This window comes from Aythya ferina (assembly GCF_964211825.1).
Source record: "Aythya ferina genome assembly, chromosome: 2".
Lineage (NCBI taxonomy): Eukaryota > Metazoa > Chordata > Aves > Anseriformes > Anatidae > Aythya > Aythya ferina.
In genome coordinates this window covers 15,858,293-16,116,841 of record NC_140297.1, presented here as the reverse complement: position 1 = coordinate 16,116,841, position 258,549 = coordinate 15,858,293, and the positions used below count along the sequence as shown (strand labels likewise).

General features: G+C 42.3%; 1 protein-coding gene and 5 long non-coding RNA genes across 12 annotated transcripts; 4 read left to right on the top strand and 2 right to left on the bottom strand.

Annotated features, from left to right (window-relative positions):
- Positions 1-8,910: 8,910 nt before the first annotated feature.
- Positions 8,911-28,988, top strand: LOC311430725. The gene is made up of 3 exons (XR_014688987.1): positions 8,911-9,506; positions 25,082-25,245; positions 27,815-28,988. It is a non-coding gene; the product is annotated as an uncharacterized lncRNA (long non-coding RNA).
- Positions 28,989-42,708: 13,720 nt separating this feature from the next.
- LOC311432211 lies at positions 42,709-46,973 on the bottom strand. 2 transcript variants are annotated; one of them, XR_014689896.1, is made up of 3 exons: positions 46,732-46,973; positions 45,092-45,191; positions 42,709-44,184 (listed from the first exon to the last, which is right to left on the bottom strand). It is a non-coding gene; the product is annotated as an uncharacterized lncRNA (long non-coding RNA). The 2 variants fall into 2 exon arrangements; XR_014689897.1 differs by lacking the exon at positions 45,092-45,191.
- Positions 46,974-47,131: 158 nt separating this feature from the next.
- LOC311432913 lies at positions 47,132-48,973 on the top strand. The gene is made up of 2 exons (XR_014690420.1): positions 47,132-47,886; positions 48,786-48,973. It is a non-coding gene; the product is annotated as an uncharacterized lncRNA (long non-coding RNA).
- A 22,282-nt stretch (positions 48,974-71,255) lies between these two features.
- On the bottom strand, positions 71,256-108,547 carry LOC311432827. Its single transcript, XR_014690365.1, has 2 exons — positions 101,525-108,547; positions 71,256-72,220 (listed from the first exon to the last, which is right to left on the bottom strand). It is a non-coding gene; the product is annotated as an uncharacterized lncRNA (long non-coding RNA).
- Positions 96,582-221,305, top strand: ZEB1 (zinc finger E-box binding homeobox 1). 5 transcript variants are annotated; one of them, XM_084511311.1, is made up of 10 exons: positions 96,606-96,681; positions 98,141-98,235; positions 192,001-192,201; positions 197,566-197,628; positions 199,239-199,400; positions 203,396-203,598; positions 208,505-208,610; positions 210,116-211,929; positions 213,479-213,659; positions 218,844-221,305. In XM_084511311.1, exons 2-10 carry the CDS (start codon positions 98,220-98,222, stop codon positions 219,380-219,382), a joined length of 3,285 nt encoding a protein of 1,094 aa, XP_084367437.1. In that variant the 5' UTR covers positions 96,606-96,681; positions 98,141-98,219; the 3' UTR covers positions 219,383-221,305. The 5 variants fall into 5 exon arrangements, with proteins under 5 accessions (XP_084367436.1, XP_084367439.1, XP_084367437.1 ...); XM_084511312.1 differs by lacking the exon at positions 96,606-96,681 and adding an exon at positions 97,485-97,919; XM_084511310.1 differs by lacking the exon at positions 98,141-98,235 and having other exon boundaries at positions 96,582-96,681.
- A 4,890-nt stretch (positions 221,306-226,195) lies between these two features.
- LOC311432826 lies at positions 226,196-226,981 on the top strand. Of its 2 annotated transcripts, none has more exons than XR_014690363.1 (3): positions 226,196-226,267; positions 226,432-226,536; positions 226,801-226,981. It is a non-coding gene; the product is annotated as an uncharacterized lncRNA (long non-coding RNA). The 2 variants fall into 2 exon arrangements; XR_014690364.1 differs by having other exon boundaries at positions 226,752-226,981.
- The last annotated feature ends 31,568 nt before the right edge of the window (positions 226,982-258,549 follow it).

The following is a 258,549-nucleotide window of genomic DNA, read 5'->3' as shown; positions in this document are numbered from 1 at the left end:
TGCCTCACCTTCCTCATACCTGACATGGCGTCTTGCCTTCCCCACATACCTGACATGACGCCTCGCCTTCCCCACATGCCTGACATGGTGTCCTGCCTTCTCACTTAACGTGACATGGCACCTCGCCTTCCCACATACCTGAAATGGCACCTTGTCCTCCTGCATACCTTACATGGCGCCTCACTTTCCTCACACCTGACATGACACCTTGTCCTTCCACACACCTGACATGGCGCCTCACCTTCCTCATGCCTGACATGGCACCTCGTTGTCCCACATACCTGACATACCGCCTCGCTTCCCCCACACGCCTGACACGGTGCCTCGCCCCACGCACACACACCTGACATGGCGATCCTCGTCCCCACACCTGACATGGCGCCTTGCCTTCCAACACACCTGACATGGTGCCTCACCTTCTCCATGCCTGAGGTGGTGCCTTGCCATCCCACATACCTGACATGGTGCCTCACCTTCCCACACACCTGACATGGCACCTTGTCTTCCCACATACCTGACCCCTCACCCCTGACACACACCTGACATGGCGATCCTCATCCCCACACCTGACATGGCTCCTCACCTTTCCACATACCTGCCATGGCACCTCACCTTTTTCACTCCTGACACGGCCACACACCTGAAACAGTGCCTCGCCTTCCCACACACCTGACATGGCACCTCACCTTCCCACATACCTGACATGCTGCCTCATCTTCCCACATACCTGACATGGCACCTCACCTTCCTCACACCTCACGTGGCGCCTCGCCTTCCCACACACTGAAGGGAGGAACGAGTTAGGCAGGAGGGAGATCACAAAGTGCAAACGGAGGAAGTGTTCGATATGTAGATGAGCAAAAAACCCTCAGGAAAAATAAAAGGGATTTTCTTATTATTATTGTTATTCCTCTAACCTTCTGTTCTTCAACAAAGCTGGTGCTCGTGAGGGGAAATAAATGACTTCTACCTGCAGGATTTCAAAGATTAATGGAGCCACCTGCTTTCCCAGAACCATCCTGTGATACAGGGCTGTCCCCATCGCCACAGCCTGCTCTCTTGGATGTGCTCTGCCAGGACGCCCTGACCTCCTGTGAGCCCACACCTAGCACAGCTGCTCCGTCGTGCCGTAGTGGTTGCTGAAAAGGGGGGTGACAAGGGCACCCCAGACACTGCTGGGACAACGAGGATGGGAATTTGCACTGGCACAGCTCCTGGGAAGTGGGAGCGGGGCATATGGGGTTGGGCTAAACATTTAATTCTGCTGTCTTTTGCTATCATGTGCTTAGAATTACACCGCTGCTGTGGTGTTTAAGTCCAAGAGCATCAGAAATGGCAAAAATAGGGGCCAGGGTAGGAGAGGATACAAGGAAGGGTAGGAGAGGATACAAGGAACGATGGAATTCTTCCCAAATCTCCACATCTCTCCACATGTACCTGAGGCTGAAATTTGAACTTTGCCTTTCCAAGCCACAAATGAGGCATAATTAGCATATGATGGTTGCTGATATATTGCATGCCACCTGGAGAGACACAAAATATTCATTCTGGTGTGGAAATGTGTTTGTGCCTTTACCAGCTATTAATTTTCATTAAAAAATATAATAAAATGCTATGATGCATTTATCTGATGTTGGTGAAAGAAAAAAAGATACTTGATGATGATGGTGAGACAGTATAAAATTCCAGTGTGGACTGTTTTATTCACAGAAAAGATCAGTTACTTCTAGGAGAGCACATTCATTTTCCTAAAACCATATTTCACAACAAACAATAAGAACTTTGTAGCAGTGGTAATTTATCTTAATCTGGAATATCACTTCTTAAAACAATACTGGGAAAAAAATCATTCTAACTCCTGTTGAAGGTAACATTTTGTGTGGAGTAGCACGTCAGCGTCATAGTTTATGATACTCTGAACTTCTGCTTTTTGAATATTTTATGGAAAAGTGTGCTAGGGATCTCAATTCCACTTGATAAGTTTGTTTTGAGAATGCCATTTTCTTAGAAGCAATATAAGTTCATACTTACCATGGAAGTTAAATGGTACATAATAACCAATGTCCAATCACTAGAACAGAAACAATTTAAAGCAGTAGTACCTGATGAAGTTATTACTTTCTCTTTTTACAAACTATGATGGACAGAGATAATAATTGTTTTAGAGATTGCATTGGTAATCATTTAGAATAAATAAAATAAATGTAGATAAATTTCTCCTCCATCCTTTGTATAAATTATAAGAATGGTAATGGACTATCACGTACAATAACCTGAAAAATGAGCCTACATAATTAAGAATTTTATGATCATATGAAAAACTTACGTATAGTATAAACTTGCACTGCCTAGAAGAGTATTAGTAACTTAGGGTTATAAACAGGCTAAAAAATTAATGGTCCTAAATCTCACATTCTTTTTTCATACTTAGCAATGCAGTATATTTTCAGAATTAAATCAATAGATATGTTTGCACAGAAATGCTTTTGCCATATATCAACACAAATAGGAATGCCAATATATTGTAATAAAAAGTGAACCACCGTGTTCTGTAGTGCTGTGAACTGAAGCCTTTATGGGGAGGGTAACTTGCACAGACAACTGTAATACCTCCCTCCCTCCATAAAGCTTTGGAACATTAGCTTGCTAAATTTAGTGTACATGGAGGAATTTTGGACCATATTTAGGGAAAATCCCAAACACGCAAGGTAAGGGTTTACTGCATAGAACTAGTTTGGTTTAGACCAGGTAGAGAATAGTTTGGATTAGTCTGGGGCTAGTTAATTAAGTGTGGAGTACTGCAGCAGCCTTTGACAACACCATTTTTGTGAAGATTAAGGTATTTCAATTCACTGCAGCAGGGCGCAGGCTCGAAGAGTTTGGGAAACTTGGGCAACACCAAACACAAGCGTTGAAAAACCTCTAAGTGCCAGGTTTATCTTGCCTTCTTCAGATTAGGCTTTCTGGTGACTATTTGTACCTCTTAAATACCTAAGATCATTAGGCTTTAATGTCTCCACTGCAGTTCCCCTTATTTTGAAAAAGCTGTGATAATTCTGACTTAAATATGGTGAGGATGCATTAATAAATATGAGGAAAAGTCTTTGAAGTTGAAAAACATAATGAGGTTTAAGTCTATTCCTTTTTGTCATCATTAGCCTGTCAAACTTTTAAATGCTGAAACACTGCTCTTGGGAGCGAGGGGAGAAGTGATACTTAAGATAATAAAGAAGCCAGGATCCAGATCAGCTAAAGAGAACAAACAAGAGATAAATGGGGGGGAGGATTCCCAGAAAGAGTGTATCTAAAAAGATGCAACTTTTGAAAATGAGAAGAAAGAAATGCCTGGAATTGGAATTCCCAGTAACTGGAAGGGCAGTTACCAAGAAAGACCTTCTCATAAAGTTCAAAGTCAATGGGTGTTAAGAGAAGACGTCAGAGATGTCTGGTCTGCAGTTTATCTCCTGGTGTCTCAAATGGATCAGTGGTGCACTGCGAGTTTCTGTTTCTTCTCCTCGACTGTAAGAGAGACCTCTGGCAACTGGCTCAGATAGGTGAATCCCACCTCTGCAGCCTTCCGATACCACCGGTGTAAGGGGATGGCTGAATGAGGGTTTTCAGATCTTGATGTAATCTTAAAACCGACTGCACAAGAAGACTGAGACTGGGCAAAGATCCAGATGTGAATTAGATGATAGACTTCAGGCTGCTGAAGTGGAAGAAGAGGAACTTGCAGGAGTAGGAAGGGTCAAATTTAGGGACAGTAAGCATAATAGCCTTGCACACAAAAGCACATCCCATTCCAAATCCTGGAATTGATCCAAAATATTTAATTTTCATATTTCCCCTTTTGTAACTATATATTTGCAGACTAAAGGTCAACATTTTTAAATTATTATCTTCATTTGCACAGAAGCTGAGAATCCATCGCTGCTAGCGGGTAGCCTGGTAGCCAAAATGACAATGGTCATAAGTGGTGGATCACCCACCCAGCAATAAAAAGAAAGCAAACACATGGCAACTGATCATGTAGTGAAACTTTTGTTCTGTTAAGAAAAAAAAAAAAAATAGATGGGGACACATAAATGAGAACTGCATCATAATGCATAAGTGCATAAAAGCCAACATAATATTGGTTGACATTTCCTAACTTCTCAGGATGTGATTTCTCAACCTCTGATATTCCTTCAACATAGCTTTTATGTTGTGATATGTGGAAGGCCAGAATTTATATCCATTATTATTGCTTCATACAAGAGAGTAGGAACATATTTTAAGTATTTATTATTCTTCTTTTGAGGTGACACTTTCAAAAGCTTCTAAGAAATCATAAAGTAAGAAAAATCTCTCTTTGAACTGATTTTTTACCAGCTTAGAATGACTGATTTTTCAAAGACAGCAATAGGTTTCAGCAACATGAAAGGTTTGACTGGTGATGCCAAATAAAAATTATTTTTTTAAAAAAACAACCAGCTGCTTGTTCTAAAGTTTTCATTTTATGCCCAACAAGTTGATCTCTGTCCTTCAAGGTAATAAAATACGGTGACAAGCCAAGAACACATAGTTCTTGTCTCTTTTTTTTTTTGTTGTTTTTCTAAATGAGAAGCCAAGGAAACCCGCATGACTGAGAGGAAACCTGCAGGCTTGCAAGCAGGAGGAAGTAAGCTCAATTCTCTCAGCATCACAGTCCTCTTCTCTTCTCTTCTCTTCTCTTCTCTTCTCTTCTCTTCTCTTCTCTTCTCTTCTCTTCTCTTCTCTTCTCTTCTCTTCTCTTCTCTTCTCTTCTCTTCTCTTCTCTTCTCTTCTCTTCTCTTCTCTTCTCTTCTCTTCTCTTCTCTTCTCTTCTCTTTATGTTACAGCTGTGGACTGAGAAGGCTTTACAAAGAATTATATCAGTGGGAAGTAAAAAAAAAAAAAGCAGAACATTTTGGAAATGGAAAAATAAGAGATGTAAATATGTAAAGAAAATAAAAATATATATTAAAAAAAAGAGAGGATTGAAAGAGATGAACTAATACTTAAAATATAAGGAAAATAAGTTTTTGTAAGCAGAATAAAGAGAAGAAAAGGGAAACAGGCACAAGAAATTGGGGGAAAATAGAAACTGAAAACAGGTACTGAAAATAGTTAAACGAGAAGGACAGAAATGAATGATTCAGGAGTAGCAATGAGAATGTTTTATATCCATTTGGAAAGCAATTTGCATAAAGGCTGGACAACTTAGAAGTACCAAAAGGTTAATAAAAATGGTTGCTCCTAAAAAGTAGTTAGAGAAACATTTGAAAAACGTGTAGAGTCAGAAGTCAGTTGGACAGTCCAGCTGCTATGCATCCTAAGGGATAAAGGGTATTTGTTAAAAAACTTCCTGTAGCACTTGTCAATGATGCCTGAAAAGACAAATACAAATAGTGGAAGACTGAAAAAATCCCAGCATGGTATTTTTTTTTCCAAAGAAAATATTATAAGGTCCACTCCAACCCAAACCATACTGGGATTCTTTTGGCGTAGAGTTTTGAGTTAGTTCATGAAGTCAACACGTTGATAGTGAAGAGATGCTTCAAAAAATCATGAAAATAGCCCCCTTGGGATGAAGAACACAGCTCAGAAAGAGACACGTCAAGGCAGAGCAGGAATCCTGCATGGATACCTCTCCTTTGAACACCTGGTGATCCATGGTAAGGGTGCACTACTAGCCAGACTCTGTAGTACATGTTCTCATTAAAATCTTCGTTTGTATGGTTTTTGTGTGTGTGTGTGTGTTTTTGCAGCATGTTTGGGCTGTAGTACAAGGATATGCCTCTGTCTTTTTCAGCATAAGATAATGCAGAAGACCTGCTCGTTGGGTCTGCACTTCTTGCAGGTGCTTGTCCCAAGATACAGGCTGCACGGGATTTACTGGAAGTACGAAGGTAGCATACATACAGCACTGCCTAGCAGAGCTTCTGTATTCAGGGTAAGGGAATTGCTCTTGAATCACACCATAGACCAGTAGCTGTAATGTAAATGACATCTCCTGGGTTGCTTCTGGACTTGATTTACATCATCCTACAGGTCTCTTCAAAATGTGTGGGTGTTATATGTGTGGGAGACTAGACTGGGATGATTTTTTTTCTTTTTTTTAACCTCAAGAAATTTAAAATATTTCATTAATACCTCTTCAAGTAGTTCTTACATATTTCTTTTCTCTCATTGTGAAGAAATCATTCAAGTACTTTCTCTGTACGGTACCCAGTGAGCAAGAAAACTACATTTGCCTTTTCCACTGAGGCGAGGAAGCCCTAATGTTATTGCAGGGATTCGCAGAGGACCCCGGCCAATCTGTTCTGCTCAGACTGTTAAATAAGATGGAGACTCCTCTAAGAGGCAAACCAGAGAGGGGAGGGATCCTGGTGTGGAACAGCCGAGTGTCACTGAGCTATGGGTAGTCTTATTTGGAAAGGTTTTTTTTCTTGTCTGCTCTACATAATGTGTGTTTAAAGTTGTGTTTATTGTTGTTTTCTTTTGCCATTACTGGCAGTCTGTAACTTCTACGTCCCTTGATTCCGTGTACTTCGCTACACAAGAGAGTTATAAATACAGCTAAATTTATTTGGTTGACTTCTGTGTTTATACAGCTCCCAGTGAAGTGAGGCCACTGATCTAGAGAACTGACTCTCCAACCGGTTCTCAAACGCTGCAGCATCACCCTCTCGTTCTTGGCACACGAAGCATGACCTCTTGTCCCACAGTGGCCAGGAGTATTACCAAGAGCTTTTATCATAGTCACTTGCTCCACATTTAATTAGTAATATTTTTTCACAGCCGTGCTTCTACAGGGCATTTTTACTTTTTGTTTCCATGAATACATCTATGGCCCACAAAATAAAGAAGAAAGAAACCAAAGATCCTCATAAAAGTTTGCATTTCTGGTGAGATATAACATGGGATAAAGGTCTGAAAAGGATATTCAGGTTTTACGTACTCCCCAAATGAACTAAAAACTCATGGGAACCGGCTTCGGTCACTCTGAAGTATCCTGCGCTGAAACCCCATCACATCAACACATCACCAGCTAAGTTTAGAGTGAGCTTCTGGATGCAATCAAGTGACCCGTGACCTTGGCAGAGATCTAGCTTGGAGATTCATAGGGAAATAATTTCTGGCTCTTAATTTAAGACAAGTCCAAAGGAATTGAGCCCTCGAAGTCCTATGGTTAAAACCCAGAAATCCCATTTTGATTTGAATAGTGAGCCTCTCTTTTGCTAGCAGGTGTGTGTGTGAGAGTTAGCGAGGCACAGATCTCCTGCTATTTTGCCCTTAATGTGGAAAAATCAATCACCGTTTTTATACGGCAGGCTTCAGATAAAACACACAGTACCTTGGTGGTTATGAAAAGGCTTTCTTTTTCCAAAACTTTGATAAGAAGAGGAAGTTAAACAGAATTTTAACCTCTCTTTTTTTTTTTTTTTTTTTTTTTTTTTCTTTGTGAGCACATTTGAAGTGGCTGAGGTCCTGATTTTCATTTACATCAAGGGTTCTGCATTAAGCTTAAAGAACCTTAAATGGGCATAGGCTGTAATTAGAGGCTAGTCCCCTGTCTGTCCGAGCTTAAGGTATGTAAGGACTCTGAATCTTTAATGTCTATAGATGCAGCTTCAGGGGAGAACCTCTGATGTCCACAGATCCAGCTCTAGGGAATAGTGACAGCCTGGCAGCAGCCCAGAAACACAATTAAACAGAAGTCTGTCCTCTGAACCCCCCTAAAATCACTATGTTTAAAAGCATTCACAGTTTATTTTATTCTTTATATGTGCTCTTTTCAAGATTAATAGCACACATACATGTGAAAGCAACTATTCTAGTGTTTAATGAATGGTAAAGAAGCATAATAATTTTCATAGCTTATTATCTGGGCATTTTACATAGTTAACACATTTACTATTATTTTATTTTTCATATGTATTATTTATATATAGGTTTATTTTTAGAAAGGTATTGGTGAATAAGGTCCATCAGGAAAAACCTTGAGCTGTGCTTTAAATAAGCAAAGCCAGTTTACATGTTTTATTAATAAGGCAAATGCCTAATTACAGAAGGGGTGTGTGTAAAAATGATACACTACTCAAATAGTATGTTGTGGTCCTCAAATAGAAAAGTTATACAAAGACAAAACCTGATTTTAGTTTTAAAACCAAACAGCATGTTCTTTAAAGGACAGCACAAGGCAAGAAAACAAATTGCTCCAGCAGGAGCAAAATTCATGAACCTTGATTTCTGATACATTTTCCCACCTCTGTCCCATTCAGGACCATTGTGGCACTCCCCATTTTGCAGGGAACACCATGGCTAGGACAGCAGGGTGTTTGGCTAGCCTCTGTGAGCTTCCTTACTGGCCAGCCAGCTGCCGCCACCTAAAATATGTACAAAATTATGTTTGCAAATCCCCCAAGAGGTTAGATATTAGATCTCTTTTCGCCCCCAACCTGTTTATTTCTGCAAAACCATTAGGAATGTGATTTTCTTTGAGGTTCTGCCCCGTTTAAAATGTAGGTGAAGTTTCTCGGTGGATTCCTGTGTTACTAGCAGGGCACCAACAGGAAGGAAAAAGAGAGAAATGAAAAGCAGTATTGCAAATGTCTCATTTCCTTGGGCAGCCAGGTTAAGAAACGAAGCTTATAGGGCCTGTGACCGGCTGTGAGCAGTCTAGCAATGAGAGGAAGGAAAAGACTACTAACGCTGAACTGGGATTCTTCAGTGCAAATCCCGTGCCAAGACATCTGTGTCCTGCAGGGGAAGAAAAGAAACCACTCTGCTAATTTGTCTCCTGGGTTAAGGGCAAAATATGTCGCCAGGAGGATGCAGGATATCCTAGGGAATTCCTACCAGTCACAGTCCTCATAGTAACGAGAACACAAATGGGGGGAGATTTCATGCACTCACTGAGTGACTGAGCAGATGTAGGAGAGAAGGAAGGAGATGCCTGGTCCCAGGAACTTTGTCGTATCTCAGGTACAAGGAACAGCGAAGGAGGAGGACGGATCCTGGATATGATGCCAGAGGTGCACCCGTGCTGCTGGGAGGATCTGTTTTATTTGAAAGCCATTGGGATCGTTTCCTTGATGCATTATTACTGGGACTTGAAATCTGCTACTTCTCCTTGCCACCATGCTGGATCCAGGGCAGCAGAGCCTGCTGGGTGCTCTTGAACAAGGGAGGGAACTGGGTGAGAAGGGGGCTTTTGCTTGGCACAAGCAATCTAGCTAGAATTTCCAGCTTGTGGAGTGAGACTAAAGATAGGTGTTAGCCTAAACCAAGTGGCAAATAACATTATTTGTTTTAAAGCTTCAACTATAGATAAATTTCTCCATAGAAAAAAATGGATTAAGAAAAATGGACAAGAAAAGAGTAATGAGCAGATCTAAAAGCTGATGTATTTCAGTGTTAGCAGTCTATATTTCAACAGGAATTTGTACAGAAGCAACCTGCTTTCAGTCAGCATGCAAAGAAGCATAGGAAAGCAAAATCAGGTAAGTACCACAGTTAACATGGAAAGCAATCTGACCAACAGCATTACATGGGCTGCCAGTTCATGTGGCTCATTTTATGTCTTACATCGATTTCACTTTCAGATGCATTCAGATATTCACTTGGTTTCAAAGAGCAAGTGGAAAAAATGTGGAGGAAATTAGCTCTCGGTTAGGTAGCACCAGGGCCCCCGATTATGAAAGGTGGTAGATTATTCTACAGTACTGAAATATGTTTTCCTATAATGCTTTTCCCTGTGTATCTGATAGGAAGTAGGTTATGAGAATAGATGAAGCTTTGGTCAGATCAATTTTATATGTCCTTTTGTTCATACTTGAGTTCCTGGGATACTGGTATTTAAAGTTGTGTGTGTTTCATACTATAGTCAAAGGAATAATTTAGTAAAGCTCTCCCTGATATCAATAATAATATAGCCTGCTGTTTGTTTGATTTTAAAAAAGCAAAAACTATCTTTTCATTCATGAGCACTCAAATTACACAATTTAAATCCCATGAAAATGATAGTCAGAGCATCTTATCTAGAGATGAAAAGTAACAGAAAGTGAGGCTGAGAGTAAGGGAGTCACAGCTGGGTTCACACCTGGAAGGAACAAGGAGACAGTGTAAGTTTTGCTATCTCCATTATTTTTCCCAAATGTCACACCAAAAGGTTATTTAAATCATCATTAATTTATCGATATTGACTCCCAGTGAAAGATTTTCAAGCCTTTAAGATGTGACTTTTTTGTTCTAGCTGCAGTTGGTCACAGTGGTGCTTGTTTGTGAAATATGTTGATTTTCATGAACAGCATCAGGAAAGAAATCAGCACCTAGTGCCTAGTGACATCCTTTTTTTTTCAAAATGCATGGTATAGGATACACATGTCTTTTAAAATAAAAGCAGAAGAGGACGGAAGACTGATTTTGCTATTTCAGTTGTACTCCTGGATGACTTTAAGAAGAAAACCAAATTTCTAGTGTATGTGAATATCTGCATAATATTTTTATGAACTATCTCCTTTAGACTTGAAAATGTAGTCAGAATGATGTTGATTTTTTTTAAAAAATAAAAGAGAAAAGAAAAGAAAAGAAAAGAAAAGAAAAGAAAAGAAAAGAAAAGAAAAGAAAAGAAAAGAAAAGAAAAGAAAAGAAAAGAAAAGAAAAGAGAGAAAGAAATAGGAGCTAAAATCTGAAGTTTAGTAACTGTCACTAATGAGTCTAGATCTGTTGTATTCATGCACAGTGTACTAAGCCAACTGATTGTGTACAGTTAAACGTCACTGTAATAAGAATGTTATTTTTTCAGATATTGTTGAGGTGTTAGCTGTCTTTTTTTTTTTTTTTAATATATATTTATGTAGGAAGACATAGCGTGCTGTATGTTATATATAAATAACTACATCATTCCTCCATGCAGAGGAGAGATTATACCTCTGAGTTTACAGTGGTAAAATTCAAGATGGCACAATACACACAGCACAAAACCAGTGTATGTGAGAAGGGTTGCTCTGAATTTTAATGTAAAAGTTTTTATCTCCACAGAAGAGAGAATGAAACAAAGTTATTGTAGGGATACTCCTAATTGGAACAGGCTAAAAAAGAAAGTACACAAAATTAGAAGTCCTTTTTACTAAACAATAGACAGGAAAGATGCAAAGATTGGGTATGCCACAGGGGACACCAATGGGAAATTCCTGGTTTGTCTGTTTGGGGTTGTTACATTGGACTAGCTTCTTCATTTATTAAAAGTGCTATAATTTTAGGATGTTAAATAGAAGTGCATCCACACCACCTTTTTTCCCCCAGACTCAATGTGCTTTTCTTGTTAATCACAGTCTCCACTGCTCTATATAAATGAATCCTTCAGTACTCCATGAAGCTATTTTGTAGGGGATTTTCTACCAGCAAATTCGAGGATGTCTACCAGAAACTACAGGAATTTGGAGACTGGACTTAAAACTATCAACTCCCAGGATTCTTCTGCTGGCATCTGAGCATTTTGCCAGTGTGGCTTTGACCTGCTGACGGGCAGCGCAGGGGATGCTGCTGAGTGCCACAGCCGTGTCTGTCAGAGTGTGTATGCATTGGCAGGCGTGCAGGCAGACAGATTTGGCAGCAGAGCTTCACAGGGCTTCTGAGGACATGGGAATACACATAATGGAGAAGGGACAGGGAGATGAAGTCTGTAGGGCTGTTTTTCTGTAGTCACCACACGGGATAGGAGCGATGCCTGTGGACGCAGGGCCGCTGGATAGGTGGCGAAGCAAAACTCAGATGCCAAACTCACAGCAGGTTGTCAAGCAGAGGACACTTTCTAGAAATCTGACTTCAGAAGTCAGCGAGCTGCAGCACCAGAGCAGCCGTGTGCCCAGTGCAGAGGAAATCTTCTACCCTCGCTCCTCAGGAAGCGCCCGCTCACTGCCCGCTAGCAGTTAACCAGGCTGGGGCTGGCGGAGCAGCTCCTGGGCTTGCTGCCACAGAAGATTGAGATGTTCCTTTGAGCGGTGCTGCTCTGCCAGGTGTATACACAGGAGGAACTGGCATCTCTTCAGAACGCGGAGAGGAGAGATTTGTCTCTGCTGGTTTTTGGGAGCACCTCTTCTGCTTCATTTGCTCTGACAGTGCCTTTTAGACGCCTGTGTTCAGTGACTCCTGGATGGGACTAAATGGACCTTCTCAAGGGCCAGGCTGAGCCCAGGACTTCCACAGCAGTCCGCACACACGCATGGCAGGGCACTAATGGCTGGTGCCTGGCACCTGTGACTCAATCTGCCTCAGGCAGCAGCAGAGGTTAAAAAAAAAAAAAAAGAAAAGTTGTTCCCACGTGGCTCTCTTACACAGATGCCACTTATAAGCATCAAAATGGCCCTTTAAAGAGCCAAAAATGAGTCTAAAACTTGTTTGGGGATATTCTAGGGGAGCGAGGTAACAGTTCTGTTGTAAAGGAACATGAGGATGCCGTAAAACTATGCAGGCTGGTGGCCACAGAGGCAACAGAATCTGCTCCAAAGCAGACTGAACACTTTAGAGAACTCTATTGTTAATCCTTCTTTCCCTGCACATCTTCTCTTGTTTTTACATCCTTATTCAGCCCTAAATAAGAACCTTTAATTTCAGTTCTTACACTTATACAAATGAAAAAAAAATCTTTGGGACAAACTCTGATCCTCATCCCACACATGTAAAACAAGATTAACTTGGTTTACTTTAATGGCATCAGTAGGACTTACGTTACTGGAATTCATCAGCAGTTAGATCACTTGGCTTAAGTCAAATGTATAAATAACAAAGGTATTTCCAATGCTTTCTCTGTAAGCTGATTTCATTTGGCTGTCCTTGGAGTCAAGCTTTGCCACTGAGTTCAAAAAGACCTGGATTTCACCCCGAGGTGTTCCATCAGCATAAATCTAGTTTAAATGACACAAGAATAAGCCCTACCAGCTTCTGGTGAACTATGAAAGCATCCCTTATACTGCAGGTTTGGGGGTTTCAGTACACCTGTCCAGTTCTCCACTGTGGCTGAAAGGGAACACGTTTCATCAGTGAGGGGAAAACAAGAGAAGGAAAAAATATTTGTAATTCCGAAGAACAAAATTGCAAAGCATTACTTAGAAAACACACACACACATCCTTGCATAAATATCCTTGTCTGTGGGTCAGGGCTAACTTATATTGTGCTCTTTGATGTGGGATTTTATTTTCATACCACTACAGACACAGATTTTTTTCAAAGCAACGACTGTAGTATTTACTGCATGCCACAGCCATTTTTAGAAAGAATTATCACAAAATGTAATTTTAAAAGAACTTTTATGTCAGACCCACGTACATCTAGATCTACTTACTGAATAGTGCGTATTTCTATAAAATATTAAGCTATATTTCATTTTTCTCATTTAATAATATCAAATTATTATGTATTTATTTTTCTTAGTAGACATCAAAGCTCCAAACCTTTACTGCATGTTATTGGAGGGAACAAGAGACTGCTGGATTCTGTACTACCTTGTATTTATGTGTTGCTCTTACCCTGCAGAGTAGATGCAGGCCACTCTCAGGCACTTGAGCAGCTTTCTATGCATGACTTGCAACTAGTTTGCCCCAGACAGCTGCATGTGAAGCAATCTGTGGGAGAATCAGGGTCTGACGCTCAGCTGAAGACACCCCTAGAGCGAGGACCATGCTCCAAGTTTAATATCCAACTTCATTCAATTATGCTGAAAATCAATTGTCTTCCTTCATTAAATCTGATTCTAAAAGGTAGAAGACGGAGACTGCAATGTAAAAGAGTAATTGCATCCCTTTGTTCCTAGTCATGGGCATCACTCTGTCCTCAGTCCTGGGCTAGAAATCTGTCCTCATATAAAGTTTTGAATAACACATACTTACCCCCTCTTGTAGAAAATCCACCCTGCTCTCTGAACATGCACTAAGTATGTTTCTTAGTCTTTGTTTTGGCTGCAAATAAAAAAAAAAAAAAAGAAAAAACAAAAAAAAAAAGATGTGTTTAGATATGCAACATCCATTTTGCCCCCCATTTAACTGGAATCCCTGTTTGCTCAATAACCTCATACATGTGTGTAGGGCTTCTAATAGGCAAATTTATAACACTGTCATGTAGCACAGCACTGCTTTACTCAGATGTATAGCTCTGCCAGTTTCCAGCAGTGGAAATGATAGCCTTTGAAGTCGACCATTTGCAGCGTCTCCATGTCTGGGATGCCCAGAACTATTGCTTTTCTAACGTGCTTTCTAAAGCATGGGCAAGCCACTGAGTGTAATAAAGTCCCCTAATTTTGTTCTCCAACTCTGTTGTATCCATCCTAGTGACAAAACACAGAGCACTGGAACTGAGCCGGATACCCATGCTCCTAGCTGCTTGGAGCTCTACTCTAGAGTTGTAGTGGCTTTGCAAAGGGTAGAGAAGGGACTTCAGCATCTTGTCTTCCTTCATCTCATTTTGTGCAGCTATCCTCACCATCCTTTTATTTTATTTGTTTGGGGACAGGAGGAGGCAGATTGATATGGGCAAATGCATGTACATATTATCCACAGTGTTATTTTACATAACTCAAGACTTACCTGCTATTTATGTACTATATATAGGGACAAGACAAACTTTCTAGCAGAAAATTGAAGATGACAACTGAAAAACCACTTCTAGGAGAAATGCATATTTTCAGAAATGTGAAAGCGCTATCTGTTGAGAAGCAAAGCTCTAAGCAATGCATGTTATTTTCTCCCAGACCCTTTTCCTTTTGTATTCCCTCCTCTGCTTTTGTTCATGCTACCGCATTACAAAAAAGCCCCAGTGCTTCAGGGTAGACCTGAGAGCCACAGTTTCTACCAGCCTCTTCCTTCCTTATTCTCAGTAGCAGAAGCTACTGCAAGGCTGCTTTGTACTCGAGAGGAGAAGTTTGTACAATGCCCCAACTCCGCAGCTTTCAACTGTTCCTCATTTTTCTGGATTAGTGCCTTAATTAAGTCCAAATGTTTTTCATTTTCTCCCTTATGGTCCCTACTCTGAAACCTGATGCTGGCAATGGACACTGTCCTCCTGTGACCTTTTCTCTTCCTGTTGCTGCTGCTGCCGCCTGACTTTTAAATGGTGAGCAATTGTGAAATGGCGAGGGCTGCAGACTTTATCAGTCTCCACACACACCTGCAGGGCTGTTAGCTGTGGTGCCGAAGGTGACACGGGTCAGAAATCCAGTTTGCTCTTTTCTCTCTCCGCAAGGTAAAACAGAACGTGTTTTTAGCTGGTGGATGAAGCACTTCATGCCATCCACCTGAGTCACTCTCAGTATAAACTCCTAATACGGTGCAACGGTGATTTATCACATCGCATAAAATGTATAAACCAGGTTTCTTAAAACCGGCCATTGATTTTGAGGCAGTTATTTTTAGGCACCAATCTTGATAATTGGGCCCATAATTTCGCACAAATTATTTTAGCAAATCACGTGGGTGCCTGTGAAGGCAGGGAGAGAACTCAAAACGTTCAACCCAGAGGAAAGACTTAAGTAAAACTGAACAGCAGAAATATAAAACGACTCATTGTAAAGATGAAGGGTGAATTTTGAAATGGCAGTAAATCAACAGAACTGCACTGAAGACAACAGAGAAAAAATAAATCAGCTGAGAATCTGGACCAAGAACTTTGGGAAAGAAAACTAAAGAAAGAAGACAAATAAGAGCTTGATCTTCTTCTTATGGCGTGAGTAGCCTCGGTTACTGGAACTACACTCACATAAAATTGGTTTATGTAGTAGAAAAATCAAATCATATGTCAATTGGAATTGCATGACTGATGGCAAACATAAAAATTAAGCATGAAAACCACGGTCAGTGTAGAAACTGTTACAATGTGAAAAAGATGGCAGTAGTATCTTGAAAAATGTTTGCATGGCATTACAAATAAGTTTCTTTTTATCTGCAGAAAATAAAAGAGAGAACTTGTAACACGTTTATATTTTATCTTAATAGAGATGAGCAGTGCGTTCTGCCTCTCAAATAAAACTTTGTACCACTAATCTCATTTTTGTCTATGAGGTGTAATAGGATTTGTAGGAATCATGCAGATGTGTCCATAACAATTGTAAGCACCAGAAGATGAATGATGTACAGGAAAGGTAATAGTTTATTTTTTTCCATGCACGGTCTGTTCATTGTTTCCCTCTGGGAGACAGATATACAGATTGTATGAACAGAGTGAAATTAGTACCCTATCCTCTTTGACACCTTTAAAATTATTGGAATTAAATCTATACTTTACTAAGTGAAATGTTTCAATTTAATCAAACTGTGCTGTCATGACTATACTTACATTAAGAGTTTAAGAGCCCTACTTTGCCCTCAGCTAATCCCTCACATATGAGGTTTTCATGGTTAAATTGTCTCCTGTGTAAGTAATCAAGTACATATGAACTCTGCTGCTAGGGAAATTGAGCATAAGTCAAAATCTCTAAGAAAGAAGTGATAAAAAGAGTGGAGTTAAGGAAAAGAGAAGGAACTGGCCTCAGCCACCTGGTTCTCCTGATTCCCTTTCTTACATTGCAATTTACTCCAGTGAAAATGTTACAGAGGAACTCAATCTGCCACTGTAGAATGAATTTGCATTCAAGCTGTGTGCTCCTGCCACCACCCTTCATTCTTCTAATTATTTTCTTCTTTATATTTTGAAGGACAAACACCTATCATCAAAATTTTGCATGTACGTATCATTAATCTGGTCTCTAAATACTCTATGTACCAGCTCAATATCATCCCTCTAGCAACTATAGCATTTCTCATAAAGAATAGAAGCAGTGATCCAGTTGATCCTTTCTGAGTTTATTTACTACAGATAGAATAGGTTTGACCATGTAAAAGCAGTTACATAGTCTGGACTGATGCTAAAAATTAGTGACCCTCAGAACACTACATGAAGCTGTGTTACAGCATAAGGAAATTAATGCTGATCTGTGGAATAAGGTGCAGGACCTAAAAGATTGCGTCACTGTGTAAGAGTCTGTAAGTGTCAGGGAAGTGTGCATAGCAGGAATAAAAAGGGCAAAAACTGCATTAGCAGTTCATATTTATTTATTTATTTATTTATTTATTTATGGTAGGACCAGTAGAAAATGTTGTCATCAAAAATGAATAGAAAATAAAATTGAAAATAAGTGGGTCCACTACAAATTTTAAGGAGGATGGAGGCATACTAGCCAAAGCAGTACCATCAAGAATTCCAACATTAAAAAACAGAAAGGAAGTGATAAATAATTAAAATTTAGGCCTCTTAGTAATGAACTCCTACCTAAGGGAGGATGTGAACAAATTGCAAAATTGAATGATAAATTGAGCAGTTTCATAAAGTTGAGTGTCATAGACCCATAGAATCGTTCAGGTTGGAAAAGACCTCTAAGATCATCTAGTCCAACCTATAACCTAGTACTTAGGTCCACCACTAAACCTAAACCTGCTACTAAATTCCAAACAGCCCACCTCTTTACCCACTAATAGGAAGAAATATTTCTAGGTGAATTTTGATTAAAAACCTGCAGTGATGGAAATACTGTAGTTACCCCAGCCCCACCAATCGAATCTAGTTCCTCCTCTATTTTTACCAGTAGGAAGCTTCACCTAATGCTGAAATTAAAATTTTTGATACAGTCTAGGCCTATGGTTTGGGGGAAAAATATTTTTAATTCTTAATGTGGTCTTTCATGTATTTGAGAAGTTATGTTCCTGTTGCCTCTATCTTCTCTCTGTTTAGGCTTTCAAACAGTTTTTCCCCAGTTTTCCTCCCAGGTTGTGCTTCCTACGGCTAATCATTCTTGTTGGTTTCCTTTGGATTGTTCTGAACTTGTTTCCATGCTTTTTGAAGGACATTGCCTAAAACTGGGTATAATGCTCCAGCTGATGCCCTAGCAATGCTGAGCAGAGTGGGACAAAACCTTCCTGTGCAAAGTTATACACCTGTTTACATGACCTACTACAGCTCCAGACTCCTTTTTGAAGAGCTGGAAAGTAGCCAGGAGCCCCCACAACCCGTAGTTGTTCAGGTGACCACACGTGCCCAAGTGCAGGGCTTTTGCACTTGTCCGTGCTCATTTTCATTCTGCCTTTTTGCAGACCATTTCTTCCAGAAATTTCTCAAGATCATTTTGAATTCTAATCCTGTCCTGCAGTCTTCCTGCAGTCCCTCCACTCCCAAGTTATCTGCAAATATGTTAAATATGTTTCCTTATTCACGTCCTCAGGGTAGATATCAAGCAGAAAGTGATCCAGAATAGATTCCTGTCAAACCCTTACAAAAATATACCTGTACTGAAATTACTGATACATTTTTTTCTGAATACAGTTTTCTAAACAAGGTTTGTTCCATGCTGTAGCAGTTGAAGCCACAGATGAAGTTTATCAAGGAGGTGCAACTGGCCTGAAAACACCTAACCTGTCTGACCATGTCAGTCAGTGATGTCTGGTTAGAGCTGATCACCTGAGTGAAAACTGATGAAAAATGATCTAATTCAGCCCTCTTGGTTCTATAGCTTCCCTTCATTTTTAAGAAACTGTCACTTTCCCTACATTCACCCTCATTACTGCTGAACATGTTAGCCTCATGCCTTTTGCTCCTCATGCCTTTTGCTCCTCTTTGCATCTAATTTTGGATCTGAAAAAACAAACAAACAAACAAACAAACAAACAAACAGAATCAGAAAAAAAACAGAGCACAAATTCTGGTCCTACACAGTCAGGTTACTTTTTCCAGTGTCCCAAGCAGTCTGGCTTGGTTTCATTTTACTTTCTTTGGGCTTATATAATGAATGATCATGGCTTAACCAGTTTGATCTCTTCTATATTTTTTATAGTTCCTCTGATGTGGAATAATATATGCTACTGTCCTTAGAAATATTTCTTTGAGGAATTTACAGCTGTCTTTAATGCTCATGTTCACTTAGCTACCAGCTCTCTAGTACCCTATTGAAGTCCCTACACTTCTAGTCCATTACTGTCCTTTGTTCTTCTTCATTTCCTTTCCAGGGATCACGTACCCTTTGACTCTGAGGTTACTCTAACACATGCTGTCTTTCACCTTCGCACTCTCATATAATTCTTTACTGCTTAGCATCAAACCCCAGAAAGTCTGATTTCTGATTCCTCCCCCCATTTTTATAAAAAAAACATTGCCAGTAATTCCAGGACCTCACTGGACAGTCGGCATTCTGCGGCATTCTTTCACCAACGAATACCTGGATTGTTAAAATCCCCCATTAATATAAAAGCCTGTCCTTTGGCTGAGTCTGCTTTTTGCACATAAAAAGACTCAGATCTTCCTTGTTTGATATTTAGCAATCCCTGCAATCAAAGCCCTCTTACTCTTTTCCCCTTTTATCCTCCCGGAGACTTTGTCTTCCTCCCCATTCTGGATCTCACAGCACAGATACGTACCCGTGACTGCAGAGCTGTACATCTCATTCCACCTAATCCTGCCTGAGAGAGCTAATGCTTTGTTTATTAATATTCTATCACAGTTTGTGAGTACACCAGTGAAAACAGTACCCATTATTCAAAACATCCTCGTGCCATTAAGAAGATGCATTTGTTGGAAAGTCCAAGGACTTAAAAAACCTGAAAAAGAAGGAGAGGATGCCTTCTGGGGAAGGAGACTCTCAGAAGCACAGCAGCAAGGTGGGTTCACACCACTTACTTCAAGGCAGGAGCTAAAATGGGACTGGATAAGTGCTCTGAGAGATCTGAGAAACCAAGTGTGGCTGTGCTTATTGGACACTGCGGCAGGGAAAGACAGAAACATTCACTTACATAGAGAGAACCAAAAAAAATAAAATAAATATATTTAAAAAGGAATATTTTCCACTACCTACAAGGAGAGAAATCTTTGGAGACATGGTTTGTGCCAAATATTTTCCTGTGCTTGATGCATCAGCAGGATTCTGGCAGGTGTCCTTAGGAAAACATAGCACATGTTTGTGCACGTTCTGCACCTTCTTTGGGAGATGCTGCTTCTGCAGCCGGCTGGTTGGGTTGTTTTTGGCACCCACACTATTTCACAGGAAAATACAGAAAAAAGGCAATGATGGTGATGAAGGTACAAAAGTAGAAGGTGATATTTTTACCTGGGAAAACATTAGAAGAACATGACCAGAAGCTCTCAGCATCAAGAGCCAGAGCTGCTGGGCTTTATCTAAACGCCAGCAATCTGTCCTGTCCAACAGCAATAGCACATCTGGGAGAAACGTTAGGCAGGGTGCAGATGGGCCACTGCAAGGCCACCCCACCAAATGTGCTGGGTACTGCAAAGAAGTGTCTTTGGTTGGAGTGCAGTTCTCCTCCAGCATATCCAAAGCCAGAGACCAGCAACTCACACACAGTAGGTACAAACAGGAACAGTACCTCTGTGCTCACCTAGAAAACGGGGCTTCAGCCTGAAATCCTGGGAGAAAAATAGCTGTATTCAGTAGAAAGCCAAGGCTGTGTTGTCTGACCATAAGGCATTATCTGGAAGGCCCTAGTAAACTTCCTGTAAAAATTTGGGACTCAGAGATCTGAGTTTAAAACCAAGTGCCAAGCTGGGAAAGATTTATAGATGCAAATACATTTCCGATACCACAGAAATGCAGAGAGCAAGATCCAAAAGTAAATTTCTCACGGGTCAGCCTGATTAAACAACACAACACAGCCTTGGCCACAGCGATTGCCAGAAGTGCCAGCACCCGTTAGGCAGAGCACCACCATCCTTTTTGTACGCTCTTCTCTAAGTCATCACAACTGATCTTTGTCGGTGACAAGGTACTTGGCTAGGTAGACCTCTGGCAGTAATTTTGTTCCTCTGAACCACTCATGAGAACAGGGTGTACAGAAGGTAGTGAAATATATGAGCAATAGTACAGCTGCTGCAGCACTTCTCCTTGCCCTGCTAAGATGGGGTCCTCATTGCCTGGAAATATTTCGTGTAAAGGCACCAAGAAGTGATTCCAAAGGCACCACAAAAAATGTGCTTAAAAGGACACGTGAAAGTCCACCGAGGGACTGCAAAATCTAAGAGAAGGGCCAGGGATGTTTTATATTGGCCTTAAGTAAACAGTGCCATTGTGGGAAGTTAAATACGGTAGCATCTGCCAAAAATACTATTTGAGCAAAAGAGCCTATGTTGGTAGCGAAAGAAATATCATCCACTTCTCTCCTTCCCTGGCATGAAGCAGGCATAGGTTTGTTTATGTTGGCTATATAAACTTTGTTTCTCCAAGAGAATTACTCCCAATTCCTGAAATAGCCTCATTTGAGGATATTAGAACAAAAAATATGATCCCAAGTAGCGACTTTATTTCAGTGCAGCTGACTTTTCCCCATGCCCGGGCATTATGGTGAAGCTGATGGTGATTTGGATGTGTGACTGACAGAACCAGGACGAATCAGTCAGCTCCTTCAAGGAAGCCCCATACAGGCAGGGACCACAGGAGCGTGAGAAATCTGAGTCCCAGAATGTAGTGTAGGCATAACGAAAAGGTTTACAACCAACCTGAGAATATGAAACCTATGGAGCATGATTTGCCCCTCAACTGAGTAAACAGTAGCTGCGCTTTACAGCTCTGAATTCAAGAGGTCATTCCTGCCTGAAAAAGGACCAGCATGTGCTTAAAGTCCATTGCAAACCACCCTGTTCGGAGCTTCAGCCAGTCCAACAAGCAGGCCACTCAGGAAAAATATCTTTAAAACACACAGATTTACATGCAGAGCAACAGCACTCGTGTGCCTAGAGAACGACAAAGGGGCAGAAAAGGCACAAAAAGTTTGCCTAATACAACTGCATCTGAACAATGACTGTGAATGTGCTTCTTACATAAAATAGATACATAAATAAATAAATAAAACTGCACAAACCACAATTTCTTCTGTCTGGGAACTAATGCAGCAGCTGAACTAACCTCCTGCATGCATCCGAGTTAGCCACTTTCTGCAACGAGAACATTGTGTTTAATCCAATGGGGAGATCCCCACTCAGGTCTCTCCTGAAAGCTGTCCTCAGTTTAATGTTTAATGATTCAAGCTGCCCTCGTACCTTTATGAATATAATATGAAAGGGCTGGAAATGAACTATTTGCCTCTAGGATTCATTGCTATCAGATAAAACCATGATATTTATGTGCTGTGTGATACTAAAGAAAATTATTCTAGTGGGACACATCTCAACACTGGCAGAAAACATGAAAGAGACAATTTCTGGAACTGCTGTGAAAGACTGAAGAAATGTATTATTTTAGTATCGTAATAAACAATGTATACATTTGAATTTTATTCTGCAAAAGACCATAAGCTAGCATTCATTATATAAGATCTCTCTCTCTTTTTTTTTTTTTTTTTTTCCTCTTTTCTCCCAAGCATTTTATTCAGGTAACAGCTCAGAAATGAACAATGGGGACATAAAATTTAAACTTTTTCATTAAGTTACACAAGAGCTGAATAGAGTGAGTGCATGTGGAGAAAAATGCAAAAGACCTTATTTTCTCCACTTAATCATTCTGGTTACATTTTCCTATTGTTCTGACTTGGAGATATGCAGGAAGCAAACAGTATTTATAGCATAAACTAAATTTCACTTGCCATCCTTTATGCTTTCAAATGGAAGACGTGAAAACTCCACACGCTGAGGTTTTTATTCATGTAAATATGTATTGTTATGTTTCAAGTGTTTTTCATACCAGGAGAATATAAAGAATTGAATTTGACAGCTAGTTTCTAATCAGGTCCTTTATCATATATTGCAGTGTGGCAATAAATCCTACTCCACCTCTCCCTTGCACTCTTTTCATTCTGGTCACTGCATTCCCGTGGCTGTTGTTTCCATGCCTTAGCCTCCTGGTCTAGGTTTTAATGTGTGCTTTGGTATCCATCCTCAGACCTCTACCGTCTTGCAAAGCCCACAAGCATCTAACATTTAGAAATATTACATTAAAGAATGGAAAGAGGTTTGTAATTGGATTTTTCTCAATGTAGTTAGTACATTTGGTGATGTATATCCTTTTAGCGTGTCTTCTGGAATGATTCACAGGAGAAAATGATTAGCAAGTAACAAAACAGGATGATGAGACTGCATCTGGAACACGATGGCCAGCAAGAGCCCTCTGGGTCAAAGATGACCTGGGAACAAGTGGGGATGATGGAGAATGGAAGTCCTGAGCACAAGGAGGTCAGAAGAGTTTGACTTCTTTAGTGCCGCAAAACAAAAGATGATATGGAATTTCATTGCTCTCTGTAAATACACCAAGAGGTTAAACATAAGGAAGGAAAAGATCTTTTGAAGATAAAGTACAGCGTTGGCACAAGAACAAATGGGCATAAACTGCCCATGGATGTGTTTTGACTGGAAGCTGAAAGGCGGTTTTCTAGCCAGTTGAGCAATCGACGCTGGACTTCCAATGCAAGCATGGAGGCGCAGAAGGGGCTGTAAGATGGAGAGGGAATAAGTGATGAAAGGCATTGTGTGATGTGGCCTAGGGCTAGCGGGGGACTGGGCTCAGAGACACAGGGGGTCCCTTCCAGCCCTCTGTTCCTTTGTTTTAATTTTCCTCAAAGGTATTTGGAGATTCCGCATGGTGATGTCTCACAGCTGGTAAAGGATACGGCTCAGAGAAGAAAAAGAAATAAGCAACGTCTTAGCTTGCCAGATGTATGTTATTACTTTATTCCCAATTCACAGGAAATGAACAATCATTTAGTACTGACAGGTACACACTCAAACTTACTATCTTTCCTTTAAACCTTCAAATAATGTGCTACAGAAGTTTAGCATTAACCTTAAAGACGACTGCACATTTTTGCCAAGGTTACTGTGATACCTTGTGAAACCTTCTGGGGAAAACAGAAGAAGAAGGAGGCAGAAGACAGAAACTATATAAATTGCTTCCAGCAAGGCTGAAATGTTAGTAAGGTTAAAAAAAAAATCATCCAAAGCTCATGGAGATACCTCAGTGAAAGGTCTTTTGGGAGCCACAGCAGGTTAGGTATGTCTGCCTTTAATTGGGGTGTAACCCAAATCACCTTCTTAATAGTCAATTAGACCTAACACAAAAGTAATGGTAAAAGCAGCAAGTGCCTCACTGAATCAAAGCACTCTGGATTGTTAACTGCGTGAAATAGAGAGGGTTACAGCTATACAAGGGGAGGTCACCGCAAGATCTAAGAAGAGGTCAATATGTTTTGCATTTGTTTTGCATTTGTTTACTGGGATGATTCATTCTGGCTTTGCATATAACTTTTTAGTGTTCGCCTCGGAAGAGGTGAAGGTTATGCACGATATCAACTAAATAAAAAGTCAGGCTAATACTTTGCAATGTTGCTAGAGAGTTCAGCATGCCTCTCCTTAAAAACAAGGAAGGCTGGACTCCCCTCAGGAGCAGGCAAGTATCCAGCTCCACCAGCACTCATTTTGTCTAATGAAGGAATCTGAATGCGATCTGAAACCCAGCAGACCGGGGTACCACCATCTCAAACCGGACACTTTATTTCATACAAGGTCCCACTAGGGCCAAGCAGAGTGGAACAGTCAATTCTTTCGACCTGATGGCTTTACTCTGCCTAATGCGACCCCGTATGCAGACGGGCACACTGCTGACACTTGTTCAACGTGTTGTTCACCAGGGATGCCAGCTCCTTTCCTGCCAAGCCACCACCTACCCAGTTGAATCCAGCCTGTCTTGCTGCATGAAGTTATTTCAGCCCCGGTGCAGGACTTGCATCTCCTGTTGAACTTCATGGGTTTCCTCATAGCCCATTTCTCTCTCTCCCCAGTTTGACTACAAGCATGCTGTGGGAGAAAATCTTCAAAATCATGATAAAAATCCAACTAAATGACATCAGTTGCAGTCCCTTCATCCACAAAGCTAGTCATCTCCTCAAAGAAAATGATGTTTTAGCACATTTTATCCTTAAACAATATAACTTCTTTTTCATTCTGAACTTCATGTTTAAGTTCTGAGATTATTTTACCACCTTTTTAACACCATCCCTCCAACACTATCACTATAAATACTTTCCAGTATATTGCTAACGTGGCTGGTTTTCATTTTTGAGGCAGGTTCAGCTATCCAAGACTTTCAGATCTCAGAAGGCGTCCTGAAAAATCATCCTGATCTTACTTGGTTCATGACTGCATGCAAACACCTGTAAAAAGAAGATAAGCAGAGGTCACAGTCCTTCTTTATTAATTCATTTTAGGTGAGCTAGACTAACAAGATACAGGTAAGAAAGCTAATTTTGCTTTTCACCTTCCTTCCTTGTACTTGTCCCCTGTGTGTACTTACATTTGTTTCACTAGAATCTATAGTCTATATTCCTCTTTTTACGCTGTGCTAGGAGGAATATAAATGGACTAGCACCTTTTTTTCAGCTTATGCACATTCTCATTTTCTTTTCAGGACTTTTTAAATGGATATTCACATGGCTTTGACCAAAATGCAGTCTTGCAAATAACTGTAAGGCTGAACTACCTGCAGGTAATTTTTAGTACCCTCAGAGGAATGCAGTTAACTTCAACGCATCTCCAGTCTGAGTTGGTGCTTTTTGAAGTAGGTCTTCATGGGGTGAACAGGAAGACTATGAGGGTTTTATTATAGTTGGCTTCCTTTACTGCATTAGCGTTTATATTTTCCCAGTAGAAATCCCCAAATTGAAAATATAGAGGTGTCAGCTAGCACCACTTTAGTTAAGGTTGTGTCAACATTTCCTATAAACGTTGTTTTTCTAGGGTTTATAACTAGACCGTAAAAATGTGCTCGGCTCTGAAACTTGGCACAGAACAGTTCAGCCTGGGAGAGAATTTTCACAATCAAAAAATTAAAAAAGTCGGTTCAGCTGTTTTTAACTAATATCCATGTAATTAAATAGAAATTATTTGATTTAGAGGTGCATTATTCTTCAGCATAATTCAAAGCAAGTTTTTATTTAAAAAAAAATAAATTCATCATTGGATTATTCTATTAATGTTGTCTTGTTGTGCTTGGTAATTTTGAAAAAGTCAGAATTACTGAGCTATTGCACACTAGGAAATGGTGACAACATCTGCAAATACTGGTTTGTAAAAAATTCTTTGCTACACATAAGGAAATATTTTTAATAGGCGGAGCTAATACAGCATAATATGAAGTTTGCCCAATATTTCCTATTATAAAACCGCATTTTCAGACATTGCCAAACTTTGACATTTGTGGATGAAATTTTATATTCCAGGTGTATGCCTAGGGCTGAATTTTTGGAAAAATTTTAGTCAAAACTCTTTACCAGATTTTGAGAACTGGAATCAAGAAAATGTCTTGTTTTTTCAGAAAAATCTAATTTCCTGGGGCTTTGTAGCAGTGACTCAAAATGCTGGAGCGGAGGCAAAGTGATGTCTTCAGTTGTGAGATGCCTCTTGTTTTCTTGTAGAAGACTGTCTTATTTAAGCCAAGTCAGAAACTTGTGAAACAAAACCACACTTTTCCCATGCTCAGTAGAGATATTTTTATTTGAGCAACAAACATTTCCATACGTCCCATCTTTCAGAAGCATATGCAGGTTTCTCAGGGCTTCTGTAGCCATCAGAGAAGATGCTGATCATCCCCAAAGACTGAGGGCACACGCTCTGGCCCCTCACAGCTCCTTTCTGGGACCAAGCTAATGTGATCATCTTCACCATGGGCTGAACATACTACAGCCAAAAAAAGGTGGATTGCTCCAGTAATGGTTGCTCCAGGTAGAAGTAGGGGATGGGTGCTTGCTCTCAAAGCAGCACTTCCAGTAATGTCCTTGCTGGCATCTGGGCAGGGTAAACAAGGAATTATTCAGAGAAACTGGAAAAGATGCAAAAACTTGACTGAGATCAAGAAAACACACAAATAGATGGTGGGAGAAAGAAGTAGCAGAAACTGGTTGTGAATGGGAATTCACTGGCCAAAAACAAAGGGAGGGAGGTGATCGTGAGAGTGTCAGGACTGTTCTATTAAGAAGACTGGAAGCCAGGATCTGGTACTGTACTGAATGGTGTATTACTTTTGAGAAACCAAAACTTCATTAGAGCATACTATTAGTGTCACTTTTTTACATATACAATTGATGTAACTGAAGTAAAGATATTCAGCCAACACTGGAGAAGAATTGCTCCACAGCTGTGAGGAGGTGAAGATAGTCTTCTGAGTGCAAGCAGATGAGTGCTCACAGGGCAGCCTCCTATAAAGCTTAAGTCTGTGCTATGGATTGTCCTAGCATCTTCGTTCCAGGTGAAACACCAGAATTTGGTGTCCTAAACGTCTTTCTTTTTTTCTGAGCAAATAGCAGAACAATAGCAGAGTGAAAGATCTAACAGAAACCTTCTTTGGTGTTGAGCTGTGTGAGTTGGAAATACTGTATATCCCAATTAAATACAGCCAGGCTGTTTGAACTGCTCTGTTTCAGTAAGCAAGCGATGTATCACAGCAACACCTGAGGGTACTGCTTTGATCACAGCCTGTCAGCATTTCCACTGTGAACTTTGTTTATTAGAGGTTGGCTGCAAAAATCCCTATATCCTGAAATTTCAGTGCAAAGCCTGTGACAGTCACCAGTTAGGGGAATCAGGATGATAGCAGTTCACCCAGCAGTATTCCTCTATGGTATTTTTGTTTTAAAATCTGAGGGTTTTTTCTTTTCTGAAAACTAAAGTTTCTATTTCATCCCAAAAGCGCATTAATCCTTACTGCATACTGACGAAGAAAATCAAACATCTGAATTATTAAGGGAAGTGCTTGAATGGGTGAAAAAACTCCTCATCAAATTTTCATTCATTCATTTTGTACAGTTTTCAGGACACAAACGAAGCATTCCTCATCCTGTCTTCCTACTGGACTCTAAGGTGGTTAAACCACATCGAACCGGCATAAAAGACCGGGTGGGGGAGAGAAGAGAAAGGAAGTGTCACATCCTCCGCTGTGAATAGCTAACACGCTAGCAGCCGTGCTGTGATGAATGCTTAAATCCTTCCTCTGCCTGCTTTGGAGCAGGGCCCTGGGATCAGGTCCTTCTGCTGAGTACCTTAATCAGTGGGTCTCACTGCCTAGGTCTCTCTCAGCCTTCCCGGCTGAAACTGCTCTGCTTTGTATGAACTAATTAAATATTCAGAGGATTGGAGTGAAAAGGGATCTGCGGCTTGGGGTGGGGGTGCTCATCCAAGAGGCCTGCTTCTAGTCCCCGTTCCCATGAATATTTAATCACTTTATACAAAGTGGAAGAGTTTCAAAAGGAATCCCTGAAATTCGTGGCTCAGCAGCTTGGGTATTTAACAGAGGAGAGCCTTGGGTTCGAGCCCCTTCTCGGTATTATGCAGGAGAAGGGATGTACAAGTAAAACCCTGAGAAGTGCTCTGACCACTACACTCTTCTGGACACAGCTTCAGAGTCCGTGTGTGAGACGTGGCGTTCATCTGGCTTAGGAACCCAGCTGAGTGGAAGGAGGGATGTCGTGCCCACCCCAAATCAGCCGTACAGCACGTCTCCTGCAGGCCCGTGCAAGCACTGTGATACAGCATAAGGAAAGAAAGGTACCCACCCAGGCTGTGCATTGCAAAATGGACAGAGGGGAGCTAAAATTTCAGAACTGCAGTACTGCTACAGCTTGGACTGTCTGAGACTTCTGCTTTGGGGCTGTCATTTAGAGATGCAGTTTTGGACCTACCTGACAAGAGTTTCGCTGTTTCCCTCGACAGCATTGATGTTGTTTGCTTGCTTCTAATACAGCCCTGCTTGAGAAGAACCCAGGGTTGGAGTGGATTCCCTTGGATAGCATGGGAACACTGCGCTGGGCAGCTTGGATTGCAGCATGCTCTGTACTGTATTTCTCCTTAAGAGACTTTAGAGAGCCTGGGATCTTTTGTCACTGTATTATTCATGGAAAAATAAAGAAATACAGCCGTAGGTGTTTGGCCTCCTGTTCTGGGATTGCAGCAACCTTCCTGAAGTATTTTTATAACTACACAGGAAAAGGTAACCATGTTAAAGGCTGAGTCAATTCTGCCTATACCTTAATCTGTATGGCATATAGATACATACACGTTATATATGTACCTGTATCAATGAAAATACAGTGTTTACACAGTCTACAAATGATCATGCCTTGACATAATAAAGTTCTCCTCCCTGGCTCCCTGCCAAACATTGCTTATCCTATCACTTCAGCAATTAAAGAAGAAATTCATTATGGATGGAACTGTAGCCGGGATTCAGAGAAATACTTACAGATGTGCTTAACTTTTCATCAGTGAAATCCCGCCCCTATTCAATAACACATTTGATTTCAGCACGTTTCTGAATCAGGACCCACGTCCCGATGCCGGTGTGTTGCTGAAGCAGTCAGGGCACACCAGTGCTACCTGGGGATTACTGGTTTTGCACTGGAGCTTGATAAAAGAGGACTGTGGGTTTCTGTTATGGGAGATAGAGGCAGCCAGGATGGTGTTGGGGGCCCAGACAGGCTCCCCCATCCCACAGCATCCTGCCTTGCCATGGCACGAACACCTTGGGCCATGCTGGGCTGTGCCAACAGCCAGTTTTGGGACACAGCCTCTGTGCCCCAAAACCTGGCCCCTGGGGATCGTCGTGGCCAGCCCTCAGCCCTCCTCTGCCGGCTGCGAGTTTTCATGTGGGAAAGCCGCCGTGGTACCAGGTGAAACCGGACCCGTCGCGCCGAGCGGAGGTGACCAGATGTCGTGACCAGATGTCGCGGTTGCGCCAGGCAGCGCAGGCCTCAGAGGGGGACTCGCCGGGACACCACCATGACGCCCCGAGCCACCAGTCCCCCCTGTGCAGATGGCCCACTTGGAAATCCCGCCCCGCCACCGCCGCATGGGAGATGCCGGTCGCGAAATCTGCTGCAATCAGCAGAAGACAAAACCTCTCGCAAGCCATGCGACCGGCGATAAAAGGGAGAGGGAGCGGGAGCGGCCCCGCGGAGGCCCCTCAGGAACAATGGCAATCCTTCAGGGAGCCTGTGGCCAAGTGCCTGACAAAGGCGCTCACTGCCCCCAGACCCCAGCTGCTGCCTCGCTACAAAACAAGGGAGCGCAAATTTGGTTACTTTCATCTAAATCCTCTTAAGCGGTGTGAATGCGAGGAGTGGGCGAGCACCCTCACGCTTTGCTCGCCCTCCCTCCACCATCGGGAGGGCTGGGTGACCATTTGTTGAAGGTTTGTTCTACCATTTCACGCTGCAGCTTGGCAGAAACGAGGCCCTTTCTGTACGCTGCAGCAGGCACGGAGCAGGGAGACAGGCAGCAGAGGGGCACGGGGAGAAATCTTGCTGGCTATGTGCTGTTTTGCCGGGAAGACGCTGAACTTTTCGTGTGCTGAGGAGCCAGATGAGCAGCACAAGTCATTAGTCACCCAGGTATTTACAGTGTTTTTCCTATTTCCTTTCTCCCATGGCCTCTGTGGTCAGCAGTATAAAATTCCTAGGCACTCCCACCTAAACACAAGTTTCCTGTTTATGCTCTCAGTGGCTTTTATGTTTAGCTGTTAAAACCCGTTGTCTAAAGTACCATAAAACAATATGAACAGAGTCTGCAGGTGAGCAAGTAAAAAGAAAAAAAAGAAAAAAAAAAAAAAAAGAGAAAAAAAGAAAAGCCACCATGACCAAGCTGCACAGACGCTTGCCCTGACAGGGAAGCTGGGGCCACAGAGAACAAAGGAACAAAAGCCACACAGGCCGGGGCCAGCGCGCTGCCCCAGTGCTGCGGGGCTTCGGCGTTCCTGACAAGGTGGAAGTGCCCTATAAGAAAAACTAAGAGTATCAATGGCTAGTAAAAGTTAATCAATATTTGTGTTACCAACTAGTGGAGTTATTGCACAGATCTTTAAGCATTATATATGTAAGTTCCTCTTAATTTTCCCAGATCTAGGCTTAAAGCTGCCAGTGAGAACAACGCCGAGATTCTCTGGACCTGGAGCGAGGGAGAAGCCCCAGCTAACCGTCAAACTTGTCCTAGGAGCCAATGGATATTCCTCTTCCGCTGCAGCTTTTTGTACAGCTTGGTCAGTCTGCAAGAACATTTTTGTGTTGTGCTGATGTCAGAACAACCAGTTTAAGACGGTTTGTTGTGATCATATGTGGTCGATACCACTGAATATGCAAAATTTGGTAGCAGTCACACTACGTGTTTGGGCAGCTCTTCTCAGAGCCTGTAGGTAAATGCTATCAGAATATATATATAGATTATATTATATATATAAAACCAGGTGCTATTACACATTGATAGACTTTTACTTTCCCCCGAATATACCAACTGTTCAATATAACATTCTCATTGGCTTTTATTACCATAGAACTAAAAATAATCATAAAAAAAAAAATAAACCCTAATCTACCAAAAATATCATAATTAAGACTTACATGATTTCTGTGACAAACTTTTATTCATGACAGTGTGATGTAAGGGCAAAGTGTCAATATTGTCTTTGAATTTTTGGTTGATTTGGCTTGCCAGACACTTACAGCTATTTAAACATAGCTCTGTGTATTTAATTATATCATACATGATGTCATTTTTTACTACAGACGCACTTGACATTTAATTTATTTCAGCCAGTAATTACTAAACAATAATTAAGCTTTTACAACTATAACCGCTTTTCACCATCCTTGTATCCTGTAGAGCAAGTTACAGCAGAAGCAACAAAGTTTATGTTTCAGATATCAAGATTTATTTGCTTTCAGGTTACACATCAGTAATTTTATAGAGTTTCTATATACAAAGGAAGGACTGGGACCAAAACAACACGTTAAAGAATCTGCGTAATCCCTCACAGAGATTAGCGGGAGTAAAGAATAGGTTGACTGTGTTAAAAATAACGACATACATAGGGAGGCTGTTTTATGATATATATGTGTGTGTGTGTGTGTGAAATGTGTATGTGTGAAATGTGTGTTATCTGTGTATTACATATAATATTATATATATATCAAATATAAACTTATGTATATCTATGCAGAGACTAATGGGGTTCTGAGATGTCCAAAAGGGCTTCATACGCAATAAATTTAGCATCTTTTAAACATCTCTGTAATGGTAACTCTCTCATATGAGTGGTATCTCATGTCATAATTTTATTTTCTTTTTGCTAAACACAATTGTATACAACAGATGATCTTTTTCCCCAAACATTATTAGGTTTTCTATGTACGGTGCATGGTAGAGCAGTGGCTGTTGTTCTTAGTCCATGCTGAACGTTTGATTTTTCCCTATGCTAAACCTAAAATTGAGCACTTCAGCAGCTGCCCCATGGAAATGGTGTGCTATCTGAGGCGTGGCATGGACTGAATACCTGTCTGTGGCTGGAGTGCACCAGGTGGGCTCCTGGAGCATGTTTTTAAGCATGTGTTTCATCTGAAAGGCATTGGGTTCATCTCTTCCAGAGCTGCTCCACAATTCAGAACAAAGCACGGTCAGTGGGAACTGAGAGATTTGCTCAGAAAGTTGGTTCCTGGTCCAAACTAAGTAACATTGATGCACCGAAGTATTCAAGGTCAGACTTTAGTGTCATGGTGTTTTTGGACCCTCCTTTTAAGAACACTGACTTCACAACAGTTTCCAAACCTCAACTTTTGATAACTTCTTCGTAGCCCTAGGCAAACGAGTTCCTTCCCTGACTTCCCCACAGCAGTTCTCTGGTCCCCAGCTGGCATTGGACTCTCCAAGAGAGAAAAAAGCCTATTTGAAAGCACCTCTCTGGCCTCACCATCAATGGAAAACAAACACAGACTCTGCAGACCAAGCTAATTTGTAGATGTGATGAATCATTACAAAAAGCGAGAGAGGAAAAGAAAAAAAGACGGGAAATCTTTTTTAAAAAGTCAACAAAAAGGAAATGCTTGAACACAGTCTTGATTCAGCAAATCCCTTGGGTTTCATGCTCAACATCACAGCAACGCCGTCGGCACCTCAGCTCTGTGTAGGCAGAAAGTAGCTGGGAAGTGACTCACGGGCACAGGAATACCGAGGGGAAGCCACTGAGCAGCGGGTGTGGGAAATTTTGCAGGGAAAAGAAAGTCTCTCGGCTCGCAAAAGGCTAGAAAGCTCCATGCCTGCTGAAGGGACAGTTCTGGATATTTTCAAGCTAATAAGAAGCAGCTCTGTGTGCGGTGCTGTGCACATCTGAGCAGCAGCACCACTCTAATAGCAGCTGAGAAAGTAGGCAGGGAGAAGGCTGCTTTAAGGAGAGCAATCAGAAAGCTATACTGAATTCTACCGGCAATAAAACTTTTTCCTGTGCTGAGCCAAAAGCAGACCTGACAGACAGGGATCCTTGCCTTGCCTTACTGCTAGTTCTCCAGAGAAAGCAAACAGGAGTTTCCAGCAGAGTGCATTTTGTTTCCTCTACAGTTTACGGGGCTGCTTTCTGGTGAGTGAGGACCCTTCTGGTGGCTCTCTCCCACTGGTACTAGTAACAATATGTGAGCACGTCCTTCACTCCTCAGTCCCTTAGAAAGCATGACCTGTCACAGAACTCTTAGTGCCAGTAAAAATACAAACCAGCAATAACCAATCTGTCGTTTCTTTGTCAGGTCACTAACTTGCAGCATGCCGGGAAGCCAGAAGGCCCCCTGCAACTGCGGGTGGTCTCCAGGTGGGCAATGCCAAGGTGTGAGTTGGGGCAGAGGAAGGCAGACCCTGGATTACACTGTAACCCAGGGTCCCACCTGGTTTACAGCGTCCCTGCTGTGGCCATGCTCCCCACCCAGGCCATTTTCTAGGAGCATTTCCTACCTCTCAGCACGCTGCGAGGGGCTATGCTGCCCCGTGCCTCTCCTCTGTGCTCTGGGATGGCACCTCCATGTCCATCTCAGCCCCAGAGGTGCAGCAGCACCAGTTTAAGGGTCCAGCCGTGCCCTCCCTGGAAAGCAGGAAGTTTAGAGGGAGAGCAGCATCTTTTCCCCAGCCCATATTCCCTGCTGAGGGAATCCCAGGTGAGGGGTTTGTGTGGGCAGGCAGGAAGGAGGAGAGGGGCAGATCTGGAGGAGCAGCCCAGGCAGCGCTGCAGCAGACAGCCCCTGCTCCCACCGAGGGGAAGCCGCGTTCCCCCGTGCACAGGCACCTCTATAAAGAGGGCATTCATTCCTCCACTTCCTCCCCAGGCAGCATGATCATCCCCAGCAGCTCACGAGACTTCCTCCCTCTTCTCTTGCTCACCACAGAGTTGCTTCTCACAGCACCACGGCTGGCAGTGTAAAAGAAGGACATTGTTTTCGGTGCCACTGACACTGGGAAATGGGACGCCGAGAGGGGTCTGGAGACAGATTGGATCTTCCCCAGAGGTGCTTGGCCTGGACCCATTTTTTAACTGTAAAAAGTGAAATGAGTAAATACACGTCCCCTCCTTCATATAGACACACTACCCTTTCATCCCTGAATTTGACAGATTAAGAGGAAAACACAGAATTTCCACTATTCCCTATGATTATGGTTATTATTTTCACATTTTGACTCAACTGATATTGCGGGTGGTCCAGCTCATACATGGTGCTTGTCTTGCTCTACCCCTGAGCTACAGCTGGGAGGATCTTCTGCGATGAGACATGAAGCCAGGTGGACACCGATAGGGAGCCAAGTTTGACTCAAGTTCGTAGAGTCACAAACCTTTCAGCAGACGTGAAACAATTTCTGCTTCCAGGTGGGAGTCAGACAAAGCTCTGTGGCTTTGTCTATTTTTCTGAAAATCCCCAAACAAAGCATAGCTCAGCAGTCTGAGAGAAGCTTGGCTCCATCCTGGCGAATTTAATAGGGAACAAACCCATGCAACCCAAAACTTCAAAAAATAGCTTCAAGAGCCCCTGAAGCTAGGACTGCTGAGATTAATTTAGCCTCCCAGATCACTTCCCTAGTCTAAGCGCACAGTGGTGTCTGCTGGCCAGCTCCCATGAAGTCAATAGGAGTTTTGTAACACGTTCCATTGCTACTTTCCATTATCCATGGGTGGCTTCTCGGCTGGCAGATAAGCTGCATCCCAGGCCTGAGCCAGCTGAGCTGGCTCCATGCAGCTGAGCAGAGCCGGGGCTCGCAGCTCAGCCCTGACCCACACGGCTCCGGGCAACCACAGCGCAGACACCGGAGCTGGCTGCTCCTCTCTGCTGTGGAGCCCAGGGAAGCTTTCAGAGGATTGGGAAGGGAGAAGGTAGGGTGACAGCAAGCAGTTTGGTGTGAGATGGGCATGGAACAATTAACTCTTCACTCAATTCACAGTCGGCTGCATTTATTTTTAAACTGGAAGGAAAGGATGAAATGCAAAAAAAAAATAATCTCTTGGCCAAGCTCAAGCTGGTGCTGAACTGCTCTAATATATACAGTCCTGCCTTGATAAAGGATGCCACATGTTGCATGGCAAATTATCTGTGGGATGGTGTCTTGGAGCTCTGTCAAATCAAGGAGGAATGCAACTGCACAGATCCTGTGTCAATTCAAGAAGAGATTTTATTGGTAACTAATCCAAAGGGAAGAGCATTATCAAATACTTGGAGTAAATGCAGTGAAGGACAAAAAACAGTAAGCGTGGAAAAAAGAGGAGCTCAACATGTCAAAGACACATGAAATAGATCCCTTTAATCATGCATTTTTATTTCCAAGCAATGAAGCTCATGGAGGCACCTCCCAGCCTCCAGTCTCCTTGCTTTCCATGAGTTTGCATGACAAGAGAGCTGTCTCTACCAGTATTACACAGACCTACTTTTCATGAGTGCCATGAGAAGCCTTACTCCAGTCCCCCAGCAGCAGCGGTATAATGCTTTTTTCCCTCTAGACTTTTATATCATACAAGATTTTCCAAAGATGCATAACTGCTCTAAAAATATCACCCCACAGCTAGCCAACTTCCAAATGAGACAGACACCAAAAACTGCCTGGGCTAAGATATCCTGGCTTTTGCTGCATTTTACTGAGCATGCAGGAGCCCTGAATTGTTCCCTGCTGAATTCAGAGCCAAAGTGCCAGATCTGCACAGAGGTCCATCTTAGGGCCAGATCTGGCACTTTCTGACTCTCAGTGAGGTACAGCTGCTGACACTGGTGCCTTCTCAAACCAAATTGTGTGGTAAAAAAGAAAGGCAGCAGTGAAAGCGGCTCTCCCCTTCCAGCACTGTGCAGGTTTCACACCCTGGGGATGTTGCGGGGCGGGAGGAAGGGTTGGGAACTGCCCTGCACCCGTGGGCAGGGGTGAGCCTCACAGGGGTTTCTCTTGTCATTGCTCCAGGTTTCATTCCACAAAGCTGTAAGAAAGCTCAGTAGAAATTCTGAAATTGCCTGTGAGGGACCAGCTCATGATCCCAACCACCAACACCCAGGAGAAGACAGAAAAGGTGGCTTGGGGCTCTGTAGCAATTTCCCCAGCAGGTCCTGGGAGCGTGTTCTGCAAAGTGCTATTGAGCTACCATTGCCTTCTGCTTTCTGTGTGGGATGGGGGGGACACTAAATCCTTAAAACAAGGAGTCAAAAGTGTCCCCAGATTGCAGCAGCAAAAGATCATCCTAACAAAACTACTCCAAACTGAATGAGCCCGCAGGAGAAAGCTGTAACCCTTCAGTAACATCATGTGCGCAACCGATGTCAGATTTTTTGAACAGAAGGACTTAAATCAGCTCAAGATGAAAGCTTAATTCAGGGTCAAGCAACAGCCAGAATCCCTGTTCTGTCCCTGTTCTCTCCTCCCAGACAAGTCTCTCCTTAATATATGGCTCCCAAGGTATCAAGAGCACGAGGGAGCACACGTAACCATCGGCTCTAGGTGTGTGGGACGAGAGGAAAAAGATCCTCACCCACAGACACTGCTGGAGAGCTGGCAGTGAGTCCTGTCAAGCAGAGTGAAAATTTCAGACATCAGCAGTTTGGTCTAAACCCACTGTTTTGCATGTGGGTTTTACAAACCCAAGCTTGTACAACAGATGTCACAAACAGTCCCCAGACATGTCTGAGAGACAATTCGCAGGCAGCTCCTGCCTTCCTACACATTTTATGGATTAAATCCATAATCCGAGAGTTTGATCTGAGTCGTGTAAATGTTTGAACTAAATGCTTGATTTGGACCTGGCTCCCCATCCTGTCTTATTTCTGCTTGGGTTTGTTGGGAATACAAACCTTCAGACTGTGGATGTGTCATCTATTTTGTTTCTGCTGACTTTGGCATGTGAACGTATCCTGCTTGTAAAGATGACAGGGCCGGCCCCCGCTGTGGCCAGCTGGATGTATCTCATAAGGGACTACCTCCTGTTGAAGTAAATTGTTTTTTTTCTCCAACAGAAGCCAGGAGACTTCTACGATAAATGTCCCAAAATATTGGAATGCCTGAAATCTCAAAGAAAATAAGTTGTCAGAGCAGTACACGTTGGGTCTGGGGAGTGAGCTGTGGCCTGCTGAATTAGGCCTCCCTAATTATGGAGGACCCATAATTTTGGACTGTGGGTTCATATGAAATGTTAGGGATAAATTTGACCAAACCCACAAAAAGTAAATAAGGTGAAATAAACCGTCTGTATGCATGGATGTGTTGCAAGGTGCTGGACCTACACAGAATGAAGAGCATGCTGAGAACCAGACTCTTGTGTTGGTCACGGTAAACGGTTCCTGCATCCCAGCAGTCCTGCTCAGACCCTCTGTGCCCGGGAATAGAAATGGCCATAGTGCTTTTATTAGTATAATTTCTAAACGTATAGCTACTGTTTTATCTTAACAAAAACCACAACAGTGCATTCCTCGCTTGCATGTTGGACATCTCTCCGTAAGGGCAGTGTCTCTACATCTCAGGGCAAACAGCCCTGCTTTGAGTGAGGTTTTGGGGAGGGGGTGGTGTGATCATTTTACATGAGGAGGGGGCCAGGCTGCTTCAAGTGGAATTGGAGGCAGCTGAAGCTCTGGCTTAGCTAGGTACCGCTGGTTCTTGAAGGACTCATATTCACAGAGGAAGACTGCATGGTCTTGTCACAGGGGTGCCCACCTGGCTGGCCTATTCTTTCCTAAAGCCCACTGGGGCACATCAACCAGCTGTGCATCCCTGACCATGTCACAGCTCCAGCTAGGTCTGTCCTATACAAGTTCATGTGGCTCTGAAAGCCAAGAAAGATGTTCTGCCTTGGTGGGACTTCCAGGAGTCTGGAAAGACAGCTAATGTAGCTACTGTAACACAGAAGGGCACCATAGCTCACCGTGCCTCAGCTTCCCCAAGTCAAAAACAGTACAGCCACCCACCAAATCAACAGTATGTTCAACATGTTCACATTGTCTCCTTTTTTTTTTTTTTTTTTTTTTTTTGGCTAGATACAAAATGCAAATGGCTCCAAGAGTAATGGCCCGGATAAGAGGCAGATGTTTAGGCCATGTGCACATTCCTCTCATCCTCACTCTGTTTCATGGTGGCTGTGTTACCAGTTAGAAGAGCTCAAGGAAGGTCTGAGAGAGTGCAAAGGATCCAGATGAAATTGTACTTAACGCATATTTGAGTAATTATTTCTGCAGTGACATGATTCACTTCTCATTCTTTGTAAATTCCTCCATGATGTACTCCTAGGAGTCCATTATCTGTTCCAAAAGCTTTTGCATCCTCTCTTTAATGAGGATCAGATGCATCCTTGTAATTTGGACCAGCTCATTCAAGTTTGGTCTGCTGCAACCCAACTCTTAGCAATATGTTCTGCATTCATTTGGGAAGAAAACGACACAGTAATCGAAAGCACAAAGAGGACTTGGCCCATTGGGCCAGTGCTGCGTTGATGTTATTCAACCTAGGAGCAGTTGAACAAAATCCTTAAAAGTTTTTGTTTTATGTAAAGGGTGAAGGTACCTGCCCGAGTCACCTGTGTTTCAGCATGTGTCCATGCCCTGAATTAGTCCCATCATTTTCAAACTAAGCTGGATCCCAGCTTCTCTTTCTCTGCTCTTTTCCTCTTCCTGGCGTGGAGGGGTCAGCCCCACGGACTCCGGCCCTGGAAGCCCTGGTTTGTCTGGAAACAAACAAGCCCTTCTTGTCTGCCATTTTGCCTCTAAATTTCCCTTCTGCATTGACGACCCGCTGTGAGTACAGACATATGTTTTTAAAGAGCCACAGTTTTGTTTTGCTGATCGCAATGTAATTAGAAAGCTATTTGGCACATACAGGAACTTCTGTACTAATTTGGCACTGTCCCATCCTGCTACTGGCAGCATTGGTTCTGCTCCCTGCTGGCGAGTCTCCTAGATGTCTTACAGCTCCTGGAAACATCAGCCATGCCTATTCAGGGAATAAGTCTGGCAGGATGCTGACACCTTGTGCAGTACATCCAGCAGCAATGTGCCTGTGTGATGTTGGCTCATTATCAGACTTCACCACTGTATCTTCTGACGGGCTATAGCAGTATAGAGGCAGGTGCATGGCTTGCATTATGAAAGCCAGCGTGACATTTCCCATTGACTCAGCTTCAATTACAGTGCTTTATCTGAGTTATGCTTCAAAACAGGGTCCTATTTCAATTCCTCGTCATGTTTTTGCTAAGTAAATTCCAGGAGAAAGGCAGGGTTTTCCCCTTGGTCCTCACTTGGTTTAGTGGGACAGGACACATCCAGCTCCTGTGTTATGATGTTTCAGATTTCAAAGCTCTCAAACCTTTATTGATGACCCATGGGGACACGGGTCCCCCTAACCTAACACAGTCTCTGGCAGCCCTCTATCACTTAAACTAGCAATGAAAAACCATGCATTGCTGTTTCGTGTGTGGCAATTCTGGAAGAGAAGAGCACATACCCTTCACAGAATAACATTCATATCACGATAACTTGGACAACTGATATTTTCTTCCTGCTATTTGGATATTACAGCTGTCCCACTAATTCAAAGTGTCATTGTTCTCCATGTGAGCACACATTCAAAATATGAAATAATACAGCATGCGGAAACCTTTGCCTGCTTTTCTGCTGGATTGAATCCTCCTTTTTGGGGTTTTTGAGCTCAACAGTCCCTTGATATCCATCTTCCTTGGTTGTCTGGGTTATTTGAGCTTCTTCCAGAGACTCCTCACTGCCTTCTTCAGAGAATTTTGGAGCAGGGAAATGTAGAGCTATTTTCTCTTTCCTAGTCCTTCCCTACTTTTCTCAGTCTCACCTTGCTGGGATCACCTATTTGTGCCCACTGAAACACTCTCCTTGCAGCTCCCATCAGCTGCAGGAGCTTTTCTCAGTATTACTGACACTAACCACTCACATATAGCTTCTTTCAACAGGTATGAAAACAAACAATTTATTTCCTTCTTTTAATGAAAACTTTGATTTTCACACAGTATTACTGCCACTGGGAAATACCACAGCAACCGATACTGGGATAAGATTCCTAATAAATGAGGAGGGTCAGAGGGTTGAGTTTAACTCCTGGTGCCCCCCAGCTCAACCTAAGCGCAAACCCCTGGGCCAGGCCAGGCCTGTGCTGCTTCCAAGGGAAAACATTTTTGCTTTCTATGTCATTTGCAGCAACCAGTAACTTTCATCACCCAATTCTACAGGTTTGCTCTACCCTACTTATTCATGATTCCCTTTATCTGCTTTAAATGTGCTGCCTTTTAAATGCAGGTGTCCCCTTTTCCTTGTTTGCTGGGACAGGCGGAACAGGAGTGTCTGACTTGCTAAGATGTTGATCCCCTGTGCTCATGGAAATGTGGGAGGAATTAGGTCCTTCCTGCAGATTTGACTGCCTTCTCCAGAAACCTAAGCTTTCATTTAAAAAGCTAATGAAGTGTTTAGCCCTTCTGGTTGCAAAGATAACCATGCTGCAGTTTGCGTTGTGTGGAGGTTATCTTGTTGCGTCGAAGCCAGAGAGACTGCAACAAAACCACCGAGTTATGAGCTTCCCCTGTTCATCTTAAAAGCTGTAAAATGATGCATCAGGGACGCTGGTGCACCACAGACCTGGAGACAGAGGAAAACTTTGCTGAGGAGAGGCTGCCTGAGAGGTCGACACAACCTGGATGGGGGCTCCTGTGCAGTTGTGCTCTCTCCTGCCTCATCCCTTCCTCGCATGGCTCCTTTACGAGGCCTGGCTGACACCACTTCACACGTGGGTTTATGAATCCAGACCATAAATATGGCAGTAATTAATAAATAGGAGAGGCAAGATAGGCCATGACCCTGGTTGGAAAACGACAGAGGGGGAAACTTTGGCAGAAGCAGTTGGAAATATCCTGAAAAGGGGAAACGGGGCCAATGCTAATGAAGAGTCTGAGCGCTCAGACACCCCTTATGCCAACCCAAATCTTTCCAGGCTCAGCTCCTGGTGCACTGCCAGGGAGACTGGCGGGCTCCTAGATGCAAGTGACCAATTTCATCATCCTCACTTGGGAAAGGTGAATAATTCAAATAGCCTTTTGTCATGCTCACATTTCACAAGCAGTACCGAAGCCACGTGCAGCACCACGGCTCAGAGGTGCACGTGTGGCTACACACGCAGCCACCCCTGCGCACCAGGGTAGGCGCACTCTGGTTCTCTTCTTAGCCTGTCTCTCCTCTTCAGCATCTCAGGTACATTTTCTGCTGCTGCTGCTTAGTATCTTCACCAAGCTGCTCACAATAATGCTCAGCTCTTTTCCCCAGAGATTACAGTTAATTCAGAAGCCATCAGTGTGTCAGAGTAGTTTAAATTATTTCTTTCAAATGCATTACCTTTTATTTCAAGTTCATCTGCCATCATGTTAGGACAACCACCGGTGGTATTAGAGTCACCTGGTGTTTCAGACAATCCTTTGCAGCTTTTACTTTTCTGATCAGGCTTTTATCAGCAGCATACTTTGACATTTCATTGTTCATCTAATTCTTAGCACTATCAGTAAATGCAGCACTTAAACAAATGCACTGAAACTATTATCACAGTCCTGAGACATAGGAAATAATTCTAAAAATCTCTTAAAAAAAAAAAAAATCAAATTTGCATATTCCTTATCTGAAAGTCTTTACTTGCCTCCACTTAGTTGTAAACAGATCCTCAGAGCAACCAGGAAATTGCTGCACTGTATGTAAAACATGGTCACCTGCACATGGATTGATACAAAATAGTCCTTATAGACTTCCTTAGGGCACTTCACTCCCAATACTTTTCAACCTCAGGCTTCAGACATTTATTCCCACTGCCAGCTTGTCTCTTCAGCAGTTGTTAATCCAGGACAAGACTTTACCTCACCTTCTTGTTACCAGACTTCTCACGTAGTCTCATGGGCAGAATCCTATTGAAAGCTTTTCAACACTCTAAATAAATTATATCCATCATCTTGCCTTAATGCTTTTTTTTTTTTTTTTTTTTTTTAATTCAGAGAATTTTAGTTTAGGAGAAGCATACTTTACTTCTGTATACGCTGATATTTTTCTATCAAATTATAAGGATTCTTGTGCTTACGATTTTCTCAGTTTTCTATGCGCTGAAATATTTGATTCAAAAATTATCCTTAGCTCCTTTTTTAAATGTGGGCTTCCATCAGTACCTCTGCTTCTACTTTGTGTGAAGCAAAATTTTTCCAGCTTTTTAATCCCTGCCTTCAGATATTGCTGGAGCCTGGTCAGCTTTTGGAACTGACTACTGCGGGGAAAGATACATAAATTGAACTGAGGGCTTTCGATATTTTTTTTTTTTAATACAAGATCATTTACAGATGACTACTATACTTCAAACATTCTCCACAGTTTTAACAAACCTTGTTATAATAATTCGCCGGGTGTTATGCACAAGCTACCGTGGCACAGTCGTTTTTGTAAATGGTTTTATTGGGAACATTACTGCAAACTGAGGAAAACAAAAGCTCTGTGGGAACTTTAACTATACCAGGTAGAGTACTGTACTTAGCTCTGAGGACTATTATTAACCCAGTTACAGAAGCAGTTACTTGAATAATGAATGAGCTATTACTGCATGCTGTAGGCTGTGAGATTTGAAAAGAGAAGTTGAAAGTGTTCACTCAGAGCAGTGGAGGAAAAATAAGGAAAAGGGAAGGCTGGCATTTTCTTTTCTCAAATATTTGAACTGTCTTTTAGGTTAGTTTTGGAAGGGTATTCATCACCGTCTGAGGACAGTGATCTTCTTCCCAAAGACCATGATGAAAACTGCTCCATGCAGGGAACCGCACCACTGAGAGGCTAGGATATAGGTGGTCAGCAATCAAACATAAAACTCCTGAATTTTTCTTCCCTGCAGAAATGGACCCTCTCTCCTCTCCTTCACTTTTATCCCACACAAAACAATTTTTTATCCATCCCCTAGGAATGCCGCAGTCAGGCTGTGCCAAGGCAACCACTGGGCAGTCCAGAATTAAAGCTGGGTCTGAGCCCCACTGCCTAGAAAGGTGCCCAACAGCACCAAAGTGTCAGAAATTCAAGAACTGCAATGCCTCAGCTGGCTCTGGGCAGAACAAATGATGTAGAGGACCCAGGGCAATCCTGACCCCAAGCCTCAGATGCTCTCTTCAGTCCATGTCTGGTCACTTCTGGTTGCACTTTCCTCCCAGTGACTCTCTTTCAGGAGCTGCCCAAAGGCTGTATATTTAATATTTAGTCCCATAAACCCTCCATGTGCCATTTATGAAAAAGGAGCAGTGTCATTTGCACCATTTCCCACCATACATAAACAAGTTCTGGCTGGAAGGCGATGGGCATTGGTGTGTCCTCCCACCAGGAGATGTTTGTTCGTGTGTTTCTGTTTTGTGCAGAGTGACAAGGCTAACCTGGAGACTGAGGGCACCCTGCCCTGGCCACCAGCAGAGGGGCCACCCAAGAAGAGGAGGATCTGCATCAGCTCAGCTGGCGGCCTGATCTACAGGAGGCACGTGAACGGGATCTCCTGTCTTGTGGCCTGTAACCCTCTCCACAGCACCTCTGCTGCTGAGATGGTTCTGCTTCATGCAAAAGTTTTAAACCATCATGGAGGTAGCGTGGGGATGACTCTAGCCCAGTCAGACACCCACCTGAGGCCTCAGTCCCACGGATTCTTCAACACAACAAGCTGAGAGCCCCCTTGAGTACTTTATGGCCATCTCTTTGGGCACTTCTGTGAGGCCTGGTCTTTTCAGAAGGAGAAAGGAACTGGATCTAGAGTTCACAGGTCCCAGACAAAGGCCAAGGTGAGGAAGAAGAAGATGAGGATGAAATAACCACTTATCCTTCTGGCTCCTTCTTTCCTTCATTCCTTCTCCATACCATCTAGCCAAAAAAAAAAAAAAAAAAAGAACCAAGGTGAGATAATTTGAGTGCCTCGAGCTGAACTCACAGGTCATGTTGGGACATTCAAGACCACATTTCCATGTAGATTTACTCTTCCTCCAAAGATTTCACCCATTCCTCGCCCACCCCAGCTTTTTCTTCTTATGAGTTATGGTGCATTTAAAGCCCACCAATGAGTCGGTTGTTAACACTGCTCAGCCTTGGATTTTTTGGAAACCTGTCTCTGTAGGGTTGTCCTTTAACTGTCCTGAGATATTCCAAGCTCCCTGCAATCTCATCTATACCCTGCCTGCCTTTTACTTTTTGCCATCTCTCCATTGACATCACTCATGCACATTGCAACCCTCCCTTTACTAGCACAGCATCACAATTTAACTCAATGGTTAAACTTTTGCCCAGGTGAAAAATAACCATTTACTCCCATTTGTTATTTTTGATTGGGCTGAATTCACACACGGCAGTTTTGCACTCATAAAACTGTCAGTGAGGAGGAAAGTTTTCCTAACTTAAAGTGGCATTATAATTTCTCCCTTCCCTGTCCACATAGTAATAAGGTATCGTGTTCACTTCCCAATGGATTCACCGAACACCTTGAAGGCAGCCTGTTGCCAAGAGGCTGAAAAAAAAAAAAATCCTATTTTTGTGTCTTTTTTTCTCTGTGTTTTTATTTCTAAGACTACTTCTCCTGCAAATACCCCCTACAATAATTTCATATTTACTGTAGTTTTTAATCTGATATTGTTTATGTTTCTTCTTGTGGATTTATAAAAGAAGGACTTCCATTTTCCAAAGAACACCTGGTTGGCCCCAAAAACTTGCTGTCTTTCTGTTTAGCCATGTGGCAAAGGGAGCTGCAGGGACCCAGCCCTGCTCTGTGTGTTTATACCTCGCCAAATACAGTGCCTGCTCCTCTCACAGTAGGAAGCACCCTGCCACGTCCCACGGCCAGCTTTAGCTTCATATTTATGCTCTCATAGCTCATTCCCCTGAGGAGGCCGACAGAAACATTCAGCAAACAGGATGTGTTAGAGAGCAGTCTAGATCAGATCAAATGTGATGTAGAAAGCAGAGGAGCTGCACTGCACGTCACAGGGAAGACCTCATTGCTTTGAAACTTCTGGCTTCAAAACACATTTTATTAGGTTCACTTGCCAGGTTTTTTTCTCCCATCTAAACTCATCTTGCCTCCTAGAAAAGAAGAGTTTATACCGTGACACAAACGTCATTTAAAGTAAGACTAGATTAATTTTTATATTGCAGTCATTCCAAGAAACAGCATAGCTAATATTATGCCTGAGGGTAAAACATATTTGGAATGCTTTCATATTTTAATGAAAAGTATATTCCACTGAGTATTAACACTAAACAACACTACCTAGAGATATGTTAATAATAGTTTTGTAGCTTACTGGAAGATTAAGATTTGACAATTCCCACAGAAGCGCAGCATTCTATGTAAATTCCTCTTAAGCCCTGACAACAGAACTACAGAACTGATAATTTTTTTATTTTAAAAATGTCAGCAGGGTATGACCACTGAGATGAAACATCTCATTTTCAAGAACATCTTCAGGGATGATGGCAAATTGCAGGCACTCACAGCGATGCACTTGGCATTAAAGAATACAGTGTATGATCAAATATGACAAGTAGAGGACCGTGTTTTTTGTTGTTGTTGTGTTTTTTTTTTTTTAATATATATATATAAACAGAAACATAAATTTGCTTAAAAGCTGGGCAAATTGTGATAGGATGTAATATTCTGTACTATGATGTTCTAGTCTAGTGGTTCAGAATAACCAAAGAATCTTATTTGGTTTTTACTTTAGATAATTTATACTCTGTCATCTTCACAGTTCTCAGACTGTGTTGGTTATCAAACACGATCTGGTATTGCACTAGACAAAGAAATAATAACCTAATAAACAGCAAAACAGTTTTATGCAACTGGATTTCTTTCACTCCTCCCTCCTAGGGAAGCTGGTATTTCCTGCTGCTACTTTATATAAGACATTGGTGTGGATTTTATGTCTTTTCTCTTATACAAAGTACTTTATTTCCCTTTTTATCATAATTTTTTATTCAAGATTTTTTTTTTTTCAAATTAAAAAGTCTCAGACTTTCCATTGTGTCACAGAAATAATCCTGTGATCAAAACAGACCAACGACACACATAAGGTTTCATGTGCTGAAGTAAAAACACAGACATTATAAAAAAAAAAAAAAATCCTCTTTCCATCAGAGCAACAGTAAGCTGAGAATTACCCCTTTGGTAGATGTGCACCCAAGGATCACAGAAGATACAGAACCATTTAGGGGCTCAGTGTAAAATTTCCCTTATGAAGAGTGGCATACACTGCTACATTTTCATTCCTTTTGGCAATTACTGGCTTTGTAGAAAATATGTTTTTACAAAAAAAAATAAAATTAAAAAAAAAATGTAGATACAAAGAAAGTGCACAGCGCTGTGCAGCTCCCAGGTAAGGACCTTGTCACATTTTAAAGGTTTTTGGGCCAGCCCCTCACCTGGTGCAGGTCAGCATGGCCCCGATGACTTCAATGTCAGGTCGCACCCGTTGGGGCTTCAGCTTTCCATACTTCAGTGACGTCTCTGTACTGTACAGGGGGTTACAGGTTAGAAATGCTTCTAGCTTTATTGAGTACATGATTGCATGAAAAATGCCTGATGCTGAAACACAAGTGTGCTGCCTGCAGAATGATGTTACCCTGTTTGGCCACCTCAGTGACACAGAAAGACAATTACAGGGTGGCAGTAAAGATATCTTGGGTTAAAAATCCTGTTTCACAAATCTTTAGTGCCTCACGCCCACACAACAGCCAGGTGAACCTCGTGTACTCTGCCCACTTCTCTCACACCCAAGCACAGAGAACAAACAGCTGAGGAAATGCTTCTCCATGGCTTCTGCCTTCATTTCAAGGCAAAGGGCTGGCTGGGATGGGGCATACACACCTGGGAGTGTGGCAGCATCCCCGTGAGGGCTGACTCCTTCAGCAATTGCCTGGGGAATCTGTACAGTGAGTGGAGAGATGGCCTGTAAATGAAGACAGAGGAACAGAGCTGTCTTAGTACTTCCAAAGACAATCTGAGATTGTACAGAGATTGATGCAAAAAAGTTTTTCAGCAGCATGAAACAGGGCAAATAGAAGCGAGGCACTATGGATCCAGACTTGATGGTTTCCCACAAGGGCGATGAGCTCAATCATGACAGATGATGGGAACAAGAGCTGGAAATCATGGTGGAAACAAAACTCAAGGAGTTCAATGCACTTGGTTCAGAGAAACTGGATGATCTCATCCCTGCGTTCTGAAAAATACTGGCACGAAAAAAAAATGGCAAGACGGGTGCCTGAGAAAGAAAACAAAGTGCTCGGATCAAGTCTAGACTCATTAGTCTGTTTCAGCAGTATTCAGGGTTTAAAACAGATTCTGAAGAAAATCGTAATTAAAGGCATGAATGTGAAGGGAAAATGTGATAAAACACAACAGGAGTGATTTTAAGGCAGCATCTGCCACATTGTCTTTGATAAGACAGTAAACCTACCTAAGAAGGAAAAGGTTCCAGTTATGCTCTCTGGAGTTCAGTGGGTTATTTTGCTATGGGTCCTATGGAAATCCTTTCTGCAAACTGGACAAGATGGGGTCAATTGCAAAAACGAAAGGTGAGTAAGAAACTGGCTTAGATATAGGAGCATGTAAGGAAAAGGAGGCAATGAGTAATCCTGCAAGAAGTATGTGGCTGGAGGGAGGTGACTAGGCGAGACTCCAAAGCCTTAATATTTTGATAATGACCTTGTCAAAACCTTTGGAACTATGCTGATAAATTAGCTAGTGACCTAATGTTAGGGAACATCGTGAATGCAGAGGAATAGCAGAGTGCCGTACAAGAAGACATAAATGACTCTCGGGGCTGGACTAAAGGAAAGGGATGAAATCCTGCAGTACCAAAAATGAGATCACGCGCTCGGCAACAAATTCCCCAGTCTTCATACAGACCCGGTGCTGGTTTCAAGCTGAGGGATTTGCACAGTCATGCCAGCCTAACACAAGTATTATCTAATTCTAATTGATACGAGCAGGAAGAAGTCTCCAAACCATGCTTAAATTATGGAACATGAATCAGATAGCCATAAAAACCCACTTTCCCACCCCTAGCACGCATGTCTCACTGGCAAAGCAAGAGGAGGGAACATGTGGTGCTCTGCTCCAGGGTGAAAGGGCAGCCATCAGCAGCACCTTCATCAGCATCCTGCAGATCACAGCCTCAAACCCAGGACCAGCACGGCCACTGCAGCTCCAGTCTGTCACCACTCACGGGCTGGGCACAGAGACTTGAGGGTGTCGGGACTGCAAGGACAGCCTTACCCCGAGTTTCTTGACAGTCCTGCTCAGGATCAGGGGCTTTGGAACAGGTTCAGTAACAACAGGTGGTCAAAACCCGAGCTCTCACAAGCCACCCAGTAAGAAATAGCAGTAGCTATTTTTCTCCCCTAAAGTGGACATGGCAACCTTCATTGGTTGGCTTTTTTTTTTTTTAATTTTTTTTTTTTTTTTTTTTCAGGTTTCGTGTGCCACAGAGGGCATGGCACAGATGACATTTTGCAGAGCAGTTTCTCTCGAGGCCCTGTAAAGCCTCAAGGAGAAGCACCAGCCAAAACTGAAGTGGAAGCAGACTCTGAATTTGTTCCATTGACATATTGCTTTGCCACCACAGAGGCAAGCAATTGAATCCAGATCTAAGCATATGTGTTTGCAAAACAACAAATGCATTTCCCAGAGCTAGAAATACTTTGCATAAGCTGAAAGGGGGAGGTTTGGGTTAGCTTGGCTATAGATCCACCAGAGAGCCAGAATTTGGGTCTTCACACACAGTAGGGTAGAGGAAAAGGAGCTTCCTTTTAGCTTGCTGAGTAGCTACTGAATTGTATTTTAAATAATCTTTATAGATCATCTGTAGTAAGTAAATCTGATTCTATAAAATAGAATATCAAGTTCTAGCAAGGTGTGGAAAGAGTCAGCTATGTACATGAATAAATCACACATTTGTAACAAGTCACAGAATAACCCACCCAAAATTCTTGGGTCAGAAAAATAAATTTAGAGGGTATTTTTCAGCTTTGAAGGAAAGAGTGTCGTAGCTTTATCCAATTTCCACATGTTAAGACCTCAAAATTAGAGTAAAAAATGGCTGTGTGTTACTGCTGCAATGCTAAGCCTTGTCTATAAAAAATGAGCAGAAAGAGTTTGTCTGAAGAACGGGAATTCTGATGACATGGTATCAGCAAGGAGCTTAGTAAGGACCCTGCCACATCTATAATACATGGGCTGAAATCATGGCTTAAATTTATTGTTCAATTACAGCTTCAGGCTCTTGGAGTTCACTGCTGCCAAGAAATATATATGACATTAAATTAGGGAATATTTTGTTAAATATTTTAATACATTTAAGTACTTGTAACATTTTATTTAAGCATATTATTCAGAGAACAGAAAACATTGCTCTTTCCTAATTAAAGGTGTGAGTCAGCAAAACTAATGAAATGCTTACTCCGATGTTGGAGGAAACTGAAGAGGGAGAGAAATCCTATTAGAAAGTACCCTATTATCCTGGCAATGCCTGCCTGAGTGACATCTCAATGTTTTTTTTGCTGAGTTAAGCCCTACAAGGCCCATCCACTTATGGCACAAGATTTCATTTCACTATTAATTTATTTGATTTATCCAGAGATTAATAAGCGTGTGAGATGTTAGTTAAAATTTCAGAGCACATTGGGAGGCTCTGTCAACTAGAGGCAGGCTATATTAGCAGGAGCTCAGATGCTGTTTGAAGGGTGGAGGGCCGCAAAATTCAGGCGGGACTGATACCAGTGGGGTGGGATGGGCCACGCTTTGGTCAATGGAGCCTGTAGTGAAACTCATAAAAAAAAAATAATATAAATAAATAAATAAAATAATATAATGACAGATTTTGAGGGATTTAATTTTTATTTTATTTTATTTTATTTTATTTTATTTTATAACTTATGATTGCAGAAGCAAGACGTGCAGCTCTGGAGAAGTATAAGGATGGCTAAACTCTCAGTTTGATCTCTTACTCATCATGTTGGTCGCACACTGGAAGACCTTGACAAGTGCATGGTTGGCCAACTACATCTAGACTAAGCAGGCGTGCTCCTCAGTGCACTCATCATTTGTCACCCCAAGCATTGAGATGCTCATTACCTTTTTCTTCCTTTGGAAACCAGAGGAAACCAAGAGGGCTGGTGTGCCTCCAGGTCTCACTCCTGTATGGTTTTAGGATACCAAGAGGCTGTTGTAGCTGGATGTGAGGGGTAGGAAGTGCCCTTGGTCCTGCAGTTTAGATGGAGGTCCATGGAGCAGCCAAGCCAATGCAGAAGATTGGAAAAAGTTTCACAGTTACCCTAGCTCTTTTAATTGCTGGATGAATCAATCATTAAGGCAGCTTGGATGGGATTTTTGAATGCTAATGATTTGTAAGCGTCCAACTTCCTTCGTGGCGTTCAAGGAGGAGGCATGGTGTTACAGAGGATTTCTGTGGTCTAAGCTCTGTTAACAGGAATCCAGCATTTACACTGGGAACGCCTCTCAGATGCAAATTTTTAATGGGACTTCCAAATGGCAACATTATTGTCATTCGTAATGAAGTAGATACAATTACTGCTAAATGACCAGCCAATACAGATTAATAGCATCTCATTCAAACATTCAGGAAAGTTGCATTAGTTACAGAACATATCCTGCAGGGAGCAATCCCTCACAGCTGGGAGGCCAGATTCCCGTCTTTCTCAAGCCCATACAACTGCAGGAACAACTCTGCTAACTTCTGATAGGTCTGAGAGAAAAACATTTTCAACAACCTGCCCCAAACTGAGGCTCCTACCCCGTGTAGTTGAGGGGTAAATCCACAATACAGTACTGTCACCGGAGTGCTATGCACAGTTATACCTACTTCATAGCCTCCCTGATATTCTCAGTAACCTGTCACACTAAGTTAGATAATGGGGTACGCTTTAAAGCTGAAGAAGATGGGTAGAACCTCTTCAGACAGAGACAACAAGAAAAAAAAAACTGTTTTCTCCTTCTTGGAGGGTTCTCCAAACACTACAACAGAGAGCGACACAACCACCTGATTCTCAAGACTTGCCTTTATTTTATTATTTTATTTTATTTTATTTTATTTTATTTTATTTTATTTTATTTTATTTTATTTTATTTTATGGCACCACAGCACATCACTGAGCCTCACAGACTTTTGCATCTAACAGTGCTTCATCTGCCTTGGAAGAACTAAACTCAGATCCTCTGTGATCAAGGACAATTTGAACCAGAGGTATGTCCTTATGCCTGCAGTTACAGGCATCTCTTAATGCATTAAGTGTCTGGTTTGTGTTCAAGATAATCAGCTTTTGTGGAACAGCGTGTGTCCTTCCCTTGGGTTTCAGTAACACGCTCTTGGCTGTGAGGGCCACATACAGAGATGATGATGCTGTTCCCTGCAGCCGTCCTTCTAGGAGACTTTCCAGAGTCCAGCAGTGTTGCTACTGTACGGATCTTCTTCTGAAAATAGCTATATTCTGAAGTTTGCTTTATCTTCAAATATTTTATGAAATCCTTAAAGAAGTTGCTCCTGAAAGCAAAGCTGGTAGCAGAGTCTGGTAGGATTTGAAAAGCACAATTCACTGAGAGTCAGGAGAGTCACTTGAAGCAAACCTCTCTGAAGTGGGTACAGTCATTGCTCTGGATGAACATATGTTTGCCTTGTCCCTGTAGGAGTGGAGCACATTCCCCACCAACGCAAAGTCTCATCTTTCTAAAGAGGGATTTTATGAACATCAGCAGCTTGTCCAAATGCTAATCCCGAAATTATTGAAGTGATTCTCTAAAGACTGTTATTTTTCCAATGCATGCTAGAGTGTTGTCCCAAACACTGTTTGTCTTTTCAGTTATTCACAAAATGCACGTGGGATTTTCCTATTTAGGGCATGATTCTGCACTTTTGCACTTAGTAAAAATGTTATTATTCAAATAATGTTTTGTTTTGTTTTGTTTTGTTTTGTTTTTACCGTGTAAAATTGCAGTGTAATAACTGAAAGTTTAGAAAATATCTAAAGCTGTAAAAATGTTGGACTAGAAACAGGCAGGAAGAACTTCTGATTTGCTTAGCACTGACCATGAGCACTGCAGTGAAAGAAGACAGACATGGAGCATGCTCTCTTTAGTGAATTCTTCCTCACTGTAATTGAAAATATTCCACATAGCATGTATCCCCAAAGCCTTTTGGGCTGAGGCATAGATCTCCTCCTAGCACCAGAGCTGGATTTCTTTGCATTGACAGGATCAGTGTTAGTGCTATAAGCCATCATAATTCTGTTAGTGTACGGCCATATATCAGATCTGAAGAAGGTCACCTTTATCTCACAGTTAAAAGACTCAGTAGAGTGTTTTCAGGGGACCAGCAATGCAGGATTTACCTGGAAGTCAGCAGAGCCGATGGTAAATGCCATGGACTGGGCAGACGGATCCAAACATCCAGGTCTTCACTGTATGGGTGTGAGCACTGCATCCCTGGTGCCGTAGCTTCCACTATGTTCCACATCTTCCCTTTGCACCGTATTTTGCTTTCATAACCTCTAATTTCCATCTTCCAACATCACCATTGCATGGACATGGGTTGGTTTTACACAGTCCTTCCCTGTTGTCCATCAAGGAATACCAACACCAACACATTTCTCCATAATGGATCTTCTTAAGAGTTTTGTTAAAGACCAATCTATCTGTATGGCCAAACATCAGACTTGAGCTTCTCATCATCAGCAGCAGCAGAATGTATTAGAACATGGCAGGAAATATCTCGACATCTTACCTGCATTGCCTTTCTCACAATGTAATGGGAATGGTGTGGATTCAAGATTCTCCATGATTTGCAAGCAGAATCCTATCATTTCTGGAGTTCTGGTCTCACATGCTAACTATTGCCTCCCTTAATCCTGAAGACTTTTGCATATATTTTGTATGAGAAAATGTTTTGCAGACAGGTGAATTTACTTACTGCTTGAAGAACACATCTGCTAATGGGGTTGTTCTCCCGTAGGAACCACCAGGAGGATGCTGCTCTACACCCCCACCTTTAACATACTCATAGTCTGATCTAAAGGTGAATGTGCAGGAAGCAAAGTGATCCATAATGATTCATAATTTTCTGGGAATAAGCAACCCAAGACAGAGTAATCAGCATGGGCAAATAGCTCAAGCACAGCAGTTTTGCTAGTAGCCACCTGAAGGTTAAATACTTTCAATCAGTCTTGAACCTCATCCAAGCAACCCTGCCACCACCATGAAACCACCATGACAAATGAGACCTGTGTGAGTCCTGAGCTTTACATGCTTTGTTCCTGGTGAAGAGTCAAGGATATTCCGTATTGATCTCGTCATTATCCCAACATGACAGTGGGAAAATTGGGAAATAATCAATACAATGAATTTCTCAAATGGATGATCTGAGTGAAGAGCTTTCATAGTCCTTCCTAAGTGATAGGGTCAAACAACACTGCAAATTTTCCTTTGTGTTTCCTGTTTATTCATTTACTTCTTTGCTCTTTTGCAGGTACTGGAAAATGGAAACATTTCCTGAGAACAAGAAGGCTCCTAAAGGGAAGTAACTGCATTGCTCCTGCTGCTGGAACCTCAGAGCCCTCCACAAACATTTCTGCAGGCTGAAGGGGTAGCCAGGCAATAGGCATTTTCAAATAACTGCTATCTACCTTAAATCATCCAGCCTCCCGAGCAGCTCCGTGTGCTCCCAGCCTTGAGTTTTTGGCCTGGAGTGTGGGTTTCTTGGGCCTCCTGGAGCGACTCCAAATCCTCGCCGAGATGACGGTGCCAAGGCCTTAAGTGCTGCAGCCCTGCTTCTATCCCTGCACAGAGCAGGGGAAGAAAAGTGATCTGGATGCTGCCAGGCAGACCACAGCGGCTTGCTGAGCCCGTTGTTGTTTCATTTCCCTGAAAATAGGTGTTCACTTTTTTCCCCAACTGTGTTTTGTACTTGCCTGTAACGCTGAGTTGTTCCCAGACACGAAAGGAGACGCGGGGTGCTCCGAAGCTGTGGGGCAGGTGGCTCGTCAGGAAAAAGGAAGACCTCACACTTGCTTTCCCGAGCTGGCAGCAGTCCTGCAGCAGGTGGATCACCTCCCACCCGATGCACACAGCGCCTCAGGTTTGGACATCCCTGGGATCCCGCCTCGTTGGTGACCAAAACGACAGCAGTAAAAGCATTTCTTTCTGCTACACTTTCCTTTCTTCATCGCTTTCCACCTCCCATTGCAACGTGTCTGTGGCACAAGCTTTGCCAGGCTGGATGCAACCGAAGAGAGCGAAAGCATTAAGGGCAGGTTAAAAATCACCGCCATCACTCAAAAACCTCAGAGATGGAACATTATCAATCTTTAAAGGTTATTATGCAGAAGTAAACTGCTGAGTGCATAAATATTGTATAGACTTTAAACTATTGAACAGCTATTGGAGCTGGGATTTAATCTCTTTCAGCCTGACTTGACAAAATAACAAAAAAGGGATCATAGTATGAAAACAGACTGCAAACCAGTACGATGAAAGCCTGGAGTTGATCCAGGGAGCCCATTCTCCTCCCACACTGGTAATTGTTATCAGTGTAATTCACTGACTTTAATGAAGTTACTTTTTATTCACGCCCAAAGTAAGTGGGGAAAGGATGGTGTGCAAAGCTTTTTGCTGATCTCTGAAAGGCAGCACAACTTGCAGCGGCTGGACCTTTTCACCTGGGGTGCTACGGGCATCTTCCGCATGGGAAATGCTCCCAGTGCCCTTCCCCTGCACATACAGGCTCCGAGAGATCTTTCACTTCACCAGAACGAATTTGATATTTGCAGTCCCAACAATTCCTGTGTATTTTCCCCCAGAATACACTGGAAAATTCCCTGTGTTTTCCTGAAGGAGTGATTTCTACTGACAACAGCACCTTTTCCATCGCAGTAATGGCTTTATTCGATGTGTGAATTCCCAGAAATGTTGGGGCAGACCCCAGTGTGGTTTTCCACCTCGTGTGGTAGAGCTTCTCCCAGCTGTTCAGAAATCCCCGCACCATTTCTCAGCAGTACAGACCTAGGACGAAGCCACTCATCTACAAACTGGGCTTTGCAAACTCTTCCCTTTTCTCCTGCTTTCCATGTACCCAGCGATGGGGCTCTGCTGGCAGCCTCCAGACAGCTAAAATTTGCTGCCTGCTGCTAAAGATACTAAAGTGCTTCCACCTTCTCAGTGCAGAAGGAAGCTGCAAAACAGAAAACAGCCTGCTCTTAAGCACAGGCTGACAAATATATCTTTTTTTCCCTCTTCCTCTTCCTCTTTTTATTTATTTTATTTTTATTTTTATTTTTATTTTTATTTTTATTTTTATTTTTATTTTTATTTTTATTTTATTTTTTATTTATTTATTTTTCAGTCCATGTGCAGTGTAAACAGAAAGGTCTACTTTCTTGGAGTCATTCTGTCAATGAGCTGACAAGCTCTGACCCTCTGACAGGAAGGCAAAATCCCCTAATCTAGGAGAAAATGGTCTTACCCAGGTTAAAATGAGGCTTGTTTCTAGTTCCTATCTTCACTGCATAGACAAACTGGGTTTTCTAATAAAAAACACTGGGGCAGACTTTGCAGTAAAGTTTAAAAATCCTCTTCTTTAGGAGAAAAGTCCCATTCCATTACTCTCAGGAGCTGTCAGCCTTGGTAACACTGAGGAGATGTGCCCAAGGAGCACTTGCAGCAGCACTGCTGGGAGAAACATTGGGCTGGATTAGACCACGCCTGTATGACGGTAACATAGCTTAGAGCCCATTTCTTGAAATTAGACTCCAACTTACTTCTTGGGGTATCCTGATAAAAAAAGGACAAAGAACTTCTGTGATTTACATGCTGTTGCAGCTTGAAGCGTCTTTCAGCCTCCTGATATGTAAGATATGCACACATTTAAATCTACATAAACTGAAGTAAACGAAGGTGGGTTGAAGGAAACACAGACAGGATACAACTTCCACCAGCTTGTACATGAGGGCTGAATTTGCCCCATGGGTCTCAGCCCTGGCAGAAAGGAGAAGCCTCAGAGGGTGCAGCATCTCCTCCCCTCCCCTTGCTGGGACAGGACACCTCCCTGCCCTCTCTAGCAGACCTAGCCCTGTTGCCACTTCTGGGTTTCTCTGCTTTCCCTGAGGAATGGGGAAAGGTTTTTATATTCACTACCTCACATCTTTATCTTTCCTTACAAGGACAAAATAATATTTCTTTTATTACCACTGAAGAAAAATTTGAATATTTCATTTGCTTATTACCAACTTTTGGTGTTTCCTTCCTTCCTGTGTATCTCTGACCTTGGGTAAAGAGAGCAACTGCTTCATCTTGACTTTCTGCCTACTTAATATCCCGCTCCCATTCTCATGCAACAGAGCATTGAAAATATTAAGAAATATTTTCTGCACTGGAGTGCCTGTTTCCAGAAGCAGCTGGTGCAGAAACATTCTGTTAAACTTCGGCTATGTTTTATTTTTAAAGATACTTCTACCCAATGTAAATTTTGACTCTGGAAATTTCCTTCCAATGTTTAATCAGCCCTTGAGAAATGCACTCACAGCAGCTGTTCTTTTGAAGCTGGCACAGCAGATCGAGCTCTGCGTTAGATAAAGTTTGTTTCTCATATCTCCCTTCAAAATAGTCAACATTTAAAGGCTGAGTTAGATATCTTCCAGTGTCAGCAGTGCTAACAACAGCCCACTCAGCCTGTGCCTTCAGCTGTATACTTTCAGCCTTTCAGGACTTTATGGTGCTTGAGGGGTTCAGTACTGAATCATGTACTAATTATAAAATTGGCATGGCCTTACTATCTTGTGCAGGTTTTGCTTTTTGTCTGATTTTCCCTCCTTCAGTTTCTTCTTTCATTCATAGACACCTGCTTGCTAATGTCTACATATTTGAGGGGGATGTTTCCTTTATGTCCACCTCGTATGTGTTCAGGAACAGTTCCACATAACACTGAAGTTTTTTGGAAAAAAAAAAAAAAAAGAAAACAAAACAAAACAAAACAAAACTCAGCCCTGAGTTGTGAGAAATCCTACACTGCTAAACTAAAGTTTGTCTGACTATCCTGCCGAGTCAGGTTCCATGTCAATGATGCTGGAGGCAGCTCTGTCTTCTTCAGACCAGGTCCCCAGCTGTGTCGGGCATTGCTGGGAGAGGTACTGCATGCCCACAACCTCAGCCCCAGGGAGCTGAAGGTGCCAGTCACATCACAGGATCTTTTTTTGGTAATAGGTCCTCTGAATCACTCATTTTTTATACGAAAATATGAATATAATCTAAAAGACAGCCATATGCTGCATCCTTGTACTATGGTCTTTCATTGTAAAAGAAGTCTGGTTTTATACAACATGGCATAAGGTTGGTTTACCTTTCCTGCAATCTTAAATGCCCATAGAAGTGGCATTCAGTAATATTGATTTCGTACTGTTATTTATATTGCCCTTTCCATATTAGAACAGCTCAGTGTATCTTTATCAGCAAGGGCCAACACTTTTGGTCCTGAACAAAGCAAAATGTGTAAAAATGGTTTTACTTTTAGAGGTACAGAGATCAAAATGCACCTCCTGGGAGTCACCTGACATGGACATGTCCAGCAGCATAAGGACTTGGAAAGTTTTAAGACTGTCCAGACTCCTAGCAGTGTGTCTCTTTTGAGACAGTTTACTGTAAGTGGACTACAGGTGCCAGCAAATGTTAACTATTGTTTTAGGCTGAATTTCTGTTTGGCTGCTGATCTGTAAGGTGACCTGCTGATAAGTGCTGTCTTCTCACGTATGGTCTTGCAGATAACCAACGGTCCTGCCCCCTGTGTACACAAAGCAGAGCAGAGCCCCTCCAAGACACTACCTCTATAGGGGGAGATAATGGCAATGGCTGGCGAGAGCATGTCAGAGGCAGCAGAGGCCACAGGGATGATAAAAGTGGGAGACATGAGAGCCAAAGACCTTTGGTGCAAGGCAGGATCCAGGAGGACACCCTGATATTATTTTACAGGAAGTACACTTGCAAAGTATCTAAGAAGTCTTCTTTCAGCTTATTTTTTTTCCCTAACAAGTCTTCAAAATAAATATTATTCACTCAGTGGTTTTGCATTAGAATGACATACACAGTTTAAGAAACTCAATAGGAAAATGAAATTTAGTAAAACACACTAATTCGGTTCAGGAACTTGGCAAAAAAAAATATTGCACGTATGCATTTAAAGACTCCTAGCTTGGGCAAATCACAGCCTCTGACGTAGCACATGAGGACACTCTTAATATGCTTTGTTCTCACTCCAGCATGTGTTTTAATAGTCTGTAGTACCCAATAATCTACTTTCTGGTTCCCTTCCAGGTCTTTTCATTGCTATCTCCACTTGCTGCAGAAATCGAGTACTTCTGCACGTGGGAGGCATGGTGCAGCACGGATTTATCACAGAAAAACAGAGCACTCCTTGCTGAAGTCACAAAGCTAATGCCTCTGAAAGCTACAGGGCCTGTTGGAAGGGAGCTAAATCATCTACTGGTATGTATTTCATCTCACAGCCTTAAAAAGTGTGGTTTGATGAATCTTTTCCTGCACTGAAATGCACTATGGGTCTCTTCGGCTGCTCCTCCTAGGAGATGAGCTTTGCAGGAGCTTCAGGCTGGGATAATGGCATGGATTGAACAAAAACGCTTCATGCAGGTGTGCAATGCATGATCTCTCTCCCCTTTCCTCCTCCTTCTCCTCTCTCCTCTCCACTCAGGGAACAAGCCATGAGTGGGCATTTTTGTTTGCAAACCAGTGGCTGCATCCTTCCAGCTTGCCACTCATGCCAGCCCTTTGAGGGGCCCAGTCTTCACAGGACAGAGCTGTGGGGTCAGCTTAGAAAATCCAAGACAAATCCCTTGGAGCAGCCCAGGAGCAGGGCTCAGACCAGCAGGCACCTTTGGCCAGCTCTGCTGCTCCATGGTCTCCTCCAGCTCTGTTCACAGGCACGGGCTTCTGCAGATAAACTGGGGGCAGCAAGTTCATTTCTTACTGCACCTGAAGTGCTGCAGGTTCACAACCGTGAGCACATTTTTGGCTTTTCTGGGGAAGTACGAGTCCGCGGGTTTACCATTCTTGCCTCACTGCGGCGCGGTTGCGAACAGTTGTTATGTATCAGCCCAGATGCTTCGTTTCAGAGGCAAACGGTGTGATTCCTGTATACATTTGCTTTCCCAGTTTGTCAAGTACTTAAGTGCCTTTCATCCTGAAGTATCCTAAATGATAATATGCACTTATATATCTCAAGTTCCTCTAATGAATGAGGTTCTCCATAAACGCTAAGTAATTAGGCCTCACAACAGCCCGACAAGCTGGGAACAATTCTTCGCAGTTGTGCCAGCGATAAGCAGAGGCTGTGTACAGACAGGCAGACAGACAGACAGACAGGCAGCCGCAGAAATCCCAGGCCTGGGCTGCCAGCTGCACCCACACCAGCTCTGTGGTCCTGGCATCCCACCCAGCAGCCACGGACGTGTTCCTCTCCCAAACTGGGTGAGCTGCACCCAGGATGCTCTCGTCTGCAGGAAGCCTGGTGCTAGTTGATGCCAGCACCTCCAGGCCTGCATCTCCTGATGGTTTGTGTGGAGCTGGTGAGGCCAGGGGCTGGAGGACAAGAGGTTTGTTGCCTTTTCCAGGCCAGTCCCCAGAGCAGCACCAGAGGGAGATGCACGCTCAGAGGAGACAGCCCCAAGCTGCAGACAGTGTCTGCATACAGATGCTTTGTAATCATGTTTGTCACAACACGAAATCATCAAATCACAGAGTATCCTGAGTTGGAAGGGACCCATGGGGATCACTGAGTCCAACTCCTGGCTCCACACAGGACCACCCCAAAACCAGACCCTGTGTCAGAGAGCGTTGCCCAAACACTTCTTGAACCCCAGCAGCTCAGTGCCATGACCACTGCCCTGGGCAGCCTGTCCCAGTGCCCGACCACCCTCTCAGTCAAGAACCTTTCCCTAACCCCCGTCCTGACCCTCCCCTGTCCCAGCTCCATGCCGTCCCCTCGGCTCCTGTTGCTGTCCCCAGAGAGCAGAGCTCAGCACCTGCCCCTCCGCTCCCCTCCTGAGGGAGCTGCAGGCCGCCATGAGGCCTCCCCTCAGCCTGCTCTGCTCGGGGCCGAACAAACCCAGGGCCCCCAGGTGCTCCTCATATGCCTTCCCCTCCAGACCCTTCACCATCTTGGCAGCCCTTCTTAGGACACTCTCTAATACTTTTATGTCCTTCTGATATCATGGGGCCCAAAACAGCTTGAGGTGAGCTGTACCAATGCTGAGTATAATGGGACAATCACTTCTTTCAGCTGGTTAGCCATACTGTGCTTGTTGAACCCCAGGGTATGGTTGGCCCTTTTGGCCAGCTCCTCACTGAAAATAGCCTTCAGTTAACAAAGACCACAGAAGACACCACGTTTTGCACAGAAATGGCTCTCCACCTTTACTATAAGAGTGAAAACTGAAAGGTTTCTGCTTCCTCCCTGCCTGCCCACTCCCACTGCCAAGGCGCACTGGGGGCTGTGGGGTCTCAGCCCAGTCCTCTCCCCCAGCACTGGCCCTACAGGTGGATGGGGTCCTGGCACCACTGCCGGGTCCAGTGGGGTTATGGCACTGTGGGGTTAAGGCACTGGACTCGGTTGTCACAGCCCCCCCCCCAGGTAATTCGTGTCCATTTCTGACGGAAAGGTAACTTGGCAAGAGGCTCCTAGGCAAGCAACCAGCCTCAGACATGTACTCTTCAAGGAAATGAAAAAGGGGAAACTTCAATACAGCCAAGAGAGCATTTCCCATCAGAAAACATCGCAGCTAAAGGGGAAAAAATAGTTCTAAGCAGGTCTGCCTGCGAACTTCTCTTTCCCTGGCTCTTTTTCTACCTTTCTCAGCACTGCTGTCATCTGTCACTGGCAGCTCTACTGTGGGAATTTCCTTTCTCTCTGGTTTTCTTGCAGCACTTTCAGCACTGTCACAATCAGGGATTGTATGTACCAAAGCTGTAGCTTTCAGCTAAAGGAAAGGACCTCTTCTGCAGGGTCCTTCTTTGTGTCTTCCATAGTCTCTTTTCCAAAGATATAACAAAACCTGTGTTCTCAAGTTAAACAACTTGGCACAGCTCGGAAGCATGCAGCTGCTACTTTTCCTCTGGTGGCATCTCACATAATTCCCAGGTACTGCACTATTTGCTGGACATTATCGTCCTATCTCCGTGCTTCTGCCACTTGCTTTTTGCTAACTCACAGGACTGAGGTCTCCTGCTGAAACGCACAGACCAGACCGTGGCATTGCCTGCCTCTCTGCTGTGATAAGTGTGAAGAAATAAACTTATCCCTTGCTCGGTTTGCAGAGTCCTGAAGTTAACCCCCACCTCCCAGCCCCGTATAGCAGGAGAAGGTTCTGCCCTGCTGATTCACCAGAAAAGCAATGCAGGAAACCTGTCCCTGTGCACTTCCCAACTCTGTTACACCTCTGCTGGTATTGTCACAGTGCCTTTTCGGTGGCTGGCTCCTGACTGCTCTTCTGCCCCACGGGCTCTTTGGGAGCTCCTTGCAGCAGCTTTTAATTGAGCTTGCTCTTTTGTTCCCCTGCCAGCTCCCCACTCCGTTTCCTTCCCTCTCTGCCGAGGGCTTTCCTGCCCTCCCAGCCCTGTTCTCTGTCTCCGCTCAGCTCAGTGAGCCCCAGGGGCCTGCCTCTGTCCCCGGCAGCAAGGGACACCAGCCCTGTCCCCCGCCCCCAGCACACACTCACCAGCAAAGCTGCTCTAATGCTTTCTGTTGCCTCCTTCTCCTCCCTCCCCCCTCCCTCTCTCAAGGTGGGATCTGTCTTTCCTTATAGCAGATAGTGTGAGCGGAGAGAAACCAGACTCAAGGCAAAATTCCCATTAACTTCAGAGGGGGCAGGATTTCACCCCAAGTGTTTCATGTTCTGGGCGCTGGACAACAACATGAAAGGACTCCGCACTTGTAAAACCTGAACTGCTGTAGCCATTCGAGCCAAGCAAACGCAGATGCAGTTGCTGGTGCCCCCTCCAAGCCCCTTGTCGCGGCCACGCATGCTCCTTCCGAGACCGATGAAGGTCGTTAATCTCCTCCTAGCTGTTTATTGTGCCCACGTTGGCAGCTCTTGCTGAGCGCTGAGTTCCTCCTGCACAGCCTGGGCCGGGCACTGACTTTTACTGCTGCCGCCCAGCAGCACCTCCAGCCTCACTGTCTCTCAAGTGTGCTCCCCTTCAGACCAGTCTTCCACACCTTGTTCGTGTTGTTGCTGCTGCTGGGGCTTTACAAGCCTCTGGCTGGTGTCCTGCTGCTCCTCTGGCTTCCTGGGACACCTCATTTCCCCAGCACCGATTGAATCAGTTAAAATTCCTGAGATCTCGCTGTGTCCTCTTGTGCTCGCCAGCTCCCTTCTGCTGACCTATCTTCAGTTTTGTCTCCACTGCCGCCCCAAGTACCCATCTATGTCCTCTGCCCTGCTGCAGATCTCGAGGACTTTTGCCTGATGGCTGTTCTTCGCCTTCATCACAGCCCTCTAGTACCTTCACATCCTCCATTTATTGTGGCGAGCTGCTGGTCTATTCCAGCATCGTCCTCCCTGTGCCTGCTGACAGCCTGTCTGTCAGCTTCCCCTGGGGTCTTGATTTTTCTACTCATCGGTCTCTTGCTGAACCGGTGTTTAGTCCCCAGGAGGGCTGCGGCAGGAGCACAGCATTTCTGAGTTCATTTCATCCCTTCCTGCCTGTGCACTTCTTGCTCCTGGCTCTTTACTGTCATTGCTGCCTTTCACTTGTTTGTAGGTGCCCAGGGGAAGATGTCTTGGGCTCAGATTCCCCTGATACTGAGCTGTTTGAATTTTACTTCACTGCATTGCAACCTACTGTCTGAGAATAGCGTGTCAGGCTTTGAAAATGTAACTTGTGCTTCATGATCTCAATTCTTGCTTGAATGCCCTCCATTTAGCCCATTTAAAAACAAACAAACAAACAAAAAAATAGGATTAACAATTTACTATTGGCATGTAGTTCCTGTCCTTAAAAAGGAACACGCCACTTTTGGCCCTTTTTTAAGGCTGTATTGCCCCTGTTTGATGTACATCAGCTGAGCTTTCCAGTCTGGCGGCACAGCTGCTCGCTGGCCTGCCTGTGTGTCCGTCTCCTGCTGACAGCCCCTTGGGGCTACTGCTCTGCAGCCATTCCTGGTCACGGATGGCCTCGTACCAAGCAGCAGGGGCAGTTTCTCTGGCAGCATCCTCTTGCGACTGGCCACGGGTTGCCTTACTCTATAGCACCCCGAGTTCTTCAGTGTTTTGTTAGGTGCCTAGGCATTCCCGACACACTGTCATCGTGTGTTAAATACTATTTGTTTTCCTCAGAGAAATGCATTTTGGATGTTGTTGCAATGGCAGTATACCTTATATGCCACAGTAGTGCTAAAAATAATCGTGTAGCTGCTTGGTGTGGTTACGTGTGCCATCAGGACTTCTCCGGAATACTTATCGTGAGGCCACCCATCTACTCCGTGTCTAATGCTGAAATAAAGGACCCAGTGAAAACAGAGGGCAGAAAATCTTCTCTCAGCCTTGTTCTTTCATTGGGAATGCTGGGACTCGGCCAGCAAAATGCTGGATTTTGCTCTGCTTAGCTGCCAGGTGTCCTCCTAAGGCAGCAGGCTGGAGCTCTGGTTGTCCCACCGGGGCTGAGGCTGGCACTTCACCAAGGAGGCCCTCCAGGTACCTGTTCCTGGGCTTTCCAGAGCGAGGAAAGACAGCAGCTTGTCGGCACAAATGGCCAGATTTCTTCCTTTGGCTGCGGCTTGTCACTCGAACTTGTTCAGCAACCAACAGGTGTTAAACGGAGGGGATTAGCGGCGAGCTAAACCCATTTTGCCGTAATATTCTCCTCCTGACCTTCATGCTGAGGTTGCGGAGCTCAGCGACGCATTCCCAATCGCTTCCTCTGGCGTCCAGCGCTGTCTGCAACGTGCCTGCCATGCCTGGGAGCTGCTGGTGCCGGGTCACTTCGTGCTGCAGCTCCTCCGAGCCTGGCCGGCCGCCCGGGGCATTTCTGCCAAGCCTCCCGTGCCAGAAGCTGCGGCCGGCGCTGGTGGGTGGCTGATGGCTCATCTGTCTCGGGAAGCCAGGACGGGCACTGTGCAGTGTGGCAAAGGCTGCTCCGTGCACTACCAGGGAGCATCTTCTCAGCCATGAATAACCCGCAAAATTCCCTTCAGCCGCGTTGGGCCAGTGCAGATGCTTTGTTTAACTGACGGCTTTCTCGCAGCCACGGGCAGCCCCGTTCTGTGCTGGGATTAGAGGATGAATGACGCCTGTTTTTTGCGAGGCCCGCACGTCCTTTTTCACTGTCTCGCCAAAACAAATGGCCTGCAGCTTGGCAGTCACGGGTGCACCCTGTGGAGCAGGGCGGGGGAGGCTGTGCCTGCCTGCAGCGCGTAGTTCGGCCTCTCAGAGGCCGTGGTCCCCCAGGGCCTCCTCCCAGGACGACCACTCGGACCCTGCCTGGCCTCCCACCTCCTGCAGGATTTGGGGGTGCTCCAGGCTCAGGTGGCAGCAGCTCAGGTTTGGGATTTCTGAACGGTCACCTGCATCCCCTTACTGGTGATAGGATGGGTTTGTGGCACGGCCCAGCTCTTGGTTACCCTTCTCCATCTCCGCCTGCTCCTCAGCAGTGCCCCATTCACCTGGCTGCACCACCAACCTCATTCAATCGTTTTCCTGACTTCGCAGGAGAGGACAGCCAGCTTTCTGTGGTGTCTGACCCTGCAGACTGCCTCCTCGCTGATGACTTTTGCTGTTGCTGTTGCTATACCTGCTGTATTAGGATATGAAGCAATATGTTTCCTCCAGCCCTTTCACCCTTACTTAATGACTAGGTATTGGGTTTTGCTCTCTGTGTTGCTTCCCACAGTAAATATCTTGGACCATGATGCTGCAGTCTCAGTCTGTGTCCTTGCTATTTCCTGAGGTCTTTTAGTATTAGGCTACACAAGAGTCCTGACCTGGCGTTATTAATGCTTTCAGTTTTTTTTCCCAGGACAGTTTGGTGGCTCTTACTATTTTGAGGACCATGCATTTATCTATGGTTTTGCACTGTTTCTTTCAGCAATCACTCCTACAAGCTGGAAGCACATGTATCTCGAGTCATCCTGTCATTAACTGGGGAGCCTTTATCGTCTCATAGAGGATGCCAGATTCCTTATCTATGTACTAGAAATCTCAGATTTCTTCTTAGGCAGTCGCATCTGCCCGGAATAGGCTGTTCATCCATTGCTGTTATCCACTGTTTCTGTGTTTTGGGAATTATTCTTTGCTGAAATCTCACTCATTCTTTGTCATTTAGAGTGAGTACTGAGAACCAGAGAAAAAGCAAGATAAATAAATTAAAATAAATAAAAAAAATAAAATTAATTAAAATTAAAAAAAAAAAAAAAATTAAAAGGCTTTACCTTTGATTTCTTCTTTTCATGACTACGGCCATGGCTCTGTACAAGCATTCGGTTTTTACTCCCACTCACCCCCTACTCGAAGTATCTTTTGCCTGGAAATTCAGCACTAATATGTCCTGACTCTCTTCCTGCCTACTTACAGTGCTTTATCTGGCGTCTGTTTGCGAGCCACACTGCACGCTAACTGCATGTATCAAGTGTTGGGGCCAAAGCAGGGAAAATACAGGGGATGATATACGAAGATGTTGCACCTGTGGCAAACAGGGAGCTGTGTTCAGGGACTGACCTTCTAGTGCCTTCTCCAAAATATTCTGCCTTGCAAGCTGTTTTCCTCCCCCAGCTTCCGTGAAGGTTCGTATATCCCGAGCCTAGCTTGAGACCTCCTGCCAGCATGACCTCCTACCTTGAAATCACTCGTTTTATTAAAGCCTTCCTCCAAGGTATTCTGGGTCTATTTCACAACAGGGGAACCAAAACTTCTAGAAGTTCAACCCTTTTCTCATCTTCTTGGGAGAAAAAAAAAAAAAAAAAAGAAAGAAAAAAAAAAAAGATTTTTTGAATAAAAGCAAGTGGTAAGAAAGAGGCAATGGATGTTTTATTCCTATATAGTGATTTAAGACCAGAGTAGAGAAAGCATTAGATGGTCTGGTGCAATGGCACATTAGCAAGAACCAGACATTCCTGATTTCTAGTTCATCCCAAGCTAAGAGCAAATATAATATCACAGTATAATTATTTTAATAATTTGTGAGGGTGTGTCGGGGGAGAGGGGGGTGAGTGCAATTCTGGGACAACATGAAATTTGGATTTTGAAAATATAAAGCACTTTATAAAAGTTGTGTCCACTAGACATTGCCTCTTGCTCCATCTGGGCAATGGAAGTGCTTTCAGGTCCTGCTCCAAGTGGACCTGGACCTGGACTTATTGCATGCCTGCTTTTAGGGCAGAACCTGGCCTGGTGTCTTGAGCTAATAGAGTTCTGTCTGTCTTCTGCAATGAGAAGAAACCACAACTTCTTAGAAGCATGTGTTGGAAAAGTAAATAAATAAAGAAGAAACTGTCAATAAGGAAAGAAGACATTGAGTTTTACTGAAGAAGAAGGCTAGATATGGAATTTCTTTAATTATGTATTTTTCTAACCAGCAAGGAAAAAAAAATCAATATCATAAAGAAAAAAAAGAGTTTCAGACTGAAGGATTTGTGTCAACATCTGGACCTGGGGCTTGAAAACTAGGCAGCTGAGGTCATTCCATTTTATAAATCCAGCTTATGAATGGTACACACAGCATCTGAACAAGTGCAAAGCCTGGAGTCACATAAACAGTGTATTTCATTCCTGGACATTGAAATAACAAAAAGGGCAGAGTCAAAGGGCTCCTCTCAACATATGTGCTTTAAATGTATGTGAAAGGCCCATGTGACACTCAAATAATAACACTGGGAATATGGAAAATGAGAGTAAGCAATATTTATACTACCCTTTCTTTTTTACTGGGGTGAAGTGTTAAATGTGGTTAACGATAGGTTGATTGGGTCAAGAATATGGGCTCCATCAACTTTGCAAACTGCTCTGAACAAATAAACCAAATAAGATGTTTTCATAGGGTCAAATTCTCATTGTAATCTAAAGCCATTTCACCCAGAAAAATATGTTTACTTGTTAAGGCAAGTAAGAACCAGAGCATGCTTGATTTACAGTGCAAAGGTCCACTGAAAAATAGACTTTCCCTTCAAATCTTTGGCATCCTTCTCTCCCATGTGCCCTCCCATCTCGGCCAGGAGGTCAGAGCTACCTGCTATTGCGCAGGGATTGATGGTGACAGCTGTGTATTTCACCTCCAACTCTATTAGCAAGACACCTGCGCTAGTCTAAATATGACAACGCAGAGCTGTATCTGCAGCCATATATTGACTGCTGAACAAACCTCGTGCTTTTTGGTTGAAAATAGCAATCTTGGTAAGTTTGAGGGTAGATGTACAAGGAAGTGCTCCGACATCTTAGACAATGCGTGCAGGCCTGGTTACCTCATTTCAAGCAGTGACTGCTTTGTGTTCAACTCAGCTTTCACCTAAATATCAGAGAATGACACAGAATCGCAGAGTGGTGAGGCTGGCAGGGAGCTCTGGGCCCAGCAGGCCCAACCCAGGGCCATCCAGAGCAGGGAGCCCAGGGCCATGTCCAGGTGACTTCTGAAGGTCTCCAAGGAGGAGACTCCACCACCTCCTGGGCAACAAGTTCCAGCCTGTGCCCTCACTGATGATGATATTATGAAGATAATATTCCTTTGGTAGGTACTCATTACTTTCAGCTGGTTGATGATCATGACTTTTTCAAAGAACATGCCAATGATTTGTATGACTCATGTCACAAAGGGTCTGCTAAGTTTGTTTCACCAAGCACTGACACAAGGCAATCTTTAGCTGAGGCTGCATTTAAAATAAAAGCTACATGCTTGCCCACTTAGACTTCAAAGCTGTTTGTCAGCTTTGGAAATAACAATAGGAAGCTCTTTTTCCTCCTCTGTATGTGTTGCATAAAACCATTTATAACCCAGTGTTGTCTTTTTGTCAGCTTGGACCATGGCTCAGGTAACAGTTCTGTGACAAATAAGCCTCCCAGAAATCATGGACCAGAAAGCAAATGAGATATCATACATAAGTGATAGATGAAAGTGTGTTACTAAATGGTTACAGCCTTCAGTCCTGGTAGAAGCACCCACAATTAGCTAACACAATTTTTAAGGTGTTAACTTAATTCACCTACATCTTCCCCATCACCTAATTACGGCTAAAGACAAGGTGGAATAATTAAATGACTTGGGGGATTGATAAGGAAAAAGGAAAGTTTTCGCTTGCTGAGGGCTGGTGGTAATCAAAAGCCGTTTTCATCTGATGGCTCATTTGATGGTGAACACAAACACAAGTGTGTGAATTGCAACCAACATAGCCCAGGTGGCTTTCCTTGGGTCTCTGGATAAAACCACAGGTAAGGACTTAGGCAGAGAAAGAGAAATTTCCCTGAGAATTTTCTTCAAAACATCAGATTATTTCCTTAACTCGTATGTTCAAAGAAAAAATTCCAAGAAAGCTGATGAGAGTTTTTCATACAATTTGCCACTTGAGACCTACATGCTCATTCTTTGAGTCCTGCCAGTCATTTTGAGGGTTTCAGCACTGAGAAAAACATCTTGTCTCCATAACCACACACAAATAATATCACAGCAAAGGGGATACCTCTTGCAGTATCAGACTCAGTCCAAGAATTTATCAGAGCATTTAATAAGATTTCTGAGTGATTTGTGTTTAGTCTTTGCTGCCCTGAAAGCCTTTTGTTATTTAGATTCACAGGTTCAACATTCTTGCTAACGTTAGATCTCAGTTAGGTGTATACTTCTGCCATCACCTTGACACTTTATAGGCACTTTTTTTCTTAAAAAGGTGCCACTTATAAAAAATTTGTCCTGCTTTTCCAATGTAAAGTAGAACATGCTTGCTTAATACATGCCTTTATTACGCTCACAAAATGTATACGCCCTCCCTGGCCAGAAAAAAAATAATGCAGCCTTATCCTTCACTCAGGAGACTGTACATCACTGTGATGCTACTGAGTTCAGCAAGTGTGCAATGCACAATTTTGGTTCTTTTTTTTTTTTTTTCCATTATTAATTTGAATTACATTTTTTTATTTGCTTTTTTTTTTTTCCCCACAAATCCTTGTTATGACAGCTTGCATATTTTAATATTAAGATTTATTCCCTTCCCATATCTTAATGTTCCCCAGAGACAGCAAAATAGCTTGACTATCAGTTAACAGTAATTTTAAAATGGAGTCCAAATATTTAATTGAATTGGTTGTGTCAGTGACTTAATCACCTAATTGCTGGGATTTCTATTTCTGTGGTACAGATTGTCAGTGAGTTGGTAAGACCAGTTACAGAGCTAGGGACTGGAAATAATCTCCTTCCAAATGGCATAAATAGCTGAATAACAGAGTCAGACTAGGCCCTGAATGTATATCCAAATGCAAACTTTGGCTTAAACCAGTCAGAACACCGTGTCTGTTTTTCTTTAAACTGATCGCTGTAGAACACTAGGTGTCTATTTGAGTTATACATTAGCACAATGGCATTATTAATACTATTATTTTGCATGCATATCCTCAGAACCACATTCATGATTTTCTTTCTCCTAAACATATCTTCTATTACTTGGATTAAAGATATGGGAACAAACAGCTCATTTTTAAACACATGCAATCAATATCACGATCTTCAACCATCTGCAGTGCAGAAACAGAGAGAACCTGGAGGGATGAGGCTTTTTAATTCCAAAAGGAAATGTCACAAGAAGAGACTGAATTCATCTTGGGAAACTCTACATCCTGTATCTTCACTTTAAAGATGGATTCTAGATAAAAACCCATTATCCTTTCTATTTTGATTTAACGAAAGCCTGTTCTCTGATGGTTAATAACTGTTATCACTCAGAATCTATGCATTATTATCGTTATATATTACATGCTGTAAATGTTTTTATAATTGCCTGTTGGTGATTCTACATCAAGCTTGGCAAACTCCTTCAGTGCTAACCCATCCCCTCAGTGCAGCTGGAGACCAAGCGTGAGCCAGAACACACGCCTGGGAGCGGAGCAGGGAGCTGAGGAGTGGCACCGAGCAAGAGCCATGGGTGTCTGTGCTTGGGCAAGAGGTGCTGCACTGGCTCTTCCAGTGCCATCCACCTTTTAACATGTTAATGGCCCTGGAAATGGCAATTCTGGGGTAAATCCCGAGATGTGAATTTGCCCTAGTTACGGTGTTAGGGCATGAGGAAAAGCCACAGGAGGAGCAGTGGGGCAGACTTCTGAAAACCCACCTTTTGGGTTCACCTTCCCACGTGCATGCAAAATATTGTGAGACACTGTAGGCTTTGACACTCTTGGCTTCATGCATTTGGTGACCTTAAGAGAGGCTGCGGTGAGGTGTCGGCCACGTGGCTGCTTCGCTGGCTTCTCTGTGTAGGCCCGCTCCTTCGCTGAACAATTTTAACTTGAACACAGCCAAACAGATATTGCATTGTTCTCACATTTTGTAAAATAAATTCATTGCCAGCCTGAGACCTTGTGCGCCAAGTTTCAGATGAGAGTGCATTTTATGGCTGCGTTATAAACCCCTGAAAGAAGAGGTTTATAATGGAAATGCTGACACAGCCAGAACTATAACCGAGTGAACGATATTGCCATGATATCTTATTTACCTCCAGCAAGGAGCATATCAGGAAAACTAAATAATGTATTCCTGTTGTTCCAGATCATTTCATCAGTAAAACTTATCTCTGATTTTATTTGGTAGGCTGCAACTACAACGTTCGTGCATTGACTAAGGAAGAGCACCAATAGTCTGTATCATCCTGTGCGTCGTAAGAGTTACGAATTCACACATGATAAAGTGCTCCCTTATATACTTAAAATTTATTAAACACTTGTTTAATAGAAAAGGACAATTCAGGAAGAACAGAAAAGCAGAACACATTAAAAGCAAAACTGCAGCAGCAGCTTATTACAGCCATTACAGAAGGGACGTATAGGTGCCTGCTGTATGTGATTGAGTACCCAAATATTAGCTGGGACTGTTTCTTTTTCAGATTTGAATAATTTACAGCAGAAACCCCAGAAGTACTCTGCTGTGGCATGACATCTGCTTAATTGAAGAGGAGAGCATTGCATTGAGCTAGCAAGTTAGAGACAGGACGACATTCACGCATAGGTAATATGCACAAAGCAGTCTGGAAAGGGTGGCTGCTGCCTGCCAGTCTCCGCCAGTATCTACACATACAACACGGGTGTTGTGGATGTAACTGGTGCAGGATTTGCTTGGCCAAGTTAGCTCTAGGTTGCTCCTGTACAAGAACCAGCACCTGTGCTTTGGCATTTCTCTACTGTCTTCTTTCTGATGTCCATCACTGGGTTTGGAAATCGGGCTTTGGCAAGCTGCAGTACAAAATAAACCTGCTAATTCTGAGAAGTGGATTTTCAGGCACAGCTGTCACGTTTGGCCTTGTAGGGCAGACAAATAAGCCTACCCATGCAATGTGTAATGTTTTCTTTTGTCCTTTATAAAACTGAAATGACTGAAATAATATTACAGGAGAAGATTTTGATATCCTCGTTCCAATGTGCCTTGGCAGTCCCCGCACCGTGAATAGTTTCTGCAGCTCCAGTGGAATGCCTCTTGGATGGATGTTGCCTTTACGGTGAATTCAGCCGGTCTTCTGCTGCTGCAGGAATTCAGGGGCACACTGCTACACATTACAGAGGGAAAATTACACAGATACGTCCAATGACAAGTGTATATTGTTGGCATTGTATCCAAGAAAAACTATTGCATCCATTAAAGAATGTGTCTTTTTGGCACTTGCTGGAAAAAAAAAAAAAAAAAAAAAAAAAAAAAAAAAAAGAACAGTCAGGACTTTGTGGTCTGGTCTCTTTGTAAATCTTTACATGATGAGACAGAGCAACAGTTTCTGAGCAGTTCTGCAGCACTTCCCTGTATCAGTCCCCTTCCCTGCTCCCCTTGCCAACAATTCTGTACAGCTTGCTGAGCGTTTGCTCGAGCTCAACATTTACTGATAAATGCTGTACTTTTCCTCTTTGGCCTCTTTTTGCTTAGGGACAGGAATCAAACAATCAAACTGGAAAAGTCAAACTTATTTTCCTTTTAGTAACTTGTTTATTTCTCCACCTACAAAGCAAATGCATTCTTTGCTCTGCAATTTAATGTCTGCCTCTTTTTCCGCCAAGGTTGATTTGGTATTTCCTTTACAAACCTCAATTGTTGGCATTAAGAACTTGGCCACTTCAGCTCGACGGGACTAAAACTTGGCAAACAAATTGTCAGCTAGCAGTTAACTTGTTTTACTAAAATGTCTTTCTTTTTATCAGTAATCCATGACCAGTCTTTATCTCTGTAGTCCCCACCACACTTCTAGGTCCCCTGAAGGTGAATCACTGGAAGTGATTGGCTTGGAAATGCTTCTGACTGCCCTCACAAACATTAAAGGAGAGACTGCAAGACTCCAGCTCCACACCAAAACGCAGTCACCATTCTGTCTTGCAGGCAGCCTTTCTCACACTTCTCCATGTCAAGGAAAAGTGTCTCAGAAGAAGCTACAAGGAAGGGTCCTCAACAAAGCAGGAAGGGCAGAGAGGCAAGAAGGCACAGAGTAAGTCTCAGTGCAAAGTCTGGCCTTGGTAATCCTGCACAGAGCTGGAGCTGCAGGGGAGCATCTTGTAGGAGGAGACAGAGGTCAGAGGAGCAGTGAGGATGGGAGCAGAGGGGTGGCCATGGGAGACCAGAGTGGGAAGCCCATGCTGGATGGATACTCGCAGGGGGCAGCAGCTCAGTCCTTGGTGCTCTGGCATCAGAAGGGTCTTGGTCTTGCCCTGCTCAAGAAGGGAAGTTACTGGCCTGAACACTCCCTTATCCCAAAGCCCTGGGGCAGGTTGGTCCTTGTTAGAAAGGGGGAAATGCCATAAAGAACAGCTTCCATGTGTCCTTACAGGGTGCTGCACCAATGAACTGCTTAAAAATGGTGGAGTGGGGGAAGGGGGAGGGAAGAAGCCTGGTTTAACCCCTGGGGTGGGAGCTGGAGCAGCATTTAATTGGCAGCTCCTTCAAGCCCTCCAGCCAAGCCCTCCTTGCTGCTAATCAAGCCCTCCCAGAAGGATTATGCCTTTTATCTGCCTTTATCTGCTTCACGTTGCAGCAGTGGCAGCAGGTGCTCCACCGGGCTGGCTTAGCACCCCCTGCTCCAACTGGGAGCTAGAGCTGGGATTTCAGCAAACATCACCCAAAAACCTTGTGTGGCCTCACCACTGGTGATGGAGCCGAGCAAGGCAGGAACAGCAGCATCCAGCCCCTTGTTTGTTTGCTCAGGAGCAACAGCAGTATCCCAAAGAAGACCAAGTAACTGTAATGTAGAAATGTCATTTAATGGGATTTGAACCAGGCTCAAGAAGTAGAAACGATTTAAATATGATTCTTTTCCCTCGTATTTCTCTCTCCTGTGAAATAACAGGAAACGTGGCGCAGGAGTGTTAAATGAGAAGCGGCTGGGACAGAGCTCTTCCAGGGAAATGCTGGTTCCCACCAGGATTACATTTTGCATGTATGTGAGCCTGACTTTAGGCAACTGTGGGCAGACCTAAATGCGCAAGTAAAGCAGGATACACCACTCTCGCTGCTGCAGGAGAAGTTATGAGTCAGAAAGCAGAAAAGCAGACCAACTTCAACAAGCACACAGCCTGCCTCAAGCCCTTCAGCTCACAACACAGCCTGAAGCTGAGCGGGGAACACCAGCTCTGCTGAAAGCCTGCCTGAGAGGCTGGAAGGGGTGCAGGGGAGTTAACAGAGACCCCTCCTCAACACAGGCATGATGTACAGGCAAAGCTTAACTTCTAAAATTGGGAAGGTTCAAAATTATTGACCAAGAATATCCGATTTGAGATGACAAAGTTAAATTACGTCAATGTTTAAGCTTGGTGAACGTGTGTTTAGCTTTATTACACGTGACCACTGAATCCCTAATACACCAACTAAAGGACCACAGCAATTAAACTGCCCTGCTAATTTTACTGTAAGGACTATTTGGTTTAAGCTACCATCTAACAAGGACATTGAAAGCTCTAAAATGTCTGTGGAAAGAGAAACATCTCCGCTTATCTTTATCCTTAACCCATTTTGATAGTGACTACTCTGTGAAATAATATCCATAACTTATGGCTATCTGGTGAAATAGTTTTCTGATATCCAGGCCATCGCTGCACTTCTTTCAGGATGCAACTGCTTCCTTTTGAAAGCCAGATAAGCCATCACAAGAGATTTGTGCTCATCTTTCGTCAACCTCTCATGCAAAAATGACTTTGATATTAGGAAGATTTTTGCCTAACAAGCGTCTTATTATATAAGGATTTAGTACCAGGTTTTATCTCTGTATCTGAAGCTTTGGGGACCCTTGCTCCTTGGCTGAAGACACTAGCACGAAGGGGCCATTAATCAGGCTGAAATCATAATTCCTATTTTCCTGTAGAATGAATTCAAGGGAAAACACAACTTTGCCTTCCTGCAGCAAGTAGCACTGATACTACCCCTCAAAGATATAATTCATAGCTTCATGGAGAGTGTGCCCAAGCCCGCTGCAATGCTGGTGAGAGTCAGTCCTGACCTTCCCAGGCCACCAGGTGACATCCTGCTACATGGGTGTCCCAAGGCACTCACCCAGCCCTCCTCCTGAGTGGGCACATCATGGTGGCATCCCAGCAGCACGGGCAGCTCCCTTAAATATGGACAGTCCCTCTGCCAGCCAACCCTGCTGAGCTGAAGGGGAGGACAACCAAAGGGCATGGCCAAGGGCAGCACATTTGCCCAGAACCAGCTGGTAATTAAAATCTGATCCAAACAAAGAGAAAAAAAAATAAAAAAAAAAAATAAAAAGGAAAAATAAGGAAAAATAAATGAAGTGTTTGTCAGAGAACTGTGGTTAGAATAGGGTGGAGCTGTTCAAAGAGGCATAGTAAAAGACAATACTTTTTAGTTATGGAAAAGCAAGCACAAATCCCGTCCTCCCCACCTCTGACCGCCACCCCCACCTCGCTGAGGCTGTGCGGTCTGTGGGAGCTGGATTCACTGTGGAGGAACACAGAAATCAGAAAAAAGACTTCCCAACTCTGATCTCATAACCATGAGACCCCAGGAACTGTAGCAGAGACTACTGACTGCGGGCAAATTACTGACACAGGTAATTGCAGTTTTTAAGGAAGCCTCTTTTATAACTGCAAATTTTGGAGAGGAAGGAGATACCCAGAGGTCTGCGGTTTAAATTCTGGATAGCACCTCCATTTTTGGTGTTAGCAATGAGTCCTGGTCTGTGCGCAGCTAAGGCCACTTGGGTGCACCTTAAGTTCTCTCTGAGTGGCATGGGAAAAACTGTTCAAAGCTTTGTGTGCCAGGATGGATGACATTCTTTTTCTGAATCCAACTGCAGCGAATTCCCTTAGGATAGGTGGCATAGCATCTGACTCATCTGCTGGTAGGGAGTGCTGCTAAGTGACCACAAGTTAAATAAACTTAAATTCCTCAGTCATGACTGAGGGATAATGAGGAAAGTTCCCTCCTGCCCTGCAAGGAGCTCCTGCAGGTGTTGGACATCTGGAACTCCCTCAAGACCTACTCAGAACAGACTGAGTAGATTATTGTGTTTTTGGATAAAACACGAAATCCAGAGACCTTTAAGATGAACAAACACTATTTGTAAGTGCTAGCCCCAATCATTGTTCCTATGACAAATGCCTTTTCTTTAAGAGTTACAACAAAGTCTTTGGTTCTTCATGAAACACATGTAAGCTGAATAAGTTACCTGGTCAGGACAGTCCACATAAAACAGCCAAATAAATTCTCAGGCATGTTAGTCATTTATTTTATCATATGTCAGGAAAACAGAACATATAAAGCCACATAATTCTGTAAAGATAACTTATGCTGAAATCTAGCAAGGCATGTTATTTTTAGTAGTTGCAGATCATAAGTGGACATTTTACAGAGAAACCTACAAAAGTTAGTTGTGCTTTCTGGTAGTAATTACCTCCCACAAATATGACTCACTTCTGCAGCTTGAATGCAACGGTTTAGTGTCCCAAAATCAACAGTTTTATAAATAAATCTCTGAATCACAGACTGAATGCCTGAAGTGTTTAAATATTTCTTACTGCTCTGGGAAGTAGTTTTCATTTAAGGCTGTAACTTCACAACGAATTCCCAGCAAGCAGTACTGATACTAAAAGGGAATAAACACAGATCGAGCAGGTAGGCTGCAGCGAGATCTATTTGAGGCTAGCAGGAGCCACGTTTTCCCAGTTTTGTCACTTCTGTTAACATCAGCCGGGACTGCCTGGTCAGATGTGGAGGGGACGCAGGAGGAATTCATTTTGCAGCTTCTCTCAGCATCCCCCTCGCAGCAAGTGCATTCAGAGCTGCGGGGCGGCTTGCCAAGGGGACCTGGGGGCAGCTCAAAAGAGGAGCCCTTTCTTTAGCCCACCAAGTCGCCACTTTGGCTAGTTAAATTTCACAGTTTGGCTAGTTAACTTTCACGAGGTGCACTGAGGGCTCCTCGCCCGCTGGAGCACAGGAGGCCACGCTGGCCCCTGAGGCGACCCACAGCTCTCCCGCCTATGGCTGCGGCCTGCCCCGGGGAGCCTCGGAGCCCGGCGGGGCACAGCGGGATGGCGGCCGGCCCCCTGCCCGCCCCGAGCCCCTGAGGGCCGCCTCTGGTCGCCCTCGGGGCTCGCTGCCCGCCCGGCTCAAGTCGCCGACACCCGGGGCTTCAGGAGCCGGGGGGCCCCGGCCCGAGGCCTGCCGCTGGGGGGGCCGCAGCGCTGCGGCCATGCTGGCAGACGGGCCCGGGGGTAGCGCTGTGCGGCGCACGGGAGGGGGGGGGCATGAAATAAAATAAAATAAAAAGAGTAATCTTACCTGTAGAGCTCTACCCAAAGGGAAAGGAGCTCTCCCAGGAAAAAAAGCATGATTTGTTTTGTTGATGTTTTTGCGGGGATTCTTGTGGTTTAGCTGCATACTGCACTCGGGTGTTCCCCAGTCAGAAAAAATAAAAATCACTCCTGTTGCTGAGACTGCTACATCACACAGCTTTCTTGCAGTGATGTGACCTAAATAATACTAATCTGATCGGCTATAGAAGCAGAAATAATTATACATGTTAACATTTAAAAAAAGTCGTGATTTACACGGTTATGTTTGCAAAAACACCCAGAAGACAAGAAGTGCGGATACGCTGTTGGAACTTGGAGAACTTCTGTCTTCATCTAATAACAAACTGTCAGCTGAAGTCATCGCTGGTGAAAAGTTATACACTGCAAGTGACAGCGCAGAACGTGCAGGCTTTTTTATTTATAATTAATTAGAGGAAAAAAATGAAAGAGAAAAGGGAAAAGGCAAGAGAACAGAAGGCTAAAGAAATAGGAGCTTAAAAAAAAAAAAAAAAAAAAAAAAAAAAAAAAAAAGGAAAAAGAACAGGGACATTTCTGATGTCATCCTCCAGCAATTAATCACGGATTACTAAAAAGTTCAAGCACAGAACCTGCAGCCTTATCTTGGTTTCTAAGTCTCAGTGCGATCTACAAAACAGCCCACTTAGGAGAAAATGCATTCACCTCCTGGCTGACTCATCCCCAGACATTTGCCTTCCTCCTTTATTTATATTTCAGCTACTATACATTTCAGCTACTGTGAATCCTCTACTGCTTCGCAAAAAACACCTTTGCAGGACTCGTGTATCACTTATTTCTGCTGCATGATGAGAGGGAGACCTGCTGGCCTGGCCCCCTAAAATAACAAATCCTCCACCTGTGATTTATTTATTTATTTATTTATTTTTTCCTTGGGAACAGGAACAGGATGGGGAAATTATATTCTCTAAGCTTACTTCCAGAAATTGGAAAGTCTGGTAACTTAGTCAGGCTCGGAGTCATATCCATTTACATTTATTGCCTAGAGATAGATGCTCCTCTGTTATTATGCAGGCAAAGATTAGAACAAAGCACATCATTACAGGTATTAGGAAGCTCCATTCTGGATGACTATGCAGTGTATCATTTAATCAATTGCATGAAAAAAGTACGGTGATCCCCTATGAGCTGCAGACTGTGCATGCTGCCAGCTTCTGCAGCACTTGCTTGCCACAGCCTGTGAGCCCCTGTGCAGCGTGCAGGCATGTGCTATCTAAGATTATCTGAATTGATGCAGCCCTTGAGAAAAAAAAAAAAAAAAAAAAAAAAGTTTCATGTTTCTCTTAATTCGACTTAGAGTTTGACATTATTATTTTACATAATACAGCAGTGCCTAGAAGATATAAATGAGGATAAAGTGCCATCATCAGTATTGCGCATTTTTTTCAGAAGGAATCAGAAAGAGGGAGTGAAGTAATAAAAATGAGCTGGAACTTAAAAGTAGCAAGTGTGAGATTAGGAGCTTCAACCAACAGCAAAAATGAAGAGGAAACAACAGAGGAAGATGATTAACAGAAGCGTGCTGATTGATGGCAGGATTACCGTAGCCCACCAGAGAGCATGGTCCTGAAAACTGACAAACATGATCCTAAGTGCAGTGAGGTGTTGGCAGAGCAAAGCGGAAATAAAGGCCCTTGTACAGGACGGTGATGACACCTCACTTGAAATCTTCTAAACATCTGCGTTGCTCACAATCAGAAAAGACAAAATTAAATTTTCTTAATTGTTAAACTGGGATGCATGCAGAGGAAGGCTGCAAGGTTAAGCAGTTTATTTTGAGTGAGCTACCTCACAGGACTAAAAACCTGCTAAATAAAGCCAGATAAGATCGATGTCTTTATATTAGAGGGTAAACATTAGAAAAAGAGAAACGTTAGTGATGCTTGAGGTAAAAAACTGGCACAGACATAGAAATACTGTAACAATTAAATATGTTTGCGGAATTAAATGGGTCTGGAAACGCAGGCTGAATTTTCTGCACACCTTAAAGCTGTGCAGGCACTCCAGCCTAGGAAGAGCCAAGTCAGAGATCTCTGAAGCTGCCCGTTCAGTCACTGCAGTGCTGGCTGGGTCTTGAGACCAAGTGCATGGCAAAAAGGGTGGGCAGAAGCCGCGTACCTGCTGTGCCCCAGCCACCCAGCAGCTCACCTCTTCGACCTGTCTTCTAGTCTTACAGTGCATCTGAAGCCATGGGGGTACTTCCTTAGCCTACAAATGCCCCCTATTTACTGCCGAGTCCCTCTTTAAGTGGGTTGAAGCAGGCTTTTCATATGTAACCCTGCGAAAGACTATGTACCCTCTCTTGTATAATGAGTCTAAGAGGTGGAGGCAAAGGGTGCATAATATACAAGCACCCCAAGCCTTAGCCCATTAGGGAGCAGAGGAAGCTCAGCTTCAGCCTTCTCTGCTGCTCTTGCAGATTCCTGTTGCTCTCCCATCGCCTCCAAGAACAAACGAGTTGCTAAAGGTCAAGTTTCTCATTGGGGACTGCGAGTTCCCGCACAGGTTGTGCCCCAGGCAGAACCGCGGCAGAGCACCCTGTGTCCTCACCCGCTCTCACCTCCCTGCAAAGAGGCCAGATGTAATTGGGTTCCTATTTTTGCTCTTGCTACAGAATGCCTGAAAAGGAAGAAAATTTTAATTGTGGAGAAAACGGATTTGGAAGAGAAGAAATACGCCCTGAGTCTACTGAGCTTGGTGACTATAGTGGTATGCTGCATATACATTTTTAGACACATAATGGAGATGCTCCAAATCTTCCTCCTGGTGTATGTGCCTCCCCACTGCTCTGTATAGACGCTGATCTCCTAAACCCTTCGGCTTGGAATCCCAACCATGAAGTGCTGCAAGCAGGGAGCGTGCTGTCCCCAGTGCTGGCTGCCACCGAGGCGGGGGCAGAGACCTACCAGAGGGAGGCACGGGGCAGGCGGGCGCAGGGACAGGGGGATCCCAAGCAGAGAAGAAAATGGAGTCTGATTAATGCATCCACAACAAAAAAATGGACAGGGATCGTCCTTTGTTTCTTTATTTGTGACTTTGCAATGTGGCTTTGATTACAGCTCTTGAACTCAGCAGATTTCCTCCCTGCGCACAGTGGAAAACATTGATGTCCTATTTACAAAGAATTTCTGGGAAGCCTGATGCACATACGTATCAACAACTACTTGCTTGGATGGTTTTTATTTAATAGCGTTTTGAAAAGCATATGGAGAAAATTTCTACTGTGGTGCATTTCACTTCGAAATGTGTTGTGCCTGGAGGAACAAGCTTTTAGGAGTTACAGCGCTTTTGTATCTGTGTGAAGTGTGCTGATGTAGGGACGTGTATTTGGGCTCTCCTTTTATTGTAATCTCCGGGGCCTGTGGCTGGATTGTACCTTGCTGGAGATTTCGGTTTTTATGCAGGCAAGGCTTGGTAGAAGTTTGGTTTGCTAGAAATTTTTGCTCACGGCTTTGAGTTTTATAACATTGTTTATGACATTTGCTCTTTGGAACAATATCTGCTATATGTTCATTTTTCTCTTACTCCAAGCCCCAGCAATCACCCTGGAATTGTATTACATAACAGACCACATCTGGCCTTGAAAAGGACAGTTCAAACTGTCCGTATCTGGGTCACGATCATTATTTTAATGTAGGTGCAGTGAGGGGATTTGAAGATAGGTAATGTCTCTACATTTTGAAAATGTCCTTTTATGGTATTCGTTTTAACTAACCGTTATTTATTTCTACATCACAGTAGAAGCCTTTCAGAGCTGACACATAGGAGCAATAGAGAGTATAAGCAAGACGTGTCTAGAATCTGTAAGGACCCAATATATCCTGCATGAGTAGGGATTATAGCCCTCGGACCCCACAGCCTGTGGCTACACTTGAATTTCTGATGATTCGCTCCTTTGCAAATAGTTTCTGAATTTGCTAGCATGCTCAAAGACACGAAAAGCAGGGCACTGTTATTTGGACATTTTTAATTTCAAAATAACCCAGTATCTGATGCAATTCACTTTAAATAGTACATCCTCAAATTATTCTTTTTAAAGCTTCCTTAAAAAATCATACGGGACTTTTCTGTTTCCCTATTGAAATTTACAGTGGTCTTTTCAGCAAGGAAGAAACTAATCACGGTGCCAAATCTCAATGTCTTTACACGGACAGTTAACCAAAATAAAGTTAAATATACATGTTAAGTCCTTGCAGGAATCAGACTTAACTAACCATAAAAGAGAAGTTATAAAAACTGCCTATGCTGCCCAAGGCTGAAAGCAAACCAGAGAAGTGTGACTAGTTAGTAACTTATCTCAATTTCATTCAGTTACAAGTACATAAAGTACAGATTTCTCAGACAACACTGCGATTTTCAGGTGGGAGGCAATCCCTCCTGATCATTCCTAACATAAGATCTTACAAGTTACTTAACAGTGCAGCATGCATCATTTGTAACTGAAGTGTTTCTCTTCTTTCTCTTTCAGTGAAACTCACACTCAAAATCTTTGAGGGCTTAAAAAGAGTCATTTGGCCTGGTTAGAAAGCTTCGTTGCCCAATGCAGACTGAAAACTAAAGTGCCCTCACGACACAGCAGGTAAATATGCAGGACAAATGCATACTCACTACATGTAAGGCAGCATATCTGGGAAACGAGGGGGAACTGAAAGAGAAAAGACTGGGAAGTAGGCAGAAGAGGAAAGGAGACAAGAATAAGCACTAACAACCTGAGTCAACATTAACAAGAAAAGGCTCCCTGAAGGGAAGAGGTCCCTTTCTCATGACTTCTCTGTTTATTGATTCAAATGGAAGAAGATAGATACCACATTGTGAACCTGTTTTCTAATTAGAAAACAAGCTAAAAGATATCATTAAAACATCTGATTTTAAGAGTGCATGAAAAGCAAGCTGTTTTGACTATGACCTGTTTAGTCTGCTTTGAGCTTTTTAGAAGCTCAGTATCAGAGGTTGTGGAACAGATGGAAGAAATAATGCCAGCACATTTTTTTCCCGTTAACCCAAATAACAGGACATGCAGTAGGTAGATAACACAGGAGTGGTAGACAAAAACCTTCATTTAGCTTCTAGAATTTATAAGCACCATAGCCTCTGTGATTTTTAGTTACCAAAGATGAGTATTATATGTTTAGTCTGCAAACAAACAAAAATTTGCAGAAATGTGTTAAACCTTGCACATCAAAAAAGTCCTACTTCATATTTTTTATTCATCTTTATCTTATACAGGAGGGATGATTTCAGCATATTGCAAATCAGTCGAATACGCACTGTCATCAACTTTAACATAGGCTTCAAAAAGGTTTTGAAGTTCTGCGGCATCCCTGGCCATGCTCACAGCTTGCAGCCATCACGACCAAGAGGTATAACATGCTCCCACCGAGCTCTTTAGGTCCAAGGAGGCCACAAGGACATGGTTTTGCCCCGATCCAGAAAGGTTGTCACTTGTTCTGAAAAAAATAATAAGGCTGTTATTTAAACAGACACAACATAGGATCTACACCTTTTTTATCAGAAGATTTTAGGGGATTTTTAGTGTGGTAGAGCTGTGAGGAAGCCCCAGAGCCAGAGCCTTTGGCTGCAGCACATCAGCAACAGCCCTGTCTGGTAGCGACAGGCTAGGTATTAAAAGCAGAGTTGGTGGAGAATGCAGCTAAGACATAGAGACATGTGCAGGTAATGATTGATCTCCACTGACCGAGATCCAAAAATACCATCATCTTTACACATCCCAGATATTTTTATTGACATGGTTAAAAATGCCCGTACCCAAAGAGCACTGGGTAATGCCTTCCAGAAAAGCACCTAGGAAGAAGTCGGTGAGTCAGAAGGTCAGATTTTTGTTTTTACAGTGATGTTAAAGACCAGGTTCATTTATAAGAGAGAGAAGTCTACACCTCTGAAATCTTGTCTATATTAGGGAATTTTACTCGTAAAACAGGGAAGCAAAATAACTTTACACATTCCACCAGCTAAGCCCCACTAAAGTTAAAATTGCTGGGAGGTTAAATATGCACATATTTCTGCTGCCTTTCAGCATTTTGCTGGTGGATCAATCAAATGTTCCTCAGGCTAATTCTGTCCCTGCTTTGGAGCATGCTCAGAGTAGGTGGCTTTTTTTTTTTTTTTTACATATCCATGTACTTAAATTGAACAAATTTTTACTGCCAACGTATCAGCTGAGTTTTTCTACAGAAAGAAGAAAAACCATGCCAATGGGTGTGTGGCTTCTTTGCCAAATTTTAAGCAAGGAGTTCTGAGCTTCTCTATATGGGCAAAAAGTTGTCTTTTTGCTTAGTTGCTTAATAGATATTGATGAAAAAAATGCCTAACTTCTTACTCTTTTTCTACTGCACCTCTTAAAACAAACAAACAAACAAACAAAACAAAAAAACAAACAAACAAACAAAATAAACACTCGGATTGCAAGAGATATCCAGAAAAGGAAAATTCTGCCTAAACAGTTAAAATTTCAAACAACCACCAGCTGAAATTATAGCCAAGTAAAAGCTGCCTCTTATAATGGAAATGTCAGACATCCTTAATTATAGGTCACCACCAGTTCTGCCTACAACAGAGTACGTTTATTTTCATCCATAGAAATGAATGGAGTTTAGGGGGAAAAAAGAAACCCCACCTCTTAAATCCAAAATCCAGGCTGCTCCTTCACTGCCGCTCTGCTTTGGGCCAGCCGAGCAGTTACAGAATTCCCACCCCACTTGTTTGCTGTGGTTACACAGCCCTGTGTTATTTCCACTATCTCACACGCAGAGCCAGAAGAACTTGGAAGATGAAAAGGCTTTTGCTTTCAAATATTTTCCTTTTAAAAGCAGAAAGCTAAGTGTAATTCTATTAATGCATTATTATTTTGGAGGGACTGCCGAAGTCAGGAAATACCAAGTCAATGCTCTATTATATTCATTGTGCAGATGTACCACTTTCTATTCCTCTTTTCCTTGTTAAATATAACCTGTTGTGTCATATTTTTATTACGGCATGTGCACTGTGACGGTTTCTGCAGCAATGCTGGAATCACCACCCAGGGGAGATCAGTTATAACTGAAGTGGATGGGCAAAAAACGAAGTGTAAAAAATGGCAGAAAACAAGCCAGCTCGTGACAGAAAATTACGATCGTGAGCTATTGGAGCTTCGCTTCAACAGATTCAGGACACTGCTCGTTTTCGGAGAATTTCTGGGGAGTCTCACTGATGTCACGCTACTGGTAGCTCTGTAATTTATTAACTTTTTTTTTTTTTTTTTTTTTTTTTTTTTTTTTTTTTGTAAAGCCGTGTATCAAAAGTTCTTACCCAAAACTCATGGGGGTGATGGAGTTAAAGTAGTTTGCAATTCTCTTGTTCTTTACCTTCACTATTCTCACACTTCACTCTAAGCCACTTAGGTAGATAACAGTGCTTTAGCAAAGCAAACCAAGCGAGAGTACTGAAGCCACTAACCCTGACTTAAAGACTAACCTTTCCCTCCCAGACACAGACCACTGTCTTGCCTCAAGGCTTTTCCTAATTGAGGAGCATCCTTACCTATGCCTGATGCTTTGGGAGGTCTTTCAACCTGATCTCGCTGCTTTGTTCTGCTCAATAGCACGATAATGGGTCATTTCCCCAACCTGCTTGGAAGTGGATAACAGAGAGGTGTCACAGAGGCTCCCACGTTGTCAGTGTTAGCAGGGATTAAACACTAGAAGGCAGCTTTACTGCTTGCCATTTGAAGCCTGGTTTTAGCAAGCACCTTGCCAACAAAGCTCAATTGCTGGACTTTCTCCCCAAAGCACATTTTTCCTCCTCTACTTGTTGGCTTTTGGTTGCTGGTCTCCGCCTTTTTGTGAGCAGCCTTGCAGGCTGTGCCCGTGACACAGACATCCACCCACCCCTCTTTCCATCTGCACGGCTGACTCCTCGCAACATCGCCTAGGGTTCAGTTTGGGGTGATGGATTTATTTCAGCTGTGTCACTCCAAGAGGGGAGAGTCACTGCTTTTCGCTTTTTACTGCCCTGAGACGAATGAAGGACAACTGCAGGCAGATTGCTCTCAACAGGTTGCACTGAAACACTTTCATAATGACACAAAATATCACAAAACGCTAAATGCACTGAAAAAAAAAAAAAAAAAAAAAAGCCAGATGCCAGGTACATCAATCGGGGAGAAATGGAGGCTACTCACTGGTGACTGGGTGTACAGGAAACACAGCAGTGATGCTGGCTACTCACAGATCTGCACGGACTTGGTAGTGACTAAGAGGTCACCCCAAATTCCTCCTCTAATAGGAATCCTTCAGATGAAATCAATGGGGCAGCTGGATAGGGGTGCAAGAGCAGTTTTCAGGTACTGTGGGTCATGAGTCTCTCCTTTTATTTTTCCTGGATATTCAAAGAAAGAGGCTCTGAAAGCACTCCCGCCCTCCTGCTTCCTTCTATAACTTCCTCAGATCCTCAGCCGTAGCTGGGACTCCCAAGGGAGAATTTGTATTCACTTAATGCTGGCTTGACTCAGCACAATGAGGTGAGGCTCCGGCCAAAACCCTCCCTGCATCCATTTCGGAAAGCAGAGCTCTCAGGGCGCAGCCTCCCCTGCCTTTTCCTTGATGCCCTCTGTGGATTCCCACTCGGGGCCCAGATCGCAGAGCCCACTGCCAGGTGAGGAGCACTGACGGTGTGCAGCTCGCCCGCAGAGCACTGCTCAGACGGCCTCTGTCTAGTAAACACACGGCTAGAGCTCGGCAGAGCTGCACTGAAAATTTCATAATGGAAAATGATAACGAGGAGATTACCTTTAGCCTGGTGGAATGTGATCTAATCCCTAACGGGAGAGGCACAGAGGCAAGCCTGACACTCGCCCACATATATATACCTTAACCCTGAAGATATTAAGATATTTTAATACATACCTTAACATTTGTGGGTTATTATTATTATATTTACTTTATTCTTACATCTCAGCTCCTTATTATTTTGTGCATATACCACTAAGGCAGTGATCTCCCAAACTCCTGGACTCGCTTCAGACAGGAGGGTTATACTCACTTAGTGTCTAACACGGGAGTTTAGCTTTCAGCTGATACTGCTTTGCATCTCGCTGCAGTATGTCCTGATTAAAGCTGGCAAGTTGAAATATTCCTTCTAATACTGGAATGATGTTTTTCTTATAAAAGGATCCCAGATGGCCAGATAACAGAAGAGATGTCTCTTGCACTGAAATGCATAGTCAAAAAAGGGAGATTGCTGTTTCCAAAATCATATGGCATTTTCTAACAGGAAAGGCACAAAGATGACTGCAGCGTATCATCATGAAACATATCCTCAGGCTTCAGATCAATGGCCTGATACTAATTAATCCCCATATTTTCTTTTTGAGGTCACATCTATGGTCAGGAGGTAGTGAGTGCTCTCCATAGTCCGGCCATACATTGCAGTCCAAGGAACACTGGACCCTCTCAAAGGAGAATGACCCTTCTCGTGACTTCTGGGAAATGATGGACCTCTGTAATGAAACAGCACGTTTACCTTTTATAAACTACCTAGGAAAATACAGGAAAAGCCATATGGCTCAAGGAGGCATCTCCTAAAATTAGACATCACGTAACACAGTACCTAATTGTAAGGATACAGAGCCTACATCTGCTGGAACTGGGCGTAGCATGAAATGTCAAATGCAGATTTAGATGCAAGTAGGACTGCAAAAGGGAAATTAAGTGTCTTCAGTGTTCTTTTAATTGAGAAGGAAAGAGCTTGCTGATGAATGTGCTGAGAGTCTGATGGAGAAAAGCAAAAGGTTTAAAGAAATCTGAATCTCTTCACAGCAGGAAAGTGGAATGAAAAGGATTTGGAGCTTTTCTGTTACTTATCCCCCCACGGAGGGGCAGATTTATACATCTAGCTGGTGATTACCATTATAGTAGATGCTGATGGAGCAAAGAAGTCCAAATGTATCCTCAAAAACTCTTCTTGGTTAAGGAATTTTCCATGTTGTGATCTTGGCTAGTCTCTCAAAGCATTTGGGAAAACAACTCTGATGGACTAAAAGTGTAGGACATGATGGATGGCATTCTATATACTGTATGTCAAATAAGCTAAAATCAAACTTAAAGGTCTGCCTACAACTGTCTTCCATGGAAATTCCAAGATTGTCTTCAAAGTGGAGGTTTGCACAAGCTGCATGGTCAGGATTTGGGAGCTATTTAGAATAAGGAGGGAAAAAAAATGTATAAATCACTGAGAACACATCTTCTCAAGGCACAGAAAGAGATGGGATAACACAATTAACACAAAATGAGATCAAAACTAAAACTGACTGAAAAGGGAATCATTGATATTCCCGTTCTGTAATGTTGCCATCCATGCTGGACATAGCTGTAGCAGCTGCAAACAGCATTGGCCATACAACTGGAACTGGAAACCTCTTCAGCCATTTCAAAGAAACAGGGTGAAGACTGAGTCTGCAATGGCGGGTCCAGCACAGTACTCTTAACTGGAACTACTGCTGTTTTCAGTTTGCTAAAACACGGGGATTTGAACAGCAGCCTCGGCTGCGGTGGCAGTAATCTCCCCAGGAGGGATGGGGCAGGCAGATGCAGGTATAACCAAGGGATCATGAATCTAGGCCATAGATTTGTGACCTTCCTAATCTTTAAAAATAGCTTTATGCATGTGTGTGTGTATACAAGTGTATGCTATGCAATAACAGATAAACACTGCAAAGGTTATATGAAATTGTGTTGCATATTTTAATACCCCGACATGCGAGAAAAGCTAGTGAAGGAAAGGCACTCTAAGCTCTCGTGTGGTAGGACGTGAGAAACAGCAGTGAGCAGCAAGAAAAAGAAGGCACAACTGAACTTACACAAAACATTTTAATTTCAGTTTAGCTATGGGTTTTGCTCTGGCACATTTGGTGATCCCTGGCTGGCTGGATGCTCTGTCCAATATTTTCTTCTGTGGGTGAAGAACAGCCTGTTTGCTGAATTTGGCATTTAACTCTACAGAGTCACAGCAATGGACAGGTCTGTCTGTTTGCTTTTTATTCTCTAGCCTTGCCCAAGTCAACAGAATGGGTAATCCATCATGACGCTGCAGGAAAGTGACTGGGGAAACAGCACCAAAATTGCTTGTTTAGGATTCATATCAGTACGCATCAGTTGGAGGAGAATGGAGACCCAAGCAATGCATATGTCCTTAAAATGCATTTTCAGAGGCTGTAAAACTAATGTAATGCATCACCATTAAAGAGAAAATGTGACCAATTCAGTCTGACTCAGATTAAGACTACATTGTAGTTAAAATGTCTCGAAACAGAGTCTGAAAAATAGTTATGCCCAAGTTGTTTTTCCACCGGAGAAATTAACTGTAGTTGCAAACATAATTTTCAGACCTTCTGGAATTAACATTTAAGCAAGCAACAATGTTAAGATTAAAAATGTCACAGAACCTATAAATACTATTTAGGAGCAGAGTAGTCTTCACAAAGTAATCATCAAGTAAAGATAAAGCAGTCTAAGGTTAAGCAAGCAAGAAAGCGCAGTAGCCCTGCATTCACACTGAAGAGTGCTATTGTAGTGAAGAGCTTTTTTACTTTGCCAATTAATCTGACTCCTAAAATTAGCAATTAATCTATGAAATTTTTGTCATTATTTAGAATAAACGGCATGGCACTGAAGTACCATTATTAACAATTAAGCAAATTTCTTCTGGCCTCTTCTTCAAGATGCTACAATGATGAATCCAAAATACAAGCTCACCTGGCTGTAGGAACACACATCAACATTTTAATTATACAGCTTTGCAGGGGAAGCTTTGCACAGTTAACCTCTCTGTGCTAGGAATGCCGTAATGTTTTACAAATGTTTCAATGGATTACAAGTACTTTTTTCTTTCTTTTCTTTTTTTTTTTTTTTCCTCCAATGGCAAAACAAATGCTTTTGTTGCCTTTGGCATTGTGTGACGTGGTACTTGATGTAAAAATCCACAGATACATGGCCTTATCAGGGAACTGTGTCTAAAGACACTCACCAGAAATGACAACAGCTGCATGCAAGGCAACAAACTGTAGGACTTTCACCCTATAAAATCAGGAGTAGAAGTTGGAGCTAATTTCATTCAACAGAGAGATGAAGTCATCTCCATAAACCTCAGCAGCCTTGCGGCAGGAAAACCCATCACACTGACTGGTCTGATGTCAAGGGTAAGAGAAGTGCAGCTGCCTGTGAGGTAGGTTCATGGCCTCGGGTGCCTCAGGCTGTACTGCCTGGATGCCCACCAACTGCCAAGGCAGCCTGGAGTGACTACACCGAGTCTGACATCCCAGCTGAAGGTGGGCAAGTCCCACGCAGGATCACCTACTACCATCATTACACATGGATTAGTCATCACCTGCAAGAAATCAACTGCTTCAATGAATGCCTCCCAACAGCTACTGACATGGGTAGTGGATCTTTTAAATGGAAATAAAATTACCTAAAAGGCGTTACAAAATAATTCTTATTACTCCAGACAGCTTTTTGTATTTGCAGAAGAGTGGTCAAAGACAAGATCCTGCAGGTGTCTAAATGCAAACAAAGCTCTCCAGATCCGCAGAACCACACAATGTGGCTGAGGCTGGCAGGGAGCTCTGGGCCCAGCAGGCCCAACCCCTGCTCATGCAGGGCCACCAGGAGCAGGGAGCCCAGGGCCATGGCCAGGCGGCTCCTGAAGATCCCCAAGAAGACTCCACTGCCTCTCTGGGCAACCTGTGCCAGGGCTCCATCACCCCCACAGCACAGAAGTGCTTCTGGTGTTCAGACAGAGCCTCCCGTAGGCCACTTTTTGCCCACTGCCTCTTGTGCTGGCTCTGGGCACTGCTTAAAAGAGCCTGGCTCCATCCTGTTTGCACCCTCCCTTCGGGTATTTACAGATGTTAAGACCACCGCCAGGCCACCTCTTCTGCAGGCTGAGCAGGCCCAGCACCCTCAGCCTTTCCACATCTGTTAGATGCTCCAGTCCCTTCACCATTTTTGCAGCTCTTCATTGGACTCTCTCTAGAACGTCTCCTTTCAGCTTCTGGACAATCCCAGTTACTCAAGATTTTTCAGTTAAACTCCCCATGCATGTGAAGATATGCTTCTGGTCATCTCTTCAGCTGCCTACCTTGTCACCCTGCCTAACCACCTGCAGATCTTCATGCAAAGCTTTTTCCCTCCCTGTCTCCTCTGCAGAAACTAATCTGAGACCTTCATTACTTACTTTGCATGTGTGAAATGTTGGGCATAATTAATCTTTAATATGAAAGCCCAGTAGTCATTAAGTCCCTCCAGGCTACCAAAAACCAAGGTTCAATTCTATCCTCTCATCAAAGAAATGTAAATCACCATCATTCACAAGCTAATTCACCTCCCTAAAGACAACAGTTCAGGGGTACCAGTGAATGTTATGTTTTCTATAAAAAAAAATAGTCGTTGAACCAGAGAAAGGTTATTTTACAGCCTAGTGGCTGAAAAAAATACCTAAGTGGTGAGAGAAGTAAAGGGTATTTCAAAATACTTCTCTTGAGATGAAACAGTTCTTGTCCTTTACTTACACAGTTAAACTGCATCAATAAGAGAAAATGAGAGTTCTTCAGAATATCTAAAGTCCATATAGAGGGATATAGAGGAATATAAAGGGATATCTGCCCACCACAGAAATCTCAGTTCAAATCTTCCCAATAAGAAGAGGGAACTTGATAAATGGAATTTTAAAATCGTTGGGTTCTTGGAAACCCCAGGACCACCTGCTTTGCTTGTAGCAAATGCTCTAATCTAAGCTTTTAATACTTGGGTTAGAAAGACATTTTCAATTTGATCCCATATAAAATTTTTTTAGGCTAGGCGAGGAAAAAAAATATATAATTATTTGGAAGGATCTGAACTAGTTTTTCCTTGCAACCAAAAGTTCCTGATATGCATAACCTTATGTGAGAATTATGACTGCTTTATCGACACGTGATTATTTGTGTGCTGAAATGCTGCTCCCTGCTCCAGTACACCAAACTCAGTTGTAACTATACCAAATTTTACACAGCTCTGTAGTGCCAACGAATTTGCTCTAAGCATTTGACTTCCAGTTATGTTCTTGTCCTCTTTAATACCATATGTTTGTATCTACCAGACAGACCCTTACATTGCCAAATACAAGAATTAGACTTACTATGCTGAGTTCACCAATGCTTCAACTCATATCTATTAGAATATATCTGTGTTTCTTCATATGGTATCGAGCAATGATTTGTTGAGAGTTCTTAAGCAAAGTTAGACTTCTATTTGGATTTATTTGTTTGACTTGGTAGAATTTATTTATTTATTTATTTATTTTTCTTTATGTTGATTCTGTATATGCAGAATACACACTGCAAGCTCCAAAACTGTTACAGTTCCAAAACAACAGCTTTCCTTTATGTATTGACAAGCATTTCCTGCAGAAGTATTATGCACTTTGCAGGGGGAAAACAAATAAATAAGTGACAAACAAGACATAACAAATGAATGGCATCCAACATTAGAATGTTTTCTGACAATAAATATATATGTGTGTATATATAAATGGAAAGACTATGTGATAGAATAACTCAGAAATGCATTTTAAGTTGGGATTTAAAGAGCTGAGCGAGCCAGCTGTACAGATATCATAATGAAGAAAATAATTCCAAACGAGAGCCAAATGAGCCATCGCACAAAACTGCGAGACAGCAAACTGCAAGAGGGGTGGGGAGTAGAGCTAAATCAGAAACAGAGTGTAAGTTACAGAAGGAAACAAACGTGAACCATATGGAAAAATATTCACAACACATTAGTGTTTAATTAGATAATATAATGGATAAGGACACTTGTGCAGAGTCATCATAAACAAAGATGAATGGAAAATGTGCTACTAATAAAACTGGGTAATCTAGCTGCGCTACAACTGTAATTTGATCAGTCACAAATTTAAAACAAAAATAATATTTTGATACAGCATTTTGCTACCGCATTTAGTAGTAGAAAAGAAAGTACAGAAGGAGACACTCTCAACTGAAGTTCCAGGTACTGTGAAAACAAACAGAGAAATCACCACAAGTGTTTGCAATCTAATGCTTGTACCCAAATTCGCGTCCCAGTTTCACTTGGAACACACAAAGGAGTCACCTTTTGAATAAAGAGTGTGGAATGGCCTTTTCCACTTTCTTTTCTAAAATACGTTTGGCTTGTGTGAAGGCCCTACAACAGAGATAACATCTAAAGTAAATATTAGCATGGGAAAACGAACCTGTAGGGCCTGGTTATGTTTTCATACATTTACCTTATATAGGACAGCAACCTGACATAAGAAGCAGCACAGGTTAATTGCTTTCAAGAGAAAAACTCTATGCAACAAGCAGGGCAAACAGAGAGCAAGAGAAACAAAATGATTTTGAAGGCCTTTGTGATCTTCACAAACACTTTCTTAATAGGGAAGATTTTTGAGAAGCTATTTGCATGCATGCACGTCATTATAGCTATAGATAGCTACGCACACACTGCTGATTTATGAGAGATTTAGGTATAAGGATGTAAACTGCCAAGCAGGTACAGTCTTGCAAGGTTGTTCAAGACAAGACAATTAATTAGGAATCACAGCTTCAAGCTTTAAGTGAATAAATAAAACATGGTAAAATACAGAAACAAGAAAAAACTGGAAGCTGAGGAGAGTAAAGAAGGGTAACTTCTCGCTATAAGTACCTACAAACTTGGCTCCAAATGAATGTGCAAATTTCTGGTGCCTTTGCCATTTTTTTGAGACTGCGTAATATCCTAGGGTACACCTTCAAAATATATTAGGTTCATTTGGAAGCAAAAATGGAAATCACAAGGCCATCTGGAAAGGCGCTAAGACGGCATGATGATATCTCTAAAATTCACTTTTTATCAAGATTACTTCCCCAGATAGCTGCACTCCAGCTGCACATTTCTGGGTCATTGCTCTTCTAGTAAATTTTTCAGCTACAATTTTTATAGGGGATCAAAAACATTAAAAAAAAAAATCAATTAAAACGTAAATGTTAGGAAGTGAAATCCCAAGAAAATACATGGAAGTGAAAGCAAAGTTTCACTACTAAAAATTAGAAGAAAAAAAAAAAAGAAGGAAAGGAAAGGAAAGAAAATCTCCATAAACCATAAATGAAAAAAGAAACTATTCACTGAGTCATTTTCCACTGTAATTCTAAATTGATTCAACTAAGTGAACACCATTAGGTCTAGAATACTCAAGATAGGATGTGAAATTTCATTTCATAAACATGAATAAGGAGTAGGCATACAAATAGAAAACTGATTATTTTTATTTAATAATATATACTCAAGAGATCATAAACCATAACAACATACACAGCTATTTTTAAAATGGCAAAACCAGTCTGTAAGAATCATCAGTTGAAAAAATTCCAAGACGCTGTGGTTTTCAAGCAGCCATACTCCAGCATGACTCCTGAACTATTTAAATTCCTGTCTTCAGATGATGCAAGTACATTTCAGAAAAGGTAAAGTACAGCAGATACTCTACCTGTCTAACATTTCAATTACATTATGCCTGTTTAGGTAGCCTAAATTCCCCCATAAATTATGTCACTAGAGGCAAACTAACTTATGAATGACCACTCTCTTAGCACTCCCCCTTTAAAGAATATAGATTTCCAAGGCTGCCCCATCCAGGAGAATGCAGAAAATATACTGCTTTGCCTAAATTTTACAAACTAGTGCATTAATTAATTCCTGTGTTGACTGAAACGTCAGACTGAAAGCTGTACCCTACAACAACAACAACGAAAATTATTTTTCATTCTCACTTGCAAGGAGTACGTGTAATTTAAATTATGCACTCCATGTGCTCATAAATTGCGAGACACTACAAAGACAGCAGGAATTTTAGCTAGTGCATTTGCAACTAGGATTAGAAGAAATTATTAGGCCAAAATGCTGTATTTGACAGTAGCTGCATCCTTAACTGTGATATCTTTTAGCATGGTAAATAAGGGGAACTTTGTATACAAAGACAGGAGGTGCAAAGTTGCTTGGAATTAAACATACGACACGCACACCTCACCTGTTTGCAAGTCATGAGTGAAAAGCTTTCTGGGGTGAATAGTCATTGGGATAACTGATAACACGATGCAAAACTCCATCCTCTGCTTCTTTAGTTTCTAGACCTCCTTGGTATCAACGACAACGTACGCAAAGATTGCTTTGATTTTCTTTTCTCATTTATCTGACTGCAGCAGTAAAGAGGTAGGAATGCTCCTGCCAGCTTCAGTTCTGCTCTTCAGAAACTACTGGGCAGCAGCGGTTGTCACTGGTTTCTCCTAGCTGCTTGGAAACCTGACGAGACCTGTGCTCAAACAGGCGCTACGGCTATCTGTAACGGAGCGATAACAAACACCAGGAGACTGCTCCGCTCCTCGCTCTGTTGGGAAACATAACTCACTCACAGCGAAGAGGCAACAATTCCTATATGGAAATGAAAACTGACAGAACTGGACGGAAGCAAGCTACATGAAAGTCACTTAAGGAGGGGCCTGAAGTTTTTTTATGTGCTTGCAGAGTACAATGACAGATCTACCAATGTATTTACAAGTAAGTTACTATTTTTGTTTTTGCATCTACCTTGTAAAATGAGAAGTTTTAAGGAACTGAAAAAGTTAGCATAAAAAACTTGTACGTGATATTTTGGTGAAACTTATCCACAGAATTATAAAAAAAAAAAAAAAAATCAAGCATTCCAAAACAACTTAAGCTTTTGTTTGCAAGCAGTTTGACAGGCACTGGTATCTTCTTCACAAGAACTCAACAAGCCAAGACGTTGAACTCTTAATGCAGGACAAAGGCATCATCCTGCTTTACACTTTGCAATTCACTCTCCCAAGGAAATTTTCCTGACATCTCATTTTTATCTTATCTTTCATGTTGTGGTCCTTCACCACCTGTGTAGCGGGAGTTCAGAGCTTCCAGCTAATGGCAAATCAAATATTTTTAAGTGACTCCTATTAGCCCACGAGAACACTTTGTTCTGTTTGACTTGTCACTCTGCTTCAAGCACTCGCAGGTAGATAGATCCTCATTAAACTGAGGAAGTCAACAGCCAATTCACGCTGGCTAAAGATAGATATGTAAAATCCCTAAACGTACATTTACCAAATTTGGAAAGACACTAAATGAATCATCGATACCTGTAAAGAAGAGCAACCACTGTCTCCATGCCAAGTACCTGAATCTATGCCTAGCGTAAACTTATGAGAATAATTTTGAAAAAAGTTTTCTAAATGTTTACATCTCTCTCTATCTGCTCCAACCACTTTCTCCTTTATTTTCTGGGCACTTCTGATTTTACTGGATTCCGGGGAAGCTGCAGAAGTGAGGTGTTTCTGTAAACTGCTGGTGCTGAAGAGCTGTATTTTTAGGGACACGCTGCACTGCTTCCCTGAGGTGAGGGGACATCGCAGTGTGTGTGTGCACAGGGCATGTAGAGACAAGGCAGGGGAGCTAAAGGGCCTCAAACTTAGCAGTGTATTAAATAGTTAAAGAGTGTCCTGCTAACAAGGCTGCTTTCACTGAAATCCAATTTATTTGGACTGCAACAGAGCCATCCCAGGACAGGAAGAGGGGAAAAAATAAATAAATAAATAAAATCAGAAAGCCTGGAAACCAATGGAAGCGTACAAAACCATTTTATTGCGTAGTTAAGCGAGGCGGAGGGAAAAAGAGTAGAGAAACACACGAACACTTGACAGCAACGCGTTCAACTTCAACGCGCTCAATAAGTTTGAAGCCCGTTCAAGCGGGTGCGGAGGAAGGCGTTATGGGGCAGGGAAGGGTCCCGGCGCTGTTTTGTGCCGGGGGGGAGCCCCGGAGCCCCCCTCTCGGCTCCTCAGACAGGGCCCACCTGCGGGCTGCCGGGGGGAGCCCCCCGTGAGGCGGCTGCGGAGCCCCCCGTGAGGCGCCCGCCGCTACCTGCGGCCGCCGCTCCGCGTCTCGCGGGCGCTGCCGTAAAGCGCCCGTCGCCCCTAGCAACAAGGTTGGGGCCCGGCGCTAGGTGTGGGAAGGTGATGTAAAAGTACAGCCAGTGTCGTAAACCAGGTCCGGGCGGGGAGGGGAGGGAGGGGAGGGAGGGGAGGCTGGGTGGGGGGGGGGGGGAGGAGGGGAGGGGAGGAGGGGAGGGAGGGAGGGGGAGGGCGGGGGAGGAGGTGACTGGAGCATTTAGACACAGGCGAGAGGATCATGGCGGATGGCCCCAGGTGTAAGCGCAGGAAGCAGGCGAACCCGCGCCGCAACAACGGTCAGCCAGCCCGGCGGGGGGGAAAAGGGGAGAAAAAAAAAAAAAAAAAAGGGGAGAGGAAAAAAAAAAATTTCAAAAAAAAAAAATAAATAAGCGGGTGGGGGGAAACCGCGGAGGAAAAAAGAGAGAGGGGGGAGAGAGCACGGGGAGAGGCAGCGGGTGCGGGAGAAGTGCGGAGCGCTGCCCCGCTACCTGCCGCCCTCCGCCTAGCGGCGCCTCCCCGCCCGCCGCCTGCCCCGGACCGTTAGGCGCTGCTGAGGGGAGGGGAGGGGAAGGGAAAGGGGGGGGGGAGCTTCGGGTTTTAATCTTTTTTTTTTAATAAACGGGGGGAGCCCGGCTGATTGGTGTCGCCACCCGGGCTGGCCCCCGCTGGGGGGCTGCGGGGGTGGGCGGGCGGGCGGCGAAGTTTGTTCCCTTCCCTTCCCTTTTCCCTTCTTCTCCCTTCCCTGCCCCTGCCGGTACCTGTTTGTACAATACTGGCTGGTAACGGTTCGGCCGGGGGCCCCCCTCGCTCTCCTCTCTCTCCTCTCTCTCTCCCTGCCTGTGTGCGACCCAGTGCTGCGGTCTATATAAGGAATTACATTTACGTTTCAGACTTCAGGGCTGCCCGGCTTCTTCTTCTTCTTTCCCTTCTTTATTTATTTATTTTTTAATTATTTTTTTTTAATCTCTTTTGGGTACGTGTGTTACTTTAAGATGCCTCTTCTGGAGGTACACCGTGGTGAGGGGGGGGGGGGGGGGGGGGTAGCGCTCCGTACACCCACTCCGCACTTAATTTCTTGGGGGAGGGAGGGGGAAAAAAATAATAACAAATAAATAAATAAAAATAGAGAAGTAGCCGGGTGCTCGCAGCAACTCCGGGTGATAGGATGTACAGCGGGAGGTTTTGTAACCTTCCTTGGCAATTTTAGGTTTTATGTGGCATTTCCTGCGCGGGGTCACCGAGAGGAAGGCTCTCGCCCGCGATCCGAGACGTTTCCACAGGCAGGGGACGGCCTCGGAAATATCTCAGGGGCTCAGCTCCTGCCTCCCCGGCTGCTCCAGGAGTAAAATGTTCCCAAAGGGTGGCCTTGCCAGGGGCCAGCGAGTTGGTCTGATGGCTTGGAACTTAGGAGGGGCTTTCTTGATTTCGCCCTGTGCGTTTCGCAGCGAGTATTTGCGTTTACGCGAGCGCCGTCCTTAATTCCTTGTTGTAGCGTAAATATTTGTGTTTAGCTCAGGATTTGGCTCCGCGGAAGGTAAGTTTGGAAAGTGCTTTTCTCTTTGCCTTATTTAAAATGTTGATGATCAGAAAAAGGGGCTTTTCTTCTTGCTGACGACATGTGTGTGACATGTGAGTCTGAACCACCCAGTGCCTGTGCAGGAGCTGTAAACATGTTTACCTGAACAGGAAAGAAAATGGATTTTTCTCTTAAAGATCCAGTGATTCGAATATCATGCTCTTAAAACATATCAACAGATGACTGGCGAGAGAAATTCTCTGAAAGCCTAGCTTTTGAAGTCGACGGGGAAAAAGAGATTCTTGATCGCTGCAGCAAATGGCAACTTGTGCAGGTAGAAAAAAAGATGGTGTTTAGTTTTCTCCTGCATGCATGTCAGCCCCCTCCTGTCTGCTGCTTTCGTTCTCAAGGGAGGGATTTATTTACCACGCTTGCTGTCAGTGTTTTTCCTTTGTGCTTAATATTAGAAAAACAGATTTGAGGCTGTTTAAGCACCAAACGTTTTGTCTGCGGCATGTATCACTCGCAGAAAACAAAAGGTGTGTAAGACACGGTAGCGTTCCAGGTATCTTTCATCTTCATCACTTTTGGACCTCGTCGTTGCACCCTTCTTATTATAAAATGCCTTAGAGCCTGTATCGAGTAGTTCTGCCGTGTGAAATAGATGGCTTGTTTTAGGCTGTTTCTGGTTCTTTTTTTTTGAGGAATTAAAACCAACTTCAGTCATTGTGCACTGAAGCATCAGGATCGGTTAGATAATAGATTCTGGATAATAGAGATTTCTCAGCAGTGGGTTTTTGTTTGACTTGCAAATGTTTACTAAAGAAAATGGCTAGACAAATGTTAACCCTTTAACCTTTAAAATAGGTGTGAGACTGATTTTTCTTCTAGATCTCTAAACGCACTTTGCTCTCACGGATTAGTATCTTCCGTTAATCCAAGATCAGTGTCCAGGAGATGCTTCAGCAAGTGCCTTGTTTGTAGCGTACACTAAATCAATTTTGTGCTGTTCCAGTTGCCTCGTTTCTACCTCGTACACACGGAGGGGGAGATCAGAGGGAGATGGCACTCGATACCCAGTGTGCCAGTGAACAATGCTGGGCTGTGGTATTAAGTTATTGTACTGTAAACTTTCCTTCTGTTTATCTGTTGATAAGCTTAGCACAGCTATTCTTGTACTGTAAACTTTTCTTTTTTTTCTTTTTTTTTTGTCCCTGTGCTTGAGAGCCAGAACTTATGGCTGCCATCCTGATGCATTAAGTGGAGCTGGGAAGACAGTCTTACCTCCTTAACCGGAGAGCTGGTCCCTTGTCTGCCTTCTTTATTGGCCACTGCAGGAGATCAGCAAACCAGCCGATTGGTGCTACCATTAGAGCCTTCGCTAACAAGAAAATCTGGCACTTCTCATACCTGAAGAAAACTGTTCTGCGTCGTTGTCCTTACTTCTGGCCAGTACATGAAAGCCTCCCCTGCACTGAAGCAGTTAGCCAAGTGTTAAGACGACAGCACCAGGCTGATAAAGCAGGAGCACAGTGCTGGTTGGGAGTCTCTCTTCCTATCTACCTTCTCCCTTCTGCTATCAAAAAATGACAGAGAAAGGGGGAGGAGAAAAGAGGGACGTGATTTTGCCAGTCATCTGCACTGTCACGCTCTGCTAATACAGAGCAAACTTAATAAATTCAGTCTCAGCAAAAGTTTTTTTTTATTCTATTATGAATTGGCTGGCAGGATCAGATTAGTTGCTTTCTCAGCATTTCTCGCATGTGTTATGATTATCTTAATTCTTATTAAAAGGAAAACTAAAAGTAAGACGTCTTGTTCTTCTGCAATACTGAGACAAGTAAAATGAGCAAAATGCTTTGAGTTTCTTGGCTTAAAGATGTTATCAACTGTTTGTATTTGTGTTTTGAAACCGTTGTAAATATACTTTCAGTTCTTTTTACCGTTGGAGGTACACGTGAAGAAGAATGTATGAAATAGTAATTCCTACATGCTGTCAGATAGGACAGGAGAAGGTATGAGGCAGGCTTCCCCCCCTTGGTAACAGTAAGTCACTAAAAGGTTACATAGATTGATTTGTGGGAGTGCTGTTTCAGTTGCTCTACATGTGAGTTTTTCCTCTTTTCCTCTTTATTTTTATTACATAATCATTTCATACGTAGTCTTGTTACGAAGCCACGGCCTGTAAGAAGAGCCCCAGTGCCTTTGAATCGGCCAGAAGTACGGCGTGTCTCTGTGAGCTCCGAGGTGTTAACTACTGGCAGGATGTCAGGTGTTAGCGGCGCTGGGGATACAGCATTCCTTGTCCTGCCTTTCCTCTTGTGCCCCCCTCCCTTTCTTTTTCGCTAGGTATCGCGCTTTCACTCTGGCATTAATTTAAATTTGCATTTTGGGAATTGAGGAATGTAGCCCGAGTTAAAATTCCAGGCACAGTGAACAGGTCTACACGGACAACTGAATTAACTGTTTGAATCAAAGGAAGTCTTTTCTCGTAGAAACCAGTCATGCTTCTGTTTTAATTTTTAGCTACTGAAATGTGATGGGAATACTTTTTAAAGTGTTGTAATCTTTATTTTTCTCTCAGTAATCTCTGCTTGTTATTTTAATGGTTGTGAAGCAGCGTTTGACGGCAATTAGTTACCTGAAGCAGGGCTTTTTAAGGTGGTTACCTGCCTGAAACAGTTTTCCTTGCTTACAGGACTGTCGTCAATACGCTGCTGGAACAGCAGGTGAAAAGCAGTAGGTAGGTGGGACTTCCACTCGGGACATGGCCCTCCAAATTGCAGATCATCCAGATTAGTTTTTTTTTTTTTTTTTTTTTTTTTTTTAAGTGAAGTCTGAGGCTCTGACTCTGAATTCAGCTGCAACGTTCTGTTGGCAGCTTCCTGTTGTATCAGATATTCCTCCCCGCCGAGTCTTTCTGCTGCCTTCTCAGGGCCTTACAGCGGGTCCCGCTAATACCAGCGCTGCCGAGCTGCGTGCCTGGGCCCTGGCTCTGTAACCCAGCCCCTGCCTTGGTAGTGCGGGGAGAAACGAGCCTACAGCCAGCTACGGCTCCTTCCCAGCTGCGGGCGATGTGGTTTTGGTGTCCTGTGACTTGTTCTTGTGGAAGTTTTGCAGTGTGGGGGAGAGGCTGGAGTAATCTAAAGGGAAAATATCTGCGCAGGGCCTTTCCTCCCGTGAAAATGTCTCTTTTAATGGGGTTTAAAATGCCAGTGAGGGATGGCAGGCATTTCTAACGTGTGTGGAACTGTATCCCTATGTTAAAGAAATAAAGCCTGGTTTTGTGAAGTTTGGCTTGTGTTTTTTGCTTTGTTTTTTAACTGATTTTCTGAGCAAGTGCCCTGCAGGGCAGGGAAGCTGCTAGAACTGCAGGATCTAGCCACACGGCACTTAAGGATCCCTATTTCTAAACTTGGTTACCAAAAATATAAGATCACTGCTTTCAACTCATTAGCTGTTTATGGTCACTTCAGAAACTAGGAAATTGATACCACAAGCCGATGAACATGTGGTGTGCTTTGGTGACTGCAAATCCAGGGCTTTTTTCAGTTTTCAAAATGTGATTCTAAATGATCTCTAGGTGCCTAATATCAAACTCCTGAAGTTGTGCTCCTACTTACCTGTGTTTTCCAGAGGGGCTCACCAGGTCGGATCCTTGCAGTTATGGGCGATCAAGCAGGACCCAGCTTGCAGCGATGGTCTCAGACTCTGGTGCTTTGTTCTGGCAGCTATATGAGGCCTGTTATTTTTGAGGCCTGAATTCTCAAGTGACTTCCCCAGGGTCACACAGGAAGTCTATAGCAAGACTGAATCTCAGCCCATTTTTAATCCTTGGGACTACCCTCGCGTTTGGCTTCATCTGCAGCCTTAAAGAGAGAGAACAGATTTATCACTTAGCAGTTACAATTCCTTTCAGTTCAAGTATCTAAACTTTTTCATGTTTATTGTGTTGAGAAACCTGTACTTTCAGCAAACAGGGCAATATGCAAAACTCAGTTTTCTCTTTAGTCATCTCTAAGTGGCATTAAGATAGTATCTGCAGTGCTGGTGCTTCCTGTCTGGAGCCAATGTTGAGATAATGATGAGTTAGAGGACTAGAATTGGTATTTCTGAACTCTTTGGTAATATTTTCTGATCTTAAAATGTAAGTACTATGATGTGCAGGTAGTCAAATTTAAAACAGAGAATTGATTTAGGACCTATGCTGTTAAAATTGGAATCCCTCCTCTGATGTGTGGGGTTAATGCCTGGGCAGACACAGCTTGTTCAGGTGCTGTCTCATGTAATGTCTCAAGGAGAGTCTCGGCATAGGGCTGGTGTCTCTACTGTTTGAAAGTGACTGCTAGGTAAATAAATAAATAAATAAAGCATAACTCCTCCTTAAAACAAAAATTCCCCCAAAGTGTGTAAATAAATGTCAGGCCTCGAAAGCCTGCTTGAGCAAACACGTGCCAAGGCCGAGCTTCAGCTCTGCTGCTGGGGGCACGGGGGCTGCTGGACATAGCGAGGGGCCCCTGGCCCAGAGGAGCTGGGGGTGAGGGGCAGCTGTGGGATGGGGACCCTCTTGCCAGTGTGTCCTTACAGCTGTGGGATGCTGCCGTAGATGAGATGGGGACCCTTTCTTGTGTAGGGAACGCTGCATGTAAAAGCAACCTGCTAGGCAGTGGTGTACTTGTGGGTTGGGGATGCACAGGAGAGAGAAGGTGGAACAGGAGGGCTGGTGGGCTCCTTCTTGGTGAGGGTCTGATAGGCTGTGGTGGCCTTTGGGGCAGAGATGGGCATGGGTCTGGTCCCCTTTGGCTGAACGAGAAAATAGCTTGGCCCTCAATTCATTAGGTCATGCCTTGAAACTGTGGAATTCTTGGAGTTGCGTGCTGGTGTTTTTGCACATGTGTTTTCTGTGCCTTCTGCTCCAGTGTTGCACAAGTATTTCTCACTGGTCTCAATTTGCTTTTCTGGCTGTCTGGGGTCTTATTTTTAAGTTACTGGAAAGAATAACAGAAGTTTGATATGTAAAAGCTGTTCACAGTTGTAGCTTTTAATCTTTGCTTGCCCTCTTCTTTTAAAGAATGGGATTATTTTAAGCTTTCCTCTTGTGATGAGCCTTAGTTTGTTTATTTAGTAATCTATTTGGCCCTTTCTTGTGTAGATTAGAAGAATTCCTGTGTGACAGTTGAGGAGAATGGAAAGCCCACTCCACACGAATGAGACTTATAAAATACTGACTGCTGTTAAACACAGCATAGCTTTATAAATCTATTTCAGTACTCCTGAGAAAAATACTATCCCTTGCCACCATGTAAGCACCTTTCAGGTAGTAAAAATAAACGTACGAAGTCTTCTCTTGCAGTAACCATGCCTGTACATCGGATTCCTTGTGCAAATGTCTTACATGACAGCTTACCTTCACATCCTGCGAGGGTAGGTGGTAGAGCAGAAAGAAGAAACTTGTTAAGGGTGAGTCTTTGCATATGGAGCAGCTGGGCAGCATTCGTTCGGATGTCTCAGTTGGCTGGTGCTAGCCATGTTAACCAGCCTCCTTCAGGCTTGTGTGCTTGTCCCCCCAGGGAACCTCTAACAGGGAAGAAAGGAAGCCTTCTTTTTCCCCACTTCCCCTCTCCTTGTGTTTGTTTCTGATGCTGTTAATGGAACGTGATGGTATCTTTTATTTTAACGTGTTTTTTTTCAGAGCAACAGAAGTTAACTAAAAATATGCTTTCTCATCTTCGAGAAGTCAATACTGATTGAAAGCAGCCTGCTTCAGCTCGCTCCTTTTTCAGCTGTCATTCCCAGCTGTCACAATCTCCTTGATGGGAGGACTTTACCCTGTTGTTGCAAAGCAGTCTGGTTAACAACTGCTGTCACCCAGAGGTTAAAAACCTGAAAACTGCTATCCTTTGTCACTTCCCTTACAAACGTTTGCTTTCTGTTTGGTAGCATCGCCCCTGTTCCTTGGCCTTCAATATGTTCCATCTATCCTGTTTTTGGAGAACTGTGTAAAGCAAGTGAACACGCATAATGATGAATGTGTTCTTCTTGGTCTGTTAGGGGGCTCAATTAGGGGAGAGAGTTTTGTTTGTTTGTTTTCTTTTTCAATAAAACAGTTCTGTGCTCCATCCTATCCCATTAGGGTCTCTGATTAGCAAACCTGATTAAGCAGAAGGACTCATGAAACTACTTTAAGCACTAAAGAACCTGTCTGGTTCCACTGTGAAAGAGTGCTATGAAGTGTGGCAGGAAAATAAATAACTCTCCCTTTACTGCTTGAATATATCTTTCTAGTGTGTTTTTTCTTTTGGAGAGTTAATACAGATATTCTGTTTTCCTCCATGCTTTTCTGTGTGTGCGTTTTTTGTTGTTGTTTCTCAGGAGTCAAGTAGTAGAGCTACATTGGAGGAGCTGGCAAGAGCACCAGAGGCAAATGGTTTATAAACCTGGTTTTGCACCATGCTCCTGAGAGGGACTTTCATGGACAGTACCTGGGGAAAAAAAAGGGGTTGAATATCTGATGTGGTAGAGTATTTTTTCCTTGTGATTTAGTGCTCCTGGCCTTGCTCGGATCAAATGCTACTTGGTCAAGTGATGCTGGATAGTACCTTCAGTTACTGTGATATGAAATGTTTTCATTTTTTCAGCCAATGTTCATTTCCAAATTCTGTCTGACAGACGACTGACAGATACTGAGGGCAATTTTCTGTTTTGTAGAGACATCTGTCCACTGAGTATATATGGGAGAAAGCAAAATGAAATTACAAAACATCACAAATGTGGCATGATTGAAAAAGGCCTGGGGAAATCTATTCCATCTGAAAAAAAAGTGAGAGCTAAAGAACAGAAAATCATACCTTAATTACAGGGCTTGGGTTGCTTTTTCTTAAACTGGTGGATTTGACCTAAAGGTTGGGTTTTCCTGTTTGCTCTGTCTAACAACTCCCCCACTGATATCTAACACCTACGGTTTTGGGCATTAAGGAAAAAAATAAGGGAGATGAGTTGTCCATTTTTCCTAAATACACTTGTATTTAAACAATTTTTCCTTGATATTTTGAGGAAATTCTGCCTTATGTCCTTTTGGGTATACATCAGATTTTCCTTCTTCCCACTTGCTGTTCTGCTTTATTCTTTCTCTGAGGTTCCTGTATAATATGTAGGGTGAGACATGTCAAGTCCTGGGCTGGAAAAGGAGATCTCATTCAGAATCTGTAGCCTATTTAGTCTTCCATCTGATTTTGCATGTCTTCCCGTAGGTTTTCCTTTGTTCCTAGTATTTACCCAATAGCTGTATTGGGAATTCAAGGAAAGCAGAACTAGTCACATTCTACTGGATTCATTCTTACAGTATTGTTCACAGGACAGACCTAGGTACATACAGCTGGCCTTGCAAAGAGCGTGAGGTGGTGAACGAGGACATTGAAGCAGCTTTGGCGCTGTAATGACTGGCTTCCTTCCCTGCTGCTGTCCCTTCCCTTTCCTTGCAAAGCGTTTTCATTTGAAAAGCTAAGGTGTGGTCATCAGGCATATCTGTTTTCAACTTCCAGTAATTTTTAGCTCACTGCAGAGCTACACCATAATTACATATGCAAATGCAGTGTGTTTTTTTTTTTTCCCCTCTCACCTTGAACATGTGGGAGAGAAAGATAAGGTTGCAGAGTACCACCAGGGATGGTGCTGCCGCAGAAGTGAAGTTCTTCCTGGGGACTTGTACCGCAGGGGGAGTTCACTGCTTCTCTGCTTCAAAGGCAGCAAAACACCCTGCTCTTGCCAAACTTAAACTTCAGGTGAGAGCCCTCTGAATGACTTGCAATAATACATTTGATATGTTCTAGCTGTTTTGGGTGCTGAGAGGGAATTTGTTTGCAATAGGAATTAAATTCACAGACATATGTATGTATGTTTATCATATCCAATAACTTAATCTATTAATGATTAGTCTATTGAAAGCTCCCTGTGGTAACGCAGGGTAAACTTAATAATGATACTATGATGAACACAGACTAATTCTGTGGAAAAGACAGTTCTGACAACTTTTCCTCTTTATAAGACTTTAGCAGATTTTAATGTTGTCTGACATACTCTATTCCTAAAACTCTAATTATATTTACAACAAATACTGGAAGTAACCTGGAATCAAAGTGCTGGAGAGCTGTTTCTGCCTCAAAGTGGAATAAGAGAAACAAGAAGCAACGCTGAATTGGTACTTGTAGCATGGGAAAACAGGAATTGTTCCCCGGACATAACACAGCATAACATGCCATAGTTTTCCACACCTCACCACGTGAGATCAAGCACGCCTTGGGTGACCAGCCTGTGTGGCTGGGGAGGGACTTCAGGGAAGGACGAAGCAGACTGGTACCTGAGCGTGTGAGTGGCTAAAACTGGTGGCAGACTTTCTGTTTCTGTGAGCTAAGCCAGTTCACACAAAAATGAGAATTTTAGCTTTTGAGTTGCAAAGGGTATGGGTAGACCTAGTTGAATAATCCTCTATTGTGTGTCATGATTTTTGTGATCCTGACAGAGAATTTTGCACTCTGCCTGTAGATCTGATGCTCAAAAAATGTCCCTTTTGCCAGTTCTGTATTTGACTCTGCTGAGAGACATCCCTTCAGAAAGGAAAGGAGAATAAGAATTCTGTCAAATGTGGGCATTTTCTTTATTTTGGTATGCAATAACAAGTCTTATCTGTTTACTTTACCCCAACTTAAAAAAACAAAACACACAAACCCACAGAAACCTCCTTGCTTGCAGTATGATATGCAAATCATTTCACTACATTTGTTCTTGCATATTATGTAAAAATATTTTTGGGATATAGGGAAACTTGCTATTTATTTTTTTTTTTAATAAGTCTGAGTTATTTTTCAGGCAGGTAAGAAAACAGAAATGCTAGAATTGAAAACTTGCCAAATGTCTTGTTCTAGTAATTTACTGTTGCTTATCACAGAATATTAGGGATTGGAAGGGACCTTGAAAGATCATCTAGTCCAATCCCCTGCCAGAGCAGGAACACGTAAATCATGTCTCACAGGACATATTTATATTATATTTAGCTTATATTTAGGCTTAGCTTTAGCCCTTATTTAATCTTTCTAATTATAACCAATATTTGTAAGCATTTTGAAGTTGTTGTACAGCAAATCACCGGAATAGAAAGATATTTGACTTTTCAAGTTAAGATGTGCCCTCACCATTAAGGCCTTCCAAGTTTGTGCCCTAATGTATCTTAAGAGGAATTCTACTTAGGCTTTTTTAAATTTCTACCCAGCCCATCTACCTTTAAAGAACTCGTATGCCTTTATTCAACCGCAGAGGCAGCAAATGTCTTCTCGTTGGACCTTGGGTCTACTGTGGAAACATTTTGCAGCCGAAGTGTGTGCGTGTGTGCACAGCCATGTGTGCTGTTCCCCTGCCTTTCCTTTTGTCTGTGGAGCTCCTGGCTGATAGCAGATTAGCCATCTGAATGTGGGCAGCAAAGAGTAATAGGCTGCACAGAATGCCCGAGGCTTCTCGCATACAATAAAATGACTCCATTAGAAAGCAAAAAATGACAAGCCTGCCACGGAGGGTATCTGTGCTGGGGAGCTGCAGAGAATAGCCTTTGGTTTATGATCATGTTAATGGGTGTAAAATAAACTTTTTTTTTTTTTTCGACTGTCAAAAGTATTCCTAGGTGCTCTACCGACTAGTGCTGAAGATCCTTCTAGCAGGAAGATACCCGTGAGCTAAGTGGATGATGTGCTTACTGCTGACTGCTCCTGCCTGGTATATACACGTGGGGGAAGGAAGGGAGTAATAGCGTGACAGCTTGGTTTCATTTTCACTGTGCAGGTGTCTCTTTTCTCCCTTCTTGTTAATCTTTCTTTCTAGTGTTTTGATTAGTCGCAGGATTAGATAATCTACCTTGCAGAAGTGTGCTGGGTTTAAGTCTTCTGGAAGATGTGCTAATACAGATTTGAAGGAAACTGGGCCAGAAATATGGCTGGCTGAGACAGAGGGAATCCAGATGCTGGAGGAGGATTTAAAATACAAAGCTGTAGTAATCTGGATAGAGCAGAGGTACAAGCCTGTGTGCAGAGCACAGTAGCAGGAAAAATAGGTAGGAATCCTGTCAAGATTTTGACAGCTACACTTATCTGCTCTAAGAATCTGGTGTTGAAGAAAGCTGTTTCTTCTACAGTTTACTGTTTGCATAAGCAGTAGTGGCTGCTGTTGCCCTCCTAAACTCCAATAACAGTTTTAAGACTTTCTGGATTTTGTGGCATGCAAGCTCCTAAAAGGCGTTCTACAAAAGAAGTGCACTGCTTCATTTAATCTGAATGGAGCATCTTCCTGGATGGCTCAGGAAATGAGGACAACTTCTGGTGACAATGGACTTGCAAACTATATATGCTGAATTATTTTTGTGTCAGAATGTGGAAGAATTGTCCAAACAGGCAAAGCTTGTCCTGAAATGCTTACGTTTTAAGAAATTTCTTGACTTTATTTGTTGTAGTTTGTCTTGCTTGTTGGAGCCTTCTTGGTACATTGCTGTAGATACAACTGATATGGACCCTGGAAATCTACACTTTAGCAACAAAATACACAAATTGTACAGAATTGTATGCAATTGTAATAAATTGTACTTTTAATAAATTGGAGTACTACTGGAATAACCCTTGTGTTACTTCTTGTGTTGTGCCTGGTCTGGTTGTGACTGTCCTGGACATGTTCTGTGTGCTATGTGGGCTGCATCCCTTGGAAAAACTCCCCTTTTTCTGCACTTTGCTTTTCATACTACCTCTTTGACTGATTTTCTTTAAGGAGATCCCTTCTTCAAGTTAGTAGTGCTTGTGTCCCTTCCTATCTAGCAATAAAGTGCTTAAACCACCCCCACTCCAAAAAGAGGAACAAATGAGGGTGACTTTAAGACCGATTATTTTACAGAGCTATGCAGTTACTCCTCCCTTCATAGCAGTATTAGTTCACATAAAATGCATTTTGATTTCACAATTCCGAACTGTTTCTGTGATCATATGAGGTTTTTATGGCCCTGTAAACTCCGGCTGCTTATGAAGGAAGCTGGTGTTAAAACAAAAGCTCGGTTAACAGTCTCCAAGAGTGGATGGTCTGGAGATGGAGACAAGTAAAGTACTTCCCAGGCCAGTTTAGTATGAGAGGATTTGTGGTTTTTCTTTCCTCACCCTTCCCTGTGCTCATGCGACTGCTGAGGCATGCTGTGGGAGGTGTCTGGTTCTTGAGTCACCAGTGGTTGGTAGGGGATCCAGAGGCAATGGGGTAAAAGTACAGGGTACAAGGGAAGGAGGTAGCTGCGTGTTGTACAAGTCCTCCAGCATCTCCGGTTGAATTGGCCCTGCTAAAGGCACGGTTGTGCACGAATGCAACTTTTCTAAGTTTCCTAAGCTGCGTTAATGAATATGAATAGAAATTTTAGAACTGTTCTCTTCTCTTCCAACTTTTATGATCACACATGTCCTGCTGAGAGAGGTATTGCTGCCTTGGGCTGACCTGGCCTAGCACAGCTGTAATGCTGAGCTGCGGCTGGTTTTCAGGACAGATTTCAGAAAGTTACAGAATACTAAAGACAAAGAACCATAAAGCAGATGAAAGCTCAACTTCACTTAGCCAGAGGGAGAAATAGGAAATGTGGTTCTTGTTGTTTTAAAGGTATTTAGGTTGTAGAGAAAGAAGGTTTCTTCCTCAGGCAGACAGTGTTACTCTGCTTCTCTGGTATTTAGGCTGCAGTAGTGCAGTAGGCTGGTTAAAATGCTGGCTATGAGAAGTTTGCAGGTACAAAAGGATCTGTTCAATAAACTTCTCTGTGCTGAATTATTCAAAGCATTTATAAAAGCAGTCTCGTGATGGGGTATACCTTGTGCAGTAAGTGCTATGGTGTGTCAGTCCGGCTGGTCAGGCTGTGGGCCATTCCCAGGTGTCTCTTGTAGACATTCCCTGCAGCAAGGAAGCTTGAGAAGTTTATCTAGATCTTACACCTGATAGCTTGAGAATTATCATTTAGTTAGTGTGGATAAGGTTCTGTATTTAAATGTAAAATATAGTCTTAGTGCACGCTGTACCTTTCCAGTTCTCAACCTTTTCCTTTTTTAAGCGTTCTCCCTGTTACAGACCCTCATAGCTTGCTGCTCTGTATTCCACCTCAGTATGCGAAGTCCTGATGGCCAGCCTGTGCCTTCAGCTTTGACAAACGCCCTGCTGTTAAGGCACGGAAGCTGAGGTTTTATGGTGATGTGCTGTCGGTCCCTAATTCAGTCTAGAACCACGTAATTACCTTTTGTTTGATTTGTCTGCTGTTATCTGTAGGTTGAGTGCTCACAAGCATCTCTGCGGTAGTGAACTGCTACGTGAAGGAGACGGAGGGGAGGGTGGGCAATTTCCTCAAGCCTCCCCCCCAAAACCATGCACTAGCTCCAGGCCTACTTTACAAACTGGATGGATGCAAGTGTCTTGTGTCAAGAATAAGTCCAACCTGGAATCTTCTCGTCTAACTGAAAATCTTGCCCCCTATAAATAAATGACGCTTCCAGGGATATGTTTCACAAATAATAAAATCTGCTTGAGAAATATCTTTATTTACTGCAGAAGTACTTTTTTTCTTAAGTTGATGCTGAGACATGGGACAATAATGCCATGGATGAGGAGACTAAAGTGAACCATTTAAAAACCAGCAGAAAAAGACACATTAGCAGAACTAATATCATCTAAATTTCATTAATAACGGTGAGTGCTAACTTCACTTCGTGCAAAAGACTGACTGATGCTCAAGAACTTTAGCAGAAGAGATGATGAGATGTTATTGTGGCTTAACAGCGGTCTCCTAAAGATTTTCAGACAAATGTCCTGCTCAAGCCATCACTTCCATTCCTTGTGGATAGCTGGCTGTGTGGCAGGTGGCATTCTTGGCTGTGTGTGGGCATAGCTGGCAGAGATCAGTTTTTGTTGTGTTCCAGATGTTCTGTGCCACTCTGATAACAACTGAAAACTAAAATACTGGTTTTAGTTTCCCATGTTCTGTAGAAATGAGTCTTAGGGACTGTTTTTTCACTTTGAGAAAGAAAATGTGTCTTCTAGTAGGCTTATTCTTTCTTACCTCTGCTGTACAAGGGGCAGCTAAAATCCCAGCTTACTCATCATTTTCAGTATCGATATTTATGTTTTTCAGACGTACTACTTAAAAACTTTCTCATGGTCTCATTACTCAAGTCCTTCTGCCTGTGAGATAAATGTGTTGCAGTGGTACCAAACTAAAAACATGACTACAAAAACATACTGAAAATCAGTGAGCTGTTTTCCTAGGTAGCTAATAAAGGGTAAGGGGGAACATCGCTGGTCTCTCCCTGTTTGTGGCTTTAAAATGGGATTCTAGTAAAGATAGAGGAAAAACCATCACTAACACTGGCTGGAGCATAGTGACATTTCTTGGCTGGTTCGTCTTTTGAATACTTGTTCACATGTCACCGATTTGATTAAGAAAAGAGTTACTGTTATGCCTTTCCATAGCTTTCCATACATTTGTGTTTCTGGCTCCAAGTCATGTATTTAAAACAGTGTTCTCAGAAAACCAGGTCCCCTTAGCTTCAGCTGAGCTAGATGTTCAGGTGCAGGTGTCTACAGCCTGTTCTGGTGCTGTTAGGCTTGTGTTACACCCACGGATGCACTTTGTAGCTTTCTTTCAAACTGGAGTACAGGGTTCTCTTCAGACTCAGACTGAGAAACGAGTCTCATTCCTGAAAGGTTTTGTGCTTTGGTTGAGGTACTGATGAGATTTTTGTCATCTGGCTGAGATGCTGTTTGTTCCCATCTTTCCTGTGTGTCTTAGGGCCTATTTGAATCCCCGCGACTCCAATTCTGTGGGATTTCTTTTCCGTGAGTAGGAAGAAGATTCTCTTGGATGCACTTCAGAGAAAAATGCTAAAAAGCCTCATGTTTATCCTAAAACAGAGTAGTACTTCTGAGAAGCTAAAGACGTCAGTGCAACGTTGCTCTCCCACCTAGGTGGGGTAGTGAACTCATATATCTCATCCAGCTGACCAGGAACTTCAAGGAACAAGTTATCCACCTCTCCCTCTCCGGCAGCTGTGAGTTCTGGTAACTGAAGTCATGCTCTATGTTCTCCTGCCAGGAAGATGCTTACTGTTAATGAGGCCCCGCTGGGTTTTGCCAGGAGCCAGTCCTCTCGAGTTGAGGTGGCTGCTGCCAGACTCGGTGAGAAACATGAGACTGGAGGCTTGGTTCAGTTGTCTCAGCATTTGGTCGTGTCATTTTAGGCAGTGGAGGGAATCCAAATGCACGTCACCTAGAGCTGCTGCTCGAAAAGCACGCACCTTCCTTTCTCATACCTGTGCACTGCAGTGAAAACTGTCTGTATCTCGTAGTCACGAACTCTTCAGCAAAGGCTGAAATGTAACCCACCGCAGACCAGTCAGCCTTCAAAATTTTTTAGATCCATTCATTGCATGTCTGTAGCTTTCCTTTTGATTTTTAAGGGTGTTTGGGAAAACTGCGCAGCCAGAAGCATCCTGATATTACTGCACTGGGTGCTATCGGTGATGTCTATTCAATACCTGCGTTGCTATTTTGTATGAAACCTTACTCCTCTGTACCTTACATGTTCTTAAACCGCCTTGCGGCCATCGTACCCTGCTACACAACTCAGAATGTTCTAAAACTAGTTAGCCACTGCACCAAGATGATGAATCTGTTCACTTCCACAGCATGATAAAATAGGAAGGATTTCCATAATGTCCTGAACATGATCTGGCAGTCATTAGAAAAGTAATGTGCTTTGTTCCCACTGAGGGACAAAAGAGATTTGGAGAGATGTGAGGCTTGTCTTGATTTATGGTGTCTGTGTCGTCATCCTAGTGGTCTCACTTGAGGAAGGACAAGGCCTTTTAGTCATGCCTCCTGTCCCAAACCTTTTTAGAAGCATGTCCTTATTTTTTAATGTTTTTGTCCATTTCGGTAAGTGGGACACTCACGGAAAGCTTGTTACGTATGGGTTTCCACTTAGGCGTGAGGGCCCTGGAACAAAATATTCCATCTCCAGATTACATCAGTTTTCTATTTAAATTGGGTTCTTAGTTTTTCACGGGGGAAGGGTGTAGATGGAGAAGTCGTATTGGACATCTGGACATTCACGAGGACCTATTTCCTTCGCCAAAAAGAACAAGTGAAAGAAAACTCTCAAGGAAGCACAAAACCTGCATCTATCAAAAGGAAGAAGGCTTGCTTCTGCCTAGAGCTTGTTTAAATTGATGCTTGAGTGTGAGAGGAGGGAATGTAATGCAACTAATTCATGTCAGGTAACGGAGCGTGTCCCACTAAAAACATCCTGTCCTGCTGCTTCCTTGAGAAGCAGCCTTTTTTGGGGTCACCAAAACCCGGTGTGGTGTCACCAAACCTGGTGCTTTTGGTGGAAACCTCAAGGAGCAGAGGCTGCTTTTTGACAGATGCACTTGAAATACCTTGGCATGGGAGCTAGGGGTGGCAGTAAGAGGCATTGCTGTTTGATGTCTGGCATCATTCAACTTCAGGAGAGGTGTTAGCAAAGTTAGCTGGCAGGATTCTCTCTGGCAAACCAACGTCTTTCTGTGAAACCACCTCTGGAATAAAGTGGCTCGAGATCACTGCTGAATCGCCAGCTGGGCTCACCGCTGTGCCGCTCCGAGCTGTGAGCACGCCTCACAAAAGCTTCGGAAGAATAGGTTTGTTTTCCCGTGCTGTTGATATTTCTCAGCAGGTTTTCTGCTGCTGCTCCCCCCTTTTTTTGTAGCCCTGCAGCTGTCCAGCCGGCTACCGTTTCAAGTTAAGTTGCTGAGTTATCTTCTTTAAACATCCTTAATGAACATTCAAAGACTGATAATGTTTGATAAACTGAGAACTTCACCAAGAAATTATTAAATAAAACTTCTTGTGCTTTCTGGTTTAGCTACGTAATTTGTATGTGTCTTCTTTATACTGGAACCAACTAAGCAACTTTTAGGTTAAAAAAACAACAAAACCCAGGCTTTTTCCTAAAGCGGGAAGCCATATAAATGCTTAGTTTAAGCTTTCTAATAATTCAAAATTCAATATTCTGCAGATGAATGAGCTGAGTTGTCATCAAGAATCTGGCTAAAAAGGAAAATGACTCGTCCCTTCTGGAGAGTGCTGTAGGGATGAGACAGTGCCAGCTGTGGCATTTAAATGTTTGTCCAGAGCTGATGTTGTCTCTGAGCTAAACTTTGCTAAACATGCTGTGAAATACAGTTTGTGCCAGCCAAGAATACGCTTGTCTGTTGTGGTGGGAGTTTAGGCTGGTTCATTTCAGACCTCAGCAAGCGGCAGCTGAAATACTGCGAAGTGACCTTTGACATAGGGACCCATGAATGCCCCAAGTATGATTTCACTTTCCCCACGTTCTTTGTGAACCTGAATGCTTGTCAAATCAGATGTGTGTTTAGACCTTTTCACTGAATGTGCTCGGAGGGGAAGAACAAAGCCCGGGGTCAACTTGGCATAATCCCTGCGTTTATCTTTATTCTATTACGGGGGCTTGTGGGGGATGGAGCAACTATTCTCTGCGAGGTGAAAGTGCAAGTAGAGTGTAGGTAGGCTATCCGTCTTTCCTCCCAGACTTTCCCAACAGCCTGGCCCGTGATTTACTTGCGTTAAGGTACGGCTGACTAGGCAGGCTGCTGCCTCGGCCTTGTGGTCCACTGCCTGTGCTGTGCCGAGCCCTCCCGTACCTGCCGCGCCGGCTGGCTGGTGGGACCAAACACCCACAGTCATCGTGGGCAGGAACGGGTACACCTATAGCACCTGGTGCTTTGGGGAACGGATGCACCTATAGTGATCTATAGCACCTGGTGCTTTGTGGGATGGATGCACCTATAGCACACGGTGCTTTGTTCTCCCCATCGGATACGGGAGGGGAAGTAGCAGTGGGTTTCTGTACCTCTACTCTGGCTTTGGTGCGAATGGTCATCTTATTTTAAGAGATGATCAGCTTAATATGATTTACCGTATGGTACGTATATATATAAATATATCTTCTCTTCCTTTTTTTGCCTCTGCAGGCTGTTAGTCATCCCCAAGTAAGGAGTGACTAAGTCCTTCATTACACATTCAAATTGGGAAAGCCTTTGTCTCTGAGGGCAGGATTGTAGAGTTTGCCTAAACTATTGTTACAGACTTTTTTCGCAGTATTTTTAGATTTTACTCTGGTGGTAGATTCACTTCACAATAAAGGATTGTTTCTGCGTGGAGCTGGAGTGGTCTGAATCTGTAAACGAGCTATTGTGCGGTAAAGTACAAGTGGGTGGAGGAACTATATGACAAAAGGCCTGGTTACCTTTACAGTTTGTTCGCTGTACCTCATACACTTTGTTTCAGAAGAAAAGCACTATTCAAAGGCTCGAGTATAAGGAGGCAGTCTTTCACACAAGGCTTGTGGGAAATTTCTCTCCAACTTGTGGGTTTTCAGCTCGTGTCGATTTTACCCTGCACGTTCTGAGACTGCCCCAAACAGCTTAAGGCTGCTCTTCAGGGGAAGAAAAAACACAAACCACACCTCCTGGGGTGAGCGTTTCCTAATCTGACACTTCGACCAGTATTTTCCGATTTACATGTGCGCTTGTGTAGGGCTCTTCTGTTTATTTTTTTTAATTGAGCTTTGCAAGTCGATTTTTAAGTGAAGGTTTTTTTAAAGGTTTCCAAGATAGGAAGTCGCTTTTTAGCTACTAATTTTAGAAATTAAAAGCAACATTGAACAACAAGATGTATTTCTTTCTTTACTAAATCTAGTAAGATCCCAAAAGCATTAGTGTGCTTTTTATTTTTTTAACAGGACTTGAAAACTTGGTGTTCTCTGTGCTAAATCTGCCCTTGCCTTTGGTTGCTCCCGTTTCACTGTTTACTTTCTCTTCTCTTTGCTTAGTGGCTTAAAATCCCTTCCCTGTGCTCAAAACCAAAGCTGCTTCGCTCGGCACCCAGTTTTCAGATGTGAAGCCCTTTCACACAGCCTCGCAGCTGGGCTGGTGTGTGCTAGGGAGAACAGAGTTGCTCAAATCCACCCCATCAGCACCGCGGGGACGAGGAGGGCCTCGCAGCGCGGCCGAGCAGGCTGCTTTGGCTCCTCCGTGTGCCCTGCTCCTCTGCTGGGCACCAGCAGCACGGCATGGAGTCCCTGTCCTCCCAGCTGACAGCCCAGGAACGGAGATTAACAGGCTCCAGCCCAGCTGAGTAACTCTGACACGAGGAAGCCGAGGCCTGGAGCCGTGCCTACGTTAGCTGTCGGCGCTGCGGAGGAGGCAGCCTGTGGCAGGAGGGCAGAGCAGGTATTTGGTGTGGGGAGGCAGGCCGTCGGTAGTAGCTTTTCTTCCCTCTTAGTGCCGTCCTTTCCAGTCTTGTGTGTTTTGGGGAGATAAATTTGCAGTCTCCAACGTGCTCAGGGCTACCAATAACTGCTTCAGGAGAGTAATTCTGGGGAACCTGCTGTAATGATCAACTCTGCTGCTTTAAGGAGTAAGTTTAGCCCCTTTCTTAAATGCTGTCAAGATTACGAGCAAAATTATCTCAGGCTGAGCAGCATGGTTTGTTGTAGGTTGTTTTTTTTCTTCTGCTTGTTCCCCCTCCCCCTTCCCATCACAGCCTGCCATTCTCTGCTGCTTTGGGTCTTGTATTTCTATACATGACCATCACAAACCTGCTTGTGAAAGCATACTTGTCACTGTAGTCTTTGCATGTTTCATTTACTTGTATAATGTTAATGGCAGCAACAACTTGATCTTAAAGCTCCCTTATTCTTGTAAGCTGTATATAGAAAATCCACATATAAATCTTATATGCCACAACTTTTAACATTTCACACTATATCAAAACTAAAAAATCCCACCATAGTTAGGTGAAACTGATTCATGGTTTGAGCTCTCTTGGGTGCTTCTAAATACCAGAAACTCCTGAGCTTGTATTAGTCAGAAGTAAAAAGCAACAGTCAAAAGTCCTCTATTGCAATATTAAGTTCTTGAATTGGTAAATCGAGCCTGCTCTTCTTAAAATGCTATTTATACTTTTATCTACTGCCAGCTTTTCTCTTCTTCTTTCTGCCAACCTCCTCTTCTGTCAAGCTATGAAAGAGTTGCTGTTTTTTTTTTCCCCCTTCTTTCTGTTCACTCTTTTAAGACAGCTCCAGCCTCGATGTCAGAGGTTTCCCAGTAACCCATGCTCCTGTGGCTAGTCCTGTTGGCTGCCAAATCTGGCGTATTCTCTTGGGTTTTGGCTTTTAGAGCTGCGAAGGCAGGATTTGGAGAAGCAGCTCGACCAGCTGGGAGGTGAAAAGGCTGACCCAGGGGAGGAATGTTGAAGGAAACAAACCTGCTATTACATATCTAGTTGCTAAGTAGTGTGGTATTAGTTGCTCTCGGGGCCTTCCAAAGAAGGTCAGAGGAACTTCTGCCAGCTTCAGGTGGGAAGAAGTGCAGCAGAGAGATGAAGCTGGGGAGGAAACTCGTGGCAGAGCAGGGAGCAGTCAATCAAACGTCCTGACTAAGCAGTGTTTCCTTAAAGCAATACAAGCACTCAGGGAGTAACCCGGCTCTCACTTCTGGAAGATGTACAGTGCTAGAAACCCCTTGTGGAAGGAGCAGAGCTGGGTGCTGTTGCTGTAACAGAACAGTTGCTCACAAACGCAGCTGAAACGGGCAGTTCTTGGGCTGAGTTTTCACTAAATGCTGTAATTTGGGGATGTTGTGGCAAGCTTCCATTCTGAAAGTAAAACTAGCCGTTATCTGCCCAATCTGTTCATTTAAGCGACTTGGATCATATTTAAGTAGCAGCTACTGAAGGCTTAAATAAGCCGACTGAGCTCTGCACTACTAATTGTGGGACAGTTTGGGAGGGGTGTTATCTATGCACAATATTGGATGCAAGAAGGAAATGTATAGGTGTTAAAAGGGAGTAAAAGGCAATTGAAGTAATTACGAATTCACATGCTAAGGTAAAATAACAGAAAGGTTGCTGCTGGGAATGACTCGGAAAATGTTGGTGAAGGAAATATAATTGGTGAAGGAAATATAATTGCGTTAAACAAAGGTTTAGAGAAATCTTTATCTCTGATCTTGATGAAATCTTAGTAAAAGTGTGGAAACAACAGCTTTTGAAAGACTTCATCGAGACAGAATAATGCAGAATCAGTGTCACGTGCTGTAACACTATTTACAGCAATACTTCATTTAACCCCTCTGCAACGGCTGCTTCAGTTTGTGCTTTCACATCCTGATTTTTATCCTCGATTGAAAATAATTCCTACTCGAGCTGGCTGGTGACCCAAAGTGGAACGAGCTGATGTCCCGTGCAGAGGTGTGCTGGCAGTGCCTGAAGGCTCTGCTCACCTACAGCTGGGTGCAGGTGGACCAACTGCGACATCCAGGGGTCAGTGATGCAGCCTGGACTTCTGGTCTTCTGTCCTCCTTGAGCTGGGCTGATACTGTGGGGCTGAAAGAGAAGGATGTTAGGCTGCATAACTGGTAAACACACGGTCCCAGCATTATTCTGCGGGCAAACACTTGATGCAGTTCTCGGCTCTGTCAATAAGTAGGTCTATGGAAGGTGCAAGATGCGGAGATGTCCCCTGGAGTTAATTTCTGATGGTTGGGACAGATTAAGAACATTTTGCAGCAGTCCAGGGAAGCGGTACCTTGTTTAGATGCTGTCTCATTGTCATGTCTGATCACGGCTTAATTCAACTTCTGGATTTTGTGGTGTAGGTTGGTTGTGTTTGTTTTTTGTTTGTTTGTTTGTTTGTTTGTTTGTTTTTCCAGAATGGATTATCTTCTTTCACCCAACCTTTATTTAGCTTTGCTTTTTAAGTCCAGGGCCCTGTACCCAGTAGCTGGTAAAATAAATAAATAATAAAATATGGCCCAGTTGTGATGCTAGCTTCTTACAAAGAGCAATCCTTGTCAGCCTTTCCCTGCTCCCAGAGCTCATGAATGAGGGATAGTTTTCCTGACCCGTTGTGTGCTGGAAATCACTCGGATGTGTTGCTGTTTTTAAAGACAATTCTTGTAGGGCAGAATCCCTCCCTTTTTAAGTATATCTAAAAACATTTGCTTTTCATGCAAACTGAAACTTGCACGGAACATAGGTGAAGAATTTGACTGGTGCTCCATGAGCAGGCTTTCTCACCCCGACTCTTGTTTGTGAGACAGTCCTCGTCTGGAAAACCTTTTTTTTACAGGACCGTTTCCCAGCAGTTGCTTACAGCATGTGTACGTTTGGCCTATCAGCATGCCTGTGTACTTTGGCCGTATAAGCTGTAGGGTTGGCTCACAGACCGACACCTAAATTTAGATGCCAGGGTGTGAGCTCATTGCCTGTGCTCCCATTATAGTCTGCGGAGACCGAGTCAGTGGACCTGAAGAGCTGCTCAGCTGATTAAATCCAGGTATCTACCTTGGTGTGAGCAGAATTGTCCTTTAGAGACCATTGACTGCAGGAGGAGCTTGGGCAGCTGGTTGATTCATAAATTCCTAAATCTTAGATGTTATCTGTGAACTACATCCCACTGTAATGCTGTTTTTATCTCTAACAGTTGAAAAACTGACATTCTCTTTCTTGCTGTGCTGCTTTCTCTTAAAAATGAGAAGCTGAAGTTCCTGAATCTAAAACCTAAATATTGAACAGCTATCTGGCTGAATGCATTCTCTAGCAGACTCTGAAGTGTCTTTAGGTTCCCCGGGACTGAGCGGTGTCTCGGTTGAGACGGGCAGTGGGCATCCTTCTGCCCCTTACATTCCAAACAGGAGGACGCCTCCGTGTTGGTCTGTAGCCGGAGCCATCTGACTTGAGTGATGCTTCTGCTGCCCTGAAATGGGCAGTGAATGAGCTTCTCGTGGTCGCTCTGCTACTTCTGAGTCGTGTTAGGAAGCAGCCGTGGAGCTGTTTTTATTCTGTACAGTCGCATGTGCTATCTGTTGATCGCTGCTAGCTCTAACTTAACGTGCTCCTTTCTGGTGAAATGAGGATATCTGTTTGCTTCCGTAAATAAAGCTTTCCTGCAGAGCTGATGAGCTCAACCGAAACTGGTGTGTGGTGTTTCGGAGGGGGGAGAGGTCTGGTGGTAGGAAGAGCTGCTTTAAGCACAAGGTACCACGGAAGAACTAGGAAAGCTCTTTAAATAGCAGCGTGATTTTTCAGAGCAATGGCCTTGAGTTCAGTGTGGTCAGAGTAATTGCTGGTTGTTCCAGATCAAGGAAGGGTCAATTGCAGAACTGAGCAGCTTAGACACAAAAGTGTCTTTTTCTTAATCCCTCTTTCCTTCATATTATAAGGATATTTCCCTTTTTTTAAAAAAAGGTTACTTTGTAGCCAGAAAGCATCTCTCTGGCAATGCAGACAGCTTGGACTTTGCTGTGTCCTCGACAGAGTGCTTGCTAACCACAGGCTGCGCTCTGCACTTAATTACTGAAGTGGCTGGGGGAGGACAAAAACCTGAAGGATGATGCTTAAACAAATAAATGGCCTTAGTTAAGCCCTTCACACTGGGCAAAGCTCCCGTAGAAATTCCCCCATCTTTATGCTCATACTGCAAAGTGTTTCTACAGTCTTTGAAACTTCATGGAGATGAAGAGACCTGGGTTAGAAGAGGAGCCCTTTGTAGCACCGCAGTGAATTAGCAGAGCACCGCACACAGGAGGTGTCCTGTAGGACTTCAGCTCGTAGCTGTGAGGTGGAGCACTTCAGGCTCTCAGGTCAAGCGATGGGGTTGTATGGATGCCTCAAAGAGGTGCAGAGTTGGCACTCTAATTAGCTGTAATCCCCTTTTCTCTCAAACCCCATTTTTTTCTTCAATATTTTGTTCAGCAGATACTTGCCATGCAGCATGACCAGTACCTTCATGCTTCCTTCCCATCACTGTATCAGAGAATTATCTATCACCTCTCAGACAGCACTTTGTATCTGTTGCTGGTTTTGCAGCTTTTATTTGGGGATTCTCAGGTGATTTTAAAATCAGATTGTGCAGAACTGTGTTAGAAGTTGTATGGTCACGTCTCCAAATAGCAACTGAAGAGAGCTGTGGTTTTGCTTCATGGACAAGCACTGTATTAATCTGTTCCTGTAGAAATCAAATCTTTTAAAGCTCTACAAGATGGGTTAGGCACCACATTGCTTCAATATTCTGAAAACATGATGTTTGACTGAAAGAGTTAGCGTTCTCTTCTGGTCCTGTATATGTTTGTGTATATTTTAAGACACTGTTTGGAAATACCTTTTTTAAAAAAATAGCTGTTCCAAATACACTAATATCCTTTTGAAGTATAAATCCATATATATCATAATCTGTAAGATTAGCTATCAATTAAAAGAAACTGATGGCCTGGAAGTAACTTGTCCAGTATGTGGCATTAAGTAAATGAGACTGTCTCCTCAGAAGGAGCACTAGCTTTTCCTATTGACCTTTGGGAGATCTTGGTACAGAATAGCTACCTTCAGCTAGAGTGTAACTACAAAAAATAGGTGGTTTTTCAGACTGTACTTGCACACTCGTTGTAATATGTGCATTGCTTTAAAAAGAGTGATCCTGAAAGATCATAAAATCATCACATGGTTTGGGTTGGAAGGGACTTGAAAGCCCACCGAGTCCCAACCCCCTGCCATGGGCAGGGACACCTCCCACCAGCCCAGGTTGCCCAAAGCCCCATCCAGCCTAGCCTTGAACACCTCCAGGGATGGGGCAGCCACAGCTTCTCTGGGCAACCTGGGCCAGGGCCTCACCACCTTCGTGGTTAATTTCTTCCTAATATCTAATCTAAATCTCCCCTCTTTTAGTTTAAAGCCATTCCCCCTTGTCCTATCCCCACACCCCCTGACACAGAGTCCCTCCCCAGCTTCACTGTAGGCCCCTTTAGGCCCTGTCAGGCCACTGTAAGGTCTGCCGAGGGCCTTCTTTTCTCCAGGCTCCAACTCCCTCAGCTCCAACTCCCTCCACGTGAAGGACGCTGAGGTCTGTGGTGGCTGAGTGCTGGTGAGCATCCAGGACCCTCAGAAGTGGCTGCTTGTTTCTTAGCAGGAAAACGCTAAGAAAGCGGTGCTGTGCCGTGTGTGTAAGTCCTGAAGATCACCCCCCGAACGTCATCTCTGCTTCTTGTGCCAGCTCTGCAGGGTGCATGCCAGCTTAGTGCGATATTCAGGGAAGGCTTTGTGTTTGTCTGTATTATTTAAAAAATAAACAAACAAAGCCTCACATAAAAATTGTAGTACAGCTATTAGCGCTCAGAATAAATAAGTGCAGTTTGTTTACCCGAAAGAAGGGTGGGAAGTGATGTGGGAAGTGGGGTAGCTCAAAGGAAGGAAGGTCTGAGAGCTGAAGTCGGGTCCCTAGCAGGTGAGGGTGTACAAGTGTGTGCATACGCACAGCACTTCTTGGTAGTTACTTGGAGCATTACTTCTGCTTTTGAGTGCTGGATCTTCATAGACACTTAATAAGACAATTTACTGAAAGTTAGAAAAGAAAAAGCTCCATAATTTTAGTTGTCTCCCATTCTTTCCTTACAGCTCTCCGATCACCTCCTTCCCACTTCAGTTTTCCCTAGCAGGCAAACTGGGAGATAGATTAATAGCTAACATTTCCCACTATTCAGTTGTCTGTGGTGTCTAAAGTGTTGCAGGAGGCTGCCTGGGTTCTTCAGATAACAGGAGAACTGCAAGTACAACTTCTACTCAGGCAGAAGTGTCGAGTATTTGCGTTACTTATCTGTTCAAATATTGGAGCTCTGAGTCTGGAGCAACACCCCTGGCCGTGCTTTCTCCGGGGATTAGATGCTGCCAGCTTCACTTTCTCTGTTGCATGTGCAGCAGACGACTCACACTGAGCTGACAGTCTCGGTCTACACCTGGAATCTCAAATTTCTTCCCAACCAGATTGTTGTATTGGAAAGAAAAATAAATATCCTCGCTGTATGGTTCTTAGGGCAATGTACCGGTCACTCCTGGTTGCTTAAAAACTCAGCAGGGAAGGGGTGTATTGTTAATGTCCCTCTGTTAAAAGGTATATACAATGTATTTATTTTCCTTCAGATGTTTGAGTGTGTCTTTTAAAGCCAGCTTTAAATGTGACAAGCTGTTGACTGGAGGGGAAGGGGAAAAACATACATTGCTGATACTGCAGATTTTCTTTTCTGCTGTTTACTTGTCTAACCGATCCAGGTGATTGGCACATGAGCAGGAATCAAACAATCCACCTTTTAATTACTGCCATTACCAAGGTAAGACACGAAACTGCAGCCTGTAGCACTGTACAGCTCTAATACTTGTGTTTAAAAAGAAACAAACCACCCCTCGCACTGGCTGGATGCTGCGTTTCCCAGAAGGGAAGAACAGCAGTTGCTGTGCTTCCAACACACCGGCATGGAGACGGGGAGTGTGCTTGCAGCTAGCATCCTTCCAGCTCTCCAACTGCTGCCTCTTTGGCTAAGTGATGATCCTGCAAAGTCATCTTTTCTCCCCTTCATCCCTTGAATGTGCTCACCTGTACCTGTCGCTAGTGCAGGTGGTGGGGGTAGCCAGGGGTGTCAGCTGCTGCAGTGCAGTAGATGGAGCGTGTTTGCTTTTCCTCAGAGCTGGTGTTTTGCTGAATGTCTGCACTCCTCAACTGCACAGCCCGTGTTTCAGCATACCCAAGGCCTTCTGGAGGCACAGCCCGACCTGACCCCATCACTGCACGGCTGGCAGATGGCACCGGCGATGGCTGGGAGCGTCTCTGGATCACAGCCGGTCCCTGGCCCCTACCCTTGTCTGGGGACACCGCATGGTGATGGTGACACTTTTGGGGCTACTCCCCGTGGATCAGCTGCTGCTTCACTGCATACAAACCAAGAACGTCTCGTAGCTTTGGTTAATAACATCCTTCTGTTAATGAGAGAATTTGGGGGAGGGAGAGTTACCTGGTGAGGGATGGTGCCCACATGCAAGAGCCATCAGCCCTTTGTAACTCTTCTCTGATGTCTGCAATTCAGTTGTCAGTTATATCTCCACAAATTTTACTTTGCCACAAGAAACAGTTACCCTTACTTTGAGTAAAATATATTTCTTTCCCAAGTTCATAAACCCTTGAAAATAAAAGGTTTGCTTGAGGTCTGGTCCATCCAGCACAATGCACGTCACAGGCTTGCCCTGTTGTTGGGCTTTTTTAATGAGTTTGGCCTTTGCCAAGTATAAGGACATAAATGATAGGAAAATTTGTTGGTGTTTTCAAGTTGATTGGATTTACTCCTTCTGTTGCCTGGTGTGATTCTTCTGGTGTCTTGTTGTTACAGTAGCATGCAACAGTAGTTGAACTCAGTGCTAGTGGTCTCTGTTGGTATCTGTAGCACTGAGATGTTGCTAGAAGAACTCAACGCAACTTTAGACTGGGTTGCATTCATTTCACCCCAAACTTTCTCAGAAGTTCGCTAAATAGCTCCCTGCGTCTTTTGTTTTCTCTCCAACTTCTTGCATTTTTGCTGTCACCTTCACTGGTTTTTCTCTTTAGAGTACAAAGACACTGAAAGGTGCATGCTGCTTGGGGGGAGGGTGATGGTGGGAGGTAGCTGAGGGGGCAAGTGGACCTGCGTGGTATTTCTTCCTTTTCTCCCCTCCTTTCTCCACTCCAAAAAACCCCACCACACACACACAGCCTGGAGCATTCAGGTTTAGCAATGGTGTAAACTTAATTTCTGGTGAAGTGGGAAAAAGCTTCTGCCAACTATGCAAATGTGGAAGATCTGTGTGAAGTGCTAAATGCGATGAGTATACAGGAATACACATATATGAAATTCTGCTCAGGAGTCAAGCTTGTAACGTTCTGGGTAGATAGATAATTATCTAACAATTAATATTAGTAGATGATACTCTATAATCTGGCAGTTATAATCATGTGGAACTGTATTATATTTGTGTTTAAAGAGCTGGGGACAGGGATGTCCATACTAAATAACTGCTTGCACAGGGACTAGGTAAGTCCTTCTCACTGCTTTGAACAGATTAGGAAAGTGTATGTTTGTTTTTTTTTTCAAGTAGAATGTAAAGGTGCTTACAAACTCAGTATTTTAGGTTCCTTACTGCCAAGTAAAACAGCAAGTTGCTGCTGCTGTGGAATCAAGATTAAAAGAAAAACAAAAGAACCAACTAACAAGTCGTGCTAACAGATAGGCATCTCTTGTCCTCCACCTGGATTCACTTCCAGTGACATTATCGCACCTGTCAGTGACTTCCTTTCAAGTACATTGAGTGAGTTTTGGCAAAGGAAGACCTCTGCTGTCATGTCTGCTGGTGCCTGGGCTTTGGTTGCTGTCTTCTGGTGGCTGCTCTGAACCCCCAGAAGGGCAGTTACGTGATAAGGAACCATTTCAGAGCAGCTTGGGCTGCGCTTAATTTAATAGAGCTGTTCAGTCAAGTGAAGCAGCTTCAAATGAGACCACCAGGTTTTGGGTAATTCTGAAACATTTCTGAGGAGTAAATTATGAAAAAAAAAAAGACCTGTATGGATTTATTTATTTATTTATTAATGCTTAGCAATGCTTTTTGGTATCTTGAGCATTTTCTTAGAGTAGAATGCAGGCAGCTGTCAGATGTGATTTGGAAATTAAAGGAAAAAGGGGAAAAAGTTTTATTCAAGTTAAGAATTTTATCCTAAAAACGTTAGTGCTGTCATATATCCAGCCTCCTTTATAACTAGTATAAGCAACATGGAACAAATACAGTTTTTGCCCCAAGCTTAAAATGTGTAGGAATTTGCAAAAAGTATTATAATGAGTACTTCTGTAGCTTTGAGTTCCTACAAGAAACTCCCCAATTTAAAATGTGTTTGGGACAGATGAAGCAAACTATTGCAAAGATTTCCAATGGTCTGTTTCGCAGCTTGTTTTCAGGCAAAATGTGTGGTATTTAGCTGGTGGTAAGAAATTGTTCAGACTCCAATTTAGGGTTTTAGAATCGAGGTGTTTACATTTAGAAATAAATGTCACTGGTATTAGTTTTGCTATTTCTGATTCCAGGTTGCCACATGCTATTGTTATATTAACAAATAGCACAGCCAACAAAATATATTAGGTATGGCTAGAGGTGCTATTAAATGCTTCCATGATATCCGTGGAGGTGAATCACGGAAGACGAGTTCAGCTTGGGTTCCAAAATGGAAAACACAGTTTTGCTGTTGTGCTTTTAGGGCTCCAAACCCGAAAGCTGTCTCCTTCTTTAATGAGCTACTTTTACAGGGTTGCAGTGCGGGTTGCTAACAAATCATGTTTGAAGTGACTGAACTTCTCAAAATGTTGTGAACAACTCCTAAGTTGTTTCACTATGTAAACGCTTTGTGCTGCTTCCATCTCATCCTCTCACTCTCTCTGTAGTGAGATTGGCAAAATCAGTAACTGTCTTCTATGGTACTCTGCCTTTGCATATTCTCAGTTGAGAGGACTGCGGCAGTGTTAATTACAATACAGAAAAGCTGATCTGGTTCTATTTTGGCACTTCTGCAGAATTTGCATGGATACCTTTTCTGCATAAACAAAAGGTGCCAAAGGGCTGTACTTTCAGGATGATGCTAGTCCAGACATGGGTGGCCTCAAATGTTTTCTGCTCTTCCCCCAGCTTATTCCACTTCCACAGACGTTAGTGGAGAGGGGAGAGAGAACAGCCTGGAAGCAAGGTTGTGTATGCTTTAGCTGTTGAACTCTTGAGGTGGAGAGATGATACTTAGCCTTATCTTGAGTGGATGCTTCTGTGGTTCTTCTGTTGTGCTCTGACTGCTTTTAATGGAGTGCTTAGCAATTTGGGCCAAACTTTCTGCACAGGAATGTCTTTAGAAGCCAAGTTCTGTCATTTGCTTCTGTTATTTAAGCTCAGACCTTTCCATTAGAAATAAGGTAAGCAATTCCAATAGTAGCTGTGTCCCAAGCTGAGAGTCATTTTCTACAGATAACGGCTTGGTCTTGTCAAGAGATCCTCCTTTTTGGGGAATCTTGGAACTAATGCTCAGCAAGATCAGGAAATCATACAGTGACATTCATATTTCAACTGACTGCATAACTTTACTTGGACAATATGAAATAAAGGGTTGGCAGAACAGTCAGTAAATCCAAAATCCAGAATCTCTTGCTATGTACTGCTGTGTCTTGGTGTTATCTGTCTATTGCCATAAGCTTTAGGGTTTCAAATAAGTTTGCATTCTGAAGACTTTTGTAGAGTGTAGTAAGCTCTCTCTTTCAGGCATTAGGTCACTGCTGTATGTAGACAAAAAGCTTTGAAACACTGCCACCTGCTCACAAGTTGCTTTATAAAGTGAGTATTTCATATTTACATACAGAGATCTAAACAGATATAGATATATATATATATATATACACACAGCCTATTTTTGTACTATGTAGCACCTAATACAATGAACTTGGAATTCAGTCAGGATTCCTGTAGTTCATCTAGGAATGATCAAATTCAGAGACACCAAGTACACAAGTTCAGTTTCCTCATTCCTGTCATGTTGCAATACCTGTGAATTGCACGTTCTGAAACTTCCTGGCTTTTGCAGGGTATGGAGGTCTCCATGGATGACTTCTCCTTAACTGTAATACACTAATTGCTTTTTTTCTCCCACAGTGTCTGGCCTAGAGGTAGAAAAAGTCCTTACCCTGATACCAAAGTGTCTATTGTAAAGCACCTGTCTGCTGTCCTGAAACAATGGTTGTTTTGGTAAAGCTTTTGGTGTCGTCTCTCACAAATGTCATCTCTGTTCTGGTAGTATTAAGGCTTATTCTGTATATGACTTCTTGTACACATTGAATATGTTTGAATAGGAAAATACTTCTGCTGTTCTTTGAAATTAACTCGCTCTAAGTGCACCATTTGGAAAGGAAGAAGCCTGGCAGAGTGGCAGCATTTAAATGTGAAGCACAGAGCTTGTCTGTGGAGCTGTGGATGCTAGAAGCAGTCAGTGCTCTGGCCATCCATTGTCACGTCCCAAAGCACTACGGTGCTCGAAAATCAGACACCGAAGCCAGGATGCTAAAAGCTGGCTCTGGTTCCAGTGGTTCCAGCGGTGTTGGTGAGAGGTGTGCCTGTGTGACTGGTGACAGGTACAGCAAGGGCAGTCCCACATTGCCTGGAGTGGGCTCCTTGGCCTCCCTTGGGGGGCTGCAGGGCCTCCTGCCCCACTGCAAGGGCCCAGGGCCCTTTATTTTAGTAGCTGTGATCCCTGTATGTCCACCAGCATGTTTTGCTGGGTTAAAATAAAGCCTTTACTCCGTCATGGTTGCACCTCTGTGTCTAGCTCTAGTTGGCTGTTAGCAGCGTTTGGTTACTCATGAGAGGAAGGGCGTGGAGGAAATGTGATATGGCTTGACAAATGGACTGTAACCCTTTTAGACTGAACCTGCCAGGACATTCACGCATAGTCAAGGCCATATGCTGCTTAAAGATTATTTTATATGGGAAAAGAGAAGGGCAGCTGGCATACATAGCTGGTGTGAGGTGGCTGCTGGAGGCGAGGGGTTCCAGGCCCAAAGCTTTGGCCTTCTGGAAACCTGCCTGGTCGCTAGAGAGTTGGTGTGACTTCAGGGTGTTGTTGAATTGCAAGGGAGAAAATGAGCTCCAAGTTCTTAAAATTAGCTTAGGAAAAATAATCAGAAAATTGTACTTCACGTACAGGTGGCTGGTGTGGTAGCTTTTCTGAGGGAATAGTGGCTGATAAAAGCAGAATGAAAACACCCTCAGACAAATGCAGGAACTCGTAACGTGTTTGAGCACATACTTTATAAAGCTTGAATATGGAAAAACAGCCTTGATTATTTTAATACTGTCATTTGTTTTCAACTAATAGCAAAACAAATTCAAGACAAGTGGATTCATGCTCTTAAGTCTCTTGGAAATAAAAAAATAGTCTCCTACCTCTATGAAGAAAGGATTTGTTATGGCAGCAGGAGAACCTAAAGAAGGATATGTGGGTAACTGTCCTTAAATGCTGCCCTGAGAGGCCAAAGGCTTTAATAAAGTCTCATTTTTTTTCTCTGACAGCCTTGTTTGTCATCATGCTGGTTAAAGAGCAGCAGTGTCTGACATTATGAGGGTGTGATCATAAAGAAGGGGCCATGTGATGGGTCCATGTTCTCAAAATCACTCGTGTGCGTTTTACAACCATTTCCCTTAAGCTTATATGGGCTGAAAGCTTTAATTCAGTTTAAGTTCATCTTCTCTCATCCAAAATGGACCTCCTTGTCAACTGCTCATCTCCGTCTCTATTTTCCAGTCTTTGGGGTAGGTTGAGCCAGGAGTGGCTTCAGGTTGTGTTCCAGAGGGATGAGGTGCATTGGTTTTATCTTAATGTAATGTGAGGTGTGGGAGAAGGTTGTGGAGGGGGATTGTAATTCCATACGTATTCTTCAATACATACTGCATTACATAAAGGTATAAGATTCTGGAGCTTAGTTCTGTGTAAATGAAATGTTATATAACAGCATGAAATATTAATATGAAATTTCCAGCAAGCATAGACAAATTCAAGATTTAACACAACTAATAGTTAAAGCAACTGGATTGCATGATTCAAATCTAAAACCTGTCTATTCAAAGGAATCTCTTCCTCTGTGTCTTCTGTACTCATCTTTTCATCTTCAATCCATTTTATTCCCTTTTTTTTTTTTTTTTTGAGGGGGGTAACACATGAAGAGTAGGGAGCAGAAGCGAGGGGTGCATGCGGGTGGAGGGGAGGCAGTACACGACCTAAGTCTTTGGGACTGGTTTAATATACATTGATTTTTTTTTTTTTCATTTTAACATTTTGTCATTGTTAGCTCTTCATGATGGCTTCCCCCTCCTCCAGAAAATACATTTTACAGTTGCACAATCTGCTGGAAATTTCACTTAAGTTTTCTGAGAGTGATTTTTAATGCTTCATTTAACTGGGGAGAGGGGGCAGCAAAGGAGGAAATCGGTTTAGCTGCAAGTTCCATGTTGGATCTGTTTTGATAACAAAGGTCAGTGCATACATTTTCACTTCAAGAGTGTTTGGAACTTGTCTTTGCAAGACCTCTGGAAGAAGCAGTTTGTTAAGCTTCATTGCCTATTGAATAGGATTTTAGTGAATGGTTAAATTGCTTTGTACGTGAACTATGACTCTTTTATGACCTGTTTAAAACTAATTAACATGACATGCTTACTGGAAGCAACTTGTGAGTTTTGACTTTGAACAAAAAAAAAACTTCAGCAAAGACTACACTGACTCAGTTAGACCTCAGTTCATATCAAAAAGAAAGAACAAACCAATGGGAAAAAAAAAAAACAACAGATGACAAAAAAAATCCTCTGCATCAGAAGAGTGAAACCAATACTTGCCTTTGTTATTTCATTCATTCTTTTTTCTCAGTCACAGCCGGTCACAATAAAAGACTGTATTATGCTCTGCCACGGGAGGAATGGCAATAGCAGCACATGTAAAAGTTTCAGGGCATATATAATGCTGCTTCATAATTCACGTCCAAATGAAATTCTCACGCACAACTTGAAGTCAGAAGGCCTGTACTGTAAACCACTCAATATGCTATAGACTTTTTGTACTTCCATGTCAATAACGTGATTTCTCTGAAAAGGGTTCACTTACTCACACTTGTTCCAAAGCAGTGAATCTGAGAAAGCTGCACTTGACTGACTTCAACGTGATTATAAATTACCCCTGTAAGCGTTGAATAGTTCTCCTGTGAAAGTTAAGCCTTCTGAAGACTTCTGTGAACTTCTAGAGTATTTGGTGGATGGATCATAACAGAGCCTCTTCCCTGCCCTCTCAACCCTGTCATTAAGCTGAGAATATAGTAAAGAAAAGGGGAAATTAGTAGAAAGTGCCCCAGATCAAGGTGCTAGTGGGGATACTGTTCTTCAGATGAGCAAAGATCTTCATGGTATCTGGTGGTTTAAAGAAATATGATTTGTAGCAAATAGTAAATGAAGCATTATTACCAGATTTGAAGTCACGGCTGATGCAGTTTGATTTATTTATTTTAACTTTGCATGTTGACTTCTTATTTCTTACACTGATCAGTTTTGTAAATCACACATGGTGCTTCAGGAGCAGTATCAAAATAGACACCTATGGTTTCTTTACCTAAAATTGTCATTATTTCCTTTTGCCTACTAGATGTGTGAAAATTACTTGTATTGTCAACATCAGGGATGTCTTGAGTTGTCTTTCCCCTTTTTTGACGTCTGTTTAGGACACATAATTTAAAACAGAGCTTCTAGTGAGGGTCATAGGGCTTTCCTGAGCTATCTGCCCAAAGGCAATGTAGAAGAATCAGCTCTAATCACCAGAATAGTGGGCAAGCATGGGCTGCCGTATGTCCTGCAACATGCAGTTCATAGAATCATAGAATATCCTGAGTTGGAAGGGACCCTTAAGGATCATCAAGTCCAACTCTTGACACCGCACAGGTCTACCCAAAAGTTCAGACCATGTGCCTAAGTGCACAGTCCAATCTCTTCTTAAATTCAGACAGGCTCGGTGCAGTGACCACTTCCCTGGGGAGCCTGTTCCAGTGTGCAACCACCCTCTCTGTGAAGAACCCCCTCCTGACGTCCAGCCTAAATTTCCCCTGCCTCAGCTTAACCCCGTTCCTGCGGGTCCTGTCACTGGTGTTAATAAGTTGTAGCTCATACTGCAAAAAGGGAGCTGGTTTCCAGTAGCTGGGTGGCAAAGTCTGAAGCCATTACAGCTGAAAACTAAGGAAACAGAGGGGATGAAGAAAACAGACTGGGTTATGTCCCGACGTTCACTTTGAAATGTTCTTCTGCAAAGAAGTGAGCGTAAGTTTAGGAGGGAAAAAAGTAAAGCTATTTTTAATAAGTCTTGAGACCTCATTCCAGCTTCATTAATATGAAGCATCATGGATCACTTCTCTACTCCTGTCTCATAAAAAGCCCACAAATCATGATACCATGCCTTATAACTTTGTGATGGGGGGGATGGGACGATACCCACCTTAAAGCAGCATGTGTGTGTAAGTTCAAGATCAAAATGTAGCGGTAGTGTTAAGTAAATAATGAATGGTCACAGTTTGTGTCTGTCACATCTGAAAAGGTGAGTAAAAATACTTGGAGCAGAATACCAATAGGTATGTCTGAAAAGGTGTAAGAGCCCTCCAGTGGCTAAGTATATCTTTGATTTCTGCACATGAAAACGCAGTGGATTAATGTGGTATTATAGAGGTGGGCTGGATACATCCGTAGGAGTTTCCTTGCAGTTATCTGTTCAGGCTTTTTCCTGTTTTAGTGCCCTGTTGTATCGCCAGAGGGAAAAGTGGCAGCAGCGTCCCTGGAGTGGGCATCTTCCTCAGCCCTCTCCCTGTGTGTTTGTGTTTGTAGGGTTTATTGACAGTGGTGGTGACATTTATCAAAAAGCTGTAACATTTAAAAATAAAAATAGCTTTTTTAAAAATAGCTTGTATGTATTGTTTTTGTAATGTTGTGCTAGAGTGAAGCTGGAGCTCGATAGTGTCTGAGTGCTGCTGTTGCTGGTCCAACGCTGAGCTATGGCTGTGTAAGGCTCCTGCTCACCTTTGCTCGAAAAATTGCAGTTCTTGCAGTCTTCTTGTTGAGTGTTCTATCTTCCAGTCCCTCCTGGAGAACAGTACTACACTTCCTTTGCTCTGGTTTTGTGTGTGGATAGGGTTTTTGGGGACTTGGTGTGTCTTCCAGGAACTTGTGTGTATTCGAGATGGGCAGTGGAGACAGCTGGCTGATTGCTCCTCGTGTGCTCTTCAGCAGGCAGATGCAGCAAAAAGCATGTCAGTCTCTGGCACTGTTTCAGCTACACTTGCCCTCTGCACAAAGGACTTTTGTATTTTCCGTTGTGCTGAGGATCCTTGTATAGCAAAACAAGTCATGCCAGGAAAATTAAGTATATGGGGTTATTTGCACCCCTTGTGACTCCCCACTGCTGTAATCCTTCTGTCCAGTTTGGGATATGCTTCGTGATGAATCGTTTGCTGCCTCCCAGGGAATGTTTCAAGGCCCCATCTTGCATTTTCCAGCAAAACGTGCAGGATCTAGAAGCCTAGAGGCCCAGAATCCAAAAAAGCACGCTTCTTCCTTGCGTGCTGGGGAGTAACATCCCTCTTATCTCTGAACAAAACCAGGCAAGGCAGCCAGGAACTTGGGAACAAGGGCTATGGGAGGAAACGAGTTATGAGACTGAATATCGTTACAGGGAGATCACTTCTGCTAGGTATCAGCCTGTTATTTGGGCTAGCAGAAGATAATACCATGAAACTTTCTGAAGGCTTGTTGTTGTGGTTTTGTTATTGTTTTCCCTGGCCCTTTTTTGTTTTGTTTTTGTTTTGTTTTGTTTTCCCTGGCCCCATTGTGTTTAGAACTCTGCAGATGAATATCGTCAGGCTAACAAGGTAAACCTGCGATAGCATCACACCTTGAGGAAGCTGAGACTTGTTCCTCTAACTTACGGTGTGTGTGTCTGTGCGTACTTCAATCACGTAAGATCTAGAAACTCTGCCAAAGATTTACAAGAAGCGGAGAGGGTTCAGTAACTATTATACAAAAATTTGAGGGGTAAAAGAGTCCCAGAATATTTCTGGTGATATATAGAAATGAGATTTGTAAGGCTGTGTGTTTGACAACATTTTTTTGACTGCCATTGGTGCAAGTCAGCGGGACCACTGGCTGCTCGTCTTGCTGAGAGCCTGTTCCTTTAGAGCAGCAGTGCCTGTGAAAGGGATGGGATGTATCCAGAACCGCTTTTACACATGCTGAGTTACACCATTTCCTGAAGAAATAGCGTTGTTTAAAGTTTCACAGGAGGTCATGAATAGGGAATCCGGAAACAATTACACTTCTGTCTTTTTGCATGCTAACTACATTTTGTCGCACGGAATTCATCGAACTGAGCTCACTGGAGGAAGAAACTTCACTTGGGAACTTAACGTCGGGCAGGCAGAGACCGGGATCCTCAGACAATTGCTGTTGAGTTTGTTTGTTTGTTTGTTTGTTTGTTGCTACTCTATTTCGTATTTCTTGACAGAGGAAAGCTGATAGCATTTTATTTTGAATCATCTGTACTTAACCATAAGGCCTATAGTTCAGTATAAGGTATGGTGCTTCTTTTTTCTAGCCACCACCTCACACACCAACTGCAGGATTTAGCCTGGTAGTAATTGTACTCATCCCTTAATTCTGAACATGAGATTCTGGATCTCTGAGCTCTTTAGAGCAGAGCTCAGAAAACTGGAACAGTTTCATCCTCCATCTGCTTTTTGTGCAATTTGAGGAGCACAAAGTTCGCGGGCATGAATTGTGCAGATACACCAGCCTGAACTGAGAGTGGGGGCTCCCTCAGCAGTGTGTGCATGCATCTGTTGCAGGGGCTTTGATGCTGAATTAAGGGTGGGCAGGTGCATCGCTTCCACCAGTCCAGGGCATCGTCTCAACTGTGGCAAGTGTGAGACGTGGTAAGTCATGGGGTGAGCTGCTCGTGCAGTACATCATGTAGCCAAATCTTTGGACTAGACAGATGTGTTCAGTAAATAATTGAAGTATACATGCTGTTTATTATATATTGTGCAATAAAAAATAGTGAGAATCACGGAAAATACAGCATTGGTATATTTGTTAAAGCGGCTTTGTTTAGAAAAGTTGGTTCTGGTTGCTCTTCAGAACTCAGTCTTCTACATCAGACTAAAATGAGACTTAATGTATATATTTTCCCCCCATCAGAGTTCTTGGTTTTGTTCCTTACATAATCTTGTAGTCCAGCAGGTGTTTCTGGTGCTGAATAACTTCAACCTGAGGATTTTTTACATTATCTGTGTCTGTGTGGGCCTGCAGGTTGGTAGGGTTGTACATGAATCTGTCTAGGAAAGGATGATAAAGGATGGTATTTGTTTAATCTGTGCGCTCCTCTGAGCTACTTGTAGTCATTTGGGTTGGCTAGGTGGTTGCTGCTTGTCAGCAAGCTCCTGAGAAACCCATTTCTATTGCTTGTTAGCCTCTGCCTTGGATAGAAGCCTGTCCCAGTGAAGCTGGTCAGCCATCTACCCCTGAATTTGGGTTTACAGTGGCTTACAATGGTATTTCAAATACAGTAAGCAAGCAGCCCTTGCCTCATGAGCAAGGATATAGGAAAGAAATGGCCATGTCTCAGAAAATCCCTGGTTAAGTTACCTTTATTCTCAAGTTGTAAGAAATAAGATAGTTACAATGATAGTTACAATGATATCACGGAAAAGTGAATATTGCTCTAGCTGAAGGATGAAGCATGCCATGGCCACGGTTTTGTGAAAGCATCAAACTAAAGCATAACCAAATCACGAGAACTCAAAGTAGGCTTTATTTTTTCCTTGTATAAACCTGACTCAGGTTGTTCAAGGATGAGCATCCTTTTATTATAGAAGTCTTAACCAACCAGTCTTTGAATAACCTTGCTCTGCCTGCTGAAAGAAATGAATGCCTATCTTGTATTGCTCTGCTTTTCAAAGAATTTCACAAGGTGCAGAAGTTGATCTCTGTAAGGAAGTCTGGCTTTTCTCGCTAACCACTTCAATATTTCCACACTGAATCTCACTACTGCTTCTGGTAGACATTTTTCCACTCTTTTTTTTTCTTTTTTCTTCTTTCTCTGCCATGTGCAGTGTGAGTATAGGACTTGCTGACAAAGCAAACCCGGTGACTGCTCTCAACCTTGCTGGCACTGTCTAATTTGAGGGAGTTGGAGGTTTGGTGTGTGTCCTCGTCATAATAAGCAGGCATCGCTTCCACACAAATTACACTCTTGCTCTTCCTCCCTACCCTGAAAGAACAGCAGGGAGGAAAAAGCTGTGTATTCAACAGGACAAAAATAAATGTCATCTTCTGCTTCATTTTTCTTAATGCCTGTGACTTCTGTGGTGTCACCCGATTTCAAGTAGCGTTGGTATGTTTTTGGCTCCGCTCATCAGTGATTGGAATCTTCCTCTTCAGCATGAATAACTGCTCAGCAAAACAGTGGATATGGCTTTCAGGGTTGCTTGATGGTGATGGAGGAGTGTATTTTTGCCTTCACTTTATGTAGAGTATCTCCCAGTTGCAACGCCTTTGGATATAACTCCGTGACTTAGTGATTTGGATAATTTGCAGCTCCTGAGTATTGTCAGCAACACCCAAACCCCTTGCAGCAGGTAGCTGGTAGGTCACTGCGCAGAGCTCTGTACTTTCATGATCTGCTTTCTGCATTTATCAAGAGCATACCTGCCAAATGTTTAGGATATTGCTGCTTTTGACTGCTTTGTCTATCTTTAAGAGCACCAAGTAGGTTAATGTGCGCTCGCTTCCTGTTTTGTTGGTACACGAAGGGTCACCAGTTTCTTGCATCACTGCAGATGGTGGAGGAAGTTTCGTGTAGCCTGCTTGAGGTCAAATTTAAAGACTTCCCCCAGAATTGTACAGAGAGCTCTTAAATTCTGAAAATTGATTATAACTATTTTAAGCTTTTTGCCAAGACTGCTCTTAATTTATTTTACCTTATTTTTTTTTAAGGTTAAAGCATTTTAGGCAGGCTATTTACTGAATGAAACAAAGCAGGAATTTGAATGATAGTTTTTACTGGTGTTAAATCCATCTGTGACACTAGAAATGCGTGCTGTAACAAGGATGCAAGCTGTCAGAGCACACACGAGCTCACTGCAGTTTCAGAAGAGAAGTTGAATCAAATTATGTTCGTGGTTTGAGTAAACACTGAGCTGGAGCGCTTCTCTGAATGTTTTGTTGAATTTTTGTGGAATACCGTGCAACTCTAAAGTCATGTCCTTGATGGAGAACAACTGTATGTTGTGAACCTAACTTGAAGTGGTTTTATTACTAACCGTGGAGCGATGCTTCTAACTCCAATCCAGTTTGTATTAGCAAACGAATACTGTATGACAGTACAAGTTATGGTAGTTCCTGAATAGGGTAAATTTGACTGAGAAAGGCAGCTTTTGTCAGTGCAAGGCTTTCAAGGTATTCATATATCTAAATCATACCTGTTGATTTAAAATTTAGATCTTCGTAACAAAACCACATCCAGAAATGCTCTGGCTTGACCAATATGAAGGGGCATGTGCAGAAACGTATGAACACTTTGTGCATCTGTGTGCATTAGTAACCTTGTCTCACGCTGTGCAGGACAACAAATAACGACAGCACACTCCAATAAACCCCTGAAATAATGATGAATGAATTTAGATACTTGTGCTATCAAGTCTGGCAGCTCTAAAGCTTTTAGTGCGTGTAAAGGTCATTAAAAGCTGAGCAGTGTAGCTGTTCAGAAAGTTAAAAGAATAATCAGCTTATGCAAGTTCTCCAAGCTGTAGTAGTTTGTGTTTGTCAGTCTTTCAAGTGCCATACTAGGGCACTTCAATACGTGAAAGAAAAGCGCTTCCACAGTGGCCTGTGTGGTCTGCCAGCAGAATCGTGCTCATTCGATGTACTGCCAGCACCGGTACCTGCAGACATTCCCTGTGCCTCCATGTCCACCAGCTCCTGCTTGTCCTTCAGGCTCGTCAAACACACTAATGCCAGCAGTCCTCAAGGAAGATCTGAAGCAGGAATTCATGTTTTGCTTTGTTTTGTTTTTAGACCAATTGTTTTCTGTTAGCTGAAGCTGTAGCAGTGCTTGGGAGCCTGCTTTTGAAATTCCAGGTGAAAAGCAGCCAAAGGAGCAGCTTCTTAAGAGAAAAACACGCAACTGCCTGCCCTCCTGGGGCGGCGTGGAGCTGGGAGGCTGGATGTGCCCCTGTCCTGAGCTGGTAAGGGGGCTGGAGCACCAATTGCACTCATCTGACCTAATGCATTGAGGATCTTTGTGTTCTGGGTATCTTCCCAGACATGCTATTAAAATTAAAATAGCATCCAATACATCCTTAAGGAAAACTCCAACTGAGGAGGGGTCTGTCTTGAAGCAATATTGACGAAGCTGTCCTGTGGCAGGGCCCCTGTTAAGGAAAACACCTCCCAGCAATAATAATCCTGCCTCTTTTTATCCTTGCTTTATCCTTTCAGTGGTGCAAGGACACAAACAACAGCCCCATGGCTGAAAATGCTTCTAATGGCATCAGACCCTTGTTGGCCAAATGGTGTGTGTATTTCTCACCATACCGAAAGTGAGAGAAATTTCAAATTTGATGTGTGGAAGTGTCACCACAACAGCAGCCACAGGGCATCGCATGTGAAGATGACCTCTGGTCCGTAACGGGATTGTCTGGGGCGTTCAGCTGAGGGGCCTGGTAACTGATAGGGTGAGGTGTAAATGCCACCAGAAAAGTCCTGCCGGTATTTAGTGAGCACAGGCGAGCACATGTTGTGCGGTCTGGAATAATGAACTGGTTTGGGATTGGTAGCTCCAACTTAAATAGTGATGATCTGTCTCTCCTGATTTAGATGAGATGCAGGAATGAGAGGGTGGAGCAAAGGTTAGTAATTAAATTTAGATACTGAGTTTCAAACTCGTATTCAGCCTTTATTTTTATTTTTTAACTGCAGCCTAATTATAATGTTAGGGTTGGGTTGGGTTGGTTTTAAGTTGGGAAGGGTGAGCGTGTCCTTAAATCTGATGCTGGGTTCTCTGTAAAACTCCCTTTATATCGGTTAATATTTGTCAAACTCTCTCTATGGTATTTCTTATGGTATGAATGGGTGTAAGTGCTTAACCTGGTATGCCCACTTGAGTATTTAGAAATAGCCATCTGGATGTTAACTAAGTAGTATTCACGGGGAGATGAGGAGTTAACAGGATAGAGGATGATCCTTGTGAAATTCAGTCATCTGAGAGCAGGATTTTGATCTTTGAGCAATGGTATTTATTGCTCTCTAATTTTGGTGAATAAAGCTAAATATGCGCTGTATTAGGGGAGGCTGTTCATGCTTGAGGGGAGTGTTTTTTAATAGGATTATTCATGTAACATTTGCTGCCTTTCACCATTTATTTGGGCATCTTCTGGGTATAGGTACCTTACACTTGGATGTCTAACCATCTAGCTTTTTTTTTCTTTGCATCACCCTGAGAAGTGCTACCTCTTACTGTCTTCTTGCAGTCATTTAAAGGTAAGAGCTTAGTTACGGGAGCTGTGCGCGTCTCTCCTGCCTGCTGCAGTTCTCTGGATTCTTAAGGCAGTTGTTGTTGCAGAGAGAAGTGGAGAGCTGCGCATTCATCACAGATAGCAGTTGCAAATCAAGTCCCTGCAGAAGGTATCACACGCTACCAAGTGTTTATATTTCAGAGAAGAACTTTAAAAGCAGCGCAGAGCACACGCTGCAGTGTCCTTCCTGAGCACTTGCACCTGCTGCACACAAGCAAGTGCTGTTGTACTGCTCTTACTTGAATAGAGAACAAACCAAAATTACCTGAAATTATTTAAAAAAGCAAACAAAACAAAAAAAAGCACAACTAGCTCCCACTGCAGCAGAAACACAAACAGTTGCAGTTGTCCTGTATCTTAAGTTTTATGTGGATTGCTTTATTTTCAGTGGAGGTATGGACCAGTAATGAAGCACAGTATGAAGGAAATATTTCAACTTCACAGGCATTTTGGATTAGTGTAATAGTTTGCCCCATAGCTTGTGAAATTACTCCTGTGGTAATACTTCTGGAGTTTGGTTTTGGTGGGGTGCTTTTGTTCTTAGAAATTTTCAGTATCCCTGGTTTTACTCTTCGGCTGTCTCTACTGTAATCCTTCCTCTTCTGTGCGTTTGCTGTACTTTCAAGTAACTTACTGCCCACCTGAAATGCTTCCAGTTGCAGTGTAGTTACTAAGTTTAGTGCAGCTATAGCTGCACTAAACAGATTTTTAGAAGAATACATAAAAAGGTAGGCTTAAAGGAAAGCAAAAGTTCTTACAATTATGCAGCTTGAGAAAAAATGTTTGAGTAAGAATGAAGAGAGAGAGAAAATTAGACAAATGGCAGTTCTCCTGTTTGTAGCTTCCCATTTTTCACAGTAAGTAGCACAACTAGTTCATCCCGTGTAACAGTCTAAGGTAGATTTAAACACTGAATGTTTTTTCTTCTCTGCTTATTTCTAGTACAAACCCACAGTGCATAAAGCTACTGGGCCAAATTAAGACATAAAACTGAAAGAGAACAGTAAGCATTTTCCTTTATGGATCACAGTTGCATACAACAACCAAATATTGCTCTGAACTAGTGATGTAGGGCTGTGTCAGTGATCTAAGCCTGTACTGTGCATGCTTGCTGTCAGCTTGATACTACGAGGGAATTTAAAAAACAAGTCCTTTCAGACTGAACTGTATTTCTCAGCGTAACCTACCACCCTTTGCACCAGCCTCCCTTTCTATTTCTGCTACTCCCTCTCCAGTGTGTGGAGCAGGCAGGGAGGAGGAGGAAGGGGAGCTGGATGTAGCTGGGTCGCTTAACCACTTAGAGTGTCCTTGTGAACTATTTTAAGAGGCTAAGCTCTTGCAAGATGTGGGCAAGCGCTGGTGCTAACAGAAAGTGCTGCATCATGCTTGCTGCCCCGCAGAACCTGCGGCAGCTCTTCCCAGGTTCTGCTGCACGTCTGTTGCTGCAGGACTTCGTCGGGAGCAGACTGATGCATAATTGGCCAGTGCTGCCTGGGAATGGACTAAATGTACAGTTTGAATGTGTGTTATTCGAGCTGATCTTCAATCCAGTCACCAACACATGATGAGTTTTTAAAGCCTACTTATTTTCAATTAAACTTGTTAACGTTTGTAGCAAATCATCCATTCTTCTACGGAACAGCAGGGATGCTGTTATTGCACTTAGGTTTGGCATATCGAAATATTTAAAATGAAAAGTAAAGTCTGTTCTAAATTTGCTGTTAACAGAGAAACAGTTTTATATCGTGCATCTGTGGCTTTAATGGTTTGTAGTTGAAAAGAACTGGTGGTAATAAATAAGAATAGCTGGCTGCAGCTTTGTGCACCGAGTACAGAGTCCCTATAATGCTGTTGTCACACTGAGGTTAAAAAGTGTGCTAAATAAAGTTGTTCCAAGTCCAGCGCAATGATGGCATTGATTCCTACTGCTCTGCAGACCAACAATAAGCCTTGCCAATCCCCTCTGCTTGGGAGGGACGGGAGGGTGGGGAAGAACGTCAGGCTGTTGGTGTATCTTTCCAGTCCTGCTGCAGATATTTTTTTGAGCCTGCTAGCAAATGCAAAATAGGCTGGGGTCTTATAAAAGAGAGGGGTTGGTTCCTTTTGTTGCTTTTGTGCCACTGTGTAATACTGCACAGAAGCAGGTGAGAAAAAAACCTTCCACGCTCTGTGGTCCTGAAGACTCTTCATATTACATATTGAGGACTTAAACCAAACAGGCTTCATCTAAAACCATAATCCCACCCTAGCATTTCTCATATTTGCATTGTTTTGATGGCCTCTGTTTGTTGTTTTTTTTCCTAAATAGCTGCCCTGATCAGTCATCTTACAGACTTATGAAAGGCTTGGAACCAGGATCATTGCGGGTTCAAATTCCTGGTGATTTGGCTGGGAAGAACAATCCAAAAAAAGAACAGGGTGGTTGTTACGTGGTATGTCCTGAATGTTCTTCCTCCTTTTGTCTCCTGTTTGTGTTCTTCTGTCAGCATCTTCCAAGAGCAGATAGATTTCTCTGGGCTGGGGACAGCATCCCAGTGGCAGCAGCGCACTGGTCAGTGAGGACTCACTGTAGAGACGGTCTCTTACGCTGCTGCTGTACAAAAAATAGGCAGTGCATCTCTTACGAGCAGCAAGTGTTTGGTGAATTCTGACTGACTGTATTCAGAAATGTTCATCCTGGAAACAAGTGAGGAGGAGTGGTGTCCCTGCTTCTGCTGGTTCTGGCTGGGGGGACACGCAATGGGGTGAGGGGAAAAGAGCATCCTACTTGGTCATAACGCAAAGTGTGTGTGAGAAGTTGTTCTAGTCTTTGTTACAGACTTAAAAAAGATATTAATATATATGTAATAATAGCAACAACATTCTGTCCTTCTGAGTCCGCCTGCAAGCACCCTGAGTAAGTTGCTTTCTTGTGGATGAAAGGGGCTCCACTGTTGTCTGCATCAGCTCCTGAGAGATCTCAAACCTGACAGTGGAGGTCTTTATGCTACAAACTGCCAATGTGATTTTTCTTTAATTACTTCTTGTCTTTCCCTGTTGGTCACTTCATCTGTAATGTCTTTTAAGGGAATATAGGTTTTCCCCGAAATACTATTTCATCACAGCACTGTCCAAAAAGGAGCTTTTACGGTGTTAGTCTCTTGCCCTCTCCTTCTGGATGTGACAGCCTCATCAGTGAGGCTTGTGTGTACGGGGTGGGGTTGTAATGCACAGCCTCCTGGCTCCGAGTCCGTGTGCATCTTGTTGGCAGGAGCCGAAAACACGCGGCGCTGCTTGCCGGCCTGCTGCTGCTGCCAGCCCTCTGCTGTAGGAACCGCCGTGCCCTGCAGCTGCTTCAGGAGCGCATCCAAAACACAGCCAACTGCAGGTCTTGAATCTTTATCCTCAATGGTGGTTTGAGATATTACAAACTGAAAACAATTTTAGACTGAGAAGTCTAGCAACAGGGCCAAATTATCAGTTGTGCAACGTTTAGCCCCGGTGCTAATGCTCTTACAATTGCCTAGACTTAAGCATCGTAAATCAGAACAATCTCTCCTGATATTTTATAGAAGTACGCGGGGATGTTCAGCCATGCCTGAATGAGCAGGTAGAGGCAGAGTCACATTTGTGGAAGTCTGCTCCTGATATCCACTGTGTCTTGGGAGAAAGGCTACTGACAGCTTGATTTCTGGTGGGGTGTACCAGAAGATCCAAACCAAGGGTTTGCCATTTGTACAGATACAGATGCACAACATGGATTGATTTTTATTTTATACTTTTAAACCTTCCTACGTATATGTACCCATTAAAAAAAAAAAAAAAAAAAAAAAAAGTTTTCTTGCTGCTCTTTTTCTCTGTCATGATAAAAGACAAAAGCTCGAGTGAACAAATCTCAGCAAACTTGTCCTCTGGGGATATCCTAGCCATCTACTTCCTAAGTTTCAGCAGTGAGTAGGTGGTGTGAGGAGCTGCTGGCATCTGCACCCTGGGCAAAACTCAGCTGCTAGGGACTGGGAACTGGAGTTCCTTCTGGAGTTGCAGAGGGGGTGAGTCCATGATGTTCTCTGTTTTTCCTGTGATAGGAAAGTTACTGAGGGATAAACCTGTGGAGGAGTAACGTTTCTGGGGTGTTATTTAAACGTAGTGCTTTGGCAGTCTTTTAACTGTGTATAAAGAGTAACTTCATGTTCAGGTTCTGGTGTCTAGTGCTTAAAATCTTTGCATCTGTGAGACGATCACCGCTTGTTTTAACTTTAATCCATAGGTAAGTCTTTATAGCTTCAAAATACATTTTCTTACTGGTGTGAATCAACAGCAGCAAACTTGGTCCAGGCAATAACCCCTTACTTGGGGCTCAGGAAGGAACTGGAATAGACACCAAGGTACGCTTCTTGCAGTCTAAGAGCTCCTGAGGTATAGTGCTGTGTTGTTTTCTTTCTCTCCATCCGCTGTAAGGGAAGATGGTTGTTGTTCTTCCTACCGATGTTTAGACGCCTTTGTGTGATGCGAGTCTGGCATCAAAATAACATCTCCTGTGCTCCGCTCCTCTCCAACCACCTCCCTGCCTTGCAGCTCTTCCTCTTCCTTCCTTTTTCACATAAACTTCTCTGCATGGATATTACGGGTTTACATGGAGGGCAGGAGAGTTGTCATTGGGGTTTTTCCCCAGACTCGTTTTAAAATGTGAATTTAAAACTTGTGCTAGTCACTGACTAAGCCATCTCTGCCAGGATGAAAGCTTTAGCTGCAAAAGCACCTCAGGAACTTGCTCCACAGAATCACTGCAGGCTCTTTTTGGATGTTTGTTTTCAGGTGGCTTAGTAGGAAGTGTGGAAGCCCTGTGTAGCAAAGAGTAGAGCAAGAACGGGTTATGGTAAAACATGTAGGTTGTCCAAACAGCAAGCTCCCATTTACCTTCTGCTCTTTCAAAAATACAATTTTGAAGACTTCTCTAAAAATACTATTTTTCAGGACATGCAAACTTCTCTGTACTAGAAGGTGATTTTTTTGTTTGTTTGTTTTAAAATATAGCTGCTTTAATGTGTTATCTGAGATTCTTACTTTCTTGTACTTACCAAGTTCAAAGCCCTTTATTAGCCATAGGGAGACCTTGGCAAAGTATTTGAAGGAATTTGTACGCTGATAGCCGTATCTCTGGGGCTGTCGTAGGTATGTTAAAGATTACAGCCAAAATATCTCCTGCATTTTTTTTTTTTTTTGATAAATAGTATTATAAATCCTCAAATGCTGCAGTCTTTCCACTTTACTAATGACTGATGGTAGAGGTAAGTGTAGGCTACAAGGAGGGGAGAGAGCTTCCCTGTTTTGATTGCACTTAGAGCTGTTGGCATTGTTCACATCCTGGTTATATACTGCAGGAGAAGTTGTGATGTTTGTGTGGCTTTGAGGTTTTTTGTTAGTCAACAGCTTGCTTGCACGTAATTATTTTAAAAGCTATTTAGCATATTTTCAAGTTTTTATTTGTTTTGGGTGCAAGTTGTGTTCATTGTTTTAAGGTACTTTAAAAAAAAAAAAAAACAAAAAAAACCCAACCCCCTGATCCTTCAGGAAGTTTCAAGCTGTTTCCAAGAGTAACTGTACATAACAGTGCTGTCTTGACCTACTTAAGGGATTGTATGGAAATATGTATGCAACTGTTTCCTCAGCCTATGCAGAGACTTAGCAAACTTTGCCACTGCCTGTGCTTGTAGCTGGGTTGGTGTTGCTTTCAGTGACTGTGCAGAAAGAGCTTTGTAGGAGCTTCTCTTTCTCATGCTGGTCCATTTCACTGCATGCTGAGCAAATCCTTATATATTTGTTGTTTTTCTCCTAAAGCTAGTATGTGGTTTAAAAAGTATTTGTTGCATTTGTTGCTTTAAGCTGGACCTTTTACACCAGGTACAACTCTTCCCTCTGAAACCTTTTGGCGATGGGGCTGTTCCACAGCTGTACGTGAGCAGTGCCCAGTGCTGAAGGACTGGGAGTTGTAAACGTGGGCAGCAGCACTAGCATTGACTGCACGAGTAAAGCAGTTTTTTTTTAAGTTGATGTTGTTTATCCTACGTAATTCAGCAACCCACGATAATCACATTGGGAAAGCATTTGAGATTATAAGGCCCTGGTGGCATTTTAATTTTAAAATAGCCTTCGTTTTTAAGACTTTATTATTATTATTTTTCTCCAGGCTCTTGGAAACGCATATGCTGTTGTTTGTGTAATACAATTTCAAGAGCTAAGCTGCTGAGGCCAATACCAATGTAAATGTACCTTGTGGAGGTGGCGTGCAGGAGCTCTGCCATCACACCTAGTGCCATGTTACCTTTGGGAAGTCTCACACGGTACCTGTATGCTTTCTCTGAATTTCTATAAAGGTTCCAAAGATTGTGGGTTTGTATTCTGCATATAAAACCCTGCAGTTTGCTTTAAAGTTCTGTTTTTCATATGAATTCTTGCTTACCAGACCTCAAGCATAGTCCTCTAGGAAAAAAAAGCTTGTATACACATTGAACTCTTATCTTAATTGTCACATACCTGTGTGAAATAAGAGCAGATTTTATTCTAATTAAGTATTGTCCTACATTTTTTGTTATTAAAGGCAAGTAAAATATTTGAGAATCAGTGTCACACTTCAGTGCGTTTCTGTGACCTACATACTTCCTCCACACACATTTTCCCAGAGACTACAGAAACTTAAATAAGGTAAATCAAAGAAAAATGGAAAGGTCAGGTAGAAAAAGGGACTTACCAGACTTTGTAGGTAAAGAATGCTCTCTCTCTGAGAATCCCACTCTGTATTTGTGCAGATGCAGGTGTCACTGTAACACGTAGATATTTTTTAGTCCTCTTAGCCAAATGCATTTCTTTTTAAAGCATTACTTAATTTATTTCTTACCCTTTCCCCTCCCTCCCGTGCCCTTTCCAAAACTGTTCTGAACCTTTAGATATAAAATACTTTTCTATTATTAACTTGTTTTGAAACCTTAATAGAACATTTTTATAAAGAAAAGCCCAGTTGCTACTTGAGATTCTTGCAACAGATCTCCTCGTTCCTTCTTTGCAAGTTGAAAGGGAAAAGCAGACAGAGTAGAATTTGCACAATCATTCTTTCTCTTCCTCCTCTTTCAAATTCATCCAAAACAAATCTAACAAAACTAACAACTTTGACTCTAACCACAGTGTTTATTTACTTCTTGCTTTCTGATTAAAGATGAAAAGTAATTTTGCACAGCTATGGCATGGCAATGGCCTCCAGGTATTTAGATAGGAATCAACAGCACTCACAAAACTATTATCAAAGCGAGTAGGTGTTCATGGCAGTAAGTAAAGTGTTACTAAATATATGTATCTGTTTACATACATAGATGTAGGTATCAAAACATCCACCACAATTGTAAAGCTCAGTATAACACAGCTGGAGCATATATTGCAAGAGTTTTCAGATTATAGGACTATGCAGTTCTGTGCCTAGTAAATGAAAATCGAATGTACATGTGGGAGGAAGAATAGATAAAGTCAAAGTTAAGTTTAAAAAATATGTATCTCTAGCTAACCGTCTAAAGTGCACGATTCGTGTGAGTTTCCTTGTGGTTGGGGTTGTTTTTTGGGGGGAGTTGTGGTGGAGAATAGCTTCACATGTTGGTGCTGTATCAAATGTCCTGTGACCTAAACTGAAAACCTCTACTCACTTCTTATAGAAGGGCCACAGGACATTTGTATAGGCATTTGGGGCAAAACCTTGGACTTGTGTAAACTCTGTTACTTCTTGTTTTAGTACGTGTTCGCTGTTCTGAAGTGCAGTCATGTCAGAAAGGGGTACCTGTGGACCTGCCCTCAGCAAAACCTTTACCCCTTTACAAGCCTTTAAGATCCCCCTATTACAAAAGGATCTTATATCCCTCCCATTTCCGCCTCATACCCAATGCTTACAAATTTCCAGTTAACCAGCTTTTGGCAACCTTCCTGCCACACCAGCAGCTGAACTCTTGCATGTCACGTCTGAAGAATGCACTGTGAACCTGGATTAAAACATCAGTCTAAAATGGGGGTGGGACGCACCAACAACAAAATACAAAAAAAAAAAAAAAAAAAAAAAAAACCACCTCTATACAGAGATAATAATAAAAAAAAAAAAGATGTATTAGTTGCAAGATACTTCAAAATCAAATGTACACTTAAGACAGAATTGATGAACTTTGGTCAACTTCAAAACTTCCAAAGCTACGCTCTGATTCCCACGGCTGGGGAGTATCTATGATTTCCACTGAAGCTGATGTAACTACCAGTATTTATCATCAAACGTCATCAGCGTCCTTATTTAGTAACTTATCCACAAGTTACCAGACTTTTCTTTTAACTGGTAAGAAATTTAGAAGTGCCCTACTTAAAACACACCCTTCAGAAATGTGAGGAGAGCAGCATGACTTGGTGGAATTGAGGCAACTTGAATCTAATAGAAACTGGAATCTGATATGATATTCTCCTAACCTGTTAATCAAGAAAATAGTTTTCTTCAATTGGAAATCATGTTAGTTTTTTCTGCGTGATAAGCATTTCCTGCTGCTAATACAGGATTGCTGAAAACTAGTAGTTTTGATAAGGAATATGAGGTTTAATGAGTATAACATTTGTCTTCATAGTTATATATTTCTATGATCACTGAAAATAATTAGTTGTCATTGAGAATTCATCATAGTATTCAAGCTTTTGAGATTCATGTCAGATATTTGAAAGTATGAAATTCAGAGTTTCTTCAGCTTCATTGTATCCTTTAAAAATGGATGTGAAATATTTGTATATTAACTTTTGTGCATAACAAACTTAAATGTGCATGTTAATAGATTTATTTTTAGTGTCTATTTGTTTTAAAATGACATTGATTTGGGTGAGTTGTTTCTTGTGTGTTTTTGTTGGCTTTTTTTAGATATAAATAATCCCTTTAGATTTTACCGCATGGTTTAAAGAAACCAAAGGAAATAAATACTTCTGAGTAACAAGTACTTAAAACAAAGATCTGTAGAAATTATAGTTGATATTAAATTTTATCACTTCACACTTTTTTTTTTTAGTAAAACCTGGCAGGCTATTTTAGTTGTTTTTGATCTCAGTGAGTGCTATTGAGACACATACAAGTCATTCTAATTTTATGACTATGGCTGTTGCTAAGAATTTTCTGTTTAATACAGCTGTCCCTAAAGAATTTTTTTCATGTGTACATGGATGCCTGTGCATTGTCTCTAGTAGGTGACATGACCTTATACCTTTTTTTGACAGTATGGCCTGACAGTTGTGGGATTAAGGTTAAGCACATATTTGCAGTGAACTGATCTTGAAATCAGACTATAGTTGTGTATATGATAACACAAATGTTAGTATAAGGAGCTTTGAAAAAAATCCATTTTAATCATTCACATCAGTCAGTACTGTGCTGGGTAACGCTGAATGCAGATGGACCTTCTCATGTATGTATTTCTGGTATGAAATTTAATTATAGTTGCATATCTCAGTAGGAGGCATCATTTTAAAGAAAAGAAAAGAAAAATGCGATTAAACATACAAGTCCCTTTGATATATTTTCTGTACTTCCATTAAGTAAGAGAATGAACATTCCTTCTGCAAACAAATTGATCTGGGTTAAGTTTGGGCATTAATAATTTAATTTAATTGTAAACATTTCTAAGTACTCACAAATAGGAAAATGTTTCAGCAGTCTTGTTTTAGCACAGTATACGGTGGGAGAAAAATTATGACTTCTTTAATTAGGTACTTGTAGTAAAGGAAGCAGCACAGGAGTGAGCTGCAGAAGTGCAAAAAAAAAAAAGCTGTGTTTGAAGAGGTGTGATAAAGCTTTCAGTTCAGACTGCTTTTGTGTTCTGACATTAAAATGTAAGTATACACACAATATAATTGTACCTGGTTGAACTTTGTTGTCCTATCAAGGTCATAATAAAGTTACTGCCCATAGTGATTTTATATCTGTGTTATTCACAGGTAATATAATTTGAAGGCATTGGCACTGCCTTACTTAAATTACACTGGAAGATTTTGAGGCTTCAGAAAAACTGTAGACACACTTGTTCTTCTTTTTAGAGAGAGTGGTAAGTTTGTCCAAGAAGTTGTCAGTATCCCAGTACACAATTTGACGCTTTCAATATTAGACAGCAAAAAATACCACGGACCAGACTGCTGGGGAGGTTGCAAGGAAAATAGGTCTTGACTTGTCCTAAACAATGTGCTGAACCAGAGTGAAGATATTTGAGATGCTTCTATTGAGGAATGCCTCAAACAGTGATCATACTGTACTCTAGTCCTGCAGGGATGCTGTGACTGTGTAAAACAAGTCCTTTTAATTATGTTGAAGCCTCCCTAAAATGAGAAAGCTTAAGAATACTTCTTTAACCCTAAAAAGAAATTAAATGGGCAGCCATAAGAGGTGTGCATGTTTTGAGCCTCAAAATCTCCGTGTAACCCGCAAGTAGTTGACTTTTGTGAAATTTCAAAACACAAGAGCTTATATGATTAGATGGAGCAGTAAATGGAACAGGATGATACCCTTCTTTCATAAGATTGAAATAGTGCCTAATACAGGGAATGGAAGGTGTATTAGGCGAGCTTACTCTAAAAGCACAGAAGATGAGGCCAGAAAAAAAAAAAAAAAGGGAACAATTGCAAAGTGCATGAAAAATTAAAAAATAAAAAAAAAATGTGCTTTCAAATACATGGATAAAAAGAACAAGTAAGTTGCCTCATCTTTCAGAGACTAAAATCTAACATGATAAATAACGTTTCTTAACAGCCTTGTTGAGAAATTAAAGGAGTCAAACTCAATAGCAGCTACATTTAAAAATAAATGTAGTTCTGTTAAAACTAGTTCTATCTCCTTACAAATTAGGTACTTTTTAAGCAAAACGTATGAAAAGTCAAATTGCAGTTTGAAGGAGGTGAAGATCTGAAAATTCAGAATGGTGAATAGAGGGCTGATACACACAAAGCAGAATGGAAAAACAGTTGAACTTAGACCCAAACAAAATGGTACTTTCAGCAAAGTTGCTTTTTGCTTTAATTTTTAATTAAATATTACTACATTCTAACAGTTAACTGTGAGAATGTAAAATCCTTGTTTTTAAGAGTACAGAATCAGCTGATGTAAACTGTATAGTTGCTGCCAGCGTTAAGAAAAATTCTGTAAGCACAGAAAGTGAGAACTGGAGAGAAGAAGGAACTGGAGTGAAACATGGTAGAAATTCTGTTAGGAAAACTCCTGACTTCGCAAATGATTGTAATCAGTCTCCATCTCCAAGCTTATGGATATCACAATGTGTGAGTAAACCAAAATTGTGATAAGGGCTCCCTGAGAAGGGTTTTATGCTTGATTATATATCAAATGATAATATTTATTACATCACACAAAGAGAAAATAGCAACAACTTTTCATCAGGTTGGTAGCCAGCATAATCTACTTTAAAAAGGGCATGATATTAAAAAAAAATAAAAAAATCCAGAGTGGAAAGGAACAATAAAAGGAAAAATAATGATCTGAGAAGGAAGAAAAAACCTGGAGTACAGGTGCTTTATGCAGCTGCTGCTACCAGAGAATGCCTTCTCTTTTAAGAAGCGCCAAAAGAACAGATTAATTCACTGTCAAATCAAATTTTCCCCTTGAGACTACACATAAGATCTAAAATGGGAACAGTGGATTTTTAGTGACTCTTCATCTGAACCAAAAAGTACTGCAGGCTCCAGAGAGTCCATCTAGTTCCCATGAAATCTTTCTTTTTCAAGACTAGTAAGAGGCTTGCTTGCCTTCAACGTTTGCTTTTCTGTTACCTCTTACACGAGATGGCTTTTTATTAAATATATTCTCTGTTTGGCCTTCAGCTACAGGAATGGAAATGTTCATTTTAAATGAAGCACGCCCACTGTAAATATGCACTCTGAGTTGGATTCCAGCCTTTCTTTGGACTTCTTTTTTTATGCCAGTTGAAACCTTTTAGATCGAGCTTTTTCAGGACAGTTCAAAAGAATGCACGTAGCGAAGGGGAGAGCTTGTCAGCAATTCTGTCTTGTCAGTAATACCAAATATAAATTTATATTTATTCTCCAGAAATGATTGACAGGTGTTGAAGTTTGTTTTGTACAGAGGGCTACTATATTTTGCAGGGAGATTCATCCTTAACTGTGCCTTTGATATGCATATAAAGTGAGTCACTATCACCCGTCCTTTATTCACAGCATAGAGGTAGAGGAGATGACCTGTTCCCCATGTAGCTTTACTTTCCTCCCACTTTTTGGCAGATCCACGTATTCTAACCAAGAAACAGCAACTTGCATCTGACCAGAAAAGAATTGCCTTTAAAATCTTTTTTTTTTTTTTTTCCCTGTTAATCTTACTTACTAAACTTCTGCAGCAAAAGAAGCTTTTGATGTTTTAAGAGGGCTGTGAACATAATTTGCCACTTTGGGTTTAATTAATTGTTGATATCCAAATCTTGTCAAATGTAATTTGCTTTGAAAGAAGCACTGCAGCAAATGGAGTACCTGGAGATTGTATTCTAGGACTCCAAAGGCGTGTTCTATTAAAAAGAAAAAGTACTTGAAGCAAGCCCCTCTAAGTTCCTGTCCTTCTTCATTTGCCTTTTCTCATCTCAAACATTTTTTTGACATTAAGAGAGTGAACGGTCTTAAGAGGTTAAAAACCAGCAATTACCCATTCAAGCTGCATCTCACCACTTCTCCCCTGCATTCTGTCTTTCTCCTCCATGCACCCGTGCCCATATCATTCACCCTGTGTGTATGTATGTGTAGGTATAATTGCAGTAAATTTCCTGACTGCTTTTGTTTTTCCCACGGGACTCCAGCCTCCATGCAGATGTGTGGTATATATTTAATAAAAAGCTAGTCACAACTTCTTCCGCAGTATTTTTGAGTGTGTTGCCTTGTGTCTTACAGTATAATGTTAAATGCTGTTCCAAAATCGAGATTCTTCAAGTAGGTTTTCATAAGACTTCACAATTCTTGTCTCTTTTCAGTGTTTCTTTGAGATGAGATTGTAAAGGGAAGTTTTTTCTATCAATTTTGGGTAACTTACACTCTTAAATGCTTAAACCTGCTTAACTTCTGACTTGTGCACAAAAATAATGTGCAGCACTAATACCGTCTCACGCTGACGAAACTGCTGCTGATTATTTAGTAGCTGTTTTTAGAAACCCTTGAGAAAAAAAAAAAAAAGTTGGATATCTGAAAAAGGAAAAGGATAAATAATAACATTTGAGAAGTGTGATCTGAATGGCCTGTTTGGCATTGGCAGAGATTCTGTAGCAAAGGCATGATAGCATGAAGTTATATCAGCTAAGAGACTTGTACTTTTTGTCATTTACAACTTCACCTTCCAAATTTTGCAGTAAATGAGCCAAAGAATCTAATGTCACATATGGATCCCCGTTCTTTTGCAGTGGAGGTGCATTCTCTACCCTGAATAGTAATATAGCTGTGGTAGAAAGGATTCCATAAACAGGGGCTTCGTGGTACTTTATTTTCATGTGGGTCAGGAGAAGTGGAGTTCAAAAGCATTAACAGCTTTCTTCTCACTTTCAGTATCATTCTGTGAGCCTGTATGCAGCTTATCAGCAGATTGGGAACCCTTACATTCCACAAGAGATGATACAGCTTGGGCTATTGCCACTAGTTACATTGATAACCTTAGAATAAAGGAAGACACATTTTGCTAGCAAGCTGTATTAAAGAAACTGCATTAAAGTTTCCTAAGAGAAGAATGGTAAGGCTGAGGAGTTACACATTCCCACAGAAGCTTTGGAGAAGTCTTTCTAGAAACACAGATGCTTCTGCTTGTTTTCCCACAGCTTGGATCATGAAAACTGCTCCTTTCTGCCTTTCATTCCCCCCCTACTCCAGCTTCATCTTTGGGATCTTGGGTTACTCTTGTTCAGGATTACACAATTGCATTATTCAGATTTCCTGTACTGGTAACTCACTTGGCTAAGTCTATATCCGTATCTACTTCGTGAAAGCTTGCCCAATTCCCTTATCTCTTTTTGTGCCTACCATTCTTTATTTCCTTCCCTGGACCTTTTTTATTTTTTTTATCTGTTCCTTCATGGTGTGCCCCCATCTCACCTGTGTCTATCAGGAGAACTGGAAAAGAGCTACATGAACCTGTCTTCATCCTGCTACCTTCCAGCACCAGTGGCAGTACCTCCTTGTTCCTTTCCCTGCATTGTCAGAGTTTCTCAGCTCTGGCGATAGTCCCTTCTTGTGCCTTTCCTTCTTTTCCCAGAGTTTCCCACCTTCTCGGTGTCCCTGTTCTCACTCTTCATCCAACTGCTCACTAGTCCTTTATCTGCCGGTTTTCTTACTGACTTCCAGTCAGTCGCCTCCTCTGTCTTCCCTCCTCTTTGCCCAAGTAATGTGTTTTTCCACTGACCCTCCCTCCCGTTCCCACTCTGCCTGCCAAGTAGGTTTAAATTCCTCCCTTGCCAACTTCCTGTAGCTTCCCACTCACCAGATCTGTTACAATCTACTTTTTTCCCTTTTCCTTGTTTCATTCATGCCCTTTGCATTCTGGTCACATTTTCCTTTCGATGTTGCCTAGGTGTCAGCACAGAAGAGTTGAAAGCCTAAGAGAAACTTTCTGGCTTCTGGGTTGTATTTTCAGTGCTTACCTAACCAAAAGGGCTAAGAGTGTGGGGAAAATCCATTTTTTAAAAGGACAACTTTATCCCTAGAATCGAGTTTGTGAAACACAGGATTGCAAAACTTGTTCTAAAACATTTTGTAGCGTCACCATGGCAGTACTCTTCCAGATCAGGTCAGTGCACAAAAGGTACTCGGCTGCTCGGATGCTTTCTGTTTGCTATATTAAAGCCATTTGGGTGTTGTAACTTGGAAACTTTGACTCTGGAGAAAAATGAAGCATGGAGATCCCTGACGTTAATGCAAGATATCCACAGTTTTTAGAGATTTTAGTTGTTAAAGTCCAGAAAACCTGAGCCTTGCTATAGGATACTGTGGTTCTTAGGAATTTTAATGTTATAACATGTACAAACTTCGTATTCCCACTGTCCCCTAAAGATGTATTTTAGGCCAACTGTGGGGGACAAAGACAGCAAAGGCAAATTCCTACCATATAAGTTGAACACCGTTAAACTTACCAGATTCCTTCTACTAAAAGTAGAGGGGCCATCGTGCTCAAAGATGAGGATTTTGTGCATGTGTTCTGCTCAAGTTTTTTTTTTTTTTTTTTCCTGTATCTACATTTCTTGAAATGGTATAAGCAACTGAAAATACAGTATTCTAATAGCAACTTCAGTATTGAGCAATCTTTAAATTTCATTCAATCCTGTCTAATTTTAAACAGTTCTCCTGGAATGTCAACAAATGCCTTGGTTCAGCACTGGTCAGTCAGAGAGATCCTTCAACCATGATGACAAGATAATTAAAGCCTCTCTTCTGCCTCTTGACCTCAGCTGTCCCTTTGTTCATGCACTCTTAGTGGTGAGACTGCAATCCAGCCAGAGCCAAACTAGCAGTCTGCTCCAGGACTCAGATTTTTAGTCTCCTTGGATAAAAATTACTCATCAAAATTGTCTCCTTTTCTGCAACTCAGTCATCAAATTTGCTTATAAGGGCTGTACTAAGTCAGGCTGGGGGTCTAGCTAGTGAGTATCCTGTTTGGTGTGATTTTTGAGCCTCCTCCTGGACAGAGGGTGGGAACAGGACCTGGTCTGCATCTGCCTTTGCCTTCTGCCTCCTGGCTTAGCTGAGGTTCCTGGCATCAGCTTTACACTGACATCTCTGAGGTGCCCAGCAGCTCTTTACCATCATATCAAAAGATCTTTCCCAACTCCATTCTGAGCTGACAGTCTTCTCCCAAAAACCTCTGCAGAACCTGAAAGCCTCTCAGAACAACAGCATCTCCCTCATTCGTCAAGGGAGTGGGGAGAAATGCAGCTGAGGCCCTGCTGCACAATCCTCATTCCTGTGTGCAGGGGTGAAGGCCACCTTGTTTGCTATGTGCTGGCTCTGGCAGGTACCACCAAGACTAGGGAGCTCATGGGCTGTATTTAGCTAGACTTGGTGGATCCCATCCTGCTTGTCAGGCCCAACCATTGCGTCTCCCTCTGCTGCAGGAATCGAGAGCTTCCTTAAGTATTGCAGTCTTCTCTCTCATGCAAGCCCTACTGAAGAGTAGCTTCTGCTTCCCCCTGACCTGACAGCCTCCACAGACATCTCCTGCACACAAAGTAGGCTGCATAAGTGCAGCTACCCCACCTTTGAGCTGTGCTGTGGAGACCCCTCCTTGCTCTGTTTCTTCCCACGCCATGTTCCAAAGGCTCCTTTCCACCAGGGGAGGAACCCTTATACCCCAAGATCATCCCATGGCTAAAAGCTGGAAAGTCCTCCGTGGTAGAAAGAGCATGATTGTGTTCACAATGTGTCCCTCAGGGTCCTCTAACTCATGTTACCTCCGTGGGGAGAAGACCTTAGGGCACGTGTGTTTGTAACATGCCTCAGGCTGTGGCCTGTCTTCCTCCAGTATCTCTTGCTGAGCTTCTAATGGCACTTTTTTTCTTAGCTTTTCATTCATATTCACTCATATCCTCTCCACCTTAAGTCCCTTAAGCTCCCCAGATCTCCTTCGGGCCCTGGCCAAGCTAGCCATTCATATCCACGGGGGGAAGAAGCCTTACACGGGAATCTTGGCAGCCGCTGGCCTCTTGCCATTCTCACATTGCTGGGCAGGCCGCCACGGGGCAGCATCCACCGCCTCCATGGACGTCTTTAAGGATCAGTGAGTATTGTCAGGGCTGCTCTGCTTGATGTCTCCTTCCAGTTCCCTTCCCGCTCCATCTTGCAGCCCGTCGGCTGTTTCACTCACTCTTCCCATACATCAGTTGGACTGCTTGGCTTTGCTAGGGTTGTGCTAATGCTCAACCATAAATTTAGAAGGAAAAAAAACAAAGAGCAAACGGACCAAATTCAGCGGTGTGTGGCTCCAGCAACTTGCTCAGTCAAAATGCCTACATGCATTAAAAGTCAGAATAACGAGATGTACGTATCTCCTCTCTATATAATGTCATTTATATGATCTAGGATGCCATACTGTTGTCACTCCACCAAGTTTTCTCCTCATCCTTCTCACCATCCCTGTGTAAAGGTGCTGGCTTTTTATTTAGATCTGGTTTTCTCTCTACATTTCACTCTGCTTTTTCTGAAGTGTTGGGTTTTGCTCTTTGGGAGAGATTTTGTAGTGGCAAAACAACAGTAATAACAGATATTTTGTAGAGGAGTAAATTACCTGAAATTCTACTTAGTTTGTTTTTAATGGATACCAACAGTTACTTCGATCTGAACTGTCACACAAAACCAAATAGTTTTGTTTAGTGTGTAAAAATAAGCAGTGATTTTCCCATCTGTTTTCACTTAGAGCTCAGTAAACGTGAAGCAGCTATTATGAAATCTACTGAAAACAGTCTCAGAGTCTCAAAGAATTAAGCATTGAATATGCTCGCAAAGATTTTCATTTTCTGTACTAATGTAGGTGTATGAAAGAAGGTTAGACACAGAAATCAACTGTTTTAGAAACTTCATTAACATAGTTTTGTTTTTTGCCAGCAGACCAAATCAATACTCGAAAGGCATTTGATGTGGTTATTTCTGTATACCTTTACTGGAATCACACTCGCTTTTACCCAAGTTTCACTATGTGTAAATCTAATTTAGCATTTCAGTGTCCTGACATTTAAATTTATCCTCCTAGATGCACACATGCATGTATATTTGGGTGGATAATTTTATTTTATTTTTTACAATTATGGCTCTTTAAATACCTGATTTCCATAAGTAAAACAGTTATCCCGTGACAGAGGCAAAACAGTAACGTGAATCATTACCTAGAAAATACTTCAGGAAAACTTTGCATCTTCTACTTTTGATATGTAAAAATTGTTCCTTTTCTGGATTTTTCTGCCTCCTTCTTAATACTGTACAATGAAAAAAATGTATTAGCTCTTTATGGTTTCATTGAATCTGGAAAAAAAAATTCAATTTGTCTTGGTGGCAGTAATTTAGGATTTCCTAACATGACATGCTAGCTGGAATTGGAAATGACAATTGGTGTAACGAACAGTCTTGATGAAATTATTTGAGTTTGCCTCTTTATCGGTGTCATACTGTTTTAAATTAGCTACACCTGTAAAGCTGAAACGGAATATACCTCAGTGCATGACCAAATACAAAGCATTTTAACTGAGTAGCGTGGTGACTACTCAGCTTAATCTGTTCTGCTTGGAAATTTTGCAAATTTATTTTTCTCAGCACTGCTTCTTTCTTCCTTTTTGTTTGCTCATCATTAACCTGTACAAATTGCTATAGGGAATAGCAATGTGAGTGTAGTCAATTTAGAGTGTAGTTCTCCAATACAGCACTAAAACCCTGACCCTTTAATGATCCTTTTAGATCCTTCCTGACTAATACAGGCTGATGCAACAGATCACTTAGGGAAAAGGAATCAGAAGGATCCTGTCTGGGTGTTTTGTTCTTGGTTTTTGTTTTTTTTTTTTTTCTTGGAACAACTTCAGCTTGTGAAAGTTGTCATAGTTGCAGCCTCACCCTTCAAGTGGCACTTTGATGTAAACACTGTAAGTCTGGAAAGCAGCAGGAAGCAGCAGCTAAAAATAGCTGTAAATATTTCCTTATCTCCTCAAGTATTAATTGACAAAAATCTATACTGCCCTCATCTGTTCTTTTCCTTTCAATTCTTAAACATCTGCTTTACCAAGTTTTTTTTTCCTAACAGCACAGCCACAGCCTGAGATGTTGAGCCACGGTTTAATCTTAGAACCAACATCTGACTAATAGTTTAAAATATGTGTTAAATATATGCAGCACCAGGGTAACACTTGACCTTGTAAAAACATTTTTTTTCTTTTTTTGGCTGCTTATTACTTTGTGAAAAGTTCAGCATTCACCGTGGAGTTTGTGCTACATTTCCACCTTCGTCTGAGTGGCTTGGTATTAAACATTCCTCCTTGCTGTGGAACAACTTTGCAAGTGTGTTGAAGTGAAATCTGAGCAAATCATTTGTCTTAAACTCCGAACACAATGTTCTGGGTGGTTTCATTAAGGATTTTCATCTGCTTCTAACAAAAAAGTGTTATAAAAGGAGGGCAGATGCAAGATCAGGAAAGAAGGTACTAATATGGTTCGGAAAATGTACTCTTGATGAATTCCTCTCTGAGACTTGGGGTTTTTAATTGCAGTTTAAATATACATTCTGTTAAGGCTGTTATCACCAGGGAGCTCTTAAGTAGAGTATGTTCCACGTTAAATAGTTAAACGGTAGAAATTTTTGCTACTATTTAAAATAGTTCTTATAATTACAAGTGCCCCTAAAATGGTTGGTTTTAGGTGTCCTTGGTATCTCTCAGATGTAATCAATAGCTGAAAAAACAGTCTGCTCAGCAAGATCTTGCTGCTGACCTTAGAGCTGAGTGTAGTTCCATTTAACATGATTTCCTTAACTGCTTATAATATGAGGATATCATCTACAAAGAAAAATAACAGGGATGGTTTTAAAAATTGGGAAAAACCGGCTGCAAAGCCTAAATTCAGCCTGATGATGCGCTTATTTGGGAAAAGGCTTTGCAAAGTATTTTTTAATTTAACTTTAAATTCTGTATGTCACATCACTTCTGTAGTTCTGGTATTACGCTAACTTGTTTGAATTCCTTGGGTTTAAGTGAAAAGCAACTAAAAAGAGAGAACCTGCAAACCAAATGCTGGCAAAGACAAGGCTCTAAGCAATCAAAGGGGCAGGCTGCTGCTGCTTCCAGGACTGTTACAGGCTGAGCTTGGGTGGACAGGAGGAGCCTCAATGTTTGCAGAGGAGGCTTATAAAGGTGACGGAAAATCCAGTCTAGGTAAAGCTTTGTCTTGGTTCACTTACTTCTTCAGAAGTTAGTTAACAGTATCTTGCGAAGATGTCCATGCAAGATTATTTCAGGTGTCTGACTGGAAACTGTGGAGAGCCAAAATAAAATTGCCATCGTTACCAGTAGTGCTGAGAAGAAAGGAGAGGTGCAACTCTGAGGGCCAGGTTATTCCAGTCATTACCCAAAGCACCCAAGACCCAAGAAATCAGGCTGGTCACCAGCTGAAGAAGAGCGTCCATAAAACGTGAGGTGTGGCCACTCTGTACTTGGGGCAGTGGTGGTTACGATGGTCTTTAATTATAGCTGTGTACTTTCCATCACATCTGTTCCTCATTTGGTGGTCAGCAGAGGTGGTTCTGGTGGTGTAGCTGCTGCTGAGGTCACTTAAGAAGAAGTACTTACTGTCCACAGGAGTAGCTGTGCTCCATTGAAATCCCCATCTGAATATTTACGTGGCTGTCAAAATGTCAAATAGTTTTAAAAACGTGGACCTAAGAGCTTCAAATAGAGCTTTTGAATTAGCGAGCGCTTGGTTTTGCTTTGTTTCTCTAAATTTGGTCTTAATTTCTCTGTAAATTGGAGCCAATTCTCCCTACTGTCGGGGGATGTTATGAAGGTTGTGTAAGTACATGGATGCAAAGAGGGAATACAGGAAGCCTCGCAGTAGGTGAAGCGAACCATCGGACACTCAGTGATACCTGTGAAAATGGGAAGTGACCAGCAGCCTGGTGAGACAGCATGGCCTGGCCTGTGCTCTGAGTGAGACTGAAGTTGTGCAGTGCTCCCAGGTGATCACCGAAGTGAAACCTCTGTAGTAAAGCATAGGAATAACTCCCTCTGACACTACAGAAGCAGCCATGATTTTCCTGTTGGCTAAACCGCTTGTGCAGTAATCTTTGTTTAACTTCTGATTATGATTTTTGTATGTAATCTATGCTAAATTATTTTTATATGCTGAGTCCACTCCTGTCTCTTCTACACGTCTCCGTGCTTTTCAAATTACTGTACATTAACATATCCTATGCCACTCAGAGTGAAGCAGCCAGAGGCTTTCAGTGTTCAAAAGGATTTGTAGACCCTTTTTCTGGGGATGATGCAGGTGACTATGCTATGAATTCAAGTTCATTAATACATTTTCTTAGATGCTGCCAGCAGAATTAAAAAGGTGACTGATCTGTAAAATAAAACCTGATGACTTCACTCATTCTAAATGCCTTGTTTCCATCCTATACAGCCAGGAAATTCTACACTTACAGCAACATAATTTTCTTTTATCGAAAATACAAGTTTAATCTGTCCTACAGAAAATCTCAAACTTCGAAAGAGATCTTAATTAAAGTAAAGAAATGAAGCACTGACTGAAAGAAAAATTATTTAAGGTAGACTGTCTTTTTTTTGTGTGTGTGTGTTTTTTTGTGTGTGTTTTTTTGTTTTGTTTTGTTTTTGTTTTTTTTTACAAAAGCAACACCTCAGATTTGCTTAAACTTTTTTTTTTTTATGTGCATGATTTTCTGATTTTCATCTCCAAAACTAGAAGTTATGCCTTGTAAAATTTGGAATGTAGTACACTATCACAATTAATGTATTTCCAGATATGATATTTCTTTGGATGCTAAAAATTGTCTAGTGCAACTTTCAGTTTTTATTATAAGCTGCCAACTATTTTTTGCTCCTGGATTTTCAGATCCCTTCATGTGCATCTTGGGACAGCTTGCTCACCTAATAGCTACAGCATAGCAAGTGGGTACATGATTTTGCTTTTAGTAAGCATCTAGAACATTACTGCATTGCTATAATAAGCCTTAAAATAGCTTTGTACATGAAAAGGGACAAAATAAGAGTTACGTATTGCTGTTCTGAAAACAATATAACAATGTTTAAAACTCCAGGACCACTTCTGTCAAGCACTATTTGGAGCAGGACTGGGGTTTCTTCTTTGTTCAGACATGGAATTCTCCCTTTATTTCAAAGATGAGGAGTGATATATTTATGGAAATTTTGTTGTCTAGGCAAATAAAAGGCTGCTACACACTTTTTTTTTTTGATATAATACATTCTGACAATAGTTTTAATGAAAAAGATAGAAAACAGCATGTCAATAGGCAGGAAAACAGATTTCATTGAATTGATACTGAAACACTGGAAAGCTGCTTGCATTTGAGATTGTTGCCCATGTGAAGAGCCACTCAATGTCTTGGAGAAGATACTCAGACAGAGGTCCAGGCGTTGAAAAAAGCCAAAGTAAAGAGCATTTTACTTTCTTCATTCTTTTTCCCTGTCTACTTTGTAATCAGGGGAGTTTGTCCAGCTACCCAGAATGTGTTTTCTTCAGCCTTGAAAGAGCGTAGCGTATCTCAGACTTGATTCAGGCAGTAATCATTTCCTAGCAAAATACAGGAACAAATGAGGCCCTGAACCTTTAATGATCCCAGGAAGAAGGAGAAGTTGAATGAATAGCTAGAGACTGTCCTCAGTGTTGGTGAAAGCCAAAAATTCTGACTGGCATCGGCTTCCTTGTCAATGGGAACTGTAACATAGATGTGAAGGGAAAGGGGAAAACCTATGACTCTGTTGGAGGGAAAGCAAGAGACAAAATGCAGGCATGGGGAAAAGGTTTGTAATGAAAATGGAGAAAGTACACGCCATTACCTTTTTCTGAGAGAGATTCGGAGAAAATAAAATTGGCTGTTGGTACTGAGAGGAACAAAGTCCTTTGCCGCTCGTGGTGAGAAGGGGATCTGGTGCAGCAGTGCTACGAGAAACCCCTTCTGGTTTGGCAGTCAGCTGAGGACGTGTGCCTGTCACTTCTCTGAACTTCAGCAGTTCGTACTGCACAACAGGAAAAGTTGGGTGGTCAGTTTTCTACTCAAGTGTCTAATGCGATATTATTTTTCGAAGTCTGTTTTGTGGTGCATTATAGTTTAGCTCTAAGTGAGGGGTAGAAGAAACTATTGCTTGAAGAGGGTTTCTCGAGTGTGTTATGGTTTGCTGTCAAGGGTGGTGTGTGTGTATAGATGGTAGGGCCTAGAATCATCCAACTTTTTTTTTTTTTTTTGCTGTTTAAATTTCACTTCATTAGATCTAATTTAATCCTCCTACCAGCTGAAATCCTTAACTGATGACAATTAGAATCTTCCAGCTATTAAATCTAGTTTTAAATTCTTGCAGTAGGCTCCACTAACTTATGAGCAAAAATACTTTTCCCTCTATGAGAAAGGTGAATGTCAGGCCCCAGCAGGCCTGTGTCCAGTGGGTCATCCCATGATCCAAACCAAACCAAACTCTGCTGGTGACACCAGCCTCAGAGCCCAGGTATCAGTAAGCTAGGTCTGCCTGCTCCGTGTTATTCCCTACGACAAGAAAGATTGAGAATAACTCCCATGCTCCTTGATCCTTTTACTAAGCTGTCCAAGGGCCTGAAGTATCTTTTGAGTACCCTTAGACTTTTCATTGTGGCATTGTTGCTACCCACATGAAAAAGCAAGAACAGGTAATAATCCGAGGGCTGTACCAGCCTAGGAAGTTTTCTGATAATGTTCTTAACTCGAGCCCAAGGGAAGAAGCAAACTTGTGGGTCTGGTGAACAGATCGGTTCCTCTGTCTGCTCAGAAGGGGGTCAGCATAACACATCACTTGTATTTCATGGAGATAGTCACCGTGTGGGGGTAGTCTGACCTGACCTTGGTGACTCTTCTGGCATAGATGGATCATCATCCACCTTATGTCCTTCTGATCCCGGAGCCTCGTATCTGTGGTGTAAGGGCACCTGGGAAGGCAAGGTGGGCAAGGAGGAGCTTCTCTCCTTGTTTCTGCCCACCCTCGAGTCACTGCCTTCTTCCTAGGGCAAAGAGTGTACTGGATCCCCCTTGTCATGTCTTCATCATGCAAAGAAGTCCCCTCAGACACCCTGGGTACCTCGTAAGCCTCGTGTTCCTCTCAGCACACAGGTGCTGCTGGTGGTGGATTCCCCCGAGCCTGATGGTTTCAGTTTGCAACCATTAACCTGCTCTTCCCCCGCCCCAATGTCAGATTATGTTATTAAATCTTCTTAAGGATATTGAACTGAAATGTATTAGACAACTGAAATTAGTCTATACATTAACAAAACGTCTCTCACAATTTAACATTATGACAGAAGGAGGAAGATTTCTGTAACGTTAATTCCTTTGAAGGCCATGAGTGTGTTTTCTAATATAACTAAAAGTGGTTAGCATTATAAGACTTCCATACAAATAACTGTATTTTTGGAGGTATGTGCACTTAGAAATAAATGGTCTCCTTTTTTTTCCTTTTTTTTTTTTTTTTTAATGTTTTATGAATTGTAAACCTAATCTTAATTTTTTCTTTATAAAAGTTTTAGCAATGTGCATTCCCATCTGCCACTTTCTGTACTTCCCTCACATATTTGAAATGCCTCATCTCTGACACAGACAGGCACAAGCACTTCTGTATCATTTTGGTTTTGAGACTCACCTTCCTGTGCTGCTTGAAGCATGAAGGTGTCCTTGACAAAGCATTGAATTTTTGGAGTTTTGTCATGGTAATACTTCACCATTTTTGTTTCTCTTTTTCTCAGACAACTTTTTCAGAGTTGAAATGACTTCTTTGTTACTGAACATAAAGTTGTTCCTAGCAAGTGCTGTAAAGACTGTGTCTTTATCACCTGAAGTGCCAGTCATGATTTCCTTTTGCTGCTTTAAAATTGCTGTCACATCTTAAGGGCTGTACCGTTAAGAGTTTTGTTTTTGTTACTATTGAAAATCTAAATGGTTCTTGTTTTTTCTCAGCCATGACTTGAAATTTATAAGTGCTGTCATGGTTTGTTTTCCAAATTTCCGGGCACATGCATGCACGTGTGTTGGGTGTTTATTCGGTAGGTGGGCTGCACCGCGAGGAGGCAACGTGCAGTATTCGGCTGCTGCAGAGGAGGTGATTGCAGTCAGGGCATTAATGCTGGTTTGTGACTGCAGTGTGTTACTCAGATGCTACCTGCTGAGACGCTGCTCAAAGTTAGATGAAATTAGAAAGATCAAATGAACGGGGTGTAGAGGCTATTACTTTGCTGGAAATAATCTAATTGGCACAGCTTACAGATGGCACATTGCTGCTGCTGACCTGCTAACTGCTTGGTACTTGATTCTGGAGGAGGAATTCATCTGTTGGTATTTATCATTAATCTGCCTTTGGAAACGTTCTGTAGTTAGAAAATATTTGTTGTTAAAGTTAATATATAAGTAAATCTTAAATAAAACCTTTAATTTCACATAGTGCAATGTAAAAATAGCTGTCTCCTTCCCTTTCCACTTCCTCTTTGCTAATCTCTAAGATCATTTTTTAGTTCCGAGTTTAAAGTTGACTTTGTATTATGAGGCTTTTTTTCTTACCTTTGAACCTATCTGTCACTTACTTCAACGGGACTATTCCAGATTTGCTTTTATAGATCATTTTAAGGGAGGTTATTCTGTGCACAGATCTTTGTTAACTGACTCGGGGGGAGGAGGAGTTGTCATGCAACTTCCTGAAAAAGTTCCCCCAAAGGAAGTAAAAGGTAGTCTTGAGAACAATTTTTAGTCTCTGTATATGAGGCTACCAAATGTATACAAAACAAACTCTTACGCTGCTAGTTAATAGAGTAAACATACGTCCCCAGAAGTGGCTTCCAGGCTTAATTTTTCCTCTAAACCCGCCTGACCCTGCCACCTCCACCCAGCCTGCCCACTTCCCGCTCCCACTTCTCGTGCTCGTGCCCTCAGCGGAGGCCAGGCGCCCCGGGAGCTGGAGGCCCCGACACCAACCTTCAGTGAAGCTGTCAGGGCTCAGGGGAACCTCGTCGTCTGCCTCGGTGCCCCGCAGGGCTCCCCTCACCAGCTGGGAGGAGGAGTTGCAGGCTCGTCGCTAATTATCTTGTAAATATCACAGAATCACAGAATCACAGAATTGTCTAGGTTGGAAGAGACCTCGAGTCCATCGAGTCCAACCTCTGACCTAACACTAACAAGTCCTCCACTAAACCATATCGCTAAGTTCAAAATATGCTGTTCTTCGTCATTGTTCAAAGGGCACAACCTATGTATGTTAGAATATATTTAAAAAAACAAAGGTGGGAAAAGCTAATTTTCTCTAACACATTTTTATACGCTCTGTATGTATATGCAGCTCATCGTTTTGTACTTACACAAGACTTGCAAGATTAAGGAGGGAACCTGTAAGATCTACTCGTGAAGTAATCTCAAATGTGGTTATTTAAATGTTGTCACTAGGTTTACTGTCTGAATTATTAGCTTAAATGAACAGAAATATCTTTTGGATAGGTTAGTTAAACACATCTGGCATAGGAGTATAGTTGAACCATTATCTAAAAGAACTACTTTCAATATTTTTTATATAATAAAGTCCTTTTATATTCATATCAATGGACTGTTTTCTGTTCCTCGTGTAATCACATTATGTGAATCCTGAAACACTTGCTGACGTTGTTCAGTTTTTCTCCAGGAAGCTCTACATTAAGTTTTAGTGTTGTATTAATTCACTGACATTTTCCTGCAAATAATAAGCTTTTCATAGTCTGTCTTCAGTGTATGAGCTAATCATGAGTTAAAAGAAAAATAAAATGGGTCTAGAAATCACCCTTTGATGTATTTTTGTGTTGTGCATTGAGGGTGATTGAAACATGGGTCTGAGCATCATAAATTCTGAGATAGAGAGTAGGAAAAAATTGTCTTGTCATATTCCTCCTCTACAGACCTACCCATTGCACCTGTGTGTAGCTAATTCAGAATGACTTCAGAAGGCAAAATGGACCTTTCTGTAGATACTTTCTGACAACTGGCTCATCTTTTCAGATTATTGGCAAGAACCACGTTAAGCCATGCTGTCACCGATCCTTTTTTCATCATCCTAATTCCTTTGCTCTGCAGAGTAAACTCCACATTGTCTTGGAAATACTCCACTGGTGAGCTGACAGAGCACATAGTGCCTGGGACAGGACATTGAGCATGGTTTTATGCGAGCACAGCCCAGCCAGTCTTATGGGATGGGCTCCGTGTGCCCCAGGTCTGCTTGCAAAGAAGAGCAAGGTTCAGAACTGAAGAGTAGGGGCCACCTTTTTGTTTTGTTGTACCTAGTGGCAAGTTTAAGTTCTCGTAAAATAAAAATACGCCTCAAAGTTATCATTTGGTTATCCTGATTTGTTTCTCCAGGGATTTGATAAAGCATCCCTTGTACCTGCAATATCTACATGGCATCAGCAGTGTGGACGTGAAAGCAAAAGAAACAGCATCCTCTAAATCCAAAATGAACGTGGGCACTTTAGTTACTTACAGTTGGGAACACTGAAAGCAAGCAAGTAAAACTGTAGAAAACTAAGTTTGATAAAGGTGGTATTTTTTAGCTTAAGAAGAATCCTGCAGTAATTAGTTCTTCATCTCCGTTGCACTGTGTATTTCTGCAGGGGCACTTTGGCAGCCGTTGCTGTAGACAAGGACTCCTGATATCGCTGATGCAAAACACAGTAAGAAAGCACAGCAGACTTCCTGAAAAGAAACGCTGAGCAGAAATGATGGGTGATGAATAAAATGTTTCACGTATGTGTAGAAACTGAGGTTATAGTCACAGGTACCGTGCCGTGCAAGTCCATGTAACAGAGATGTCTGGTTAACTCCCGGGCTCGCCTAAATTAAAACTTCCAACATCTTCTGGTTTTACTCTTGCTAGGAAATTAAAAAACAAGGCCTGTGGTTTTGAAAAGCACTTTTACATTTTGATTAGATGTAATAGAATTGAAAACTGTGTGGTCTTGTCGAAATGAGGAAACTGGCTTTAGGAAACGTTATTTCTAACCAATGTCATAATTTCTAAATAGCAAACTTTTTTTTTCTTTTTTTTTCTGAAATCTACACTCCTCGTTATACGACAGCAGTAAAGAAAAATGACAAAAACATTGTCCTGCATTACGCTCACATTAGGATGCTCACACCTTCCTTCAATTTTAAAAATATTTTAGACTTTATGGTGTTTCTCCCACTTTCTTTTTTAACAGTTCCTTACGGGGTTAGAAACCTAAGCACTAATATACGCGTGAGGGATGATGGAGGTAGAGGCCCTGGATGAAATTAAGCTTCCCCCTACACTGACAATCTTTTTTTTTTTTTTTTGTAAAAAATAAGATTGAACGCTCCTTTGGTGCTGTTTTTTTCTCTTTCAGGCTGCAAATTTTTTGGAAGAGAGCTTGGAGTGGCAAATCGTGGCTTACCAAGAGAGCTCCCTGCCCAGAGCACAGCCCCTGCAGCAAAACAGTGCTGCTGTTTGCAAGCTTTAGCAGTTCCTAGCTTTTTTTTTTTTTTTCTCCCTTAAGCTTATTGCTAGTTACATTATTTTTTGTATTTCAATTTGCTTGCACTACTGCTCTGAATTAGTTTAAAACATGTTACCTACACCTCTGTGACAGGACACATGAACTGACAACAGTGTCTGTACACCTTAACCCTAAAAGTTTCCTTCCAAGTGATTGCTGGGTACCTCGTGGGTGTGTTCTTCAGTTTGCTGTTGGGAGTCACCTGTGCTAATTAGTTCTCAGCCTTTCAGATGCTGAACTCTCAGCTCCTCATCCTGCTGCATTTGTTCCCCTTGGTCTTGGAGAAAACTCGGTGCTTGTAGAGGGCAGCGCGGCCCTTCTGGGATGGGTGGCTGTGAGAGTGTGTAGGGTATCCAGTGGGAGCACCTGCTTTGCTCCAGAGACTTACAGGGGGAACCTTTTTGTGACCGTCTCCAATTTAGACATCTAAAATTAGGTGGGAAAAATTGCATTGCTGTGGTGGTGATTTCTGTCATTGTGGACCTGGAAAAAAAAAAGTCACAGATTAAGCCTCTCCTCCCTTCAATCCCTCTGAAGTCCCCATTCTTAAGCTGTCTTGTCATTCAAAACTTGCTTCTTCTGTATCTGTTTCTTTCTAGTGTTTCTTATCCCTACATTCAGCTGCTGTCTCTGCTGCTCTCCCTGCATCCTAACTTAGTTCTTCTTTACACAGTCACTCTGAACTGTGTAAAACTGTTATTTTCCTTTTTATCATGTACATTTCTTTATCCAATAAATAGATGACTTCCTCTGATGTGCATATATATTCCTTCATTCAGACTTCTGTATTCTTAGATTTACAGTTGTACTGATATTTATTTTAAGTATTTATTTATGTAAGTTTACAAGGTGAAATCAGAGGGTGTGCTCTTACATCCTGACCCAAGAATTACCAATTAAAATGTTTTGGCCACAGAAGTGTATGTGGGCATCTTTGAGGGAAGGCTTTTTCTGTACATGGCTCTTGATGTTCGTCCCTACAATTTTAACAGCCACTTCTGTAGAATCTGAAATCCAGGCTGACATCCTTTCTGACATCCAGTCATTTGCTATTCTTCGGGGTTTTGTCTGTTCGTTTTTATAATTTCTATTAAAAAAAGGATGGCTTAAGCTTTCTAGATTTGCTGCAGTACTAAAATCGTAAAGAAGAAATTAAGTTTATTCTGTCAAAAAAAGTGTGAAATTATTTGCGTAGTCACTGAGGAGGAAAATATAACAACAAAACAATTTTAGTTGATGTTTACTACTGATTCCTCTGATACCGACATATTGTATCTCAATCCAGGGATTGTATCATGGGAGATAATCCTGGGAAATATGTACTGATCCTGAAGTTTAAAGAATCACTTAGACTATTTAATTCCACGTAATGTGTATTGCATATTTGTAATAAACCTTCCCAGATGTGTTATAATAATGTAGACAGGCATTTAGCAAGGCACAGGTAGCTGTTACTGATGATGCAGCCCACGTTGGCTTTAACTGTGCCAGCAGATAATTTAATAGCACTGATTTATGCAGTTAAAATAATTTTATTTTACTAGAAAAGCAGGGCTTTGGTTTTGGGCTATTGAAGTGAATTCATGTTCATGTGCAGATTCCTATTTGCGTATGCCCCAAAATCTTCTATGGAGTGTTATCTCTGAACTTCAACTGAGCTAGATGAGATTTCATCCCATGTGGGCTGCCTGCCTGCTAGGTTTTGAAGTTTTTATTGTGTAAGTATTGTTTTTCATTCTCATTTACTGTTCATATAGGCATGGCCATTGTACTACTTTCATCTGTGCGTGTGTTGCATTCTTTAGCCACACTTTGTGTCACGGCCCTAGCCTATTGAGTAATGTTCCTCTACCACATGGGAGCTGGGCTTCTGCAGAGTCCGTCCCATGTAACTCTTGGTCCTTGGCTGAGTTGAACCCTTTCAGTTTTGTTGTTCCTTTTTCCAGTCCTCTTTCTGTCCTCAGCTCAGACAGCACGAATGCAAGCACAGCAAGGAGGAGAGGCCTTCCTTGTGGCTTTACAATGATGCTGTGCCCCTGTCAGTGTCTTGGCTGCCAAATAGGTTGCAGTGCTTGTCAAGGCTGTTAGGCACTTTGCAAACAACGGCAGTGATATGTATGTACGTGTGTGTATTCTTTATATGTATTTTGTAGAACTCAAACTATATTTTTCTTTTTTTGTTCTTCATAGAAGTCACTTCTGTAATTAACAAATACAAATAACAGTTACAGTTTTATTGTGTTTTACATCTTTCCCTTTACCTCTTTTTGTTGTTTTTTGGATTCATCCTGTTCTAGGCCCCTTTGTGCTCACTTTCTGCAGTATTGGGAATATGAAGCATCAGTGTTGGTACCCAAAAGTCAAGTGATTTGATCAGTTTGCTTTGCAGGATCCTTTCATCTTCTCTAGTGGATTGCCACCGCAGGGCTGCAACTTTTTTGATCTCCGATGACAGTGTGGAGTAACTTCATGCTGAAGGGGCACGATTCAATTCTGTCACCTTTCTGGATCATTGAGCTTTGTGGATCTCAACTATGCTCTTTTTGGTGTCGGGAAATGTGTCACAATTCTTTCTTTTGTTTATTGGAACTTAATATTCCTCCATGGCCCCTGCAGGGTTGTGCAGCAGCTGAAAGCAGACTAGTGCAAGACTCACAGTAACCGCTGAAGCTGCTATACACCAGACTTCTTACAATTAGCAGGTTATAAATCTAGTTCCGTGTTGAATGAGAAGAAAGATTTCTGTATCATGGCAGATAGCTCAAAGAAGATGTCCTGTCAGCATTAAGAAAAGTTTGAAACCTACCTCCCAAATGCTTCTGCAAGTAAGAGATGGTGTGTAGTTGACTCTGCTTCTTCCAGAAAAGTCTGGTTGTAAGCACATTGTACACGTGAGAGGCTTTGTCGTTATCAAAAGCTGTTAGGATGGCAGTAATGAAAAACTCTTCTACAAAACGAATGGAGAAATTGGGAAAGGAGAAAAATAGAAGATTGTATTCTTAGCGCATGTGATACAGTGCAGTTTTCTAGAGGAAAGAAAAAGAGTTTCAGACATTCATTGATTTTCCTGATACAGGTGAAAAAAGGTCAGATAATAAAACTTAAAGGTGTCAGAAGTACTGTCCTATTCGAAACAAATTAGGGAACTCAAGGTAGACAGAAGACACACACCTAAGAAAATCAAATTTTTGGACTGTGGGGCACGAACCAACTTCAGTATTTTTAGGGTTAAGAAGGAGTGTTTCTTTGCCTAAGCTGTGCCACAGCTACTTGTTGATCTGTTTCCTTTCTTAAGTATTTAGTAGAAGCTGTTGTGAGGGAGATAGCACTGAACTAGATAAAAAAGTAACATGCCTAATGTTGCTATTAATGTGGAAATGAATGTGTTCCTGAGATGCCCGTTGATATCCGAACCTCTGCTACTTTCGGGTTATCTGGGCACTGAAATAGAAAAGTTTGCTCCTTGAAGTCATACCTCGTTTTTATGTGGATCTTGCCATGTGAGGTGCAATTTTATCCCTTCACTGCTTAAGCTGCTGTAATATGCTTTATTTAGGACACAGGAATCCAGAAGTTATAGCTGCAGAGAATACAATTACTGTCTTACTGGGGGAACAGACTGAGAACAAAATGTTGGTGGATCCTTTACACTGATTTCTCGGGTGTTTCTGGTTGTAGGTTAAAGGCTTTGGTAATTACAAAGGTCTTAACTGATCTGAATACCCTTTTTCTGGGAGGTCACCCTTGCTTCATGGCAGGAACATAAAAAGGCAAGAGGACACGGCATGGCTTTTAGGCTATGCCAGGCCCTGTGGGGGCAGCTCCTGGGCATGGCCTGCTCAGCGTGGGCAGGGTGAGCTCAGGCCCACCTGCAGCCATCCTCGTTCATGAAGACTTAAACATGACACTGCCACACCAAATATTAAGGTACGTTCTGGACAGGAAGGTTTAGGTGTGTTGGCTTCTCATGTAAAATTGTAGATTTTTAAGATTTGGGCGCACAGAAACATGCGAACTAAACAGAAAGCTGCCAGCCTGAGGAGTGAGCAGTGAGGACTATTGGTACTGGGCAGATGATGCACAACATCAGTGGGACTTTGTTTAGTGGCATTGAAGACCTGTGTCCATCTGTGGAGATGTCAAGTTAGAAAAAGAAAAGCTGTAATGGGAAGGAGCTTTCCAGTGCCTATCCCCGTAAGAAGTCAGTAGAGTGTCAGTAAAATTAAAACTATTTCATTATTCTTTGCTTCTAATTCTTTTTTTTTTTTTTTTTTTTTTTCTGGTATTGCTAAATTAACTTTAAATCACTGTCAATTTCACATCTGCATTTATTACAACATTTCTGACAAAAATGCCACATAATTATAAATACTTCTAATTTTTGTCTTTTTTTCCCCTTAAGCTGGTTTATAAAGATTAGCTGTTACCATTATTTTCTCATATTCTTATCAAGTCTTCTTGAACTTGAGAAAAATCGGTGAGGAGAGAAAAAGTAAGAACTCTTATTTGTGTAATTCCTTTCTGTTTTTTCTTCATCCATTTAAAGTGCTTTAAAATCTCAAGAAAAGTAAAAAACAGGGTTTCCTGTAAGCCAGGGTTCTACTAAAATCGTTTATTTGAGTTCTGCTTCTGAGAAAGCACAGAGGAGCTGTTTCATATTCATATAAAATCTTTGCTTACTAGATTTACTCATGTAATGCATGTATTGTATCAACTTAATTTGTGTCACTGCGTGTTTTTTAATAATGCTGTTGGAGCTGGATTTTACGAGCAAGTTTTAATAGTTTCATTTCTTTCAAATCTGTTTACAAACTATCACATAATTGGGCTGGTTTATTGATCTCACAGAGATTACACATCTGACACTGTTTGCACCAGTTAATAAAAGGGTTTGTTGGCTTTCTTTAAACCAAGTATTTGAGAATGCACAGATCTGTTATGCTGTAGAATTTAAATTGCTTATGCACTGGAATATTTACTACCCTCTTTGTTGTTTCATTTCAGAATGACCTTATTTAAAAATGTATGAGGCTATTTATAATCGACTCTGTGGCAGTGATTAAAGAGGTGTGAATAATAGCTTATTGGAAGTTGACAGCTCCTTGTTTGCTAAACCACTGCTAGGACGTTTATGCTGCTCAGTTGTACCTCATTTTTCTAAGGAGAAGCTGCATTTTGACAAGTGCATAGAACAGGTATATGTGGCTGACATTTTTATTATTAAAAAAAATAATAAAAATCTGATCTTACTTCTTTCACTACATTTGGTTAATGAATTGCTTACCTGTGTCTAATGATCTCTCTGCAGTGTATTATTAAAATGAGTGGGGAAAAAAGTCCATTTTTACTTGCAAAAATTAAATGTTGTTTTTCACAAATGGAAATAGTTGCAGCGAAGGAATTTTATCAAGCAGTCAGAAATATGTCTGATGAGAGTAATACTTTTTAGACTGGTCTCTGATGTTTTTGATCTTGGATTAGGACTCTAAATATCTCCAGGAAGGAGATCAGGTACTTTTTCATTGCTATTCAAAAATAATTCAAGGAAAAAAGGACTGTGATTTATTTGGTTTCAAGTGGTGTTTAAGTAACACTGGTTTTTGTAACAACATGCATAGAAATCAATAAGCTTGTAGGCAGTGCTGATAATCAGATAATACTGAGTGTTTTTCCATACAGCTGAAAATCACAAATAACTTTATGGTTTATGTTTTGCTGTTACTGATGTCTCATTTGACCCGGTGAACTCATTTTAAAGGTAAATAGTAATTAAAGTCCCTGATCACTCTTGTGTCTTAGTTTATAGGAGTAAGCAGTTCCTTTTAGGTCTGTAGACACCATGGTGACAGTATAACTAAGACGTTTTAAATGATTTTGGAGAGGGTTTGTCAGAACTTTGCAAGGGCTTTCATACTCATCTTGAGTTTCTAGCAACCAAAAATCAGTAGTCATTTTTCTTCACTGCAGCGTGTTCTTTATCAGTGTCCTGAACATACTTTAAATCTTACTAGGCACATCAGAAACTGTGTATTCAAAGTGCTTAATGTGGTGCAGAAATTCATCTACTTTTATATTTTCACACTGGCTTATTACTAAGGAAGTTACTGATATCACTGAGCTGACGTGCTTAATGGTATAAATCCCAGTAGAATAATAGAAAGAATTTGTAACTTTTTCTAGATCTTTAAAAATTGTTAATGGAAGAAGTGGCTACAAATAAAATGCTGTAGTATAGGAGGTCTAAAATGAGAGAGGACAGAATTTGTGCACTAAATTAATGGGCTACTATAGGTATTGTTGAAATTAAATATATTATAAAATAATTTAAATTACTTCTGTTCTTAAGAACATGCTTGTGCTTGTTGCAGAGTAGGGATGCAGTTTGGAGGTGTGCTGCAGGTATCCTTTCTTCTGGTCTAGTTGGTGGTAAAAGTCTTCGCCCAGCTTCCTCAAAAGGCAGCTCTGAGCCCATGAGGAGCGTGACATTCCTCTCCCAAGCTGCTTGCTTTGCGGTGCTGAGTGTGTCCATTATGAGCAGGCAGTCAAAATGCCTGGGGATTCTCCTGGAGGAAGGAACCTGAATGCAACGTGGCTTGAAGGGAAGAGTATGTGGCTTTGCAACATATACAGGATTTTATTTAAAAAAAAAAAATATGGAATAACAAATTTCTGGAACTTTGCAAGTCATTCCTAAGTACTTAAAATACTTTATATTGCATTTGTGTTGCTTATATATGGTTTATTCTTATGAAAATGCCTTAAGATCTCAATAGTTTCCTGTCCTTGTACAAATCTATTAATCACAGACAGTATAAAATAATTTTTGTGTCAAGAAAGTTTGGTTCATTTTGCAGTTGCTAATGGGTTTAAGCTGATAGGGGTGGTGATACAGCGTCGTAACAAGGCGGAGAAAGAGCCTGGAGTGAAGCCAGCTCAGGGAACGCTCACATGTGTTTCTCTGCCACCACGTAGTGACGCTGAGGTTGGAAAAGTTTAATTACCCTCTCTGCTCCCTCATACATTTTTTTTTTCTTTCCTTACTGAATACTTGTGTGGCCTTGAGTTTGTTAATCAGCAGACCTCATAAGCGAGCCAGATGATGCATTGTTACAGTACCTCATCCAGCTGCTGCTTTCCGGAGTACAGTGATTACCTGCGGTGGCCAAAACTAGTGGCTTCCTATTAGGCTGCAGTGGTTGCTAATTGGTCTAAAATTAGCTGTTAAAACCAAGTTAATTTTTTGCTTTTCCACTTTTTTTTTTTTTAGTTCATGTTGTGTTGAAATCGTAATACGAAACTTTGTGGGTCTGTTATCAATTTTTTTGTTCATCTCCCTGTGTTCCTAATCTTTTTAAAAAAAAAAGTCATTTAGATCAGCTTGTAGAAAGATGGATGTTCTGAAGGCAGGGCTAAACATACTAACTCATCTTTTTATGAAGGAATATTTATTTCACCTCACGTCTCATGTTAGGCTTTAAAAAAAAAACTATCAGGAAGAATTTTTACCAGTCCGCAACAGATGTCTCCAACCTCTACATAGTGTCTTTAATCACAAACGTTCAGTCTGGAATTCCTCCTCCTTAACAGTGCAGGAGCTGAGCAGTTGTTGGGCTGGCTTTGGATCCCAAGAGCAGCGTAGATGTACTTGGTTGCTACTGCTCTTTACCATGGTATTTTCAGCTATTTCCCGAGATCCAGCAGGCAGCAGCAGTCCCTGCATTACGTTGGGGTGCTGAACACTGCCACGAAGGAAGGTCAGGATGCCTGGTAGCCACGGAGTCTTTCCATATCCTCCTCAGCGTGGTGAAAACTGATCGTTTTCCCTGATCTGCCTTTTCCAGAAGTGGTATTCCTGTCAGACTACCTTCCGCAGTTGTGATTTTCTTTTTAAGAGTTGCCCATCCCATCCTGCCAGCTCCATTTTGGCTGTTTGTCTTTCATGGGCATCTTGATTTCCTATTTAGTGACTTCTTAGTAGCCTTTTGCTCATGTTGTAGCTCAATATGCTTCCCTCCAGCTCTCTTCTACTAATAGCATTGTGGCTTTCAAAAATCTGAATTCCCCTGCAGAAGAAGTCATGGGATGATTTAGTCCCTTCCTGATCCTGATCATTTTGGCTCATGATCATTCTAGTTATACTTGTAACGATAAAGATGTCTCAGGTATTTTTAGGAGAAGCAAAGTATTAGATACATCTTGACAATGGATGTAAGTATCTTCTTGGAAGACTTATCACTGATTAGAGTAAGTATTTTTCCTGTTTAAGAAGTTCCTGAAATAAGCTCTGATCACACTTTAATCCTTTATTCTTTTTCAAATTCCATGTTTCCTTGCATGTTTCCCTTAGGAAATAATGGGTTTCAAGCCAAGGGAGATGTTTAATACCTGAGATACCATCAGACAAGTGTTCGTTATTAAGATTCATGAATGAATGAAATGAGTAGGTTAAAATGCTTTGTATTTATTAGCTTTATTATTATTGCTGTTAGTCCTTTTTGCAGCATGTGAGTGAATTGCAGTTGGGCTGATCTGATAGAGCACGTGAGATTCTTAAAACTTAAAATCTGCCAAAAATACATTGTATTTAAAATTAAAGGCTTACATATTCTAGAATAGCTCCAGGTAACACCAGGCCTTTGTTACCTTCAGTATCTCTGTGGCTTGAAATTTTAATCAAACAGCTCTGGTGAAATTTTTAAGAGACTGCCTGTGAAGCAATAAAAACAATTAACGAGGTATTTGAAAGTTTTTCTCCATTTTAGAAGTTCTGTCACTTCATAATGTAATCCAAACCTATGCAGTTAGTTTGGATTATTTCTTGTTTTTGCACAGAGATCCCCCTTTACAATATAAGAGCCAGTGCAACAGTGTAAGATGGAGAAATTTACCCAAAAGAAAACAAAGTTTTTTCATCCTTCAGTAGAAGGGAAGAAGGTTGAGCTCCCTTTGGCAGCAAATTATGTGATTTCATTGTCTCATTTGACCTCAGGGAGAAGTTTAATGAAATAGCACCATATACAGTGAGGTTGTTTTGGACCGTATACAGTAAGATTGAAGATCATTTGTCCCCTAAACAAAACATTTTTAATTTTAAGCCAAATGTTCCCATTGTGGTTTATTAGTGCTCAGCTGTTTGTTTTTTTTTTTCAGTAGCCTTCCCAAAAGAAAGCTTCTTGAAGTGCCCAGCAGGTGTTTCTTACTGTCTTCCTCATACCGTCATTCCCATTCATTTAGAACAGGCTGGCAGGATTAAATTTCAGAATGCCTGTAATGCATGTCTGCTCATTTATGTGAATAAACACAGGTCTGGATATTTTCTCCTTTTTTGGGAAAGCAGTCTCTTTACTTAAGCTACCCTTAGGTGATCCTTCATTTGATTCTTCTTCATTGCAATTCATTTACCTTACATATGAATTTCAATGTCAAATGGAGCAGATAAGCTCTTTTAAATTAAAATCTCAAAATGTCTAACTTCATCCTTGTGTAGACACTGAGAATTCAGAGGTGAATTCAGAGGTATCTATGTGTTGAATTAAGATGAATGGTTTAGAAATGCTTTACCTAGGGATCATGCATACATTCAGTATTTTCAATAGTCAAGTAGTTTTAAATTGCAAGATTTTTTTTTTTTCCATAATAATAGCATTTTCTGGTATATAGGTAGTTCATGCAGAGATAATATTATGCCATCGTGTTACATCTGCTCCGAAGTTCCTGGCTTTCCAAGCTATTCTCTTACTCAATAAGAGTTTTGAGAGAGAGACGATTATTTTAAAGGCCAACAGCACTTATTTCTCAGGATGTTATTCCACTTTTAAAGGGAAATGGTCTGAAATAGTCCACTAGTACATCTAATAGCTTGCTAGTTCATCTAAATAGTTACTCTATTGAGAAGTGAATGATTTATTTTTTAAATGTATGCTAATGCCTAAATTCAGTATTTCTTTGTGTTAGAGTGGATTTGTGCATGTGTATTGTAACAAGAGGGTCTTGTATATTCTCCTCTTCATACCTGCAGTACTTTACCAAGGCTATTTTGAATCTTCAGGTCTCTCTGATGGGGAGCAGATGCACTCTCGCTGTGTCAGCACGGCTGTGTAACCCTGGAAGTTTATTTTGTTCTCTCATCATACCTTCTTTGTGAACCTGACTTATACTGAAATGTATTAACTATATTTGTGAGATATTTCAACAGCTAGATGAGGGTTATGCTTCAACACGTGGTCTGAAGAGCTAGCTGTTCAAGTTCTCTGTGTTCTAAATATTTGCCTCTCCATCCAAAGATCGGGATGTACATGTATTTGCCATTGCTGGTAGACTCCGTAGCTATATGTGGACAATCTGTGTACAGGAATGTAATTGTGCAAATCCAGATTACAGTTTTTCAAAGTTAAAAACCCTGCCTTTGGAAACATCTATAACTTGATCTTCAGAAAGAAATGAGGATCTTGAAGTGTGCTGTGGGCTACAGTCACAGCCTTTTGAAGAGGTTAGCATGGCAAAACATTTTTATTTCCCTAATATAATGTCAGAAATATCCATTAGGCTTCATTGTGATGTGTTCAAATATACAAAGTTTTATTTAAAGGTGTAAAAATTCCCTCATGTAATTTCCTATTGTCATTTTAGGCAGGTATCCTTTCCTCATGGAATGCATCTTTTGAGTATTAAACTTTTCCTCAAGCTTTGTAGTGTTCCATTTAAACAGGATAAACGAGACCTTTCATAATCTCATGCATCCACCTGTTTAAATAGAACACCAGGGAATGTCTGTCCTTGAAATCCAGGAAAATAGTGTGAATCCTTTGCGTATTTTTTGACTGTCTCTTTATTCATGCTCTTACACTGCAATAGGTTTCTGGGAATGATAGCAGTTCATTATCTTGCAAAATGAACAAGCTACACTTAGAATTTCAGTAGTGTTTTATTTCCCACTTCACGCAAATACATTATATAAATTGCCTGTGATTTAATATTTTAAAAGGATTGAAAGTCAGTAATATGAAAAATCTGTAAGGTAAAAATGAGTATTGTAAAAAATACTGGAGATAATTAAAAATTGGAGGAACTTGGAACTTGTCATACCGCTCCCAGACAGTAATTCTCTACTGCCAACGTTTGGGTTGATTAGCTGTGAATATAAATGCAAAAAATTATGTACATGTCATATATGAATATGCATAATAAACTCATATTATTTAAGATGGAAAGCTACATGAAGCAAACCAGATCATCCAAATTACATACTAAAACTGTGTTAATCTATATTTTTGGTATATGACATCTTCTTGTATTTTTTATTTTCAGGAAAAGTAAATTAGGAATGTTTTTATATGACATATAATCTCTACAAATTAATGATTCTGAATACAAAAGCCAGGACCTGCATTTTGAAAACTGGTATCTTAGGCACCATTAAAAATGCTCATCTATTAATATGTGAAATCACAGTGAAGCCAAAGTGTTGCTTGTCAACTTAAAGACAGTTTGGAAAAAAAAAAAAAAAGTTCCCTTCTCTGTCAAAAGCAGCAAGTTCTAGCCAGGGGAGTTACCTGAATATTGGGGTGTTTAAACTGAGTGTTGGATCAATATAAGCAGTTGACCATTATGTACTTGACAAACTAACTCTGTTTAAAGAATTGTATTTAAGAAATTAACTTGAGGTTAAGAAATGTGAAATGAAAATAAAATGGCACTTTCTAAATATACTTATTTAGATAATTTATTTAGACTATATTTATGCAATGTATCTGTTCTAAGTTGCATAATTTATAGTTCTGTTAATTTAGGAATGAAAGAGAAGAAAAATGTCAGAGCTTCCTGAGATGTGTGATTCATTCACAATGTTTATGAGCTTATCAACATTTAAGACTTTACTAATGGCACTTCATGATAGACATAAACTTCAGGCGCAAGAGAGAATTATTGTAATAGGCTATTCTTATATATAAAATGTGGCACTTGCAGTATCCTTCTTCTGTGCTGCATCTAAGAGGATCTCAGAAACTTATAAACCAAACTAATACTCCTCTACTGCAGTCTTTTTAGTGTCTGTGATATAAATATTTACTGCATATAGACCTAGGTAATGGTGTTATATAAAATCGCCAGTATTATCAAATACGTAATATGCTTTTCTGTAAACGTGTCAACTATGTCTTGCTGAAAATGCCTAATGATACCTGAATTAATGGCATCAGCCTCTAGCCAACTCAAGCACAAATGGTTGGTCTATAACTGATACTTCCACAGGAGTGGAATTACTTCATACAGTGATGGAGTTGGCATCAGGGAGTGATTTTGTTTACAGTTCATAATTTGTACTAACCTGAGTTCTTATGTATAATGCAAAATGGGCCAGCAGCTCCGTATTAAAAGAAACACAGCTTTTGAGTGTGGATGAAGGTAATTATCAAACTGTAATTCAGACTTGGTCATGAATGAGGATAAATCTAAATAAGGCAGCTGTATATTGCAGTTTTATTCAATTTATGACACAGCTAAGAACAGAAATAAGATACTGCACTTTCTTAGAGCCTTTCTCAGTATGAGGGAACCTGTATGTAATTTTTATGCATACTATTAGGGTGTGTGTCTGTGTTTTTTGCCCATGTATCTCTAACAATGAGCATCTCCACCTTGCTGCAATCATATAAATTCTGGTCTTTGACAGTGTTCTTCCAGCTAAGGTACCTAGTATCAATTCATGATAAGACATATTTTGTGGCTCATCTTAAACTATGTGGCATTTATCTGTGTCCACATTGTACTTTTAGTAATAAATCTTCTATTTTTTTAAATCTTCCTCTAACAAAATCATAATCTTGGCTTTAAAACTCTTCTTTTACCCTATGTTTATTTTACATGTGAGGAACTTTATAAAGGGAAAAAAATAATCTTGAATAGGAACTGTGTAGACACAATATGGTCATCATATGAATACATACAGCAAAATGATAAAGTCAGCAGTGGAGAGAGAATTTTTGAAGAGTAAAACAGGCTAACTCTTCAAAATAATGCTTCCTCTTAGCCTCTCCTTATTTTAATTCACCATTTCCAGTAGCTCTGTGATTGAAGGTACTAAAAGACAAAGGCTTCCCAGATACTTGCACATTTTATGCTGAGTTTCAATGCTCACCATGCGTAGTCGCCTGTGGGGCAATAAAACCACTGCAGCCCTCAGGCTGGCTGTGAGGAGCAACAAGCAGATGAGTAGATTGTTCTTTCCAGCCTTCTGAGTAAAACAATGGACTATAAAACTAATGTTGATGATGCACAGAGAAACTTACCTGGGATGAAACAGGACATGAGGGAAAGGTTTGTAAGTTTTGCCTCTTTCATTTGTAGCTGAAGATGACTAGATCATCAGTGCCTACCCAGAGTTGGTCCCTGCAGTATGTTCTTTGAAAGCTGAAATTTGAAAATAAAAAATCACAAACAGCAGGATTTTCTCTATTTTATATCTATGTCAGTAAAATTTTATTGGAAATATTATATGATTTTTAGGACAAGGAAAATGGACAGGGAGCAGGAGATTTAGTCAAAAGCCTGTAAACCTCCTGTGCATCACCACCTTGTGTTTGATATTTATTTGTGCATGCATTCACAAGTATAAATAGTTGTAAAATCTTCAGCATTGTTTAAGAGAGTTTTTGTCACCTGTAATGAGTGAACAGCTTCTTACGCTCATGAGACTACCCAAGGGACAGCATACATGATGGGGAAGCTGAAAGAGAGAGAAATGACCCGAGGCTGGCTTCTGCCCTGCTGAAGGTTTAAAACCGCAAGGAAAATATGCGGCACTGCTTTTATATCCAATAGATCAAAACAAATACTGGAGGCTGGGGGAGAAATGATATGATTCTTGCTATTCTGTAAGTTTTTCTAAATACTTAAAATATTAAACTTACTGTAAGCTTTTGTACAACTTCCTGACAGCAGGAGTTGACGTGGAATTATACAGGCAGAGGTAAGATCCCATTTGTAGAAAGCTCTGCAACCTTGGGTTATACAATGGTGGTAACAAGGAAAAAATACAGTTAATTTCCTCATATATCTTCAGCTGTCTTGTTTCTGAATGTTAATTTTTTTCTTTTGGGACCATTTCTAATATTTCCAAACCTATAAGCATCTTGTAATAATATCATTTTTCAAATTATGCTGCCATTGAGAGTTTTCCTATTTGCATGTAGAATTTACGTGAATCCAGAGACTAGAAGGAGAGACTATTCGGACAATAGTTAGCTTTTTCATTACAAAAAGGACCATAATTTGCAAATCCAATGGAGAAATTACTATTGCAAGTCCCTCTGTCTCAATGAAAGCCCAAAAGTGTTCATTTTGCAGAGCTATAAAGCTTCCATTTTTAGCAAGAATAACTGCAGAGTAATGAAAAGTCTCAAAGCAGCAAGCTGAAAATCGCATTTCTTCACGTACTTTTCCAAAGTAGCCCCACTAAGAGATATATTTCAAAATTAGTATTTTATATATGATGGTATAGGTACACATTCCTAAATCTAATTTTGGGTTATCAAACCTGAAAATATATATCTAAGTATGTATATATACATAAATATATATTCTCCTATATTCTCCTATAGTTTAAAATTATTATTATTTAAAATTATTTAGTCCAAAACTCAAAAAGCAACCCGAGGAGAGGAGGTGGTGTCATTCTGCCTTTTACTGAGCTGTGTGCACTGTGTACCAACTTGGTACCGGTCCTAGAGCTCCATAGACATCTGCTCATCTCCAACCCCAAAGTGGTTTGGGTACAACAGGAACCCACGTCTTCTGCACCACCCTTCTGCTGCCCCCAGAGGTTCATTTCAAGCTCTTCCCCTGTGCCAGCTGTTGCAGTACCGTTGTTTGTTAGCTGTAGAGATCCAGACTATTTTTGCTGACAGGCTTCAGTTCATAGAGCTTGTCACACGTCTTCATCCATTTTCATCTGATATAAGGTTGTTACTGGTTCTGGCTGGCATCTGCCACCACCAGCTCTTGGCTGTGGTGGCACGTGGAAAGACACGTGTATCTTCCAGTGCTTCCATGTTCTGCGCTCAGGAGTCTGCTGAGAATTTCCTTGATCCCTCCAGAAATCAAATTGTGAAAGACAGCTTATGGCCTGGTTGCTTGTTGCAGGGGGGGGGCACCGCAGATTGGAGTTAATAGATGGACCCAACAGGTTCCCTCTACAGGTAGAGGTTTTGGTGCCAGTCACATCTAATCAATTTTATAAAGGAATGAGCGAAGGAAAGTTTTATCCTTCCGACTCTGCGGGCAGAACTCTGTGTTCTTTCCAGAGATGTTTGGCTGCAGGTGCACATCCTTCAACGTCTCCGTTCAGATCAGGGTGGTGTTTTGGAAGTGAGTCTCCTCATTGTCCTCGCTTACTGTGCTTTGATTTGGGAGCACTCTTAAGTGTGTTGCAGCCACTAGCAAAATTTAGACCGAGACCAGAGGAGAGCTGGTTTTATTAGCAGACCACTCTGAAACGCAGCAGCTTCACCATCTATTTCCGTATCGTCCACCACCCTGGCTGCTTGCATGGACTCAACCTTGCTGCCCTTGCCATCAGAAGCAGAGAGAGATTCTTACAAACCCTTTACAGTCAGTCGGAGTCATTTTCAGATCCCTTCCCTGATTCAGTGTTGGGCTCAGCATCCCAGAAGTGATACAAAAGTAAAATCCAGTGTCTCAGGTATGCAGCTGAACAGTTTGGGAGGGATGAAGGAGTATGTACAGATCTGCGCCTGGAGCTCATCTTAGCCATGGGCAAAGCAGGTAGTGGATTAAAGCAGCAACAAAGGCCAGGAGCAGCAACGAAGCAGAGATTCTCCATCCAGCTGCTCTTGACAAAGGAGCTGAGGAGGTGGCGGTGCTGCCTGGCTCTCTGCTCCCTGCATTTATTCACCTCGCTGGCCCTGCTGGGAAGTCTCGAGCTGCTTCTGGATTTCTAAACAGTAAACTACCAAACGGCCCTGTTCTGATATAATAGTGCCTGTGGGGTTAAGGAAACCCTGAATTGAACTGAAGATCAGGTGAAAAAAGGCAAGAGGCAAAAATGCAATCACCGAGGCTGGAAGATTTGCCAAATTTGCTCCAAGTGTAGCTTATGTCATCTCGGCGCCTGGTGCCAGAGCTGGAGCCATTAGGGTAATGCTGGGGAACTGCTTGTGACTTAGATCATCAGGCTTTGTTCCAGATTTCACGGTGTTGATAGAGAAATTCAACACTGAGGCTGGTTTGGTTTTAATGTCAAAAACTCATTGATTTTAAATCCGTGATTTAAAATTGACAAGCAGAAAATTTGTATTTACACCACTGATTTTAACATGTGTTGTGTAAGCACAACCCAACCGTTCTGCCTCCCTTCTGGGAGGCTTTTAGAGCACATAGCAGTATGCAGTCTGTTTGCAAAGCATTTCTTTGAATTAACCAAAAACCTGATAATTCAGTACATGTGCATTGGGATAATTTATATGCCTTAGTGCACATTGAGTGAATTGGGTTTTATGTCTTTTATAGTGTCCAAATATTCACTCACAATGTGTGTCAGGCTGCATTTGACTGCAAATTGGCATTCACTTAAGAGACGTAAAAACATTTTGGAATAGGTTTTTATTATTTAAACAAAATTATCAGATATGTGCGCAGTAGATACAAATATTTAGTCTTCGATTTTAATAAATATTCACATATTTATATAAACACATGTGGGAGATGTACGTTTTATCCCTTCAGGCAGAGGAAGGAACTGAAGCCAGTTCCCTTTTTCCTGTGCGAGTACGCTCACACGTGTATGTATATAAATAAACAGTGAGTCACCCTTTTATATATAACATACAGTTCTGTTCCCCACGCTTATAGCACATACACTCTTCTTAAAAGCAGAGCGACTTTCCTGAAAATTACAAGTAGGTTTTTAAATTAAATTTAAAATGGATTATTTCAGAAACTAATCTCTGGCAGTTTTTTATTATTTTTTTCTTCTCTTGAATGATTTAATTAACAGTATAATACAGTTTCCTCACACTTTGTGCATAACGAGGTCTCACTGTAAAGTGTTTTTACAGAGTTCAGTGAGCTGCCTAATGCTCTCGTTTTCTGCTGCCTCCACCCTGATGCAACCAGAAGTCACCCTACTGCCTGATAGAGCCTGGGGCATGGTTGGGAAGCAGTGACTATTTTCACTAAGGGAAATAATGCCGATGTTTCCAAATAATAAAGCAGTACTATGGCAGGAAAAAAAAAAATAGACAAAAATAAAGCAGTATATGTGGAGGGAGGAGTGGGGTTCTAGGGTGGGTTCTGAGCTGAGTGTTAGCATTCAGGAACAACACTTTGGGAGCTACAGAAAATAAGCTGGTAGTGCTATCAGTTTAATTACTTACAGCATCAAAAAACAAAAAAATCCTAGTATTGTACTTGCATTGTTAGAAAAGGGATGGAGAAGAAAACAGCATATTGTTCTGCTGCTGTTCCTATCCATGCTGCATCTGCATCCTGAATACTGCATGCAGTCATCTCTCCCCCATGTAAACAGCGATGCGGCAGAACAGAAGGTCCAAAAGGTGCACAAAAATGATGAACAACTTCTGTGTGAGCAACAAGTAGATGAGGACTGGTCCCGTTGCAAAGGAGGGCTGTGCAAAGATGTATATAAAATCATGAACACTACAGAGGAGACAAGTAGGGAGGAACTACAGGACGCCCACTGAACCTAGTGCAGAGCAGATTCAAAGTCAGCAGAAGCTCATTCATCCCACAACACGTAACTGTGGAACCACTTTCCTTGGAATATTTTGATTGCAAACATTTTCATCAATTCAAAAAGTAACTAGGAAAATTCATAGAAAATACGGCTGCTAGGTGTGAAGGTAGTGTCTTATTTAGGAATTCCAGGAGCCAAAATCTGCCGAAAATGGGTGGAGAATCTTAGAAAAGGCATCACCATATGTCTTCCCTTTTCTTCAGCTCTCCCACGTTTCTTCTTCAGATTATAACATGGTTCTCTATATGTTATTGCATGGAAGGTACTTATTATTTCAAATCTGTTTATTAAACTGACAGAAAAAATGTGACAAGAACAGAAACATCTAACTTTACAAAAGACATTAGGCAGCTTGTCAGTGGAGAGGTAAACGTACAGCATTTCATTCAGTAGTAGTAATAAAATTAATAGTATACCATAAAACAATGAATGCTAAATTATCAGGTTTCTGCCTTTGCAATATATTTTGCTGAAAATATTTTTAAGACTAGAGCAAAAGAATGTATAGGTTTTGATTTTTGGTTGACCTGGTAAACAATATATGGTTTCCAAGAAGTTATTGTGGGCCATTAGAGCAGCAATCCCTGAATCAAGAACGCATTTTACACAGCACAGGAACTGTTCCAGCTTGTAGAATCAAAGGTTTATTTTCCAACAGTATTTTTGAATAAGTTTTCAAAATTTATTATTAGAATTTGAAAAGAGCTTTTAGAAGTAGGGATTTCAAAAAAATCTGAACCACTCACACTTGTTCTGGATCTCCAGCCTTTTCAGTGTTGAGATACTGAGCCCACACATGTAACGACATGTAACCAACTCCTTTAAAAGTGGTAGGTTATTTGTGTTAACTCCCAAATTAAAAAAAAATAAAAATAAAAATAAAAACTTATTTTTTCTATGTAAAATCAGGTAGGATTTCAGATTAAACAGAATGTTGAACCAGACTGTACATAAAAGGCAGTGACCACTGGCAAGTATTAAGGAAAGGGTGATGTTTAGAGCATTCCTTCTGTCTGTAGGCTTCCAGGTCCTGGTAACACAAATTAGAGGTTATGGATTATTTTCAGTTTTTCCATGCAGTTCTGTGCTACTGCCACCTGTTTTCAAGTTATTTTCATACATACTCCTCCACTCCACATTCTGCCTTGTTGAGATGTGTAAATTCATGTCAGACTTTGAATGTTATTACATGTATTAAGCCATTCTATATGTTGAGAATGGTAAAAGTAACTGTTAACACTCATACTGTCTGGTGGTTCTGATCTGGTGAGTGGTGAGCAGGTACCTGCTGCCAGCTTTACGGACCTCTTTAGGGAATTTTCCAAGATGGTATATGCTATGGAAATAGTGAGCCCTATAGTCTTTCATCCTTGCAAGTCCTATAGTGTTTCTATCACCAAAATATTAGTCTTCACCTTGAACTTCCTGGGGTCATGGGTTTTAAATCAGAGACCTAAAGATTCTTTCCCTTTAAACACCATGTTTGAATTTGAGTAACCTTATGCAATGTGGCTTCCTAGCTGTATTCAACCAGTTAAATAATATATTTCTCTGTTTTAGCATCTCAATCAATATTCCATTTGAATATATATTTTTTTAATTAGAATTATGCAACATCATATGTCTTCCTGGCATTTAGGACTACACAAATCCAGAAAGCAAGGCTCATTTTCTGCAATCAATTTTGCAGTTGTTTCCTCTTAAAGAAGTGAAAGCTTCAACTACAGACACTCATTTATAGTTTAAGAATCAGGGTACGGTAATAAGAAAGTGATGAACAACACCAAAAAAGTAATTATGGTTCATAAAATGTATTTTTCATGTTTTTGATTATTTTGTCTTTATTACATAACAGAGGTAGTAATTATATTAAAAAAATATGTTTATTGAGTAAATATTTAGTTTCCATATAATGTTGAAAATAGGGTCGCCTTTTCTATTCATCTGTGGAGGTAAAGCTGAAATTGATGATGAAACTATTTAATTAATGTGATGATGTAAATGTTTAGGTTAAGGTGCACATCCATAGGATGGATAGGATAGGCCCATATGTCCATGACATGTTGCACATGCTGGTCTGGTGACCTGTTCTCAGCAGCTTGCAGCCAGAGCACATGATCCCTGCCAGACAGCCCCACGTACTGCTGTGGAGATGCTGAGTGCTGTACAGGCTTGTTCTCTGTGATTCCAGCTGAGTTATTTTGTGTAGGTAGGGACTCCTTTGCAGTGGCATTAGCTAAAGGTAAATATGACTGAACTTCTGAAACATTTGTAGTTTCTTCATTGAAAAGCTGTAACTGTTCTTCTGAGCAAGGTTTTCTTCTTACATGTATATTTTGTTTCCTGCATGGGATATTTGGCCAAATATTTGGCCAGTCTCATGAAATCATCATTTATGTACAGTCAGTTGAACTTGTTTCAGGTGTTGTAAGCAGTAGTCTCTACATACTTCTTTTCCATTTAGTATGTTTAAATCTCTGACCAAAAAAGGTTTAATTAAAATGTATTCCTCCCAACTGTAGTTGTCATCGTGATGCCAGGCACCACATGTGGCTGGTGAGCTTGTTTTCCTTGTCTCTTAGTGGTGGTTCTTCTGAGGAAACAGAATGCAAGAAGCAAACACACAGAATGGTTTGCAGGTAGGGAAGACCTAAATTTGGCTATGGGATTGAAGAGGCGAGAGCAGGGAGAGGGAGTGCAGCCACCCCTGGAGCCCAGTGGAGGATGCCCTCCTGCCAGGTTTTCTTTAATGTCTTCAAAGAGCTGTAAAACATCTTGCCAAAACACGTCAGAAGCAAATGAAAGCTTGCAGCCTGCTACTGCACTTTGTCTCCTCATTCAACAGGAGGAGATCTGCATTGCTAGTTTAAGCTTTCATAGAATAACAGAACATCCCAAGTTGGATGGGGTCCACAAGGATCATTGAGTCCAACTTCTGGGTCCATGCAGGACCACCCCAAAACCAGACCCTGTGTCTGAGAGCGTTGTCCAAATGCTTCTTGAACTCCAGCAGCTCGGTGCCATGACCACTGCCCTGGGCAGCCTGTCCCAGTGCAGAACCTTTCCCTAACCCCCATCCTGACCCTCCCCTGTCCCAGCTCCATGCCGTCCCCTCGGGTCCTGTCACTGTCCCCAGAGAGCAGAGCTCAGCGCCTGCCCCTCCGCTCCCCTCCTGAGGGAGCTGCAGGCCGCCATGAGGCCTCCCCTCAGCCTGCTCTGCTTGGGGCTGAACAAACCCAGGGCCCTCATGTCTTCTCCTCTAGATCTGATGGCAAAGATTTGCCATCTTTATAGCCCTCCCCTGGAGGCTCTCTGCCAGCTTTATGCCCTCCCTGGTGCACCCCAGGGCACATGGCTGGCTCATGGCCAGCTGGCCTCCAGCACAGCCCCCAGGCCCCTTTCCGCGGGGCTGCTCTCCAGCCTCTCGCCCCCAGCCTGTGCGTGCAGCCGGGGTTGCCCCTTGCCAGGTGCAGAATCCGGCACTCACTCTTGTTAAATTTCATGAGGCTGGAGATCGCCCAGCCCTCTAATTTGTCAAAACCTCCCTGCAAGGCCTCTCTACCCTCAAGGGAGGGCATGCCATGGAGGCATCAGTGTGGTACGAGGTAATGGGATTTTAATTTTAATTAGCTAAAAATACAGTAAATTACAGAGTTTGATAGTTTTTAAGCCGTCATTTCTATTAAAGAATATTAATATATTCTTTGAAATCAAACACTTGACTTTGAAAGTCAAGCGTTCGCAAAAAGTTGGAAAATGTCAGAATGGAGATTGTTCAAATGGTTTTAATTTGTCCCTTGCATGTATGCATAATGATAAGATCTTTAATTATGTGATCACATAAATTTTTCGCAGGAGGAATGGTGCCCGGAGAATGAATCAGGGATGTTTATTAAAGGAAGCCGTTGTCTCCAGAACGCTGGCCTTAATTGCTGCAAAGCGTAGTAATTTAAGTAGAGGACTGCAGGAAGCAAAAGCAGGCTCTCCTAGGCACCTGAAAGCACCACTGGAAAACTGGATTTCGTTCTCAACTTGCAGAGTTGTTAGAAGATCCCCTATTTATATGATCTCAGTTGCCAGGTGCTATCGCACAGTGACCCAGCAACCTGGACCCAGAGCACAGCTGCGTCAGGAATGAACCCGAGTGTGCTTTGAATATACAAAATGCTATAAAAATGAAAAGTAGGGCCCAAAAGGCCTTAGACTGACATGCTAATGCCAAAATTGCTGAAAGAATCGTCTCATTTTGAAGTAGACAGTTTCTTGTCTGTAACATGGAAATACCATCACCCTGCTACTGCTAAATTAATTAACTGCTTTGAAGCATTCGTGCTGAATGCCTTGGAGGGAAATACCTAATGTATAACGAGGAATCTGATTTTGGCCAACTTCCTGTAAATGAGGCTTTAGGAACACTGCTGTAATGTGTTCCTCAGAAGGTATAACACGTTACACAAATGTGTCGTTTTTTGTAATCTGAAAAAATGAGGCAGGATCCTACCAGCACTTTGGTTCACAGAATCACGGAATGGCTGAGGGTGAGGAGGATGAGTTTTAAACTTTGCTGAATTAGCACATGCGAGTGTGGTGAGAATGTATGAAAATGTTTCAAAGTAAATAGAACTATGATCAGTAGATTGTATTTAAATATTTAAAAATACACGATGAAGAAGAGACAGTTTTTCTCTGTAAGTATAATTCTTCAGGACAGACTTTCTGATTATTTTTTCATCTTCCCTACAAAGATTATACACTTTAAACCTAATATAAAGAATTCCACTTAATTTCCCAAACTAAACAGGGATTTTTTTTTATTCAAATAGTAGTTATCTCAGTAACTGAATTCTGCACATAGGCATAAAAATCTGCATATATATTGTGGTTGAATTTTGATCCCTGCCCTTACTGATCTCCTTTACATGTGACAAAGGTAAATATGATCGTGTTTTATATTCATACTCCTCTATGTCTGAGCATCACAGTAAAACCAAGTTAAGACAACATGATAAAACATTTTTTTCATTTTCTCCTTCTATTTTTTGTATCTTCTTAACCTTTTTAAAACTTACATTTACCATTTTTCAGGCAAATAAATTCATACATCTCTTCTTTGGTGAGGGTATGTATGTTTTATCTGTCACACAATGTTACCACATCCCTTACAGCATCTATTTTACTTTGCAAAATCTGTTACAAAATATCGAGTATCAATTTATTGATAGAAATGGACCAAATACTAGTATTTAGGCAATTTGCCTAAATTTGTTGTCTTAGAAAAGTGTGATACTATCAATGGTGGTGTGTATTAGATTTTTCAAATAATGCTATGTGTATGAAATATGGAAACGTGGAATGATTATTTTAGATTCAAAAGGCTCTTTTGTCATGCTTATGCATATTTTAGATGGGACATTTTTCTCCCAAATGGGGAGGAAATGAGATAGTAGCTTGTCAATTCATAATATTACTCACTTTCCCCGCTTAAATGCATTTTTAAATGACTAGAATGTCTACTTTAAAAAAAAAAAAAAAAAAGGAAAGAAAAAAAAAAAGAACTAACTTCAGGAGAGCAGGAGTCTGGTGTCCTATTTATCTACTTTAATAGGCAGAATTTCACATGAAAGAATGAGTCTATCTTCTGGTGTGTTCACAGTGACAGTAGTCAGGGATTGTAAAGTAGTGTGACTGCATTACAGCTGTGGTTCTCCTAACCATTGGAGTGCCACAGCCAAGACAAGTCTTTACATTATTCCTCGGTAAATGTATTCTCGTTATTAAACTGCATTTTGAAACATTACAGTAAGTTCAAACGTGACATTGAAGAAGTAATGCATTTATAGATACTCGATAAATGTTTAATGTTTTTTTCACTTTAACTTCCATATGAATAACAAGACATTCCAACAGATTGTGAAAATATTTTTTTCTTAATAAATAATCCTTACAGTTTAAAGTGAAATGTTTAAAACCGATCGTTTGTGCTCACAAATTAGGACTATTTTAATAGTCATCTGCTCCCATACTACAGAAATGTATATATCATTGTGCAATCCTTTGTCCAAAAGACTTTTACAACGTGGTCTCCATGATGAAAAAGCATACTTACTACCTTTTTGTGGTAGAGGGTAAAAATGTTTCCTTTCTAAGTCCCCTCTGAGATTTTTGCATTCGCATGATTACTGTAGTGTCATCTTCAGGTGTATCTGCAAGAGCATTTTAGGTTGGATCAGGAACACTTTAGCACTTCTGAATCAAGTCTCCTTATTGTTCCCATTTATGTCTCCTTGATTCACGTGCCTGGAGGTGGAACTGGTTGCAGGAAAAGCCAGGCAAGAAGATGCACCTCACTGCAGCCAGGAGCCTGCTCCCTTGGACTAGCTTCAGCAAAGTGCGCTCAGTCTGGGGTCGCCTGGTCTTCCGTAGCAGTCGTGTCACTGCAGTTGTTCTCCTGCAAACAGCCCATCGTCCTCTGTCTGTGACAAAACGTGCAGTAAATGGTGCTTAGCAGTATCAAGTATTTCATGGACCATTGAGCAGTCCATGATAGGAAACGTAGCATTGCTGTTCTCCAAGCTGGAACGATCCAGCTGGAGGCCTGATGCCTCAGTGTGGCCCAGAAGGCAGCTCTGGAGTCGGGTACTGCCTTTCCTCGTGCAGCCTGATGCAGGGTGTGCAGGTGTGAGGGACACCGTAATTCCTGGCAGTGCTGGGAGTCCTGCAGCTGGCAGTTTTGTTCTGGTGTGCCGCCGTTAAGTCCAGGTTGCTCTCAAGCCTCAGCCATCCACACAGGGAAAGAAGAAGAAATAATGTGACTCCACAGAGGTGCCCCAGATATAGGATCTGGCCACAATACTGAAAGCTTTGAACCCTTGTGCTGTAAATTAAGAGTATATTGATCAGCGTTTTGTTCTTTGTCTGTCCACAGTCACCAATTACAATAATGTGGTAGAAGCAAACTCAGATTCAGACGACGAAGATAAATTGCATATAGTGGAAGAAGAAAGTGTAACTGATGCAGCAGACTGTGATGCGAGTGTGCCAGAAGATGACTTACCAACAGACCATACAGTATTACCAGAAAACAGTGAACGAGAAGGGAGCACAAACAGTTGCTGGGAAGATGAAGGTATGTTCATTTTCACTCATGATGCTATGTAGAGTGATACTTCTAAAAAGAAGACTTGATGGAATTTCTTGGTTACTTTATTACTGGAATGATTGGAAGACATAAACGTGGAGTATTCACAATCAAGTAAGAATCAGGTTTTCTAACATATTCATTATGTTAAACTTTATTTTCCTTATTCAGTATTTGAAGCAGATTCCAAGATATATTCAGTGCATTTGCATTGTTAAGGAGGAGCTTCCAATTTGTGGATGCTACATTCTTAAGAGTGATCAGAGAGTAATTACTTGCTTGCAGTTTTTCCAAGTCTTATTGCATGGCAGGCCTCTGCCACAGCTCCCTATAAGAGCCATGATTTTCCCAGCTGTGTCTTAGGAACTAAGGAGTCAGCCAAAAACATGAAAGAAAATAATATTCAGATGTAAATTTCTGCCTGTGAGCTGCTTCTGCCTTTTCCTTCACAAAAGATAGCTGGGGAAAAAAAAAAGTATAGATTATTGGTTATATTGGATATCTTACTCAGAATGATTCCATGTTTTGTAAACACTGTCAGGAGGTATGTGTTGTACATATTATGCAGCAGCCTTAGAAGCAGAAAATTTGAGGCAAAGAGGAAATGGGCCTTTTTTTTTTTTTTCCTGTGGGATTAGATACTGAATTTCGTAATATCACACAGCATGCTTATGTTCGAGCCAAATTGGGGTAAATGCAAACATTTCTAGAATTTATTGTGGAATTTGTCCTTAATTCCCTGAAAGACGCAGAATATTTTCAGGTATGTCACTGTCTGTGGCTGAACTCCGACCACAATTCTTTAGCATTCACCTTGTTGAAACTTGTGATTTAAGATCAGTTCATGGCCTCACATCTAAATAAACTGAAAGCAGTCATTTGGTCACTAACTGCAGTCCAGCTGAGAGCGAGCAGCTGAGAGTTCAAAGAATAGCATCAACTCAGCCAGCTTTTACAGGGCTGCTGTTGCCAAGATATGCTGTGCAGTGAAATGAGTAATTTGGAGCTAAATGATTAGATAGAGAATTTTCTTGGTTCTCCTGCAAAATCTTTGTTCTGCTGCAGGTTATATATAAGGGGAATTGCAGTTACATAAAAATGGGCTGTTTGTATACTGTTTCTTGAACTGCTCAGACATGGGTGTAGGAAGCCTGAAGGAAGACTGGGAAACAGCACTGGGGCCCAGAGGTGAAGGATGAAGACCCTTGGGCTAAGGGGTGGACTAAACATTTTGTGGAGTTATACATACAGGTAGTTACACTGCCGTATCTTGCCTCAGGCAGCCTCTGGAGATTTTCAGAGCTCTAGATAGGTAACAATATCTTTTTTGACTTCCTATTTCAAATGTGTCATTTTTAACCTTTTAAAATTTGTCTCCTTAAAATGAAGCATTTGAACCAAATCCAACTGTAATTGTGTTGCAAGAATCAGATGGCGTTTTCTCTGCCATGGTTGTTGGTTACTCAGCCAGGCTTCCATCACTGTTCAGACAGACAAAAGATTTAAACAATTGTGTTGCTAAAATTACCATAAATTTCCTATGTAAAAATTATATGTTCTGAAGTCTCTCTTATAGCAGTCTGAAGGTTTTTTATTTGCTTCTAAGTTGTTTTCTTTTTTAAATAAATTGTTTGAACTTCTGGCGAAGGCTGCATGAGAAAAAAAATGAGGGTTAAATTAGGTTTTATAGAGCTTTGATTTTCTATGGTAAAGCTCTATTTACTTTTTTATGGCTTTCATAGAAAGAAAGTTGCAAGCTGAAAATCACATCTTCTGTCTTGGTTCTACACTAGAACTCTTAAGAGAAGGGTATTGCATACGTGATCTTCATCTTAAAGGGAAAGGTGCTGGGGTAGGTGTCCGTTCAACACTAAGACTGTCATCAAGACTAACAATTATTTTTGGAAAACATACACTACAGCAGTCATAGTAGGTTGGGTTTCATCACCAAAGTAGTACTGAAAGTCACTAGTTTTAGTTGGACTTGACAGAACAGCTTTTTTTACATCTATATTCTGTTCACAAACGCACCAGAATAGAAACAACACAACGTAACATTTCTTTATCAGATCAGTTTCCTTCCGTTTCCAGTCATTCTAACTGAACTTCTCGAAGACCTTCAGAACAGGTGTTTTAAATATAAGGTGTGTATCTCCAGAGGTTTAACTGAAGCAGTCGTACAAGCTTGAAAAAGTGAACCACGTGTATCCGGCACAAGTTGCTGGCCATGTGCCAGCATTCATGTGTGCAGCGATCCTCTACTGTGATCTCTTTTGCCTTAGTTTGAAGTAAAACCTACACTGCAATTAAAAAAAAATAAAAAGAAAAAAAAGCAAAGGTCAAACCCTATTGACTTACATTAATGAAAAAGTATTAGTTATGTATTGTAAGCATTTAGGAAACGTAGAGATCTCAGGCCTGGAACTAAGATAACTTTGAAAAATTGAACATTAAAAAAAAAATTGCCCAGACCATGAAATAAACTTTAAAAATTAATGAAATTATGTTTTAGGTGTAAGGTCCTTCTGGAACCCAAGAATTCCTTTAACATACAAAATGTTAGGTTAAACTTATGTGCTGTAATATAGATTGTGCTCCCTCAGTGTGATGGATTGCTGATGAAGGTTGCTGCACTATTTTGCTTTAGTTTCATTTGGGGGGAGGCCCAAAAGTGTGGTGTCTTCTTGATCAGGTTTTTACTCACAGGAGCAAACAGCCAGGCATAACTGTGAGCTGTAGATAGTGCTTGCTACATGCAAGTAGTACACCAGAAAATTAGCTCTAAAGAATTTAAACTAGACGCTCTTTTGATGGGCTTTGTAATTTATTCCCTTCTCTGAAGATAACACTGTGGCAGAAATTTCAGTGAAGTTTGCCTTTCTGCCTACACCCCAAATTTCCATTTTGCGAGTAGCAGAAATACATTCAGTTATCTTATCCACATAAAGATCTTCACTGTCAGCCCGTGATGCAGTGGCAGCGCCCTGCAGGTTCACTGGCAGCGTACACTGGTGCCTGTGACCTGAAAGTTACTGGCATTTGGCTGGAGGAAGTCCCACCCTATCTCTAAGCAGCTGCTGGTAAGAAATGGTGAGATATGGAGAAAAACAGAGCTGAGCAGAGCTATCAGAAGTAGCGATGGGAGCTCCAGGCACTCCTTGCTGACTGTGAAGTGAAGCCTTGCCTCACCTGATCCTGGCTCCTGGATGACTGGCTAGGTCAGAGTTGATGACTGCCAAGTGCTGCAGAGATGTTCAAGAGCATTGCTGTCTGTCCTTATTTCCAAATAGCACGAGGAGCCTTCTCAGCCCCACTGCTACTTCCCAGCGGCTGTATTTGCAGTGTGGCACTTGGGCTCCTGTGCCGAGCACACACAGCTGTAAAGGTGGAGCTCTTCTTGGCAGTCCTCAAATTATGAACTGTCTGTGCAGCATCAGGGAAGATCACGCCCTGTGGAAAAGGTCTCCTCCCTTTTTTACACCCCCCTTTTCAATATGGAGAAGAGACAGTACCAGAGTTTATGACTATTAGAATTGGGAGTGTTTTTAATTTCACTGAGATTAATCTTGAATGCCATAAATTCCTTGACATTACCTTGGGAAGCATCACTTTTATTTGTCCTGAAGCCAATGGAATTTGCTAGAGACACTATAATTTAAACTCCTATAAGTAATAGCTTACTGATAGTCCCTTTCTTCCACAGAGCCTATTTCATAATGGAGGAAAACCACAACCTTTTTTAGGAAGAAAAATTGCGTATTTTGTATCATGAACGTTTTTAAGAAATTAAATTTTGGACTTCAATTTTCATTGCCTGCATTCAGCCATCTTACAAATTCTGAACAAAGTCTGCAGTATCATGAGCCAAAAATATAATTACTTCAATACTTCAGTATTGATCAGTGGACCATAGTGGGTTTTTTTAAGATGCTAATTAAAATTAAAGTAAAATTTAAGCGTTACGGTTTCCTTTTAACCTTTTTTTGTTTGTGACTGTCTGCAGATAGAGCTTCCCCACCTTGCTGGGTCAGGTGGGTTTTGTCGAGGCAGGCAGAATTAACAGGCTTTTGCTCTGAGGAACCCATTTGTATCTGAGAACTTAAAGTTGCCCAAGGATTTATCATCTCACACATAAGAGAGAAATCGACTTCTCCTGTAGTTAAAAATCTGACATGTTCCGGGGTTGTGAATAGCCATACCAGATGATTTTTCCCTGTACCAAAATAGAATAAAGAAAGGTAAATAAAAATATAACAATTACCATTTCAGGTCATGCCAGTCATGCATTCTAGCATCTTGGATTGAGAGTCATTCTCTGCGCTATAGCTCTGAAGCACTTAAGGTCTGCAGAATAAAACTATGAGATAATACTTCTATTTCCATCAACTCATACCTATTGGCTGCTATGTATTCACATATAGTAACATAGTCTAATAATAAGGGATGAAAAAAACAATATAGTTTCCCAATGCACTCCTGACATAAGCCATTTACTGACAAAAATGGCAGCAGTCGCCTTTCCCGTACGAACTTACTGGTACCAGTTACCCAACATGTCCAAATTAGCAACAAATTCAGCCTTTATTGATTTTAACCAACGGTCTGAAGTGAGAGAAAACTTCTGTGCCACGTGCATGGACACCACAGCTTTTCAGGAGCTGGTAGAGCTTCAAGGTGTAGGCCCCATGGGGCCAGCTGTATGGATGTCTGATACAAAGCATGCAAACTCGTACTGGGAGGTGTAATGGGTACATGAAGCATTGCTGTAGTATGCAGCTGATCTGAAGGAGGGAGCATGTCTTTAAAATCAGTGTTTGTTGGAACAGTCAGAGCCTGTAAGTGGTTCCTAGACAGTTTACAAGAAACGGAAGCAGTGTGTAGCTGTTTGCAGGCATTATACACAAATCATCAATCATTCCTGAAAACTGCTAATTGGAAAAAATAAGTGTATTAGTTTTGTGATACTCCGGTTTCTGGAAATAGTACTGAATGTGTCAGATAGCTCTGTTTGTACATGGGATTATTTAAGTAGCTCACTCCATATTTGCTGGAGAAACACTGTCCCAGTCTTTACCTGTCTTCAAATAATGAGTACTATGTGGTACTGCTTCCTTTTAAAATTTAATTTCTTTACCCATGGAATATCTCTGTGGTTCAACCAATTCCTGCTGGAGTCGTGTGGAATCTGTATTTTGGAACAAATGTTGTCCTTACGTGCATTTCTTCTAAATACAGAATTTGAAAAAAAAGCTGAACAAAAACTTCCTCAAATATATTAAGTTGGTGGGTGTGTGGTTTGTTTGGTTTTGTTTTTAATACTCGCTCTTCTTTTTGTGAAATGTAATATTTCAGCTGGAAAAGAAAAAAAGGAAATCCTGGGGCCTGAAGCTCAGACAGATGAAGTAGGATGTACAGGTATTTGTTTGTTAATCTGAGTCCCTTAATAATAAAGTGCTATTGAATTTTGGCTAGGTTAAGTATCCCTGTGAAAGCCTTGAAGATTTTCCCACCTCTTTATAAATCACTTTGCTCTTCAAAACGTAAAGCTTTACCTTGTGAGTGCTGTTTTAGCCAGCTAAGTCCAGGTCTCCTCACCCTAGAGGGGCAGCAGAGCAGTGCCTCCACAGCAGCTTGTGTGCTAACAGCTTCAGCAACAAGAGCAAAAGGAAGTATAACACTGATGTTAGGTGTAGAATACAGCTACAGCTCAATAGATAGCATTTTAAACCTAATTAGGAGTATAATAAAATAAATCCAAGCTAGTGATTTTCTTTTAAACTCCTCTATTTTTACCGATTATGCAGAAAGCAAAATAAAATTTGGATCTTCAGGTTCAAGATCAAAACCAGACAGATGCCTTGTCGTTTTGTTATATTCTGCTTTGGTAATGTTGAAAAAAAATTAATATATAACCTCTCCAGTTTCTTAAGATTTTTATGCATCATTTTAAAGCCCTTAACACTAAGGAGTTTGATATTATCAGGGTAAGCCTTATTTACAAAAAAAGGTAGATGTGTTAGACTAGTTTCACTCATTTTTGTTTGCAATAAAAGCAGGTCTTCTCAAAAAAAGTACAGAGAAGTACTGTATAGTACATTAGTCTAAACATGAGAAAGACTGTCTTGTCTAATAAAATGATTGTGTCAAATTGCAAATTGAGTATGAGACTTCACACTGAGAAATGAACCATAAAACTTCTCCTTCCTATTAAAAATATACCTCACATTTTTAACAGTGGAGGAAATCTGTCATGATTTAGTGTGTCACAGACAGCTCTTGCAGAATGTTCCACAATGGTAAAAGTCTCTATGAAAAATGTATTTAGGCAAACATGTGCTGGCAAATATTTATTGTACAACGCATGAAGTAACATATTTAATGTATTATTTGTTAACTTCGAAATAAAGGTTTTTAAATAAATTGTTCATTGATCTTTTTCCTTAAGTTTTTAATTGGAAAATCTTGAAGAATGTTAACTCGATCTGAAACCTGTATGACACCCATTTCCAGCTCCAGAGAGCAAGCCACTCAAAGTTCAGGTTTGGTGTGTTTTAGCCAGCCAAATTGTTATGCAGAGTTTGAACATCCTCTGGGCTTGCACTAATGAACAGGTCTTAAAATAACATTAAAAAATATGTCTTGAAGGCAACAAATTGACTTTTTCAAATGTAGGAGCCGAGACTTTAAGGCTGTATTTCAAACTACAAGGACTAAATTGTGATTAATATTGCATTCAAGAAGGAAGGAAGTTGAAGAGAGATAAATGTAAAATGATGAAAATCTAGTGAAGTAAAGAAACCAACTGTATTTTCAGTCAGTTTTTTAAATGTTGTTCTGCCACTGTTTCTCTGTTTTAAAACTTGGCATATTCCTATATCTTAAGGAGCTTGACCTATACTAGTATTTGTAAAGAGCTTTGTAATCCATGGATAGAGGGTGATTTGGAAATGTGAGTTATTGAATCTCATACATGTTCTTTTTAAAGTCTTCATTTGACATCTTGTATGTTGTTTTTTTACTTTTAGTAAAAGAAGATGAATGTGATTCTGATGCAGAAAATGAGCAAAACCATGACCCTAACGTTGAAGAATTCCTTCAACAAGAAGATACAGCTGTTATTTACCCTGAAGCACCTGAGGAGGACCAGAGACAAGGCACACCAGAAGCTAGTGGTCAGGATGAAAATGGTAAATGTGCCACGAGCTCAGTTCTTTCAGAATAAGTTGTACTAAGTACTTGACCCCGAAGTTCTGTTGTCTTTCAAAATACAACAACGCATACACACATAGCTTTTGAAAAAAAATATAATAAAATTTTAGTTAAATATAATCATAGAATGGCTTGATTGGAAAGGACCTTAAAGATCATCCAGTTCCAGCCCCCTGCCATGGCCAGGGACACCTCCCACCAGACAATGTTGCCCAAAGCCCCATCCAGCCTGGCCTTGAACACCTCCAGGGATGGGGCATCCACAGCTTCTCTGGGCAACCTGTGCCAGTGCCTCACCACTCTCTTGAGTGAAGAATTTTCTTCTAACTTCTAATCTAAAGATCTCCTCTTTTAGTTTAAAACCATCCCCCCTTGTCCTATCATCTGCCCAAGTAACAAGTTGCTCTCCATCTTCTTTAAGTATTGAAAAGCTGCAATAAGGTCTCCCCAAAGCCTTCTCTTCTTCAGGCTGAACATCTCCAGCTCTCTCAGCCTTTCTTCATATAAGTCCTCCAGCCCTGTGATCATCCTTGTGGCCCTCCTCTGAACCCGCTCCACATCCTTCTTGTGCAGGACTCCAAGTGAGGCCTCCCAGGGGCAGAGCAGAGGGGCACAAGCACTTCCCTTGCCCTGCTGCCACCCCTCTGTTGATGCAGCCCAGAGTGCAGTTGCCCTTCTGAGCTGCGAACTGCAAATACTGATGAGGTGATGGGATCGTCATGCAAAAAAAAACACTACAGCTTGATTTTGTGAAACTAGACATGCACTATGATTCAGTAGTATGGGTACCTAAATGGTAATAATCTTCAGTAATTGGAAATAAAAATGAAGCTTTCATAAATCCATTCAGTAACATTATATGAAAGAACAGAGCAAACATTTATTAAATGCAATGAGACTGAATCAAGAGAGGATAGTTTTATGTAAGAATAATTTAGGGGGAGATATAACATGTTTCTTTTCATTTTATATTTCTCAACAAAATGCCCAAAAGAATGTACTAGATAGAAGTTCTTTTATTAGATAATTGGTCTATGACAGAATTTGTTGGATTTTTTTTTCCTTAAAAGACAGCAACAGACAAAAAAGAAATACTGCTTATACAAAAATATTTCTGTGAAATAAGGCAATGGCCTGTTGTTATGCTTCTTAATGGAAGCCCGTTACAAAATACTGACTTTCAAGTAGACTTTGAAAATATTGTTTCATATTGGAATAGGAAGTTTTTATTTTATTATGACTTTTCTTTGCTCTTAGGTAACTGTTCCAGCTTTATAATTCTATATGGTACAAATCAATGCTCTATATTTTGTTATTTTTAAATAATAAGGATAACTAATAACCAGTAGTGTTTTAGATTTAGAAAAAGAAAATATATCTACTTAAAGAAATTTTAATGCTTAAAATGTGCTTCTGAATGAGATGTCAAGAGAGACTACGTTTATTTCTTCATCATGAAACACATACTTGAAGACAAATCCTGTTCAGATTGGTTTTGCATTCTGCACTGCTTTTTGACGTGGTCAGTTTTCATAATCTGTGAAAACTCCAGAGTTTTAATCAGAATGTGTTCCTTTAGTGAGTGTATTTAGGATTTTCAAAAGAAAATAATACCCTACATAAAGGATTTAGAGATGTTGTGTTCCAGTTGTTTCAAAAAATATACACGTTTGAACATAAAAACATTATAGTGGCTGTGTTACTGTACTTGAGTCTAAGGGAGAGCAATGAAAGGGACAATACTAACAAATTTATTCTGTTCTTTCAGAGAGTTTATGGTAGAAGAGATTCTAGAAAAGAAAAAAAAAATTTAAAATATTTAGTAAATTTAGGCTGTGTACCTGCCTACTTATATACAGAAGCAGAACATGAATTTCTAATATTTTGTGTTTTACTTTTGAGGTTTTGCAAAATTCAAATAAGATACATGCTCAACAGTAGCATCTTAAAATTATAATTTAATTAATTTAAAATTTTAATCTCTGGTTGCAGTGGCACAGATTGTCAAGTTAGCTTTACAGACTTGCAATATGATTTCCATGTAATCATTAAAAATACAAATTTATATTAATAATTTAAATTGTACCTACCTAAGTAGGTTTACAGGAAACTGTTCTGAAAATCAAGATGCTGAACAATGTTGGTCAAAGTTTTAATTATTTGGAAGAGAAAATGCAAAAAAATGTCTTGATACTTGCTAAAGATTTACGCTTCAAAGCCAGGAGACTGGACAAGTGAAGTCACAGAGAATTGGAGTCTTTGGTAATGGGCTTTGCAAAACCATTGCCATTTCAACATTTGCTCCAATGGAAACAGAATTTAACACACTTCTGACATTTCCCCTGACTTGGATCTATGCTGAAATGTACTATTCTTTATATTGTGTGAATGGAGTTGTAGATGGAAAAAAATCAATTGAAGGGAAGCATACTATATCCACACATATGGGGATGTGCTCGTTTTTGGAAAACGTACCAAATCTGGGAAAACAAGAAACTTAAATGGCTAGAACTACACCAAAGTAGAAATAGTGAAATGTGAGCGTTACCTAGCCCGTTCTCATAAGGAATGAAAAAGATCCTATATGACAGAGAAGGTGCTATTTTTAAGTACTAATGAAAACTGGTGTGACTCTTCCTTTTTTTGTTTTGCAAGACCAATTGCAGTAAAAATAAAGTCAGTAAATTCCACACAAACAAAAGGAATTGCCACTTTATAGAGCATATAATCAATCTATGGAAATAACTGCTGGAAGAGGTCATGAAGATAAATAATTCAGAAGTACTTTAGAAACTACTGGTTAATTTTAGGAGTATTAATAATGCTTATAGTTCAGCAACTTAAAATGACAATCTGTACAAATTTGCACCTCATGCTTCAGATCACAAAATGATAATCTGTGAGGACGTTCCACCTTCCCCTCCTGCTCTCACTTATCACAGTGGATAAGTGAATCAACACAAAATTCGTTTTCCCTTGAAGCATGGAAGGTTAGGATGGTCATTAGAGGATACCACACCTTATAAATAGTGCAGCAAGTACAGCAAACCCTGCTTTTAGGTAAGCACATTTTCATTAATCTGTGAAGTGAGATGTAAAGTAAGAATCTCTGAGAAAAAAACAATTCTAATGTAGAATCAGTTACTATATATGAGGCATAAACATATGCCTGGTAAGAAGAGATGGAGTTAAAATTTCATAAATGGTGACTTCTCAGAAATATTCTTGTCAAATTACTATTCAGCTTTAATTTGATTTCACTTTTTACTGTACTGACACAGAAGTAACTTCATGAAAGCCAGAAGAGTAAAATCCATAGGTTGTATTGAAATCATATTTATGGCATCACATTTGATAGCTCTGTCACTTATCCCCTTCTCCTGCAGACCATATGTCCTACTACCAGGTGCATATCTGTGTATAACTGTAAGATTATAGACCATGTTTCTATTCTCCTTCCTCTTACAATTTTGTGTTAAGAGAAAAAAATTGTTCTCTGCAGGATGCAAATACTGTTTATTCCTTAGGAACTGAAACTGGATGGCCATTAAATGTTTTAGTGCTAGACATAACTTGTAAACATGATTTCAGGGTTGCCAGTGATTGGGCTGGCCAGGTCTACAAAGATTACTGGATCTTCAACTACGTTTTACAATTTTCAGAGTACTTTTTAATCCGAAGTACATGTGCAGAAGCTCTGGTGCTGTGTAGCAAAGTCCGACAGACTTAGGGACAGAGGTGTGGCTCGGCTGGGTGTCATTGTGCTGACGTCCTCCACAGCACACTGGGACAGCTGTATCCTGCTGCAGTTAGAAATGTAATACCTGTGGAAAAAATATGAACGGTCATTATTCCTTTTCTAAAACAGATGGAGCTTCCTAGCAGCTGCGTGTTTTTTTACAATTACAATCAGCTTAGGTAAATTCAGAGCAAACAGTTTATTTAAGTACGGTGTGTTCTCTCTCCTGTGTAGGAACGCCCGATGCATTTTCCCAACTGCTCACCTGCCCGTATTGTGATAGAGGGTACAAGCGTTTTACCTCTCTGAAGGAACACATCAAGTACCGCCATGAAAAGAACGAAGATAACTTCAGCTGCTCCCTGTGCAGTTACACCTTCGCCTACAGAACCCAGCTGGACCGCCACATGACGTCGCACAAGTCGGGACGAGATCAGGTAAGTGCCACGGGGCTGGAGGACTTGCTGCCTTCTGCAGCAGTGCCGTGAGCTGGTGTGTGAGCAGAGATATCCGCACAGAGCATGTCAGATATTCGACTCAGAGTATTCGCTGGCTGGCGTCCCAATCCTGGAGCATTTACTGAAGCTTGCTGATGAAGTCAGACTTTCTCCCCTGCTATCAGAGGATGAGATGTGAATTCCTGTGCTTTCATTCATCTACGCAGTATAATTGGGTTTGAATTTTGGTGTGTTCTTTTTAGTGCTTCATTGCATTTGCAGGTGATTAGGTTTTTCTGTTCATCACCTAACATTACATAAGAGTCATGACTCAAATTTAATCTCACATCTTTAGCGAAATACTTATATTTTTCTTCCATGTATCCTGTTTGGCCAATTCAAAATCAAGTGTAGCCATTTTTGCCCTGAAGAAACAATCCATTGTGTTGATTCATTTGTCTGAACTGTGAGATACAATTTCTAAATATGGCCCATGCTATAAGACAATATACAAAAAATTGTTCGTGCATAAATTACAGCGTTTCGATACTAAATAAAGCAATAGAAAGGGCTAAAAATATTCTGAGCTTGTTTTCTCTGGTTCATTGGTTAACCCAAGGGCATGGTTCCTTGAACTGCCCTGGTGAGCTGGCTTCCTCATTACTACTGAGAGACCTGAGGTTTCCTTTCCCTTCCCTTCCCTTCCCTTCCCTTCCCTTCCCTTCCCTTCCCTTCCCTTCCCTTCCCTTCCCTTCCCTTCCCTTCCCTTCCCTTCCCTTCCCTTCCCTTCCCTTCCCTTCCCTTCCCTTCCCTTCCCTTCCCTTCCCTTCCCTTCCCTTCCCTTCCCTTCCCTTCCCTTCCCTTCCCTTCCCTTCCCTTCCCGAAAGCTGTAACATCCAATAGAAAAAAGGAGATGCTCTTTTACGTATTGCTAACCCCTGTTCAACGAGCTATTACTAAGTCAAAGAGTTCAACAAGGTTAAAACTGTAGTGTCCTTCTTTATATCTGAGCGAATACATTCAGGAGAAGTTTTTACAAAAAGTAAGGGCGGTCTAGTGGCAAGGGTTTTACTGTTTCACAGGGTTTGGAATAACCTCGCCAGTGTGTTCTGGCAGGGCAGCTCTTGTTTAATCACGAGTATTTCCCCTGAACAATCCATTTCTGCCGTGCTCTCTTATTGGCTTGGCTTCCACTTTAAAGCTACTATCATCTTATATACAGCTTACAATTCTGACTAAAATATATGAGAGCTTTTTGTAAAGTCTCATTGCTGTAAGCTACCACTTTTATTTTCCATTTTTTCAAACCAGAAGCCCAAAAGTAGAAGAATGAAGTAGCTGGGAGGACTTCCCATTTTTGCATACAGTTTGGAAGAAAAGAGAAAAAATATCGAGGGAATAAACAATCTCAGAAGAATTGCTAGAAAAGGAAACATTGTGTTGCTGCAGGAAATGTTTGGTATTTTAATGGGCTTATGCTTCTGAAGGACATGACTGCATTTGATAAGCAGGAATATTGTTTCTGTGAAGTATCTGGAACTCGGTATTCACCAGATTAAATGTGATTTTCTAGAGCCATAGCCAGAGTCAGAACTACAGTAGTGCAGATACTTGGTTAATTTGAAGTGCTTACTTGTTTATGTTATTGTCACAATGTTGTCATGTCATCAGATTTGCTGCATGCACACGGTTACATCGTTTGTGTAATGGAAAATTGAATTTTATCTGTAGTAAAGTATAGGCAACGTGGCCATGGATCTTCTACAGCAACATCTTCAAAACTTAGCGTTTCCTGTTCTTCCTTATTCATAAAGGACGTACCTGAAAGCATGTGACAGCATGTGACAGTTTTATAACTGGAAGCAGTGAGCAAAGATAATTTCTAGTGTAGTGGAGGCAGCGGAAGAGGTAGGTGCAGGCTGTGCCTTCCTCTGAGGAAGGGGCAAACATGCCAGGCTTTCTGGCTGCTTCTGCTCCAGCGGAGAGCTGAGCACTGATCCTGCACCTTCTCCTCCACCCCCCCCTCCTCTGTGTCCCCAGCTTTCCTTGTACTGCTGTGCGCTCGCTCTGGCACCAGCTAAGGGTTAGGAGGCAGCAGTGGTGGCTGTGTATCACCTGCTTTCACGTCTGATGCCCCAAAGAGACGCAGCATGGATAAATGCTTCCTGTGTTTCGTTTTTCTTCTCATCAATCTACAAAGCACCCAGAGCTTGTCTGTTAAAATTTCATATTGCCATGAACACAGCTGACAAATGACCATTCTAGAAGACCATTACCAAATCATCTGTGAAAGACCACCAATTTAGCTGTGACTCCTATTTTCCAAACAACTTTTCAGGAGTCCCGTTAATGCTTTCATTTCTCTAGTGTGAAGAGAGTGGACTTGTGTCCAAAGCACAGTAAATATTTGATGCAGAGCTCTGTTAGTGGCTACTTACAGACCTTAAGGACGATGTTTCTTCTTTCAGTCCTAAAAGAAATGCAGAGGATTATGGTCTGAATGTTGAGGTTAAGTCTTAATGAACAGGAAACAGCAGTTAAGTACAGTGCATTAAACAATATATCACATATTGGAGGCACAAAAAGATAGATTTAACACTACTGGAAGAGGAAAAACATTTGAATCTCAGAAAATGAAGGTGGAAGTATCACAGATGGTACTTCAGAGAAGATTCATGATTTCTCAGTTAGTTCTAAAGAAGATTCTGCGGTGTACCTCTTGAGGATATCCCAGATTTAAAATAAATAAATAAAGCACAGGAGGAACAGCGATAAGAGAAAGCTGAATAAAGAATGACAAACACAAGAAGGTAAGGCAGCACAGATGGAAATGCTACCTAGCAGAAGGCTCAAAGCACTGAAAGCAGCTTACAGCTGTAACCAGGAAAACAGAAAGACTCGTTACAAATTTGGTAAAAGAAACGTGAACTTCCATGCCAGGGAAGCAGCACATTGAATTTTGAAGACTGGAGCAGAAATATTTTTGACAGCTTGAATACGTGCAGTAATATTTAGTATTAGTATGTATGTAGTCCAGTAGCTGTTTGCATGCTGAGATCCTTTAACTTGCCTAATCTCAAGTCAAACAGCAGTAACTGATTCTCTGCAAGCTTAAGTAAATCCTGACACGGTTCCCCAGGCTCACTGAAGCTGGATCATTACAGCACAGTGAGTCAGCCACAGTCTTCTAGAGCATCATCTCCAACGTACGTAGTGAAACAAAGCTCAGAAGATGTGTGGACTAGCAAAAGACAGCTGACAAACCTGGGAACAGGGGTCTAATCAGGGTAAATCGGAGTGGAGACCTCAAGGCAGAGACTTGGAGAAGGCTGAAAGGAGAGGACACGGAGGTGGAGCTGAGCAGGATCTGCTGAGAGGTGAAAACTGCAGCTTAAACAAATGCTTATCCCGAGAGAAGCGCAGAATTAGAGTACTTGGAAGCAATTTAGATTATCTTGTTTCAATTTGTCTTTGGTTAGCATCTGTATCATGTAAAGTAGGACAGGGTACGGAACAGGGGGCTTGAACATTTGGACAGCATACCTCAGAGTCCTCACACTCCTCACCCAGCAAACTCTCGCAGCTAAACGTTCTCAAAACCATCGCTCATAAATCATGGCAGGAGCACCACCCTGCCTTCCTATCCATCTCCCCCTTCTCCAGCAGAGCTCTCGGCCCCCAGCAGGCTCTCGGGGAGAAGTCCCAGGGCTGGGTGGGCAGAGGAGCCCCTCTGCAGCCTCCCGCAGGGGAGGTGAACGCGCATCAGCTGCTGCCTGCTGGCTGCCCGCGCGCAGGCTGTTCCCCGGGGTATGTGAATAGCTCTGCTAATGAGTTTATGAAAATACTCGCCCAAGGTCTGCAGCTGCATCCAAACGGTGGTAGGGCACCTCTGCAAAGTTAGCTCCGCTTAGAAAGGAGCTGCTGCTGTTTTAAAGAGACAATTGGTTGGAAAAAAGCACTCCGATTGCTCTGCTTCGTGTTGGCAATCAAGCAGCTCCAAGACCTAAATCACATGCAGTTGTTGTCTTGAAAAATGCACATTCACAGATTCATAAAGTTTGTAAAAAAATTAACTTGAGCATATATACATTACATACATATATACATATTTCACATATACAGTCCATAGACTTACCTGCCTTTCTCTGCTTTTTTTTTTTTCCTAAGGTATAATGAAAAAGCTATATTAAAAGTAATTTGATTAAAATTTGAAAGTGCTTGACAATAAATGCTCCCAAAAGGCAAAATATAACAAAAATAATTACACAGCTTCAATGCGAACAGTGAAGAAATGTGATGTTGTGTACTTGGGAAATCTCTTGATATTTATTTTAATTGAGTTTTTTGCATTTATTTTGAGAATTAATTGTGACTGAGAGTGCCTTTGTTGTCATTGAGCCATCTTCTCTTGAGCAATCCTGTGGCACCATTACATAAAGGAATCCAAGGCCAACAGTAAGCACTGGAAGCATGTAAATGGAAAAATCAAGTCACCTGATTAAACTTTAAACAGGCTTTTATATGCTTTAATGTTTCTCTATTCTGTGTGACATATTCTGTGGTTGGTGGGCTTGGGGTTTTTTTTGTTTTTTTGCTTTCACAAATTGAATTAGCATAGATCTTGGAACTTCTTACTCATATACAAGCTTCACCTGAACTTAGGAGAAGGGGCAAATACTTTTTTTCTTTTTACTGTACCAGATTTATTCTGAAGATACACATGGTTCAGTTTTAACCTGACTTCTGATTTGTTTCTTTTTCATGCATAACACATACCACCTTCAGTCTCTTAAAATTATGATTGATTATTTTCAGTTTTGTATTGCATTTTCTCTGTTACAATGTGAAAACACGACTTTTTTTCCAATATGCTGTTCTGTGCAATAATGTTAATTTTTTCTTACAGAGACATGTGACGCAGTCCAGCGGTAATCGAAAATTCAAGTGCACTGAATGTGGAAAAGCTTTTAAATATAAACATCATCTAAAGGAGCACCTACGAATCCACAGTGGTAAATAAATCAAGCGTTGAATTATGTACTAATGTTACCATTCCTACATTTTATAGCTTTGATGAGATATCAGCCTTGTCAGTCCAAGTTTAAAATACGGGTGTTTGTTTTTTTTTCCTCTGCGATTCTGCACCTACTGACTGCAGCCTTCAGCTGTGTGCAGAAAATAAGTAGGATAACTCAAGAGGATTTACAGTTGCAGCTTGAGCTCTGACACTTAAGGAAAACTTCACTTGTGACAGAAGAGATGGGGGCATCCTTCCAGTCCTTTTCACTGGTCTGGTTTTTCTCAGTGGTTGCAGACCACTCTGCATGTTATGAGCCTTGCTAGAAAATTTTAGTTGATAACAATCAGGACATAACAACTGTGCTTCCTCCTGTGGCTGTGATTTTCATCATTCCACAATGGTGATGTTAAAATAGCCTTAAGACACAGGTCTGAAATTGTGATACACTGTCACAACAGTTTCAATTTGTAATAAATTAACATGTAGTATCGTATATTAATATTCATTATGTTATATAATAAGTATACTCTGGTCACTCAGAAGAGCTTCTTATTTTCTCTCTTTAACCCAAATGTACCCACTAACAGTAAGTCTGAAAACAGGGTGTTAGGCCATCTTTTCCCTCCTTATTGGTTGCTCGGCCATAATAATAGCAATTAAGAGCACCTTACTCAGAAGTCTTCCCTCAGCAAACATCAAATTCATTTCATTTCCACAGAGTACTGGCATCTTGTCTGTGCATGAGAAGGCTTCAGCCAACGCAGTTTTCATTCTGAAGAAAGCCAGCTGTTCTGGCTCTTTCCTTTTCCTCTGTAACACATATACCCTGAAAAGTCAACTCTGTGGGTGTAACGATTGCATATTTGTATGCATCTTCCTGACCATTTAACCTGATACTCATCTCTGAAGGCAAACAGACATTGGTCTTATGCCTGGTTCTGGTTTCCCTTTACCTAAACTTTGCTTGTTTATATTCAGCTGATGAGCATTACAGGAAAATACAGATATTTTGTATTTGTATTTGCTGCAGTAAAATGCAGCTCCTTATTTAATTATGATTTACATTTTTGCCATTTGTGTTTTTCTTTGGTTAAACATATTCTGCTTTTTTTTTCCATTCTGAATTGTTTAATGCTGCTTCTGACATTAGTAATATTGCTGCTGGAATGGAGTTTAATGAAATCTGCAAGTATCGTGTAGACTCATTCATGTGATCTGTAGGCAGTTACTGGGAAATACCAGAATGTATCATGGTCATGTGGGTGCCATCCTTTGTCTACTACTTGACCACAGTTGAACTTATCAGAGACCCTAGAATCAGAGCTAGAGATGACATAATAGCTTTTGGTGTTCAGTTCACTGTAAAGGATTTTTTTCTGTAGGACTCTTTGAGAGCTAATTTTGGTGTATTCTTTTCTGTTTACTGTGCTTGATAAAGTTGCACTGTAACCTGATGAAACATTGCATGCACTTTTTTCTTCTTTTTTTTATCTTTAGGAGAGAAGCCATATGAGTGCCCAAACTGCAAGAAACGTTTTTCCCATTCTGGTTCATACAGCTCACACATAAGCAGTAAGAAGTGTATTGGTTTGATGCCCGTGAATGGTCGAGCTCGGACAGGGCTCAAGACGTCTCAGTGCTCCTCCCCTTCCCTTTCTGCATCACCCGGTAGCCCAGCAAGACCACAGATACGACAAAAGATGGAAAACAAACCCTTGCAAGAGCAACTTCCTGTTAACCAAATTAAAACTGAACCTGTGGATTATGAATTCAAGCCCATAGTGGTTGCTTCAGGAATTAATTGTTCGACCCCTTTGCAGAATGGGGTTTTTAGTGGTGGTAGCCCATTGCAGGCAACCAGTTCTCCTCAGGGTGTGGTGCAAGCTGTTGTTCTACCAACAGTAGGTCTGGTGTCTCCCATAAGCATCAACTTAAGTGACATTCAAAATGTACTTAAAGTGGCAGTGGATGGTAATGTAATAAGGCAAGTATTGGAAAACAATCACGCTAGTCTTGCATCCAAAGAACAAGAAACAATCAGCAATGCATCTATACAACAAGCTGGCCATTCCCTCATTTCAGCTATCAGTCTTCCTTTGGTTGACCAAGATGGGACAACCAAAATTATCATCAACTACAGCTTGGAGCAGCCAAGCCAACTTCAGGTTGTTCCACAAAATCTAAAAAAAGAACACTCTGTTCCTGCAAACAGTTGCAAAAATGAAAAATTACCAGAAGATCTTACGGTGAAGTCTGAGAAAGATAAGAACTTTGAAGGAGAGACCAATGATAGCACTTGTCTTCTTTGTGATGACTGTCCAGGAGATCTTAATGCACTTCAAGAATTAAAGCACTATGAAACGAAAAATCCTCCTCAGCTTCCTCAATCCAGTGAAACAGAAGCTGAGAAGCCTGACTCCCCTGCCCCATCAGAAACTGGGGAGAACAACTTGTCTCCTGGTCAGCCACCTTTAAAGAACCTTTTATCGCTCCTAAAAGCGTATTATGCATTAAATGCACAACCAAGCGCAGAAGAGCTTTCAAAAATAGCCGATTCAGTAAACCTACCACTGGATGTGGTAAAAAAGTGGTTTGAAAAAATGCAAGCTGGACAAATTTCTGTGCAGTCTTCTGGACCATCTTCTCCCGAACAAGCTAAAGTAAGCAGCCCCGCAGATAACGATGATCAAGCAGCAACTACAAATGTGAGTGAACCCCAGAACAGTACAAGTAATTCAGAAAATCCGGCCGATAAAACAAAATCTCAGACTTCATCAGGGGGATCAACTCTGAATGGTTCACGCAGTAGCACGCCATCCCCATCGCCACTAAACCTTTCTTCATCACGAAATTCACAGGGTTATACGTACACGGCAGAGGGTGTACAAGAAGAGCCACAAATTGAACCTCTTGACCTTTCGCTACCAAAGCAACATGGAGAACTATTGGAAAGATCTACCATAACTAGTGTTTACCAGAACAGTGTTTATTCTGTCCAAGAAGAACCTTTGAACTTAACTTGTGCAAAAAAAGAACCACAAAAGGACAACAGTATTACAGACTCTGATCCTATTGTAAATGTAATCCCACCAAGTGCCAATCCCATAAATATTGCTATACCTACAGTCACTGCCCAGTTACCTACAATTGTTGCCATTGCTGACCAGAACAGTGTTCCATGCTTGAGAGCTCTCGCTGCCAATAAGCAAACCATTTTGATTCCCCAGGTGGCTTATACATACTCTACTACAGTTAGTCCTGCAGTTCAGGAAACACCACCAAAACAGACCCAACAAGCCAATGGAAGTCAGGTACTGAAGTCTATGTGTTCCTCTGCACTGTATGTGATGTGTTCATTCTGTACCCGTACTAAACTAATAGAAAAATGTTAAATTAAATAAAATGTAAACACAAACTGTCCCGTTTATTCGGTTTGACTGTTAACAGGTAACAGACGTCACCATTAACACCTTTGCAAAGCTAGTCAGCTCGGTCAGCTGGAGTCTAGACTGACAGCTGCAGTCTAGTTCTGTGCATGGACAAGTCAATTCCTCACTAAATTGTGCCATTCAGAAGTGTCTTCTTGAACAGTAGTGCTCAGTATTTTAAAGACAGTTTAGTTCTCCTGATCAAAAACCGAGGTAAAGCCGTGGCTTAGATTCCTTATCTCCTCTTTCCCCACATCCAGAAAATAAACCATTTGTAAGTTCTCGCTATTCTTTTCACTCTGCTGTGCTTTCTTAGCTTGCAGAGTAGCTGAATTCATCCTTCACAATAATGGCACTTTAAACAAAATTCCGAAGCATTTTCAAATGGAAGTAGGGTAGGTATTACCTTCGTCGTGCACCACTCCTGTACCCTGATCGGTTCCTCCCTGGGTACCTCTAGATGTGATCTAACCAGGGTTAGATTTTGGGCTGAGAGATACCAATGTATATGGAGGTAGAGACAAGCAGAACTGAACTGACTTACATAGAGACTTAGCATTTCTAATTAAATCTTAGAAATTGGCCATTCAGCATTTTATACAGGTTGCTGTATAGCCAGAGACTGGGGAGCCACGAAGATTGACAGGGCTGCTTACGTGTTAGAGTTTAGGAAACCTCAAAAATATGAGGCAGCTAATATGTACATTTTAATACTCAGATTTGATAATACACAACAAAATTAATTGTGAATGTTGTGATACTATCAGTAGAAAATACTATGCTACTTACAGGTGAGCTTTAACACTTGAAATGCTTAGGAATAGGCTACAGTTACAATGTATGGACAACTTTTTGTTAATAAAACATTTGAAATCCCCTGTATCTTGTTTAAACTAGATTTTTGTTAGATTTATGAGGAGAAGGATGGTCAGTTATGTAAATTCAAATGATAAATAGCTTTTTTGATAACTTTGCCAAAAAATCTTCCATAGAACCTGTGAAGTAGCAAAATATAGGGGACAAACATTCATTCAAAAATGCAGCTCGGCATCTAATGGGCTCTTTTACCTTCCTAACACTTCTTAAGGTATTTTACAGCTCTATAATCCTTTCCTTCGTAACATTGCATGTATTTTAGGGGCCTTAAAATATGATGAGCCAGTGTAGCCTAGACCTGGCCAACAATCAGGTTTGGATATGATTACAGTCATTCGACCTGAGAATTCTGCATCTGGATGATGGCAAGGACTGCAGTGCAGATAGGTGCAGTGAAAGATTTTTTTTGACAGTTTAAGTCTAAACAATTTTGTTTGGCCACTTACTGGATGGAATGAAAATAACTGTGTGGCTTCAGCTTACATTTTATAAATCGTGTGCTGCATTAGTGCATTTTTTTATTGAACTCAACCTTTTTTTTGTAATTTTTCTTAAGGATGAAAGGCAAGACACTAGCTCAGAAGGAGTATCGAACGTAGAAGATCAAAATGATTCTGATTCAACACCCCCAAAGAAAAAGATGAGAAAGACAGAAAATGGGATGTATGCATGTGATTTATGTGACAAAATATTCCAGAAGAGCAGTTCATTATTGAGACATAAGTATGAACACACAGGTACGTACTAGGATATGCAGTTGCAGATCATTATTTTATTGCTTGTGGGTAACTGATAAGCTCAACTGGAATTCAGTTCACAGAAAATGTTGTAAGAGAAGTATAATAGTCCTTATTACCATCTGTGCCCAGACTTCTTTAGAAATCCATGTTTTGTAAATTTGTTTCACAGAACTGTAGTTCTATGTTTCTTAAATTTGCAAGATCTAAACCCTGAATAGAAAAATGGGGATTTTCTTCCATCTGGCTCATGGACAATCATCTGCACACCACAATCTATAGTCAAGGACTTATTATGTCTAATTTACTTTGTCTGGTTTTAAATTAAGAAAGAATATATGTACATATATTATTTATTTATTAGAAAAGGGCCGTATATGTGTGTGATACGTCACATGAAAGCCAGCCAGGCTACAAAGGATTCTCAAAGTAAGCCAAATTTGTAGTTATCTGAAGTTAATAGACGTTCATGATATGTAGAATCTAACCCCAAAGGAAAACCTTTGTGGCTTTCATTTTTATTTCTAATTTTTCATAATTGTTCCTTTTAGCTCCACTTCTGCTATCCTTAGTCTTTTTTTTTTTTTTTTGAGTAAGTGTTGCTGTCTTATTTCAGTGATGTCTTCAAAAATCTCTTTTCCTCCTGGTTAAGTGCCTATATTGTCTTTCTGCATATTAAGTATTTAGTTCATTGTACTTAAACACAGAATTAAAAAGATAAAATGCTCCCCTTTGTCTTTAACATTTGATCAAGTTTCCCAAGTTGTGTTTGTTAAGATATCTTCTATTTTCATACCTTCCCTGCTCTGAGACTCTTAACTTCTCCCTTTCATAACACAATTTTGCTTTCTGTTCTGCTTTTAAATTAAATGTTGAGTTCAGAAATGCTGCTTGTTTGACATAATTTGACAGGGAGCGCGACCAGAAAACTGCTGTCTCATTGTCTGTATTTTTTTATGTCTGGGTGAAAGCTGTGCAAAGTTGTTTTGCCTAACAACTTTGAGTGTTGAAATCAAAATAACATAACTAGGTCCGTGCTGCCTTTAAAAGAGTCTCTAAAAACAGCAGCAGAAAGGCAAGTAGTAGAGAGGCAAGTAGAAAGCTGGAAAAAAGAGCAGAAAAAGAACTCAGTCAAAGAAAGCAGATTTTTTTCCAGTTGATATACTGGAAGCAAGTTTTATATGTAAGATACCCATCTGTGCCAGAGAATATTTTAGAATAGTTTTCCTTTTACCTATGACATGCTACAAGGACTGGTGCACAAAAGTTAACATAAAAGCTTAGTTGATTTAAAATTTCCATCGATGGAGATGTGTTAAAATGGTTTTGAGTCTGAATAACATTTAATGCAAGAAGTATTCCTCATTTTCTAATCTATTTATATTCATTTTTTGTGCTCAAAATTGAATCTGAGAATATCCTTTTATGTTAGTTTTCATAGAATTATAGAATCATAGAATATCCCAAGTTGGAAAGGATCATCGAGTCCAACTCCTGGCATCACACAGGTCTACCCAAAATTTCAGACCATGTGACAAAGTGCACAGTCCAAATGCTTCTTAAACTCTGACAGGCTTGGTGCAGTGACTACTTCCCTGGGGAACCTGTTGCAGTGTGCGAGCACCCTCTCAGTGAAGAACCTCTTCCTGATGTCCAGCCTAAACCTCCCCTGCGTCGGCTTGACACCGTTACCGTATGTCCTGGTAACTAAAGAGAACAGATCAGTGCCTGCCCCTCCACTCAGTTTTACATCCTTTTTGTACTGTGGTGCCCAGAACGGCACACAGTAATTGAGGTGAGGCCGCACCAGTGCAGAGTAGAGCGGGACAATCACTTCCCTCGACCGACTAGTGATGCTGTGCTTGATGCATCCCAGGATACTGTTGGCCATCCTGGCTGCCAGGGCACACTGCTGGCTCATATTCAACTTGCTGTCTACCACAACCCCCAGATCCCTCTCTGTGGGGCTGCTCTCCAACATCTCATCGCCCAGTCTGTACGTATAGCCAGGGTTGCCCGGTCCCAGGTGCAGGACCCAGCTCTTGCTCTTGTTAAGCTTCATGTGGTTCGCCCTGCTCTCCAATCTGTCCAGATCTCTCTGCAAGGCCTTTCCACCCTCAACAGAGTCCACAACTCCTCCAAGTTTAGTGTCATCAGCAAATTTGCTCAGAACACCTTCTAGTCCTACATTCAAATCATTTATAAAAACATTGAAGAGGGCTGGCCCTAAAACGGAGCCTTGGAGGACCCCACTGGTGACCATCCGCCAGCCAGCCATTTACCACAACCCTTTGAGCCCTGCCTGTCAGCCAATTGCTCACTCATCAGATGGTGTTTTTGTTTAGCTGTATGCTGGGCATTTCATACAGTAGGATCCTATGGGAAACTGTGTCAAAAGCTTTACTGAAATCCAAAAAGATCACATCAGCTGGTTTCCCTTGGTCAACTAGATGGGTGATCTTATCAGAAAAGGAAATAAAATTTGTTAGGCAGGACCTACGCCTCGTGAACCCATGTTGGCTGGGACCAATGACTGCATTGTCTCCCAGGTGCACTTCAATATCTTCAAGGATCATCTCCATAATTTTACCAGGCACTGACATGAGACTGACAGGCCTGTAATTGCCAGGGTCTTCTTTCTTGCTCTTGTTGAAAATTGGTACAACATTTGCCAGCTTCCAGTCTACTGGGACCTCTCCAGATTCCCAAGATTGTTGAAAAATAATTGAGAGAGGTCCCACAATGACATCAGCCAGCTCTCCCCATCAAGTAGTGGACCTATGTTTTCTTTGGTCCTCCTTTTTCTGTTCACATACCTAAAAAAAAAAGCTGTTTATTGTCTCCCACAGACCTGGCCAGCTTCAGCTCTGATTGGGCTTTGGCCACATGAATTTTCTCCCTACAAACGCGAACAGTGTCCCTGTATTCCTTCCACATTGTCTGACCCTTCTTCCAGCAGCCATATACTTTCTGCCTAAGCTCCAGTAGAAGATCCCTGGTCAGCCAGGCCGGCCTTCTGCCCTGCCTGCCTGCCTTCTGATATTTTGGAATTGCCTGGTCCTGTGCTTTGAGGAGGCAGTGCTTAAAGACTGACCAGCACTGATGAACGCCAATGCCTTCAAAAGCAGGGGACCTTGCTAACTAGTTCCCTGAGCAGCCTGAAGTCTGCCTTCCCCATATCCAGGGCTGAAGTTTTGGTAGCAGTTTTCCTTCTGTCACCAAAAGTTTTTAGCTCAACCACTTCATGGTCACTATGACCAAGACGGCCGCCAGTTGCCACGGTCCCACAAGACCCTCTCTTTTCTCCAGCAACAGATCTAGGAGAGCGCCTTTCTTAGTTGGCTCCCTTAGCACCTGCACCAAGAAGTTATCATCTAGGTGCTTTAGCAGCCTCCTGGACTTGCTCGTGTCAGCTGTGTAGTGATTCCAGTTGACATCTGGCAAGTTGAAGTCCCCCATAAGGACAAGGGAAGTTGATCTCAAGGCATCTCTTAGTTCTGCAAAGAATAACTCATCAGCTTTGTCATCCTGGCCAGGTGGTCTGCAGTAGAGTCCTACAGTGACATCCCCTTTATTTGTTCGTCCCTTAGTCCTTACTGGAGGCTCTCAACTTTGCCACCACCAACTTGAAGTTCCACACAGTCCAGCCCCTGCTTCACATACATCACCACCCCGCTGCCTCGCCTACCCTGCCTATCCCTCCTGAAGAGCCTGTAGCCATCTATTGCAGCACACCAGGACTCATCCCACCAGGTTTCGCTTATGCCAATGATGTGGGACTGGGCCAAGACTTCTAGCTCGTCCATTTTATTCCTCATACTGCATGTGTTTGTGTAGAAGCACTTCAAATGTGCCTCCCTTCACACAGCACTTTGTGGAGCTGACCAAAGGACCTCACTAGCATGCAGTCCCTCTTATTCTAGTGCACCATCCCTTAGCTCATCACCGTCGGGCCTGGTTTTATCCCCTTCCCCCTTCAACTCTAGTTTAAGGCCCTGTCTATCAGCCCCACTAACTCCTAAGCAAAAATCCTTTTCCTGCCCTGACAGAGGCGCATCCCATCTGGTGCCAGCAGGCCCGGTGTCGTGTAGACTTTCCCATGATTGAAAAACCCAAAGTTTTGCCAGTTGCACCAGTCCCAAAGCCACATATTAATGTGACAAGTCTGCTCGTCAACATCGATCCCCCCTATTGGAAGGACAGAGGCAAACACAACCTGTGCCCCTGAACCTTTAACTAGTGGCCCCAAAGCCCTAAAGTCCCTTTCAATCGCTCTTGGACTTCTCCTTGCTACCTCGTCATCACCAGCCTGAAAAAACAGTAGCGGGTAGTAGTCAGTGGGCCATACCCGGAGAGTGACTTTCCTAGCAACATCTCTCACCCGAGCCCTAGGGAGGCAACAGACTTCCCTGTGGGTTGGGTCTGGTTGGCATATCGGGCCCTCTGTCCCTTTCCAAAGGGAGTCCCCCATGACGATAACCCTTCTGTCTTTCTTGACAGAAGATGTAGTGATGCTGGGAGTAGGTTGCCTGGCCTGAGGCACCCTCGCCAACTGGGACGGGCTTTTGTCTACATCAGTGTTCTGACTGTTGTGTTCTAGAGCCTTGTACCTGTTACATGAGGGTAATGGGAAGGCGAGGTGGGCAGGGACAGGCCTCACCTACCACCCCGAGCGGGAACCTGCTTCCATTCCCCATCTTGGCCTAGGTCCCCTCCTACTGCCTGGCAGGATGAGGGAACTTTTATCTTCTGTGTAGCAGGAGACACTTGTGCTGTGGCAGGCTCATGAGTCGGTCTCAGAAAGGATTGAGTCTTCAGGAGAGAGCCGCCAGGTCCTGAAGGGTCCTGCCTCGAGTAGCCTCGATGCCGAAAAAAAACCCTGACCACCTCAATCCCCCTCTCCACTGCAGAATGCATCTGCCCCGGAGCCGATCACCTTGGCTTAGTTTTCCTAAGAAGCTTAAAAATTACCTTTGTAATTGTATCAAGATACCCTTATACTCTTATCCTTTGGCCTCATGCAGGATACCCAGACTGATCATACTAGGAGCAGAATGTCTTGTTAAATAAAGTTATTAATTGTTGGTAATACATTCACCAACAGCATTTTATAATGAATGTGTCAGTACAATTTTTTAAAATGCTAAATACAAAATGTCCAATTGTTTGTGCTTTATATTCTAGGTAAAAGACCTCATGAGTGTGGAATCTGTAAAAAAGCGTTCAAACACAAACACCATTTGATCGAACACATGCGACTGCATTCTGGGGAAAAACCCTACCAATGTGACAAATGTGGAAAGCGTTTTTCACACTCGGGGTCTTACTCTCAACACATGAATCATCGCTACTCCTATTGCAAACGAGAGGCAGAAGAGCGTGACAGCACAGAGCAGGAAGAGACGGGACAGGAGGTCCTAAATATTGAGCATGTTGGTGCCAGGGCATCTCCGTCGCAGATCGACTCGGATGAGAGAGAGAGTCTAACCAGGGAAGAAGAGGAAGACAGTGAAAAAGAGGAAGAGGAGGAGGAAGAAAAAGAGGTAGAAGGACTTCAGGAAGAAAAAGAATGTAGAAAATTACAAGAAGTAGAGGACGAAGAAGAAGAAGGGAAAACTGAAGGTAACAAGAGTGATGAAGTTGTAAATCAAGAAAGCAATGCAGAAACAGAAGTTATACAGAATAATGGGCAGGTGTCAGAAGAAAAAACAAATAAAGCTTAAATGATAGTTTTTTCTATAAGGAAAAAAAATTGGTAATGAAGTTCATTCTATATTATACATGCTTTTCATGGAAACGCAGTAGCCTGCATACTGTGATTTCTGTTCACTACTGTGTAAAAAAATATATATATAAAAAAAAGAAAAGAAAAAAAAAAAAGAAATCCAGGTGTGCCTGAACCTCAAACTTAGTAATTTTTCACACAGTTTTCAAAGTTAGGAACAAGTTTGTAACATGAAGCAGATTAGAAAAATACAGTGACTCTGGAAGCAAAGATTTAACAGGTTGTAGGAAACCTGATTTATTAGACAAGCATCTGGCATTGTTTGTTTTATCAGTATTAATTTTCATTCTTGAGTTGATTAATTTTTAAGCTGTACAATTGGGAGAGATTTTTATGATTTTTTTTTTTTTATGGCAAAACATTTCCTAAAACCGCTTCAGTATTTTATTATGTTTTTAAAATGTGAGAACTTCTGCACTACAGAATTCCCTTTTGCAGAAACCTATAATGCAGTTGCAAACAGTGCTTGGCTACCTTTGTAAATTCAACCTAGAAGGTAGCGGTTTATAACATTAGATGTTGTAGTAGAGCATATTATCATTTAAAGTGTATTGTTAGCCTTAAGAAAGCAGATGATAGAAGAACTGAAGTTTCTTACTCATGTGGTTAAAAATGTAGTTGAAAAGATTGTTGTTGAGTTCTGATTGCAGGGACTAACAGTGTTAATACTGGTAAGGACAGCAAAGTCGTCAAAATCAGTGTTTGTAATTGTGTTTTGAGTATGTAGTAACAATATGAAGGATATGATATGAAGCTTTGTATCTCCTTTGGCCTTATGCAAGACCTGTGTGCTGTAAGTGCCATTTATCAGTATTACGAAGGCTCTAACCAGCCTTTATCCAATGTGTGGCCTACAATAACTAGCATTTGTTGATTTGTATCAAACTTCTAATCATGGGGAAAAAACACTTAACCATCAGAGAAGTAAGAACACTGGTATATTTCATTATTTAATTATTTGGTGGTATTTTGGGTTAATACCTGACTTGCAGAATTTCTCTACAATAATTACAAGGGAAATTTTCTAATCTGCTTTATTGCTTTATTGGTTTACTTTAATTTCAGACACATACATGACATGTTATCTGGCTCATAAGTATTTTCAAATGTTAGTTATTATGGACCCCATTTATTAACAATGTTAGCTGATTTTTACCTATCAGTATTATTTTATTTCTTTTAGTTTATAGATCTGTGCAACATTTTGTACTGTATGTCTTCAAACCTGGCAGTATTAATACCCTTCTTACTGACATATGTACCTTTTTAGTTTTAGAAAACTTTTATATTTATGTGTCTTATTTTTATATTTCTTTATTTATTACACAGTGTAGTGTATAATACTGTAGTTTGTATTAATACAATAATATATTTTAGTATGAAAATTTGGAAAGTTGATAAGATTTAAAGTAGAGATGCAATCGGTTCTCTTGCATTGAGATTTGATTTAACAGTGTTATGTTAACATTTATACTTGCCTTGGACTGTAGAACAGATGAATTAAAATGGGAATGTATTAATTTTACAATTGCAATCAATTCATTTTACCTTTACCCAGTTTTTAATATAAAGCTCTTAAATTTTGAAATTCACTGTGTGACTAATAGCATGATGCTCTGCAGTTTTATTAAGAGATTAGCCTAACCATAAAACTCTCATTTCCTTAGTAAGCCAAATTAGAATAATCTTATAAACAGTGTTGGGAACAATGTTTAACATTTTTGTGCCAATTTGTTCCTGTATTCATGTATGTATGTTACGAATCTGAAACTTCATTTTTAAGTTCCTTGTTACATCATGGTCATTTTCTAGTTTTTTACCAGACTCCCCATCTCACAATAAAATGCGTCAACAAGTCTGACTTACTGTCATTATTCTGGTAATTTAAAATAATTGTTTTAAATTATTTCTGCGACGTTACTCAGGCATGGTTCTTGTTTCAGTAGAGATACTGGTTTCAACTGTATGTAAGGAGCGTATAAGTGAAAGAAATGTTTGACTGTGTGCACATAAAGGGATCGCTACATTAATTTCTTGATTTTTCAAATGTTAGTAGAACAACTAAGTCTTCAAAACAAATCATATATTTTTGTAAATTTTTCCTCCTTGATCTATATAATACACATTTTAAGGCTCTATTTAAATAAGATTGCTTTTAAAAAATGTGAGTCTATGACTGTTTTCTTGAGTTAGCAATAAGCCAGTGAAAAAGTTGATGTATGTTTTGCTGTTGAGTTTTTAAAGATATGGCACCAACATTACAGATGCAGGTAAAGTAACGTAAGTATGAATTGTAGTAATGAAGTGTGAATTGAAGTAATGAAGTACGTTACTTACTTCAGTAATGTAAGTATGAAGGTTTGAAAGTTGTATTACATATTCATTGTTGCAATATTTTGTAGTTTAAGCAAAGTTTAGAGTGTTACTTAAACAAATTTCTGCTCTTTATTGATCCCTAAATAGGGATTTCAGTTATGTTGTTGGTTTTTTTTACACAATAATCATATAAGTTAATTTATATTCATATGTCTAAGCTTTGAATAATTTTCAATCTTGTTACCTCAGTACTGATATACATAAAAGGTTTATCCAATATATTAAATATGCTCTTTTTTTGTATTTTTCTGTACAGTATATGAAATATTGCACTTTTTCCTAACTCAGTAGTGTATCAATGAGGTAGATGTAAGAAAGCTGTTTGGAAAACAATTGATATTTGTATTGTATCAATAATGTTGCCTTGTAATTATTATTAAAACATAAATTGATTGGGTAGTTCAGGATTTCTTACAGGTGAAACTGGCTCAGCTGTAGGTAAATAAATGTACCTTTTTAAACCTATATTAAGGTTATAGATGGAGATTTGCAGTTATTTCATAATTCAGGAACATCTTACTTGTCTGTAGCAATAAATCCGGTGAGACGTTTGTTGAAAATGGGGTGGAAAGAATATTTGTGCTGCCCTTACTAGTAGAACACAGAATTTGAATATATTCCAGGTTGCTCACGGAAGTGAAAGCTACATGTGAAAGGCCAGTAACTTCGGTTTCAAGAACCTTAAATAAAGCAAGAGAAAACTGTGCTTGGACAGAGAACAAAGTGCAAGCAGTTTTGATTCAGGAAACGTCATCGCTTTGGAGAAGAAAATTTATATTCATTACTTAGGCTGTGAAACCATTATTTACATTTTTATCTTCAAAATGGATTGGTGTATTGAATTTCGCATCTGTTAAAGTGAGAGATGCCTCTGATGTTTGTCACCTTGTAACTTCATTCATTATCCATCTGGAAAACAAAAACTGTGATGCATCTTCATTTAGCAGGGTAAACTCAGCAGGAACACAGAGGTGCGTAGGAGACCTGGACTTTATTCCTAGCTCCGTCGGTGAGATGCCTGCAGTGCTGATAGCTGGGTAAGGCAGAGGCAGCCCAGCGAGTGGTGAAAGAGTCCACCAAGGCACCAGAAGCAGTCCAGCTGCAGGCACATGGATTTGTGTAAGTTAATGGCAAATCAGTTTCAAGGAGACTAAGTTTCACACACGAGAAAACATGAAAGCAAGAGCCTTTGTTTTCTGCGCTTTAAATAAAGAGTGGAGAGGAGAAGTGAGATCTGAATATTGTTGCAATAAAAATTCATTGTCTTAGGACCTCTTCTTTGATCAGAAGACAAAAAGCTATCAGTTGCCCTGGGTGCCTGCTTTTTCACTGTACTCACTATGTGTGGCTCATCTCAGTTATGCAAGCCGAGAGCAGTCACCAGTCAGGGGAGACAAATAAAGGTGTCCTTTGAATGCAGTATAGGACATAGCACTGACCTGACACTGATGTTTTGGGTTTGGTTCTGCTGATGACGCATTTTAATACTCTAGATTGTAATTAATTGCTGTGATTCAGAAACACAGGTACAGTTGCAAAATTGTTACAACAGCATGTATTCTATGTCTTCTAGTAACTTGAGAACAGGAAAAATATTGTAGAATAACTATAGGAAGAAAGCTAGAGAAGTATTTATTAGATTTCATGCCCTAGGATGGGGAATGCCCTGATATCCTCAGAAAGCAGGAGCAAGAAAAAACAATTAAGGCTACAGAGAAAAGTAGAAGGTATGTGCAGAAGTTACTGCTTTCTTGGTTTTTAGTAGCATTCATATGGCATCCCAGTGGTAGCATTCGCTCAGATCCTCCACAGTCACATCTGTCTGCTTGTGGGTCATCTGAAGTAGAGTGTCCATATGTGCAGTTAGTAATATTGCAATGCTAAGCAATCTTTTATGTATGGGCTTGAAAGCTTTTTGAAAATGACATTGAATTACAAATAATCAGATGAATTAGTGCATAGAAAAAAAAATATCAAGACATGTTATTAGTATGTCTGATCTCAGAGCACCCACGCGCTTCAGTAGGTGTTTTAAATTTTAGTCTGAGAAGAGTGGACCATGGTGTTTGCCCACAATGCGACATAGTTTTCCTAAAAAGCAGCATTCTTCAGACAGACTGAGTAAAAAAGGCTTCAGTGGGCAACCAAGTGTTATGCTCACACCCTCAGGTACAGTTATTCTAATGCAGTTTTTGGAGGTAATCCCACAGGTCTTGTCTGTGCAAACTGGGTTTGGTGCTGATACTGGCACTGGCGAAGTATGCCAAGGGCAGTGGTGGCCACAACACTGAGCAGCCACTTGAAAGCAAAAAATTTCCAAGAGAGAAAACACAGCACCACTAACAGCACGGGTTTGACCACTGCAGAGTGCTACATTAGGGGCTGTTAGCATCAAAGCAATGAAGATCAGGCATCCACACTCAAAACCAGCATAGAAGTCTGGAGTGTAGAAATGGCCGTAGTGGAAATACTTCCTAAGCATACAGAAGACTATTAGAGGTTAAGATAATGATCTGAAGATGAGAGAAGTCCATTTTGCTCATGGAGGCAGTAGTGAACGTAGCAGATGGCTTTGGAGCAGTGAAGGAGGAGAAAGAAAAGCACGTTATTATTTGCTGACCTGAGCACTTCTTGGAAGTGCGTTCCTTTAAATTTATTTACCAACAGTTTATGTCTGCACACAACTCTTTGTTTGGATGAAGGTTTTATTGTGAGTGTTTTGCAATTCACACTCTGGTACTTACATAACTATTTTTTTTCTCTTTCCTTGACAGAATAGCTTGTTTGATTGTCACTATGAAACTACCTGAATTTCATAAAGAAAATTCAATATTACAGTATCTATCTTCTGAGGCTGTATTTTGTCATTTATTCTTCATGTTTTTCTTGGGCAATTGTTCTAATAATATTCACACAGTTTGATTTTTGCAGAGCAAATGAATACAAAAAGGTTATGATGATCAAGTTGCCTTTTAAATGTGAACAAATATTTACACCTTCTGTTTTATCCCTCTGCCCTTTCATGATGTCTGGTCACTAATCTGCCACACAGTCTTCTTAATTGTGTTTGTTACACCTCTCATACATGTTATGTATGTGTTGTCTCTAGGGGATGCAATATATTATGATATATTCCATTGTTTCACCAAAAAGATCTGCTCTTCTTTTACACTGTGATTAGAAAATAAACTGATAGTTGGAATCATACAAGCAATGAGCTGATGTAAGGTGCACTTTGATGGCAAGGTTTGGTCCTAATAGCATGCTGAATGTGAACATTGAGTAGCGTTCATCCACAAGCAGGTGAAGTTCTCCAAGGCCATGCCCCGACATCTGCCAAGAGGTCTTCAAAAATGATGAGGACAATGGGACATAAATGTATTAAGAATGCCACTTTGGTCTTTTCTGTTGAGTCTTAAATTCTGATTCTGATCTTAGATTTCAACCTTTCTGTAACGGGGACTGTCCTTGGGTTTGCTCATCTTTGTGAAAACTAGGATTTGTGCTGTAATCACAAACTTTCCATCATGTGTTAATTCAGGAATTAAGGGAATAAATGAGTTAAAGCCTTAGAAAAATGATATGCATCTACACTGACTTTGTGTCATTTCTCATGAATTTCTGTTCCTCTTTTACCTGGAAAGTCTGCTCGCTTTTACCACACCGTGGGCCCTAGGACAGGACACAGGTCTGACGGCGCTGCAAGTGGCTGTGTTGTTTTGGTCTTTTCAGGTTCTCTCTGTAGGCCAACTCCTGACCGACTGCTGAAGGATGTCACTGAAACCCTTGAATCCAGTGAAACTTCCCATGTGTAGCTGGTGAAGCACTTCCCTTAGTTTTAATTACATGTAAGTTATTGCAAAGATACGGAGTGAGTATTTTGATCATTCAGTGTGCAAGAATGAAATGTGTTGGACAAAATTGAAGCAATGTGTTCACTGGACAATCATGCAAAATCCTGAAAATTAAAATGGCTCCAAACAGCTTTGTAAGTTCATGTCTCTATACACAAAAATGGTACTTAGCTTTTTATTTTTATTTTATCCCTCTTGATTGAATCAGCACAAAATGTTTACATGGACAGCAGGCCTTGATTCCTTTTGCTGAGGCTGAAGGCTGTGCTGTCACTGTTCCCCTCCACAGCAGGAGCTGAACAGCTGCCTCGCTTGTACATGCTTCATTTTGAGTCCATGTGAGCAGCAAGCATCAGAGCGAGGGGGAGGAAGGTTTAACCTCTTCGATGGTTGGAGCTGGTCGCGCTGCCAGCAGCACCTTCCTGCTCGCTGCTGCAGCTGCTGGCTGGGGTGGTCATGGTTACAGCCTGACCAGGTCAAACGATCGCAGCTGTGGCTGCAGAGATAACAGAGCTTTCAATCAAGACAGGCTCACTAAGTTGACCTCCAGTCAGCTTTTTCCCTCGTTTAGACAGCGCCAAAGAATTCCTTTGGTAGGAGCCAGCAGCCATGCTCTGGGGGAGGTGCCAGCCTGCGTCACCTGGGGCCACCTCAGCCTGTAAATCACAAAGTCTTGAAACTAGCGGCTCGTGTGCCCCAAAATATGGCATTGTGCTTAGAATTTTATTTATTTATTTATTTATTGTCTTTTTATCAGGTTTCTTTGTATTGGCATTCTGGTCTCCAGGACGATCTAATGTGTCAGGTGCTCTTAAGATGTCCTGAAGCTTAGGGAGAAGCCCTCCGTAAACCAAGGAACAAGGTATCTAGCATTTGTCCCTGTGAAGAGTCTTACTGCAGTTCCTGTAGCTTTTCCAACACTGGTTGTGAGGCCAGTTTTCCTGGCCTAGGGAAAAACAGCTAATAAATTAATTGAGGTATGATGGTATAGCTTGCACAATGTTACTCAGGCATGGTTGGGAACTGAACTGGGTATCTAAAATGACCAAGCCATCTGCTTTCTACTTTGGCATGCAGGTTTTTTTCTGTAGGAATACGACAAGTCGATCCTTTCTGTGATTTTCAGTGGCTCACCCTTTAGCAGCTCTACCACTTGACAAGCTTATCCTGTTACACTGCAGCCAAGGATCCTGTTCTTCAGCTCAAGCAGCAGAGACACTGCGTCTGCACACAGTAAGAGACTGATTCGGGGCCATCAGGTGCCAGAAAAGTGCTGGTGGAACATTTGGCTAGATGGGAGGTTGACACTAGCAATTTATTTCCAGAATTGTTTTCAGAAACCATCGATCTTTGTCCTCTCTTGCTCCCTGCATGGACTAATGTGGGGATTGCTGCTAGAAGCAAAGTGGCAAGCGTGCTGTCAGTCTGGAGGGGAGTTCAAGTTCTACCAGTGACTCCTAGGGAGGGAAAAGAATAATAATAGCGTTGCTGATTCTCTACATGCTCCTGCTGGCCCCAAATACCTTCTTGTTCCTCGTGGTTTCTTCATGAAGGTGACACATCAGGGACTCATTGTCTGGGTCCTGATGGCTCCCCAGCGGGGCTTCCAGCTGCAGCCCCCAGGTGAGGAGAGCGGTAGGAAAAAAACAACTATGTATGAATAACGATTACTGATGTAATTAAAACCATTGTAGGATCTGCATTTTCACAGACTCACGGACTGCTTTAGGTTGGAAGGGACCTCTGCAAATAACCTGGTCCAACCCCCTGCTCAACTCCCCTTTTCTTCTTTGCACTTAGAATATTCTGCTGTTTTTAATGATAAAGAAAACAAAAGCCTAATTCCTGCTTTGAAGTACTGTATTAGAGCGTTTCATCTAGTTCCTAACTGTAGCCCTGCCGTCTCTGCTTAAGAACAGCAGTGTGGCTTTGCTCTCTCATACTTCAGTGAAATCTGAATCTGTTCAGCTCACTGTATCTGAAACTAATTGAAAATAGCTGGAGAGTCTGATGCCAAAAAAAAAAAAAAAAAAAAGCTATATATTTCATGACCAGAACCATGTATAGGTCAAAGATCATTTATGTTTCTGATTTTTAAACAGTATATTGAGGAGCACTGTCCAAACCTGTTCTCTGCTCCTTCTGCTACCAATGTTTCCATCCAGCTGTCTCTCTGCTTTGTCCTGTAGGCCCAGTCCACCCAGCCATGTGTGCCCTTTGTCACTGCTGTAGATAAATAAGATTATACATGTGGAGCAGCTATGCTTCAATGAATATCTCTACTACTGGAAAAGAAACCACTTGACACCTCCAGAACAGGAGGCAGCCTGACTTTATTGCCACAGCAGAAGTAGCTTATGCAGTCAACCAGAACATTGCAGCTAATTCACCGTAGCCTGATCACACGCTTCCTCCTAAACACAAATTTTAATCTTCTGTGGGATTTCTTATGGCTCATACCTTTATATTTCACCAGTAAATTTTTCTTGTAATTCAACTATATGTACTGTCTTCAGTAGCTTCTGAAGTGCTTTTTGTTCACCTTCGCAGTTTGGTCTGTTTAGACCTGTGATATTTTCTGTGGCAGAGCTCCTGCGTGCATGCATGTGCTCAGCTCTTCCAGCAGAAAGCAGAGCCTGTGCTGCACCAGAAGGTGCACGCCCCTGGCAGTGTCCTGCAGCCGCTGGAGATGCTCTGCTGAATGCCCAGCAGTGGCAAGGGGTGAAAGAATGCTACTGTACAACCTCTTGGGTGTTCTGAATTTGGATTGACAATGTATTTGTTAATCTAAAAACTTTAAAAAAAAAAAAAAAAAAAAGCAGCAATAAATTAAGTATCCTTGAAAAATACCATTACCTTGCTATCAATATCTTGTAATCTTCTACCTTGGATTTGGCCTCTTTCTCATAAGCAAATGGGATTTGTGAGCCTGTGCTGTGTGTCCCCTTCTCTTGCCTTACAATATACATGTATTTTGTTATGATGATCACTACAGGCCAAATTTGACAGAAAAGATTACATGTCAAGGACGTGAAGTAGTGGCGTGTGACATGCATGACTTGTGAAAACTGGCCACTTAGTGCAGAGAACCAAACTAATGCCCTTGCTAGGCAAAGGCAGGTGTTACTCACTACTTGCTATCATGAGTGCAGTTCTGAGCTATCCACAGCACGTGCCTCTGCTTGTCTGGTGAGGAAATGTGGGGAAGGTGATAGACAGTTCTCTTAGTTCTGTTTCTTGTGTGTTAACGCTGGTATTTGTGAGGACAGAAGAGAAGAGAAAAAAATAAAAAGAGCAAATATAAATTTGTAATTAGTAGTTGACTAATGCAGCCCCTTTGAAAAGGAGATTTGAAATATGGTCCTAACAACTGCATCTGGCCACTATTCACCGGGGACATTGCCAGCAGGACTGATGCCCTTGTCTTGATCACAGGCTAAGAATCACATGTATTTGTTCACTCTCCAGCCAAACAAATATGAAATTCTGTCATGCAAAGTAGAAATAACCCAATAATAGCGTCTTTGTCATCCAAGAGGGCCAGAACAGAGCACACTGCCTTTGAACCTTCTTGTGTAGATGGAAAAATTGAGTTCAAGTTTCACATATCCCTCATGAGTGCTGTAACGTGGACATAATCATGGATAATCCTGTTATTCCCACACTAGTGTGCAGCTCAGTCCAAACAGTTTAAGTGGGTTTGGGCCTGTTTCACCATGCTCCCCAAGTGGTGCAGGTGAAGGAAGACATGGTCTGTGGGCTCTGATGGATTAGCCAGCATGTTGATGCTGGGGGACTTCTGTGAATGCCCAGAAGCAGATGTTTAAGCCTCCTGTGGACAGTATTTCCAAACACTGAACCTGTAGTTTAACAACCACTTACACTCAGTATTTACAAGCGCTGCTGCTGCTGCTGGAAGGGAGAATCTGGCCCCTCTCTTCCCATGGTCTCTCCCACTGCACTCTGACCTCTCCGTGGCTCATACAGCCCCAGCAGGACTCAACCAGGTAACAGGTAACCAGTCTTTTTTTTTCCCCCTGCATTATTTTTCAGCTGGATCAGTTCACTGCATAACACAAAAGCTTTTGCCAATGCAAAGTAAATGCAGCTCAGCAGCTCGGGCAGTGGGGTTGCTCCCTTGACAGTGGAGTAAAGCAGCCACTGAGCTTGTGCTGAGCTGCTCAGGGCATCAACGCCTCCAAAGGAAGGCAGCACCTGTGGAGTGCTTCTGAGGGCTGCAATTTCATATTTAGCTGCTGAAAGTAAGAACCAGTTCACATTGAACAGCGTGGTCCTGTTAGATCTAGCTGAAATGTTTTGTAAAACTGTTTTTTACTTACTGGTAAGATTCATCAGCTTCTACCTGCCTTTGATTTTGCCCTCCTGAAATGCTCTCCACTTTAATTTAAAGCTAGTTTGCCAAAGAGCAGCAACCTATACAGAGTTTATTTGGCAAAAACACATGCTCAAATAACAGAGCTGAGGAAAAAAAAATTAGGAAATTCTCACTTCAGTCCGTAGCAGTAACAGTTCACAGTTAAAACCCAAGCTACTGAGTTTTCTCTGCTCAGGGTTCCACACCAACATTAGTTACTCTGACGCTCAGTGTAACCAGTGTCATATAAACAAACTCCTTTGTTCCCTGTAAATGTGGCTGCACAGATTTTTATCTATTGCTAAAAGCTTCTTCATTTATTTTGTAATCCAAGCAGGTCATTTTGGTTTGGAGCTAAGAGCTCCCTCCTATGATGGTTAACTTAAAATAGTGCTTCCCCACTCTCCCCCTTCAGTGCTCTGCACGCTGCTGCTTTGGGTAAGAATAATAAGCAAGAGGTGCTGAATTACAGGCATGATGTTCTTCTGGGTTCACTTCACCCATCACAGGGTTTCTGTATGCGCTGGTGGGGTATGAGTGAAGCCAAGAGCAATGATGTCTAAGATTATACCAATGGACAAAAAAGTGTATTACAAAGGCAAGTGAGAACATAGAGAGTAGTCTGCTGGCAGCACAGCGCTTTCTGTCAGAGCTCTGTGCAAATGCACAGGGCTGCTTTAGTCCAGGCTGCTGAGTTATTGTCAGAGCTAGAAAATGTCCTTTGCCCTATTGCGTCATCTCTTTTTCACTTTCAAGCTGTTACAAGAGCAGAGGCCACAATTAGCTCTATTAGTCATTTAGCATATTCAAAATCAGAATAGGTTGGTTTTCCCTTGCTTACAAATGAGCTACTGGCAGCAGGATGTCATCCTGCTGAGGTGACGGCTAGACATAATGCAGGATTTGAGGGCCTGACCCTGGAATAAAGTCCAGGGATCTCTGACGGGGAGCTACACAGTGCAAGGGGACAACTGGGTACACCAAAAAGTGATGCCAATCAGCCAGCACCGCCTTGGCTGAGGAATATACTTGGACCCTTCTGTCTATGCACAACCTTCTCCCTGAGAAGCTGTTTTATTTCCCAGACCTGCAGACCCCACTGCTGCCCACATCCAAAAGGCAGTTTTTCATGTCAGGACAACATCACATTTAAAGCATCCATCACCTCATGTGGTGGAAAATGAAAACCCAGTCGGTATAGGCTGCTTCAGAGCAGGGCTGGAGTGCTCCATTTCACTGAAAAAAGTTTTTCATGTTAGGCAGCAATTTAGAACTTGGGTTGTAAGTGAGGACGGAGAAAGGAGACACAAACAATGCACCAGAGGGAGTCTGTCTCTGATCCCATGGGCAAAGAAGTCCCTTGGTGGAAAACATGCCCCTGTGCTGATCGTTGTGTCCTAAGGACTGGTCCCTGTACTTTCAGACTGCATGAAGGGATGGGAGACCACAAGCACCAGGCCTGAGCACAGCACAGCATCCTTGAGTGCCTCACTATCTGAAGAACAGGTTCCTCCTTCATTCAAGCTTTAGAAGAAAATGCTGGCTGCATCAGTGTTTCACAAGAGGTAGAAATTATCAGTGTGTGTGTGATAGGCTCTAGTCAGGCTTAGATCTATCCTCTGCTATCTACGCCCTGTCAGTGACTCCATTAACTGTAGAGAAGAGGATGGCCCAACTGTGTTTTCACACCTGCCCCCATGTAAGCCAGTTTATAGCTTTCTGCCAGTCTACAAAGCTTCAAAACCCCCCAGGATCGGCATCTTTCCCTCTGCCTGAGTGCGAGCTGTGCAGCAGGTGGTGGGGCCTCACGGCCTGGCAGCGAGCAGCTGGCCTGCCCCGGCCGAGGCCAAGGGAGGCGGGCGGCCATCTGTGCTCCTACAGCAGCAGGGGGGACGCAGGGTGGCCAGGGACAGCACGTCTCTCCTCTCCTTCGCTGGGTTTTCCATCCACAGGAGGAATGTCCTGCCTTGGAGGAGGCTTGGCTGTGTGTTTCTCCCACTGGCCCAGGGTAGGAGGCTGGCCTAATCGTCAGCCATGCTGTGGTTCACCTCACGGGAGCTGGGCAGGGGAGAAGAATTGTAAAGCTGTCCCTGTAACCAAGCTGTCCCCAAGAAATGTTGCTGGAGTCTGCCTTACGGCTTGGGAAAACAAAATAAATCCAATGCATTGCACAAAGGAAACCACCATAGCTCCATTTCAGCTGGATTCCAGGCAAATGCCAAATACCAGAGAGGGCAGTAAGGGTGCTTTTAGATGAGCTCTGGAGCTTTCGGGTGGGCAGCCCTAAGAATTTAACTCCCTATAACTACAGCTTTCTCATCATTTAACCTAACCATTCATTCTCTCTCTTGCAGTTTTCCTCTGACAAGTTTTAATTTACTACCTTTATATACCACCTGGATCTATAGTATGCTGTCCTACTGAAACAAACAAACCAGTAAAAAAGTCGTATTTTGTGAACAGAGAGTCCAAGCAGGGCTTCCTGCCTTACTTTGTTCCTTTCTGTCAAAGCCAGGTGGCACAACTGCCTGCAGGGAGACCATGGTGGCTGTCTTCTACCCAAGTATAGGAATAACACAGGGGAGGCAGAAATCCTGGACCACAGATACCACATTCAAGGGTGAAAAAAATGAAATGTCTTACAGCAGGAAAAATCTGTCTCTGCTCTGGTTTCCTTGTCTACAGAGGAAGGATAAATATAAATCACAATCCTTGGGCATGCTGTGGGACTGAATTTCAGTACTGCCTAGCCAGTGAGGTGTAGCAGCTCTAGGTGAGCAGAGCTCTTGTGCTGCAGATGGGGCTGGAGAGGTCAACTGGTAGCCAGCTGCCAGATGCCCTGTGCAATATGGGCTGTCCTGTACTTACTGCTCAGATCGCTGGCCTCGTCTGAAGGGAACACAGGGCATGGCTTCCCTGCAGCACATTAAATCCCACATGCGAGGCAACTCTTCTGCATGGATACAGCAAGCACAGGGTATTGAACCTGAAGAGCTGGCACAAACCAAGATGTACATCTCTGGGCCAGGTCAGCAGTTACAACCTGACAATCCTGTCTGACTCTCCTGTAGCAAGATCTTTTCCAAGATGTTTATATATTTTTTTTTTCAAATGCTATATTTTCCATGTGAGGACTTGCCTCTGGATTAGTTTTTCAGTTTTTCAAAGGAAGGGAGAGAAAAAACCTGTGTTGCCCTTTGAGGAGGTGGATGAGGAAGTTGATAGGGGATTATCTTCATACTTGATAAGAGGAAAATCATCACTTTTCTTCCAAAGGCAGCAGCTACCACGTCTCCTTTTCTTCCAAAGGCAGCAGCTACCACATCTCCTTCCTTTTCTACCACAGTGAGCAGCAAGTTGTCTGAGGTCACCTCTCTCTGGTCTCTTGGGACAGTACTAAAGTAGAGACCATGTGGATGGAAAAAGACCACTGTAAACCCTGTTAAAAATGTACAAGTAGGGTGAGGTAAACAAGGAGAGAGAGATGGGCATTTGCAGGCCCACCACTGGGGCTCCTTGAAGTTTGGGGCATCCGGGTGCTTCAGCTTCCCCCCACAGTGGCCACCCATGCTGGTCCCCCATGGACTTGCTCATGCAGGAAGTTGGGGCTGACCACATGTAAAGTAAGAAGAGTATGTTCTGCTATTTTATTCACCAAAATATACAAGCTTTATTCCTGTTTATTAATGCAATTAGCTAAATATTAATTTGCAAAAGTAAATGCTTACTTCAATTTCAAATGTTATGAGACAAAACATGAAGAATGACTTTAACATGTACTTCATGTGCTTATATGCACGTGGATTGCAGTCCTGGAAGGCATTTGTGCTTCATAACCTACCTTCTGTGAGAAGTAATGAGCTAAGGAGAAACGTTGCAGCCAGATAAAATGAGAGGCAGTCATAGTTCAGCATTATTTAAGCTTGTTGTGCAACACATCACAGTAATACACTAGTCACAAAGCAGTAGTTATTTACCTTCATTTCACAGAAGAAAATCTCTCCTGGAATCAACCTGGTATTTCTCTCTCTTTTTTTTTTTCCTTCCAGTGTTTCCCAGTGAGTCACTGCTGGACAACTTGTTCTAGAGGCAGGAAACTGCATTTAAAAGTGATGGAGCACACTTGCCATCACCTCGGTGAAGGAGCGTCACGCTCTTTGTGCAGCTGTTTCCTTAACTGATTCATGAAGAAAAATTCTCCCTCCTCGTAGCCTTTTACTTCTCAGCTCCGATAGCTGCAGTACCACCCCCTGCATACCTTTGCCACTGGCAATAGCAGCTTGCTAGAAGAGCTGCCACTAAAACCTCTGCACATTGGCACAGGATCATCCTGGTGGCCTGCAGTAACGCTCTGGAGCTGGACACCACCCCTCGCCTCCAGCACTGGGTGTAGTCACATTCATCAAGCTGTGTTTCCTTTCTCTGTTTCCAGGATGGACCCAAGATACAGCAATAACTAGCATTTTTCGTGTGATAACCACAGAGACCCAAATGAGAAGAAACTTGCCCAAAATCTTGCACAAGAAATGGAGACAAAGGGTAGCTGAGAATCTGGAAGTTGCCCGCATTGCCTTGTAGATCGCTGCCAGCAGCCTACATCTGTGCACCATATGAGTAAGTGAGAAAGTGTCTTTGAGAAGGGTGTAATGTTGGTCCTGTGTCAATAATGGATCTAGTCCAAGGTACTGAAGCATCTGCTATATATTTCAGTATTTTATTTCTTACACTTGTAAGGATATTCAAGTAGGTGAGCATCTACACCTAAAAGACTGCTTTTGAAAGAGAAGCTCAGATGTGGTCACCACCAGCCAAAATACTTGCTATTCTAGGAGGTACTTTGGACTCTCCTTCAGGTAACATGTCAGCATTAGAATCAAATGATCACCACATGTAGGTCTATAAAGCTCCTAAATTAGCTGTGCAGAGAGCAGCTCTGCAACAGTTATTGCTGGATGGTTAAGTGCCAGTGCAGGTGAATTAAATTGTTATTGGCTCCAAGTGTGACTCCTATATGCTGTTAATTCATTACCTGCATCCGAGTTGCCAGCAGAATGGTGCAAAGCCCTTCCTCATCTTAGGTAGTGTCACCAAAAACATGGTGGTTCCTCAGTGGGTCCTCAGCAGAGAGACCCACAGAACATCTTGGATGAGAGATAAATGCACGCGAGAAGTGGGGTTTGGAAAGCAACAGCCATCCTATACACTCACCCCAAACACAAGCAGAAAATGCACTTTTACTTTATGTGACATGGAAGGGAGTGAATTTCAGCCAGTTTTTCCTTCCTTTTCTTCTCTACAGACTCCTATTGACCCGAAGAGGGGAGTTTTCTTTTCTTACTTTTACAACGTAATCTGCTATGCCTTGGGAGGGGCGAGATGCTCCTTTGTGCTGGGGTTTTCCCCCAGCAGCACCAGCGGAAGGCAGTTACCATGCTGGCGAAGCTCCTGCATCCCCCAGGAGTTAACGAATTCCATCCTCCTATTGTTGCTCAGCTGGGCTTTCCCCAGGACTCACGGTGCGGGGCAGGACTCTCCACGCTCTGTAAAGGGTTCGCTTCCTGGTAACAGAGCCATCTATTAGCTCTTGTAGCCGTTGTTCTTGAGCTGAAAGCTCTAGGCTGTAAAGCCCAGCAGGAAGAGATAATTAGCACTAAATTGTGTATTCTGGGCAAAATCCATCCACTTCTGCCAAGACTACACAGGGCCTAAAATACAGTGGAAATATGTGTGGGGTGGATGCTTTTTGCATAAATGTGGAAGGAAGTGTGCATGATTGCATTCTTGGTCAGCGTGACCCAGAAACAGGATCTGGGGTCAATGCGATCCCGTGCCAGCTCCACGCTCTGAGTAAGCAGGTTTGGGAGTCCTGCATTTAGTGAGGGAAGGGCAGGCAGGATATGTGGATACAGGGCAATAGTCCCTATCACAGCCCTTGTCCTGTTGCCTTCCTTGGCTTCCACACGCACACCCCGCAGCCAGCCCTGCTGTGCGCTGCGTTGCACTTGGGCTTTGCACAAGCTGTTTGTGGATGCCCCGGGCTTTATTTTGGGAGCCTGTGTTGCAGCACAGACAGGAACTCCCTCCCTCGCCCAGCAGCGCTGCTGCAGCATGGTGTAATGCTTTATCTATGCACTAGGTACTCCTCTTATAAGTGATTTAATAAACACACTGCTGTTCCAATGCTTCTTTCCTCGCTTAGACAGCAGGCTCAATTCAGGTGCTTGAGTGCAGGCTGGTTGCCATATTCCCCTAGGAAGTGCCACCAGAGTCATGCAGGGCCAGAAACTTGTGGGTCTTCTGCAGGTCCTATGTCCTACCTACCAGCCCCAGTAGGTGCACGACTGGAGATGTCCTTGCTGGAAATACCTCGAGCCCTGTGTGTCCAGTTTGGGTTTCCTAGAGCAGGAAGCCATTATCCGTAGCGATGCTGTGCAGTAAGAACCACAGCCTCCCAGGGCTTGTCTCAGCTTACCCACAGCAAACTGTGCAATCTCTTAGACAGGTGATGTGTTTAAAAGCAGTTGGTTATGATAAATGTCTGCTGCAAAACCTGAACCTGAGGGGAATCTCGAGGCACTTTGATCTGCGGAAGATCTGGTTCCTCTAAGGCCGTATTAAAGGTCTGCAAATGCTCCAACAGGTGGTGTAAGTTTGCACTGCACAAGCTGGCCTGGTGTGCCCAGCCCATCAAACGAATGCTGAGGGTGGAAGACATCACACTTCGCATTGCCAATTTAAAACGGGCAGAAAGAAGTCAGGTTTCTGCCCAACTGTAGATGTTGTTAGGTTTTCCACATCTTCCCATTCTCATACCGGAGACATCCACCCCATCAGCCTTTTGTCTCAGGCTGCATCTTCAAAACCTTTTGTCTTCAACATCAGCCTTGTTTGGGCCTTGTCCAAAAGAATTTTTCTTAAAGCCTGGTGCTGAGAACTGGACACCAGACTCCAGCTGAGGCTGCACTGGTGCCAAGTAGAGCACAGTAATTTTTTCCATGACTTACTTTAAGCACTCTTGCAGGTGTGTCCCAGGATAACATTTGCCCTTTCTTGTGTTGCAGATGCAGAATACCAAGGACTGCCACAGATTCTGGATCTCTACAGGTTGTGGGTCCATCTCTGCCCACTGCTGCCCGACAGGTTCACAAGGGCTGCAGATTGGTCGTGTTTGCTGGGGACATTTTGCATTTGACATTTCCCTCTGAAGTGCTTTTTACTGTCATCTATTTGATTTCTGTCTGTTCCTTGGGCTTTTCAGGATCAATCTGAATTCCAAGGGGAATTTCCTAAGGGAAACTCGTGGGCAAGACGATCATTTATCTTAGTTTGGGTACTAAAAGAGTTGCCAGTTGGCACTGGCTGCATGAAGTTGTGCTTGAGAGGCAGGGAGAAGTAGTTTACCCAAAAGACCATCACACTTCAGCTAAGTTACTATTGGTTTCCTTTACTTATTAGAAGCCACGACGATTTAGATATATAGCAGATTTTTCAGATTAAATATATAAGATTTAATATATATGAGCAGTTTCTCAGATTAAATATATATATATATACAGGTTGTTTGCTGCCTCCTGAGCTGCTCCTTCTGGTCCCTGGTTACCACCAAGTACTCAGACCAGTGTGGCCCTGCAGCTCGGTTCAGTACTGGGTTTGCTTTTCGGGTTGCTGGGGCAGCATGGCAGGGGAGGAGCAGCTGCTGAGGCATAGTGGGATCCAGTCTAGTGCCAAGACTGGGTGTTCTGCTTCCTCGTATGTACACTGCAAATGATCACGGGTGAAATCACCCTTGGGTGTGCACTCCTATGGGTGCATACATCCTCCTCGTGCAAAGCATCATGCAATGACACTGTAGGTTTGCTCCATGCCATAGCCTCGTGGCCGAGAGCACCACACCAAGCCACGCAGCCTCGTCTGTCTCCATACTCCATCGTGCCATTAAGTAAGCTGCCACTAACTTTCTTGCATCCAGCTGTCAAATGCATCACTGTTAGATCAGAGCTGTGCTGTGAGGTTTCATGTTTTCTTAGCTGATGCGTGACGTTAAATGCCAGCCTTGGCTTTTATAACAGCATTTGGCCTCTGCCTTTGCCTACTTTGCACCAGCTTTGTGACAAAATTTGCTGGGACATTACTTAATCCTCCCAATATGACAATGAGATATCGATTTAAGAAAAACCCACAGACTGTTTTCCAACTAGTTTTGCACCTTTTTGATATTAAATCTAGACCTTTTTCTTCCTGGTTTCCATGTGTGATTGTTTTCCAGACTGGGCCGAGGAAAAGGAATTAAAGCGAGAGGATGTGCTAACACCAGCCTCCAGCAGTTGGTTGCTGCTTTCGTCCCCGAAGGGCTGCTTGTGTAACATTCCAGGAAAGTTAGACATTCAGCTTATTATGCAACAAGGGTTTTTGTTTGGGTTTGTTTCTTTTTGTGTGTTTTTTGTTTGTTTGTTTTGTTTTTCTATTAAAAAGAATGAAAAAAAAAAGTTATAGGAGAGCTTGCTTGGGAAGGGCAGTAAGAAAGAAGCAACGAAGCTCGATGGCAGAGGTGTGGGTGCTGTCAGCCTGGGGAGCGGAGGTAGTTCAAAGCACCTGAGTGGTACATAATAGATGGTCTTTCAGCAATGTAAGAGCCAACATGGCTCTTCAGAGCTATTACTGTGGTAATGTTGTCATTGACTTCAAAGGTGCTGCCTGGACTTGCAAAGGGTTATCATGGCTCTCTGTGGAGCATCAGGGCTGCTGTTAAATCCATCAGGACCAGACACCTCACATCCCTTTGAGACTATAACCCCGAGTGCATCACCTCATGCGATTACTGAGAATCTCTCTCCCCAGTTACTTGTTGCTTATGGTGCTGGACTGCTCTGGGTGCTTGAAAATTAGAAAAGTGCTGAAGTTTCGTGAGGGTTTTTCTTTTTATTCCTCTACTTCTGTGCATCTTCCCTCCCCTCCGCAGTTTCCTAAGAAAATTCCTGTGAGATTAACAGCACCCACATGCTGGATGTGCAGCATCTGCCCTCAGATGGGCTGCAAGCATGTTCTGCAATGTACAAAATGTGTCTGCAGAAGAAAAAGAATGGGAAAAAGTGAGTTAACTGGGTCCTTAGGGATTTCTAGAGAAACCTTGGGCCTCCTGGTGATAAGCCGCAAGAGAAGGACTTCTACACTATCAGTAGTGCTATCAGTGTGACTAGTAAATAAGACTCTCCTCCAGCAATGAGATTTGTCCTCACTTGAATGACAAATCCTCATGAATTAACATGTGAGTAAGGAAAGTGGCAGCACACCTCCTTTACGTCCTGATTTCTCAGTGAGAAGCCCAAATACTGGTGTTTGCCCAGCTCCCCAGGACATGTCACTGTACTAGCAGAGCTCTCCCCATGAGGGAGCCCTGCCAGAGCCTAGGCAATTACAAACTAGAGAACCAGCATCTTTTGTGATTTTTCTAGAATATCTTTTCCTTTTTGAGGCTATTTGCATGGTAGATACTTGCTCCTTTCTTTGCTGCACCTGAGCTCAGGCATGGCTCTGACTCCTGGGGTCCAGTTCAGCATCCCCCTTGCCCATCGATCCCCCCTTCCTCCCAGCAGCTCCTTCCAGCCCTGCTGGGGTTTGGAGCTGTTGGAGGGAGATGCTTTGTTTAACCCTCATCACCTTTTCTGCCTGGAAATTAAAAATGAAGAAAAAAAATGTTAATGTTTTGAGTAAACACGTGAAACTGTTTTGAACCCCCGGAGCTAAGCCGTGGCTCACAATTAATTATATTTCTCTACAAAGAAATGTGAGAGGTCAAAGGACAGCATGAAGTAATACATTACGGGGAAGCTGACAGGAGAACAGTAAGTTTGGGCTTAAGTGAAAAATTTTTTGCTTTGCTGGCTCTTGGTGCAGAGCCAACAACAACAGAGCGGGAGCTGGCCTGAAATGTCCATGGCGAACAGGTGTGCTGCAGACATCGCTGCGACTACTGAAACAACGCTGCGAGTTAGGGCACTTCTGTTCAGTGTCTTCAAATAATAACAATATTAGGACAAGCTCGTGGTAAAGATTTTCACTTTGTGGGATTCACAAGCGCTGAAAAATGTGTTTTTTTATTAGCAATCACTTTGCATCCCTGGGAGGAGCCGTATGGGACGACACATGGAAACAAAACTTGCATCTGAAGAAATGTAAGTTTTGGTTTGTGCATTGTGCAGTTTGCTGGGGGAGCCAGAAGGCCAAAGCCATCTGAATTAAGGGACTCTGGAGAGCCAAGCAGGCGTCTGCTCCCTCTGAACACGTCTGAGAGCAGCTCTTTCTGTCCCCACCTTGTACAGTGCTTGGCTGTACCAGCGGCTGGACACCAGGAGTCACAGCCTCCATGCCCAGCAGCTCCCGCTGTTACAGACCCTGATCCCTGCTGCACAGACCCTGTTTTAGGGCTCCAAAACCTTGCAACCTCCACCCAGCCGCAGGAGACCTTTTTGTTAAACAAAAACTCTGTGGCCAGCTCCCAAGGGGTGAGGAGCACCTGAGGCCCTCCCGAAGTCCATGGGAGTTGCCTGTGAGGGCTTAGGACCTCTCAGGCTCCGGCTGTGTGGGCTTAGCAGCCTGCCCACCGGCATGCTTTTATTTCCCCCTAGTGTCTATTATTTCAGACCCCGTGCTTGCCGCAGCATATGTTTCTCCTCCGCAGTCACGGCACATAAAACCACTTTGATTCCTGACGCGGCCCCAGCCGGTCGCTCACCACCGCGCTGCCGACAGATGCACCCAAAACCCTTTTTCCGTGCACTGCCAGGCCCGGCCCCGCAGGGCAGGCTCCAGCTCACGCTGTGTGGGGAAAAATACTCCAGAAACCACAGGGACCGGGGAGCTTTGCAGTGGGAGAAGGCTGCAGTGGCTTTTTCAACAGTCGGGGCAAAGCAGAGGAGTCCACACACTGGTAACAGCAGGGTTTGTATCTGTAGTTAGGTTGGGGAATATAAAACTTCACAAGAGGCAATCTTTCTCCTTAAGCACATAACCTCATTGCCAGGTAGAGAAAGGAAAAAATTGCCTTATTTCATGCAAGCAGAGCTCAGAAGTTCCTCTGAAACGTCCAACACCACGTATCACCACAGAAATCACCATACTTATCCCCAAGCGGGACCGGCTTCGTACAGCCCGGGTTACACAGCAGCAGCTGACTGAAAAGATAAGACAAAAAACTGATATCTCGATGGCAGGATGCTTAGTGTTTGGGGGGCTTTCATAACTTTTCTTGACATAATGGTAATTATTGTTAAACAAGATTATTAAGTGAGTGCGGTGCTCATTGCAGGAGTGCTCTGTGTTTGTCACCACAAGCTTTTCGCACCTTTTTTTGAAGTGCTCTGCAGAAGGGGACTACAAACATGTAAGGGAAAACACCCGAAGTAATTCAGTTTCGTTTCACCTCTTGTTTTCTTTTGTCTGGAAAGAGAAGCACCACGGCAGAGATTTATGAAGAAACATAATTTCTGCTAAGAAACAAATTGGGATGATCTGCTGACACAGGGGCAAGAAAGAGGGCATGGGAGGAGAGATGCGGGCAGTATCAGGGACAAAAAGGTAAGAAGGGATCTTGCATGGGATAAATAACAAGCCCGGGGAGACGTGGTGAAGGAATAATGACATCAAGCCTGGCTGAGTCCAAGTGCGTGTCACAGCTGAGGCAGGGCCAGGAGGCAGGTGGGGTGCTTCGGTTTCCTGGGCAATAGATAAATCTGTTACAACATCTCCGAGACCAATCTAAATATGGCTCTGAGCATAGCATGCAAGAGGGAGGAACGAAAATAGGGGAGGAGCCCCGTGAGAGGCAAGCAGAAAGGCGAGAGCTGGAGGGAGCTGAAAAGGTTCCTCACGAAGTGACAAAAAGTTCCTGGGAAAGTAAAATCAGGCCAGATCGAGAGGGCTGAACCACTCAAATTGGACTGAAAAATCAGTCTGGGGCATGGTGACACACAGTTTATAGCAGAGTGAGGGAAGGTGAGGAAGGAGGAGCAGAAGGCCTGGCAAACAGAAGGCCAGGTGGGGACGAAGGACAAGCTTCTTTCCCCTGTTTCCCTGGCAGTTTCCTGCCACCTTCATCAGGAAACTTGCGATGACCATCAAAACAAGCCAGCTGCCGAGGCCAGAGCATCCTCCTGCAGAAGCCACCAAGGACCAGAGGCAGAGGTGCAGTGGGTGCTGTTACCATGCGGTGATCTTGGTCCTCAGCCTCTCCTTCCTCACCACATCCCCTCTACAACCTGAACTCACCTGCTCCCCGTTAAGCCCACCCCAGGGCTGAGCACCAAGCCACCTACTGACCATTAAATGAGAGAAGTTTTAATCCCCCTCCATATATATATATATATATATATTTGGCATCAGCCATAATATTTGCAGCGGCAGAACAGACTCAAACAGGCATTTTGGGCAGAGGAACCTTTTTCCCTTAAGACGCTGCGCAGGGCAGGTTGGTGAGCAGTGGTTTCGTTTCTGCTTTCTGCCCCCTGTACCTTCGTGCACGTCAGCCTGCAGCGGCTGGCAGGCTGCGGAGGAAGGTCGTCGCTCGCAGACGTGATGCGGGCAACCCTCTTACGGGAATGAAATTATGCTCCTGTCTTGTGACACTGCCCCATAATTTAAAAGTAAAATTCGCTCTAAGTGATTACACTCATCATAAGCAACAGCCCAACAGGAGGCACAGCCCTGAGTTTTCAATTAAAACTCTCTTTCAGTAAAAAATAACCTACAGTTTTCAGGGACGGATTAAAATTTTGCTAAAGCTGTACAGTTTTGTGGAAAGGCTGTTGGCTAAATTCCCGAGGAGCATCCCCCTCCACCTGCCATCGTTCACAGGCACCCAACTAAGCCATGAGAGGAAGAATTAGGGCTGACGCAGTGATGGGAGAGTTGCTGAGAAACGCACAGTGAAAGCACAAGCAGTGGGAGAGGAGCCAGAGGGGACGGAGCTGCAGGAGAAGCAGGAAATATTTCAGTTTCTGCAATGGGAGGAGTGAAAAGCTTTGTTCCTTGGGGTATTTCCAGTGGGTCCCCTCACCAGTTCCCCCTCTGCAGCCAAAGCCTGGCTTCGTGCACATGCTCCTTGCACTGCCTGCCTGGCTGAGGTGTGCTGCTGGGGCACAGCACCCTGGCCTCCCACAGCAGGAGCCAGAAGCAGGGAAGCCAATTCTCTGCATCACAGCATCCCCATTTAGCCTCTCCTGCTCACAGGCCGTCTGCTCCCTGACAGTCCTGCGCTGATGTTACGGGCATCAGCAGAGCTGTGCTCAAAGGCTGCACCTTCCAGGCAGAAGTGGAGTCACGAGCTGGAAAAAAAGCAAATGCAAGCTGAAATTGCAACTTCTTGAAGCAGGGGAGGAGGGGAAAAAAAATGATGGGGTGGTTGCAAAGCTCTGCATCATCTTACATAAAAGCTCTTTCTCAGCTGTCCCAGTATAAAAAGTGTGGGGATTTAGTCACTCTTTAAAACTGGCATTTCTGAGGCTGCCACCATTTGTCACACTGCTAAAATGAAACAGTGATAATGGATTGGAGGCTCTGATATAACTGGGGTCCAGATAAACGTAACAGAAAAGATAAAAGGTTGAGAACCACATAGATCCAAACACTAGATCCTAATCACTGTATCAAAGTATAAGGCAGGTTTGCATGGCAAAATATTTTATTGAAGGCCAATGTGTCCAGACGAATGAATGGTACTGCTTCCAGAAACCGTCTTCTAGGGTGACAGCCACTTGGTGCTCACCTCTTGGCCCAGCATGGTGCTGGCAGTGAAGCTGAGCCCAGTCTGCTGCCTTCCAGCTCCCGGGGCAGTGTCGGTGCAGCAGCCAGACCTCTGTGTGGGACCATCGGTGACCACAACCCATCAGTTAGCCCACTAAATCAGTAGCCACAGTGCTGGTGGGACACTGGAGGCACCATTTTCCTCCAGCTTTGTCTCTCCTTCTCTCCCCTGGCCGCAGCAAAACAGGGTTCCCCACAGCACTCATCACAAGGATGGGGCAGCTCCTCTGTGCTGGCTCATGCTGGTGAGGGAGCAGGGGGTGGAGCCCGCAGGGGCCTGCTCTCCTGGGGTTAAAACACCCAAAAACCCGAAAGAGAAGTGAAACTGCCCTTTCTAGAACATGGAAATGCTGAGGGGGTGTTTCATGCTCCAGCAGCCAGTGAGGCGCAAAGGGCAGCAGAAATCCCCCGGTGCTGCCGCTAACCAAAGCAGTAGGTGTGGGAGAAGGGGCAGCACCTTGGGTGTCAGCACCTGGTGGTGTGAGGAGCCATTTAGTCCCTTCCTGCACTACAGAGGGTGACAAGGGACAGGAGGGAGTCCTAAGACCCTGAGAAGAGCGGTGCAGTGCAGGCAGACACTGACCCACGGCCAGGATCCCTGCGGCAATCTTTCCGTGTTTCTACTTGCGATCTCCCTGCAAAAGGGATTTCAAGCAACACTGCAGGATACGTCCATGAGGAAAAGTGTTCAACGTCGGTTCTTTAATTAGTGTTTCCTAAATGCCTGAAATTCCTACGTGGTAACATAGCATAACATTTGGAAGTGAAGAGGCACCTAAAACATAACAAAGGCTTTTGGTAAAATGACCAAATTGTGATGACTGCAAGGGTGTGGGCCTGAGATCCTAAGAAAAAATAAACGCTTATTTACTTATTTAATAAAAAATAAAGGGTAAGAAAAGCAAGGAAAGGGGCCCCTGGAAGGAATACTTTTTGTATTAAGAGATTATAAGTAATAACAACCAGCTGGAGAATGAAAGATCTCAAATTTATGTAGAGGTTGTCGAGCTACCCAGACACAACATGCCAAGAAGATAAACCTCTCTCTTCCAGGTCAAGTTACTGCCAGGTAAATTATGTTTAAGCCATATTTGCAAGAAGCAATAGTGACCTCGCATGGCTTACTAAATTATTCCAGCAGACTGTGATCCTAGATCTTGCTATTACCTTGATGAAATAACCTGAATTCAAATCAGGGAATCAGATCTGACAACCAGGGCATCCTCGTTCTCCTAGAAATAAACCTCCTTTATGTTATGGGATTGTTGGTGACATGGGGCTGGAGACTGGAAATACTGCTCAGCCCTCGAAGTACCATGACAGGCCACAGTTGGGGTCTGATCCGTGGATCTAATACTTGTTTTTCATCTGAAGTTTTCATTCCTGGTGATCCTTGCAGCTGAGCTGGGACAGGGAGGAGCAGTATCCAACCTCTGAGAGGTTTCTACTGACAAAGCATTTGGGCAACACTTGGAGAGTGTCTATTTGGGGGAAAACAATTATTGTCACAGCTTTTTTGACATAATTTTATTTCATCAGTTACCATGCAGTTCTGAGCACCAAATCCAGGAGCTCCTGGGAAAGCTCCCTTTTTGCCCCGCATGGTCCTATGTGGGTCACAGCTGTGACAGGAACCGTGCTGGGATCCTTCCAAAAGGGGAGCAGTGCTCTCCAGCACCCTGACCCCCTGCAATCAGCAGCCTTTTTCAAGGGATAATGCGAGTTGAAATGTCCCACTAATGCCATATAGCACTGCTACAGCCTTGGGGGCTGAGGCTTGCTGGCCGTGCAAGGCCGAGATGTGAGCAATGCAGCTTTCTCCACCTGAGTCTGAAGGCTGAGAGAGAAGGATTTTAATAGGTAGGGGCTCTCCAGATGGCTCTCCAGTGTAATCAGAGCTCACAGCCAGAGTTATTCGGGCTGACTGCGGTGATGGTGCTGATGCGGTCAGAGCTACAGCCTCCAGCCAGGAAGCTCACACGCACAGAGGCGTTCAGCTCAGCACTGGCGTGACTGCAGCCACCCCTTGCTTAGCACCAAACCCTGCTGTGGCTTCAGCTGGGTCCTGCAGCTCTGGATGCAGAGTGGTGTTTGTACAGGGCATGCTGCTGAGTGGGTCTGCATGTCACATCCCACATGAGCCCCGAGCAGTCGGCAGCAAAGAGAGGGATCAACCCCCAGGCTGGATTTGTAGACGCTCGGATCTGTTCACAGCCTTCTGGCAGAGTCCACACACGTTGGAGCCACAGCTGCACCCTGAGCAGGGCTCCTGTCTGAGAAGCCACCTGCTGAGAAGCTGCTCACGTTGTCATAAGTGTGCACAGGGTTCAGTTTGTGAGATCTGTGTGTGACTGTCTGCGGGGAAGAGGAGAGGGCCCGAGGTCAGCCTTTGTGCAGAAAGGAAGATGCTGAAGAAAGCCCATGCTGCGTGTGCAGCTTCTCGCCACCTCTGCTCGTACATTCCTGAAAGCTGACACCACCAGTCATTTTTTGTTTTGTTCCAAGGTGCTCATACTTCAGATGGCGGCATCTTGACATCCCCATCCATTATGTGAACGGATTGCGGAAATAACTCGGCTCTGCCTCTCCCTGTGATATTAATCCCCAGCGGCTGCCTGTAGCACAGAGCCTGCCTCTGCCTCATGCACCAGGCACCCCTGAGCTCCCCAGCCCCTGCCGTGCCCGGCTGTGAGGACGGCAGAGGAGCATTTCCAAAATCTGGCTTTCCTGCAAAATTGGAATCCAAGTTGGCACATCAGAGCTTTCCTCCTTGCTGAGCAGCCACAGGTGCTTGTGGTGAAATATAAGGCCTTTAACAAGAGCATTGTGATAATATAATATCACATTATGGGAGCCAGGCGGGCTTCATTAAGCAATGGCTGAAAATTGTACAATTGAGAAAGGAGCCAGCAAATTAAGATCCACAGCTCTTGTGCGTACAGCAAAACATCATTAGCTTTGTGGTGGGGGACGACGTTACCTTCTACACCCTGTTGACTTTCAGTGCTTGTGTTCTTAATGCGCACACAGCAAGCTGGTTCAGGAAATGCAAACTGTGGTAATTGCTCCAAATCTCGGCTCATCATTCCTGGGAACAGATGTCACCGGGGAAGGGACCTGCGGAAGGAGGAGGGGAGGAGTGATGGGAAGGCCTGGAGAGAAAAGAAGAAAATCAGGGTACTTTCACATTAGTGAAATGGGATACCCATCTGGACACACAGAGAGGGCTGGCAGCACGCAGTTACTGCACAGGATCTGGCCATGACATCTTGTACTTGTTTTTACCAGTGGGCACTTGTGTGATCAGCAGCATTTAGGAGAAAGCACGTCAGATGGGGGATGCATCAAAGGCTGAAAAACAAAACCTTCCTTTGCTTAAACACTGCTGGAGCTTAAACACTTGCCTGGCTGTAAAAAGCAAAGTTGATTCATTCTCTTCTTTTTTTTTTTTTTTCTTTTTTTCTTTGGGAAGGGGGAGGGAGAAGAAGGGAGGAAGACCTGAAGTGGAAAAACAACCCCCCCCAAAAAAGAAGCAGCTGTGGAGCTGCATGTGTGAATGCTGCAGAGGAAAGCAAAGACGCACTGACAAAACAAGCCAGGAATGCTGGGGCCCGAGCTCTGAAACACATACGGTTTATGTTGTTCTTACCACAAACCAAAAATATGTTCCCATTCGAAATGGTCGAATCCACAGCTGTTTTAAAATCCCTTGGTACTTCTGAGACAAATGATCCAAGTCAGACTGTGCTAACAGGGTCAGTTTGAGAGCCAAGCGAGAGCTGTGACTGATGCAGAATCACTGCAGCTCCATCCCTTTCCACATCAATCATTGCCCAATGAAAATCCTGTGGGGCTGTCGGACTCTCTTACAATATTGTTTACATTAGGAGATGATGTAAAGCTCCTCCAGCAAAACTGTACTGCTCGATGATGATCCCCACTAACAACAAGCGGGCTTAAGTTGCAGCTGCAGGACAGCACAGAGAGATGCAGGAACATACCCCCAAATTTACATCTACAAAAGCAGTCATTAATGTTTCATAAAATACACCCATTGATTCATCTCTGCAGGCAAATTCTCTCCCTTTAAACTGATGATTATAAAGCACCTTGGGGCGACTCTACATCCTAGGCACTCTATAGAGTAGCTGCACTGATATTGTCATAAAAGCCGAAATGGCTTTAATACATTTCCTCACAATAGCAGTTTTAATTCACTCTGAGAGGGCTGGCTGTCAGGAAAATAATATTTTTCTCAGATTCACACCTGAGGTCAAAACCTTGCCCTCCACGCCAGAGCTAATAAATCACACTTCTTTTTTTTCCTGCTCCCTTTGAATTGCTAGGACGGTGTCTTGCGGAAAGACAAAAAGGGGTCTTTGAGGGAGAGTGGCACAGAGGGGGAGGGCCATGGAAAAGGCCCCGGCGACGTACTGTAATCACGTATGGGGAAGGGAAGGCTCACAGCTGTTCCCGGCCTTGAAAAGAAAGCCTCGGCACCTGTTTAATCTTGACTGAAAGGTCTCAAGTTATGGCCTTTATGCTCTAATACACCCCCATTAAATATTTGCATATTAAACATACAGGAAAGAAGCGCTGCCTCAAGTGACGGGGAGCGAGCAGCATGGCAGCCTCCCTCACTCGCCAAGTGTGCCTCTCCTCAGGCCCTTCTTTTCCCTCTTGGGTGCTTTTTCCAGGCACGAATTCCCCAAGCACACTCTGTCTGGAGGTGTCTGAGCCCAGAAGTAATGGTTCCAGTGGGATTTTTTAGCTTGGCTTCCCTGACACCAGCCTCCCTCCTCAGTGAAGCCTGAAATCCAGAAGTGCTTCCTTCTACTTGTAGCCCCAGCCTGTATCCCCCCAAGACCTCACAGGTCCTGCTGCAACTGGACCCAGGCAAAAATGTTTTCTCTGCTGCTCATCAAGACACCAGGATGCTCACAGCACCCGCTGCCATGAGCCCATCACCTGGGAGAGCAGTTGCTGCTGAACCACTCCTGCTTCTCCACTCGTTTTGGGCCATTCCCCTCCACCTCCCACCTTACAAGCCACCAAAGTGCCCTGCACAGGCTGGGACACCAGTGCCATGCCTGCTGTCCCCCCAGGGAGTTGCTGCCTGGCTGGGAAGTTGTGAGAAGCTCTCACAGTGTCGGGAGCATTTTACCAAGGTGCCTGAGGCTGCTCCATCCTCCAGACGGAGCTGCTGGTGATGAATGCTCTGCTTCATGGCACCACAGCGCTCCGGTCCTGGGGACAACAGGAAACGTGGTCACATGAGCCATTTGGCCACGCACATTTGGCAGATTCAGCTTAAAACCAGGCCTTACATGTGGTTTTAGAGGTAGCCGATGACTGGGTTGATATTCTGTTGACACGGTCTGTTTTTAGATGTGGTTTTGAGCGCAGGCCTCACAAGTGCTCCTGTCCTGACAGACGGCTTTTCATCTGGGGTGGAGCAGCAGGAGGAGCTCCCTCAGCTCATGAGCTGCAGCTGGACCAGCATCAGAAGAAGATTTGCACACAGGCATCTCTGCAAAGGGTGTGAGCACTTTTATGGGGCCTTCAGGCTCTGCAGCTGTCATGTGAATTGCAACCTTGGCCCTGGATGGTTCAAGAGAAGGGTTTACAAGCTGCTGGTGTCTCTGCTGTGCCTGGCGTCCATGTCAGAAAGCTCCAGAACAGTCCTGGATACTCAACAGCAGCAGTTCCCAGCCTCCCTGTCCTCTTTCAGAGACCACCACACAGCAGCAAGGTCTCACCACATCTCCTGTCACTTGCCACCGAGGAGAGGGGAGGTCTCCTCCCCAGGGTGTCTCAGCAGGTGACAGGAGGAGATGGATGCTCCCTTCCCAGGCCTGGACAGAACATGTGGGTACACAAGAAGGCCTCTCTTGGTAGCTTGTTTCTCCGGCCTTGATGTATCTGTGTGTTTAGTGTCCCTACACTACAGTGTCCTTACAAGCAGTGTCAAAGAAAGGCGCCTCGTGCTGGGCAAGGGAGGTGAACGCCTGATGCTGCCTGATTTCTAGGGCTGTGCCCTCCACCGCTGCAAACCGGCCCCTCAAAATGCTCTGCTGCCCACACAAAGGAGCTTTATGCTGATGGGAGAGACTTTTATTGTGCCGAAGGAGCTTGTCAATACAACAGCCTTCTTTGTGTGGCTGCGTCACCCATCAGCCATATGCAGTCCCAAGGCAAGTCTTGCATACTGTAGAGGGCATTACATGATCCCTCTGCACAGAGATACATTCAGCTCAAACAGTGTTATTTTTGTCTTATTTTTTAATGACTGTTGGGGGGGGTGGGGTAGATGTAGACAATGGCAGGGAAAGTGAGCACGAGCCCTGCAGATATTTTATGTCTTTTCACTTACAAACATGGAGAGAGAAAAAAAAAATCACTGAGGCCCTGATGTGCCTAATTGCCCAGCAGTGGCAGAAAGCGAGTTGGCAGCGTCTGCTCAACCTGCACAGGCTGGTGCTTCACCTCACCATATGTCTGCTCAGCCACTCATGACTCACCCGAACAGGCCACATGGCTGCTTGGACACTCCATAAGGGCTGTGCATGCTGTTCTGGAGGAGCAGTCAGAAATAATTCCAAATGTTCAGCGTTCCTGTCCTTGCTGGAGACTAGAACTGGGCTATTATGATGCTTTTCTATTCCTTGCTTCATTATAAGCATTACAGATGTTGGGAATGTCACCCTGCCCTCTTACCAGTCACAACTAAGCAAGCTGTTTATTTACAATGACCAACTAGATTGGCATTTCCTATTGCTCTCTACTGACTGGATTATCTTTCAGCCTCAAAACATCTGCAGCCACATATTAGCTGGTCAGAAATGCCCTTTCTGTCAGGCGTTATTGCTAAATTACCCTGAGCTGGAATGATCACGGGCTGTCAGAGGTCTGCAAGGTTCAGCTATCACTGCCGCTCAGCTGCAGGAGGATTTTCTGGAACAACACAGCCTGCAGATCCCTGCATCCAGCTGGCTCCTGCCCTCATTCCACCAGCAGAAGACAGTGCTGCTGGGTGTTACAACAGTTCCCCCTCCACCAAACTGACATATTTCAGCATCATGCTCAGCAGCACTCAGAGATCGCAGCTTCTAGCACAGAAGTACATCTTTACCAGGTTATATGTATTTCCACAGCCTGTGAAGAGGTCTCATCTTCTTGGTTCTTGCTGCTGAGGGAAGAAGAATGCCTGCAAAATTTTTTGTTGTTAGTGTCTCATTTATTAGTATATCACAATTAGATGTGCAAGTATGGTGAAAGGTATTTCTGCCTGAGGTAGTGCTAGCAGTGGCAAGGGTTAATAAGTGCCTTGGTGTGAGCATTGCATACATTTATCCCTCTTGGCACTTAGCCTCCTAGCAGCAAAAAGTTGACAAGTGCTTTTCTGTAAATCTGCTGTCCTGTTAGGGGCTCAGTCAGGCAAAAATCTCAATTCCTTTTCTTAAGGCAGTGAAACAAAACAACTTTGCAGGGCAATAAGACTGCAGGTACAATCTTAGACATGTATGTTATTCACTGCAGGCTCACCATTTTTTCTCCTGATACATTTTTATACCCCATGATTGTCAGATAACATGAGCCCCTCTTCTGAATCAAGTGCAGCACGGAGCAGTCCCCAGGGGCAGTGGAAGGGACACAGCAGCCAGCACCACTGCTCTCCACCACCTCAGTGAGTACTGGGAAGAACTTGATCCTTACTGGATCCCCGTCCCTCCCAGCAGCTGCAGGCAGCACGCTCCTGTGCCTGAGACGCAGATGGAAATATTTTCCTCACAAGCACTTTGCAAACAAGCACGCAGCGGCCAGGCAGCCTCTCCCAGCACCCGTGAGGGGCCGCATGAACCCCCTCCGTGTGTCTGACCAGGAGGGAGGCAGGCAAGGGCTGCTGACACCAATCCTTGCCCACCAGCAGAGGAGAGAGGAGCCTCCCAGGAACAGCAGGTGACAGAGGCTGTGCTGTCACCAGGCAGCCCAAATCCTCCACGAAATGGCTACCAGCCGAGGAAAAGTCAGCGTTGCGGCTGTCTGCAGAGCTTTGGGTCCACCCCTACCTCTTAGTTTGGCGTTTCAGCCTCCCTTCTTCCCTAATCCTCTCACAGCTATCTGCTGTAGTGCAAGAGTAGCCCTGACTGAGCTGCATTTTTTTTTTCTTAATCTTTTCAGGCTGCCAAAATCCAAGCTGTCAAATACAGGTTAGCAGACTGAAAATGCAGATGTCCATTCTTGACTGAGTTTTCCACGTGGGCTGGATGTGTTCAGAACAGCTTTTAAGGTCAAAGCACCCGTCCCTTTCACCATGCCCATCCTCCTTGGCAGCCAGTTGCTCATTGCCTGCTGTGTTCACTGCTCTCCTCTGCAAGCATCATTGTTCACGTTCACTAGTTTCATGCAGTTCTGGCACATGGTGTACATGGCTACAATTGATTAGGGCCAAAAGCAAGGGCTTTGTGACACACATCCCTTGTGTAACATAGTGCACAGGCATCAAAAACTTCCCAGCTGAAGTGCTTGAGACTAACCTAAGGCAGGGGAATTCAAAATATGAAGAAAGTGTGCCTAAAGACCCTTTGTCCTCACCTGGAGACAGGTGTTCTGCTTGCTCACGCACCTGAAGGGACTTGAATGTGCATATGCAGCCAAAGGTACAGCATACTTACACTCGTCATGTGTTAGCCATGAAGAACAAGGCATTGGAGGCCTCTAATTTGCCACCCACGCCTGAGTGCTGAGTGCTATACATCTGGGCTGAGAGCATCACAGTTGCAGGTAGATGTCATCTGTCATTGTTCCAGTGTGGGAGAAACCTGTTAATTTTGCCCTGATGAATATACTAATCCACCTCCCATCTCTCCTGCTAGCTTACGAGTTTCCTTCACATGCCACAATTTCTCTTCTGGACTCTAAAGTCTCTGAGGGCAAGGACTGTCACACCTGAGCCAGGCTTCTGCACGAGGCAGTAAAGCGGGTCCTGAGCAGGGAGAAGCAGAGAAGCCTTAATACTGGATAAACTAGGATTATAAAAGCAAAGTCTAGCTGCTGGAATCATACTAAACCTACCAATCCAATTCTGCCAAGGCCCTCCAAGGTGCTGACTTCAGGACACTGCCCAGCTCACTGGGATTTAGGCTGCTGAGATATGAGAGGGAGGCTGTTTTTGCATGTCACACTGCCAGAGTCAAATCTGATTGATTTCTTAGACTCTCACCCACCAGAATTACCCCTGAGAAGCCACAGCTCATTTTCAAAGGTTTCAGGGAAACTCAGAAGCTGCATAAATATTAAAGCACAGTCTCTCCTAATTAGATGATCAATAAAGTGCAGTCAAAATTATGTGAATAATCATCGTTCCCTGCAATGCTGTATACAGTTATTCAGACTTCAGCAACTCTAGCTCCGGCTATGTTAAGACGAAGTAATAAGTCTGATTTAAGTATCTGGGATGCATTTGCAGACAGGTGCGTTGTTTTTTTTTCTTTTATTTTCTTTTCTTTTGTCTGAAGCGTAAAGAATGGGCCACTGCCAGAGGCAGGGTACCAGGCTTGACAGACCAGTGGTCTGATCAGGTCTGGCATATCCTTTGTTCCTCTGTTCCAATTTAATGCCTGCTGGGAGTGAATTCCAGTCATGTGGGGATGTTTTGCCAATGAATATTTACCAACATCCTGACTACCCTGGGAATACAGTTAAAAAAAAACAACTTTCAGTTGAAGTGAACACATACTAGAATTAGCACTCAGAAATAAGTCATGAGCATTTTTCTGTAACCCTGAAATAAATAACAAAAACATACCGGTTCAGTTCACGTGTACATTTAGGACTAAACCAACCCAAGGGCACATACTCTATGTGTCTCTGTTACAACACCTAAATTTCTAGCCAATTATAAACCTGTGTATCATGTTGTAGCAATATATTATTTGAATGATGCATTGCATCCTTACAGCCCAGTAGTCCAATAGACAGGTGGCAATTTGACTTCTTTAACCACAGAGAAGCTGACACAGTAAATGCATAGCTGTGTGTAGGTAGCCACCAAATCCAAATCCTTGCATAGTGCCAGGAACACCTCCATCACACTGGGTCCATCTGTATGTCAGTAAACACCACCTTTATCAGCTAAGGTTTGGGGACCACTTGCTTATCTGCAGGAACTGGCTGATGATGCAGCACTTGTCCTCACTCCTCTCTAGCTGCTAAACTCCATTAAAACAAGCAAGAAATCAATGACCCTCTTCCCAGCTGTCACACAGAAGAGTAAGTAATTGCAGCAGCTATGGGGATGGCATGTCAGCAGCTGAAGGCGAGGAGGTGGGTTCTGTGACCGTGTGTGGAGGTGGAGGACATTGCCGCCAGGTGATCTCTGCTCCAACCAGTTAATGAGTTTCAGCCCCCGCACTGGATTGTTCCAGCTCCTGAAACAGTGGTAGGGGGAGGTAAAAATGAGCTGTTCCTGGCCTCAAACACATCAAGTGAGGCTTGTGAGGACAGAGGGCATCCAAGGTCTTCAGCTTCCTCTTCTCTAAATGAGCTCCATGAGCAAGAAACACACCTCGTAGGAGCTGTGCAGCACAGCACCATTAGCAGGGACTGAAGGGACTCAGCCTCATGGAGTACCAGGTGCCAGGGGTGATTCATGGTCATGGGGACCTTCTACTTCTGCTTTGTAGACTGGGCCAGTTCCACTTCTAAGTCCAGAAGTACAGAAATGCTATGGCCTATGTGGTGCTCCACAAAACAAGACTGGCAGCCACACCATTTAAAAGGCCCATTTTCCTAAAAAAAAAAAAAAAAAAAAAAAAAAAAAAAAAAAAAAAAAAAAAAAAAAAATTATAATAGCATATGATGAATATGGGAGATCTTCTGAATTTTAAGACTTTTACATTGCAATCAATTGTGTTTTCTGGCATTTTTCTTTTAGTAGAAGGGTTATAGAGTTGATGGGGAGCTTTTTGGTGTATTTTTGTCTGTTTTATGCTGAAAACATCCTCTAAGCCCTTAATTCTGGAGTCTATGACTTGGAGAAAAAAGAAATCAAAGACTCACAGTGAAAGCTCTGGCGATGCAAATGCTCTGTTCTGCTCTGTGATGTTGACCCGCTGTCCTGCACACAAATCCCCAGCCTCTAGAGGGGAGAGAGTTTCACCTTCCCACTTTCATGTGCAAAATGATGGCAGAGTCAGGATTTTCTCAGACAGATGCTGTTTTGGGCAGGGAGTTGAGCAGGGATGCAGAGTTGCCAGTTTCACCTTGACTCACAGCACTCTGGAGCTTTAATAAAACCCAGGCTCTTGGAAGAGCGTGCCTCTTGCCATCCATGCCCTCGCTGGCACTGCCCTTTTTCCTTCCCACGCAGAGCCCTCACTGCAGGCCAAGAAAGAGGAACATCTCTGTGCAGTTCCTACTTCCTCCACCTCATTTGGGCCTGGCGTGCACGACTAGCGAACATCTGCATCTCGTTGGCAAGAGCAAGTGAGCAGCACAAGTGAATTGTTAACGGGCAGCCCCATGTGGGGATGTGTATTTACACCTCCTCCGGTCCTAGATTATTTGGGGTGTCGTGAATCTGAGTGCAGTGAAAGTAAGAAGGAAGAGCTCAAATACTTATACAGGTCATCATATAACCACAGGAAATGTAGGACAGACATTTTTGCATTAATCTGTAATGTTAAGCGCTTAATCAACAACTTAAATATTCTTCAAATTCCCAGCTTGAGTGACAGCATCTGAATGGTTTTGTACAAATTAAGTGGGCTTAAATTTAAGCACATTAAGGTTCCCTAATTAGTAGTGACAGTCATAACCAGGGTTTCAGCTATGTATATTTATGTTGCAACACAGATAGGGTGTTCAATCTAGATTTGGAGGATTTAAGAGCTTATAGAGTTCCAAAAATATATGTAATGGACCGAAGCATTGGAAATATGACATCTGCTCCAGTGCACAAAAAAGACTGTGGGTCTGTTCCTTTGAGAGCATTAGCATTGCTAGAAAATATTAACTCCTAAAAAAAGCGTCAGCTACTATTTGCAAGCATGGAGCCACATTCCTCACATGGGGCTTTCGAGGGCAGCCTGTCTGTTTTGGTATCTGTCTAGGATGCTCCTTTCTTTTTAGTGTCAGATGGCCTCGCAGTCTTTAATGTACATATCTTCACTATCCTGGCAGGGTAGCAGAGCGCTGTCACCAGCCTTTTAAAGATGGGGAGCATGAGACTTTAGCTTGCCCACAGTCTCTGAGGTAAAGCAGGGAATAGAAAGACTGTCTTCAAAATCCCCATTTCCCTTTCATCCTTCATGCTGGATGGCTCTGCTGTTTAGGCAGCAGCTCCTTGATGCGTAGGTCTGCTGGTGTGAAGTGCACATGAAAGCAGTGGTTGGCTCTGCAGCCACAGCCGTCTGGCTGCATGCTCCTGGTTCAAAACCAAGGTCCATAAGGTCGTCAGGAAAGGCAGCGTCACTAGTTTTGTTCGGTACTCAACAAATAATAAGCAACATGCAAATCATTAATCTTTTAAACCTGTTATTCATAACTTTGTCATTTACTTGGGTGCCCTAAGTGCTATTGCTATTTTATCATTCCCAAAGTGATCGAATCTGAAGTCCTATTTACAGGGCTACAGCTTTGGCACAACTTCCACACTATTAACAACCAGACTCATAACCAGCAGCAGAAAGAAACTGTACAGAGGGCTTTGCAGAGCTTGTGAAGGCTGTTGTTAATGCCTTACACTCAGCTCCAGCTTGCCAGAAGATATAGTCCGGAGTTAAACACATTAAACACTGCTTCCACAGTGGCTTTCAAAGACTTTTTTTTACATGGATTTCTTCAGGACCTGAATGATAAACATTTGCTTAGTCTTTATCTCCTCCTACCCCAAAATTTCATCAAATATTTGATATCTGTTACTTCTCAAAACCTAAACCTTGCCATACAGGATGTGGGCTGAGAGACCCTGAATAGATGTATGAATAATGTATAATTTTTTATCTGGCAGCCAAAATTGCTACAAAAGCATGAACCCCCAAATACTTTCCTCAAATCAGAGCTACAGGCTTTTTTTTTATATACTCCTAATTTTTCTATCCTTCCCATTCTGATAAGCATAAGTGAATATTAAAATAAAAGTTAATGGTGTTCCCCCTCCCTTTTTTTTTTTTCAAATATAGAAATGAATTATCCAGAAGTTTCAAGGCTTTCTTCCTTGATGGGGAGATGGCTTGGCGTGGCTCTGGCCTAAGCTGTTCACAGATCTGATATTTTTGGAGCCCAGCTCATTGAGGGTGGCTGGGCCGGGCTGCCTGAGCTGGCTCAGGACAGGCTCTGCTCCTCAGAGCACAGTTTGGCAGTGCCTGTGCTCCCCTGCAGGTGCCTTTTAGGCCAAAGTCAGGTGCTAAAAATACAGCACCTTCCATTTTATGGAAACAGTTATGCCTCAGTCCTTAAACCATGAGGCCATGTGGTCAACCTGTATTGAGTGTGGACCCAAGAAAAGGAAAGATGTTAGGAAAAGGCCTATTGGACACCTTGAATGAATATCGTACATACCCTCTCAGCATCACTGAAAATGCAAGATGTCCTGTTTTTTTTTAATATATAATACTAAAAGTAGCATGCACATTATGCATGACACAGAAGTGTCAGACTGGGATCTCTCACAAGGGGAACAAGCAGCAGGGGAGTCCATCCCTTTGGGCTCAGACCTGGTCCCCACGATGTCAGGGGCGAGCAGCCTCAGAGGGACAGGACTGTGCTAGAGAAAAAGAGCATTTCCTGGTGTAGCTGCTAGCTGCCACTGGCAGGGAGCTGGGTGTAGACCATTTTAAGTCTAACTGAGTTTAGCACTTGGATGGGGTGCGTGCCGTGTAGGGGTAAGCCGTGCTGACAGTCCCTGGGGCCCGGCAGCAGTGGGAGCAGGCCTGTGCCTGCGGGGTGAAGCCTGGAGCCCTGCGTGGCCTGCACTGCCAAAGCCTGGCGTGCAAAGAGGAGGTTTGAGTTGTCTAATTTAAACCTTTATTAACAGGCAGCACGAGTGTGTCTGACTGGCTTTGTCGTCACATCCCTGGGAAACGGCATAGCCTCTTGTGCTGGGTAACATTTGTATGGGTAAGGAGCAGTGTTTTGTCCTTGACTGGTGGCTCGCCCTCATGCAGGGGAAGCTTTGGTACTGCCTGCTGGACACAAAGAGCCCTTCCCTGCACCCATGCAGGGGCTGTGCCAGCTTCAGGCCTTCCCTGTACCATCGGCTTCCCTTTTGAGACACTGGGACATCTAATGGATCCAATTTGGATTGGAGACATGGCTCTGGCCAAGTTACCCAAGCAGTCAAACAATGTCAGAGACCAGAATGGACTGGGAGCTTAGCCCGTGACGTTTGGACCAGCTGAGATCTTGTGAGAGGAGAGCTGGTCCCAGGAAAAGAAGTCTGACATCAGGATGAGACATGGGATACAGAATGGTCAAAATTAGGGGCAACCACCAGCTTAATCAGAGAGTCTAAGCTACCTCTCATGACCCCAGTTGGTAAAAAAATTAGCAGTGCAGGCTGATGGTAAAAAGATTGCTAACAATCATAGTGACTTTTTAATCTCCTGCTTACTGTCCTAATATTGGCATATTGCAACCGTAAATACTCTTAATAAACCAGAGTGTACCCCAGACTTTCAGTCTCAGCAATTCTACACTCCT

Excerpts from the sequence above, each read along its gene's own strand:
- ZEB1 (XM_084511310.1), top strand. The coding sequence starts at position 96,624 with ATGGCGGATGGCCCCAGGTGTAAGCGCAGGAAGCAGGCGAACCCGCGC. Across the intron at positions 192,202-197,565 it reads CAGTTGCTGGGAAGATGAAG|CTGGAAAAGAAAAAAAGGAA; the intron begins GTATGTTCATTT and ends GTAATATTTCAG. Across the intron at positions 208,611-210,115 it reads GCACCTACGAATCCACAGTG|GAGAGAAGCCATATGAGTGC; the intron begins GTAAATAAATCA and ends TTTTATCTTTAG.